Source organism: Pongo pygmaeus, chromosome X (assembly GCF_028885625.2).
Source record: "Pongo pygmaeus isolate AG05252 chromosome X, NHGRI_mPonPyg2-v2.0_pri, whole genome shotgun sequence".
Taxonomy (NCBI): domain Eukaryota; kingdom Metazoa; phylum Chordata; class Mammalia; order Primates; family Hominidae; genus Pongo; species Pongo pygmaeus.
The window spans coordinates 37,852,374-38,128,065 of NC_072396.2; the positions used below are offsets into that span (position 1 = coordinate 37,852,374).

Below are 275,692 nucleotides of genomic sequence, written 5' to 3' on the forward strand. Positions count from 1 at the left end.
TTTTTCCCTACATGGAATCTATTGGATGTGTAAATCAACATATTTCATCATATTCAATAAGATATTGACTGTTCTTTCCTCAAATATTCTTTATATCCCTTCATATTCCCCTTTTTATCTCTTTCCAGAACTCCCTTTATGTATGTTTTGGTACACTGGATGGTTTCCACAAGTACTCTGAGCCTCGTTAATTTTACTCCATTCTTTTTTTCTTCCGGATTCTGAGACTAGATAATCTCAACTGACCTTTCTTCGAGATTGGTGATTCTCTCTACTTCTTGTTCAAATTTGCTATTGACTCCCTCTACTGAAATTTTCATTCCAATTGTTATACTTTTCCATTCCAGAATTTCTATTTTGTTCCTTTTTTATCATTTCTATTTTCTTATTGGTATTATGTATTTGATGAGACATCATTCTCATTGTTTTCTTTTCTTCTTTCTAAATGATGTTTTTAATATTTCAAAGAGTTGATTTAAAATATTTGCTTAGTAAATCCACTGACTGGATTTCCTCTGAGACAGTTTCTACTGATTTCTTCTTTCTCATGTATGGGCAATACTTTTTGTTTTCTGATATGATTTATATTCTTTTGTTGAAAACTGGACATGTTTAACATTATTAAGTGGCAATTCTAGAAATCATATTCTCCCTCAGCCCATCTGCTATTATCTAAATGCCCTCCAAAATGTATGTGTTGAAACTTAATTGCCAGTGTGATAGTATTAAGAAATGAGGCCTTTAGGATGTTATTAAGTCATGAGGGTAGATTCCTCATCACTGGTACTAGTGACCTTATAAAAGCACTGGAGGGAACTAATCCTTTTATTCTTCCATCTTTCTGCTATGTGAAGGCATAGAGTTCATCCCTTTTACCATTTTTTGCTCCTTCTGCCACGTGAGGACACAGTAAGAAGATCCTTACTAGATGCCTAATTCTGGAGCCTTGATCTTGGACTTCCCAGCTTCTAGAAATATAGGAAATACATTTCTGGTTTTCATAAATTATCTGCTCTGTGGAAGTTTGATATAGCAGCATGAACAGACTGAGACTCCAACGCTTGTTTTTGTTATTTGTTCCAGTTATTGTTTGCTGGTTTAGTGACTTTGTTGAACTCATTTTGTAACATCTGTATTCTTTGTCATGTGTGACCGCTGACATCTCATTCCTGTTATTGTAGTGGTCAGCTTGTGATATGAAAGAGTTCTTATCTAGAACCACCCCTCCTCAACAAAACAAAACAAAACAAGAAACAATCTCCTAGTTTTCACAGATGGGCTCTTTGTGCATATTAGAACACACTTTCCTTTGGGGGGCCGAGGCGGGCAGGTCACAAGGTCAGGAGTTCGAGACCAGCCTGGCCAACATGGTGAAACCCCATCTCTACAAAAAATACAAAAAAAATTAGCCGGGTGTTGTGGCAGGCGCCTGTAATCCCAGCTACTCAGGAGGCTGAGGTAGGAGAATCACTTGAACCCAGGAGGCAGAGAGAAACTCTGTCTCAAAAAAGAAAAAAAACACTTTCAATTTTCAGCTTGGCAGTATACAACACAGCCATAACCTTCCCTTCCTGCTTGAGGGTAACCTGAAGGTCAGACAGAGGTGAGAGTTTAGAACTTTCTCAAATATTTTTGGAGTATGCATGCAAACTTGCATATGTGCTTGCCCTTCCAGATTCCCAGCACTACATAGAAGCTTTAGAAAGCCCTTATTCTCTTCATTCCTAAGTCTTTCCTCCAAAGCTCTTCGGTTTGTCTACTGCTTGCCCCAACTGTGATCCATTTTCTAGGCAGAAGCAGCTAGTACATTTACATGTAAATGTTTTCGACAAACACCCCAAGATGGTTACCTTCAGCCTTGGAAAATCCCAAGGTTAGTGAAATAGATGTAACTCCTTTGAGCTGGTACTTCAGAGAGCAATAACAATCACAATTATTTAAGAATAAGGTCTGCTCTGTTTCTTCTGGTAGTAGGCACCTATACCCAGAGTGTGGGCTGTTGTCTTCCAAGATGTTACTCAGAGGTTGTAATGGTTAATTTTATGTGTCAACTTGACTTGGTTACAAGGCACCCAGATATGTGATTAAGAATTATTTCTGAGTGTGTCTGTGAGGGTGTTTCTGAAAAAGATTTGCATTTGAATTGGTGGAATAAGTAAAGCAGATGGTCTTCTCCAGTGTGTGTGTGCATCATCTAAATACTTAAAGGAGTGGACAGAACAAAAAGTTGGAGGAAAGTTGCATTTGCCCTCTGCCTGATTGCTTGAGCTGATTATGGTCTTCTGTCCTCAGTGCTCCTGGTTCCTAAGACCTCAGACTTGGACTGGCATCTACACCATTGGTTCTCTGGCTCTCATGTCTTCAAACTATAACAGATTTCCTGGGTCTCCAGCTTGCAGATGACAGATCATGGAACTTCTCAGCCTCAGTGACTGTGTGAGCCAATGTCTGTTGGTTCTGCTTCTCCAAAGAATCTGGACTAATAGAGATTTTATTACTGAGAGTGGTTCTAGAGAAACAAAATTTTAAGAATGACTTCTAAATTGGTTCTGGGGTTTCTAGCATTGACTCTATAATCTAATTAGATATAAAGACACTTCTGAATCTATTTCCTAGTAAAGAAAGCACATATACTCCATGGCATAACCTGGTAATAGAGACATGAAAAAATTTCTGCGTTGTATACATCTAATAAAACACTTAATCAAGGAGCTGGGTATCTGTGTATATATGACACTTTCAAATGTTTTTGAAAGCTAATGAATAATGTTGGTTGTTTCCTCCTAATGTCACCGGACAAAGTAGTGAAAGAAAAGGATGAGCTCAAAGATTTAAATTCTCAGCTCATGTACTGTGTAAAGGACGTGAAGGCTCCTATGCGTGCCCTGAAGGAGAAACCTAATCTCTTGTAGCTGCAGGACTGAGATTACTGACAATCAAAGACAGTAATCTCATCCTTTGACTTGCTGAATGCAAGTTGAACTCCTAGCCTCACAGAGTGTGCACTATTGCAGTGAGGGCATTAATGGGGAAAAATGAGATCCTATAAGTTGGGATGGAGGACATGTGGGTAGAGCCTGATGAAGCTGGGTACTCTGAGCCCCTTGATTCTGATGAATCATCTTTGTCAGTGAAGAGGTCTCCCCACACCCAGTGGAAGTAGTCTCTCCAACCTCAGCAGAAGTGACATACACACCCCCAGTGTCAATGACATCCCCAACCACAGTAACATCAGCTCATCCACCCTCTTCTTTCTCAGTCTGAGGGGATTAACCCTGAATTGCCTGAAGAAACTATAATGGCCTCTCTTGAGGCAGTTGCCATGCTAGACAATGCTGATTCTCTTTGGGCTCTACCTCCATCACTTATCTTTGCTTCTAGACCTATAACTAGACTGAAGTCCCAGAAGCCCATAAAGGTGAGGAACAAAGTGTGACCCCTGAGGAGGTGTGATACAATCAAAGTAACTATTTGAATTTTCTAGTTTATACAGACATAATCTGGGAAGCAGCTGTGGGAATAGATACTAAGAATGTAGGATAATAATGGAAGGAACATAAAGTTTGACCGGGTTAAACTTATTGCTATGAGCTCAAAAAGCAGTGATTCTACATTTAATGTAGCAGCTCATAGAGTTATAAGGGACTTTAATAGTTTGGTTGGTTAGTTAGCTGAAAAATGAACCAAAATGTGGCCCAGAGTGAGCAACTTGGAAATGCCTGTCTTGCCTAGTTTTAAAGTAAAGGATTTAAAGACTTATGGAGATTGGAATGTTATAGTGGGTTTGTCACTTAAAACCAACTCACCCACACTGGGAATGTCCAGAAGACATACCTTTTAACTGTAGGGAAGTTTTAATTTTTTTTCCTGTCAGTGTGACAATTTGAAGCTACAGTACAAACTGATAATAGACATTAACAGGAAAAAAGGCATACAAATTTATTAATGTGCATATGGGCACAGGAGTCACACAAACTATGAGGCTCAGAGGGGAGTTCAGATGGTTTGTTTTTATATTCATCCTGAGGTTACAGAAAGAATAGGGGCTGGGACTCTGCAAAATAGGTTATGGGAGAGGAAGAAAGGCACAGGGTGAAGGCAATCCTGTTATACAGATGATTCCTCACAGGTAGCAGTCCTCATAAATAATAGATGACAACTTACGGTTGATTTAATATTCCCTAGATCTGTAAAAGAATGAGGGCTTCAGAGAAAGACTGGCTGTTTATTTAATTATGGTAGATTTTTCTCTATAGATACAAATCTTCTCCATGAAAGACAACCTTTCGGGGCTATTTCTGCCTGCAGGCCCTCTGAATAGCCATCTCAAAATATGTTAAAGAAGTACATTTTAGGGTGAAATATTTTTGGTTTTCTTTACACTAATACTGTGAGAATTTTTTGTGAGGAGAGCCACAGCATACTTAAAGAACTCTATGATTACTCTTCTCTTTAGGCCATACCTTACAGTGGGAACTGCAGTCACTGAATTGGAAACCTAGATGCAATGGGAATAATTGAATCACAGGATGTCAGGGGCCAAGTGGCAGTACTCCACTTCCAAAGGAAAGGTATGCATTGTTACCACAATGGACAGCAGAGTCAAAGCCACAATCACAATAGTCTGATTTGCATAGGCCTGTGGTGTTGACTAATTGATCATGGCACTTTTATAAGTGAAATAAGAAGACTATTAAATTATTACTTAATCTAAGCAGAAGAGTTGCAGGTCAGGTGAACAAAAGCTTAACATAAATCATAAAAACAGAGGGTCAGATCACTCAATCAATTTCTAGACCTGAGCCAGTTTACAGATCCAGGACCCCTTGAATGAAGGGCCAACTTTCCTTGAGAAATGACCTCTGTACGTTACAAAATATTTGTGCTTTTAATTTTTCTCCCTGCCTTCCCCAAAGAGATCTATGACCTTTTACCAGGGTGATTATGTATTGAGGAAAACAAAATAATAAGACTTTTCTCGGACTATTAAACACTGGCTCTGAATTAGCACTAGTTCCAGGCAACCCAAAATGTCACTGTGGCCCAACAGCCAGAGTAGGGGCTTATGGAGCCCAGATGATCAATGGACTTTTAGCTCAGGTCCATCTCACAGTGGGACCACGGGTCTCTGAATCCATCAGGTGGTAGTTTCCTCATTTCCAGAATACATAATTGAGGTAGACATACTCAGCAGCTTGCAGAATCCCCACTTTGGTTCCCTGACCTGTGAAGTGAGGTCCACTATGGTGGGAAAGGTGCAGTAGAAGCCCCTAGAAAGGCCTCTGCTTAGGAAAACAGTAAACCCCAAGCAATACTGCATTCCTGAGGGATTGCAGAGATTAGTGCCACCATCAAGGACTTCAAAGAAGCAGAGGTGGTGATTTCCACCACATGCCCATTCAACTTCCCTCCTTTGTGTGTGCAGAACACAGAAAGATTGTGGAGAAAAACAATATTATCATAAGCTTAAAAAGCAATGGTTTTAAAATCCAATTGCAGCTGCTCTACCAGATGTTGTTTCATTACATCAGCAAATTAGCATATCCCCGGTCCCTGATATGCAGCTATTGATCTAGCAAATGTTCCTTTCTCCATCTCTGTTGTTGACCTAAAAGGAAGAGCCTGAGGCACAAAATATAATTTAAAGCCTTTACTTGAGCCAAAGTGAGTACAGCTTCCTGGAAGACTGAGACCCAAGTAACCTTGGATTGGAGTTCTGTATGGCTTTTGTTACAAGCAGATTCTTAAAGGCAAGAAAGGGGGATAGGAAGCGGGCTGATACAAAATTGTTTGTCAGGGATTCTTATTGGTTCACAGAAATAACATTGATTTGTGATTGGCTATGCATTGTTACTCTATAGGGCATGGCTGATAGTGTCTGGTACAGCATTGTTAGGTTAATTTATAGCTACTAGTGGTAATAAAGCAGTTTCAAGAATGAATACCAATCTCAAGAGAAAATGTAAGATGTGATTACTATCTCATTTTATTGCCTCTTTTACATTCCTCCGATAAAATTCATTATCTTTCTTCACTGTCCATATGTCCCACCAGAAGCAGCTTGATTTCAGCTGGCAAGGCCAGCAATGTATCTTCACTGTCCCAAATCAAGGGTATATCAACTCTCCAGCCCTATGTTGTAATTTCATTATTAGGACTCTTGATTGCCTTTCCCTTCCACAGTATATCACACGGGTCCTTTACGTTGATGAAATTATGGTCATTGGACCTAGTGAGCACTAAGTAGCAACTACCGCAGATTTATTGGTAAGACATTTGTGTGCTAGTGAGTGGGAAATAAATCTGATAAAAATTTGGTGTCTTTTTACCTCAGTGAAATTTCTAAGGTTACAGTGGTGTGGAACATGGAGATATCCCTTCTAAGGTGAACAGTAAGTTGTTTCATCTGGCCCCTCCTACAACCAAAAAAGAGGCACAATGCCTAGTAGTCCTCCTTGGATTTGGGAAGCAACATACTCTTCATTTGGGTGCGTAATTTCAGCTCATTTACTGATTGGCCTGAAAAGCTGCTAATTTTGAGTGGGGCCCAGAAAAGAGAAGGCTCTGCAGTAGGTCCACATTGCTCTACAAGCCACTCTGCTCTTGGGCCATATGATCCAGCAGATCCAATGGTGCTTGGTGTCAGTATCAGATAAAAATTCTGTTTGGAGCCTTTGGCACACCTCTACAGATGAATCACAAAGAAGGCCCTTAGATTTTTGAAATATCCCCTGCCATTCTCTGTAGTTCCCTACTCTTCTTTTGAAAATAGCTCTTGGCCTGCTACTGGGCTTTAGCGGATACTGAATGCTTAACCATGGGCCACCAAGTGACCATGCAACCTGAAGTGCCCTTCACAACTGGGTGTTATTTAACTCACCAAACAAAAAAGTTGGGTGTGCCCAGTGGTACAAGGTGCAGAATCCTGTGAATTAAGCTACTGTCTGGGTAAGCGGGGAGAGTATATATCCATGTATGCTGGTAACTCCACAAAATAAATGTATATAAGGATACACAGAAATCTCCCCCCAAAAAAACAGGGACAGGAAGAAGCCTTCATAATATATCATTTTATATGTTTTATTTCTGAACATTGTGAATATATTACTTCTCCCAACACTTAAAGAAATTCATTACTCCTGGGAAGTCAACAAGAACAGGTAACCTTTTCTAGAATCCTGGCTATGAATTACAGCATGAGATAGCAGCCAGTTAGAGATGCAGACAAGGTTTATAGACTTGTGTGTTTAGTGAACATGGAGGGTGAAATTGGTCATTAAGGGCTGGATGCAACAGAGAAAACACAGACTCTGGGTCTGAACACCTGGAAGGGTCATGTACGCACACACACACACACACACACACACACAATGCACAAACCTGCCATTTATCTATTAAAAAGATATGAAGAGACCCATTCCACAGGTCTGTTGCTTAAATAAAGTCTCCTATGGCATGTGGAACAAGGAATTGAGATGACAGCAGAACAGAAATGATGCAAAGACATTACCTTTTTCTGAAGCCAGGTGATTCTGACTCTATCACTTACTAACTATAAGGTTTCAGATAGTGACACTACTCTGAAACCATTTTCTCGATGTAAAATAGGGGAGATCCATGTCTCACAGGGTTGTTGTGAGAAGGACACAGGCAATGTCTGGAAAGCAACTGAAATGGTACCTAATGTAACATGCACTTGACAAATACTTGCTATGTAAAAGCAGGGAGAAAGATGCATTTATTTTTTTCTTTTTTGGAACTTATTGCAGTATACATGACAAAAATTATGTATATATATTCAAGGTATATAATGTGATGTTTTGATACATGTGTACATTGTAAATGATTACCAAAATCAACCCAATTAGCACATCCATTACTTCACATAGTTGCTTTTTAGTGGTGAGGACACTTAATATATACTCTCTTAACTTTCTAGGATAGAATATATTATTATTAACTATAGTCACCATGCTGTACATTGGTTCGTCAGAACTTTTTCAACTTACAACATGTGTGTACCCTTTGAGCAGAAAAATGCCTTCTCCTTACAGTCTTCTTATATCAAGTGAATCATAACAAATAGAATATCTACAAAGTAGCTTAAGTAGCAAGGTTAACTGCTGTTATTTATCAGGAACCCTGGGGCATATTAAATGCCAGAGTTTATACTTCTGACTCAATTATGACAGGGCTCTACATTGGGTTCTGCAACTCTCTTGGCCTTGTCCTCATGGATACAAAGTGGCTGCTTCTGCACCTAGATCACATCTCCATACCAGCATTCAATCAGGATGACAAGGATGGGGTAAAATTATTATTTTCACAAAGTGCTGTCATTTTATCAGGCAAGTAAAATTTTATTAGAAATCCATGTTATTTTTATTTAAGTATTTAGTGAGAACTCATTCATCTGGCAAACTCTAGCAGCAGGAAATACTAGGAAAACAAATATCTTGAAAGAGAAAAATATTTTCATAATTCATTTTGACTAGTTATTATTTATTCCAAGACACTGGCAACCATGACTTTTTTTTTTTTTTTTTTTTTTTGAGATGGAGTCTCACTCTGTCGCCCAGGCTGGAGTGCATGCAGAGGTGCAATCTCGGCTCACTGCAAGCTCTGCCTCCCAGGTTCACACCATTCTCCTGCCTCAGCCTCCCAAGTAGCTGGGACTACAGGTGCCTGCCACCACGCCCAGCTAATTGTTTTATATTTTTAGTAGAGATGGGGTTTCACACACCATTCTCCTGCCTCAGCCTCCCAAGTACCTGGGACTACAGGCGCCCGCCACCACGCCCAGCTAATTGTTTTATATTTTTAGTAGAGATGGGGTTTCACCGTGTGAGCCAGGATGGTCTCAATCTCCTGACCTCGTGATCCACCTGCCTTCACCTCCCAAAGTCCTGGGATTAAAGGCGTGAGCACTGCTCCTGGCCACACCATGACTCTTAAAAATTCAATGTTCTCTTACTAAGGAAGAAAGTATAGAATGGCTTTTATGTCAGTAATTGATAGTGTCTGTCATAATATCTTTTCTGAGTTAATTGATTAAATCATGAGCATATTAGATTAGATAATTCAGGCAATTGCTTTCTGCCAAAGAGTGGTGGTGGTAGAAAATGTATGGAAAGCTGCATTAAGCATTTTGGACAGCGAAAGACAGTTGAAATTTAAAAAATATCTGGTGAATACTTTTAGGTAAATTTAGGGTCTGTTCCTACAGATACTAAATATTTTAGTCTTTGCATGTCATACAGTCTCTGTCTCATCTACTAACTCCGACTTTGTAGTTAATACCCAGCAATGGGCAATATATAAATAAATGGGCATGGCTCTGTTTCAATAAAACTTTATTATAAAGACATGGTTGGCTGGATTTGGCTTATAGGCTATAGTTTAACAATCCATGCTATAAGACAGACCAGTTTGTGATAAAACAAAACGGACAAAATTGCTTCTGTGTCTGTGTGCATGTGTGTGTGTCTGTATGCAAAATCATGGAAATGAGAGGATTCCAATTCACTTTAAATATTTTCAAATTCAATAATGTTGAAGTTACACTAAATTTTGTTATGTTTGATCCAATACTTGCATGAGAGTATGACTTAGTGAGTTTAAACAGCAACATCAGTATTATTTTCCAGCTCCCCAAGTGTCTGCTCAGGCTGCCACAACAAAATACCATAGAGTGTATGGCTTAACCGAAACTTATTTCTCACAGCTCTGGAGGCTGGAAGTATGAGACCAGGGTAATCGCATGGTTTCTGGTGACAGCTGTCTGATTTGCAGATGACCAACTTCTTACTGTGTGCTCCAATGGCATGGCAGAGAGGGAGGGAGAGAAAGAGCATGCTCTCTGGTGTCTTTTCTTGTAAGGACTATCAGACAAAGATTCCTTCCTCATGACCTCACCTCATCTAAACCTGATTATATCTTGAAGGCCCCTGTAGTGTGAAGGGTCCCAATCAGATTACTAAAGGGTTTATTTCTGCTGCCCAAACCCTGAAGGCCAGGCCATGAGCCAAGGCCATGTTGCCCAGCCAGAGAGCGGGTGTCCCTGAGAACCCAAACATTCCAGACAGTATCTGAGAACCTACCAAGAAAAAGTCTCATTGCTTAAACACAGTAAGCAAGGAGCCAGAAAATTATCTTAAAAGTACTTTAAAAATAATAAGCGGTGCAGATCTCTAAAGCTGTCCTGCTGTTGTCCCGGAGTGCCTCCTATGTGAATCCTAATAATCTCATCTACTCGCCAAGCTGGACTTCTCCAAGTCATTTCTTGATCTCTTGGCTCACTCCCAGTTTGGGGGAAGGTATTTCTATATGATTCCAGGATTTTCTCCTTACAGCCCCATCTTCAAATACTATCACCTTGGAAGAGAGTGCTTCAACATATGATTTGGAGGGTACATGAACATGCAGTTGATAGAATTCTGCCCCTGGGGCCCCCAAATTCATGCCCTTCATGCATGCAAAATCCATGCTTTCCAGCCTCCCAAAACAACCCTTATTTGTTTGAGGACTGAAACTGCCTTTGTAGAACTAACAAATTAGCCACAAGATTAGAAATTATGGCTCAGGAATCATGTAGTCAGAGGTCACAAGGCTCATAATCTCCCCAACTGCTTCTATAGACAGCATCACTATTGTAAAACCTAAGACTGGTGTTCAAGACCCTTTATTCTGTTGGACCAGCTGGTTCCACCTGGACTGGTAAGCTGGCTTAACTGGTCTTGTGATCTGACCCAGGAACTGACTGAGCACAAGAGGACAGCCTCATACCCCCTATGATTTAATCCTTGACCCTATGAATGAGGATGCCACCTTCTCTAGCCCCCACCCACCAAATTATCATTTAAAAACCCTAGTCTCCAAATTTGGGGGGGAGATTTACTTGAGTAATAAGTCCCTGACTTCTGTGTGGCTGACCCTGCACTAATAAAACTCTTCCTTTCCTGCAATACTGCTGTTTCACTAAATCGGCTCTATCTGTGCAGTGAGCAAGAAGAACCAGTTGGGCGATTACAGTAGTACAGCCACTCCCTCGGTGTTCTCTTCAAACATGGATTCTTATTTTTTGCAGTGTTGATAAGCCAAGAAATACCAATCACATTGGGAGTTGGGGCTTTCACATAAATTTTTGGAGGGCACAGACATTCAGAACATAACATCAGGTGATGTAAATTACAGCTATGTTTAAAAACCAAGCTGCTAAAGAGTGCTTCTTAAAATTAAGAGTGTGTATTGATCACCTCGAGTCCTGTTACAGTGCAGATTCTCATACTGTAGGTCTGAGTTGTGGCTTGAGATTTTGAATTGCTAATAGGCTGTCAGTTGAGATTGATGCTGTTGGTACACAGACCACACTTTGGGCAGCAACATGCTCTGGTTTTCAATGCCTGGGATGCCCGGGTCCTGCCCCAAAGACTTATTTATTTCATCTGGGATGTGGCCTGGGCATTGAGATTTTCAAAAGTTCTGCTGCATTCTAATATGCAGCAAGGCTTGAGAACCTCTATGCCAAAACTCATGATGATGTACTGATTCTAGTTATGTTATCAGTAGCCTTAATGTGTTCCCTTTTGCTCATTCTTCCCCCAAGCCCCACCCAGCCATTCCTCTGCTTTTCAGGTCCAAACATCCAGATGAAGGTGGGGATCAAGGTGAGCACTTCATCCTGCTGCTCTTATCCATCTCTGAGGAGTGGGAGGCAGTTCTGGATGGAAACAGGAGGCTCAAGCAACCTGGGATTGATTGGGAAGAACAAGCACAATATTCTAGGGGCAAATTCAAGGGAAAGCTAGTTGAGATAGAATGAGGAGGGGGAATACAATGAAAAAGTTATCACAGCAAAGCCTGTCTCCACTCTTGGCCCTGAGTGTGGGACAGTAAAAACAGCCATGTACCCCCCTGAGTCCTGGTGGCACCTGACAACCAAACCAGCTTCTAAGGGTTTTTCCTTCTCAGTATGCAAGGCGACATGGTTAGTAGAAATGCAAGAGTGACCCCCAGTGGCAAAGTATAGAAGTGAAGTATTTTCCCCAAAGCATAAACGAAGCAAGGGAACTTAAGAGTAGAGCATAATAATGGTGAGAGTGATAAATCATGGCTACCACATAATGAACATACACTGTGCCAGGCACTACTTTAAGTGATTTACATATATTAGCTTATTTAATCTCAACAAGGCAATGATGTTAATGCTTTTATTATCCCCATATTACATAGGAAGAAACTGAGGCACAGCACAGTTAAATAACTTGCCCAAGTTTACCCAAGATGAGTGGATAAGCTGGGATTTAAACCAAGGCAATCTGAGGTTAAGAAAACATTACACCAAAATTTCTCTCCAAAAACTAAAAAGACCCCTCAGTCAATTTAAAGTTTGAAGCATTCAAAAACAGGTATTTGCTCTGTTCTTTCTCATATTTACAGGAGAACAGTCAATGGACATATATATTTCAATAGGTAATACCTGAGACAAAGTCAGACAGTGCAGCAGTCCTTACAGCAGGCAGAGAAAAAGATACAGTGAGAAAACCAAGTTTGACTAAGACACATAAAGAGGCAATAGCATTTTCTGGAAACTGAACTCAAAGTGCTAGAATCCTAATTTTTAAGAAAAGTGTTAAAGTGCAGTCATGGGGAAATGTGGAAAATAATTACTGCATGGCTAAACTTGTTTATATTTTAATAAATTTTCAATGCAATCTGCTAGCTTTAACAAGATACAAGTTACCCATGTGTCTTTGACTAAAGCATATAGTCTGTAAATTTTTGACTTTTATCTTTTTAACCCACAAAAGAAACAATATTCTCTTTTGTAGCACAGAAGAAGCAAGATGTTTTGAGTATTTTTCTACAGACATGGACAACCTTAGGGTTTACATGGATGGAGATTTCCTTTGGTCAAATAGTGAGTGGACTGAGAGAGGAGAAGAATTTTTAAAGGGAAACAGGAAAAAAACAGAGAAACAAGTGTATTATTTCTGTGTGGAATCTTATTTTCCCTAGGAAATTATTTCTTTCTACCTATAGCCATGAGGAAAATATAAAAGGCTAACTATTCTCTATGTCTCGAAAGAAGAAACCAGAGGCTACATTAAGCTTGTCAGAACAGGCTGATTTTGAGGTAAAATTGGGGCAGACATTAGGGGTCATAGCCTAGAATAAGGTGATGGTCAAGGTGGGACCAGCAACTCTCTGGGTGTTCAAACACCTCAACCATCCCTTAAATGTTAGCTGCCCTGCACGCGGGGCTGGACTTGTCATACTCTTCCTTACACTCTCTTTCTGGTGAGCTCATCCAATCACATGACTTCAATACCATCTATAAAATGTCTCCTGTATGTGTATTTCCATTCCTCACCTCCTGTCCATGAGCATCGCTTGTCACTTTGTCCAAAATCCATCTAAAACTTGTCTACCCCTCTTCATTTAATCAGCCACTATCACAGTTCAAGCCACACTAGTCTCTTACTTGGGCAATGTCTCCACCTGGTCTCTACTTTCAACTCTCCCACACCCCTCTATATTCTTCAAAACAGCCAGAGTCACTGGCTTAACAGTCAGGAGTACATATACTACTTTATATTCAGTATCACAAATTTGACCTTCAACCTTGATCTTTTATTTTTCATTCCTTCTACTGAAGTATTTTTTGCCATGTTATTTTATTGGAAGAAATGGCAGAATTGAAAGAAAAAATCAGGAGTGGAGGATTTGTAAGGGTAATGTGCAGGAAATCACCTCATATCTGTGGGGAATCCAGCCTAAGGCTCAGTCCCATTGTCACTGTAACTCACGGTGAGCTTGCCAAAGTACACTGCCATACTGTCACCCAGAGCCTCCATCTTGCTACCTAAAATCAGCAAATGTTAACATTTGCATACTTCCATAAACTACAAGTTTTTATGTGGGGTTGAAATCCAGCTTTATTTTAATCCCTGCCCAATCCCGTTCCCTTCACTTCTTCCTCAGAGGCAACCACTAGGATGAATTCCAGACCATGTTTTACCCTTTACTGTGCACATACACCCACAGACACCATGGCCCAAGAATACCTGCCCCACCCCACTCCACCCCACCCCACCCCATATATCCACATAGTTTATAAAGGGAAGATTAATGTGTTTTCCAGGGACCTACAGAATACCATTCCCCTCCACCCCAGTAGATCCTGAAGTACATGCAGGTAGGGCAGGGGTGGGTGGAGAGACTGCTGGATAAAACAAACATAAGAAGACTCTGTAGTTTCTTTCTGTCTTCTGAGATGCCCCACTCATCTCTCCTTCTGCATCTTTGCAGTCTTATTTTATCACCACTTTGCCTCATCCGTGAAATATCACTGTCGTTTATAACCTACCTTGAAAGGGAGACATGGTCACCACCTTCAGGATCTGCAAGAACTATGAGTCCATTTCCAGGATGACAGTGTGAGGAGCTACAGGCACCTACTGCCCAGTGAAACAGGCAAAGCTAATACCTAATGCTAGATGACAAGTTGGTGGGTGCAGCGCACCAGCATGGCACATGTATACATATGTAACTTACCTGCACATTGCGCACATGTACCATAAAACCTAAAGTATAATAATGATAATAATAATAATAATAATAAAAGAAAAAAAAAATAAAAAAAAATAAAAAATAAAAAATGTTCAGCATCATTGATTATTAGGGAAATGCAAATTAAAACCAAAGTGAGATATCAATTCACACCTATTAGAATGGTTTTTATCAAAAAGATGAAAGACAAGTTTTGGCAAGGATGTTTAGAGAGCAATTGTGCACTGTTGCTAAGAATGTAAATTAGTACAGCCATTATGAAAAACAGTATAGAGATTCATTAAAAAAAACTTAAAATAGAACAACAATCCCACTTCTGGAAATGTATCCAAAGTAATTGAAATCAATATGTGAAAGGGATATTTGCACTCTCATGTTTATTTCAGCATTATTCATAATAGCTAAGATACACAATCAACCTAAGTGTCTATCAACAGATGAATGGATAAAGAAAATGTGATATATATACCAAATACAATACTGTTCAGCCTTAGAAAAAGAACAAAATTCTGTCATTTGGGGCAACATGGATGAATTTAGAGGACACTATGCTGAGTGGAATAAGCCAGACACAGAAAGACAGATACTGCATGATCTCACTTTTATGTGGAATCTTAAAAATGTCGAATTTATAAAAGTATAGAGTAGAATGATGCTTACCAGAGGCTAGGGAGTGGGAGAGTGTGAGGAAGTGGGGAGTTGCTGCTTAAAGTATACATTGTTTCAGCTAGATAGGAGTAATACATTTTGAGATATATTGCACAGCAGGGTGACTATATTCAATAATAACATACTGTATATTTCAAAATAACTAAGAGTAAATCTCAAATGTATCACCAAAAAACATCAAACAAATTAGGTGGTGGATATGTTATCTAGTTTATTTTTGTTATTCCACACTGTATACATATATCAAAACATCACATTGTACTTAATAAAGGTAGTACAATTACGATTTTTCCACTTAGAATAATATTAATAAAAAAGAAACGAGTGTGTTACTCAGAAAAGTAAAGGATCAGTAGCATTTCCTAGAAACTGAATGGAAAGAACCACAATCCTTATTTTTAAGAAAGTGTTGAAGTACAGTCATGAGGAAATTCGGAAATTAATTATTGCTTAGCTAAACTTGTTTATATTGTATGAAATACCTCAAAGCCATCTGTTAGCTTTAAAAATAACTACCCATGTGTCTTTGAATATATGATACAAATCTATACATTTTTAACTTTTTTCTTTGTAATGCACACAAGGCCCAAAAGAAACAAAATGTGTGTTTTTCCCAGACACGGACAGCCCTAGGATTTATATGGGTGCAGATTCATTTGGTTACATAAAGAAAGAACTGAGAGAGAGGTACAGTGTTGAAAAGGGAACAGAAGAAAAAAGAAATACATACAAATACATATCTATCACTTCTTTGGAAACTCTTTTTAGTAGGAATTTTTTTTCCTACACACAACCATGAAGATAAAGTAAAAGGCTAACACTTCTTTACATCTTGAAAGAAGGACTAAAGGCCACATTGAGGCGAGGAATTGGCTAATTTTGAAATAAACTTGTGGCAGACACTGGAGCCACAGTCTGGAATAAGGTATTGGTAAAAGTGGAACCTGCAATTCTCTGGGTGTGCAAACACCTCAACCAACCTCAGAATGTTAGCTTACATGGGCTTGGGGCTGGCTATGCCATACTCTGTTACACTCTTTTTCTGATGAGTTTATCCAGTCACATGATTTCAATACCATTTATAGAATGATCTCCCAATGTGTTCATTTCCAAAAGCGGCATTCATTTTTCCTGCTAACTGCATGACATTTTGACTTAAATGTCTAATAGGAATCTCTGATTATACATTATATGCCTTCCCCAACCCTCCACCCCAGGTGTCCCCCCTGCAAGCTCCCCAGATTTTAAAATATCACCTTTAACCCAGGTGCTCAAGGCCAAACCCCGGAACATAGGTTATTTTCCCCATCTCACATTCCTCATTTCCCATCCATGAGCAATTCTTGTTGACTTGTCCAAAATCTATCTGGAACTTGTCTACCTCCCTTCATTTCCTCAGCCACCATCACATTTCAAGACATGCTAGCCTCTCATCTGCACCAACTACAGTGTCTCTATCTTCAACCCTCCCCGACACCCCTATATTCTTCAAAGTAGCCAGAGTTCTACTTTATATTCAATACTATAAACTTGACTCCCAACTTTGACCTTATATTTTTCAGCTCTTCTATTGAGGTAATTTGTTTTTCTTTGGTACCACGTCACTTTAATGGAATAAATGATTCAATCAAAGAGAAAAAAAATAAAAATGAATAAGTAGAGGTTTTGTAAGGGCAATATGCATGCCCAGCCCTGGTGACCACAGAAATGCATCTCCTAGCAATGGGGAAGCCAGCTTAAGTCTCAGTTTCCATTATCACTATTACTCAGGGTAAGCTTGCCAAAGAGACACTCTGCCATGTCATCTTCCAAATACCCCATCTTGCTACCCAGAATCAAGAAATGTTAGCATTTGCATATTTAAAAAAGAAAACTTTTCATGTAAAATTAAAAACCTCATTATTTTAATCCCTGCCCAATCCCATTCTCCTGACTTTTTCCCCAGAGACAACCACTAGGATGAATTCTAGACCATATTTTACACTTTACCATGCACATGCACCCACAGACACAAGGGCCTAAGACCACCCACCCAACCCTCCCTACCCCATATATCCACATAACTTAGAAAGAAAAGATTAATGTGTTTTACAGGGACTCATAGAATACTTTGCACCTCCATCCTTAGAGACCCCGAGCTGCATGCAGATGGAGCAGCCCTGGGTGGAGAGACTGCTGGAAACCCTTTTAAACTTGCATGGGGATTTGCCCTAGTTAGTAAAAGGTGAGAGTTTTGCAGATACGCCTCAACTGGACACCTTCATCGCTTTGAGAACCAGATAACTTTATTGCTAACAATGGTAAAACTGAAAGGAAAAAACTGAAGAGAAGGTTCTGAAAGGGTAACATGCACGCCCCACCAGGTGGCCCGACCCAGGGAAGGCACCTTGTGGCTGTGGGGCCCGTCTGGGCTCAGGTCTCTTTGTCGCTGTGGCTCAGGGAGAGCTTGTTAAACAGGTTCTCAGCCAGGCCAGTTTCTGGGACCCACATCTTCCCCAGGTTGTTCACATAGCCACCCAGCTCTTCGATGGTCTTGACCTGTTGGTGTAGGTAGTGGCTCTCCAGGAAGTCGCACAGCTGGGCTCGCCCTTCTCCACGGCCAGCCGGTGCAGCTCCAGGAGGCTGTAGTTGACGCTCTTCTCCAGGTGGAAGGCACACTCCATGGCCTCGAGCCCGCTCTGCCAGCCTTGGCGCTCTGGCTCCCTGATGTCATGAAGGCAGATGCGGCCACTGCGCTGGTTCTGCAGCCTCATCAGCTCCTGGGCATGCTCCATCTTCTCGTCTGACTGGTGCAGGAAGTAGCGGCCAAAGTGCTCCAGGGCCACGTCGTCCCGTTCAAAGTAGAAAGCCATGGACAGGTACACATAGGAGGCGTGGAGCTCCAGGTCGATGTGGCTGTTGATGGCGGCCTCGCAGTTGGTGTGGTAGTTGTGGCGCACCTGCGACAGCCGGGCGGTGGCCATGGCGGGCAGCGCTGACAATGAGCGCGCAGGCAAAGGCAGTAGCGCAGGCAGCGGCAGCAGTGGCGAGGAATGGCAGATGGTGAATGGCGGTTGTGTGACGGAACCGGAAGTGGGCAGTGGAGACTGTTATGAGGGAAGGGGCGTGCTTCAAGGCTAGTTGGTTTGAATGAGGGACAGACTTCGGGGGCGAGGTGTGGGGCTCCAGCGTTCCATGAGTTCCATGAGTTCCACCTGAAACTCCAGAGTTCCATGAATTCCACCTGAAACCCTGGCGACCTGACCTTTTCACCTATAAAGTATTTTTAAAGTTATTTATGAATATAAGTGTAACCACTTTGAGTGAATCACCTGGATGATTTCTTAAAGAAATTTATTACAATATTGTCAAAATGTGATTGTTTTATCAAATGTACTGCTTTTTGTGATGTCATTAGTTATACTTAATATCACAAAGGTTTATTTGAATGGCAGATATCCTCAGTGACTTCAGCATCCATACTAGTGACACTTCCAATAACCTCCTTACTCACTTCCTAGACCTTATTAACTTTAGCAACCTTCATTTTTTTCTTTCTACTCATGGTCAAGTTCCCACTTCTCTGACAGCAGAGCACCACCTCCAAAATATCAAACAGTGAACCTTTCCACCTTTCCATGTTTCCCACTCTTTGAACTTGTTCTTCACTCCTTTTTCTCTCTAGTACCTTAATCTTTCAGCAGCATCCTAGAAGCACTTTTTCTTTCAAGTCGTCCTGTCTAGATTCCAAAATAGACAATTCCAAGATCTCTTCCCTGACATCCTAGATTTGCTCACCCCTTTCACCTAGATTGCAAATTTCCTCTTCTTGGGTAAGTACAGACTTAAAGGCCTTGGGTGAATTCTTAGAGAAAGCACAACACCTTCAACTTCCTTTACTTCCATTGCCACTCAGTAAGCCTTTTTAAATTTAATCCTTCTTTTAGGTTCTATGAAATGAGTCATATTAGCACTGTGAATTTAGGCAGTTCTTCATCTATATTTTCAGCATACTGCTACTTCATTAAAGGTATGTAGATACAGAACAAATGCAATAAGCATTTTTTATTCCTTTCTTAGGAAGTAAGAGAGACATTGGATTCTGTGTCAAATAGACCTCATTTGGAAGCTTGACTTCACCTATTTCAAGTTGTGTGAACTTGCATTAGTGTTTTACTCCTAGGAAGAATAATACCAATAATGAGTTTTAAGTAATAAATTAGATGATGCATTAAACATGAGAGTTATATAGCACTTAGTTTAATGATTGCAATCAATGTGTGATAGCTATTATTTTTAAAAGTAGGCTGTCCCTGGGAAAGCTGTCTAATCATTATATAAATGCTCACCTTAGTTTTCTAACTTTAGACTCTTATGTTATAATTCCAAAAGGCAAATATAATACCTTTTTTTCTTTCCTCTTACTCTGTCCTTTTTTATTTTCAGCTAATCACTAAAATCTCCTTTATGTTATTTCTGGTGGAAATATTAGAAAATGCTATCCTAAAATATGAATAGCTTTTGCAATCAATAAATCCCAAAGATTAGTCTGACAAAGTGACAAACTTCAAAAAGTAGCTTATAAAAAGGATAAACTTCTATAGACATTTCTTATGTTATTGTCCTGAATTGTTATTTAATTTTGAGTGTGTCTGTCTTGTTTCTCTGCCAAAATTGTAAATTTCTTAAGGTCAGGATCCTTAGATTATGTCTGTTTGTTTCTATTGCAGATCTTTCTCTTCTATAGGCTTAATAAGGATGATGTCAGAAGTATATCTTATTTTAAATTGTTTTATTTGATTTTAATATAGTAGTGTAGTAGATACTATTTTAAATTATTTAAAGAGTAGTATATCTAACTTTAGTCTATTGACTACAGATCCGCTAAATACTGGTACTGGCATTCTGTACTTTATTTTGAAAAATTTGATAGTTCACAAAGCTGTATTTGTTTTTATTTGAGGAAATGAAGGAGAAAATCAAATATGCAATGTATAGTGGATTTGAGTGATCTTCTTTTAGAAGTTTGTTACTTCCCATGGACACCAGAAATAAAGTCTGATTGAGAAGGTAAAATTAAAATCACATGTAACTGTCAACAGCTCACATGACAAAGAACTGGAGAATAAGGATACATGATGATTATTTTAAGCAAATACTTAATTCATTGGCAAGCTAGAGCTTACAAGGGCCCAAACCTAAGCTATGAATTTAAAAGACAATAAATAATTCTAAATTTTTCTTCTCTGGTGTTTACATAGTTGGGCTGATACCTCCCTACTCTTACCCTACCCTGCTACATATCTACAATAATATTCATTCTTAGCTTCATTTATCAAATTTGTTAATTATATGAGAATTAGGCAGGTATCTCCCAGCATTTATTGAATGATAAAACCTATCACTTCCACCTTTGATGGGGGTATTGTGTTCTCATAAGGAACTCTTCAATTTCCACATATATACATGGGGACTGGCTCCTGAAAACTAATAGAAATACAGCTATTTTCATTGTATTAAATGATTGAACCCCTTATTTTCTCTGGCTAATTATCTATTTTAGGGTGGAAAGAAATCAGGTTTCACCGTGCCTCTCTAATGTTGTAGAATAGACATGTGCTTGGTATACGATTAGATCACAATTGCCTTTAAGGAGTGATTTTCAGTCCTATATATTTATGCCACTCAACAACTTGTGACTCTGTGGTTCAACAGATTATTACGGTATTATGGAGTGTACTATCAGCTTTAGGGGGATGGCTGGCCTAAAGTAGAGGACTATATGGACATACACAACTAGAGGAAATTTTGACAGAGAAAATTTGCTATAGCCTACTCTAACCTATTTTCAACACCGAAACATACTCATTTAAAACAATTTTAATATGAATATGATGAATCTAGTTAGCAATGTTTAATAATTAAAGTGTTTGTTTTCACTAGGATTGTTATGAATACAAAATGCTTTTCCCTCAAATTGTTAGAAAGACTGAGATATACTTTATTTCTTTAGTGGGATGTAGTGTTATTCAAAAAGTTAAGTGCTGTGTTCCTCGACCAAAAAAAAAAGGAATCAGCAACGTAAATTAAGAACCTCACAGATTTCACTTTTTGTTAAATTATAAACTACAAAATTACAAAATTGGCTACTTCATTATCTTTCAATTATTTCATGTGTCGTCAACTTCTTCATGATGCAAATATTTGTTGAATGATGCTGTAAATATTTTTCTTACTTAAGTGCATAGTTTTTATTATACACACTAAAGATTGCTTAGTTACTCTAATCATAGAATGAAAAGAGGTCAATATCCTCAAGCTCTGTTTAAATCATCAGAGATTAGGAGTGCATAGCAGGGGTATCACTGCCCATGGAATCCAATTCCATTTGGCTTCTGGCTTTTACATCCTTTCAAAGCTGAATTTATCACCACTTCTGCTACACAACTGACAAAGCTGTGGATACTATGCCAGGCCAAGAGAGAAAATCAGACTACAACTACTTCAAGAAATATGAAGGCATATATTTATCTGTCCTTTATTAGAGGCCCCAGTGCAAGTGTTCCTACCCTTGAAGGTTTCAAAGTGAATATTTCTTTGTTCATAAAATTGCTGAATGTCAGTATGGAAATAAGACACGATTATCAAAGTGTCACTTCAGCATTAGGGAAAAAAAGACATACAGTTAGAAGACTTTAACTCTAAACCTCATTCTTAACCTTAGATAACACAGTTATTTGAAGTTTTCTCAGCTACAAAATGGAAATAGTATTTTTTAAATCTTTATGCTGTTAGCATCAAAAAGAAAAAATAATTATGCAAAGATGAATGGGCTTTGAAAACTTTAAGAGGCTACCCAAACACAATTATGTATCAGGCTCTCCTAAACTCCTTTGCTGTCTGTAACTATAGATTGGAGGTCAGATTGTTTTCTGAAGTCTTACTGGTGTTTAAAATCCAAATAGATTAAACGCTGCTCCTGTTTGCCTGCATGACAACTGATACCAATGTGGGTAATTACAGTGCTGAGAAACTCACATAATTTCTCCAAGAAAGCATATTTTACTGGGATTTGCCATTCCTAATAAACAAAAGAGGGCTTACTATTGACTCTGATTTGGCAAATGTATTTCTTCATGTTAAGCAACAGCTAAGATTGAATGTGATTACATTGGAGGCTATTACACTGGATTAATGTGATCAAAATGTTTCTTTTCCACCATGGCTTATTTCCTTTCTGTGTTTGTTACACCATTCTTTATTACATCTCTTCCTCCTTCTCTTCCATAAATCTATAGGCATACCCTGTTTTATTTTGCTTCACTTTATTGTGCGTTGCAGCTATTGTGTTTTATACAAATTGACTGTGGCAAACCTGCATTGAGCATGTCTCTTGGCACCATTTTTCCAACAGCATGTGCTCACTTCCTGTCTGTCATATTTTGACATTTCTCACAATATTTCAAACCTTTTTATTATTATTATATCTGTTATGATGATCTGTGAGCAGTGATCTTTTATGTTCCTCTTGTAATTGTTTTGCAGCACCATGAACCATGTCCATATAAGATGTGAACTTAATCAATAAATGTTGTGCCTGTTCTGACTGCTCCACTAATTAACCATTCCCCCATCTCTCTCCCTCTCATAGGGCCTCCCTATTTTCTGAGACACATATTGAAATTAGGCCAATTAATAACCCCACAATGGCCTCTAAGTATTCAAGTGAAAAGAAGAGTCACATGTCTCTCACTTTAAATAAAAAGTTAGACATTATTAAGCTTAGTGAGGAAGGCAAGTCAAAAGCTGGTATAGTCCAAAAGCTAGGTCTTTTGTGCCAAACAGTTAGCCAAGTTGTGAATTCAAAGGAAAAGTTCTTGAAGGAAATTAAAAGTGCTACTCTAGTGAACACACCAATGATAAGAAAGTGAAACAGCCTTATTGCTGATATGCAATTGAGTGGTCTCAATAGACTATCAAAACCAGCCACAATGTGCTCTTAAGCCAAAGCCTAAGTGTCATCAATTTTGTGAAGAGAGAGAGGTGAGAAAGCCGCAGAAGGAAAGTTGGAAGCTAGCAGAGGTTGGTTTATGAGCTTTAAGGAAGAAGCCATCTCTTATAAGTGCAAGATGAGGCAGCAAGTGCTGATGGAGAAGCTGCAGCAAATTATCCAAAAGATTTAACTAAGATAACTGATGAAGGTGGTTATAGTAAACAACAGATTTACAATACAGATAAAACAGCCTTATACTGGAAAAACATGTCATCTATGACATATCTAGAGAGAAGAAGTTAATGCTTGGCTTCAAAGCTTCAATGGACAGACTACCTTTGTTGTGAGGAGCTAATGTACCTGATGACTTTAAGTGGAAGCCAGTGCTCATTTACTATTCCAAAACTCCTAGGCCCCTTAAGAATTATGTGAAATATAATCTCCCAGTGCTCTATAAATAGATTAACAACGCCTGGGTAGTAGCACATCTGTTCACTGACTATTTTAAGCCCACTGTTGAGATCTAGTACTGAGAAAAAAAAAACAGATTTCTTTCAGAATATTACTCTTGTTGACAGTACACCAGGTCACCCAGAGCTCTCTGATGGAGATGTACAAGTAGATTAATGCTGTTTTTATGCCTACTAACACAACATCCATTCTGCACCCCATGAATCAAGGAGCAATTTTGACTTATTATTTGTCTTATTATTTAAGAAATGTGTTTTGTAAGGCCATAGCTACAATGGAAAGTGATTCCTCTGATAGATCTGGGCAAGGAAGATTGAAAACCTTCTGGAAATAATTTACCATTATAGGTGCCATTAAGAACATTCATCATTAGTGGGAGGTCAAAATATCATCACTAATATGAGTATGAGAGAAGGTGATCCCCGTCTTTATGGATGACTTTGAGGGGTTCAAGACTTCAGTGGAGGAAGTTACTGCAGATGTGGTAGAAATGGCAAGAGAACCAGAAGTGGAGCCTGAAGATGTGACTGAATTACTACAATCTCATGACAAAACTTGAATGGATAAGGAGTTGCTTCTTATGGATGAGCAAAGAAAGTGGTTTCTTGAGATTGAATTTACTCCTGGTGAAGCTGTGAACATAGCTGAAATGACCAAAAAAAAAAGATTTAGAATATTACAGAAATGTAGTTAACAGGATTTGAAAAGATTGACTCAAATTTTGAAAGAAGTTATATTGTGGGTAAAATGCTATCAAATAGCATCACATGCTACAGAGAAATCTTTTGTGAAAGGAGTAATCAATTGATATGGCAAACTTCACTGTTGTCCTGTTGTAAGAAACTGCCATAGCCAATCCCCCAACCTTCAGCAACCACCACCCTGATTGATCAACAGCAATCAACATCGAGGCAAGACCTCTCGCCACCAGCAAGATTACAACTTGCCGAAAGACCAAAAGATTGTTAACATTTTTAGCAATAAATTATTTTTAAATAAAGTATATACATTTTAAATATAATGCTATTACACACTTAAGAGACTACAGTATAGTATAAACATAACTTTTATATGCACTAGGAAATCAAAAAGTTTATGTGACTTGCTTTATTGTGATATTTGTTTTATTGTGGTGGTCTGCAACCAAACATGCAGTATCTCCAAGGTATGCCTTTATGCTGAGTATCAGTTGTGTGATGCCCATGGCATTCGGCAATTATGTAAAGTATCCTTTAATTCTCACCAAAGTTTATTTGAGATTGATAGTATGGTTTCCTTTTTATAGATGAGAAGATATGCACCAGGAAGTGCCAGATTACATAACCAAATATTGAAAAGCAGGTATTCATGTACATGATTTCTGACCCTAATGTATTGCTATTTTTATAAAGCATGCATATTAATCAATGATTTTTTATAATAGAGAAAAACCTAGCTCATTGATTTTTCTTTCAGTGACATGGAAGACTTAAATCTCCTTTTTTGTTTGTCTAGGACATCATAGCTCTTCCAATGAACCAGTGTCCACCGAGGCATCTCAAACTGCAGGTTGGCTTACCTGCTTTGTTAATTTACGAGATAAATTCATTAATCTATTTACTCAAATATTTGAGTGTCTATTATATTTTAAAAGCTGTGATGCATATTAAGACACAATGAGATAAAGGAGATAATTAACACACTAACTGGCACATATAATGTAAAAAGTAAATGACACACAGCCTTTGCTTTGTATGTGATTATAATAAAAATGATTAAAAGACATGTATTATAGTATTGGAAATGGTGTGATACACTCTATTTATCAGGAAGAAGTGAGCTACAACTTTTTGTGAAGGAGAGAGCTAGAACTTTTTGTGAAGGAGAGACCACTTCTAGCAGGGACAGTTTTGCACTGGTTATAAAAGGAGATGAGGATAGAAGGAGTTTTGATTTTTAAAATTTGAGAGAAATGCTATAGAATGTTAACAAATCTGATAATTTATAAAAGCTTCTCCTCAGTTATTAATAATTCATTCAGTAAATACTTTTTGAGCATCTACTTTTTGCTCTGCACTTTCTAGGTACTGGGATTTCAGAGGCTAATAGACTAAGTCTTGGTTTTCATAGAACATTTAGCTTAGAAAAGAAGAGGGGGTGGCCAGGTGTAGTGGCTCACACCTGTAATCTCAGCACTTTGGAAGGCTGAGGCAGGCAGATTTCTTACACTCACGAGTTCAAGACCAGCTTGGGTAACATAGTGAAACCCTCTCTACGAAAAGTAGCCAGGCATGGTGGTGCATGCCTGTAGTCCCAGCTACTTGGGAGGCTGAGGTGGGAGGATTTTGAACTGGGAGGTCAAGGGTGTAATGAGCTGAAATTGCACCACTGCACTCCAGCCTAGGTGACAGAGTGAGACCCTGCTAAAAGAAAAAAAAGAAAAGAAGAGGGGAAATAAATACACATAAAACATCTCGTAGAGGTAAATGTAATATAAAAAATAAAACAGAGTGTATTAGGGTTCTCCAAAGAAACAGAACCAATAGAAAATAGATAGGGAGGGAGGGAGGGATATAGATAGATAGACAGATTTATTATACGAATTGGTTCATCATGTCATTCTGGAGGCCAAGAACTGCCATCTGCAAGCTGGAAGACCAGAAAGGCCAGTGGTCTAAGTCCCAATCTGAGTCCAAAGGCCCAAGAACCTGGAGCTCTAATGTCCTAGAGCAAGATAAGATGGATGTCCCAGCTCAAACAGAATTCACTGTTCCTCCCCCATTTTGTTCTATTTGGGACATCAATGGATTGGATGATGCCCATCCATATTGGTAAGGGTGATCTTCTTTACTCAGTTTACCAATTCAAATGCTAATCTCTTCCAGAAACCCCTTCACAGACACATCCAGGAATAATGTTTTACCAACTATTTGAGCACTTCCTAGCCCAGTCAAGTTGACACATAAAATTAACCATCACACAGGATAAGGCTGTAGAGAGTGGTGGATGGTGATAATCTGGGTAAAGTGGTCAGAGAGGGACTCTCTGAAAAGTGACATCTGAAAGATTACTGAATAAAGTTAACGAAATGAACATTTAGGAACGGAATACTGCAGGCAGAAGAAAGAGCAAATTCAAAGGCTCTCAAATAAGATATTTCTCATTCTTGGTGGGAACTTTAGTTTTTATTCTAAATGTTCTGGAGGGCCTTCTGAGGATTGTAATAGAGGATGAAGATTACCTTAAAATTATGTGTATATATATTATGTGTATATATATATATAAATAATGTGGATATATATGTAATGTGGATATATATATAATGTGGATATATATAATGTGGATATATAAATATATATTTATGCAATATATATTTATATTTATATATATTTATATATAAACATATATATTTATATATATTTATATATAAACATATATATTTATATATGTTTATATATAAACATATATAAATATAAATATATATTGCATAAATATATATTTATATATCCACATTATATATATATGTTTATATATAAAAAATTTTTTATATTTATATATATCCACATTATATATATATATATATTATATATATATATAGTGGATAAAGAGTAAACAAAGCCTGTTTCACCCTTTCGTCTTCATGAAAACCTACCTTTGGTTAACTTTCTAGTTCTGTGTCTCATGAAACCTGATAAAAGTGGAATACCAGCATTGTTACTAGATAACTTTATATTGTTGAACATGACTCCTTACTGGCAAACTGCATCTGGACCAGAAGGATTGTAATATGACACTTGAGTGTGGTGAATTTTGTAACTGGCTATGTCCATTTCCAGGATCCTGGAGTGCTGCTCTCAAGTATTGGTACAAGAGATATGGACCCCTATGGAGCACTGGACTTCTAAGACAGGATTACCTCCACATTTTCCTGTGTGATCCTACTACTTCATAGTTGAATTTGTACTTTGAGGACAAAGAAAACTAGCTAACCCTATACTACTACAAACACTCTCATATAAAAGACGCACCTAACACAGCCCTTCTGGCATATTGTGTTTCTTACCCTATATCCTTCTAGGTGGATCCAAGGCCAAGTGTGGTCAACTGCTTTCTGCAAGACAAATTGACTATTTGAGCCTATGGAGTATCTCTGGTGGGTACTGCATGTAGTAAATACAAAATAGCTTATAGTAACATATATAAAAGGCACCAAACCCAATTTTGAATCTTGTAGACTGCTTATTAAAGGATATAAAATCTAAAGTATGAATAGAAGCAAATTACACAAAGGAGTTTTAAAGGAAGTTGTCAGTTTAAGAGATGTAGGTGTGAGATTAAACAGAGTGAATGGGATGAGGAAGACAAACATGTTGAGTGTTACTTGAAGCACAAGTAATGTCTGCCTCATATAAAATAATTTAGAAGTGACAAATGGACTATGAAATACAGAGATAGTCATGCTCAGGCTGACCTTTGTCAGATATGTCTCCTGTTCAAAGAAACCAAACATTGAATGTATAAGGGTGAACACTGCTGTATGAAACACAAGACTTTGATGAAAAACCACAGAAACCAGATAACACTGATCCAGAAGTTATAATATTGACCCCTCTGAGGTATAAACAAATAAGGGAATTTCGTAGATTTTGAAAACATTAAATCACTTATCTAGAATATTAAATTTTTCAATAGAAAGCAACTGAAAAAAAAAAAGTTTCCTTGTCTGAAAATACAAGATCTTACTAAAACTAATTATAAAATTGGCCTTGGTGGGGAGAGAAATGAAACAGGATCACATGGCCAGAGTGAAGTCCTAACAATAGGGAAGATCATAGAGGTAAGAAAAGACATATTGAATAGAGTCTGGAATGCAGGAGCATGTATGTGTGGCTGTGTGGTGGTGTGTGTGTGTATGTTTGTGTGTGTGTGTGTGTGTAGGTAAGTTTGGTAAGTTTAGATGAGCCTGGAAGATTAACAAGAGTGTGAATTTCACCAGATCTTCATGTTACAAAAATATGCTCAAGGAGAAGGCTATTTTGGAAACCATTGCAGAAATACAATAAGATATAGTGGTGACACGAACTTCAAGTTATGGTGGTGGATTTGAGGGAAATTCTGGGACTTGGCTTACAAAATTACATAGAAAAGACCTAGTTCTTCAGGCATATGATGCTTACAGGCAAGCTTCACTACAAACAAAATATTTTCACATAAACAGATACACATTCCCTCTTGCTAGGATGAAATAAATATACTTCCATTTACAGATGGATTCCTTCATTATTGGAAACAGAAATACACTTCAAATCTGTGTTACAAACTTCTCAAGCAAACAATTTATTTTCCTCAGACAGTTTTACCTGTTATTTTGAAAATATAAAGAAATTGCTTGATATCTTAAATTTATGAGTGAATTTTACATTTCTACTCATGAAATGCAAAGATTAACTGCACTCAAATAGATATATGAAGATATTGAGGTTGCTGTGTAGCTTTGCTCATACAGGCCTATTTTGCACACTGGGTTTGTCAAGGACTTGAAGTTTCCTGCTATTCTGTATCTGTGTTATATGATATGAAAATAGTCATTTGTGGTAAATTTTTATGAATATGGTAAAAGTCTTTATGCTCAATCTGGAAGTATAAAACTGCAAAACCAAAGTTTAACCTATAATTTTGTTAAGTAGTTTTCAGTCTGTTTTTATTTTTATTTTTATTTATTATTATTATTTTGCTTTATTTTTGAGACAGAGTCTTGTTCTGTCACCCAGGCTGGAGTGTAGTGGCTCGATCTTGGCTCACTGCAACCTCCACTTCCTGGGTTCAAGCGATTCTCGTGCCTCAGCCTCCTGAGTAGCTGGAATTATAGGCACAAGCCACCACACCTGACTAGTTTTTTGTATTTTTAGTAGAGATGAGGTTTCACCATGTTGGCCAGGCTGGTCTCAAACTCCTGACCTCAAGTGATCCACCCACCTCGGCCTCCCAAAGTGCTGGGATTACAGGCATGAGCCACTGTGCCCAGCCTCAGTGTGGTTTTAGAACCTGATGCAAACCTAAAAGGGGAAATAACAATTTCCTTATTAAATGGGCCAACATTGAGGAGTTGATGTCAGCAACATGGTATACTAGGAGGTCCGAATGTTGACATCCCCAGAAAAATAATGATTAAACAACTACTTACTGGCAAAAACAGCTCTGGGAGAGTTCCAGAATACAATGAAAAAGCTGCAGCAACCAAACTGGATCACAAAATCTTAAGATGACAGCATAAAAATGTATCAGAAGCATTTTCCGATATCACCGCCTCCCCCAGTCTGGCACAGGTTGATGCCAAGAAGGATTCCATTGGCCATGACTTTTCCCCATGGGAGAAAAGGAGAGGATCTCTCACTACTGAGGACCCTTTCAGTCATCACCAATACTGACTCCAGCTGATGGAGCTGCACAGAGTTCATACTTCTCAGAGAAGGACCCATTTTTGCCTATCAACTCTGCACTAGCATTCCAACATACATCCCCAGGTACTTTCGCCTCTGCTCCTCGCATGCCCATGCCCCAGACTCCAGCATCACCAATGTTCCACTGAGGCCTGTGTCCCAGAAACTAGCACCACTTGCTGTCACAGTTGTGCCTGCATCCCAGACCTTGGCACCACCACCGTCCTATGCATGCCCATACCTTGGGCCCCACTGCCACAACCACTCTTTATCTGCCTACTTCCCAGAAACCAGCATTACCACTGTGTACACTCACACCCTGGACCCCAGCTCTAAGATGGACATCCTCAGTGGTGACCCCCCCTATGGTGGAAAATAGGACACCAGAAGCCTTCACTGCTACTGCAGACACATACAGCCTTGGCCACCAAAGATTCCTGTACTCTACACTGATGTCCTCAGCTGATGGACCTTCCTAGGGTTTATGCTGCTGCACCAAGACCAGGGGACAGAACCACTGCACCTCACCTGGCTAGCAGCCTCACACCCACCCATAGATGAAGGTCTTTCCCCCACTGAAGTCAAAAAAGAATATCCCTGAAAGATTTCATCAGTATGAACACTTAAAACAATGCAGAAATATTGTTGGAAGTGGGAACGTGAAAGGTGTTGCTATGTTGCTAGAAGAAGATCTCGATCAATGGATGACAGTTAATACTTTGGATTTCTTCAAGCAGATCAGAACTCTCCACTGAAGCAAGCTGTTCAGTCATGTCTTCAGGTCTAATATCTGAATATTATGGAGCAGGTGGTACTAATATTAATAATTCAGTCAAAGTTTTTGTTCCAAAATACATTGACTATTTGATGGCCTAGCTTTAGGATTATATTGATCATGAAACTTTTTTTCTTCTAATATTGGTGTCCCATTTTCCAAGAATTTTATATCTGTGGCCAAGACTATTAAGTGTCTGTTAAAAGTTTATGCCCATATTTCTTACTAGCACTTTGGGTCTGTGGTGCAACCACAAGAAAACTCCCATGGCAACACCTTCTTCAAGTGAAGGACAGTTCTCAGGGTGGCTTTGGACCAGTCGAGTTCTTTCTCCTTTCTCATTCATAGTTCTGAAAAATAACTGTAGACGGTACCAAGAATGCAACATCTTCAGATAGGGCTCTGTTCCAGTGGCCCTGGAAACAGGATGTCCTTCAATACTTCAGCCCAGTGATTATTCTATCTCTGGGGTATAAAACCCAGGGCAACTTTCTGGGGTCCCTCCGCTGTGGTGAAAGTGGAGTACATGCAGACAAAACTCCATCTACCACAGGCAGCATTCCTGAGCCTTAGAGGGCTGGCTTACAGTGAATCCTAGGCTTTTGTGGTCCCTTGCTGCCTATCTGTAAGGAATAAACCCTCTTCTGTAACTCATTGTGTGCATGGACATTCGGTTTCACTGAACTCAGACAAGTTGGTAACCAGTGCACAGTGAATCTGCTTCATGGTAAGTACCTTATTTTATTTGTTCAAGAGTTCAATTTGACTGATAGGCAAGAATTGGCACCACTTCAAGAATTCATTGAGAAACTTTAATTGAAAGACAGATAAATGTTTCTTCTGCAACATTTACTCTCTTGCTTCATCTACAGCTAGAGTTATCTCAATGCTAATCTGTTATCAACTAGTGTTGTCAGTTGAGTTGTGTCTCCCTAAAATTTGTATATTGAACTCCTATATCCCCAGAACCTCAGAATGTGGTCTTATTTGGAAATAGAGTCATTGCAGATGTAATCAAGTTAAGATGAGGTCACTAGGGTAGACCCTAATTCAGCCTGGTATCCTTACAAAAAGGAGACATTTGGACATAAAGACATACACCTGGGGAGAAGTCCACTTTAAACATGAAGGCAGAGATTGAGGTGATGCATCTTCAAGTCAAAGGGAGAAGCCTAAAACAGATCCTTCCCTCATAGCACTCTAAAGGAACCAAACCTAGCAAAACTTTGATTTTGGACTTCTAGCCTCTAAAACTGTGAGATAATAAATTTATGTTGTTCTAAACCACACAGATTGTGTTACTTTGTTGTAGTAACCCTTAGTAAACAAATACAATTAAAGTTAGAGAAAACAGTATACAAAGAAACCCATTGTGTGTGCCTGCTGATAAAAATGTTTCCATTGGTAGTTTGGCTTTGGAGCAAGAACTTAAAAACGTAGCTAATTTTGACATACTCTGTAACCTGTTATTGTCATGAAGTTATACTTGGTTGTAATATATGATGACTACATGTAGTTTATTAGTTTAGATATTGTTCCTTTGCTGAATAAATTGATTGAGTCTGTTTCAGGTGACAGCATAATGGATAATGAGAATTTCCACCAAATGATTAGGTTTCCAAATCAAACTTTCTAACAACACAATCACATAATCAGATAGGTTTTATTCTTTTTTTTTTTTTTTTTTTTTGAGACGGGGTCTCACTCTGTTGCCCAGGCTGGAGTGCAGTGGCGCAATCTCTGTTAACTGCAAGCTCCGCCTCCTGGGTTCACGCCATTCCCCTGCCTCAGCCTCCCAAGTCGCTGGGACTACAGGTGCCCACCACCATGCCTGGCTAATTTTTTTTTCTATTTTTAGTAGAGACGGGGTTTCACCATGTTAGCCAGGATGGTCTTGATCTCCTAACCTCGTGATCCACCCACCTCGGCCTCCCAAAGTCAGACAGGTTTTATTCTACTTCAATTTTACAAATAAAAAAGGCATTTTTAGATTTCCTTAATATTAAGAATATTTGCATCATTTTGTATTTTATTTTCAAGTTTGTATGGCAGCGATTTTATGGATAAGATGGATGGACAGATCGTTTTTGTTTTGTTTGGATTTGACAAAATCCATGATTATTATTTTAATCATCATAAGACATGATATGGGAACAACCAAAGTTTTTTTTTCTAAAATTCCCTTTTATGTTTTAGTCTTTATTTGGAATTTTATCAACACATAAAAGTTGTTAGAAGGTTATACGTGTACATATTAGAAATAATTTCTTTTTAAGGATTCTAAGGATTATCTTATGGATTTTTATTTTACAATGCTTTATTCAAATTAATTTTAACACAGGAAGATTTTGATTAAGAAAAAAAAAATCTTCCAAAAGTCATCACAAACTGTATTAGGTCATTCTTGCATTGCTATAAATAAATACCTGAGATCTGGTAATTTATCAAGGAAAGTGGTTTAATTGGTTTACCATTCTTCAGGCTGCATAGGGAGCATAATCTCAGCATCTGCTTAACTTCTAGAGAGGCCTCAGGGAGCTTTTACTCATGGTGGAAGGTGAAACAGGAGCAGGCTCTTCACATGGTGAAAGCAGGAGCAAGAGAGAGTTGGGTAGGGGAGGTGCCACACACTTGTAAACAACCAGATCTCACGTGAACTAGAGTGAGAGCTCACTTTATCACCAAGGGGATGGCCCAAGCCATTCATGAGAGATTTGCCCTCATGATCCAAACACCTCTAGCCAGGCCCCAATTCCAACATTGGGGATTATACTTCAACATAATATTTGAATGGGGACATATATCCAAACTATATCCCAAACATGGGTCTCAAAACAAAGCCACTATCTTTATTCATGTTATGGTGTGGGGATGCACAAACTTTATCCCAATAAGGATAATGTATTATCTCATTCTTGCATTCATTGCTATAAAAAAATACTGGAGACTGGGTAGTTTATAAAGAAAAGATGTTTAATTGGCTCATGGTTCTGCAGGCTGTAAGGAAGCATAACAGCTTCTGTTTGGCTTCTAGGGAGGCCTCAGGAAACTTAAAATCATGGTGGAAGGTGAAGGGGCAGCAAGGTGTCTCACATGGTGGGAGAGGAAGAAGCGGGGGGAGGTGCTACACACTTTTAAACAACCAGATCTCATGAGAACTCACTTACTGTCAGGAGAACAGTGCCAAGGGGGGTGGTGCTAAACCATTCATGAGAAACTGCTGCCATGATCTGTTCACGTCCCACCAGGCCCTACCTCCAAAACTGGGGATTACACTTTGACATGATATTTGGGTGGGGACACAGATCCAAACCATATCTTTCCATCCCGGCTCCTCCTATATTTCATGTCCTTCTCACATCGCCAAATACAACCATGCCTTCCCAATAGTCCCTCAATGTCTTTTTTTCTTTTGTTTTTGAGACAGGTTCTCACTCTGTCATTCAGTCTGGAGTGCAGTGATGCCATCTTGGCTCACTGCAACCTCTGCTTCCCAGGCTCAAGCAATTCTCTAGCCTCAGCCTCCTTAGTAGCTGGGACTACAGGCGTGAGCTGCCGCACCTGGCTAATTTTTGTATTCTTTGTAGAAACAGTGTTTTGCCATGTTACCCAGGCTGGTCTCAAACTTGTGAGCTCAAAGCAACCCACCTGCCTTGGCCTCCCAACATGCTGGGATTACAGGCATAAGCCACCAAGCCCGGCTGGTCCCCGAAAGTCTTAGCTCATTCCAGCATTGACTCAAAATTCTAAAGTCTAAAGTCTCATCTGAGGTAAGGCTAGTCCCTTCCATCTATGAGTCTGTAAAATCAAAAACAACTTAGTTACTTCCAAGATACAATGGAGGTATAGACATTAGGTAAATACCCCCATTCCAAAAGGGACAAATTGGCCAAAAGAAAAGGACTAAAGGCCCCAGGCAAGTTGAAACCCAGCAGGGAAGTTATTAAATTTTAAAATTCCAAAATATAATAATCTCCTTTGGCTCAATGTCCCACATCCACAGCCCACTGATACAAGGAGTGGACTCTCAAGGCCTTGAGCAGCTCCACCCCTGTGACTTTACAGGGTTCAGCACATGTGGCTGCTTTCAAGATCTGACATTTAACACTTGCTGCTTTTCCAGGCTGAAGGTGCAAGCTGCTGGTGGATCTGCCTAGTGAAGGGCACTTCCACTAGGAAGTGCCCAAGTGGGAACCCTGTGTGGGGGCTCCAACTCCACATTTCTCCTCTGCATTGCCCTAGTAGAGGTTCTCCATGAAGCATGGAGATCCAGGCTTTTTCACACATCCTCTGAAATCTACAGGGAGGCTCTAAAGCCTGAACTCTTATAGTCTATGCCTTCATAGGCTTAACACTACATGGAACCCACCAAGGCTTATACCTTGCACCCTTTGAAGCAGCATATTGAGCTGTACTTTGGCCCCTTTGAGCCATGGCTGGAGCTGGAGTGACCAGGATGCCAGGAGTAGTGTCCTGAGGCTGCACAACGCAATGAATCCCTTGGCTGGCCCATGAAATCATTCTTCCCTCCAAGGCCTCCAGGCCTGTGATAGGAGGAGCTGCTGTGAAGGTCTCTGAAATGCTTTTGAGGCCTTTTCCCCATTGTCTGGGCTATTAGTACTTGGCTCCTTTTCAGTTGTGCAAATTTCTGCAGCCTGCTTGAATTCCTTCCCGGAAAATGGGCTTTTCTTTTCTACCACATGGCCAGACTGCAGATTTTCCAAACTTTTACACTCTGCTTCCCTTTTAAGTATAAATTCCAATTTTCCATAATTTCTTTGCTCACACATATGAGTTTAGACTGTTAGAAGCAGCCAGGGCACTTCTTGAGTGCTTTGCTGCTTAGTAATTTCTTCTGCCAAAGACCCTAAATCATCACTCCCAAGTTCAAACTTTCACAGATCACTAGGGCAACGGCACATTGCAGCCAGGTTCTTTGCTAAGGCACAAAAAAAATGACCTTTGCTCCAGTTCCTAATAAGTTTCTCATTTCCATCTGAGACCTGATCAGCATGGCCATCTTTGTGCTTATCACTATCAACATGTGGGTCACAAACATTCAATGAGTCTCTAGTTAAGTTCCAAATTTTCCCCTCATATTCCTGTCTTCTTCTGATCCCTCCAAACCCTTCCAACTTCTGCTCATTACCCAGTTCCAAAGCTGCTTCCACATTTTTTGGTATCTTGTATCAATGCCACACTCCATGGTATCAATTTTCTGTATTCTCACATTGCTATAAAGAAATATCTGAGACTGGGTAATTCATAAAGAAAAGACATTTAATTGGCTCACAGTTCTGCAGGCTATACAGGAAACATAGCGGCTCCTGCTCAGCTTCTGGGGAGGCCTCAGGACATTTTAAATCATGGCAGAAGGCAAAGAGGGAGCAAGGCATCTCACATGGCAGGAGCAGCAAGAGCAAGAGGGCAGAGGTGCTGTGCACTGTTAAACAACCAGATCTCATGAGAACTCACTCTCTATCACAAGAACAGCACCATGTGGGATGGTTTTAAACCATTAATGAGAAATCACCTCCATGATCTAATCACCTTCCACCAGGCCCCACCTCCAACATTGGGGGTTACAATTCAACATGAGATTTGGGCAGAGACCACAGGTCCAAACCATATCAGATAATTTAAGAAAAACCATGGTAATAATTTACTATATACAATGTATAATACAGCAAAGGTATAGAGTGATACACATTCTTTAATGTGTTTTTTAATAAAAGAGGAATAAGTCAACTGTCTTCTTTATTGCGGGATCTGGCCAGCAGCCTGCAATGCAGTGGGGCTCTCTCTTTGTTCCCAGGCGGATTGGCAGGTCCAGAAATAATAGACACACACAAAATAGTGAAAGCTGGGTCCAGGGGGGTCACTTCTTTCTGGTCCCGTGGTGCCAACAATGCACTGGATATACCAGCATTTATTATTAAGTTTAGTGAGGGTGGGGGTAGGTTAGTGAGGGATTTAGGGTCATTTGATTATGAGGTGAGATGGTCACATGGGGATGAAGTAATTCTTTAACATAACATCTGTATGCAGAAGTACAGTATACAGGGATAAGAATTTGCAATATTGTGTGTACATCAGTAATAATTTCTAACAGAGCCTTAAAACAGAAACACAGTCTTTCCATAACCTATAATTAGCAAGATATTAATCAGCAGTAAAAGTTGCAGCAAAAGCTGGTTACAAACAATCCATAGAAACAGGACGTGAAGCTAGACAACCGGTTAGACCAGAAATGCTCAGAAGGGAGTATGCCTTAACCCTAAAGAGGCCTAGAAGAGCCGTAGCAAGATGAGGGCGTTTATAGCCCTATCTTATCCATATGGACAGGAGCCCCCGCTATGCGTCCGTTTATAGGCTCTCCACAAGGGTCACATTCCATTCTCAGAGCTATGAACATCTGCTTTTCCGGGATAGGAATCTTGGTGATGTGAAACCTCCCTGACTCATAGGCTCTCTGCAGGGGGAAGCACATCACGTGCTGTTGGCTCATTCTGGCAGTCCAACCTGGCATTGTCTTTACACAATCCTGCATGCAACTTTGTATTTACAATAATCAGGAGCATTTCATCTTTTATTCCGTAGCAATAGTTTCAGGGGGTCTCCCTACATCTTCTGTCATTCTGCTAATAAGATAATGGATTAAGCCCTCAGGGGCTTTCTTTGGTTTTAATTGTTTTTGTATCAAACCCAAATATATTTTTTCTATTGGGATGGAAAGGATTATCCCCTTTAATAAGAAAACACCTATTTTTTCATTTGCACCTGACTTAGTCAACTCCAGCTGTCTGTTTAGAATGTATTAAGACAAAGAAATTATACAGGAAGATTTGTCAGACAAAAAAAAGCTTTAAATTCACCTGCATTCTGTATTTTATAGCTAAGATTTTTACAGTTACTTACTAACCTCCTTACTGTCTTTGATAAAGGTTATGTTTGATAATATTTTGTTATTTATTTTTATCTCACTAGACTGTTTAGAAATGCTTTTCAATAACACAATTTTAATAAATTAATAAATACATACAGGATTCTTAAGGAAATATTAATAAGACATTTCATCTAATTTAGGCTGAAAACATACTTCATTATTTCTGAAGATACAGAGTGGGATAATTACTTACAAAAGAAAAAGAAAAGCCTTATGTAAAACATTTCACAATTAATGTTTAAGCTCTTCCAAAGCTGCCTCTTAGCCATTCTGTAGGGTTATGCTGATCTCTTATAAACAAGAAAATTGGTTTCTAGATGCTGTCTGGAATGTTACTGTCCCTCAATTTTATTTTTTATTTTTTTAGAGGCATCTCACTCTGGTGTCCAGGCTAGAATGCCATGACATGATCAAAACTCACTGTGGCCTCCAATTCCTGGCTCAAGCAATCCTGCCACCTTAGCCTCCTGAGTAGCTGTGACTACAGCCATGCACCTCCACAACCAACTAATGTATATTCTGTTGATTTGGGGTGGAGAGTTCTGTAGATGTCTATTAGTTCTGCTTGGTGCAGAGCTGAGTTCAAGTCCTGGATATCCTTATTAACCTTCTGTCCTGTTGATCTGTCTAATGTTGACAGTGGGGTGTTAAACTCTCCTATTATTATTGTGTGGGAGTCTAAGACTCTTTGTAGGTCACTCAGGACTTGCTTTATGAATATGGGTGCTCCTGTATTGGGTGCATATATATTTAGGATAGTTAGCTCTTCTTGTTGAATTGATCCCTTTACCATTATGTAATGGCCTTCTTTGTCTCTTTTGATCTTTGTTGGTTTAAAGTCTGTTTTATCAGAGACTAGGATTGCAACCCCTGCTTTTTTTTTTTTTTTTTTTTTTGCTTTCCATTTGCTTGGTAGATCTTCCTCCATCCCTTTATTTTGAGCCTATGTGTGTCTCTGCATGTGAGATGGGTCTCCTGAATACAGCACACTGATGGGTCTTCACTCTTTATCCAATTTGCCAGTCTGTGTCTTTTTTAATTGGGGCACTTAGCCCATTTACATTTAAGGCTAATATTGTTATTTGTGAATTTGATCCTGTGATTATGATGTTAGCTGGTTATTTTGCCCGTTAATTGATGCAGTTTCTTCATAGCATCAATGGTCTGTACAATTTGGCATGTTTTTGCAGTGGCTGGTACTGGTTGTTTTTTTCCATGTTTAGTGCTTCCTTCAGGAGCTCTTGTAAGGCAGGCCTGGTGGTGACAAAATCTCTCAGCATTTGCTTGTCTGTAAATGATTTTATTTCTCTTTCACTTATGAAGCTTAGTTTGGCTGGATATGAAATTCTGGTTTGAAACTTCTTTTCTTTAAGAATGTTGAATATTGGCTGCCACTCTCTTCTGGCTTATAGGGTTTCTGCTGAGAGATCTGCTGTTAGTCTGATGGGCTTCCCTTTCTGGGTAACCCGACCTTTCTCTCTGGCTGCCCTTAGCATTTTTTCCTTCATTTCAACCTTGGCGAATCTGACAGTTATGTGTCTTGGGGTTGCTCTTCTCGAGGAGTATCTTTGTGGTGTTCTCTGTATTTCCTGAATTTGAATGTTGGCCTGCCTTGCTAGGTTGGGGAAGTTCTGCTGGATAATATTCTGAAGAGTGTTTTCCAGCTTGGTTCCATTCTCCCCATCACTTTCAGGTACACCAATCCAATGTAGATTTGGTCTTTTCACATAGTCCCATATTTCTTGGAGGCTTTGTTCATTTCTTTTTACTCTTTTTTCTCTAACCTTGTCTTCTCGCTTTATTTCATTAATTTGATCTTCAATCACTGATATCCTTTCTTCTGCTTGATCGATTTGGCTATTGATACTTGTGTGTTCTTCATGAAGTTCTTCTGCTGTGTTTTTCAGCTCCATCAGATCATATATGTTCTTCTCTACATTGGTTATTTGGCTATTGAAGCTTGTGCATTCATCACAAAGTTCTCATGCCATGGTTTTCAGCTCCATCAGGTCACATAAGGTCTTCTCTACACTGTTTATTCTAGTTAGCCATTTGTCTAACCTTTTTTCAAGGTTTTAAGCTTCCTTGTGATGAGTTTGAACATGCTCCTTTAGCTTGGAGAAGTTTCTTATTACCGACCTTCTGAAGCCTACTTCTGTCAACTCATCAAAGTCATCCTCCTTCCAGCTTTGTTCCATTGCTGGCAAGGAGCTGCAATCCTTTGGAGGAGAAGAGGCGCTCTGGTTTTTAGAATGTCCAGCTTTTCTGACCTTGTTTCTCCCTGTCTTTGTGGTTTTATCTACCTTTGGTCTTTGATGTTGGTGACCTACAGATGGGGCTTTGGTGTACATGTCCTTTTTGTTTATGTTGATGCTATTCCTTTCTGTTTGTTAGTTTTCCTTCTAACACTCAGGCCCCTTTTCTGCAGGTCTGCTGGAGTTTGCTAGAGGTCCACTCTAGACCTTGTTTGCCTGGGTATCACCAGCAGAGGCTGCAGAACAGCAAATATTGCAGAATGGCAAATATTGCTGCCTGATCCTTCCTCTGGAAGCTTTGTCCCAGAGGGGCACCTGCCTATATGAGGTGTCTGTCGGACCCTACTGGGAGGTGTCTCCCAGTACATGGGGGTCAGGGACCCACTTGAGGAGGCAGTCTATACATTCTCAGAGCTCAAACGCCATGCTGGGGGAACCACTGCCCTCTTCAGAGCTGTCAGACTGGGATGTTTAAGTCTGCAGAAGTTGTCTGCTGCCTTTTGTTCAGCTATGTCCTGCCCACAGAGGTGGAGTCTATAAAGGCAGTAGGCCTTGCTGAGCAGCAGTGGGCTCCGCCCAGTTTGAGCTTCCTGGCCACTTTGTTTACCTACTTAAGCCACAGCAATGGCAGACACCCCTCCCTCAGCCAGGCTGCCACCTCACAGTTCAATCTCAGACTGCTGCGCTAGCAGTGAACAAGGCTCCGTGAGCATGGGACCCACTGAGCCAGGCACGGGAGAGAATCTCCTTGTTTGCCAGTTGCTAAGACCTTGGGAAAAGCGCAGTATTTGGGTGGGAGTGTTCCATTTTTCCAGGTACAGTCTGTCAGGGCTTCCCTTGGCTAGGAAAGGGAAATTCCCTGACCCCTTGTGCTTCCCGGGTGAGGCAACGCCCCACCCTGCTTTGGCTCACCCTCCCATGGGCTGCACCCACTGTCCAACCAGTCCCAATGAGATGAACCAGGTACCTCAGTTGGAAATGCAGAAATCACCCATCTTCTGTGTCGATCACACTAGGAGCTGCAGACTGGAGCTCTTCCTATTCAACCATCTTGGGATGGAAGCCAAACTTTGTTTTATTCTTAAAACTGTAGAGGCTTTGTCTCTTTTCCTAAGTCAGTTAACTGTACTTTATAAAAAGTATTTTTTATCTACCTTTGTAATTCATCAAAATAAAATACATTGAAAGAAAAAAATTTGCAATGTATCTTTCTTGAGAACACCAACTATCACTGTTTTTGCTAATCTATGTGCTCAGCATATCACATTTAATATTTGTTGAATTAAGAAATGAGGGTCAGATAATTAAGTAACTTTTCCATGGTCACTCAGGTTTGGGAAACCCTACTTTTGAATTTACTCTTTATACCATCTTAGGTCTGCTAAAATTATGGGGCTGGTGGAGCCATCTTACAATAACAAAGAGTCAAACAAGAGAAAAAAGTCAAATGAGTACATGATGCTGGCTTGAAAATCATCAAGTTTCTGGATTAAGGACAGCAGCCATATATATTCAGAATTTCTGTTATAAGAGAAAGATATATCCCATCTTTGTTTAAGCTGTTATAAGACAGGTTTTATGTTATTGCAGCTTAAAGTATCTGATAGATTCTCTTTTGCTCATGAGAGCCACAGCCCTTGTTTTGCTGCTCCTCGTGTAGACAGGAGTCTGGAACACTGGTTTAGAATAGCCATGCACTAGAAGTCCTATGTAGTCAGGAAAAAAATCTGTTCCACATGATAATTAGGGATATAGAGGGTTCTTTGCTGTATGTGCTTCTAAGATTGGGAGGCAAGGAGAAAGGAAGGAAGGGACAGGGATATTTTAGATCAAAGTTTAGGACTCAGCTCTAAAGACTGTGAGACTTAGATATCCCCAATCTATTCTAAAATCTTTCAATGTGACCCTGGATTTACAAAGCATTTACCTAAGAGAGAAGCCCGGAGGAGTATGGAGAAAAAGAGATCTGAGGGAGGTAAACATAAGAAGATGCAAAATTTACCTGAAAATGAGGAATTCACTTTCAAGTTGAGTGGCTGGATGGGTGTGGGTGCCAACTGGGGTTGAAGCCATGAGGAACAATGTCATGATGCAGGTCAGCCATGGAGGGGAGCCGTTGGGCAGAACAAGAAGGTTTCCCATGGCAACCAAGACCTATAAAACCTTCTAAGTCAATTGCATGTGTGAGATATGTCTATGTGCATATGCAAAGTACCTTACGGACTGACTGCCCCTGGAACTGTTACATATTCTCAAAGGGGTCTGGCACCTCCCAAAAATGGTGGAGACCCTCTTATGATCTGGTAAACCTGAGGGACTTTGGAAAGCAGGTGAGCAGTCATTTCAGCCCTGAGTTTAGGCTGCACAGACATTAAAAACATTTGAGAAAACTATCAAGGCTCATTTATGGAACGAATGCCAGTCACAGACGGTTGTAGCTTTTTGGTGTACCTGAAATTGTGGATTCCTATCCTGATCTTACACTTGTATCTCTTGAACATTGAGTTTATGTCTGCAGAGTGCTGAATATGTTACTAGATACTAGTTGTGACTGCTTCTGCCTCCTGTTTTAAGGAGGATTGAGGGTGTTCAGGGCTCCCTTCTCTATTTCTGTGGTTAATAGAGTGCTGAATATGTCACACAGAGAGAGCTCACATGGATTCAGAGAACCACAGGTTGAGAGAAAACCTTAAACAGGCAGTCTCCTGTTTTCCAGATGAATAAACGGAGGCCCAAAATTGTTATGACGCTAACTTCGTGAGAACCAACAATTTGCTTTTCTGCAAAGCCAAGCCTGTGTCCCATTCCACGTCTCCAGACAGGAAGGGATCCCTATTTAGTGTTTTCTAAAAGGCCCCGTATACGATTGCACCAACCGATGGTTGTCAGAAGCTTTAAGTGCCATTTTAGGATCGTTAACACCCACGTCCTTGCAAGAGACCCCCTTGGGAGGCAGCAGTGATAGAAATCAGTCATTTAGCTGGGAGAAGATGGATTGGCAATGCAGCCATTTGGAAAGCCATGTAATTTCACCTGCAGCCAATTGTATAATTTATATTCCTGTGGGTATATAACCAGTATGGAATTGCTGGTCTAATGGTAGTTCTGCTTTTACCTCTTTGGGGAATTGCCATACTGCTTTCCACAATGGTTGAACTAATTCACACTCCCACCAACAGTGTGCAAGCGTTCCTTTTTCTCTGCAACCTCACCAGCATCTGCTATATTTTATTTTAGTAATAGCCATTCTTACTGGTATGAGATGGTATCTCACTGTGATTTTCATGTGCATTTCTCTAATGATCAGTGATGCTGGGTTTTTTTTTTCATATACTTGTTGGCTGCATGTATGTCTTCTTGTGAAAAGTGTATGTTCATGTCCTTTGCCCTCTTTTTAATGGGGTGGTTTCTTTTTTCTTGTAAATTTGTTTAAGTTCCTTATAGATGCTGGATATTAGTCCTTTGTCAGATGCATGATTTGCAAAAATTTTATCTCATTCTATAGGTTGTCTGTTTACTCTGTTGATGGTTTCTTTTGCTGTGCAGAAGCTCTTTAGTTTAATTAGATCCCATTTGTCAATTTTTGCTTTTCTTGCAATTGCGTTTGGTGTCTTCATCATGAAATCTTTGCCCGTTACTATGTCCAGGATGGTATTGCCTAGGTTTTCTTCAATGATTTTTATAATTTTGCATTTTACATGTAAATCCTTAATCCATCTCAAGTTAATTTTTGTATATGGTGTAAGGAAGGGGCTTCAATCTTGTGCATATGGCTAGCCAGTTATCTCAACACGATTTATTGAATAGGCAGCCCTTTCTCCATTGCTTGTTTTTGTCAGTTTTGTTGAAGATCAGATAGTTGTATGTGTAGAGCCTTATTTCTGGGCTCTCTATTCTGTTCCATTGGTCTATGTGTCTGTTTTGCTACCAGTACTATGCTGTTTTGGTGACTCTAGCCCTGTAGTCTAGTTTGAAGTTGGGTAGCATGATGCCTCCAGCTTTGTTCTTTTTGCTTAGGATTGCGTTGGCTCTTTTGGTTCTATATGAATTTTAAAATAGTTTTTTTTTTCTAGTGTTGTGAAGAATGTCATTGGTAGTCTAATAGAAATGGCATTGAATCTATAAATTGTTTTGGGCAGTATGGCCATTTCAATGACATTTATTCTTCCTATCCATGAGCGTGAAATATTTTTCTATTTGTTTGTGTCATGTCTGTTTTCTTTTCTTTACTCCATTTTATTTATTTATTTATTTTTTATTATACTTTAAGTTCTAGGGTACATGTGCACAACATGCAGGTTTGTTACATATGTATACATGTGCCATGTTGGTGTGCTGCACCCATTAACTCGTCATTTACATTAGGTATATCTCCTAATACTATCCCTCCCCCCTCCCCCCACCTTATGACAGGCCCCGGTGTTCCCCATCCTGTGTCCAAGTGTTCTCATTGTTCAATTCCCATCTATGAGTGAGAACATGCGGTGTTTGGTTTTCTGTCCTTGCAATAGTTTGCTCAGAATAATGGTTTCCAGCTTCATCCATGTCCCTACAAAGGACATGAACTCATCCTTTTTTATGGCTGCATAGTATTCCATGGTGTATATATGCCACATTTTCTTAAGCCAGTCTATCATTGATGGACATTTGAGTTGGTTCCAAGTCTTTGCTATTGTGAATAGTGCCGCAATAAACATACGTGTGCATGTGTCTTTATAGACGCATGATATGTAGTCCTTTGGGTATATACCCAGTAATGGGATGGCTAGGTCAAATGGTATTTCTAGTTCTAGATCCTTGAGGAATCGCCACACTGTCTTTCACAATGGTTGAACTAATTTACAGTCTCACCAGCAGTGTAAAAGTGTTCCTATTTCTCCACATCCTCTCCAGCACCTGTTGTTTCCTGACTTTTTAATGATCGTCATTCTAACTGGTGTGAGATGGTATCTCATTGTGGTTTTGATTTGCATTTCTCTGACGGCCAGTGATGATGAGCATTTTTTCATGTGTCTTTTGGCTGCATAAATGTCTTCTTTTGAGAAGTGTCTGTTCATGTCCTTTGCCCACTTGTTGATGTTTTTTTTTTTTTTCTTGTAAATTTGTTTAAGTTCTTTGCAGATTCTGGATATTAGCCCTTTGCAAGACAGGTAGATTGTAAAAATTTTCTCCCATTCTGTAGGTTGCCTGTTCACTCTGATGGTAGTTTCTTTTGCTGTGCAGAAGCTCTTGAGTTTAATTAGATCCCATTTGTCAATTTTGGCTTTTGTTGCCATTGATTTTGGTGTTTTAGTCGTGAAGTCCTTGCCCATGCCTATGTCCTGAATGGTATTGCCTAGGTTTTCTTCTAGGGTTTTTATGGTTTTAGGTCTAACATTTAAGTCTTTGATCCATCTTGAATTAATTTTTGTATAAGGTGTAAGGAAGGGATCCAGTTTCAGCTTTCTCCATATGGCTAGCCAGTTTTCCCAGCACCATTTATTAAATAGGGAATCCTTTCCCCATTTCTTGTTTTTGTCAGGTTTGTCAAAGATCAGATGGTTGTAGATGTGTGGTACTATTTCTGAGGGCTCTGTTCTGTTCCATTGGTCTATATCTCTGTTTTGGTACCAGTACCATGCTGTTTTGGTTACTGTAGCCTTGTAGTATAGTTTGAAGTCAGGTAACGTGATGCCTCCAGCTTTGTTCTTTTGGCTTAGGATTGTCTTGGCAATGCAGACTCTTTTTTTGTTTCCATATGAACTTTAAAGTAGTTTTTTCCAATTCTGTGAAGAAAGTCATTGGTAGCTTGATAGGGATGGCATTGAATCTATATACTACCTTGGGCAGTATGGTCATTTTCACAATATTGATTCTTCCTATCCATGAGCATGGAATGTTCTTCCATTTGTTTGTGTCTTCCTTTATTTCCTTGAGCAGTGGTTTGTAGTTCTCCTTGAAGAGGTCCTTCACATCCCTTGTAAGCTGGATTCCTAGGTATTTTATTCTCTTTGAAGCAATTGTGAAGCAATTAGGAATTTTAGCAATTCCTAATTGAATACCCTTTATTTCTTTCTCCTGCCTGATTGCCCTGGCCAGAACTTCCAACACTATGTTGAATAGGAGTGGTGAGAGAGGGCAACCCTGTCTTGTGCCAGTTTTCAAAGGGAATGCTTCCAGATTTTGCCCATTCAGTATGATATTGGCTGTGTGTTTGTCATAAACAGCTCTTATGATTTTGAGATACATCCCATCAATACCTAGTTTATTAAGAGTTTTTAGCATGAAGGGTTGTTGAATTTTGTTGAAGGCCTTTTCTGCATCTATTGAGATAATCATGTGGTTTTGTCTTTGGTTCTGTTTATATGCTGGGTTAAATTTATTGATTTGCATATGTTGAACCAGCCTTGCATCCCAGGGATGAAGCCCACTTGATCATGGTGGATAAGCGTTTTGATGTGCTGCTGGATTCAGTTTGCCAGTATTTTATTGAAGATTTTTGCATCGACGTTCATCAGGGATATTGGTCTAAAATTCTCTTTTTATGTTGTGTCTCTGCCAGGCTTTGGTATTAGGATGATGCTGTCCTCATAAAATGAGTTAGGGAGGATTCTCTCTTTTTCTATTCATTGGAATAGTTTCAGAAGGAATGGTACCAGCTCCCCTTTGTACTTCTGGTAGAATTTGGCTGTGAATCCGTTTGGTCCTGGACTTTTTTTGGTTGGTAGGCTATTAATTATTGCCTCAATTTCAGAACCTGTTATTGGTCTACTCAGGGATTCAACTTCTTCCTGGTTTAGTCTTGGGAGGGTGTATGTGCCCAGGAATTTATCCATTTCTTCTAGATTTCCTTGTTTATTTGCATAGAGGTGTTTATAGTATTCTCTGATGGTAGTTTGTATTTCTGTGGGATCAGTGGTGATATCCCCTTTATCATTTTTTATTGTATCTATCTGATTCTTCTCTCTTTTCTTCTTTATTAGTTTTGCTACTGGTCTATCAATTTTGTCGATCTTTTCAAAAAACCAGCTCCTGGATTCATTTATTTTTTGAAGGGTTTTTTGTGTCTCTATCTCCTTCAGTTCTGCTCTGATCTTACTTATTTCTTACCTTCTGCTAGCTTTTGAATGTGTTTGCTCTTGCTTCTCTAGTTCTTTTAATTGTGATGTTAGGGTGTCAATTTTAGATCTTTCCTGCTTTCTCTTGTGGGCATTTAGTGCTATAAATTTCCCTCTACACACTGCTTTAAATGTGTCCCAGAGATTCTAGTATGTTGTGTCTTTGTTCTCATTGGTTTCAAAGAACATCTTTATTTCTGTGTTCATTTTGTTACGTACCCAGTAGTCATTCAGGAGCAGGTTGTTCAGTTTCCATGTCATTGAGCTGTTTTGTCTTCACTCTGTTTTAAACACTGCTCTTAGTTCTGTGGTTGGGACTTGCCAGATAAATAACTTTATGACTATAAGCTTCTCAGAAAGGATTGTGATTAATTTTGGTAGTTTGTAGAATAGATTTCTAGTATTTTTATTTCCTCTTTTCTATCATTTAATTAAGTTAGGCCATAAAGCTCCTGAGAGATATGTTTTATTGGTGGGGGGGAGCTCTTCAGCATTTATTACAGTGATACATGTATTCCGTCAAAGCTTAATAAATGATAGTTGAGTAGTCAGATATAATCCTGAATTCTAGTGATGTGTCCATTCCCTTCTTTTCCCTGACTTCTTAGTTATTTGTAAATTTTGAAAAACAATGTGACCAGTACTTGCTTAGAATCTTCAAGAGGAGTTTGAATAGGAATGTTTTAGTTTCTTTGCATTTTGTCTCCATTTTTGACATTCCAGGACTAATAAATATTCTCTTAGAGACCCAGGCAGAGTACTTTATTCTTGCTGTTTCTCATGCTCTTTCTGTGAATGTCCATGCCTTCCCTTTTTTATTTTTTTTATTTTTTTTTTGAGATGGAGTCTCGCTCTGTCATCCAGGCTGGAGTGCAGTGGCACAATCTCGGCTCACTGTAAGCTCCGCCTCCCAGGTTCACGCCATTCTCCTGCCTCAGCCTCCAGAGTAGCTGGGACTACAGACGCCCGCCACCACACCCGGCTAATTTTTTTTTTGTATTTTTTTAGTAGAGACGGGGTTTCACCGTGTTAGCCAGGATGGTCTCGATCTCCTGACCTTGTGATCCGCCTGCCTCGGCCTCCCAAAGTGCTGGGATTACAGGCATGAGCCAAAGTGCTTGGCCTGTCCACGCCTTCCTATGCCCCAGGGCCAGTACTGACTAATATGTTTGGCTTTACATCAGTTGATTTTGCAAATGGTAGGGAATTTGTCAGGTTATAAGGGGAAAAGACACAGGTGGAGTCTTGTGCAGGCCTCCTTATGCTCGTACCTCCTGTACAGGCCTCCTTATGCTCATACCTCCTGTGAGGGGTCACGTAGAACATCCTCTTCCTCCAGCAACAAAAATGCAGCAATGTGTGTGATGTTTCTGCCTGAGGGAAGCACTTTCCGACTCAGTTTAGGGTTTCTACTGGAGTTGGCAGCATGAGCACCTTCTGACTATCGTGTACCAGAAATTCAGACTCCCAGAAGGATAGCAGGTGCTCAGCATAAACTGTTTGTTTGCACAAACAGTTCAGGGACAGTAAACACCCTTGTCAATTGGGGAATGTTAAGAACCCACCTCCCCCCTGCCACAGCACCCTCCAAGATCTAAGCTCTCAGACAGCAGTCATGGGCCAAGCTTACAAGAAGGCCTTTTTTTTTTAAATTATACTTTAAATCCTGGGATACATGTGCAGAACGTGCAGGTTTGTTACATAGGTATACACGTTCCATGGTGGTTTGCTGCACCTATCAACCCGTCATCTACACTAGGTATTTCTCCTAATGCTATCCCTCCCCCTACCCCCAACCCCTCCACAGGCCCCAGTGTGTGATGTTCCCCTCCCTGTGTTCATGTGTTCTCACTGTTCAACTCCCACTTGTGACTGAGAACATGCGGTGTTTGGTTTTCTGTTCCTGTGTTAGTTTGCTGAGAATGATGCTTTCCAGCTTCATCCATGTCCCTACAAGCAGGCCTTTCTAAGGCTTGCCATGTTCACTCTTTTCTGCATAGGAGAGTTGGCTTAGACCTCAGAAAATGGAAACAGAATTACTAAGGAACCTGATGGGACAGAATGATGAGGTGAAACTGAAAAGATGAAGCCTATTAAGGGAAAACAAGAGCCTTGCATTAAAGTCTGAAAGATTGATTACTAGTACTGGATGGAGAAGACACAGCTTGACAGCAACTAATGTGGAAAACACCCAGGTGGGTTTGTTCCTTATTATGAATTAACAATCTTAACTGAGTCATTGGAAAACTAATGGAATCTTATTCTAAATTAGTGGGAATGTCATGCCCAGATCAATGGAGGTAGAACTCCCATGGTATTCTGAAATGGTCAAACATCGTTTGGACAGATGTATGTGTTTCTTAAGTCCTTATCCTAATAGAGATATGAATAAATAAGAAACGTGCAGTGGGCAGTGTGGTTTCAAGGCTGACACTGAAAGAGGAGCAGTCTTAGAATTTTCTTTTTTTAATTTTTAATTTTAATTTTAATTTTATTTTAATATACACCTACATAGTAGGTGTATATATGTATGAGCCACATGAGATGTTTTGATACAGGCATGCAATGGGTAATAATCACATCATGTAAAATCAGGTATCCATCTCCTCGAGCATTTAACTTTTCTGTTAGAAACAATCCAATTATACCCTTTTAGTTATTTGTAAATGTACAATTAAATTATTATTGAGTATAGTCACCCCGTTGAGCTATCAAATACTCGGTCTTATTTATTCTTTCTGCCTATTTTTTGAGGTTTTGAAAACTTTATAAATGAGTCATAGCTATTCTCTTTTGCTGTATTTGAGCAGATCTGGGGCCAATGGTAGCAGCTTTGGGGAGACAGATACAGAGTCAATATAAAAAGCAATTGAATTAGCTGACTTGGGCAGGAAGGCGTTCTCCAGTACTGGAAGTATTCGTGCTGCTGGATGAACATTTATCTGTAGACTGGATGAGACATTGAACCTGAAGACCTGAAGATTCTTTCTATATTCTAGAATCCTTGACTCTGTGGTTAAGGTAATTTAGACATTTTCTGTTGTGCCTATGGCTTAAACACTGTTCAATGAATAGTCAAAGTCAAACAAGAGTAATCTTTGTCCAGAGTCTTTGATTGTTATTCTGAGTGTTACAGCAGGAGCAATCAAAATGCTCACAAGCACTATGAGCTCATTTTGTAACATTTCCTTATACAGATGGCCCCTAAATTTGGAGACAAAACCTTTCACATTGGTGATACGCTTGGAATTTCCACATTCAAAAAAAATCTTAAAGGATTATGTGGCAAATATCAAAATAGTACCTCAAGGAAGGACACTGTTAAATTTAGGTGTGATTTCAGGGGACATCAGCAAGTTCCTTAGTCCCAATTGACCAGAACTCCTTGGATAAAACCATTAAAACTTTTCCTGTGCAAATTGAAACTAAGTTGACTTTCAGAAGTCCCTATTGAAAAAAAGTGTCCTCTAGGGGAGGTAATGCTTCAGAGAATATGATGTAAACCAGGTGTTTCTAAACTTTTTGTATCACATATATTATCAGCAGATATATGTATATATATATATACACACACAAACACACTCACACATACGTACACACACATATGTATTTGAGTATGTAACCCCAATATGTATCTATGCATTTATTTACATATATTCACAACTGTCTTGGCTCCCTCTTATTAAAATGTAGTTCCTTAAAACAATTACAACTCTAGTCACTCTAGCTCTCTGCCTACTCTGCAGCTGTGCCCTGCTACTGCATTTGACTGGAGAAAAATCCATAACCATATAGATAGGTCTCTCTTTAAATTCATGCTGCAAACCTCAAATGGGCTCTTCATGTAGCTGGTCTATCAGACTGTTCTTCCCTGATCTATTCATGCTCCTCTAAGTGTATTTCATACTTTAGTGTGCTATAAACCACTTGGGGATGTTGGTAAATACAATTTCTGATGCTGCTGTGGACCCTGAGAACCTGCATTTCTAACAAGCTTCCAGGTGATGCTGACATTGCTGGCCCTTGAGTAACAAGTTCCTGGATGACTGTTTTATACCTTGGCATCTCTGTTCAAACATTTAACACCTCCTCCCTCATCACTATTCTCAGCTACTGTTGTGACTCCTACTGCATTGAGAAAGCCTAAGTAATCAGAAGAGGACTTCACAGTCTGCATGTTATCTACACACCTGCCAGTTTTTGGACTCGTATACTCTGCCCTTCCACCTGTTAATAAACATTCAAACAGAACTTGCCTAAAAGTAAACTTCTGATGCTGTCACTAAAATCGCTTCCATGTCCCGTGCACCCATTTCAGTGGATGGCACTGTCGTTCTTCCAGTCACTCAAGTAAGAAGCCTTGAGAAAATCTTCTTCATGTTTCTTTCTTCATGCCCTATATTCAACCTTTTACCTTTACCTTCAACATAGATCCACAATCTGACCACTTCTCACCAACTCCACTGTTACCACCTGCTCCAAGTTGCCTGGATCACCAAAATCACCTGCTAAATAGGCTCCCTGCTCCTATCCTTGCCCTCTTAGGGTCTATTGTCAACCAGCATGAGAGCAATATCGGTTGTTGTACCATATGCTATTGAGTCTAAAATGCCTTTATTTGTATGATGCAGACTTATTGTATGCGTAAGTGACATTGTCATGAAATAAACTATGACATTGTGCCTTAATAATAGTCTTGTGCAAAGCATCATTTAATCCCACCAGATTTTGTCTGCTTTGAAAATGCTTTCATCAATACCAGGATATTTTTTTAACTGTGTCTAGATTCATTGCTTGATTCATTGATAGGCAATCTTTGCACACATATATCAGGAACAAAAGAAAACACAAGTCCATCTACTTATGGATCTATTTTTTTAGACTTTTAAAGCACTTAGTTGCTTGTTGCTTTGCACGAAATTATGGGTTTTTAATCATACCTCCAACGAGGAACATTCCTTCACTAGTATCAGATTTATACCCTACTGCTCTGTTTCACTGCCTTTCTGTTTCACCTTAACTTTCATTTTAATACCAAATCATTGTATAGTCTTTTGGATGACATTTCATAAAGCGAATAAAATAAACAGGTGTAGTACTGGTTATGCACAGAATTTGACTGAAGGGAAGAAATAAGAACCTCCCTGAACAAGTTCCTCTGTGCCCAGGCAATGACAGCTATGTCTAAACTAATACATAACAAACAACTATTTTAAGACAGTTTCTAGGAAGATAATCCCAGCAACCCCAATCTAAGGTGTGCAAAATTTAGAAAAATTGTGCCTTGTAAGAGGTAAAAGTCGATAAGTCAGGTCATGTCACACCTTCCAGGGCTCCCTATTGAACTTGTCAGAGTCCTTTTCATGTCCTACAAAGTGCCATATTCACTCCCTGTCCCCATCTGCAGCAACTATGCCTTCGTCACAGAGGAGTTTTGTCATTTGAATCACCAGGGAGTATTTTAAATCTAGTCAAGAGCATATACCTTGTTTGGATTTCTGAGATGTATTCGTGTGCCTCACCACCCTACACAGAGTCAAGCTAGTTCCAGCTTTCCCAGTGTAAGGGATAGCTTCCAGGAATTCTCCTCTTGCCCACTGTGCTGATGTGAGAATGCAAGGCCTACAGTGTTTGATGAAAAGAACACGTGCTATGGCTCTTGCACCTGGAAGTATGTAGATAGCTAGAGGGAGGGAGGCAATCATTGAAGTGTATAGGGCCAGGAGCCAGACTCTGGGAATATCTTCTAATCACCGGACATAAAAAATCATGAACAGAGTGGTTGATCCACATCAACGCTTGCCTAAACAGAAGTTCTGTCCTACAAGAAACACACAGGAAAGGCAGCACATCCAATTAAACACTGCACCATACTTCAGGACTTTTGAGGTTTTTTATTTTTTCAGCTTTGTAAAGTGTGTAATTTGTCACCATTTCTTTTGTCGCTCTACTTAAATATGCACCTAATTTTGTATTTGTACATTTTAATTCTTTCTCTTAAAGAGAAGCCTGAAATTGTGCAAGCCTCAGGCCCTCCAAAACTTGAATCAGCTCTGTTCTGATATTTGTACCACGGCCCTATCTCCCCCGACTCCACCTCGTCCCCAGACACACATGCCCTTAGCTCCAGCCACATGACCTCCCTGCTGTTCCCCAACCAGTTTTCACTGGAGCTTGAGATGTATAAAGAGGTTGGTAGAGATGGGAGCTGGAGAGCTATCTCTATGTGGTTGTGAGCCTATGATGAAGGTCTTGCTTGTGCAGCAGAGGGAGAAGCTGATCCTTTATTCTGTAATTTGGGAGAAGGTGTTGAAAGGTTTTAATCCAGGGAGTGAAATTTTAACATACCCTGGCCTCTGCACTGGTGATTCCATTTGTCTGGAGCCCTCGTCATCCAGACATCTATATTGCTTGCTTCCTCTCCTCCCCTTTGGAAAGACTTTTCCCAGAATTTACTTTGTTTTAATTTTCTCTTTACTATAGCATTTTTTATGTCGTAAGGTAGATAGGTAGGTAGGTAAACTGATTGATAGATACTATCAATATATAACCATGCTATTGTGCTTAGAGTTTATTGCCTGTCTCTCCACTAGAAGGTATACAATAAATACTTATTAAGTGAATGAAACTCTCTTCATATCAAAATCTGTAAATTAGTCACTTATGTAACATAGAGATATTTACTCTTCTAAACCAAAGTGAAAACAATTTCGTCTTGGCCCTAAAGGGAACCCTTCACTATGCTTTGAAGAAATTTAAGGTCAACATGATTATCTGAGCCCAGGAATATTCAAGTGTGAAGAAAATGTGAATCTTCAATTGAAAAACCCCCAGGGAAATACTGCAGTATTCAGTTGTAGTCAGTGGTTGCAGTGGTTGCAGATTCTCTGCCAGAAAATGGCAGCAGGATTTTTACAGTTGAATGACTGCATGAAAATAGGCATAAGCTGCCTTTCACAGGGAGCTTCTCAGAAGCATAGCTCTGACTTCAGGAAACCACAGTATCCATACTATCTTGGTCCTTATCTACAACAATGAGGAAAATGAGTACAGCAGAAAACGTGGAATGCTATGAGCATTAAGCCAGGCATTTGAAATGATTGTTTATTAACTTCTCTCTGTTCTGGATTTTTAGGGGTTTTATTTTTCCTGACTGAGAAGTGGAATCAGTTTTCTACATCTTCATGACACAGTTGCATCAAGGGCTACCTTTCCACCTCAGTGTGGGAGGAGATGGCAACAGGACCCTCACAGATGTTCATTTGGCTTAAGTCTCAGATGTTCACACTTCAGGAAAAGCCTTCCTCCTTGTCTTCAGCAAAGTTACAGTTAATGTCTATGTCTCTTTTGTTGGCTTGGCTGCCTGCTGCTTCAGGCAACTTCTGCCACTGTGTGAAAGGCTGGATGAGAGGCCAGGTTTCTTTTTTTGTTGAAACAAAAGAAAGATTCAGGCACAATGCTTTCACCTTGGCTTAGCATGTAGACCGAGTGCACCTACATATTTCACATAGATATTCTGTAGAAACTTTCTTTTCAAGAGCAAGCATCTCTGTGTAATAGGAAAAAACCCAACTAACTTTTCTCCTACCATACTCTCAACACACAATACTTCCAGCACACTTCAGTTCTGACACCACACTCAACACAGAACATTTCTGTTAACCAAATGCATGAGTTTTTTCTCATACTAAGCAATTCTTCAATACCAGCTGGGTGCTCTTAAAGTTTGACTCTATTCTGACACTATCTACCTAGAGATAGCGTTCAGATCCCAGAGGTTAAAGGCTCTGTCCCACAATTTTGCTCCCCACTTCATGTGCCAATTGCAAGTAGTGAATTCTCAGGTTACCCACGATTTCTGGCCAGCCTGGATACAAATTAGAGATTTCCACAACCCCCTTCTTAGGTTCGATCATTTGCTAGAGTGGCTCACAGAACTCAGAGAAACACTTTACTTATGTTTACTGATTCATTATAAAGGATACAGATGAACAGCTAGATAAAGTGATATATAGGTAAGGTATGTGCAATGGGGTGCAAAGCTTCTATGCCCTCTTCACCATGTCACCCTCTCAGCACTTCCATGTGTTCAGAAACCCAGAAGCTCTCCAAACCCCATAGTTTAGGGATTTTTACAGAAGCTTTATCACATACACATGATCAATTATTAAGTCAGTCCCTAGCCCCTCTCTCCTTCCTGGGAGATGGGGGATGAAGCTGGACTAGCCCTCTAATCACAGCTTGGTTTTTCTGGTGACCAGTTCCTATCCAGGTGTCCACCATGACTCACCTTATTAGAACAAAAGATACTCCTATCACCCTGGAAGTTCCAAGCGATTAGGAACTCTGTGTCAGGAACCAAGGTCAAAGACCAAGTATCAGAACAAAAGATGTACCTAGCACTCCTATTAGTCAGGAAATTACAGGGGTTTTGGAGCTCTATTCCAGGAACTGGGGACACAGACAAAATATATATTTCTTATTATATCACAATACCACAATCTCCTGTAAAGATCAGCTGAAAAATAAAATGTGGGTGTCAGCATGGTAATACATTTATAATACAAACATATATTTGTAGCTTTGATTCGTGTCTCATCCTGACCTATGGCAATTGTCAGTGAGCTATAGCTGTCTAGTCACAGCTTAGTGGACTGGCAAGGAGGGACTTTGATGGGCACAGGCCCACCTGATGGCTTGTAGGGCAAACGGAGGGACCACATGTGTCGGGGCTTGTGAGGCTGGTCCTGTTAGGTTTGTTCTGTTCATTCAAGTGAGTAAGACATGTGTCTCGATCCTTCTACCCCTAGCTCTCACAGTCTACTCGCAACACAGCAGCCAAAGAAATCCTGTTGAAACTGGAATTGGATCATAATCACTCCACTGATTCACACCCTCATTTGGGTCCTCATTTCACTCAAAGTAAAGGAAAATTATTCACAACAGCCTGCAAAGCCCTCCTTGATCTGACCCATTACCTGCTCTTACCTAGAACCCACCAGGCACACTTCTTCCTCAGGTGTTTGCATTTGCTCTCCCCACTGCCTGGAACTCTCTTCCCACAGATTTCTTTATGGTGCTTTCCCTCATCCTCTACAGGTCTCTGCTCAGAAGTCAGCTGCTCACTGAGGCTTACCCTGACCAGCACTTTTTATTTTGCACCCCCACACAGTTATATACCCAGTTCAATTCTTCCCTCTATATCTTATTTGTCCGATAGTCCTTTATTACTATCTAACATTTTATATACTTTTTTTCTTTATTTTGTTTATTGTTTGTCTTCCCTAGTAAAATGTAAACTCCAAGAGAGCACTAATTTTTGCCTGGTGTGTGCTTTTCACTACTCTAATCCAAGCCCCTGGACTATCAGTTGGAATATAGCCAAGGTGAACATTCATACAGATTTGCCAGGACAGTTCCAATTATGCCTATTGTTCTGGCAGGATAATTAATGACAGTCTCTTCACTGTCCCAAGTGTTTTTGCTTAATTTATGGTCACCCTACACAGAAGAAATGCTGGGTAGATATTTTTCAATTGAAAGACTCCTCCCTTAGGGGTAGAACTTTGTCTAGTTTGGTTCAGGCAAAGAGTCAGTACTAGGAAAGAAGCAAAATTCCTGCTGCTATGAAGGAGCCAAGACTCAGAAATGGTAGTAGAGAAGAGCAGTTGGCATCTAAAAGGTAAGTCTTTGGACTGTAGTCCATCAATCTCTGATATTCAGGAGCAGAGTTCCAATCCTCAAGAAAGAGCACAGTGGAGTTGCTGCTCTTGCAAAAAGACTTAGGGACTAGAAGGTTGACCGGAGCAGAAATGTAGAATAGCATCCAAAGCAGAAATACAACTTTTAAAGCTGGGGCTAAAGAGGGCAACAGCCAGATAATCACAAATTCAGTTAAAATCCCAGCTAATTGCCCAGCTAATTGTTAAGAATCCCAGGATTCATAAGACTTTACTGTCTTGAATAAACACTTTGAACCCATTACATATATTCAAATCATTCTTTTCTTAATGAATCCTGTGGCTCCTGATAGGGTTCAGGACATACTACTCCAAAATATGGCACCCAGGCATTTGAGGAAATAGCTGAAGCAAGTAATAAAAGCTAGAAAGAATTCCCCTTTGTTCCTTTTCCCCTAAATCAGGCCATAAAACCTAGCTGAGTTTTCCTTGAAAATAGGTCATAAGACTCATTCCAGAGGGGTCCTGCCCTATGCCGGAGGAAAGGAATGTCACACAAGGATGCCAAGAAGAATCTGAACAAACAAGCCTTGCTAAATTTCCACCCCCTAACTCCAAAGTTTATTACCATTAGGTCATGCCTTTTTTTTTTTTTTTTTTTTTTTTTTTTTTAGGCAGAGTCTTGCTCTGTCATGCAGGCTGGAGTGCAGTGGCGCGATCTTGGCTCACTGCAACCTCCGTCCCCCCAGATTCAAGCAATTCTCCTGCCTCAGCCTCCCAAGTGGCTGGGATTACAGGCACCTGCCACCACCCCGGCTAATTTTTTTATGTTTAGTAGAGATGGAGTTTCACCATGTTGGCCAGGCTGGTCTCAAACTCCTGACCTCAAGTGATCCGCCCACCTCGGCCTCCCAAAGTGCTGGGATTACAGGCGTGAGCCACCTCGCCTGGCCCCATACCCTCATTTTGTCCAATCATGTTTCTCCACAACTACCCACTTCTTCATTAGACTTAGCATAAAATATACAGTTTTCTCTGGGTCTTTGAGTCTTCATTTCTGAAGCCTCCCATGTTACATAAAACTTATATTAAATAAGTGTGTATGCTTTTGTTTTGTTAATCTGAGCTATGAACCTTGTAATGGGTAAGGAAAGAAATATTTTCCCCCATATTCCTCTTCAATTTACCTAATTACCCTTTTTTCCAAAACATGATTTTAAATATCTTTTAAAATGTATATTTCACTTTAATTGCTGTTATTCTCTGTATTAGTTTTCTATGACTGACCTAACAAATTCCCACAAATTTATCAGCTTTAGAGTATACAAATTTGCTATTTCACAGTCACATAGGTCAAAAGTATGGGTTGGATCAGCAGGTATCTATGCTCTTGGTCCCAGAAGGCTGAAATCAAGATCATGGCCAGCTTGGACACTTCTCTGGAGGCTCTGGGAGATCTGTCAATGTTTCCTCATGGCCCAGGATGTGGAAGGTGCTATTACTGATTTGACATGAAATGGCAAGTGCAGAACAAAATTAAGAGGCTAAACAGCAACCGTGAGCCCTCTCTACACAGTGAGCTTCTCCTTTGGCTGAATTTGGATGTGAGGCTGGCAATCTGTCCAACCGATCAGAGAGTGAATAAATTTATTGTGAGTGAATGTGGCAGGCATAGGGAAAGAAAGGGGTCAAGGACACGGTTGAACTCATACATCTGCCTGGCCTCTAAAAAGAATGAACTCCACTAGAGTCATACTATCTCTGCTCTTCCTGTAAATTGTGCTATAAAAAATTGACATATGCTGAGAACCCATCCTTAAATACTAAGGTTGCATTCATTGTGACAGGGTGATTATTCATGAACATGTGATTAGTTTGAAAAATATTGTATTAAACATCCCTAGATGAGCATCTTCTTGTTACTATATTCTGTTTCCTTCAGTAGGAATAAGTTTGATTAAATAAAGGGCTTGGAGACTTGGGTGGAGCAAGATGGTGGAATAGGAGTTTCCACCAATCATCCCCCCTGCAAGAACACCAATTTAACAACTACTACACAAGAAAAAGCACCTTCATAAGAACCAAAAATCTGGTGAGCACTCACAGTACCTGGTTTTATCTTCACATCATTGAAAGAGGCACTGAAGAGATAGGAAAACCTGTCTTAAACTGCCTATGCCACCCTTCCCCCATCCCCTAGCATTGACAGCATGGTACAGAAAGCATTTCTGTGTGCTAGGGAGAGAGAGAGCTTAGCAATTGTGAGGCATTGAACTCAGTGATGCCCTGTTACAGCAGAAAACCAAACTACACCAAACTCAGCTGATGCCTGGCATTTAAAGGACCATTTAAACCAGACTTAGCTAGAAGGGAATCACTGATCCTAGTGGTTCAAACATGAGTTCCTGCAAGCCTCCTGACCACAGGCTAAAGTGCCCTGGGTCCCTAAATAAACCTGAAGGCACTCTAGGCCACAAGGACTACAACTCCTATGTAAGTCCTAGTACTGAACTGGGCCCAGAGCCAGTGGATTGGTGGGGGGCACACAACCTACTGAGACACCAGCCACGGTGGCTAAGAGACTGTTGGCATCACCCCTTCCCTAACTCCAGGCTTCACAGCTCATGGCTCCAAAAGAGACTTTTTCCTTGTGTTTGAGGACAGGAGAAGGAAGAGGGGGAAGGACTTTGTCTTGCATCTTGAGTACCAGCCCAACCACAGAAAGATAAGGCACTGAGCAGAGTCATGAGGTCCCTGTTCCAGTTTCTAGCTCCTGGACACCCCTTCTGGCCCAGGTGTGTCTAGAAATGTCTTGAAGGGAAAGACCCAGTCCTGGCAGGATTCATCATGTTAACTGAAGAGCCCTTGGACCCTGAATAACCAGCAGCAATACCCAGATACTATTTTGAGGGCCTTGGGTGAGACTTTGAGACTTGCTGGCTTCAGGTGAGACTCAGCACATTCCCAGCTGTGGTGGCTATGTGATGAGACTACTTCTGCCTGAGAAAAATGGATGGAAAAGTAAATTGGACTTTGTCTTGTATCTTAGGTATCAGCCACAAGGGAGGTAGAGTACTAAACAGGCTTTGGGGGCATCAATTCCAGGATTTGGCTCTTGGATGGCATTTCTGCACCTGCCCTGGCCCAGATAGGAGCCCGCTTTCCTGAAGGGTGAGTCCTAGGCCAGGCAGCATTCACCACAACCTGACTGAAGAGCTCTTGCACCCTAAAGGAACAAACATTGGCAGTAGTCTGGCAGTACTTCCTGTGGGCCTGTGGTTTTGATGGTCTCGGGGTGAGGCTTCACTGCCTTTGGAAAGGGGAAGGAAGAGTGGCAAGGACTGCATCTTGTGGTTTGAGTGCCATTTCAGCTGTAGCACAATAGATCACCAGGTAAATAGCTAAGGCTTTGACTCTAGTCCCTGGCTCTAAGACATCACCTCTGGACCTGCCTGGGGCCTGAGGGAGCTAGCCACCCTGAAAGGAAGGACACGGGCCTATCTGGCTGTGACATCTGCTGATCGTAGAGCCCCAGGGCCTTGAGCGAACATAGGAAGTAGCCAGGGAGTGGTTATACAAGACCTTGGGCAAGACCCAGTACTGTACTGTCTGACCCAGTGCAGTCTGCGTGGTGGTGGCTACAGGGGTTCTTGTGTCACTCCACTCACAGCTCCAGGTGGTTCAGAACAGAGAGAGAGAGAGAGATGCCATTTGTTTGAAAGAAAGCAAGGGAAGATAACAAAAGTCTTTTCCAGGTCATCCAGGAATTTGTCAAGATCTTGTCTAAAATCATCAAGGCAGTACCTCAATGAGTCTGCAAGAAACACAGCATTACAGGACTTGGAGTGCCCCCTAAAGTAGATACAGCTTAGATCACAACACCTAAGCCCTTCTGAATATCTAGAAAGCCTTTCCAAGAAGGAAAGGTACAAACAAGTCGAGACTAGAAAGTCTACAATAAATACCTAACTCTTCAATGCCCAGACACTGAAGAACATCTACAAGTATCAGAATCATGCAGAAAAACATATTCTCATCAAATGATCTAAATAAGGCACCAGGGACCAATCCTCACAAAACAGAGATATATGACCTTTCAGACAGAGAGTTAAAAATAGCCATTTTCGAGAAACTCAAACAAATTCAAGATAACACAGAGAAGAAATTCAGAATGCTGACAGACAAATGTAACAAAAAGATCGAAATAAAAAGAATCAAGCAGAAATTCTGGAGCTGAAAAATGCAATTGGCATACTGAAGAATCTGAGCCTTTTAAAAGAAGAATTGATTAAACCAAAGAAATAATTAGTGAGCTTGAAGATAAGCTATTTGAAAATACAGTCAGAGGAGACAAAAGAAAAAAAGAATAAAAAACAATGAAGCATGTCTATAACATCTAGTAAATAGCTGAGCAAACTTAACATTTATTGGCCATAAAGAGGAGACAGAGAAAAAGACAGGGGTAGAAAGTCCATTCAAAGGGATAATAGAGAACTTCCCAAACCTAAAGAAAGATATCAGTATCCAAGAATAAGAAGACAATGGAATACCAAGCAGATTTACCTCAATAAAAAGACTACCTCAATGCATTTAACAATCAAGCTCCCAAATGTCAAAGATAAAGGAAGAGTCCTAAAAGCAGCAAGAGAAAAGAAACAAATAAGATACAATGGCGCTCCAGTACATCTGGCAGCAGACTTTTCAGTGGACACCTTACAGGTCAGGAGAGGGTAGCATAACATATTTAAAGTACTGAAGGAAAACAAAAAAAACTTTTACCCTGAAATAGTATATCTGCTGAAAATATCCTTCAAACATGAAGGAGAAATAAAGACTTTCCCAGACAAACAAAAGCTGAGGGATTTCATCAACACCAGACCTGTCCTACAAGAAATGCTAAAGTGAGTACTCCAGTCAAAAACGAAAGGATGTTAATGAGCGATAAGAAATCCTCTGAAGGTACAAAACTCACTGGTAATAGTAAGCACACAGAAAAACACAAATTAATATAACACTGCAACTTTGGTGTGTAAACTACTCTTATCTTAGGTAGAAATTCTAAATAAAGAACCAATCAAAAATAGTAACTACAAAATTTTTCAAGACATAGACAGTACAATAAGATATAAATAGAAACAACAAAAAGTTAAAAAGTGGAGGGGCAAAGTTAAGGGATAGAGTATTAATTCTCTTTTGCTTGTTTGTTTATGCAGACTGTGTTGTTATTAGCTTAAAGTAATGAGTTATAAGATAGTATTTGGAAGCCCCATGGCAATCTCAAGGCAAATAACATGAAACAAATACAAAATAAAAAGCAAGAAACTAAGTCATATCACCAAAGAAAATCATCTTCACTGAAAGGAATACAGGGAGGAAAAAAAGGAGAAAGAGAAAATCACAAAACAAGCAGAAGATAACACTCCATGTCAATGGACTAAACTCTCCAATAGAAAGACATAGAGTGGCTGAATGGATAAAAAAGGCCCATTGATTGGTTGCCTACAAGAAGTACACCTCACCTATAAAGACACATATAGACTAAAAATAAAGGGTTGGAAAAAGTTATACCATGGCAAAGGAAACCAAAAAAAGAGAAGGAGTAGCTATACTTATATCAGGCAAAATAAATTTTAAGACAAAAACTATAGAAAGAGACAAAGAAGGCCACTATATTGTGATAAAGAGGTCAACTCAGCAAGAGGATATAACAATTTTAAATATATATACACCTAACACTGGAGCACCCGTATATATAAAGCAAATACTATTAGTGCTAAAGAGACAAATAGACTGTAATACCATAATGTCTGGAGATTTCAACACCCAACTTTCCACTTTGGAGAGATATCCCAGCCAGAAGAAAATCAACAAAGAAACATCAGACTTAATCTGCACTATAGATCAAATAGACCTAATACATATTTATAGAACATTTCATCCAAGAGCTGCAAAGTACACATTCTTCTCAGCACATGAATCATTCACAAGGATAGACCATATGTTAGGTCACAAAACAAGTCTTAAAACATTCAAGAAATTGAAATAATACTAAGCATCTCTGATCACAATGGAAAAAAACTAGAAATCAATAACAAGAGGAATTTTGGACACTATACACATACATGGAAAGTAAACAATATGCTTCTGAAAGACGAGTGGGTCAATGAAGAAACTAAGAAGGAAATTGAAAAATTTTCTGAAACACATCATAATGGAAATACAATATAACAAAACTTATGGAATATAGCAAAAGCAGTACTAAGAAGGAATTTTATATCTAAAAGTGCCTACTTCAAAAAAGAAGAAAAACTTCAAAGAAAAAACTGGGTGATGCATCTTAAAGAATGATAAAAGCAAGAGCAAACCAAACCCAAAATTAGTAGAAGAAAAGAAATAAGAAAAAAGGAGCAGAAATAAATGAACTTGAAATGAAAACAATACAAAAGATCAAGTAAACAAAATATTGGTTTTTTAAAAAAACTAAATAAAATTGACAAACTGTTAGCCAAACAAACTAAGAAAAACAGAGAGAAGATCCAAATAATTAACATCAGATATGAAAAAGGAGACATTACAATTGATACCACAGAAATACAAAGTATCATTAGTGGCTACTATGAGCAACTATATGCCAATAAATTGGCATATCTAGAAGAAATGGACAAATTCCTAGACAGATACAACCTACCAAGATTAAACCATGGAGAAATTTTTTAAAAATGTACACACCAATAACAATTAACAAGGTTGAAGCCATAATAAAAAGTTGTTTAGTAAAGAAAAGCCTGGGCTCAAATGCTTCATTGCTGAATTCTATCAAACATTTAAAGAAGAATTAATGCCAATGCTACTCAAACTATTCCAAAAAATAGAGGAGGAGGGAATACTTCCAAACTCATTCTATTAGGCCAATATAACCGTGATACCAAAACCAGACAAAAACACAAAAAACAAAAACTACAGGCCAGTATATCTGATGAATATTGATGCAAAAATCTGCAACAAAATACTAGCAATCCAATTTCAACGATACATTAAAAAGATCATTCATCATGACCAAATGGGATTTATCCCTGAGATACAAGGATGGTTCAGCCTACACGAATGAATCATATCAACAGAATGAAAGACAAATCCATATGTTTGTTTCAATGAATGTGGAAAAGCATGTGATAAGATTCAACATTCCTTCACAATAAAAACCCTAAAGAAAATTGGGTATGGGAGGAACATACCTCCACATAATGAAAGCCATATACAACAGACCCACAGCTAGTATCACACTTAATGGGGAAATACTGAAAGCTTTTCCTCTACGTTCTGGTACATGACAAGAATGCCAACTTTCACCATTGTTATTCAACATAATACTGGAAGTCCTATGAGATTCAATCTACCAGATTGCTCTAGAACAATCAGAGAAGAGAAAGAAATAAAGGGCACCCAAATTGGAAAAGAAGAAATTAAATTATCCTTGTTTGCAGATGATATGATCTTATATTTGGAAAAACCTAACAACTCCACCAAAAAACTACTAGAACTGATAAATCAATTCAGTAAAGTTGCAGGATACAAAATCAACATACAAAAATCAATAGCATTTGTATATGTGAACAGTGAACAATCTGAAAAATAAAAAAAAAATGTAATCCCATTTACAACAACCATAAATAAAATTAAGTACCTAGGAATTAACCAAAGAAGTGAAATATCTCTATAATGAAAATTATAAAACACTGATTAAAGAAATTGAAGAGGATGTACAAAAAATGAAAAGATACCCCATGTTCATGGATTGGAAGAATCAATATTGTTAAAATGTCTATACTACCCAAAGCAACCTACAAATTTAATGCAATCCTTAACAAAATACCAATGGCATTCTTCACAGAAATAGTAAAAGCAATCCTAAAATTTATATAAAGCCACAAAAGGCCCAGAATAGTCAAAGTTATCGAAGCAAAAAGAACAAAACTGGAAGAATCATGTTACCTGATGTCAAATTATTCTACAGCGCTATAGTAACCAACACAGCATGGTGCTGGCATAAAAACAGATACATAGACCAATTGAACACAATAGAGAATACAAAAACAAATTCACACACCTACAATAAACTCATTTTAGACAAGGATGCCAAGAACATGTATTGGAGAAAAGTTAATCTCTTCAATAAATGGTGCAGGCATAACTGGATATATCCATATATAGAAGAATGAAAATAGATTCCTATCTCTCACCATACACAAAAATCAAATCAAAATGGATTAAAAACTTAATTCTAAGACCCAAACCATGAACCTACTACAATAAAACATTGGGGAAACTCTCCAGGACACTGGTCTGGGCAAAAACTTCTTGAGTAATACCCCACAAGCACAGGCAACCAATGCAAAAATGGACAAATGGGATTGCATCAAGTTTAAAAACTTCTACACACTAAAGGAAACCATCAACAAAGTAAAGAGACAACCAACTGAATGAGATAATACATTTCCAACTACCCATCTGACAAGGGATTAATAACCAGAATATATAAGAAGCTCAAACAACTCTGTAGGAAAAAAAAGCTAATAATCTGATTTTTTTTAATAGGCAAAAGTTTTGAATAGACATTTCTCAAAAGAAGGCATACAAATGGCAAACAGGCATACGAAAAGGTATTCAACATTATTGATCATCAGAGAAATGCAAATCAAAACTACAATAAGATATCATCTCACCCCCGTTAAAATGGCTTATATCCAAAAGACAGGCAATAGCAAATGCTGGGAAGAATGTGGAGAAAAGGGAACCCTCATGCACTGTTGGTGGGAATGTAAATTAGTACAACCACTATGGAGAACACTTTAGAACTTCTTCCAAAAGCTAAAAGTAGAGCTGCCATATGATACAACAATCCCACGGCTGGGTATGTACCCAGAAGAAAGGAAAACAGTATGTTGAGGAGACATATGCACATTCATGTTTGTTGCAGCATTATTTGCAATAGCCAAAATTTCAAAGAAACCTAAGTGTCTTTCAACAGTTGAATGGATAAAGAAAATGTGGTACTTATACACAATAGAGTAATATTTAGCCATAAAAAATAACAAGAACCTGTCATTTGCAACAACATGGATGGACCTGGAGGTCATTATGCTAAGTGAAAAAAGCCAGGCACAGAAAGGCAAACTTTGCATGTTCTCACTTACTTGTGTCACCTAAAAATCAAAACAATTGAACTCATGGGACAGACAATAGAAGGATGTTTATCAGGTTGGGAAGGGTAGTGAGGGGATGAGGATGAGATGGGGATGGTTAATCAGTACAAAGAAATAGAAGAATGAATAACACCTATTGCTTGATAGTATAATAGGGTGACTATAGTCAATAATAATTTAATTGTACATTTAAAATGACTAAAAGAGTATAATTGGATTGTTTTTAACACAAAGAATAAATGCTTGAGGGGTTGGATACCCCATTTTGCATTACATGATTATTACACATTGCATGCCTGTATCAAAACATCTCATGTACCTCATAAATATATATACCCTCTATGTACTCACAAAAATTAAAATTTAAAAAGGCTCAATAATTTAGATCCACTTTTTTTTAGAATGAACCTTTTTAATGGCCTGCTTGATTTTTGTTATCCAACCTTTACTCATGGTAATTTTATGAGAAACCATGGCAGTATTTACTTGAATAACAGTGACCCATATACTCAAAATGAATTACTTTAGAAATTGCTATTTTGGGAACAAAACTCTCTAACATTCTCTTTAGAAATCTAGAATTATGCTCACCAGAACGTGTCTCTAATCTCATTTTTAATCAAAGTCAGTCACTGGTATAACACAACATAAAATTGTCATTTATAAAGTAAAAATTGCAGACAAAATAATTTTATTTATATATATAAATATATAGATACAGGTGTCCATATACAGACAGTGCCTCTTTTCTATGTAATTATAGTATTCTGATCAGAGTTTGTTTTCATGTGGACACAAGTCCTTTCATTGACTCTGGGTCTAAGGATAGATCAGATCATTTCCCTGTCTACATTCCTGGAATAGATAGGAGAAGATGCCACAAATTTAATATTTATTTGAAATAACATTTATCTAAAATAATTCTCTCAGGTACTTATCTCCCCTTACCCAGCTATCTAACTACTTGTGGGTTTGGAGGTGAGGAAGTGAAAGGTAGCACAGGAGAAGCATAATTGTTATTTGCTTGAAGGCTTATATAGTGATCTTCTCTTCTTTTTCTGATAAATGCCACATCACAAATTCATCATTTCATTTCGAGTGGTGCTATGCACATGGTTGTGTTGTTGTAAAGTTGCTGCTGGTCCCGCTAGATTGTTTTACATTGAAGTGGAGATGGGGGAAAAGAAGACAAGGAGATGAGGAGTACATTCTGAACCTTTTATAGGATATTTATACACCTTAAATTCAGAAGGATGGTATTTTATCAAATTTTTTCAATGGCCTTTTTTCTATGTATAAACATCCCATAATGTTTGCTTACATATTGATTTAGTTAGTGAACTTTGTTTCATGCCATTAAACTGTTACATGTTAAAATAATCAGGGTAAATAAAGTATATCAATGCCATTTTCATTATTTGTCTAACTTGATTTTATATGTGTTTCTATGATAGAGAAGATTCATTATGAAAGTTAAGATCTTGGTTCTGTGGTATTCTCTTTTGCCTGCATTATACCAGATATAGGCTGCATCTGCAGCTTGGGTCCTACTGTATAGACAAAGGGGAGTAAAACACAATCTTCTCGAAAGGATCATGTTTAAACACAAACAGTAAAATACCTTTCTTGTACACCGCTGAGATTTCAAGATTGTTATAGCAGTATGTACTAGACTAATCTCACCATTTACTTTATAAACCATTTTTTTTTGTAAATGGAATTGTATTTTCATTTACTACATTTGCGTTTTTAAAAATCCAATAAAAATATTTTACTACTGCGATACATAGTCTACCTAATTTATATTTTGGATAAAACCAAGTTTATATATAAGATATAGTTAAACTGCAGTGTACTTATTCTAAAACAGTCTGTAATGGTCAATAATAATATTTGGATCCAGTCAACTCCAGTCACTAAAATGAATATTTGAAAAATTCTTTTATTTTTTTCTTTTTTTGTTTTGACTTTAATTTGACTTGACATTAATAAATGTAGTTTCAAATACTGAATAAAAGTCCTCTCATAGACACTTTAATGGGTACATTAAATCTTTGAAGCCATACTCCAAAAATTGTAAACATTTATAAACTGTTGTTTCAAAAGAAATAATTAAAAGTACTTGATATATACACAATGGAATATTATTCAGCCATAAAATTAAAGAATGAAATCCTGTCATTTGCAGCAACATAGATCGAACTGGAGGTCATTATGTTAAGTGAAATAAGCCAGGCACAGAAAGAAAAATATTGCATGTTCTCTCCCACTTTGTGAAAACTAAAAAAGTGGATCTTATCCAAGTAGAGGGTAGAACATTGGTTACCAGAAGCTAGGAAAAGAAGGAGGAAGGGGGGAGGATGAAAAGAAGTTAATGAAGGGATACAAAAATATAGTTAGAAGGAATAAGTTCTAGTGTTTGATATTATAGTAGGGAACTCATAGTTTAAAATAATTTATTATATATTTCAAAATAGCTAGAAGATTTGCAATATTCCCAACACAAAGAAAAGATAAATGTTTGAGGTATAATGATTATCCCAATTACCATGATTTGATTATTACCCATTGTGTACAGGTATCCAAATATCACATGAACCCTAAAAATATACATACCTCATATATATTTATATATATATGAATTTGATAGTTAGCAGTATAAAAAGCAGGAATAAACCTGAAATGAATCATTTCAACCCTGACTGCAAATGATATAAATTTGATTTTTTTAGTCTTTAATATTTGCATGACTAGTACAGTTTTCCAAAACCATTATCATAAGCAGAATGACCTAATTTTCAGATATTTCTGTTGTCTAAGAGAGAACTGCATAAAAAGGCCAGCTTCATTCCCACTTCAGGAAAATCGATAAGTAGAATTTTTTTCCTTAGTTGTTTGTATCATCTGAAATTCATAAATATATAATTCCTAATGTACATTTTTCTACAATGCATTTTGTTCCAGGTATTCAATGTGTGTGTACATATATTTGTATTGCTTTAATTCAAAGTAACCCTTCAAAAATGTACTTTGACTAGCGACTATGTTTTTGAGAAAGTCTATAAAGTTTACTAGGTTGCAAGCATGGATTATAGATTTTATTTTCATTAATATGGATAGTACCAGCTATACAATGCAATGTTTGTATTTAAAGCCAACTCTGACTCATCCATGGTCATGAAAAATAATAGTCATTACAATAATTTCCAAAAGGTACTAAGCAGAGACTATACTATGTGCTTTATATATTTTTAAAATTTAATCCTTTCAATGATCAGTAGGAGGAGCTGTTATTTTTCTCCCCATTTTACACATTTGAAGATTAGGGATAGGTTAAAGGACTTACCCAGGGTCACACAGTTAGAAAGTGGCATAGAAAGCACTTAACTTCCCATCTCCCTGGCATCAGAATTGGTATTCGTAAATCCCACCCTATTCTCAGGACCAAGTTTCCTTTGTGTGCACCAAGCCTCACAAAATGAAATAGGACAGTTTTGATTATCCGGTTGAACTTACTCACCTGGAATTCTTGAATAAATAAAAATTTTAAAGGAGTTACTTAGGGCCAAAGTACATCCAAGAAGTAAGAGTAGGTATGACTGAGCCTGATATGAAGATCTGCATTTAAAGTATTATTTAAGTAGTAAGTAGAAGGCTTTCACAAGTTAAAAGAAAAACAAACAATTGTGGTTAATTATAATTAGGTGAATTCTTAATGTTAAAGGAGAAATAACAATAAAAATAATTAAGTTAAACTGATATGTATACTAAAAACTTGTTTACTAAAATTGAGATGAGCAGCAAAGAATATGTAGTAGCTTCAACTTGCCTATCAAAAAGTGAACTTCACTATGCCATAAAACTTACAGTAGCCAGAGTGTCATAATTGGATTTCAGTTTTCGTAGGATCAGAGAGAAATTGCATTTTAACTCTGATTAATTCCAACATCTTGTTAATTGCATACTTTGACAATCTAGTTAATGAGACCATTGATAGAAGAATGTAAGATCAATTGTTTTTATTGAAGCTTTTCCAATTCTATTCCCGTCATAAAAATAAGCTGATACATTATATGGGAAAAATCTATATTTGTAACTAGAAAACAAACTGCTAAGCCAGTAACTTTGCTGAGGCAGGTAGCCTGCAGTATAAAGGGCATTTATTTTTAGGCAAACTGTAGGTGTTCAAGAATTTCCTATTGGAAAAGGCTATCTTGGTTAGCCACTGTGCAGAAAAGAGTTGAGATACCATGCCTTAGCATTCTATCCTAAGAAATGTCTGCTTGTAACTTTGGGCCTTGGCTGGCGTCTGATAACTTGGATTTCAAGAGAGTTCCTAATATTCCCAGAACTGATAAAAGTGGCTCGTTGTGCCAAAACTGTGTGTACAACCAATGTGGTTTATGCTGAACCCCTGCTTTCCTTCTGCTTGTCTGGAAATTTGGTACATGATACCTACATGACCAGCCTCCAGTCAAAATCCTGAGTGCTGAGTCTCTAGTGGACTTCCCTGTGCAGAAACATCACACACGTTGCTGCATTTTTTTTTCTGGGGGAAGAGTTTGCTCTGAGTAACCCCTCATGAGAGGAAGAGAACATGAAGAGGCTAGCACATAGATTTGTCCACATTCTGCCTGAATCTTTTCCCTTTATGATCAGGCTGTATAATTATACTATTTCTCCAGTAAATCTTCCACATATGTATGACTATTTGCTGAGTCCCACGAGTTTTTCTAATGAATCTCCAAATGGGGGGGTGGTCTCAGAGACCTTTGACACAGCCACTTTCCATAGGCATCTTACTTCCACAGACTTTAAAAAGCAGTACAGGGTTAATATGTTCCATCAGAAATTTGTGGAGAGACTTGGCATTTGGCGACTGTGCTGATAATATAAATAAACTCCAAATATATTCGCAATATGTGATTTCAATACATCACTTTGCAATGGGCATTTTGCACAGTGAAACGGAAGGAAATCAGGAAGGCAGTGGATGTACACAGCAGAAACAATAGTGGACTTTTAAAGAAAAATAAGCACAAGTGTCATTGTTCTTTTATCCTTAGGGCACAATTATTCTTTGTTCTGAGAAATGTGAGAAAAAAAATCTAAGAAGCCATGTAAAGATCTCTTGTGGACTTCCAAAAATATCAGCTGAGGGAGAAAGTAGGCAGAGATAGAAAGGAATCATGCTATTAATTAATGCTATCTTTCAAAATTACAGAAACCACGTTTGCTACATTGTCGGTGTGTTCTATCTGCTCTTTTTTTCAGATGTGGGAGAGCTGTTGAATATTTGTGAACAAAGGAAGCAAAAATATTCCTACTCTATGTTTTGAAATTGAATTGAAAACAGAAAAGAAGAAAGCAGGGTGTTCAAACAAATCATCACATCAAAAGAAAATATTCCTGCTATCAGATTAAATTAAAATGCTGATTCCATAATAAATATGTCACAAAGAGCTACTGTAACACAATATAACAGGTTGGAGACAATAACTCCATGTACGTCTTTTAAGCATCACTCTAATTCTTTTCTCATCCTTTAAACCAATGTGATTTTTTTAGAATGAGTAAAATGTAGTGTTATGACAGTGTTGAACACATTTCATATAGTTTCACAGAGCATTTCCGGAAAATGAGTAGCAATTTAAGACAGAGATTTAATCTATTGAGAGTATGACTCCAAATTATTTTCCTATTCTTTAAGATCCCTGTGACATTTATGTATCCTTGGCATCTACCCCCTTTATTTTTCCCCTCTCCATCCACTTACTACGTTATGTCACCTTATTTTTTTCCTACAAATTAATGGCTTCTTAATAGAGAAGAAGTTAACGCACTGGCCTTAAGGGGAAATGCAAGAGGATAGAATTCAAAGAAATGTAATGAGAATGATAAACAGTTTGAGGACTGTAGATTTTTATCATTATCATAAAATTACTCTAACTGTAATGGCAAGCCTATTAAAATGACCTGTCATTAAAATTGCAGTGTTGTGGCAAGTAATTTTGTCTATCAAATAATTTTAATATTGTCCTAAAATGATACTGTTTCAATGCTCTCAGTCCAGTTAGAATATATAAATCATTTATAAAAATGACATCTTTGTTTCTGTTACACTCTTCTTAATAAAGTTGTATGGATTTGGCTTCACAAAATTTTGACTTTAAACTCTTTTAAGAAAGGGAAATGAATTCATCACTCTTTGCTTGTACTTTTATCTGCACATTCCCCGACTCTTCCCAATGCTTACTCCATAATAGGAATTTAAAAGGGGAAAATGTAGGGGGTTATAGGAATACTTTACTCCTTTTGGTGCTATGTTATAAAAATTATTTTTCCCTTTTAATTCTTAATTGACAGGAGAACTACAACTGTAATGATTTCAGTTCTAGATTTTCTATTGAGTTCTTTTTTATAGTTCGATTTCTCTGCTGAGATTCCCTGTCCTTATATTCATTGTGACAGTATTTTTATTTACTTTCCTGGGCATAGTTAAAATAGTTCCTTTAATATCCTTGCCTAACAGTTTAGACAATTGTGTCATGTTCGGGTTTATCTCCGTTGATTGCCTTTTCTACTAAAAATAAAATGGGCCACTTTTTTTGTTTTATTGAGTAATTTTGTGTTTTACCCAGGATATTGTGAATGTTATGTTGTGGAAACTCTAGATTCTGTTATACCCTCCTGAAGAGTTGATTTTGATGTAGTTTTGTCGGCTTGTTTTTTTAATCAGGCACAACATTTGGTTGTGCATGGTTGTGCATGGTCTATTTTCTGAAGCAGCAACAGTTCAAATTTCAGTTTATTTAGATTTAGCTGTGTTAACTTGAGCCTACCTGGCACATTTGTGGTTCAGCCACAGAAATGAAGAAAGTTTATAGAAAGAACTTGGCACACTCCCCCTCTGTCTCCTTTTCCGTGTCACTTCCTCATTTTCCCTTTCCTGTGGTTTCTCTGAACTCTGTCCTCTGAATCTTCAGGCCAGGAATACTACAAGTTTTCTATCAGAGTTTTAACCACTCCGTGTAGAGCCACCTTTGTTTTGTCCTAATGCTAAATGGTAAAAAACTAACCCTATCCCCTGTTCTTTCATTCAAGTTTCGAGCCTCCTTTTGGATATTTTCTTCCAGAATTTTGTTTTGTTTTGTTTTCTGTGGCAGGGTTGGATCTGGTAGAGCTACTCAGCTATACTATTAATAATAGCCAAACTCTACAGCTCTATGTGATTTCAAATATTACAACTGTAAAATAAACTTTGTGACTGTAAAAGTTTCTATGCTGTTCTTGCTAGTTGCTAGTCAGATGTTATAATAAAATAATTTAAATCATTAATACAGCTAATAAAGGTGAGCCTACCAAATACAGCCTTTCTATAAGCTATTTAAGATTTTAAAATAGAATTTTTCAGAAGACCATAAAACAAAAATAGGAAGTAAATGGAAAAATAATTACTTGGTAATTCACATCATAAATTAAGGATATTTGAGAGAAGAATAAGTGGCATTACAGAAGCCATAAGGTGAGAAGTAAATAAAAAGACTGTGACCTTGATTCTAAGTCATTGGAGATAAAAACATTGTAACTCAGTGCACATTTTCTCCCTCAAAGTCTGATGTGGGTCGGCAGGGGCTTTCCTACATTTGGTGACTCAGGAATCCAGCTTCCCACCATCTTGTGATGGTGCCATGTAGACATGCTACCTCCATAACCTTTGCTACAGGTGAAAAGAGTGCCAGAGAGTTGTACACAGCCATTTTACAGCTAGACCTGGAAATGTCATGCCACTTCTGCCTGCCTCTCATTGGTTAGAACTCAGTGAAATGGCCCCAATGCAACTGCATCTGCAAAAGAGGCTGAAAATGATGTTCTTTTGTGTGTCTAGGAAAAGAAGGTAGTTTGGTGAACAAATAGCATATCTATGCCACATTCTCCTTTTAATCAAGTCTAGCAGCAGAAGTATGAAGACATGATTTTTACTCCACATTTCTCTTCTCAATAAGGGTAGAGATAGTATTTTCTTTCCACAGAAAGAAACTTGATACTTTTTGTGCAATATTACCAAGAACATTGAGAGAAACAAGATTACCTCAGAAAAAAGTATTTATAGAGTTTATTTAAAGGGAGCAAAGGAATAAAGAGTAATATCTTTATTTATAGACAGAATAATATTTTGGGAGTTTCTGGCGTTTTAAATGTCATTGCTGCTCCCTCTTAGTAGCAGTCTTCTTAGCAACCTGCTCTATGTTACAACAGCAATATAGGATGTGTGGTTGTTGTATAATAAGACATAAAGGGTTTGCGATTTCTGAGTTTTTACAAAGGTAATCTATAGCCTACATGGAGGTTAGGAGCACTGGAGACCTGTCACTGAGAGTTGGTGCAGCTGGGGCTATATTCATACTGATTGGCCTTTATCCCCAAGGAGGCTGGCGGCCTGCTTTGATCTTTCTTGTGTCTCTCTGTCTTGGCATGTAAGAGAGACCTATATGTAATCCATTCAGAAACCTCAAAGCCTGCAAGGTCCTCCATTGATTAGATTACTGGATCTCTCCTTAAAAGCATTCCCTGCATTAGATTTTGGACTTATTATGCATCCATTGTTTTACTGTTACAGTTGACTTTATTATTATTATTATTATTTTATTTAGAAGATCTTAACTAACTTCCATAGGGGTTTATCTGGTTGGTTTCTTTGTTTTAACTGTCTAAACTCTTTTTTTCCATTTTATTTAGTGAATACTTAACATATTTAGTTTTATTTTTAAAACTCCTTTCATACACATATACAGACAGGGAGAGAAGTAGAGAGAGAAAGTAAAAGATATATACAATATGGTATTTTTGTAGAGAAAGCATCAAAAATGATTTTTCCAAAAAAGCCAACATCTCTTCTACAATAGATAATTTTAGCAAAAAAATTCTATTATCTTAAGTATAGTCTATAGCATTTTCTACTATAGAATTTATGTAATATAAAGTATATGAAAAATAATCCCCAAAAGTCCAAAGATAAACAAACATAACTCATAATCCCATCATTCAGTCACTATTTAATATATAGAAATCTTTTGCACTGAGAATTTAATGATGTTTATAAATGGATAGAGAACAAATCCAGTATAAAATCAAGAACAGCTGGTTAGCTGAGTAGGTGGTTCATAGAAATAGAGTGGGAGACACTGACATTAGAAGAGCGTAAAGCAACCAAATGATTGAAACAGAGTGAAAATGTTATAAAGATACGGGTTTAAAATATTTAAAAGGAAAAGTAAAGGAAGTAGTAAGCCACAAGCAAAATTCCTTAAATCAAGAAAAATCCCTCTTGCTAGTTCCTTGATGGAAAAGGTTAGAGATAGCTTATTAGCTTTCAATATAGAAAAAAAAATGATATCACCCCTAAACCAAGTAACATTACCCCTAAGAGCCCACTGGGACTTCAGCGTAGCCAAAGTGAGTCAGAGTTTTCTTCCCAACTGAAATAAAGAGCATGAGGTAAAACTAATTAATCTAATTTTATGGTCCAGTTTGGGGAAAGAGCAATCTGGCAATTTCCTCACTGGATGCAAGAAAAATAAGTTATTCTGTTTATTTTTATCTTGGTTATATATTTTATATGTATGTCTAGCATCTTTTTTTTCATACGAGTACTTCCATTTAGGATTGATAACAGAGAAAAATGCACATTCAGGCTAGATTTTACTTATTATTGAATTCAAAATTGAATAAGAAATGGCTGTAAAAGCTCAAGAACTTACATAGAGTCATTAAATAATATGCAGGGGAGCATAACTGACAGAAGACAAGGAAGAAGATAGGGAAGAAGATGAAAACAAAGGAGGGAAGGAGGGAAGGCATGTGAGAAGTAGGGAGGATTTTTCTTTACAATTCAAATAGATGTTGTTTTTAAAGGAAATGGGCCATGTATGCTACAAGTTCACAAATTCAAGAAAATTTCCATTACCAAAGTTCTTAAATTGCTTTCAAAAGAGATTACTGTTTATTTTCTCATAGTTTAGGCGTTCTAGGTATAATACCTGCTTAAAATGTCAATGTGATTAACTTTTTAGTTTACTTTTGGAAATTTGTCTCTAATTAAGCCAAGTGTAGCAGGCCAAATAATGGTCACTAAAGGTATACATGTCCTAGTCTTTGGAACTTGCAAATATATTATCTAACATGGAAAAAGGGACTTCGGAAATGTGATTAAGTTATGGATTTTGAGATGGTAAGATTATACTGTATTCTTCAAATGGGCCTTAAACATAATCACAAAGATTCTTACAACAAGGAAAAATAAGAGATTTGGTGACAGAAGAGGAAATGTGACAATGGAAGCAAGAAGTTGGAGTGATGTGAGGAAAAGGATGAAGGGAACCATTAGCCAAGAAATACTGGCAACTTCCAGAAGTTGCAAAAGGCATAGAAGCAAATCACCTGATGAAGCCTCTAGAAGAAACACACTCTGCCAACATCTTAATTTTAGACTTTTTTGGACTTTAGACAGTTCTGAGCTCCAGAACTGTGAGATATTAAATATATGTTGTTTTAAGTCTCTAAGTTTGTGGTTATTTGTTACAGCAACAGTAGGAAATAGCAAGTCAGTTTGAATAGATCTGAAAGCTTTAGAAAAGGCTATTACACACATATAATATAAGGCTATATATATATATGGAGATATAGATGGATAGATAGACAGATGGAGGCATATCATTATCTATCTATCTATCTATCTATCTATCTATCTATCTATCTTTAAACCTGACATCTGACATGTTGGATTTTTAATATAAAATGGAAAATAAATACAGTGCTGTAGCACATTCTCCTGGAATCATGTGAAGGTACTGTTATAATATGCAATATTGCTATACCACTTGTGATAGTGGTAAAACGCAGATGAAATATAAATGCGGCAGAAACTCTCTTAACTGATCTTCTCTTAAAGTAGTTGTAGATTAACTGATGATCTCCGTTTCAACTGTAACACATAGAAACTTATGTTCACAGCATCTCAAATATTCTTGGACAATAATACTCCTGCTTACTTCTGATCCCTCCACTTAAGTGCTGTGTTCTAAAAACAGTTGTATTTTATCCCCAAACTATTTACTTTAATTGTATATCTATAATTTGATCATAAATATTGTGATCCTTTATACACAGTTTTAATTACATAATTTGACTAAAATGATAAGTATAAATTAAAAAGAAATTTCTTGTTTCCTTAAAATGCTTTGGAAAGATTCAATGCTAATGAATAGCTACTAAAAATTGTTGTTAAAGTATGTATGGGGGAGACAACTTAAAAGTTTTGAAAGCAATCATAAAAAATCTGGAAGGGTTCCATACTTAGATTGCTTCCCAAATGTCTTTAGTTTCTTAAAGTTCCTCCTCTAAAGACATCCAAAAATGGAAATCAGAGATGATGTTGTCCTGATTAAGAGTACAACTTAAGAGCCAGATATCCTGTGCTTTAATTTTATCTCTACCATTTACTAATCATAAATTTTAGGCAAGTTTCTTACTCTCACATATAAAATGAGGATAATAATAGTCGCTACCTCCAAGAGATACTGGGAGAATTAAGAATAGCTAGTGCATAGTAAGTGCTCAGTTGTTAATATTAATATTATTACTGCTACCATTTATGTGGTTAATTCAAGAATGACTACCTGGAACATTTATTGGTGGAGCCATACTCAAAGAAGAGGCTTGGACTTTATGTCAAAAAAAAACCTGATGAATAAATTCACATGTTATCTTTATGTTAAAATAAATTTTTCAATTGTCTTCTTTGGCCAACTTTGCCAATTAACAAACCAGTTGCAATCCTAATCACTTCTGATGAAGGGTTTTCTTATAGATTGATTTAAATTTCTGTAAATTATTAGCTTAAAAACACATATATAAGATACAAATTTTATGAAAATTCAAAGCTCCTGTGACATATAAGCATCACTCCACCCAATCTTTTCTTCTCATCCTTGTTTTTTAAGATTAATAGTCTAAAACAATGAAACAATATATCTGCGACCCATAACACCCCATCCCACTCTGATTCTTCTCTTCTGTCTCAAAGCACCACTCATCTTATACAAGGGTCAAAGCCCTTTCAAGCTGAAATTGTCTTCTGCTGGCCCAAAAGGATTCCCTTTGTATCTGCTCTCAAACATTTCAATGTTGTTGAATCTCTGTTGTTATCTTACTTTACAGAACCATGCTGAAATAGATGGTTTTAGAGCTATCCTGAGACCTAGCTTGCTGTATTGCCCAGGATCACCCAGAGAGGCCTATTGAACAGAAACAGGAAACAGGAAAGTTACAAAATAAACAGTTTCTTTTTTCTTCTTTGGGATAATAATAACTACTTATGGTTAGACAATAAAGGACTGAAGTGAAAAGAGTAGTAGGACCCCAGGTTGCTTCTGGTAAAATCATCTCAATGTTTTAGTAATTAGGAATTGGGCTTTACTCAAATGTTTTAAATTGGAAGTTTGTAATTATTTGGGGACAAATTGTTCCCTACTTTTTGGATTGGATTAGGGCAAAACACCCCAAAGTCTACAGCTGATTATCAAAAGGGAAGGAAGAAAGTATCATCCAAAAATATGTATTAAGGTTAGGCTTTGTTGGGCTTCTTCCCAAGGATTATAGGAGACTTGGCTCCTTCTCCCAGCACTATTAGATTTAGGAAAATCAATTCAGATTGTGATGAAACTTAAGATATATTAGAGCTGAAGACAGAATGGCCAACAAACATTCAGACTAAGTAGAAAGAAAAGAGAAAATTACTAAATATTGCCAATTTTATTTTTCTGTTCTGAAAGCTGGATGTTTGTTTGACTAAAGGAATTCAGGATTCAAATGTCTTAGATTAAGAATCACAGCTTTTAGCATTAAAAGTGAAAATCACAGTTCAGAGGTAATAGCACAAAGTGAGATGTCAGAAGACCTGGATTCTAGTTCCAGCTCTACCATGTATCAAGGTGAAATTTATGAAATCTCTTACTCTCTCATAGATGAGTTCACTGGGACCAAACATTTATTGGGCTTTAATCTAGAACCTTAGATGCAGTGTTTATCCTTTCCTAGTTTTGGATTCATTATTTGAAAGCTGGGGATAATAATAGAACAAAACTATTATAGGTAGAAGTGATGATTAGAAGGAATAATGTATATAAAGAGCATAGCACTGTGTCTGGCAGCTAAAAAAATAATAGTTGTAATTTATCTATCCATTTGTTAAAGATGAGGTCAGAGAGATTGGCAAAAAAGGAACAAATGTCAGAATTGATGGCATTAGGTGATTAAAGGAAAGCAATTGTTAAGTCATTATTTATAATTTTTTCAGCCTCTGAGGAAATGTTGGTACTCCAGAGCAAGTCCTTGAGTGACCACACCCTAGTCAATCAATCAAATTTCTGATCACAAATCTTAACTTTTCTATGTGAAGATCCAGAGTCTGTGAACTTTTTCATAGTACCCATTCTGTCTAACTTTAAATTAAACAATTAACCTTGGGAATACAAGAATGTGCAGAAACAAAATTTATATGTGTGATTATTATTTTAGCTTTCATTCCAATATTAACTATAGTGTGTTAATACTGGTTACTATCCCACAACAATTCAGAACTGTTTAGCCACCAAGAAGATGATCCAAATTCAATGAGGATTAGAAGAGGTTTTGGGGAATGCTAAAGAAATAACTTCTGTGAAAGGTAAATGGTGGAAGAAGCAGGATTGGGCAGAGAAAGCTTTAAGCCTGAGATGTTGATTTGATACCTTTGAAAGGCAAGTGGGGAGGAAGCAAGTCAATGAAAACCTCAGACAAAGGTGCAAATTTGATAAAGTCTCAGCCAACCCAAGAGAGAGCTCGGGAGCAAAGACTGATGTTAGAGAAGTGCTGCACTAGGTAGAAATGGCCAGGCATCAGTACCCCATGGTGCTCAGTCAGTTGGTGGAAATTGCCCAAAAAGTGTGCATTGGCTTTCAATGCATACTTTGAAGATGGTATCACTGGAGGCTGCCAGCTAATTCTACTCCTTGTAACTAAACAGCAGTTTTCTTTCTAGACAGAAGATCTGAGTGGTGTACCTGAATGAGTGCCACAGAGAGTTTCCCATAATATATATACCTTCAATATATTTTATTAGAATAAGAGTTTTTTCTGTTTTTCATACCTGACATAATTTTAAATTGTATAATTTAAAGCATTTGTATATTTTCTTGTATATACTTTACCAAATTCTTGAGTTGTTAATTTTAAATAACAAATTACAAATTATAGTAGAGGATTTTAAAATATATATTTAAAGTTGATTTACTTTATTTTTAAGGCAACTAAGTAAAATATTCTTTTCTGTATTCTCAAATAGAACAATAAAGTTGGCATTTAAAATGCTGAGATACCTAACCATAACATTTCATCCATATTTTTCATTAAATTAAAATTCATAATTTTGAAATAATATTTTTGTTATTGCAAGCACATTTTAGATGCAAAACCAACATGATCTATTAGTTTTCCAGTTGTTTGAGAAGAGAAGCTATATCTGTATATTCCAAGTATATTCTAAGAAGTTCTAGACTGCAATTGTAATGAACAAAGAATCACTGCACATTTTTGGAACGTGATAAAAGAGTATTTAAAATATACCCTTCACATCTGTGAGTCATATAAATCGTTCATTGAAAATGAAATATGTTTCATACCTGTCTTTACATTTTACTGAATTCAGGATGATAGGCTATGGCTTTATATTACTGTATGATATAATGAATGCTGTAATCAAAATGTGCCATGGACATTAGAAATGAAAAGCCATACTCTGATTATTCATTGTAACAGCAAACCAGATATATTCACTCACAAATATTTTTACAGAGACATGTGTACAGATAGATTGATTATACAGATATATACTGGAATTTCAAATTCACTTTAACACATTTTAAGATATGTGAATATTGGTTCCCTGGATAATCTAAAGATTTAAGAAATTTAATCACTACTTAAATGATGATCATCGTTATTATGTAACTGACTTCTGTATTTTGTAGTCAAAAGAAGTTCCCTGTATGATGAGACTTAGTAAATATGGATAGCAAAAACAGTTCATTTATTTAACATTTCCTAAGTACATCCATTTTGCTCAGTATTTTTCCAACATTTTACTATAAAATTTTTCAAACATACAGAAAAGTGGGAAGAATTGTATAGTGAACACTCACCACCTATATTCTACAAATAGCATTTAACTTCACTTGTTTTATCACATTTTTCCATCCATATATCCATTTATCTATCTTTACATCAGTTCAACTTATTTTAATGCATCTGAAAGTAGGTTGATAAATCAGTACATTTCTCTTAAAATACCTAAGAATTAACTACAGTTTAATACGACCTGCCCTGTGTATCCATGGGTTCTACATCTATGAATTCAACCAACCATGGATCAAAAATTCAGTAATTACCTGGCATGGAAAGGCCGACCTTTTCGAATCTGCAGGCTCCACAGGGTCAACAGAGGACCATATGGGCAGATTTCAATATCTGCAGAGGTCCTGGAAACAATCTTTGCTGATACTGAGAGACAAAGGAACAACTATATTTATTTGTGTGTGTATGGTGGTGTGGTGATGGGTTTTTTTTTTTTTCTGAGGTCCCACTTTGTCACCCAGGCTGGAGTGCAGTGGTGCTATCTGGCTCACTGTAACTTCTGCCCCTGCCAGGGTCAAGTGATCCTCCCACCTAGGCTTCCTGAGTAGCTGGGACTACAGGTGCACACCACCATGTCTGGCTAATTTTTGTATTGTTTGTAGAGACAGGGTTTCACTACGCTGCCCAGGCTGGTCTCAAACTCCTGGCCTCAAGCGATCCACCCACCTTGTATTTGTGTGTGTGTGTGTGTGTGTGTGTGTGTGTTTCATTTGAGATAAAATTTTCACACAAAATAATGCGTAATGCCTTGAGTGTACCATTCAATGAATTTCTACAAATGAACAAATCTGTATAACCAAAATGTAGAATATTGATAATACCCCAGAAAGTTATCTCAAGACTTTGTACTACTTCCCAGCCAATCTCCCAACACTCCACAGGAAAATACCCCTCTTTTTTCCCCCTATAGATGATTTTTGCTTGCTCTAGAAATTCCTATTAATAGAATAACACATATTCTTTCATGTAAGGCAAACTTTTATTTCACTCAAACTTTTATTTTCAGATTCATCCACATTATTACGTATTTCAGCAATTCATTCCTTTTTATTTCTGAGTAGTGTCCCTTTGTGTAAAGATATCTGTTTTTTTATCCATTGTTCTCTAGATTATGGCCTAATATATATAAAGCTGCTATGAACCTTCTTGTACTAGTAATTTTTTGTATGCATTTTTCTTGAGTAAATACTGATAAGGGGAATTGATGGATTATAAAGTAAGTATATGTGTTGCTTTAGAAAAAAATTCAGATCTTTCTTCAAAGTAATTGTATGATGTTTCACTGCCACCAACAACATATAAATGTTCCAGTGACTCCATATCTTCCCCAACATTTGCTGGTGTTAGTCTTTTCAAGTTTAGCCAAACTGGTGAGTGTGCTATCTTAGCTAATTGTGGTTTTATTTTGGATTTCCCTTATGACTGATGATGTTGGACACATTTTCATATATTCATTGGCTGTATCTTTTCCCTTTTGAATTTTCTATCAATGTTTTTGTTAATTTTTAATTTATTTATGGTTGAGTTGCAAAGATTTTGTGCATATTTTGATACCAGTATTTTATCAGATATATGTTTTGCAGATTTTTCTCCCACCCTGAGGTTTGTTTATTAATTTTCTTAATGGTGTTTTTTGATGAGTAAATGTATTAAATTTTTATGAAGTTTAATTTTTCATTATTTTTCATTTACAATTATTGCTTTCTTTGTTCTAAGAGACCTTTGTCTATCTCCAAATCACAAAGATAGTCTATGTTTTCATACAAAAGATTTATAGTTTTACTTTTTACATTTAGGTCTATTGTTCTATCTCAAATTAATTTTTGTTTATTGCATGAGGAAGGAATTGAGTTTCATTTCCTTGCATATGGATACCCAGTTGTTCCAGCACTATTCATGGAAAAGGCTTTTCTGTCCCCAATGGATTGCCTTGGCTATTTTGTCAAAAAATCAAATGAACATATAAGTGGAGAGACATTTCTAGTCTCTCTATTCAACTCTATTGATATATTTGTTCATTTTTATGCTACACTGTCTTGATTGCCATTATGTTATAGTAGATCTTAAAAAGCAATTATTATAAATCCTTTAAGTTTGTTCTTTTTCAAAATTACTTTGCATAATCTAGGTTCTTCCTTTGTATGTCTATATGCCTTTATTTTCCTATATGCCTTATATCGTTGGTCTATTTCCTTAAAAGTCCGCTTGGATTATAATTGGGAATGTGTTGACACTAAAACTAATGTTGGGATAAATTATATATTAATAATATTGAGGCTTTTCATCCATGAACATGATATATTTTTTCATTTAGTTAGGTCTTGATAAATTTCTCTCAGCAGTGTTTTGTGGTTTATAATAAAGAAGTCTTGCATAGTTTTATTAAATTTACTTCTAGCCATATTATAGTTTCTGATGTTATTATAAATCAAATTTTTCTTACATTGTTCTGAAATTATTTTCTAATTGTGTGCTAGTACATAAAACATGTGTTTTTTTACGTTATTTAATTTCCAAATATAGGAAATTTTTCTAGATATGATACTGCTACACATTTCTAATTTAATTTCATTGTAGTTAGAGCACATGCTTTTTATTTAAATCCTTTTAAATTTATTACCCTGGTTTTATCATATAATCTGTCTTACTACATGAATGTTTACTAAGAATTTTTGAGAAGATACAAAAGAAGTACAAAAATTAAACCCTGCTTTCCTGCAGTTAACCAACCACATGGGAGTTAAAAATGTAAAAGTGCCGAACAATATGACATTCAGGAAGAGCTAAAATTACATCATTAGTATGAATTGAATACATAAGTGATTAAAAGTCTGAAAAGAAAAAATTTATCAAAGTAGGGGATCATTCAGGGTATGCACCCCTCCAGTATTTTTAGACGTGAGTCTTGAAATAGGTGTTTGGCATAAACTATTGAATTGGAAGTTGGTGAAATGATTAGTAACACAAGGGATTTTAAAAAGCATTGGCAATTCATGAGCAGAAGACAGCACGGACTCTTCTTCCTCCTTCCTTTTGTTCTTTTTTTCACAAGATTTTTTTCCAGCCCAGTATATGTTATGCTTTGTGATTAATGCTAGAGCTACACTGTCTGTCTCTCCACTCAGAGACCTCTCAGTGAAGAGGAAGATGTAGGCATAAATATATTAAGGCATAAGCTTTAGGAAGGGGGATGCCAGTACAGAGATAGCAAGCAGAGTATCAATAGCTGATTTACTTTGCCTTAAATGGCACCACGAATAATTTACATAGTGGCTGTCTTTGAGCTGGATCTGTAAGAACGTGTCTGCCAGAGAGAGAGAACAGGAAAGTCCTAACAGCACGAAAGTATAAGGTAAATACAGCTAGCAGCTTAGGGTGCATATGATGGGTAGGGGAATGAGTTTGCAAAGGTGCAAAGCAGCCAGATAAGATTTGATTGTGCTGAAAAAGTTTGTATTTTATGGTAAAGTGGACAGGAGTCATGAAATGTCTTTAAGTAGTACAGTGGCTTGATCACATTAGTGTTTATAAAGCTATCTGGCAGAACTGGGAAGGGTGGATCGGATTCGGGAAAAACTAAAGACAGGGAAACCAGCTGGGAGACCATGTGGTAGCTCAGGTGATTGGTGATACATCTGAAGTGAGGCAGGAAAGATGAATTAATATGTGAAACATTTAAGAGGTAGAATGAATAGAAAACTGAGGATAGAGAAAAAGTGGCCATGAGTGATTTACCACTTCTAATGTGTTTGACGGGGTGCATAGTATTTCCATTATGAAGAAAATCAAATGCAAGAAGGACGGCAGATTTTGGAAGAGAAATTGAGTTTCATTTCTTATACCTTGAGGAGGAATAATCCATTAGCCAGGTAACTAGAGATCTGAAAATCAGGAGAGTGATTAGGGTGAGAGATTTGATTTGCAAGTCATTAATATTGACTTGACATCAGTCAAGAAGAGAACTGGATTTACACCTAACTGGTGTGTCTAAGGGAGACTTGGACTATTGGATGAGGGCTGAGATAATTTATGAGGCCTTTTCTGGGCCTTTGAGTAACTATAAAGTGAAAGGAGGAGTGGAATAATATGGGGTAACTGGGAGATGGATGCTGGTGAAGTAGACAGAAGATCTGGAATACCAATTCTAAAAGTCTTGTTCTTAAGCCTGCCTTATTTATTTAACAAAAAACATATCAGAAAAAAAGTAATTGGAGGAAAGTTAAGCTCTCATCCTATATTAATTAGAATATTTTATGGTTTATGCAAGAGAAATTAACTTGAGCTGGCTTCAGCAAAATAAGATACCTTCTTATGAGGATTCAGTGTTTCCTCATAGAAGCCAATGATAAGAATGCCATTGTAACTATGAGGCAGACAACCATTGAGTTTCCAGGCTCAGCTCCACTGTGTCTACCTCTTTCTGTTTCTCCCCTCTTCCATCCACTCCAGATTTGTTTTCCTAAGATTCTCCTTATTTTATAGTTCCTAAATTGACACATTATAGCTTCAGACACCCAGTGTTACCAATTCCCTGCTACTATTCTAAATCCCCAGGGAAGTTCTGTGGCCCAGCGTGGGTGAGATGCTCCATCCTGATCCAGTTAATTCTGTGTGTGTTTAGAGGGGCCAAGGGACTCCAGGCCAATTAAATAATAATATCTAGGGGTGGGATCCAGATATCAGTATTTTTTTTTACAAGTGTTTCAGTTTGAAAACCAGTGGCTTAGGCTTTGTTACTTTTATGTAAAGAAAGACTGTAGTAGGGATATTAATGCCCCCCAAAAGATATCCACGTGCCAGTACCCAAAACCTGTTAAAATATGTTACATGGCAAAAGGGAATTAAAGTTACAGATATAATTAAGGCTGCTAATCATCTGACCTTCAGATAGGGAGACTGTTTTGGATTATCTTAATGTGCCCAATATAATCAGAAAGGTCCTTATATGTGGAAGAGGTAGGCAGAAGTGTCAGTGTGTCAGAGTAATATTATTGTTGGCTTTGAAAATGGAATACAGCCATGAACGAAGGAATGTGGGAGGTCTGTAGAATGTGGAAAAGGCAAGAAAAAAGATTCTCCCAAAATGTTTCCATAAAGGAACTCAACTCTGCTGACACCTTGATTTTAGTCCAGGGTGACTCTTGTCAGACTTCCTCCAGGACCATAAGATACATTTGTGTTGTTTTAAACCATGAAGTTTGTGGTAATTTTTGTACAGCAGCCACAGAAAACTAATACATATACACTGTTAACCAGCTTTGTTAATACTTGAATATTTGGGGAGGCAGGGAGACGGAGAGAAAGAGGGGTCAAAGGTAATTCCAAGGCTGTATTCCTTAAACACAGGTTTGATGGTGGACATCTTTTTTTTTGTCTGTCCAATGCCTGTCTCTTCTGAAAACGGCATCTCCCCCTTACTGTTTGTTTTCATTTAGAAATTTTTCTCTTTATTTTTTTTTCTTTAACCATGTGTTTCTACTTGGGTCCCATTCTTATGTCACATATGCATTTTCTCTTCAGGAGTGGTTATGGTACTCAGTCCTCCCCAATCAGATGCTTTAACTGTTGCTTTAAAAACTGGAAGTGAGAGAAGAGAGATACTTTCTCTCTGGTAGCAACTTGGTAGGTGTGAGCAACTTACAACAGGCTATGGTGCCAAACCAGCAGAACATGACTTTGAGATGTTCTGTTAGAATGACCCTGTCTGGATTGAGAACCTGAGCTGGAATTCGAAGCATTCCTGTTGCTGGTTCCATTTAATCCTATGGCCAATCATAGACCTACCCTTTCACAACTTGGGTTACACAATAACTTCCTGTTTTTGCCTGATCTACTTCAATCTAGTTTTTGTCATTTCAACCAAAATATCCTGAAAAATTTAGACAAAAAAGAAAAAAATAATCAAGTGAAAAGTTTAAAAAAACCACATATGCACATTTATTAAGGATGCAAATCTTACTTTTATTAGCCCAGCATTTTTTTTTAAGAACCTGTATGTGAAATATTTTACTAGTGAAATGAACAGGACAAAGTCCTGCTTCCAGGCACTTACAGACTTATTAATCCTGCAAAATTTGTGTCTACATTACCAATATACCTTTTGGCAATATATCTCTCTATATCCTCCCTAGGCTTATTTGACAAGGGCAAGATAGAAATGAGTTCTAGAAAATCTGATTTGTAAAATATATGAATGGAAGACAAGAAAGGTTAAATGGAAGAATTTCGGGATATTCAGATCTTTAAGGGCAATTACCAAACTCTCCCATAAAATGCTCCCATCACAGTTAAAATGTTTGCTAGGAAAGACTATTGGTGTGGTCCTGTGGCAATTCTTTTATTCTTAATAAGCCAAATGTTTCTTAATTCCATCACAATTAAAGTAAAAAGAAGGGGAAGTTAGTTTGGAATAAATCACTTCAGGTCCACAGCCCAATTCACTTTGGATTCACTCAGGTGTGTGTTTATTTTAATAGCTGATCTGAAGGCATGTGAGATGCCACAGCTGACCAGACTGTAAACAGAAAAGCATACAAGTTAAAACCAAGCACGCGTGCAGCATGGAATAATAATCAAGCTAGGCTCCTTATGATGCAAAATGCCAGAAAACCTCCAAGCATTAGGTCAAAGTTTACACAATAGCAAAAGCCTTTTATTCTGTTTCTTAGAGGGGCTTGCAGAAGTCCAAGGTTCAAGTTCTAAGATAGCTCTACCTAAAAAGCGAGGTCAAAGATGGATTTTCTTCTCAAGATTTTTTTTTTTTTTTAGAAAAAGCAGATAGTTGTCACCAAGAGTTGTCCGGAAACAGTGGCAAGGGAATTATTCCTCAAGGAAAGGGCAATTATCTGAGCTGTAACAGTGGACAATGGTCGAATAGTCACCAACCACGATCTGGGCTCACACATAGCGAACAGGTTTATTAACTAGGATGCCCTACACAGGCGGTCTGTGGATGGGAAATCCCCATGCCCCTCACTTCACCAGGGCTGAAGAGTACGCGATGAGGAGAAATGACTAGGAAAAGGAATAATGTGTGGTGAGGTATGCATGCGAAAGAGAAAAAGGCTGGCGGGGACCCGCGGTGGCTAGAAGGAGAGACGTGGCGGCCCAAGGGCTGACTACTTGGGCCAGCGCCGAGCCAGGCTTTCTCCACGGTGCGTGTGGGAGTGCACAGAGGGGCCTCGACGGCTTTTCTGTATGTGTTATAAATAAACCCCAAGAGTGGAAAGCTCCAGCAGGATGCCCTGAGCGCTGGGTCTTCCTAGCAGAAGCGGTGGAGGATCCGCCCCTCGTTTCCCACCCCCGCGCCCCACCCTGTTCCCGCCCCTTCTCTCCTAACCCCGCCCCAGCCCAGCCCCCGCCTCTTTCCACCTCCCTTCCAGTCCGCTCGCGGTTCCTGGCTCCAGCTAGACTCGGCAGAAATAGGAGCGCGCAGGCGCGACGTGCGGCTCGCAGAACGCCGAGTAGCGGAGCGGGACCCGCTGTGAGTGTGGCGGCCGCGCTGGGTTCCTAGCTGGGGAAACGTGATCCGGGCGAAGCGCCCCAGGAAGGATTGGGGTGTGTGGGGGTAACTTCGGTTCTGCGAGGAGAAACCCGTCAGATATGCGGTAGCGTTGGTAGCGACGCTGCCTGTGGGTGTCCGGCCAGGGCCGCGTGGGGAGCGGAGTGCGTGGTAGCGGGAGTGGGTGAGGGTGGGTATGACGGGAAAAAAATTGAAGGAATGGGGTTCAGAGGCTGGAAGTCCGCACACAAACTGGGCAGGACCGCAAGGCTTGCCAACGGTGCTGGAGGGTGTCCCAGCTTCAAGTTCAGTCCCCTGCTTGGTGCCCATGAGGGACGTCCCAGGCTCATCCCTTCCTCCAGCGCTGCTTTCTCTGGTGCAGAGTTGCTAGAAACATTCCCCGTCGGAGGGGAAAGGATTTGGAGGTGGTGGGCTGTCGGCCTGGGCTAGTCCCAAGGAGGGCGTGGCGTTCGTGTGACTTTCCTTTACCCAACCCGGGAATCTGTCCCTCTTCTGATCCATTGTGCCCGTGGACATTTTAACAAAGGCTATGACTGTTTTATAGGCAGTGGCGGGTGACAGTGGGAGGGAGTGCGTGCGAGGTCGGTCGCGGTGCGGCCCTGGGGGATGGGAGAGCGGGGGGAGGGGGAGGCGGCGTGGGGGGAAGTGGAAGGAAGAGAACAGTCTTCCTGCTTCAGGTTTTTCCTTCTTCCTTGTCCGCTGAATTTGATCACTGGTAGGAACAGCCCCAAGAGGGATATGACTGGAAAGTAGTGTGTGCGCGTTTGGCCTCTGGCTCCAGCCACTGGTTTTTGTAATTGTGCTGTACAAGTATTTTCTACGAGTCCCTTTAGGAGAAAAGCGAAACTAATGGGATTTGAGAGAAAATAATTGAATGAAAGGATGAAGAGGTTGAGTGATAAAACTTAGAGCTTAATTATTTGTCTGTTGATGGTCATACTATAAAGCTAGACTTTGAAGGATGCGAAGGTGTTCAAGTCAGGGTAAGTGAAAAGTTGGTTAGGCTACCGTTGATTGTTTCAATCGAGTGGATTATTGGGCATGTGTGTGGATGTGCTGTCAAGATCTTGGGCCGACTCACTTTAGAACCTTTGAAAACAATATTAAGGATACAAAACATTAGGGCAAATATTGTAATATTGGATAAAGCTCCATATGCTTTCATTTTCAAACTTAGGGACTTTTATGAAAGATAGTATATGTGTTCCCAAGCATAGATGTTGATATTTTTACTCATTTGTTTTAAGTTAATACAACAAAATAAACTGAACTTCCTCCTCCTCCACCCCTTTCCCTTGATTGTAAATCCCGTTTTATAAACGTTTACTTTCTGATCTGAAGTATACTTAAAAACACAATTACCCCCGCCCAACCCCCACCCCTGCACCAACTCCAGGCATGAGGTGAATGGGATTTCTTCTGGTTTTATTGTTATGTTATTCTTTCTTTTTCTATTTTCCCAAATTTGGGGCAGGTGGGGGGTGGGGAGTGTTAGGGTTGCCTTTTCTCCTTTCTAGTGCCTGATGAACTCCTATTCATCTTTCTAGACTTAGCCTAATTCACTTCTTGAAAAATTTTGCCATCTCCTCCAGAGTGAATTAATCACACCTTTTTCTGTTAAATTTATATCACTTGCCTTATTTCTCCATTACTACTAGAACCTCAGTCTTTTGTGTTACCCTTATACCTAGAGCTGCCTGGCATGTGGTAAGCACCTAATAAACTAACTTACAGATATATATTAATAAATGCTGTTAGAAAGATAGTAATTCATAGGCCGGGTGCAGTGGCTCACTCCTGTAATCCCAGCACTTTGGGAGGCCGAGGCAGGTGGATCACAAGGCCAGGAGATCCAGACCATCCTGGCTAACACGGTGAAACCCCGTCTCTACTAAAAATACAAAAAATTAGCTGGGCGTGGTGGTGGGCGCCTGTAGTCCCAGCTACTCGGGAGGCTGAGGCAGGAGAATGGTGTGAACCCGGGAGGTGGAGCTTGCAGTGAGCTGAGATCGTGCCACTGCACTCCAGCCTGGGCTACAGAGCGAGACTCCGTCTCAAAAAAAAAAAAAAAAAAAAAAAAAAGAAAAAAGTAATTCATATTGCATAAAGTTCATGGGATAATACAAGAAATTCAGAATTCTGAAATTGTATTTAATATTTGAGCAGCATTATTTGGAATATGGATAAACACTGTGTGGAAATATGTTCTCATGTGTTAGTCATAGTTTATCCTTCTAAAAAGAGGTGCAAAAACTCTTCAGATAAAGGGAAAATAGGGATCAGAAAAAGGTGAAGTTTTTAAAAAGGCCAGTTTCTGATACTGAAACTAGTGAAATTAACTATTTGTAGAAAGACACAAATAGGTTGCTGCTGTAATTTAGGAAGTACTACAAATGAATCACGTTGCCAGATGGTATTCTCTGAAGGGTGATGTAACTAAAGAAAGCTGTAATCTAACCAGTTGTATTATACTTCTTTTACATCTTAAAGTATTTTCAGCCTTTGGCTAATGGGTCTCTTCATGTTACAGTTCCCTGATAGGCTCGGTCTAACCATTTCTGCCAAACTGTCTTGACATCTCTCTTTTTATTTATTTATTTATTTTTTATTTTTTTTATTTTTTATTTTTTTTATTTTTTTGAGACGGAGTCTCACTCTGTCTCCCAGGCTGGCCGATCTCGGCTCACTGCAAACTCCGCCTCCCAGGTTCACGCCATTCTCTTGCCTCAGCCTCCCGAGTAGCTGGGACTACAGGCGCCCGCCACCTGGCCCGGCTAATTTTTTTGTATTTTTAGTAGAGACGGGGTTTCTCTGTGTTAGCCAGGATGGTCTCGATCCCCTGACCTCGTGATCCACCCGCCTCGGCCTCCCAAAGTGCTAGGATTACAGGCGTGAGCCACCACGCCCAGCCGACATCTCTCTTAACTCCACCAGGATCACTGGCCTGTTAGGAGCCAGAGGTAACTGGAAGGCCAGTGATCCTGGTGGACATGTCTCTTAACTCCACCAGGATCACTGGCCTTCCAGTTACCTCTGGCTCCTAACAGGAATTATCTTCCCCCTGTTCCTCACCTCCAGCCTTCTTCTCCTGAATGGATTTATGTATTTGAGAAAATACCATGAACAAATGATCACTTACTTTATAAAAGAATGGAATTGGTTCTTTAGTTTAAAAATAAGTCAGGATTGGCTACGTGCTTAGTCTAGCCTTCTGTGCCTGCAAAGCAGACAGAGAACTATGAGCATTAGTAACCCTTATTTTTCTTCATTTCTCCCTTATTCATCTAAATGTAAAAGCACTTTTTTAATTTCACTTTTAAAAATAGCATTAGTCATTGTTCCCAAAACACTTCAAGTTAGTCTCTGTTTTTTTGACTAAAACTCAAAACTCAGGGAGGAAGAGTAGCATCCATAAAACTTCTTTAAAGTTCTACATCATCTGTGGACCTACTGACTGAAAAAATATTCCAAACCAACCATTGTGATTATACCTTCCTTCTTAAAACTTTCCTCTTAGACTTCCTTCTCATATTTCTGATTTTTTTTCTCTAATTCTTTGACCAGTTAACCTCAGTCACCTCCACAGTCTTCTCAGGGTTCTGTTCAAAACTCTTTTTCTCACTGTATGCACAAGAGTCAAGGGCATGGAAATTGGAGAAATCGAAAATTGGAGGCAAGACAAGAAGTTAAACTTTTCTTTCTGAGCATTAGTTTCCTCACTTGTAAAAATGATAATTATAATACTTACCTGATAATTAAGATCAGGTATATAGTGATGTGATGCATAATGACATTTTGGTCAACTATGGACAACATGTGTGATGGTGGTTCTCATAAGATTATAATGGAGCTGAAAAACCTGGTGACTTTGTAGCCTTTGTAATGTCACAGTGCAATGCATTACAGTATATAACCCTTGATAATAAATAACTATGCTAATGGTTTATTTACTATACTATACTTTTTAATTATTATTTTAGAATATACTTCTACTTATATGTTTTTTAAAGTTAACTGTAAAACAGCCTCAGACAGGTCCTTCAGGAAGGCAAGAAGAAGGCATTGTTATCATAGGGGATGATATCTCCACCCATGTTATTGCCCCTGAAAACCTTCCAGTGAAACAAGATGTGAAAGTGGAAGAGTGATATTGATGATCCTGACCCTGTGTAGGTCTAGGCTAATGTGTATGTTTGTGTCTTAGTTTTTAATAAAAACGTTTAAAAAGTTAAATAGATAAAAACTTATAGAATAAGGATATAAAGAAAGAAAATGTTTTTGTACAACTGTCCAGTGTATGTTTTAAGCTCCGTATTATTACAAAAGAGTCAAAAAGTTTAAAATATTAAAAAGTTTATGTAGTAAAAAAGTTATAGTAAGCTAAGGTTAATTTATTATTGAAGAAAGAATTACATTTTTTATATATTTGGTGTAGCCTAAGTGGAGAGTATTTATAAAGACTACAGTAGTGTACAGTAAATGTCCTAGGCCTTCATATCCACTTCCCACTCACTCACTGACTTACCCAGAGCAGCTTTCAGTCCTGCAGGCTCTATTCATGGTAAGTGCCCTATACAGGTGTACCATTTTTTATCTTTTATACCTATTTTTACTGTACATTTTCTGTGTTTAGATACACAGACATCATTGTGTTACAACTGCCTATTCAGTACAGTAACATGCTGTACAGGATTGTAGCCTAGGAATAATAGGGTATACCATATTGCTTAGGTGTGTAGTAAGCTATACCATCCAGGTATGTGTAAGTACATTCTATGATGTTGACACAACAACGAAATCGCCTAAAGAGGCATTTCTCAGACCATATCCCAGTTGTTAAGTGATGCATGACTGTTAGCAGCTTATAATGTCTAGCACATAGTAGTGCTTTTAAAATGTTAGCTGTTGTTATTTATGTCTGCTGTTTCTTGTGAGCTCCCATTATTTCAATAGCAGTTAACTTCAGAATGTGGATGTATTGATATTTCCCACCCTGTTTGAGCTCCAGTTCTGTATTGTAGATAACTCCCATGTATTTCCAACAGGTTGCTTAGCACAGTGGTTCTCAAACTTCAGCATGTACAATAATCACAAGATGCATAGATTTCTGGACCCCCATACCCAAAGTTTGTGATGTCTAGGACAGAGTCTAAGAATTTCCATTTCTAGTAAGTTCATAAATGATGGTGATTCTGCTGTCCCTGGGAAAACATTGAGTGGCATTTATCTATATGGCATTCAGACAAGTTGGTGGAGAGGAAGGGAGAGGAGACCAAAAGACCAAAAATTTATAAAAATTAAGAACAGAGTGCACTTTAAGCTGGTAGTGCTTTTTTTTTAATTTTTTTTTTTTTTTTTTATTGAGACAGAGTCTCGCTCTGTCGCCCAGGTTGGAGTGCAGTGGCACGATCTCGGCTCACTGCAAGCTCCGCCTCTTGGGTTCACACCATTCTCCTGCCTCAGCCTCCCAAGTAGCTGGGACTACAGGCGACCGCCACCACGCCCGGCTAATTTTTTTGTATTTTTAGTAGAGACCAAGTTTCACCGTGTTAGCCAGGATGGTCTGGATCTCCTGGCTTTGTGATCCACCTGCCTCGGCCTCCCAAAGTGCTGAGACTACAGGCATGAGCCACCACGCCCGGCTGGTAGTGCTTTTAAGACTGGAGTTTAGAGTGTCCTCTAAAATGTGGAGAGGATAGGACTGACAGAAGATGCTTGGATTTGATGACCACAAGGTTTTCTTTTGTTTGTTTTTGGTGTGTTTCAGGTGCAGATTGTTGGTTTAATTATACTTCTCAGTTGGTATTATATAATCATTATTATGACCAGGAGAACATATCACAGGTATTTGAGGTAATGGCTTTTTTGTTTGTTTGTTTGTTTGTTTTTTGAGACTGGGCCTTTCTCATGCCCAGACTGGAGTGTAGTGGCGCAAACACGACTCACTGAAGCCTCAACCTCCTGGGCTCAAGCAGTCCTCCCACCTCAGCTTCCTGAGTAGCTGGGACCACAAGTATGTGCCACTATGCCCACCTAATTTTTAAATTAAAAAATTTTTTTTGAGATGAGGTCTCATTATATTGCCCAGGCTGGTTTCAAACTCCTGGGCTCAAGTGATCCTACCACCTCAGCCTCCCAAAGTGGTGAGATTACAGACGTGAGCCACCATGCTCAGACATAGAGGTAATGGTTCTTAATCTGGTGTGTGCATCAGACTGTCATAGGGAGCTGTTTCAAACAATACACTTAAGTTTAGTGCCCCTCCCCACAATATTGACTCATAAAATCTGGATTTCAGGGTGTGGGATCTAGGCATGAAAAAATTCCCTGGTTAAGAGCCATCTCTTCAGCAATGTTGGGCAGAATATGGAAGAACTGAAAATAGTTTTATTGGTAAATGGCTGGTGAAAGGAGAATAGAAGAAAAAGACTGGAGTTTGAAGATTTTTAGAGTTCCAGAAAATGGGAATATGTAAAGGTGAAAAGCCTGCTGGAGTTAAGGAGCGATTGAATGTGTAATGCTATGAACATATAATTGATGGAATACGGTACTGGAGCAGGAGAGCAGGAGAGAATGGAATTAGTGGGTACCATAAAAAGAGAGGAGAAAAGAGTGAAAAAAGTAAGTTTAAAGGTGGAAGTGGGAGAAACTGAAAGAGCTCTCTTTAAGGGAGGTTTGTTTGCACACTACTGTTCTTCAGTGGAACTTAAGTAGTCTTGAACTCTTAAGTAGAATGGATGTTTTCAAGTTTAATAATGCTAGTAAATAAATCAATAATTTCAGCTATTCCAGCTACCACTAATGGCTACAAGTGTATTTTTCTTCAACTTAGTTCGAATAATTATTTTTTGAAATTAAGTCTAGACATGCTGTGTTGTAATGTTATTGCCCTAGCCCTTGCCGTAAGACTGCTATATGATAAGTTTCATATGATTTTTATTCAGTTATTCAACAAATATTTGTATGACCGTCAATGGCCAGGCATTCTTCTAAACACTGAGGATACAACAGTATATAAAAGTTATATTTTATTAGAAATTTCTGCCTTTGAGGCGCTTGCATCGTATTTGAGGGAGGCAGATAATAAAGTAAATGAGTAAAATATAAGAAATATAAGATATATATAATTTTGTATGCATATACACATAAATATACATATATGTTAAGTGACATGGTGCTGCATTCTTTGGAGAAATACAAAGCAGGGAAAGTGAATGGGGGGACCTATAGGTATTCATCTATAGGTGAATAGAGCATCTTGGAGGGAGGTCATCAGGGAAGACTTCACTGTCAGCAAAGACTTGTAGAAGATAAGAAAACCATTTATTTGGAGGAAGAGCTTCCTAAGCACAGGGAACAGCAATTGTAAAAGTCTTGAGGTGGGTTCTTTTTGAGACCTTTTAGCTAAAAATAGCAAAATGGTTTTTGCGGCTGGAGTAGCATGAATGAGAAGGGGTGAATGATAAGGCATAGAGTCAGATAAGCAAGAAGGATTGTGGGAGTGGTGGGAAGATTGCAAGAGGAGAAATTTCTGAGTGGGAAGATCAAGAACTACATACTGGCCATGTTGAGTTTGAGGTGATTATTTGATACTCCAGGTAGAATTCATGGGGTAGGTATGGGTAAACAGGAAACTCTAGGAATGGATCACAACATTATAAGGGAAGAGAAGGGGTCATTGTTTTGCTTTGTTTTTAAATTAAAAAACTTTAGTTTTTTAGAGCAGTGTTAGGTTCATGGAAAAATTACAAGGAAAGTACAGAGAGTTCTCATATACCCCCCCTTCACATACACAACTTCCTGCACTATCAGGACATCCTGTACCACAGCGGTACATTTGTTGCAGTTCATGAACCTCCATTGACATATCACTATCACCTAAAGCTAATTGTTTATATTAGGGCTCACTCTTGGTATTGTACATCTTATGGATTTGGATGAATGTATAATAACATATCCACTATTGTATTAATATTATGATATGATATAGTTTCACTACCCCAAAAATTCTCTGTGTTCTGCCTTTTCAACTGCCCTTCCTTCCAGCCCCTGGAAGCCACTGATCCTTCTACTGTCTCCATAGTTTTTCCTTTTTCAAAATGTCATATAGTTGGAATTATAAAATATGCAGCTTTTTCATATTGGTGTCTTTCACCTAGTAACGTTCATGTAAGCTTCCTCCATGTTTTTTCATGGTTGAATAGCTTATTTCTTTTTAGTGCTTAATACTCCATTGGATGTACCACAGTTTATTCATTAACCTACTAAAAAATATCTTGGTTGCTTCCAAGTTGTAGTAATTATAAATAAAGCTATTATAAATACCTGTGTGCAGTATTTTATGTGGACATAGATTTTCAATTCATTTGAATACAAAGGACCTCAATTGCTGGATCATATGGTGAGAATGTAGTAGTTCCCCTCCCCATCCATGGTTTCACTTTCCACATTTCCAGTTACCCAAGGTCAACTATGGTCTGAAAATATTAAATGGAAAATTCCAGAAATAAATGTCATAAGTTTTAAATTTTGTGCCATTTTGACATGATGAAATCTCGCACCATCCTACCACATTCTGCCCAAGACATGAATCATCCCTTTGTCCAGAGTATCCATGCTGTATATGCCTTTTGCCCATTAGTCACTTAGTAGCCATCTAGGTTGTCAGATCAAAAAAACATAGCATGTATAGGAGTTGATACTATCCAAGATTTCAGGCATCCTTTGGGGTCTTGGAATGTATTCCCCATGGATAAAGGAGGACTACTTTATGTTTAGTTTTGCAAGAAATTGACAAAGTGTCTTCCAAAGTAACTTACCACTTTTATTCCCACCAGCAGTGGATGAGTTTCTGTTGCTCCACATCCTTGCCAGCATTTGGTGTTGTCAGTGTTCTGTATTCTGGCCATTTTAATACATGTGTAGTGCCAGCTCATTGTTGTTTTAACTTGCAATTCCCTAATGACATATGATGTTGGGCTTTCCATATGTTTATTTGTCATCTGTATCCATCTGTATATCTTCTTTGGTGAGGTGTCCACATATTTAGTCCATTTTCAAATCAGGTTTTTTTTTGTTTTTTTTCTCATTGCTGAGTTTTAAGAGTTGTTTGTATATTTTGGATAATAGTACTTTATATGTTATGTCGTCTGCAAATATTTTCTCACAGTCTGTGGCTTCACTTCTCATATTCTTGACAGTGTATTTTGCTGAGTAGAAGTTTATAATATTAAATCCAGCTTATCAATCCTTTCATGAATCATACCTTTGGTGTTATAACTAAAAACTCATTACCATATTAGAGGTCATGTAGATTTTTTCCTATGTTCTAAGAGTTTTATAGTTTTGTATTTTACATTTAGGTATATGATCCATTTTGAGATTTTTATGAAGGGTGTAAGGCCATATCTAGACTCATTTTTTTTTCATGTGGATGTCCAGTTGTTCCAGCATCATTTGTTGAAAAGTCTATCTTCATTGTTTTGCCTTTGTTCCTTTGTCAAAGATCAGTTGACGATATGGATATATCTCTCTATTCTGTTACATTTATCTGTCCATTCTTTTGCCACTGTCTTTATTACTGTAGTTTAATAGTAATTCTTGAAATTAGGTAGTGTCAGTCCACCAACTTTGGTGTTCTACAATATTGTCTTGGCTATTCTGTATCTGCTGCCTCTCCATATGAACTTTAGAATCAGTTGTTTTTTAAAAAGAAAAATTCACAAAATCACTTGCTGGGATTTTGATTGGGGTTGCATTGAATTCGTAGGTCAAGTTGGAAATAACTGATATCTTGAGACTATTGAGTCTTCCTATCCACGAACATGGGATATCTTTCCATTTATTTAGTCTTGATTTTTTTCACCAGAGTTTTGTGGTTTTCCCAATGGAGATCTTGCTCATTGCTGATATATAGGAAAAGAATTGACTTTTATTTATTAACCTTGTATCCTGTAACCTTGCTATTATCACTTATTAGTTCCAGGAGATTTTATTTAAAACAATCAATTCTTTGGAATTTTTCTACATAGACAATCATGTCATGTGTGAACAAAAACAGTTTTATTTCTTCCTTCCCAATCGGTATACCTTTTGTTTCCTTTCCTTGTCTTATCACATGAGATGGGATTTCCAGTATGATTTTGAAAAGGAGTGGTGAGAGGGGACATCCTTGCCTTTTTTCTGAGCTTAGAGGGAATGCTTCAAGTCTTGCACCATTATGTATGATGTCAACTGTAGTGTTTTTATAGATGCCATTTTCCATTTGAGTGAGTTCCCATCTATTCCTAGTTTGCTGAGAGTTTTTTTTTTTAAATCATGAATCAGTGTTGGATTTTGTTAAGTGCTTTTTCTGCATATATGGATATCATTGTGTAAATTTTCCCTTTTGGCCTGTTGATGTTCTGGAGTACATTAATTGGTTTTTGAATATTCAACCAGCCTCGCATACTTGTCATACATCTCACTTGATCATAGTGTATAATTTTTTATATATGGTTGGTGGATACAATTGATAATATTTTGTTGAGGATTTTTCAATCTGTGTTTATGGTAGATATTGGTCTGTAGTTTTCTTTTCTAGTAATGTCTTTGTCTGGTTTTGGTTTTAGGGTAATTCTGACCTCATAGTATTGCCTTGGCTTCTAACTTCTGGAGAGATTCTAGAGAACTGGTATAATTTATTCTTTAAATGTTTGGTAGAATTCGGCGGTAAACCCATCTGGTGTGGTACTTTCTGTTTTGCAGGTTATTATTGTTTCAATTTCTTTAATATAGTCCTATTCACATTGTCTATTTCTTGTGTGAGTTTTGGCAGATTGTATCTTTCAAGGAATTGGTCCATTTCAAGGAATTGGTCCATTTCAAGGAATTGGTCCATTTCATCTAGCTTATCAAATTTGTGGGGATAAAATTGTTCATAATATTCCTTTATTATCCTTTTAATGTCCATGGGATCTGTAGTGATGTCCTTTCTTTCATTTCTGTTAATAATTTGTGTCCCCTCTCTTCTTTTCTTAATTACCCTGGCAAGAAGTTTATTGAATTCATTGATCTTTTCAAAAAACCAGCCTTTGGTTTCATTTATTTTTCCCTATTGATTTTCTGTTTTCAGTTTCACTGATTTCTGCTTCAATTGTATTATTTCTTTTCTCCTATTTACTTCAGGTTTAATTTGCTCTTCTTTTTCTAATTTCCTAGGATGGAAACTTACATGATTGATTTCAGATCTTTCTTTTTTTCTAATGTATGCATTCAAGCTATAAATTTCCCTCTAAGCACTACTTTTGCTTCATCCCACAAATTGTGACAAGTTGTATTTTAATTTTCACTTAGTTCAAAATATGTTTTTAATTTCTCTTGGGATTTTTTCTTCAATAATCCATGTGTTATTTAAAGGTATGTAGTTTAATCTCTACATATATGGGGGAATTCCAGCTATCCTTCTGTTATTGTTTTCTAGTTTAATTCCACTGTAGTCTGAGAGCTGACATTGCATAATTTCTATTCTTTTAAATTTGTTAAGATATGTTTTATGTCCCAGAATGTGATCTGTCTTGGTGAATATTCCATGTGAGCTTGAGAAAAATGTGTAATTTTCTGTTGTTGGATGAAGTAGTTTATATATGTCAGTAATACCCAGTTAATTGATGGTACTATCAAAGCTGTTGAGTTCAGCCATTTCCTTACTGATTGTCTTCAAATAACACTATACCCCTTCATGGGTACAACCTCTTTGTATTGCAACACCTTTCCTACAATGGCAAAGTGATTTGGTTATCCTGAAAACCTGAGGGACCATAGAAATAATGTTGCCATTGCAAGTTGCCTTTTGAATCTCCTAAGGAAATAACTGTGTGTCAAACCATAGTTCAGCATTTACTGAACACCTTTGGTATGTAAGGGGTGTGTGTGCTAGCTTTACCTTTTGTAAATTAGCAACATAATTACTTCTCAAGATGTCATTGGGCATAATGAAATGAGAATCAAAGTGCCACAGGGCTGGGGTAATCATAGCTCTTAAAAATGCTCAAGGCCGGGCGCGGTGGCTCACGCCTGTAATCCCAGCACTTTGGGAGGCCAAGGCCGGCAGATCACAAGGTCAGAAGATCAAGACCATCCTGGCGAACATGGTGAAACTGCATCTCTACTAAAAATACAAAAAATTAGCCGGGCATGGTGGCGGTAGCCTGTAGTCCCAGCTACTCAGGAGGCTGAGGCAGGAGAATGGCGTGAACCCGGGAGGCAGAGCTTGCAGTGAGCCGAGATCGTGCCACTGCACTCCAGCCTGGGCGACAGAGCGAGACTCCGTCAAAAAAAAAAAAAAAAAAAGCCCAATAATTGCTATTCTTTCTCCATTATTGTGTGGTAATCATTGGTATAGTTATTTTCAACCTCATTCAAATACCGATGATGAATTTTTGATAGCACTTGTTATCTTCTTGAAAGGCTTAAAAATTAAATGCACTAGAATTAAAATAACAATTTCACAATTTGAACTTTTAGGTACAGTTTTTCAGTGGCTCAGAATTCGTGACCTATTATTTCTTTGGGAGAACGTGTTATATTTTAATCTTTGAGTTGAAGTAAGTTGTCTGTGGTCTATTTCTTCCCTTCTTTCAAAACTGTGTCTGAGATGTGTGTTGTTTTCTGGAGTCCTAGTTAACCAAACACCTCCTTTTTCAGTGACAAAGCCTTGTTACTGAAAGCACTTTATGTTCTGTGAATCTCCTCCAATCTGTCTCCAGTGTGCTTGTTCTTTGTGGTTTGGTTTCTAATATTATGCATTCCAATTTTGTAAAAAAATCTATATGAGTAACTTGCCACAGTAATCCTCTCTGACATATTTGCTTCAAGAAAAAAGCAGGAAAAGTCAGAAACATAAGCCTAGGTTTAAAATTTGCTGTTGCTGCAAAAAAGTGAATAGAATATATTCCAAGTTTATTTTTCTGTATTAGTATTACCTATGGGACCAGAATAATTATTTTGGCAAGGATATATTTAATTTCCTATGTAATTTTATCCTGCTTCAGTATCTTAGTCATTTTTCCTTTGATTTGTCAAAAAAATTATAGAAGTAAAAAAAGAAATTTAGTTATTTAGGTTTATAAACAGTCTAAAAATACAAATATTTCTGTTGCATTAAATATGAACTATAGTATAAAATAAATACATGTGTTCTTTGAATTTTAAACTTCCTTTAACTTATAATGCAAATAGTAGATATTAATATGTACTTTTTATATATTTCATTCTCTAAACTATGAATGTTAACATGGTTTATATACTTGACCTTTGCAAAGTTTTGAGCAGTCCACTCCTACTGCTGTTGTTCTAGCATTATTTCCTTCCTAATATGGTAGTCATTTTTTTTTTAACTTTTCTCCCCAGTCATTTCTTGCCTGTCCTTAACCCAAGTCTGCCCATCCACAGATATTGAAAGCTTCCAACCTTCAGGAACTGCCCTTCACATTACTCCTAGAAAGCCCTATCTAACCCTATAGATGAAACTGTTCACTTTCAAAGGTTGTTTGTGCCTAACCTTTCTTCTGTTTTTTCTGTTTGCGTTCCTCATTTGCATTTCAGTTCTTCACCTTTTAACTGAGGCTAGTTTTCTGCCAGAATCTCAGCCCCATTTAACCAGGGGTCAGAGCATCATATTGTCTTTGTCTACTTGGTTTCTGGTTGGTTCCTACTACCAGGAATCAGGATGCTGAATATCCCTAGAATCCTTACCATTGGAGTAGGTGGACTCTAGTCTACTTCAACTGGGGCTGTCAAGAGGAAAAGGATGTTAGAGTCCTCAGCAGACTGGGAGGGGGCCTGGAGCAAATCCTGTGTTAAAATGGGATTTTGTTTTTTCCTCTGGGACCCAAACCCACTCTTGACAGTTCTGTTCTTCACATGAGAGTATAGTGATTGTTCATTATTCAGAAGATTGCCCAAATTATTTTTTCCTCTCATCTGTTGAGCAATTCCTGGCCACATGGATTATCTTCCTTAGTAATAATATGAATGTCAACAATAATAATAACCATTCTATGTTGCACCAGATATTTTATTTTTATTATTTTTATTACCCTGTAAGATATATGGCTTTTATCTCCATTTTCTAGTAAGTACATTGCAGTTCAAAGAGTTTAAGTGCTCAAGCTCACTTTGGAGGTATATAGTAGAACTGAAATATCAAATCAGGTTTCTCTGACATTACAGCATGGAGCATTTTTTTAGGAGACCCGTTGCATGAAGCATAGTTTTGGGCTGTCTCTACTCATTCTCAGTTTCACACAGTAAGACTTTGTGTTTACGAAGATAAAATATATATTGAGGATTTACTATATATATGAAATATATATTGAGATGCATTTCATGCATCTAGCATTACGATCTAACATGGATTAGTGCTTAATGAATATTAACTAAAGGAATGAGAGGAGACTCTAAATTTGTTAGAAAGGGTAATCTCCCTGTGCGTAACACAGTGGCAGGCATGTGGTAGGTGCTAAAAAATAGTTGTTGAATTGATGAGATCACCTACTCAAATATTGTTGAATTAATGATATTATCCACTATATCTTTCCATTAAAAGAGATGACTGTGAATTTAAGTAGCTGAGCCATCGATCCAGTTGTCTGGTAAAGAAAAAGATCAGTTTAAATGGATGCTTTTTCCTTTGGATGCCTGAAAGTGTACTTGGTATCATATAATGAATTCTGCTTCCAAAAGAAGGCTGTCACTTACTTGCTTCATCTTACTTGACCTTTCACTGATTCACCCCCCAAAACTTCTTCCTTGACTTTTGCCTCTTCCCTGGATAATGCCATTAATTCCCACAACTTCAACCTCATTCTTCACACTGAAAATTCTCACATCTGTACCCAGTCAAAATTTTTCCCTGAAGATCCAGAGGCATATACGTGACTGCCTACCTTAAAGTAAACTGTCTAAAACAGAACTTCTCCCCCTGCCTAACACCCCACCTATATGTCTGCTTTTTCTCCTTTTTTTTTCTCATTTTGTTAAATAGGAAGGAGGCCCTGTATTCGGGATAAAGACTTCTGGATCCTGGGTATAAACAGGAATGTGACCACATGGGGCTCCCTTTGCCACTCCTTTGGAGAAATCACAGTCCTAGTGCTAGAGTTAGGGCCCCTATATTAAGGAGCTAATGGTAGTCTATATCACCCCCTCCAAAAAAGTTTCTGCTTTTTATTGCTTTTCTGTTAACCATCTACTCCTCCTTGCTGATACAAGCAGGGATGGTAAGAAAGTGAGCCCTCTTTCTCATTACCTCCTTTTCTCAAGCATATCTGAGAGAATGCGATCTGATTATTATTTATAGGCTCTCATCCCAAACTTATTTTAAATGCAAATCTTGAGATTAAAACCATTTTATCTTTTATCTAATATTGGATTGACTGCAATAATCATGTGATTTCATAGATTACTTTGAGAGTTTATACTGCACTGTAGGTTTAGATATCCCAGTGTCTATCTGTAGCCCATAATTAGTGAAGACAATAATATTCTCTTGAATTTTTATTGTGGTTTCATGTCTACAGAACACTCTCAAGGCTTGTGTGGATTTTTTCCCCATTCTCCATTTCTTTCTTAGCTGGATAATAGGCCACAAATTGTTTGATGAATTCCTTTTCCTGTTACTTCCCATCTTCACAAAGGTAGAGTTAACTCTCACCTCCCTCTCTGGGCCTATCCATGGTTTAATCCTTCTTGTGCTGTAGTTACTGGACTTCAACTGATGGTATTAATGTTTTTTCATGTTACATTGCCACAATGGCATGTGGTTTTGCTTCTCTTTTTTTCCATCATCACACACTTGGCAGGACCAATTTGTCTAAAACCGTATATGACTTGTCTCCAAACAGCCTTATTTAAGTCAGATGTTGTCTCTGTAAAACGTTGGCAAAGAAATCTTAAGCATTCCCTTCCTACATATAGTCATATTAAATAGAACTTTGTGAGGCATTGCATTCTTTTTATTCCAAAAATGTTTAATATAGCTCCATATGTAGTATTGACGGAAACTATGAATTCTATTAAGATGGCCAAAAGTTAATGAACTTCTGCCATGGACCCTGGTGGACTGAACAAAGGAGGACAAATGTGGGAATAAAAACAAAGACAAAAGAGTATGTTTGGAAGAAGGGGTCAGGGGCTCCTTGCTTCTGGTGAACAAGGGCCCTGAGCTTCTAGAGCCCTTCGTATTTATTGGGTAAAAGAAATAGGAAGAAGGGGTGGTTGTCGATCAGCGGCTTGATTTAGTGCAGGCCTGCATGACTGCTTTCTCCAGATGTTCCAGTAGATAACCTCAAGGAGCATGGCACCAGGAAGTGACTGCCTTCAGCATACCTTCTGGCGGCAGGTACAGATGTGAGTTTGCCCACATCCTGCATTCATGATAAACAGTTTGCTGTTTGATCATATAGCCTCCAGTGGAATGTTGAGTTGGTCATGACCCTCGGGCTTTCAGCTCCCAACAAACTTCTAGCCTCCTTTTTGGTATAGGTAAATCTTAGTTGCTATATAATAATGTATTATCTGTCTGTCTGTATCTACATTTAAAGAAATGTGATTAAAACTCATTTTGTTGGAGGTTCTCCAGCCAGCCAGGGTTAAAGCAGAGTATCTCAGAGAGCACTGACTTGATCTTATTTTATAGCTTAGGTTCTAGCACCTTCTTGGGTAGATATTTCTCATTGTAGTGCCTCTGTTGTTTTAGAACCATTGCCTTTGATTTGACCAGAAGCAACAGCATTATTTTCAGGGAGTATTACCAGACCTTAAGGGTGTCCTTCTGTGGGACCAAGAGTGTGTGGTGAGGTAGTACAAGTGCTTCCTTCACTGTGCATAGCAATATCGTCCCACAAATAGGTCCCGTGCTTCAGGAGTGCCTGTATTTTGAGGGATTAATTGCATTAGCCTTTATGGTAGGTGACAGGATATTCTGTTCCAAACTTTATGCTTACCCTACTCCACTACCACTTTCTTTTAACTAATTGAAGTCTCAGGCGAGACTTCAAAAATTTTGAAATTAAATGTTATTCTAGTACTTCTGGTTCACCGAAAATCAGGTAAGTTCAGCATATTACAGAACAGCCTTGCTGTGCAGCACTCTGACAACTTTGCACAACTTAATATAGGATATGGGGGCAATGCTTGACTGTAGTCTGACCCAAGTCTTGGTGAAATGCCCTGCAATTCTGGCTAGAGCAAGGAAGGTAAGAAGCCTGGTGAGGAGCTGCTGTGAGACAGTTTCTCATCCCTGTCGTGTAGGAAACTGCCATAATACCATTTCTCACCCATTTTCTAGTTTCAGTTGAATGCAGAACTTTTGACCTTATACCCTGTGTGGGATAAGCCTGTGAATTTTCTTGGGTTTAGTTTAGAGATGGCTCTTCAACAGCACCATGATCCATTGCTTGGACCATTTGTCATCTGTATCTTCTAGTTTGGTGTCATGATGTGAGACTAGGGACTTGGGGAACTGACACTATGCTGATTTAGCTTTTGATGTCTGTGTAAGTAATCAGTTGTCTGAATTCATCTGGGCCAAATCTCCTTTACCAGCCAAATCAATGGAAGTGTGCTAACAGCTGTATCAGTAATACTTGTGGCCCTGTTAGCCATCACATTGCTGATTTGGTAATGTTTAACTGTGTAACAAAGTGGGACTCTTACTGACCAAACACCCAGCTAGTATATGTACTATGGGATATTCCTTGAGCCTTCTACTTGTCTCTGGGCATAATGGAGCCCCCAGTTTGGCAGGTGGACAGAGGCCAGGGCTGTATATCAGAATTACTCTGAATTGCTTTTCTCACATTGTCAGCCCAAGGAAGATACCAAGACCTGCTTATTGGAAAGTCTTATTTACACAGCTAGAAGGGCCATACCAATTCTGAAGCTGCCCTCACACACACATCTACCTGAGTGTGGTAAGAAAGGAAGCATAATAACAGTGTTTGGGCCTACTCAGAATGGTGCACTTTGAATATGTGGTTGCCTCCTGCTCGTCAATCCTGTGGTCTCCTCAGTCTATGGTGTTTTGTGTTTCAAAGAAACTAAATGTTTGACCATATAAGCATCTGTAAAACATTTTCTAGTTTGGCATAATATCTGGAAAAAATAGAAGGCAACATGGAGAATAATCTCTAAAGTATACATTTTTGTAAAAAAAATGCAATACTTGATTTTGCATTATATTCTTTTCTAATATGGGCATTTAAGGCATTTTTGCCTTCTAAGCACTATTTTAACTGTGTTTATAGATTTTGATATGTATTTTTATTACTATTTAGTTCAAAATTTTGTCTATTTTCTCTTGTAATTTATTCTTTAATTCAATGATTAATTTACAATTGTGTTTTTACTGTCCAAATATATAGGGTTTTCCTGGTTTTCATGTAGGTAAATTTGAGAGGAAAATGTTAACATAGCAGATCTGTGTTAACATTCAGCAGATCTCCTTCATATCTCCAAGGGAACTTGGAATCATGATTGACTCTTGACCAGCCACTGGGAATGTGGCCCTTTGGATGTCTTTTACATAAATGGTGGATTTTTTTTTTGGTACACCTGGAGCAATGGACCATGTAGGTACCTGTTTGTCAAAATTGCTTTGTACAAACATCAAGATTGATAAGGTATACCTGGTTTCTAAGTCTTGGTTATTGTGGCTGGTCCTATAGCTGGATATGCCTATATGGCCAGCCCTCTATAAAAGCTATGAATGCTGAGACTTAAATGCTCTTATGCTCTTCTTCAAACAGAGATATTCTGTATATGTTCCTATATTGTGCTACTAGAGAGAAAGCACATATAAAAAGCCTATGTCTGACCTCTCTGGGTTCTACCCAATGCATATCTGTTTCCTGCTGCTTTTACTCTGCTCCTTTTGCTGTAATACATTTTAGCCTTGATTATAACCTAATATTGAGTCGTTCTGATGAACCTCGAACTTGAGGGTGGTCCTGGGTTCCCCAAAACTGTATTCTAATGTAATTCTATTGTGGTCAGAGAATACACTCCATATGATTCCTTTTTTTAATGTTGAGACTTGTTTCATGGCCTAGAATATGATCTTTCCTGGTAAGTACATCGCATGCCCTGAAAAGAATGTGTATTTTGGCATTACTGGATGTATTGTTCTATAAATACCAATTATATAAAAGTAGCTAATAGAGTTCAGATCTTCTATGTTTTGCTGATTTTGTTTTTCTAGTTCAGTTAATTGCTGAGACAAGATTGTTAAAATCTCTAGTTATGATTGTGGAATTATGGATTTCTGCATTCAATTCTGACAGTTCTTGTTTCATGTATTTTAAAATGCTGTTATGGGATCCATATGCATTTGGTATGATCTTTTCTATTGAATTGACCCTTTTATCATTATTAATTGTTCCTTTTTATCTCTTATAATACATTTGGTTTTTATATTTGTCTTGTGATGGCCATTCTAGCTTTTTGCTTAACTCTTAGCAAGGTGTATCTTTTCCATCTATGTACTGTTGACACATCTGCATATTTATATTTAGAATGAATGTCTTATAAATAGTACATAGTTGCTTGGATTTTTTTATTTTTACCTTCTGACAATCTCTGCCTTTTTAATTGAAATCTAGTTCAGTAATTTTTAATATAACTGCCAATATAGTTAGGTTTAGACCTAAGATCTGTTTTTTTTTTATTTTCTACATGCCTCTTCTGTTTTTTCTTCCTCTTTTCCAGCTTTTTTTAAATCTGAAAATGTTTTCAGAATTCTATTTTATTTTTCCTATTGATACTCTAGCTATTCTTTTTTTTTGGCACTTTTTTTGATAGTGGCTGCCCTAGGGATTATAAGATACAGCCATAGCTTTCATAGTCCACTTACTTAGTTAATAATATGCTACTTCAAGTAAAATATGGAAATCTTACAAATTTCCAGGCCCACACCCCTATTCTTTTGATTGTAGTTACTACATGTAAAACAAACTCCCCTCTACTCACACAGCCCACAAGGCACTGTTATCATTTTACTTTTAAACAGTTATTTGGTTTATATAGAGGAAAAAAAGGATAAAATAGTATTTTGCATTTTCTCCACCATTTACCCTTTCTGATTCTCTTCATTCATTTTTGAGTATCCCAATTCCATCTGGTATCATTTCTCTTCTATGTAAATAACTTCTAGCATTTCTTATAGTTCAGGTTGGCCGATGACAAATGCTTTTAGTTTTATGTGAAAATATCTTTATTTCACTTTCACACTTCAGTGATATTTTTGCTGAATATAAAATTCTGGGTTAACATTTCATTTTTTCATGCTTTAAAGATGTTTTAACAGTTTTTCAGTCCTCCGGTTTTTTTAATTTAAAATTTTAATTGATGAAAATTACATAGATTTGTGTAAGATGATGTTTTAAAATTGAGCTTGTTAACATATATGCATTACCTTACATGTCATTTTTGTGGTAACATCACTTAAAATCTACTTTCTTAGCAATTTTCAAGTATACAATACATTGTTATTAACTACAGTCACCATGTTGTACAGTACATCTCTTGAATTTATTCCTCCTGTCTAACTGAAATTTTGTATCATGTGACCAACATCTCTTTGATCTTCCCCCACCCAGTTCATGATAACCACCTGGTATGGTTTGTCTGTGTCCCCACCTAAATCCCATCTTGAATTGTAGCTCCCAGGTCCCCATAGGAGGGACCTGGCGGGAGGCAACTGAATCATGAGGGTGGGTCTTTCCCATGCTGTTCTCCTGATAGTGAGTAAGTCTCACGAGATCTGATGGTTTCATTAAGGTCAATTTCCCTGCACACGCTCTCTTGCCTGCCATCATGTAAGACATCCCTTTGCACCTCCTTTGCTTTCTGCCATGATTGTGAGGCCTCCCAACCATGTGGAACTGTAAGTCCATTAAACCTCTTTTTTTTTTTTTTTTTTTATAAATTACCCAGTCTCAGTTATGTTTTCATTAGCAGCATAAGAACAAACTAATACACTACCACTTACTCTCTGCTTCTATTAGTTCAACTTTTTTAGGTTTCATATAAATGAGATATATGATATTTAACTTTCTGTGCTTGGCTTATTTCACTTAATGCCCTTCAGGTTTATCCATGTTGCTGCAAATGACAGGAAATCCTTTCATTTTAAAGGCTGAATAGTATTCCATTGTGAGTATATACCACATTTTCTTTATCCATGTATCTGTTGAAGGATACTTAGGTTGATTCCATATCTTATCTATTGTGAACACTGCTGCAATGAACATGTGAGTTAAGATATCTCTTTGACATACTGATTTATCTTTTTTTGGATATATACCCCATAGTGGAATTGATGGCAGCAGTGGCCCACCTAGAGCAGTCACTGCCATGACACTGGCTGCAGTGGGGGAGGTACGGCCAGGGCTACTCACTCCATGGAGCCAGCAGGGGCTGGGACTAGGCAGGAGCCGTGCCCTCCCGGGCACAGCTGTAGCCACCCAAGTCATGGCTGTGGACCCAGGCCTTCCTGTGCCCTTGGGGGCTGGGAGCAGGCTGGAGCCCTACCCCTCCTGGGTGCAGCTGCAACTGCCCAAGTTGTGGCTGCAGACCCAGGCCTCCCTGTGCTCCTTGGGGCCAGGAGCAGACAGGAGCACCATCCTCCCAGGAGCAGCTGTAGCTGCCCAGCCATGGCTGTGGACCCAGGAATCTCTGTACTCTCGGTGGTCTGGGAAGGCCCCCTATGCCCCTGCTGGCTCAGAAGTACCTGCTCCTGCTGCCTGGCCTTTCCCCACTCCTGGTGCCCACTCTGATCTCAGGGCAAAGTTGAGGCTGAGCCCAGGCACTGTTGCAACTGGCCAGGTGGGTGCCAACGAGCATGGGAGGTAGGTCAAGGGGGAGCTGAGGGCAGTTTGGTGCTGGCGTGCAGGCACCCCTCAGCACAAACAGCCTGGATGCCATGAACAGCGGCAGGAGGCAGACAGGCTCCTGAGTAGAAAGGGATAGGTCACCAGTGAAGCCCCACCTTCTAGTCAGGGAAGGCCTGAAGCTTGGAAGCCAGGCTGCCAGTCACACAGACTGGAGTGGGAACTTACGGTGCTTTTCCCAGCCCACCCATAGCCGCTCATGGACTAGTCAGCATGCACTTCCCCCACTCTGAAGCACATAAAAATCCCAGATTCAGCCAGACTCAAGGAAAGGATGAGATGTCCAGCTGTGGAGAGTAGCTACCCACTCCAGGGTGTCCTCTCTGCTGAGAGCTGAACACTCATCAAGACACTCTGCCTGTGGAGAGGAGCTACCCAATTCTGAGCTGTTCTGTCGCTCAGTAAAACTCCTTTTTGCCTTGCTCGCCCTCCATTTGTCCATGTACCTCATTCTTCCTGGATAAAGGACAAGAACTTGGAACCCACCAATGGCAGGGCAAAAAGAGCTGTAACACAAACAGGGCTGAAACACACCCCTTGCTCACCACGTTGTAGGCAACAAGGAGAGAAGAGAGAAGGAGAGAAGAGCTGCTTCCCTTCTGGGAGCCCAGACCTAGGAGTTCCCTGAGCCAGGGCTGTGACACCCTGTTTGAGACGCTGCGGTTCCTGGCATTTCCAAGCTTCTGGGTGCTACTGTGTTCCCTGGTGGCAGCTGTGGAAGCTGCTTGCTGTACGCCTGGCCCAGCCACAGCCTTGCAGGGAGCCAGCGCCCATGCCAGCATCTGGAGTTTCCTGCCCCACTGCAGCCAGCATGTCTAGCTATGAACAGAGGCTGGACCCTATGCTTGCTCACAACGCTCCTCACCGCTCTACGCCTGGCTTGCCCTTGGCAGGCATGGGAGCCAGGCTGGTAGTGTGAGCCGAGTGTAGCCTGCCAGGCTGAGTGGGTGGAATGAGCTCAGCAGGCCCAAGTAAAACTCAGGCAAAGACGCCACTGGCCACAGAGGTTTCTGGCTGGTAAAGCAACACCACAAGAATCTTGTGACAGAACTGCTGGATCATATGGTAGTACGTTTTAAATTTTTTGAGGAACCTCCATTCTGTTTTCCAAAATGGCTATGCTAATTTACATTTCCACCAATAGTGCTGAAGATTTCCCTTTTCTTCATATCTTTATCAACACTTGTTGTCTTTTACCGCTTTGATAAGTGCTGTTCTAATAAGTGTGGGGTATGTCTAGTTGTGGTTTCAACTTGCATTTCCCTTGGTGATGCTGAGCATTTTTTTTATATACTTGTAGACCGTTTGTATGTCTTTGAGAAATGTCTGTCAGGTACTTTGCCCATTTTAAATTTAACTTATTTATTTTTGAGATGGAGTCTTGTTCTGTTGCCCAGGCTGGAGTGCGGTGGCACAATCTCAGCTCACTGCAACCTTTGCCTCCCAGGTTCAAGTGATTCTCCTACTTCAGCCTCCCAAGTAGTTGGGATTACAGGTACCCACCACCATGCCCAGCTAATTTTTTTGTATTTTCAATAGAGACAGGGTTTCACCATGTTGACCAGGCTGGTCTTGAACTCTTGACCTCAAGTGATCCACCTGCCTTGGCCTCCCAAAGTGCTGGGATTACAGGCATGAGCCACTGTGCCGGGCTAACTTTGCCCATTTTTAAATTGGACTATTTGTTTTCTTGCTATTGAGTTCTTTGAGTTCCTTATATATTCTGGCTATTAACTCCTTATCAGATGTATAGTTTGCAAATATTTTCTTCCATCCCATGGGTTATCTCTTCATTCTGTTTATTGTTTCCTTGGCTGTCCAGAAGCTTTTTAGTTTGATGAAATCTAATTTGTCTATTTTTGTGCTTTTGTTGCCTGTTCTTTGGTATCGTATTCAAAAAACTATTGCCCAGACCAATGTCATGGACCTTTTCCGTTATGTTTTCTACTAGTAGATTTATAGTTTCAGGTCTTACCTTTAGGTCTTTAATCCATTTTGAGTTGATTATTGTATATAGTGTGAGATAATGGTCCAGTTTCACTCTTTTGCATGTGGATATCCAGTTTTCCTATCACTATTTATTGAAGAGACTCTCCTTTTCCCATTATGTGTTGTTGGCCCCTTTTTGAAAAATCAATTGACCATTAAATGTATGGGTCTGTGTCTAGGCTCTCTATCCTGTTCTATTTGTCTGTGTGTCTGTTTTTATGCCAGCACAATGGAGTTTTGATTACTTTAGCTTTGTAGGATATTTTGAAGTCAAGTACTGTAATGTGTCAAGCTTTTTTCCCCCTCAAGGCTGCTTTGGCTATTGGGGGTCTTTTGTAGTTCAACATGAATTTTAGGATCATTTTCTCTACTTCTGTGAAAAATGTCATTGAAATTTTGATAGGGATTCCATTGAATCTATAGATTGCTTTAGGTGGCAAGGACATTTTAACAATATTAATTCTTCCATTCCATGAAAATAGTGTGTCTTTCCATTTATTCATGACTTTTCCAAATTTTTCAATGTTTTATAGTTTTCAGTGCATACAACTTTTACATCCTTGGTTACATTTATTCCTAAGTGGGGTTTCTTTTTTGGTAGCAACTATAAATGGGATTGTTTTCCTGATTTATTTTGTAGGTAGTTCATTATTAGTGTATAGCAACACTACTAACTTTTTTATGCTGATTTTGTATCCTGTACCTGTTTTAACCAAATTTGTTCATTACTTCTAACAGTTTTTTGGTTGAGTCCTTCAGGTTTTCTCTATATAAGACCAATAGTTTAACTTTTTATTTTCTGATTTTCATTCCTTTTATTTTTTTTCTCTTGCCTAATTGCTCTTGCTAGGACTTCCGTGTTCTATTTTGAATAGAAGTTTTGAGAATGGGCATCTTTGTTCCTGATCTTAGAGGAAAAGCTTTCAACTTTTCATCACTGAGTATGCTATTAGCTGTGGGCTTGTCATATATGGCCTTTATTGTGTTAAGATACATTCTTCTGTACCTAATTTGTTGAGAGTTTATCAGGAAACAATGTTGAATTTTATCAAATGCTTTTCTGTATATATTGAGATGATCATATAGTTTTTGTCTATCATTCTGTTAATGTAGTGTGTCATATTTATAGCTTTCCGTATGTTGAATTATCCTTGTGTTCCAGGAATATATTCCATTTGATCTGGTGAATGATCTTTTAAATATGCTATTGAATTCAGTTTGCTAGTATTTTGTTGAGTATTTTTGCATTTGTGTTCACCAGGGATATTTGTCTGTAATTTTATTTTCTTTAATGTCCATGATCCATAGTTTCTGATGAGAAGTTAAGCATTAACTGAATTGTTGTTTTGACTGTGATATATCATTTTTCTCTTGCTGCTTTCAAGGCTCTTTCTCTTTGACTTACAGTGGTTTATTATTTACCTCAGAACGGACTTCTCTGTATTTATTCTGCTTTGAAATAATTTCGTATCTTGTATATATTCATTGCTGTCATTCATCAAGTTTGGGAAATTTTCATTTATTATTTCTTCAAATATATTTTATGTCCCATTCTATCTCCTCTTCTACTGGTATACTAAATTCGCTTATGTATGACTGTTCGATATCATCTGTTAAGTTTTTGAGCTTCTGTTCAATTTGTTTCATTTTTTTCTCTGTTCTTCAACTTGTGTAATTTCTATTGATCTATCTTCGAGTTCACTTATTCCTGTCATGTCCATTTTGCTGTTAAATCCATCTAGTGATTTTTTTCATGAATTATGTTTTGTATTTTAAAATTTCCTTTTTTATTGCCTTTATTTCTCTGCTGAGGCTTCCTATTTCTCTACTGAGGTTTTCATGAATTGATAAATCCAACGCCTCTGTCATAATTGAGGTTGGTTCTGATGTTCTGCCTCATCAAACTGTGTCTTTTTACCTTTTAGTATGCTTTGTGATTTTTTTGTCAAAAGCTGGAAATGATGTATTGGGTAAAAGGAACTGAGGTGAATAGACCTTTAGTGTAAGGTTTTATGTTTATTTGGTTAGGGATTAGGCTGTGTTTAGTATTTTCTGTAGCCGTAAGTGTCAGGAAATAAAATTTCCTCTGCTGTCTTTGTTTTTTACTTCCCTGTTATATTTGAGTTCCTCTAGCAACTTTTTCTTAAGATCTGAGATATGCAATTCTTTCTGTTGTATCCCCCTGTTATTATACAGGATCCCTATTGATGTAGTAAGGTGTAGGGAGAGAAGTGTTCTATGGTCCTATGATTGGGTCTCAGTCTTTTAGTGAGCCTGTGCCCTAGACTGTGACCTTCGCAAGTGCTTCTCAGTTTTGCTTTGTTTTTCTCACCTTAGGTGAAATAGGAAGGCTAAATGGGAACAGGAATTGGGCATTTCCTTCTTTCAGGTCAGTTAAGGTCTGCTAAATCCCCAGTTGGTTATGTTCTAGTAATACAGTTGGCCCTCTGTATCCATGAGTTTCACATGCATGGATTCAACCAACCATGGATGGAAAATGTTTGGGAAAAAAAGCAATAAAGAATAACAATACAATAATACAAAATAACACAAATAAAAATTGCAGTATAGCAACTATTTACCTAGTGTTTATATTGTATGAGGTATTATAAGCAATATAGAGATGATTGAAAGTATATGGGAGGATGTGCATAGGTTATGTGCAAATATGACACCATTGTATATAAGGGAGTTGAGTATCTCTGGATTTAGGTATCCGTGGATACTCAGGAACCACTATAGTTTCACCTGAGGGCAGGCCTTGGGTAAGAAAGAGAATGTTCTTGAGTGCTTCATAAAATGGCTTTTTTTAAACTCTCCCTGCCTGAAGCCCAAAATAATTTTTCTTTTATCTTTACTGTAAGAACCTGATAGGGCTCCTGGAGCTAAAACTCACAGAAGTGGGCATGGGTCTAAGATTGGGCCTCCCTGGAGTTTCTAACTCTCAAACTACACTTTATGTTTTCTTAGCCTGATACTGGTTCTGGAGTTTTCTCCTGGGCTTCTGCTTCAGAAAGTTGGATTTTCTGTATCTGCCTGTCTGTCTCTATAGTTTTGGGGGCAGTGGTTTGTCCTGTAATTGCAACCTCTAATGGATCCAGGAAGAGTTGTTGATTTTCACTTTGTTTAGCATTTTTCTTGTGAGGATAAGAGTGATAACTTTTAAGCTCCTTACATTCTGAACCAGAAAATGAAAGTCAGGTTTTCATGAATTAGAAACATGTCTATTTGCATTTCATTGATGATAACCAGTTTAAAATCTTCATGTTACTTCCAACATCTGGTTCATCATGGAGTTGGACTCGATTGATTTTTTTTTCCTGTTTATAATGTGTTCTATTTTCTTGATTCTTTGTATACTGGGTTCTTTTGAGTTATATCTTAGATATTATTAATGCTAAATTGAGGAAATTCTGGATTATGTTATTTTCACCCAGAAAGTATTGGTTCCTTTGTTTTAGTATCTAGTTTTGTTGACTGGGCTTGAACGGCTAACTCTATTTCTTTTGCAGCAGCTCTTATCTTCATTCAGATCTTTTGTTTTTGGATGGGCTGCTGAAAGTCTGGACTGTATAAGCATGGTTCAGTGTTTAGTCAGAAATGTGAGTAGACAGAGCTTAAGGATCCACTCTTCAGCTCTTTGTTGTCAGTGCTCACGGTTTTCTGGGATCCTTTTTTTTTGTTTTTGTTTTTTAGGCCTGAGTGACTCATACTTTGTATCTAGTCCTGGACTAACACCATCTCCTCTCCTGCAAGTGAGTACACCAACTCCACCAGTGTATCTTTTTCTCTTCACTCACCAGTACCTTCAGGGTGGCAACTTTAGTCTCAGTTTAGAATTGTTCTTTTGCTTTGTATCTGTTACACAGGAACATGGTTCAGGGTTCAATGTGCATGAACAGAGTTTAGGAATTCCCTCCCTGGCTCTCTTCCTTCTAGTATTCCCCACTCTCATCAGCATTTACCAACTTTTCTGATTTCCTAAGACAAAAAAAAAAAAGAGAGGATTTTTTTTTCTATGTGTATCCCCTTCTCCACTAACTTGTTCACCACAAGGACTGCACTTAGCCCAGATTTAAGTCTCCATTCCTCCTAGCAATTGTGGGTTCCTCATCTGAATCTGTGTGTTTCTGTTCACTGTCCAGTACCTTAAGTTCATTTCTGTTTCTATTATATCCATGTTTTATAGTTATTTTCTCTCTCTCTCTATATATATATAGATATATATATAGATATATTCTATATAATATATAATATATAGATATATTCTATATATAGATATATTCTATTATATATAGATATATTCTATTTTTTATGTATATATATTCTGTAGCAAACGACATTACTATCCTTTGTCTTATTCTCATATCTCATATCTCTTTACTATCCTTTGTCTTATTCTCATATCTCTGAGATATATATATATATATGTATATATATATGCTGAGGAGGGAGAGGATCCTATCGGTTCTGAGCTCATCATACCCAGAAATGGAAAGTTTTCAGGAATATTTCCTTGAGGGCAAAAAATCTCTGCTTTACTGAATAATCTCTTAGCAACCAGGACCATGTGTTCCTTCAGTAACTTTTGGTAAGGTAGAATCTTGTGATGTCCCATCCTCTTGATTTCCATATAACGGGGAGTAGGGGAGGGAGACATTATGGAGATAATCAGAAACCTTTGGAGGCTATGAGCAACCTATATAATCCCACCTCCCTCAGTTATACTGAAATTTGAGTAGCTTTTCACAGAATCTGGAAATTTTTTATTAACCTAGTTAGGACTTTTTTGAGCCAAATGCTCATTTCTACTGTTCTTAATACAATGCCTGCCACAAAGTTAGGTATTCAGTAAATACTAGTTGAATCTATTAATTAGGGATTCACCATAAATTACTCACCACTAATAAATTACCTAAGTGTGAACATTTTATCTCAGAAATAAGATGATTAAATAAAAATATTTGCATATTTTTCATCTTGCATTCATGTTGATACACAGCCAATATATTTCAAGTCATTTTAAATAAAAGATTAATCTGTCCATGATATACTTTGTTAGATAAAGCTATTTAAATGAATTGTTTTTGGATAAATCCTGTAATGGTGTTTTCTACTTCTTCTGTTTAACTCATTTGTTGAAAGACGGTAGGGAATGGTGGACCAGGTAATTAAATAAAGTTCATGTTGTAGTTTCTGCCTCATATGATAGCCAAAGTAAATGAGATTATTAACATGAACACTTTAAAGATGTGTATCAAAATTAGGAGGCTTATAGAGATTCTCAAGTAATTAAGTGTGTAGCATAGCAAATAATGACTTTCTCTAATATTGGGGTTAAGATGTTCAGCAGAGTATGAATTATAAAATCTCCAAAATACAACTTGAAAGACTTTTGACTTTTGGCCCATTATCCTCTTGTTAATGCACGTGTAAGAGATTATGTGGGGTCTTTATGTCATTATGGCAAATTATAGGCTGTGCTATAGGTGCTATTCAGTATTGGATACGAATGAGTTCCAAGTAGCTTTGTTGATCTTTCACTAAAACTAGGGATTTGGCATTGACTTATCAGTGTGATTATTGTAAAAGAGATGTAGTGTGGAACTGTTTCCTGAGATTAATCCAAGTATTCAGTATCATAATTTAGAAACTCCCTTCAGTTATCTGCCCTACGTCTCCATTTACTCAGTAATGTACGCAGACTGGGAAACCTTAAGAAGGGTTGAGACTTCTGGGTTCATTACAGAGCTGTGGGTAGCCATCTTGCTGTTGTTGACTCTAGTGACCTGTAACTACAGATCAAGCTGTATGCAGCCTTTTTCTCCTTCAGGTAAGTTGGGTTGAAATCCAGTGCTCCAAGCTGCTCTGAGGCTTTAATTGCATGAGTGAGCACTGAAAATGTGAAAAACAATTTTAGACCAGAATAGCAAGGTGAGTAAGGCCAAAGAATGTATTTTATGGATATTCATGAATGTCACCCACAGAATTCAATAATTTTTCCAGACGATTCTGAAAGATTATAATTTAATGGATGTTTGTTTTATTCTTCTGAGGACCCAGTTGAAATCCTGTTGATTCTGTAGCAGACCACATTACTATCCTTTGTCTTACTTTTATATCTCTGAGGTAGATGAATGCTTCAGAGGTAAGGTGTTGTATTTTCAAAGGACTTTTCTATGTTTCATTGTATCTGTGTGATCAGAAGGGCAGGGAGAAAGTCTGTTTTAAAATTAGCAGCATGAGATATTAGAATCCTATAATGCTTATATGAAGTTTGGTGAAATGGTTAGCCAAAGAGAATTTTCTCCTCAAACTAGTAACTAAATTGATATGTAGGAGCAGCCTTTCCTGAGTGACTTTCCTTGATAGCTAAAACTGCAGCAAGACATTTCAGAAGCAGTTTCCAAGGAAGTGAATGGATAGTGAGGTAATTTTCTCAAGTACTTGGATTCTGATTGTCTCCAGAGGTTTTGAAGCTGTTAGTTACACAATAGACGGATTTGATCTCCTAGGATCTTTGCCAGGTTCGTAATTGCACTGAGATTTTTAATGATAACAAATGACAACATGATGTCCTTCTCTTTATTCTGGGAGTGAGGTAATTTGTACATAAGAAACAAAATTAGGTTTTAGTTTGAAAGGCTTGGAGAATCAGACTTCTTTTAGGCCAGATACAGTGGTATATCTGAGAGAGAGTTATACAGCCATTGAGTTGTAATTGCTTGGTTCATTAAGGTATCCTTGAAAATCATTAGACTGTCAGCAGCATGAGGGCAGGTTTTATGTCATTTTGGTAATCATTGAGTCCTAGCACAATAGTTGACTGTGGTAAGTCCTTATTAATTTTTGTTGGAAGAATGGGAAGTATATTGAATTGCAATGTCTTTTTGCATTTTTTTTTTTTTCTTTTTTTAGCATGGGATTAGAGGCAGCAGTTTTGGACAGGAGGCAAGTCTTTTGGCCTTCTACTCCTGGCAGGCAAGTCTTCATTTTTTAAGACTCTCAAGTGTCACCATGTTTGTGAAGACTTCTTATCTTTTCTAGGTGCAATTGACCTGACTAGTCTTCCTATAATGTGTCCTTTACTTACTGCTTTTATAGCATCTGTGATGAGTTTATTGCATTTTTATTTGCTTCTTTCTACCATAGTAGAAGGTGCAATTATTATTCATCTGTCTATTCCTGGTATATATATTAGTAGAAAAATGTTCCACTGCAAGTAACAGTTAGCAATAATTATCGGCCAAGGAAGTTAATCTCAGAAAATAGTAAGAAATGTGTATAAAATATAGGTAGATATATTTTAAGTGCTATTTATAATGAAGAAATAGAACCATCCGAGACTAAAACCAATAAAGGACTGATTAAATAAATGATAAATATTTATATAAGGAACTATGAAGTCACAATTAAAATTTATGCATTCTCCAAATTGCCTGCCTTAAGTATATATCAGTTTGGTGAACAGAAAATATTCTTGACCCATATCATACAATAATCTGTATTCAACCCAATGTTGGTTTTGTGTTATACATAAAGTAGAAAAGGAGCAGTAAAGAGGAAAATGGGAAATTAAAATATTGTTCAAATCTACAGTGAAATAAAGGTAGTGAAGTAGGCAACTGGTTTGTTTAGACAGTCCAGGGGATTTGGTATCTTATTCATCAGTTATTGAGTGTATTCTCTGTGCCAACTAAGTGTTGGATGCTATGACAAATGCAGATAGGCCAAGTCATGGCCTCCTCCCTCAAAGAACTTGCAATCTGGGGAGAATAATACACACACAGAAAATGGGTGAGCAAACAAAAATGAGTACTACAGATTTGAATGCCATAGATATTCAGAGGACAGAGTGATTAACATCCTCCTGGGCTGATGAAGATACATTTCTAAGGAGGAGAAGAATTATACTGTCATTAACAGTGGCTTTAGGATTTAAATAAAAATGGAAGGAATATCATATTTAAATGAAGGAGAATGGTGTGAACAAAGGCATGGAAATGAGAAAGTAGACAGCATTTGCAGAGAACTAGCTTGACTCAAATTTTAAGATTCTTCTTGTAGTAGAAAAGCAAATAAAAAGGGCCAGAACTCCGAGAGCCTGTCTTAGAACCTCTGATTCATATTTGCATGCCTTTATATTTGTTGCTTTTAATTTGCAAGTTGCAAAAATGGGCATTTTAATATTAGAAAATCTACTGTAGGACATATGAAAGTAAGCTGAGAGCTGATAATTTTCCATTCTTGGTTCAATACTTTAGTGAGGACAACATTAGATTAAGAATCAGACCTGGAATGTGGTACTACAGGTTATAATAAGTAGTAGCTCTGTAACCAAACTAAGCCTTGGTTTCCTCATCTGTAAAACAGGTATGATTATTCACCTCTCTGGACTCACTGGGTTTTTAATGAGCAGATCAAGTAAAATGGTGTAAATGTGCTTGATGCAGAGCTGGGGGAGCAAGAAAAAAAATCTTCAGACAGAACTCCCTCCGTACCTCTGTTCCTGTACCTCAACTCTGATGAAAAGATATGTAAGTAGGGGAAAGAAGGGATTTACAGATAGATTTGAATCCACCTGAAAATGGAGTACTAAAGTGGTAATAGTCCAGAAAATGTTCCCTCCACCCAGTACCAGATCCTTTAGTACATTGTTTCCAGACAGTTAGACTCCAGTATAAGGTTTTGGGGATACTTTTTAGCTGTAACCATATAATAACAAACATCCTGTTTTCTTTTGGCTGATTGATCCCAGGGCTGCACTGATTCTGTAAACCAACTTGGCAGGATTTCCACAAACTGCTTCTGGGGAGTAGTAATTCTTAGAGACCCAAGGCTACCCCCAAATGAACTATACTACTTTGCCCTTAATTCTTTAGAATGGAACAATAATCAGAATTATCTTGGCCCATGGAATTGCTTATCAGCAGTTCTCTCAGGACTGCTGTTCTTTTTGGAGAAGGGCCAGTAGAGTGAGTCAGATCTTTTATGTTTTGTTTATAGAGTGGCGATCAGACATTGGTCTGAACCACCCAGGTGCAATGAGTTTCCTTTGGCATGATCATTCCACTAGGTAGGTAAGCTTTCGATTGTGTCTAAGTTGTTTTAAGAAGCCATTTGAGTGGGCCAGTTTCTAAATATGTTATACAAATATAGAGTACATTGCTTCTATGCTATCTTGTCCTTGGCTGACTTATAAGAAAGAAGTTATAAGAAATTATGACATTAAATGTGTTATTGTATATACTATAAGGATGTTGAAGACATCATTCATTACATTTCTTCTTTTGAGGACACGGGATAATTTTTCTGTCTAATCTCAAAATCATAAGTTATAAAGTTTTTGGGCAACTGGTTTATTTTTATCTTGGGGATACCATAGCTTATGTAACAAATTTTTTTTTTTGGCATTGGCTACTAGGAGGTTTACCCCTTCCTTTGTCAAAATTACAGAACCTTCTATAACTGTTTTTTTTTTTTTTTTTTTTTTTGTATACAGACCTGAATCCTGTCTTTGTCTTATCTCTCTTATTATTGATCTTTCCCTTTGTCATGTTTTTCTCAAATGCTTATTTTTAAACTTTTATTTTATCTTCTTTTATTACATGATTTTGTGTAAATCATGTTTAATTCTTTCCAGAACAGGCCTACCTAGTGTGAAAAAGTGAATTTGATCCAGAAATATTAAGTTTAATTTATTGAATTGGTGTACATATTTCCTTTTTTATCATGATTTGGTGATAATCTAGGACACCAGTTAAGTGATATCCAGAAATATATAACAACTGAAATTTTATGTAAGATAATTTGTGAGGTAAAGCAACAATTGATCATATGCATATAATAACCCGTGCAATGAACAAACAAAGTATGCACAGATTATATCTTGGCCCTTTCTTCTCAAGCTTCCCTGAGTCTTCATACATTTCACCTGGAAGCCTTTCATAGGAGAGGAAACATACTCCTAAAAATATCTCACAGTTGGTGAAGGAACAGAATGGACTTGTCTGGTCGGAATCAATTATTCTACACTCACCCTTTGTGATCTAACTCTTTCACTGCCATACCATCTCCACTTCACTATAGGAAAGCTTCAATTTTTGTAGTTTATTTCAGTTAAGTATTAAGAGGCAAGCTGGTTAAATTAATTGACACATGTGAAGAGCTGATAACCCCCCTGTTTAATTTTACCAGTAGTATGCACGTGCTTGCCCCAAAGAATAAGATAGCTCTGTCTCCAGATGTCTTGATCTAGGTTTTCACACTCTTCTTCCCCAAGGAAATAATGTAGCAGTATACTAAGATATACACAGCTATGTTATTTGCAACTACAAAAATATAATCAAATCTTAAAGGCTGCATAATTTTCCAGTGTATGGATATAACAAAGTTTATTTCCAAATGGTAAAACATTTAGGAATGGTTAAATTATGGTACATGAATATAATGCAACTATTAAGAATCATGTTTATAGGAAAATTCTTATAATGTATGAATAAAAACATAGAATACAAACTGGAATAACATATGAGCTCAACTCATTAAAATATCTTTTTAATTCAATAAATTTTGCATGTCTGGTATGTGTCAAGTTTAATGATGCATATGAGGAAATAGCATCAAATAAGATATACGTGATTTCTGAAAGCATTAACTAAAATAGGACATCATTACAAAATCAAGTCTCCCTTTGGAGATTGGTCATTTTTAATCTAATGTGATGAAGCTAATAATTTTCTAGTTCGTGGACTTTCCAGGACCCTCGTTTCATTTCTCTTCTGCCTTCTCTCTGAGAATTCATAGCACTCCAGTTCAATTAGATTGAGTTGAAGAGTTTAAAAGAAAAAGAAATCGATAATTCAAGCCTAGAATTCCACATTATTTTTAGATTTTCTTTACCTATGTAGTTAGTGTAACCCAAGAACATCACCTTCTCCCAGGAATCCATCCTTATAATTTTGTCTGGGCTACTTCTGCAGGAAAAGATACTAGTTTGCAAAGGGAAAAAGTGCTTCTGCACGTGCCTTTTAATTTTATCTTACAAACAAATCTACACTCATGCTTTTATGAGATGTAATTCTTATTGTTATGTAGCTTTAACAATTTAATTTTTTATTGAGACAAATTTCCTTTGAATAATTTTTAATGGTATTTATAGAACATGGATCTTTACTTAGAAAGTCTTTATTGAACATGTAAATCTTATTTAAGAATTCATCTTGCAAAATATATATTCTTGAGAATTGAGGCTAACGTTTTATTATCTCTGTCAAGTCAGTATATTTTGGTTCTCCGGGTAGTTTTAATGTGATATTCTTAAACATTCACTACAGTGACATGATTTAGGAGCTAGTGATGCAACAGTATTACATGTCACAGAAATAACTGTGTCCTTCTAAGGCCTCAGAGGCATATCACATTTGTCCCAAATGCTATTTGCAACGATTTCTCAATGTCATTTTTTTGTGACATGCTTATACAGTATGACAATGTGAGAGTTAAAAATGTGAGAACCTATTTCTCTCTGGTTGAATTGTCTATATTGACCTCTTGAAGTAATTTAGTGTATCTGGCCTTATTTATTTTAAAATTAAAATACCTGAACTTCTTATATGATCACTTTTAAAACACCAGATTTTTACATTTGGAGCTAAAATTCTGTGCTGTGGTATGCCTAAGATAATACAACCAAAGCCACATTGTTTATTCTTCTACTTTTTCACTTATGCATGGTGTCCATTATGCATTGATCTTGTCCAGCAAAATTAACTTTTTTAACTGATTGTTCTGCTATCTGAAGAATCTTATTAAAATTTAATCGGTAAACTAAAAATAAGCACCTAATGCCATAGTGCATTCTGGTAACTCATAAAAGAAAAAAAAAAAGAAAGTAAAGCCTAATGTAGGCTTGTGAGGTTAAAGGAAGGTTAGTATATACTTATTGGCCATTCAAGGGTATATATAAATGACCATTTTTCCTCTTTTGAGAAGTGTGATATAATGCAACCACACTTACAAGTGATATACTTTCCCATTTGCAGAATATTTACTGTTTTGCCTACTGTCACTGAACTGCCCTGAGTTATATACCACTATATAATAGGGTTAAAACTCATCTGTGTCCCTTCATTTCCATGGAAAAGACTTTCTGGACAGTGGCTAAGGCTAACATAAGATTCTTGAGCTATCTCCTATGTGTGGCTTACTTCCCACCCACCAAAATGAAGCAAATCATGTCCAGATGCATTGTCTTCATAATGGCTTCTCTCTTTTTTGTCTCATTTCTACCTTAAGGATTCCTTCTGCCTTACTGCTGTTCTTATTTCTCTTATATTTCTAGAAGAGGCACCTAACTATATTCCTACTATTAGTTCTATCTTCCTTTTATTTTGATGACTGTTCTGTTGCTCCAAGACTCTTATTTTCACAATATCATACAGAACTCATAAGTTTAGAAAATTATGGCCTTTAGCTGATCCAAAAAGTGTTTTATGTTTAAATGGACAAAAGACTTGAAACAGGCACTTCACAAAAGATATTCAAAGGGCCAGTGTACACAAAGGTATTCATTTTCACCACTCATTAGGAAAATGCACAATGTGATACCATTACCCCCACAAGAGTAACAAAGATGAAAAAGACAATACCAAGAGTTTGTAAGAATATAGAGATATAGAATAATTGAAACTCTGCTAGGAGTATAAATTGGTAAAACCACATTGGAAAACTGTTTAGTAGTAATGAGTAGAGCTGCATATAGGCAGCATGTGACCCAGTAATTCTACTTCTACACCCAACAGAAATAGAAATATAGGCATACACCCAACAGAAATAGATATATAGTTTCATCAAAAGACATGCACAAGAATGTTTACAGCACTACTTGTAATAAACCTAAACTTGAAATAACTTAAATTTCTGTCAGTAGAATGAATAAATAAATGGGAATATATACCTAACATGGAATCAGTAGTGAGAATGAATGAGCTACAACTATATGCAACAATATGGATGAATCTTACAAACATGATGTTGAGCAAAAGAAGCTTGATCCAAATGAGTACATACTATGATTCCATTTATATGAAATTCAGAAACACACAAAACGTGTAATAAGTCAGGGTAGTCGTTACCCTTATTAGGAAGTAGTAACTGGACAGGAAGCAGAAGGAGGGTTTCTGGGGTGCTAGTACTATTCTGCTAAGTGTCTTGATTTGGGTGCTGGTTACATGGATGGGCTCACTTTGTGAAAATTCAACAAGGTGTATACTAATGATTCATATACTTTTCTGTATGTATGAGATATATATATTTTATATAATTTTACAAAAGAGCAATAGTATATGCTGTATTATTTATCTACCACTGCATAACAAATTACCCCAAAACTTAGCAGCTTCATGTAACAAACATTTGTTATCTCACACAGTTTCTGAGAGCAATCTAGGAGCAACTCAGCTGGGTGGTTTTGGCATAGGGTTTCTCATGAGATTGCTATCCAGATGTAGGCTGGGGCTGCAGTCATCCAAAGGCTTGACTGGGCCTGGAGCATCTGCTTCCAAGATGGCTTCTTTTTTTTTTTGAGACGGAGTCTCGCTCTGTCGTCCAGGCTGGAGTGCAGTGGCGTGATCTAGGCTCACTGCAACCTCTGCCTACCAGGCTCAAGCGATACTCCTGCCTTAGCCTCCCGAGAAGCTGGGATTACAGATGCCTGCCACCATGCCTGGCTAATTTTTGTATTTTTAGTGGAGATGGGGTTTTGCTATGTTCGCCAAGCTTATCTTAAACTCCTGACCTCAGGTGATCCACTGGCCTTGGCCTCCCCAAAGTGCTGAGATTACAGGCGTGAGCTACTGGTGCCCAGCCTAAGATGGCTTCTTCATGTACCTGTTGAGGGATGCCTCAGTGAAAGCTCTTTGTATTGCCAGAGGCTACAAAATAACCTCACAGATAACATTTTATATATATATAATATGCTCTTACCTATGTGTTTATACATATATAACAAATGATATCATGAATACTGTTTTATAATTTTTTCTCTACTCAATACATTGTGGACATCCTTTTTTATTTTTTGATTGGCTTATCTATAGATCTATTTTATCCTTTTTCACAGAGCTCAGTTGAGGTATAATTGTCATATAATTGGCATACATACACATATTTGAAGTGTACAACTGGAGATTTTTTTTATGTATGTGTACACTCATGAATTTATCATCACAATCTAGATAATGGGCAAGCAGTCACCTGCAGAAGTTTCCTCCTGTCCCTTTGTAATCCTCTTCTTATACTTTTTAATGGCTGAAAAGCTTTATTTGCATATATAAAGTGTCTTTAAAATCCATACTTACATTTGCTCACACATAGCTCAACCTAATATTTTGTTTAAATTGTAGAACGCTCACCTCATTTAGAGAAATAAATCAACCCCCCCAACCCCAATCAAGAACCTGCTATTGTATATCATCACTGAGCCAGATTACCTAGGTAAGAATCTTAGCCTTGCCACTTTGCAGACATTATGATCCTGGGCAAATTGTTTAACCACTCTGTATCAGATTCCTTACCTGTAAAGTGGGGATAATAATAGTTTTATATTTAACTCATAAAATTGCAAAGATTAAAGGAATTAACACAATGATCTGATAACAAAGCACTATGTTATTATCTGCTGCTGTTATTATTCCCATGGTTCGTTAAGCTAAAAGCCTCTTTTCAGTTTCTCCTGACGATATTAAAGATATGAGTTGCTAGGACCTTGTATTCAAATAGCCTACCAGAACTTATCTCCTCTTTTTTACTCCTACTTCTCTATCACCTCCCTCTGAGCATCTTGATAAAGGTGAGGAGAAGTATGTAGCTAATCATAGGCTGTTTTAGTATTGGAGAGTTTGGTTTTAGGGACATTTCATAAGGTGAGAGATACCCAAAATAGAACACTTAAAACAATTCCAAGACCTTATCAACCAAGATGTCAAAATATGAATTACATTTCTACATTAAAAACTGTTATTGATCACTTTGATGGTAATGATTACACATGTATAATAACCTTTCCTTGAGCACATACTAAGTGTGTATTCTAGGAAAGATCCTAAGAATTAAGGTATTTATTGTCTTTATGAAGCATACTATATTAGTCCGTTCTCACATTGCTATAAAGAAATACCCAAGACTGGGTAATTTATAAACAAAAGAGGTTTAATTGGCTCACGTTTCTACAGGCTGTACAGGAAGCATGATACTGACATCTCCTTAGCTTCTGGGGAGGCCTCAGGGAACTTACAATCATGGCAGAAGGCAAAGAGCCAGTACTTTACATGGCCGGAATAGGAGGAAGAGAGAGAGGAGGGAGGTGCTACACAGTTTTAAACAATCAGATCTCAGGAGAACTCACTCACCATCACAAGAAAAGCACCAAAGTGATGGCGCTAAACCGTTAATGAGAAACTGACCCCATGATCCAATCACCTCCCACCAGGACCCACCTCCTTGATTGTGAGATTTGGGTGAGGACACAGATCCAAACCATATCATTCTGGCCCTAGCCCCCCACAAATCACATGTCCCTCTCACATTGCAGAATACAATCATACCTTCCCAATACTCCCCCAAAATCTTAAGTCATTTCAGCATTAACTCAAAAGTCCGAAGTTCAAAATCTTACCTGAAACAAGGCTAGCCCCTCCCACCAATGAGCCTGTAAAATAAAAAACTTATTTCCAAAATACAATGGGGGTATAGGCATTGGGTAATAAATCCCCTTCCAAAAGGGAGAAATCAGTCAACAGAAAGGGGCTATAGGCTCCATGCAAGTCTGAAATCCAGGAAGGTAGTCATTAAGTCTTAAACCTCCAACCTCCAAAATAATCTCCTTTGGCTCCATGGCCTAAATCCATGGCCCAGTGATACAAGGTGTGGGTTCCCAAGGCCTTGGGCAGCTCCACCCCTGTGGCTTTGTAGGGTTAAGCACCCATGGCTGCTTTCAAGGGCTGATGTTGAGTACCTTCTGCTTTTCCAGGCTGAGGGTATAAGCTGCCAGTGGGTCTGCCGTTCTGGGGTCTGGAAGATGGCGACCCTCTTCTCACAGGTCTACTAGACAATGCCCCAGTAGTGACTCTGTGTGGGGGCTCCAACCCCAAATTTCTCCTCCTTACTGCTCTAGTAGAGGTTCCCCATGTGGGCTCTGCCCCTGGAGCAGGCTTCTGTCTGGACATCCAAGCTTTTCCATACATCCTCTGAAATCTAGGCAGAGGCTCTCAAGCCTCAGCTCTTGCTCTTTTGTGCACTCACAGGCATAACACAATGTGGAAGCTGCCAAGGCTTTTGGCTTACATCTTCTGAAGCAGTGGCCTGAACTGAACCTGGGCCCCTTTGGGTCAGGACTGAAGCTGGAGCAACTGCGATGTCGGGAGCAGTGTCCCCAGGCTACACAGGGCAGCAGGGCCCTGGGCCTGGCCCATGAAACAATTCTTCCCTCCTAGGCCTCCAGGCCTGTGATAGGAGGGGCTGCCATGAAGATCTCTGAAATGCCTTTGAGGAGTTTTTCCCCATCATCTTGGCTAATAGCATGTGGTTTCTTTCTACTTCTGCAAATTTCTGCAGCCTTCTTGAATTCTTCTTCTGAAAATTGACTTTTCTTTCCTACCACATGGCCAGGCTGCAAATTTTCCAAGCTTTTATGCTCTGCTTCCCTTTTAAATATGTTCCAGTTTTATGTTATTTCTTTGCCTACACGTATTAGAATAGGTGGTTAAAAGCAGCCAGGCCACATCTTGAATGCTTTGCTGCTGAGACATTTCTTCTGCCAGATATCCTAAATCATCACTGTCAAGTTCAAAGTTCCACAGATCCCTAGGGTGGGGGTACAATTCAGTCAAATTCTTTGCAAGGGCATAACAATAGTGGCCTTTGCTCCATTTTCCAGTTAGTTCCTCATGTCCATCTGAGACCTCTTCGGCCTGGCCTTCACTGTCCGTATCAGTATAACCATTCAACCAGTCTCTAGGAAGTTCCAAACTTTCCTGCATTTTCCTATCTCCTTCTGATCCCTCCACACTCTTCCACCTCTGCCCGTTACCTAGTTCCAAGGTCGCTTCCACATTTTTAGGTATCTTTATAGCAGTGCTGCACTCCTTGGTACCAATTTTCTTTATTCATTCTTGCAGTGCTATAAAGAAATACATGAGACTGGGTAATTTATAAAGAAACAAGGTTTAATTGGGTCATGGTTCCACAGGCTGTATAGGAAGCATAATGCTGGAATCTGCTTGGCTTCTGGGAAAGCCTCAGGAAACTTACAATCATGGTGGAAGGTTAAGGGCAGCCAGCACTTCACATGGCTGGAACAGGAGGAATAGGTAGAGGGGAGAGGTGCTATACACTTTTAAACAACCAGCTCTTGCAATAACTCACTCAGTCACTCTCACAAGAACAGTACCAAGGGGATAGTGCTAAACCATTCATGAGAAACTGCTCCCATGATCCAGTCACCTCCCACCAGACCTCACCTTCTACATTGGGAATTACAGTTGAACATGAGATTTGGGTAGGGACAGAGATCCAAACCATATCACATATTATCAATTTAAAGAGATGTGGCTAGAATTTGTAGGGGTGAGAATAGGCTGGGATCTGCTGTTAGAGCAAAGGAAGTGAGTAGGTCTTACTGATTGGTAATGTTAGATTGAGCCATGGATATTGCCACTGTTTTAAACCTGTGTAATGGGAGTTTGTTTTACTACTTTCCCTAAACTGAAAACAAACTGTCTTAGTTGATTCAGGCTGCTATAACAAAATACTTTAGGTAATTTTTGAAAAACAAAAATTTATTGCTCACAGTTCTGGAAGCTGGAAGTCAGAAATCAAGATGATGGCAGATTTAGTGTCTGGTGAGAGCTTACTCTCTGCTTCAAAGATGGTACCTTATTGCTGTGTCCTCACATGGCAAAAGGGGATGGGAAGCTCCCTCAAGCCTCTTTTATAAGGATAGTAATCCCATTCATGAGAATGGAGCCTCAGGACTTAATCCCTTCCCAAAGGCTCCACTCCTAAACACTGTCATATTAGGTATTAATTTCCAACATATGAATTTTGGAGGGACACCAACATTCAGACCATAGCACAATCCAAATGTCTATCACTGGTAGAATGAAAAAATGAACAGGGGTGTGTGTGCATGTGCGTGCCTGTGTGTGTGCGTATAATATACAGAGCCAGTGGTAAGAATGAATCTACTACAATTACATGCAACAGTGTGGATGAATCTCATAAACAAGATACTAAGCAGAAGCCAAAAAGATCTAAACGCATACACTAATGATTAAGTTTATACGAAGATCAAAAACGTAAAACTCATTTATGGTATAAGAAATCAGGCTAGTGATTCCTAGTGCTTGCCACTCCTTTCCTCACTCTGCTAATTCCAAATACAGAGCTTGTCCTCATCACTGTAAACGCCACCACTGCTCTTACTGTCCCAGAGTGTCCAGGATCGTCTTCTTCAGGGCTTATAAGTTCCAGGGAAGTTACAAGGATGGCTATCTACAAGGAAACATTGAATGGGAACTGGCTACAGCCTCAGGCATGGATAAAAATTGGATGGGAACTGGCTAAAGCTTCAGGCATGGATAAAAATTGGATGGTAACTGGCTTAAGCCTCAGGCATGGATAGGCATCCTTAAGGTAGGGAGGTCATCAGCAAGGGAGTGGCTGCTGCCCAAGGGAAGCCCTCAGCACATAGCCCCAGGAATGATTCTGACCATGTGCTTGCTCTTATGGTCTGTAGATGCTGAACCCACCCCCAAGGGGCTCCTGAGCATTCAAGAAATGGCCGTCACTAAAAATGCACCTTCATTTTTAATCTGTTTGATTCCTTTCAGATCTGACTCTTCCAACCTAGGCCCCACTGATTTCTCTCTTTCCTTCAATCCAGAGGAGACTTTCTAGCCTGGGAGGTGGGTTTGGGTGGGTAGGATTGGAGGAGGGACTTCTGCTGTCATTATTTTATTTAATCATTTCATCTGCTAGAAGACTTCTTGGTTTTCCCAAGTACCTTAAAAGACAGAAAAACTTATTTTTTCTCTTTTTCTAACCCATACTTGTCTTTGATTTGAAGCAATAAACACAAAATGGCTTAGCTACTTGCAGGGCAGATGGTAAATACACAGTAAAGAAAGAAGCAAAAAAAAATAAATAAACTATTGGGAGAAACAACTTTAGTTAACATCTTAAAATCTCATAAGACTTGGGTTGAATTAGGTAATAAAAGTATTGTTAATATTATGGAATTTCGAGGAGAAACGAGTTTATATGTGTGGTGGAGAAAATATTTGCTTTTAGATTCATAGTATTTCAGGTGGTGGCAAGATATCCAGGTGTAGATTTCTCTGAGGCATTTAGAATTGTGGAAGTGAAGGGATGGGTCAAGGCTGAATGTATAGATTTATTGGGATGGAAGGGAAAATTCAAACATCATTGTGGATGAAATAAACTATTTCTGTTAGAGAATACAATTGACTTTATGAAGTGATTTATAGGGTATCTAGATTGTTTGATGTGGTATGCAGTGACTTTTTATTCACTGAGGTGTTTCTATAGTTAGCATAACTTATTTAGATGGTTGTACCATTGTCTTTAATATTTTATTGTGCACTAGAAAAAGTCCCACTGTCATATAAAATTAATATCTCTCACTTGAAAGTTAGAATTCTCTTACTGTTGTTATTGATGGTGCTGGATCTCTGTGTTTGAATGATACTTACACTGGGCTTCCTTGTTATTTTTTTGACTTGTTGATGTGTGAAAATTCAGTAAGCCATTTCATTGTATACACCAGGGATTGTCAAATAATGGCTGGCTGCCAGTTTTTTGTGTGGCCATGAACTGAGAATGGTTTTACATTTTTAAATGCTTTAAAAAAATTAAAGAAGAGTATTTTATGATACATGAAAACTATATAAAATTCACATTTTAGTGGCCATAAATAAAGTTTTTATTAAAATATAGCCACACAAATTTGTTTCTGTGGCTGCTTTCATGCTGTAATAGTAGAGTTGGGTAGTTGCAACAGAGACCATATGACCCTTACAGCCTAAAATATTTATTCTCTAGCTTTTTACTGAAAAAGCCAACTGACCCCTGATATACACCAACTGATGTATCATTAGAAAACTAGTGCCAGGTGTGGTGGTTCACACCTGTAATCCCAGCACTTTGAGAGGCCCAAGCTTGCCTAGCTTTGCTCAGGCGGGTGGATCACTTGAGCCCAGGAGTTTGAGACCAGCCTGGGCAACATGGTAAAACCCTGTCTATACAAAAAAAAAAATACAAAAATTACCAGGAGGCTTAGGTGGGAGGATCACTTGAGCCTGGGAGGCAGAGGCTGCAGTGAGCCATGATCACGCCACTGCACTCCAGCCAGGGTGACAGAGCAAGACTCTGTCTCAAAAAAAAAAAAAAAGAAAGAAAAAAGAAAGAAAACTAGTAAAGACAAGTATCCTCCCAAAATAAATAAACCCACAGAAGTACTTCTCTTACACAGGCAATAGTTATTTAAATAACATCTTTTCCTGCCTTATTTTTCTCCTTGATATGTACCACTATTTATCACTGTTTTACACACTATACTTTTGATTGTTTAAATAAACAGACACAGGTTAACTGTTTCTTCCCTCTAGATTGTAACTTTAGTGAGGGCAGGGGTTTGTGTCTGTATTGCTTGCTGTTGGATTCTCTAGCACCTTGGCACGTAGTAGACACACAATGTATATTTTATTTGAGTATTTACATATCTGTTGAATTGAGAAACCAACCACTGAATTTGCTACATATTACTGTATCCAACTCTGAGGATGACTGGACAATAGAAACAAAGTATCCTTTGTTCATTTGCGTAGCTTGCCTAGCTTTGCTCTAGAGATTGTAGGAGGTATTTCTGAATTTCAGCAATATCTAACAGCATTTTGATGCTGTTCCCTAGTGTATATAGCACTGAAGAGCAGCATGTATAAATATACATATTAGATATATTCATTTTTTAAAGTATTTAATAATATACTTTTATAATGTATTTTATATAATTATGTTAATATATCATATTAATTTTATATTAATATTTAATATTATACAAAATATTAATATAAATTTACATATATCTATACCTCAAGCTTTTATATCAATTATTGTTTTCATATATTTGAAACAGTAGGCTTTGTGAAGTGCATGGCACATAGTAAATACCTAAAGGTTAAAATAATTGAAGAATTAAGCGAGCTCTTAGGTAATAGGTTATTTTATGAAGACAGAGGTATTGCTTAGTGGTTTCCCACTGCATTTACAATGAAATCCAAATGGTTTTCCAGCCAGTAAAGCCTTGTATGATTTGACCATTTGTCTTTGTCTCCCACCTTCTCCCTTGCTTGTCATGCTGAAATCAAACTGAACTTCTTTAAGTTACTCTATTACCTTAAGGTCTTTTATTTATAGTTAAACAAAATATTATGACTCCCCCATAGACTCTAAGCTCTATTAGGGCAGGGATCACAGATGCCTTATTCACCATTAACAACCCAATGTTTAGCAAAATGACTGAAATGTAATAAGCAGTAAGTAAATATTTTTTGAACGACTACATATGTGATTAAAAGAACACTGGAGTTGATGTCAGAAACCCTAGGTTAAAATCTTGGGAATGCATTCTGAATCTTGATTTAGGTGCCAGTTACACAACTGTGTTTGTGAAAAGTCATCGAGTTTTAATGTTGGCATTTTTTATGTAAATGTGTTGATAAGTTTTTAAAAACCCAGTCCTAAGATCCTCCTATTTACTGTGCAAACATGAGTAAGTCCATTTCTCTGAAATTTAGTTTTATCATTTATCAAGAAGTCTTTTTGTACCTGTCTCATAGAGTTGTTGCAAGCACTGATGACATAAGTGAAATTGCCTTATCATAATAGATATACAACAAATGCCAGTTGAATTTCTATTCTTTGAAGGATGTAGAAGCAGAAAGATGCAGAAGTGAAACTCCCAGAGGCCAAATAGGATGAAACTTTCACTTACAGAAGAGCTCTTAGATAGCCGAAGAGAGTTGTGACTTTAAGAGACACCATGAGGAGGGAATGAACTCCAGGGAGCACCTGATCTCTAGAGTATGCCACAGGGCCCTTGGATCCTTTTACCCTTAAAAATTAGAAGGGCCTTGGGGTCTGGGGAAGAGCAAGAGGCTGGGATTGGCAAAGCCTTAAGGAGAGTAACCAGAGATTATAGTCATGGTGTATCCAAGCACCATGGTGGACAGTGAAGTGATTGACCTGCCTAATTAACCATGAGAGAGCCATGTGGCTAAAAAGTAAAGTCAACATAGAAGTCCTCTACAAATTAAAATGTAGCCTGCAGTGTTTCAAAATTAATAAAGAGCTAGATATAATTGAATCTCAGAGGATTACTGGAAGAAGAATAACTACCAAGAATAGGAGTTTCCAGTCTATTGTCACAGGAAGGCTGGGAAAAGAGGGGCAAGTGCATTTAAGGAACATCAAAAATGGCAAAGGAACTCTTAGAGAACCTCCAGTTCTCTAAGAGTTCCAAATTTAAATCATTCCAAATTTAAAACATCAAAGCAGCTGAAGCCAAATCATATTTTAACTTAAAACATTCAGCTCACAAAATATACCTTATATCACTCTCTGTCTGAAGTAGTAATAGTTACACTTAATGTATTGAACCATATTGACCAACTAGAAAATAAACCTCAAGAACCAGATTGTACCAAAACATTTTGAGGGGCAAAATACCAAATTTTTGTTAGTATCCTCATAGGTCCTGCTTACTGTTATTAAGAACTATTAAAACTGTTATTTAATCCTCCTTCAAAGCCTGTGAAATTAGAGCTACTATTAATAACCCCATTATGGTTGAAGAAACTAAGTCTTAAAGAGGCTAAATAACTTTCCCAAGATCAGATAGATGGTAATTGGCAGACAAGGCCTCAAGCCCACATATGTATGATAGCAAAACCCATGCTCTTACCTGTTGTTGGAACTCTTTGTTGGGATGTATATAACGTGTCATTATTTAAAAGGTCATGCTTGTATGTGTCTATTAAGATAAGTATATCAAGGCTGGGCACAGTGGTTCACTCCTGTAATCCCAGCACTTTGGGAGGCCAAGACGGGCAAATCACGAGGTCAGGAGGTCGAGACCAGCATGGCCAACATAGTGAAACCCCTGTCTCTACTAAAAATGCAAAAAATTAGCTGGGCATAGAGATGGGTGCACATAATCCCAGCTACTCGGGAGGCTGAGGCAGGAGAATCGCTTGAATCCAGGAGGCAGAGGTTGCAGTGAGCTGAGATTGTACCACTGCACTCCAGCCCAGGCCACAAAGTGAGACTCCATCTCAAAAAAAAAGATAAGGATGTCAAAACATCAAGTTATATACCTTAAATATATACAATTAAGAAAGACTATAGTAAAAAAAAATTCAGACTGAAAAATCAACAGGAAACAAACGTGATATGGTTCTCAAAAAAGATATATTTTCCAAAAGGTAGATAAAATATGATACAGGTTCTATTATTGTCTCAAATTAAGGAAATTTTAGTGCATCTAATAAGATAAGTAATATATAAAAGAGCCTAACATTTTCCCTAGTATATTATAACATAGTAATTATTCAATCAACATTCAAACAACTGTATATTATACAGTGGTATTTTGTTTGGTATTTTCTGAACTGAAATGATAGTAGCTCCCAGGACATTGATATAAAGTCAGTCTGGATCTCCATCTAAAACATAGTGTCCACTTTGCAACCTTCAGCCTGTATTTGGGGATGCATACTTCTGTATATAGTTCTTTGACAGTTTTAGTGATGCTGGGCTCCTAATAATGTGGATATTAGCTTGCTCTACCTAAGTACTGTACTGAACATTGCATTTCTGCATTGTTAAGTTGTCATTTCTAAACTGTATGAACAATATAAAGATCAATAAAGTCTTAACTTACAATTTTAAAAGCTGTGGTACTGGACATCTGTTCAGTGCCAATATGACTTCCATGTACAAGAAATGCACACAGAGAAGAAATCCTGAAAACTGTAGATTGTTGACTCTTACTTGAATATACTTGATATGGTTTGGCTGTGTCTCCACCCAAATCTCATCTTGAATTCCCACGTGTTATGGGAGGGACCCAGTGGGAGGTAATTGAATCATGGGGGGCAGGTCTTTCTCATGCTGTTTTTGTGATAGTGAATAAGTCTCATGAGATCTGATGGTTCTGTGAGGGGGGAGTTTCCCTGCATGAGCTTTCTTTTTTTGCCTGCTGCCATCCATGTAAGACGTGACTTGCTCCTCCTTGCCTTCTGTATGATTGTGAGGCTTCCCCAGCCACATGCAACCATAAGTCCATTAAACCTCTTTTGTAAATTTCCCAGTCTCAGGTATGTCTTTATCAGCAGTGTGAGAAGAGACTAATACAATACTGAAAGAGAGTGTCATGTATAACATTGTTACTGAATTGTAAACTCAAAAAAAAAAAGAGAATTTGTCTCTCTTGTTTGACAATTTTTTTCTCTAAGGCAGGGTTTTTTAACTTTGACACTATTGACATTTTGGACTGGTTAATTCTTTCTTGTAGGGGGCTGTTCCATGCATTGTAGGATGTTTAGCAGTACCTGGCCCCAACCCACTAGATGTCAGCAGCACCCTTCTCCAGTTGTGGCCAACAAAAGTATCTCTAGACATTGCCAAATGCCTCCTCGGGGGAAAATTGCCTCCAGTTGAGAACCACTACTCTGAAGAATAAAATAGTGTATGGCAAATAAAAGACACTCACCAAATATTTTTGGATTGACTGAAGACAGGAAAGAACAGTCTCCCACAAAATGTACCACTTGTGATATGCTTTGAATATCTACGTATGACCTGGAAAAATTTCTATAACTTTAAGTTATGTATTTTATATACATTAGAAAATATATAACATGACAAACCCATGTTTTTGCATACTATTTTATAGGATGGCGCTAAAGTGGATACTGAAGTTAAAAAGTAACTTAATTGAAAGAAACATTAAGTAACTGTACACAACAGATACATTAAACACAACTCATTAAATTGATTAAGGTGGTATGTGAATTACTGGAGTTTGAATTGCTTATTTATACTAAGGGAAACTTAAGCACAAATGAGCTTCCCCTAAGTCTGGTTTGTGTGGGCCACTAGAATCCTCTTTGGGAATGATCTAGTGCCTTTCACAGGCTAGATACAGGTGTTGAAGACAAATTGCTTACCCTTTGAGAATTAGTCTGATAGACACTATAAGATATGAACATCAGGATGAGGTAGCATTATGAGAGTTCAAAGGAAAAAGAAATTACTTTCTACTCAGGTAATGAGGGAAAGTATCACTATTGATATTGAAGGATTAATGGAATTTTTGTAGTAGATAATACAGAGGAAAAGAGCAGAGGCAAAGAGTTGAACCAGTTCAAAACATACTTAAGGGATGAGTAGAGGCTGGTTTGGCTGGAGTGTAGTATAACTGTTAAGGAAGGTGGAACTTGCTTGTAGAGGGTATGTAATGCCAGGGTAGGTTAATCCATGGAACAAAGATTATTTGATTTTCTAATGTCTGGCTAAAAGCTGCTTTGTTGTTATTGTTGTTTTTAAGTGTATTGTCATTATTTTAGAAGTAATGTTTAGTTTGGGATGGGGACCTGACTGAGAATCAAGATAAATAAATACTGCTGCTTACAGAAGTATAAAAACTAACACACACACACACACACACACAAGCTGAAAGAAGGGACCAGAGACTAGAACAGCAGAGGATCAAAATGGAAAGATCATGACATCAGAAGAAGCAAGGAGGTAACCTGGGCCTGGGGGAGTTTGGGGTTTGAGGTGATATGGGTAGTAGGCCTTGAGTCTTTTATCTCGTAAGAAAATTGTCTTATTTAAAATAAGATGCTGATCTTTGGAGGTTTATTACTGAAACGCTAGATGAGGTGGCTGACATGTAGTATTGATTTTTGCCTCCTTGGTTTTATCTTCCCCTGGAAGATAGCTGCCTCCAGTGATGCTTGTTGTCTCCACCATGCTGACCTCTGGAGCAGCAATTCCTCTTTGAAAATCCTGGCCCATGCCTGACAGCTCTTTCCTTTGTGGTTTCTCCTAACACAACTGAAATAGGTTTGATTCTTTTCTAAAAGACTTTATTAAATATTAAAGAATAAACAAAAAATAAAATACGAGAAGTCCTGCCAGATTTACCTAGCATCTCTGATATCACTGTCCCTGGTCAAGCCACTCTCACACCTCAAATCTCCTTTCCCTACTGCTGCCAGAGGTGTCTTCTTAAAATCTCAATTTAGCTATATCACTCCCCTGTTTAACTCTTTCATGGCTTCTCATTTGTACATGGATTATATTTTAGTATATTAACTTTCTTTTGGTATTTCCTGGAGTAAGGATGGTTTTATAGTTATGTTGACATAATGATTATTTCATTTATCTGATTTGAATGGGTTACAGTTAAAATTGAGATGACACTTGGGAAGGGTGAGCACCTTCCTGTAAAAAGGTATGAGTTCTAACACTTCCCTAAAGGTTTCCCGGAATAGCTTTATCTGAAGGGTCAAGAGTCACTGGATTTCAAATTGTGCTTCCTATAGTGCTAGGTTTCTGATGAGGTATGTCCAGGCCACCTCCAGAAAAAATCTCAATGGGTAAGACTACAACTCTCCACCCCAATTCTGCCTGAAGAGTTCCACCCTAACCCATTTTTTATATATTGATGGTCCACATAAAATTTTTTGAGGGCTGTCTGCTGCTTTCAAAAAAGGTGTGTTGATGAGAAGTCATTAGATGATTTCTAAATTTCCTTTCAACTCCAAAATTATCTGAGAATCCAGCCCCCTTGACTTCTTTCTTGATTCACTTTATGCTAATTTTGTTCCATATGATTAATGTGTTGTTAGAAAATAATAGAATTTCAGAGCTGCAAGAAACTTTAGCAGTTATCTTGTCCAGTTTTCCAAAATGAGCTCCAAAGAACAAGACTCCTGAGAAACGCCCATTGCTTACAGAAAGGACTATATAGCTAAATACTTTGAGACTGTACTTTTGTCCCATTGCTCATTAGCATTTTAAAGGCTCTGAAAAGTCTTATAATAAAGAAACCTGATTAAATTAAGTCGGTATTTCCTACATTGGAAGCATGGGCTCTGTATCAACTTACTATGACCTTCTTCATCTGGTACTAGTTTCTGCCCTATTACCAGGTCAAAGAGCCCTGTTTTTGAATAACATACTTTTTAACATGATGTGGAGGATAATTTGGGAAAACTCATATAGTTGAACCTCCTCCTTTTGCAAAGAATTTACGATAGGAAATGATTGATCAAGTGTCCCACAGCTGATTATCAGGTCTCAGTCTAATATTTATTCCTCATTGGTCTCTTCTTAACTTCGAGTAGGTTATAGATTCCTTAATGGACTGATAGTTTATGTCTTATAGCTTTACCTTTCAGGCGCTTAGTTTCATATTGGGAACATGACAAGTGAATAATAAATACATGATAGCTCTATGATTGAACCCTGTGAGAAAATGAAGCATTATGATATGAATTGGTTTCTGTGTATGTATGAGTTTTTTTTTTTTTTTATCTTTTGGAAACAGAATTTCTGCTCCCCTGTGTACACCCTTTCTCTGTAATTGCAGTGTATGTTTTTTGTTTCTCCAAAGTTTCTGTTGTCAGTAGTTTATGGTCATTGGTTCATACTGTTTATTGGAAATAACTCTGTGGGCTGCTTTGCCTCAGGGCTAATTTGATTAGGGATGCGTTGTTTTACACCCTTTGGGAAAATGTTACACTATAAAGGGTACTGGATTTGTCACAGAGTGATGTTGAAGGGAAGCTGGAGACAGGAAAGCTAGTAACTTGCTGGCCTGGTTATTAGCATTGGGCCTTTTGGGATTTTTGTCTGCCATTTTTGTTGATATTGCTGTTTTCTGAAGAGATAAGTGTGTGACCAATTTGAGGATTGTTATTTGGCACGGGCAGAAACTAGTACCAGATAAAGAAGGTCATAGTAAGTTGATATAGAGCCCCTGCTTCCAGAATATTGTGCTTCTGTCCTCTGAGGTTAGATTATCTGTTTGTGAGGGAGAAAACATTTATGTAAGGGAGAAAGATTGGAATGTACTGAAATGAAATGCTCATATTGACCACATCAGCTGTACTGGAGCTTATCTGATGTAGCCACTCAGCCTCTATCAATCTGACTGTGTGTATGTGCTCTGTTTTGTACAGGGAATCATCATCCAGGGACGTGCCAGAAACCGCAAGAAAACATGGGGAGGGGTAAGTTTCTCTTCTTTTTTAAGTAATTTAGACTGTCTCCATAGCTATTATAGTCAGGAAATTAAATTTCTAACTCATAGTATATTTGTGGACACCTAAATTGTATTTCTTGTTAGTGTTAGAAAGTTTTTGTCTGAAGCAGGGCTTTGCAGAGAAAGACTGTCAACCACATTTATTCACTGGATCTTTGATTTTCTTCTTTTGTAGAGACCTCCCAGTACAGGGAGAGATGGATCAAACTTGATACTATATATATAGTGTATACTATTTTATATATATAACTCACAGATACTATATATATACACCTTCCCCAAACCCAGCTTCTTTATAAGTCTTTTTTCTGTTTTCTTGCTAGTAACATAAAATAAAAAGAGTCTACTAGGCAGCCAATAACAGTAGTAAAAAAAATCATCTGTGAGGTTGATTTGTAATTTTTTTTTTAAATTTTAAAGCCCGGCATTAAGAACCATTAGATGAATTCCTTTTGTTTATTTTTGCCTTCTCATAAGGCTGTTTATGGGCAGTGGACAACAGATAAATTTAAGTTCATTTCATTGTTAATATTAAGCAGCCACCACAGGGACTTCATAAATAATTCTAGTTAATGTATATCATGTCAACCTAAAATAATCAAAAGGGTCAGAATCTAGTTTAAAGAGTTTATTCAAGTGCAAAGGTTGAGGACGGACTCCAAAGAATGGAAATCACTGTTTCCAGTTGTAGAAGTTCGGGGATCACTTGAATAGACAAAGTTTAGGATATTTTAACAGAATTTTAACATCTTTCTATGTAAGGCTTACTGCATAGTTACAATGACCTGATTGATCCAGGTGGCCCTTTTCTTTCAGGAAAGGTATATTTAACATTCCACACTGAAGATGTGATTGTCATGGGGTCTCTGTTTGGGGCACCATCTGGTCTGAGTTAGGTACAGGATAATACAGTAGCAAAGATCAGTGACTGAAAGGGGGAGGTCTGGCCTCTGGTCTTTGCTATTCATTTACAAAACAATAGCAATGAGGAAGAGTGTTAAACTATAACCTAAGAAACAGAATTGCAAAATATGTTATGTGACTGAAACCACAGTCACATCTCTCCCAAGGCTTGAAGTGTTTTGGGGGGTTCCAACAGCTTTTACATTTTATTAATTTTCACAATTATAAAATTAGGATGCCATGAAGGATGTCAAAGGAAGATTTGGTGTGTGGTGTGGTATAGTATAGTGAGAAGAATACTGGATACAGAAGGCCTGAATTCAAGTTCTACCTCTACTACCTTGATCAAATCCTAGAACCTCCCTAAACTTGTTTGTTCATACATTCATATATGTAATTGGGATTAATATATTCTGCACTTCTAGCCTCAGAAAGTTGTGGTTGGCATAATGTGATAATACATGTAAAAGTGTTTTGAGAGTTCTAAAGTGTAATGGAATACAGCAGTGGTATCTGCCCATTACTGTCCTTACTGACTAACTATATCTTCATTGTTTTTTTAATGGGTAAAAATGAAGTTATTTGACCAGATGCTTCTGTAGGCAGCGTGACTGGGACTTGGGTCATGCAAGCAACTGAGAGTTCCTCCTTTTGTTGCACTTTGCTTGCCCTACCCTTGTATGGGCCCTGGTAGGAAGCCCTAAGGATTATGGATCAATCATGGAAAATATCTTCTTGAATCTTGCTGAATCAACTTTTGTTCCTGTTTTCTCCAGAGCTTCCCTTGGAAATTGATTAGGCCTAGCTATTCTAGTTCTTTCCAGATCTTCACAAAAGATGGCAATCTCTGATGGTTTAGAAATTTTAAAACTAAATGAACTTTTTAAAAACTATTCGGAATTCTGGGACTAATCTGTGCCACATCCTGCCTGCAAATCAGCTGTCAATGGAAGCTTCTAGAGTACTGATACGGCTCCAATGACTGGGGGAACTCCAGGGTCCTTAGTCTCATGTCGAGTTAGATAAAACGACACAGACACACGTGGAGTGGTTTTAAGTAGTGGAGAGTTTAATAGACTAGAAAGAAGGAAGAAGCTCCCTCCTACAGCTGAGAGAGGAAACCTCGAATGTGGTGGAAAACAGCCAGTTATTTGAGGAGGCTGGAGGAGGCAGTGTCTGATTTGCATAGAGCTCAGGGGATTGGTTTGACCAGGTATGTCATTGACATAGCCTGTGAGAAAACTGGCCCTCCCACCCTAGCGTTTTAATGTGCAAATGTATCCCCATGATGTTCTACACACGTGGGGATATGTGGGGGTGGCCATGTTGCCAGGAACATGTTGGGGCAAGGGGAAGAAGATGGCAGGAATCACCATGTTTGTGTGGACCCAGTTTCCAGTGGCAGGTATTTGCATATCAAAGCTTGCCGGCCCAACTTTAAGAGCCTGGGCTTTCCTGCGAGACGAGAAACGTTTCTGGAGCTGCTTTAAAAGAAACAAAAACTTCCCGAGGACCCACTTTCCTATCTATCTGCCTAGAATAATTTCTTAGTAACTCCTATAACATTAGCACATCATGTTTGGTCCTCACCCAATCCCAAAAGCTTCAAGTGGATTTGGAGAATGTTCTGGTTGTTGGATACTGCTATAGCCATATAGAGGAGAGAGCTGCACTGAGACAAGGAAACCCATTGTTTCTCATTTCCTGTATTCATTTTTAGACTGCTCATCAGGTCACTAGCAAAGGGACTATTAGGTGCTTAGTTTAAAAGATGTCTCAGCAACTTTTTGTTCAAATGGTCAGGCAATTAGTACATAGTTGACCTTTGAACAATGTGGGGGCTAGGGATGACTCTGTTGCATAATCAAAAATCCATGTATAATTTTTGATGCCCCCAAAACTTAACTACTAATAGCCTACTGTTGACCGAAAGCCTTACCAATAATATCAACAACTGATTAACACATACTTTATATGCTATATGTATTACATACAGTATTCTTATAATAAAATACACTAGAGAATAGAAAATATTAAGAAAATCATAAGACAGAGAAAATGTATTTACTATTAAGTGGAAGTAGATCATCATAAAGGTCTTAATTTTTGTCATCTTCACGTTGAATCAGTGGAGGAAGAAGAGGAATTGGTCTTGCTGTCTTAGGAGTGGCAGAGACTGCAGAAAATTGGCATATAAATTAACCTGTGCAGTTCAAATATGTGTTGTTCAAGAGTCAACTGTAGTTCTTGCTAAAGAACAGGGCATGGTAATGTAATCTGCAAAGATAGGCATGTTTCCAGGCTGGTGATGAGATAAGGGAAGTGCTTCAAAGAATGCTGCTTTTACAAATACAGAAGCTTGTGATAGCATTTTCACTGTGTTGACCACTTTGAAAGTATTTGTAATATCCTGAATCTCAAAGAGACTCTATCCTTTACTCTCTAAGCTTTGCTTAGTTTGCCTGATTACATTTGTTAATTGCTGACACTGTTATTGGAGAGAAAAAGATGCTCTGTATGCTCATTTTTCTCTTTTCTGGCACTGTACAATGAAATTTTTCCTGCACTTGGCAAAGATTCTCACAAACGTAGCCCAGTGTATCATACAGAGAGACACAGAGGAAAAATATTGCAAAGATATGACACTAGCCTCATTACATAAATTAAGGATTCATGAAAACAAAAAACACAGTTGGATAACTGTACAGTTTAGGTGAGAAATTAAAACTGAGGTGAATTTCTTTTAGCATTCTTTGATATTAGATGAAGAAGTTATTTGTACATATGTGTTAGAAGAATCATTCGCTTATGTGACATGAAGGATTATAAACAAAATTTAAATCTTAAGGTGGGGAAGATGAGAACAGCCTTGTATATTTAATTTTTTATTAGTCTACTACTACCAGTGTCCATTGTGTGTGGCACTGAAATCCCATTCAGTATGTGTGAATTCTTAAACAGGGCTTAGAATTTGGGACTCTTAAGAATCTATAATTATTCTGATATTAACACATTTCTGTAGAGCACTTTATAACTCATAGATATTCCCTCTACATTATCTTGAGTTGTAAGACAACCCTATGATGTAAATAGGGATTATTATCCTCATTTTATGTATTATAAAACTGAGGCTCATAAGAAAAAGTCTTATCTGTAATCTGCAGACTACTAATGGAGAGCCAAAATGCAAATCTAGGTCTTCTTATGTCACATCCAGTTTTTTTCTTCCAATAAACCATGTTCTGAATATCTTAATCATCAGTAGTGTGTAAGTCAGTTAAAAACTTAGGAGCTCTCTGTTGCTGTGGGAGGTATAGAAGAAATTATTTTTTAATATCTGCAATGTTCGTATTATCATGAGGGACTGGACAGATAGGCAAAGGGAAATGAATGGCTCGTTGTTCATCAACCTTTAGGATAACAGCTAAAATACATGTGTATCAGATGGTGGAGTGCCTCAAATATTAAAATCCTCTGAGCAGCAGTGGTCCTTGTCTGTGGTAATTCAAAAGGCAGCCACACTGATTGGCAGTGACCATAGTAGATAACAAAACAATTCAGTTCAGAAGCTTGTGCTACACAGTCCACAAGGGAAGGTGCCTAAAGTAAAGGGCCTGATGCCGCTTACCTGGCCTATGTGAAACTCACCCATTTGACTGATGAGTTTTTATCTTTGTTGCTTTTGTTGACACAAGGAATATAATGCATCATGGAACACCAGAATAGCATGAGATGACAAGATGAGATACTGGTTCGAAAATGAACAGCAGGTATAAATAAAATTATATGTAAAATTCTAGTGGAGAACATTTTTACAAAGAGAATGTGAGGATTTTACAAATGTGTATATATAGGCTCACAAAATATTATAATATAATCAGCCTTCCATATCTGTGGGTTCCACATCTGTAGATTCAACCAACCATGGATCGGAGTTATTTGAGAAAAAAACAAAAAAATAAGAATACAACAATAAAATGCAAATAAAAATACAGTATAACAACTATTTTCATAGCATTTACATTGTATTAGGTTTTATAAGTAATCTAGAGATGATTTACAGTATACAGAAGGATATGCATAGGTTATATGCAACTACTATGCCATTTTATATAAGGGACTTGAGCATTTTGGTATCTGTGGAAGTCCTGGAACCAATCCCCAGTGGATACGAGATGACTGTTCTAGGGTATTTATCTTTAATCATCTTCAAATGGTAATTGAAACTATATTTTACCTTTTCATTTCTCCTCTGACCAACTGGCATATTCATGATAAAATGGTAAAAGGCCCAGTACTCCCAGTAAGTATTATCTTTACCTACAATGAATATTTTTCAGTTTTCTTGCTTTAAAAATTTTGTGATTATTGTTTTTATTACAGTGTTTTGGTAGAATTTGATTTTTAAAATATAGCTACTTTCCATCTGAATTTTTTTCTATCTCAGAACACATTTCTATTACTGAATCTTCTAAGTGCTATAGAAGAAATTTGTGGTATCTGCTAGCCTCGTATGAAGTTATTAATGGCTATTTTCACTGTCTACTTTAAAAGCAGAGCTTCTGAGAGCAGTTCATCATGTTGTCTTGATAATAGCAAATCATGAGCTAGCTGCTTGTACACATCTTCCACAAAATAGGAATAATACTTAGCCATGAATATTCAAAAGGATTAATTTTGCTTTGTTATATACAAAGCAATATCTGGAATAGCTTAATGATTGCAATCAGGCAGGTCTTATTTGTGGAGGATAATCTGAATTAAAATATGAAGATAACTTAGGATTTTTTTTTCTGTTTCTCGTCTTCCAGTATTTAGTCTTTGGAAATAGGTCTTACCTACCTAGCTTAGAAGAAAATCTTAGGTCTATAAAATCTTAATATGAAAAGTCAGTTTCCATTTTCATTTTCTGTACTTAATAGTAACATGACCTTAATGTCTTAGCATAAATGAATTTTTATGGTCGTGCTATAGCAAAACAGTGGTAGTGTTGCCAGTTAGTCTTTGTTTCTTATTAAAACATAGCAGCATAATGCCTCTGGGTCCTTGCATGTGCTGGGCTCCTTTATCCCAAGGAACTCAAACATATCCCCCTAGTTGTCAAGACTTAGTGGAAGGGAAGATGGTTTATAGCCACCACAGTAAATACATAAGTTCTTTGATTCACTGCTGAACTACTGTTAAGTTGAAGCCAATTCTAAACTTTAACTGAGTGTACAGCTCTATATTGTCAAATAGGGAATGAACCTTCAAACTGACAAGCCTTGTAAAGTAACTGTCTTATAATGAAGTGCCTAATTTTATTTGACACCTCCCCTGGTTTATGGTTCAAATGAAGGTATCCAGTTAAAGTCAATTAATTATTTCATTTTTCTGGCCTATATTAGATTTGAGAGTCTCTTTATTGTGACATATTCAGGCCTCTTTAGTTTAGATGATGTCAATAATTTATTATCAATTCTTATCTGTAAAATTTTATAACAGTAATACGAATTTGCTTGTGGCTGACAACTGCCATAATTTTTTCTTGGCAAGTTTTTCTCACCAGAAAAAAAAAAAGAACTAACTGAGAGGCTACTTTTAAAAAACTCATTGTAGTGCTTGATGCTTTTTGTCTTTGATGCCATCCTCTCTGCCATGTACTCATTAAAGAAGAAAATAACCTTTGGCACATAAGTTTAGAAAGGTTTCTCAACTTTAGCACTATTGTTTTTTTTAATGGAGGCAAAATTTATATAACATAGACTTGACTATTTTAAAGTGTATAATTCAGTGGTATTTAGTACATTTTGTAACCAGAAGGTTGCTGTGCTGTAAGGAAAATAGTTACAAAATGTACTAAAGGTTGCTTTACAACCTTGTAGTTATAAAACATTTTCATCACTTCCAAAGGAGATCCTATTCCCATTAAGCAGTTACTTAATCCCTTCCCATTATCAACATCCCTTACCAGAGAGGTACATTTGTTACAATCAACGAAACTACATTGACATGTCATTATCACCCAAAGTCCATAATTTACATTAGGGTTCACTCTTATTGTTGTATATTCTATGAGTTTGGGTAAATGCATAAAGAATGACATGTACCCACCATTAGAGTATTACACAGAGTAGTTTCACTGCCCTAAAAAAAAATCCTCTGTGCGCCACCTATTCATGCCTCCTGCCCACTCCCTCTCCACCCCTGGCAATCACTGATCTTTTGATTATCTCTGTAATTTTGCCTTCTCAGATTGAAGAGAAAGAAGGCCTCTCAGATTGGCTTCTTTCACTTAGTATTATGCATTTAGGATTCTTTCATGTCTTTCCATGATTTGATGCTTGTAAATTCTCAACTGTTTGGGGGTAAATATCAAGGAGTACCATTGCTGTATCATATGGTAAGAGTATGTTTAGTTTTGTAAGAAACCATGAAACCGTCTTCTAAAGTGGCTGTACTATTTTACATTCCCACCAGCAATGAAAGAGAGTTCCTATTGCTCCATGTCCTTGCCAGCATTTGATGTTGTCAGTGTTCTAGATTTTGGCCAGTTAAATAGGTGTGCAGTGGTATCTTCTTGTTTTAACTTGCAATTCCCTGATGACATATAGCCATGAGCTGCATAATGATGCTTTCTTCAATGACAGACCACATATATGAAGGTGGTCCCATAAGATTATATACCGTATTTTTACGGTACCTTTCCTATGTTTAGATATGTTTAGATACACAAATACTTACATTATGTTACTTACAGTATTCACTGTATTCAGTAAGTTGCTTATAGTATTCAGTACAGTCACATGCCATACAGTTTTGTAGCCTAGGAGCAATGAGACTATACCATATAGCCTAGGTGTATAGTAGGTTATGCCATCTAGGCTTGTGTAAGTATACTCCATGATGTTTGTGCAACAACAAAATCACCTAACGATGCATTTCTCATAATGCATCCTGCCGTTAAGCGACACGTGACCAAATGCTGTGGAGCATATTTTCATATGTTTATTTGCCATCCATGTATCTTCTTTGGTGAGGTGTTTGTTAAGATCTTTGGCCCATTTTTATATGCTTGTTTTCTTACTGTTTTAAGAGTTCTTTATACATTTTAGATAGCAATCTTTTACCAGATATACCTTTTTCCAAATGTTTTCTCCCACTTGGTGGTTTGTCTTTTCATTCTCTCGATATAATGTTGTTTTTTTATAGAAGTAAGTTGAGTCTAAAGGAGAGCAGAGTATGATTCTGGAGACCAAGGTACAGTCCTAGTCCTATCATCAAGTAGCTGTGGCTTTGGGTAAGTCACTTAAACTATAGATTTCAGTGTAGTGTTCTGGTCAGCAAAATGAAGGGATTAAGATGGATCAGTGGTTTCCAATGTGTTCGGTGAAGCCACAGATCTTATAAAGGGGCCCCTGAGGGGCCACCATGAGGGAAGGGAGGAAAAGGAAGTGCCCCTGGTACATAACACCTTTCCTTCAGACAGAACAACGCTACTACATTGTATTTTATGTGTTTTTATTTCATGATAGGTTGATTTGCAGAGGATCCTATGACTAATAAAATTTAGAAAGCTACCAGATTCAATGACTCTCAAAGATCTCTTTCAGTTCTGAAAATCTGTGACTCATGAACATTAATTACCATCCACCTTTTGAGGCTGTATTAATGTGTGAACAGATAGGAAAGAAAGTGATAGAGGAACTAGTGGAATAGCTAATATTATGTGCTTCTCTGATGGTGACAAATCATTCACTCTCTATTTCATGGATTTGAAGTATATAATTCTTGTTCCAATGTGGCCTATGTATTAGGTTGAACCACATGAACCTACACTCAACGTATTAGGTTGAACCATATGAAATGGTCTTCCAAAACTGTAATTTCATGTACTTCAACCAATATAAATGCGGTATGCATAGGGAACCCTTGAGTTCAGAGGCTTCTTAAAGCATCTAGATTGTATATATATAACTGAATTAATTAAAAATGTGTCGCAGCCAGACGCGGTGGCTCACGCCTGTAATCCCAGCACTTTGGGAGGCCGAGGCGAGTGGATCACTTTAGGCCAGGAGTTCGAGACCAGCCTGGCCAACGTGGCGAAGCCCCGTCTCTACTAAAAATACAAAAATTACCCGTGCACGGTGGTGCACCCTGTAGTACCAGCTGCTCAGGAGGCTGAAGCAGGAGAATGGCTTGAACCCGGGAGGCAGAGGTTGCAGTGAGCTGAGATCATACCCCTGCACTCCAGCCTACGTGATGGAGTAAGACTCTGTCTCAAAAAAATAAAATAAATAAAAATGTGCTGATTTCATGGGTGGTTAACAGTCCAGTTTGGAAGCAAATGAGATTCCAGAATTCTACACATCAGCCCACCAACTCCTTTGGGATTGATGTACATGTAGAATCAATAGCAAGAGTTTATTGAATATAATCAAAATCAATTTGGCTTTTACAATTACTACATTCTTTTTGGCAAATGTCAGTAGCTGCCAATAGTTAAAGGTATGTGAGGTCTAGGCTCCCCACAATTTGACTACCAGGTTACAACTAAGTCTTAGGCCGAATTTTGCTATATACAGACATTTATCAACAAGATGGCACAGTTCTGCCATATAACTTATTATATAAACTCTATGAAATCCTATTTCTTTCCTTATTTAGGATCTCCCACAATATCTTAGATAAAAAGTTCATCTAAGGCATATGTGACAGCATTCTAGCAATGGTATTCAGCTAACCCATCTAGTTAGATTAAAGCAATCAAGAATGCTTCGTATCAGCAGGTAAACATGAGGCCTTTCAGGAATCAAGTCTTGGCCACCATTCCTAAGGGTACAAACTGCAGAGGCTTTAGATTTTTATACTGTGTTCAGGCACACCCTTGACTGCTGCTGTCATTTCTGGAGCAAATTCACATAAAAACAACATTTCTTTCACCAGTGAAAAGTCATTTGTGAAATTCATGTTAGTGCTTACTAACAATAGCACTAAACTCATCAATGAAACTCCATTTCTTAAATCCATTATGCTCTATTGTGGGCTGGAGAGAAAGACAGTCAAATGCTTTTGTAGTAGCTACCTTTGAAATGTGGCTGTTTTGTTAAATGTAATATGTGTCCTACTAGGACAGTTATCCACTCCTAGAGTCTAGATTACAACTATCACATAGAATACCTATCCTACAGTCTATGCTGATGAGTTGTAAAGCAATCATTGCAACATAAAATTATGCATTATAAGCTATATTTCATCTTATGAGTTTTATCTACCTGCCTTTATTTTCTATTAAATGGTGATTATTAGTCACAGGTATTACCATAGTCTTCTATATGAGATAGAATGTAATCAGTATAGATAGGGTCCATAAACTAGAAAGGAAATCTTATGGTTGTAACAACTGCAAACATCAAGACTACTGATATTGCTGCTGGTACAATTGAGGCACCAGTAAGAGTAGAACTAGCTATCTTTGGAGTTCTCCTGTTTTGGTGATTCCACCTAATTGCGTGCTTAGTCATACCAAATTACACTAATAATTCTGTATTTGTTTGTTTCTTGGGAGCAAGGCATTTCTCTTGGTTCAGAAATATGTATTAGAATACCATACCTTTAAATCAGTTTGCGTAATTGCTATTAATTTGATTGGTGTAATCTGCCATTTCATGAAGAATTCTTTTTGATAAGAAGTAGTTATAAATTTTAAAACCTCTTTAAATAAAACTTTGCCTTTTGCCTTCCTCTGGGGGAGAATATATTGTGCCATTTCTCTCTATGTCCTTTTTCCTTACAAAGCATAAAATCATTAGATGAGAGACATCTGAATATATGCTCTGAAATTTGGCTTTTAAGAATACCATATTGAGATAGTGTCACTCTGGTGGGAACCATGCTTGTTTTATTTTTAAAGAATACTGACTTTATAGACACACATTACCTCTTTTGTCATCTCTCATAGAAATCCATTTCTGGCATATTATCCACACTTTTTCCAGGAAACCTACCTGTTATCTGGTATTTCATTGTATGCCTCTGGTACTACAGATTTGTTTAAGTTTTAGGTAATGATCATAACTACTGTATGGTCCTTAGGGGGTAGATTTTAGGTATTAAATATATTAATAATCATTATTTTTTCTCTCAGTCTTTTAGACTTCCCACTCCCACTAGCTCAATCCTGCGACTTCCAATTATTTTTTAAATATATGAGCTTTTGAATGGATTTCAGTTCCCTCATTCCTGTGTAAACATATACTATATGCTATACTAAACTCTAAGTTTGCAAAAACTGGTTGGGCACATGAGCACCACCATACAATAAATTCTGAATTATTATAAACATATCAACTATGAAAAGTTAACTTTTAATTTTCAGAAATAGTTTAACAATGGTGAAATAAATTGGGACATTGTACATATTTCCACCTTCCTAAGTAAAAATAGGAGGATGATTTAAATAGTGTCTTTTTAGTTTGCTTAATTTTGTTTTTTAGTAAGTGAAATGTCACTTCAGAGTATGAGACTTTGATTTCCTAGGAAAAGTTGTTTCCATCAGTCTGTGATAAGAAGTACCTATTTAGCACCTATTTCAGCAGAAAAAAAAAAAAAGCTTGAAGGCATTATATGCAGGCACAACTGAATAATAGTATCAAAATGACTTACAAGCGAGAAAACAAAGAATTATGAGTTTGACACTTCATAAGATTTTTAAAAAATAAAGCTAAGCACAGGATTGGGTGGAGTGGGTGGTTTTTTGATTTTCTCTTTGTTTATTGTTGGTTTGGGGTATGGTGATTGCTTGGCTGGAAAATTGTGTATTAATATCCCAAAAGGATTTGGATCCAATACACTACTCCCACTTTCTGAAATTCTTTCCAATTATAGAACTCTTTATGGTTACAACTGAAAGTACTTAAGAAATCATATCCAACACCTTTGCTTCATCAATTAGGAAACACGTTCAGATAAATTAAGCAACAAATGTAGGATCAGGTAGCCAGTTTACTGCCAGAGCTGCAACAGGAATCCATATATCCCGACTACAAATTCAGGGCCTTTTTACCATACCACACTTTTTCCTTATCCTATAGTTTCACTTGCCTCAATGCAGGGTTGGTGAAAATGGTTAATAGATATTGGCTCTCTTAGACTTCAACAACATATCTCAAAAGGCAGCTTTCATGTGACAAACAGAAGGCTCGAATAAGCAGAGAGCTTTGCATGTTCTACAGTCTTGTATGAGAAATTTACAATTAAGCCGGATTACTAGAGATTTATTCAGAAAAGAAATCGGCTTCCTTGGTAGTTTGTGGACTCTGTAGATTCAGTCTCTGGTACACCAACATTTATACAACACTGGGAACAAATTTTCCATTTGAGCAAATATATTTTGCAGATTGAGGATGCTTACCTTTTTAAACATGATTTAAAAGATTTTTAAAAACCATATTTTTATAGAAATAGCTCTAAACTAGATTACATAATTTACTGCCTTCTTGAACATTATCCTGAACATCATATAGCCCTTTATTGGTGACTCACATTCACCATTATAAACATAATCATTGATTTCTATAGCCTTGAGAGCTGTCAGTGTGATGGGGTTTAGATCCTACTCTAAATAACCCCCAAAGAGCCTTCTGACTCTCTTTTCCCTTGCCTTCAGATTAATTAGCTTTCACTTCTGTTGGCTTTCAGTATGTTGATCTAGTTCAGCCCACCCTGCCCCTTCTGCTTTCCAGTTTTCATGTGCAATGAGGCTTTGAAGTCTCAGGAGCCAGGCTCCTGCACATGGATAGAGGAAACTGACTTTTGGTTAGTGTGAGAAGTTGAGGTTGCCCTGTAGATAAAGCATCAAGTAATTTGTAATGTATGACCTTGGTCATCTCTTGTGTCTAAGTTCATGAGAATGGGTTTATTTGAGCAACTTTTGCATTTCTGCATAAACGAGGTATTACTGTCATTCATATCTGCAGTGATTATGTAAAACTTTGAATAGCCACCCAAACTATCAACCTAAAATTCAATAAAGCATATTTTGTTATAGTTACTTGTGATTATCTAAACATACATATCTGTCATGTATGTAACTTTTCTTTCATAATCTATCCTTTCTAAGAGCTTCTTTGTGGTCTGTTGTTAAAATTCCAGTGATGATAAGCTATCAACATATATTTGACCAAAGTTGAAGTTAATAAAAGCAAGCATATACATTATGGCAAAGGGTATTTCCTCACCAGTTTGTTTTAAGTATCAAGTCTTTATAATAAGGACCATTTCTGGACCATTTCTTGAGAAGAAGTTCTGAAATTTTAAAATCTCATGATATCCCCAAAATATTTATGAATCATAAAAGTATATTGTAGCAACTATACAGCATTGGTTAATTGAAAGGACTTATAAGATTCTACGGGGTATATTCTCATAAGGCTTTAGTAATGGCTCAAGGTATGGTACAGCAGGAGAGAGATCACTCACAAGGCCATTTTTAGTTGCACAGGACACATTTGTCTTCTAATTGTGAACCACCAAGATATGTGCAAGATAACCTTGGTATCGGGAGCTAAGGCTCATGTTTACAGAAGATCTTTGATATCCCACTGGTCGTGTAGCTGAAACTAGACTATGTAATCAATTAGTCAGGTGCAATCAGCCTATATGTTTTCCAAAAACAGTTCAGGACAAGCTACTACAGTGTGCCTTCAAACGAATTTGAGACATTAAATAGCATTTCATAAAGCTACTACATTTCATCCCAGACTTGACCAAGGAGATCAAACTCCCAGGCATTCCTGAAGTTAAGGAGACAGACTCACGGCAAGTTAATCCTATTTATTCTATATTTCCTAAGTGTATTTTTATTATCAGCTTGATAAATATCATTTTTTTTTTATTTCATGGAATAACTGCCACAATGGTAATGACAGTGAGTCACACTACTACTTATCGTAAATCTGTTTTTGTCAAGCCATGAGCAAAGCACTCATTTATAACTTGAGATTGGTGTTATTTTTTCAGTTTTACAGATGAATAAGTGACACTTAGGTTTTTGTTTTCTTCACATAGCTATTTGTTCTGACAACCCTTTTTCTTTCTAACTAGTGCACACTAACAAGCTTGGGATATCAATAAGATTAAATTCATTACTCAAAACAACCACAAGGCTCCCCCCATCAATGCCATAATGTCTTTATTCCTTTTCTGACTAACCTTGTTCCCACAAGAAATCCAATAACTCCAGGGTTGCACAATAGGTCTAGAGGAGAGGCCCTGACTCTTGCATTGAAGAAGAGCTATGGAATGCTAGGTTCATTTGTAGAAAGTCCTCATTCTCTGTTCTTGATGTTCTTGCTACTGTTTGCTACTGTTTCTGTGGTATAGTCTTATATCAAAAATAGGGCACCTATGGCCAGGTGCTGTGGTTCATGCCTGTAATCCCAGCACTTTGGGAGGCCAAGGTGGGAAGATGGCTTGAGCCCAGAGTTTGAGACCAGCCTGGGCAACATGGAAAAACCCCGTCTATGCAAAAAAAAAAAAAAAAGCAAAAAGAAAAGTCGAGTGTGGTGGCACACACCTGTACTCCCAGCTACTCAGGAGACTGAGGTGGAAGGGTCGCTTTAGCCCAGGAGGCAGAGGTTGCAGTGAGCCAAGATCGCATCACTGCACTCTAGCCTGGGCTACAGAGCGAAACTCTGTCTCAAAAATGAATAAATAAGTAAGTAAATAAATAAATAAATAAATAAATTAGGGCATCCAAACCACAAACTCACACACCCACCAGAAATATGCCTGCCTTCTGACCTTGAAGAACATCTGTCATGTTCAGTCTTACAATAGAGTTCTTTGTGTATCTCTTTTATTATATCTTTGTTACCTCTTGCACTGAAGAACCTTGAGGGCAGAGGTCATCTGCTACTCATCTTTGTGACTTGTTGCATCCACTTATTTTATTTATTTTTATTATTTTCTTTTGAAGAGAAAGCATGGATGAGAGCTTATTTGTTTTGAAATTATGAAAAAGTGGTTACATTTTTTGAATAAATATACTTATTTTGTGTGTGTGTATGTGTAAATATGCCTTAAGTTTGAAATGTTCAATTTAATAAGAGTATTTCCTAACCGAATCTGAAGAAAAAAGGTTTAGGTTTTTCTTTATTTCCTTTAATGGGAAAACTGCATGTTTTAAGTAACACCTCAGTATTGTGTTCTCAAGGCACATTTACATTCTGTATACTTGTCACATCATGTAATCCTTGATTAAGGCATGCACATGATTCCTGATAGCTGTAATTTAACTCACACAATTTAAGGAGAAACAGGGAATTAAGGAAGTGATCACTCAATTTAAGGAAGTGATCAACTTCAGTTTCAAACATCGTGGCTTTAGTTAAACATCCTAACGCAAGCCCTTAACAGCCTGGAAATTGCCTCATGTTTTTAGAGGAGATAGTCTGATTTCATCCTATAGATCAAAGCTGCCACCTTCTCCCTTATTTTGTTTTCACATTTTAAAAAATTCTAATTTTGGGGGCACATGTTCTCAGGATCTCCTGAGGGCTGTGTCACGGGCAAAAAAGAAAATAATCTAGTTCTGGTATCATCATTTAGGGTCCATCAGGTTTCCAAATACTTTGATGAGCATTGGCAAATTCTCTGCCACTACTTCCTGTTCCCTAATAAATGGCAGACATAACTAATCAATGATAGTATCTTTCCTACAGGTCAGATTCTTTCTTTAAGTGATATCTTCTAATGGACTGGATTTGACAAGTGAGATAAAATCTACTTGCCAGCTGAATCCATGTAGAGTTCTCAGTATTATATTACCTTGTCGCCTAGTACAAGAAATACATAGAATATGATTATGGAATGCTTGGTAATTTGATTAGATTTGGATTAGAAGCTTTGTGTCCTGCTGTATTACCTTCCAGTTGCTTATTCTTCTAAATTAGACTGCTTTCTGGTTACTGGAGTTAGTGGCTTGCTTTGACTCACCTTTTTGAGTTGGATAGCATATAAGAAAGTAATTGTCTCTTAGAAGCATTTAGCTTTTTTCTCTTAAAAGTTCAAAATACATTAATGTTGATTGATTTATCCTCCGAAAAACTGATTCGAAACCCAGGGATATCTTAGACCACATTAACATATGTATTGTCTTTAAAACAAGGAAGCCAATAATCCTGATCAGTTTTGCACTTGTCAGACCAAACACAAAGTATTGCACTCAGCATAGGTCACTGTATTTTGAGAGGAAGATGATGCAGACTCAAATCCATTTTCTATGGCAAACAGATGAAGAAGCAAGACATGTTTATTCTGGAAAAGAGAAGTCCCACAGGAAACCACTTACTGTCTTTCTTCATGTATTAGTTGGCCTGTTATATGGAGGAGACTTATGCGTTAATTCAGAGGGTATAAATAAGACTAATGGCTAGGAAGTTGTTAAATCAGTAAAATATCTCTTGAAAAAGGGTACTGTAGTCAAATATCACAAATGCATGTATCATGTTCCTTTTCAGATTTACAAATACATGCATGCATAATGATGTTTCAGTCAACAACAGACCGCATATACAATGATGGTCCCATAAGATTAGGAGCTGAAAAGTTTCTATTGCCTAGTGACATCATAGCATCACAGTGTTAACACATTACTCACATGTTTGTGGCAATACTGGAGTAAACAAACCTACTGCACTGCTAGTCATATAACAGTATAGTACATAGAATTATATATTGTACATAATACTTGAAAATGATAACAAATGACTATGATGCTGGCTAACAATATATTTACTATACTATTTATTGTCATTCTGGAGTAAACTCCTTGTACTTATGAAAAAAATTAACTATAAAATAGCCTCAAGTGAGTTCTTCTGGAGGTAATACAGAAGAAAGCATTGTTATAATAGCAGATGACAGCTCCATGCATGTTATTGTCCCTGAAGACCAAGTGGGATAAGATGTGGATGTGGAAGACAGTGATATTGATGATCCTGACCCTGTGGAGGCCTAGGCTAATGTGTGTGCTTGTATCTTAATTTTTAACAAAAAAGTTTCAAAAGTAAAAAATACAATAAAATTTTTAAATAGGAAAAAGGCTTATAGAATAAGGATATATATAAAGAAAATATTTTTATACAGCTGTACAATGTGTTTGTATTTTAAGCTGTGTTATTACTAAAGAGTCAAAAAGTTAAAAAATTAAAAAGTATGAAGTAAAAATGTTATAGTAAGCTAAGGTTAATTTATTACTGAAGAAGGAAAAACATTTTCCTTCTTTTTATTTTCATTTAATTTTATTTTTTATTTTTTAATTTAATTTAATTTTAATTTTTTTGAGATGAGGTCTCACTGTGTTGCCCAGGCTGATCTCAAACTCCTGGGCTCAAGCAATCCTCCCACCTCAGCCTCCCAAAGTGCTGGGATTACAGGCATGAGCTACTGCTCCCAGCCAAAATATTTTTTTAAGAAATATATTTTTATACATTTAATGTAGCCTAAGTCGACAGTGTTGATAAAGTCTACAGTAGTCTACGGTAATGTCCTAGGCTTTCATATTCACTCACCACTCACTCAGGCCAACTTTCAATCCTGTAAGCTCCATTTATGATAAGTGCCCTGCAAACTCCTTTTATGGTAAGTGCCTTATACAGTACCATTTTTTATCTTTTATATCATATTATTCCTGTACCTTTTCAATGTTTAGATGTACAAATACTTACCATTGTTATAATTGCCTAAAGTATTCAGTATAGTAACAAACTGAACAGATTTATAGCCTAGGGCCAATAGGCTATATCATATAGCCTAGGTGACTAGTAGGCTATGCCATCTAGGTTTGTGAAAATACACTCCATCCTGTTTGCACAATGATGAAATAGCCTAACAACGTATTTCTCAGAATGGATCCGCATTGTTAAGTGATGCATGACTGTTTATACTAAATATATATTAAGGGCCCTTAAAAGTCATTCAGTGAAAGATCTCTTTAAATTTGTTAACCCTAGCATTCCATAAATACTTCACTCAGAATGTTTCCAAGGAACTCTCATTAGGGTAGTGATTCTCAAACTGTGGTAATGGGAGCAGCAGCAGCAGCATTTCCTGGGAACTGATTAGAAATGTAATTTTATAGCCCTACCTCAGATCTATGGCATCAGAAACTCTGGGATGGGGCCCAGCAGTCTGTGTGATAATCAGTCCTTTAGGGATTCTGATGCGGCTAAAAAGCAAGAAGTATTGTTAAAAAATTTTACTGTTATTTTCCAACTTAACAGTAACCTTTTGCTTTCCTTCATTACACTTACCACAATTTGTATTTTTTAAAGTTTGTTCTAATGATATTCTATGAATCTGTGAATTCATATTCCATAATCATAATCTATTCTCTGAATTTCCTTCCTTCTGTACCTCAAAAAGGGTCATAAATGGAACCCTTTATGAGGTACAGAAGGAAATACTCATTGAAGGCCTATCACGGTTTTCACCCTGGTATAAGTGTCATCTAGCTGGTATCAATTTGGATACTTTAAAGAATCCTAAATAATGAGTCCATATATTCTATAAAGTAAAATACTCATTTCTATAACAAAGCAAAACTTTAATCCATTGCTGGCTGTCATTGTCATTTTAAAAAGAGCACATGAAAAGTTTTTCATTTCCTTCAGAATGTTTTTCAGAAAATGTAGACTTTTTTAGCATCTTGAAAGATCTGTAATGTGCCTTTTCTCATGTCAGAATTCTATAAATTAGGAAATGTTCTAATCTCTTGCATTAACAGAGATGAAATTCCGGTGGCATTATATTTGTCTCTCCAAACAAGCAACATTCTTTTAGAAAAATGTTATTGAAATTGAACTTAAAATGTATTTGTATTTAACAATAAAACATCTTATTTTTTATTTTTTATATTTTATTATTATTAAAATAAAAGCATCTTTTTTACATGGTTTCATAAACGTATTTTGAATGTTTATATAAAATGCCTCTGTAAATCATGCAGAAGAATTTTCTTTTTCTAAAGGACAGTGAAATGAGGTTGAATGTGTTAAAGCATCACACTATATTTAACTCAAGTACATTTAGAACAAAATTATTATTGGGATTTCCATAGAATGAATCATGGCCAAATTTAACTTCTCAAAATTTTTTTTACCTATTCTTTTCATACAAGTAAGAGCTTTCTGGGTTTATATTACTAGGTCAACTGAAGTGTTATTTATTTTTAGGTAGAGGGACAAAGACTGATAATCTAGAGACTGGATTTGATTTGGCTGCTGCTGTCAGCAGAATGCCTTGGGGTATCTACTTACAGTAATGAGTATAAGTAGTGCTATCATTATTAGTATATTTAAACACCCATGGTTTGCAGGAATGTGCTAAAGTCTGAAAATAACATAGTTAATTATGTCACTGTCCCTGCCCAGGGCAACTGCTATTGGAAGGACATACTCACATCATGAGGAAGATAGCGGATACAGTGGTTTGGAGCTAAGTGTTACTTCATTGCTGACTCACGGAAAGAGGTTTAGGATGTTGGCTATGTTTTCTAAAGAGCATCTAGCAGTTTTCATCTGGTACATCAACTTCCCACATAGGTTTTTTATTATATTTTTTATACTTATTATTATATTTCTTTTTAGTTTTCCTCACGGGAGAAAAAGCCAATTCCGTATTAAAACGCTACCCAAGAGCTAATGGGTTTTTTGAAGAAATAAGACAGGGCAACATTGAGCGTGAGTGCAAAGAAGAATTCTGTACATTTGAAGAAGCAAGAGAAGCTTTTGAAAATAATGAAAAAACTGTAAGTATGTTGGCAATTAAAAAAAAGTTGCACAAATTTGCCTACCTTTTTGATGTATATTTGAAATCTGCATCCCTGAATTATGTACATTGCTAGCAATTAAAAATTCTTTTGTTAGGAACTTGGAAAGTGGCATCTAACTAGTAATATTCTGTGGGTTGGAGAGCTAGGTTCACCCTTGTGCTGGACTGTCTTTGAGAGCCCCGTTTCTATAGGACTCTGCTGAGTTAGGATTTATCATCTTGGCGAGTAGGAAGGATTTGATTTGCACAAAGCTTTGTTCTAGAAGGTTATAGATAATATCACTTTGCCTAATTACAGAGAAAGTGTGGAGGAAGCTAATGGCTGGTGATAGTGTTTTAAAAGGTTTTACTTCTCGTACAAAAGAAAAGACATCCAGACATACCTTCCCACTCCGCGAGAATACTCCTCTTCTCTTTACTCTAGACTACATGCTATTCAAGGAGAGCAGGAATGGGACAGCACAAGGCAGGGGTGAAAAGTCTATAGAACTGCTCCACAGCTGGAAATTGTTACCAGAGGTAGCCATTGTATAAAGATTTAGTCCTGGGCAGCAGGAAAATAACCCTAGATGCTAAACAAGTGGTGTCACTTATGCTAAAAAGATACTAAATATACCTTAAGAGCAGCAGATGCAAAAGTTTTAAAGAAAAGGGTAAGAGGAAGAAGCCACATCTTAGTCAAATCATAGGGTTAGAAATAGGGAAAAGAATATATCATCCATGATACCATCATGCAATCACAAAGCACGGTTGACCTTTTATTTTCTTTCCAGCTTTTTCCCTTTGCATCCGCTTAGTCATTGTTGGTTTTATTTTATTTTATTCATTTTACTTTTTAAAAATAGTATATGTTCATTGTAGAGAAATTTAAAAGTGTAATAAAGTAAAATCACTTGAGTTTTTAGCACCACCAGTTTTATAATTTTGGTATATATCATTCTGGCCTATTTTTACTACATAGATACTTCATAAATAAGAAAAATAGGATTGTAGTAGAAATAGTGTTTTGCACCATAAAATTTTTAATAAAAACTGGCTGAAGTTACTATAAACCATAAACAAAACTTGGTTTTTGATATTGTGTTTTATCAAATAATAGAAATTTTAGATATTCTACTATGGTTTTCACAAGGCTAATGGCTTTTTACCCTACTTTATCATTCTCCTTTAAAGAAATGGTAAGAATGTGTTTGGGATTTATTGTTCTAAAAGTACTTTATACAAGTGAATAATATTCTTTTATAAAAAAACAATTTATTGAGTTATGTTTGACATATAAAAAGCTGTACTTATTTAATATATACGTTTCTATGAGTTTGGGGATAGGTATACACCTATGAAACAACCATCACCATCAAGGCCACAAACATATCCATCACCTCCCAAAGTTTCCTCTCACCCCTTTATTATGTTGTAGTTGTGTTTTGTGAGTATGGTAAGAGGACTTAACATATGATCTACCTTCTTAGCAAAATTTAAGTATATAATACAACATTGTTAGCTGTAGGTACCATGCTGTGTAGCAGATCTCCAGAATTCATTTATCTTGCATAACTGAAAGTTTATACTGTTTGCTACTTCTCATTTCTTTCTCCCCAAGCCCCTGGCAACCACCATTCTCCTCTTTGCTTCTATTAGTTCACCCTTTTTAGATTCCATATATAAGTGAGATCCTGTGCTATTTGTCTTTCTATGCCTGGCTTATTTCACTTAATATAATGTCCTCCAGGTCTATTAATGTTGTCACAAATTACAGGATTTCCTTCTTTTATAAGTCTGAATAATATTTCATTGTGTGTTGGATTAGTCTGTTTTCATGCTGCTGATAAAGACATACCCAAGATTGGAAAAAAAAAAAAAAAGAGGATTAATTGGACTTACAGTTCCGCATGGCTGGGGAGGCCTCAGAATCATGGCAGGAGGTGAAAGGCACTTCTTACATGGTGGTGGCAAGAGAAAATGAGGAAGAAGCAAAAGCGGAAACCCTCGATAAACCCATCACATCTCATGATACTTGTTCACTATCATGAGAATGGCACGGGAAAGACTGGCCCCCATGATTCAATTACCTCCCCCCGGGTCTTTCCCACAACATGTGGGAATTCTGGGAGATACAATTCAAGTTGCGATTTGGGTGGGGACACAGCCAAACCATATCATTCCGCCCCGGCCCCTCCAAATCTCATGTCCTCACATTTCAAAATGAATCATGCCTTCCCAACAGTCCCCCAGAGTCTTAACTCATTTTGGCATTAACCCAAAAGTCCACAGTCCAAAGTCTAATCTGAGACAAGGCACGTCCCTTCCGCCTATGAGTGTATAAAATCAAAAGCAAGATAGTTATTTCCTAGATACAATGGGTACAGGTGTTGGGTTAATACAGACCTTCCAAATGGGAGAAATTGGCCAAAACAAAGGGTATACAGGCCCTTTGCAAATCCAAAATCCATCAGGGCAGTCAAATCTTAAAACTCCAAAATGATCTCCTTTGACTCCATGCTTCATGTCCAGGTCACACTGATGCAAGAGGTGGGTTCCCATGGTCTTGAGCAACTCTGCCCCTGTGGCTTTGCAGGGTACAGCCTCGCTCCTGGTTGCTTTCACAGGCTGGCATTGAGTGCCTATGGCTTCTCTAGGCACACGGTGCAAGCTTTCAGTGGATCTACCATTCTGGGATCTGGAGGATGGTGGCCCTCTTCTCACAGCTCCACTAGGTAGTACCCCAGTAGGGACTCTGTGTGGGGGCTCTGACCCCACATTTCTCTTCTGCACTGCGATAGCAGAGGTTCTCCATGAGAGCCCTGTCCCTGCAGCAAACTCCTTCCTGGACATCTAGGTGTTTCCACACATCCTCTGAAATCTAGGCAGGGATTCCCAAACCTCAGTTCTTGACTTCTGTGCACCTGCAGGCTCAACACCACATGGAAGCTGCCAAAGTTTGGGGCTGGCACCCTCTGAAATCATGGGCCAAGCTGTACCTTAGCCCCTTTTAGCAATGGCTGGAGTGGCTGGGATGCAGGGCACCAAGTCCCTAGACTGCACACAGCATGGGGACCCTGGGCCTGGCCCAGGAAACCATTTTTTCCTTCTGGACTTCCAGGTCTGTGATAGGGGTGGGCAGGGGCTGCCTTGAAAACCCATGACATGCCCTGGAGACATTTTCCTCATTGTCTTGGGGATTAACATTTGGCTCCTTGTTATGCAAATTTCTGAAGCCAGCTTGAATTTTTTCCTCAGAAAATGGGTTTTTCTTTTTTACTACATCATCAGGCTGCAAATTTTCCAAACTTTTTTGCTCTGTTTTCCTTTTAAAATGGAATACTTTTAACAGAACCCAAGTCACCTCTTGGATGCTTTGCTGCCTAGAAATTTCTCCCGCCAGATACCCTAAATCATCTTTCTCAAGTTCAAAGTTCCACAAATCTCTAGGGCAGGGGCAAAATGCCACCAGTCTCTTTGCTAAAACATAGCAAGAGTCACCTTTGCTCCAGTTCCCAACAAGTTCCTCCTCTCCATCTGAGACCACCTCAGCCTGGACCTTATTGTTCATATCACTATAAGCATTTTTGTCAAAGCCATTCAGCAAGTCTCTAGGAAGTTCCAAACTTTCCCACATTTTTCTGTCTTCTTCTGAGCCCTCCAAACTGTCCCAACCTCTGCCTGTTACCCAGTTCCAAAGTCATCTCCACGTTTTCAGGTATTTTTTCAGCAGTGCCCCACTCTACTGGTACCAATTGATTGTATTAGTCGTTTTTACACTGCTGATAAAGACATACCTGAGACTGGGAAGAAAAAGAGGTTTAATTGGACTTAACAGTTCCACATGGCTGGCAAGGCCTTAGAATCAGGCAGGAGGCGAAAGGCACTTCTTACATGGTGGCGGCAAGACAAAATGAGGAAGAAACAAAAGTGGAAACCCCTGATAAACCCATCAGATCTCATGAGATTTATTCACTATCATAAGAATAGCACAGGAAAGACTGGCCCCCATGATTCAATTACCTCCCCCGGGCACCTCCCACAGCACATGGGAATTCTGGGAGATACAGTTCAAGATTCGGGTGGGGAAATAGCCAAACTATATCGTGTATATACCACATTTTCTTTATACAGTGATCTGTCAGTGGACATTTGGTTACTTTTAGTTAGGAGTAATATTTAGAAACTGAGATCTGGGAACTAGAATATGCTCATTGCTACCAGAATGTCATTACTTCTGGATCTTTCAGCAATAGAGCTAGGAAAAAAAAATCACACATATGTATACATGCATACAAATTCGATATATGTCTATATGTAGACATGTAAACATATAAACATATAGACGTGTATACATGTAGACATATATGTGAAATAACTAATTCATTGTGCTGATCTCCAATTCCAATCCAACCCCTCAGGGCTCTTCCAGCCATTCTACATTTGTAGAGATGTAAAAATTCCTTATAGATGTTCTTCCACAATGAGAATTCCAGCACCCAAAATCATCAATATATTAATAACTCATTTGCTTAGTTGTATAATACACAATGGTTTTGGAATTGTAATATCTATACTGTAATGGGGAGAGGGAAAACTTATATTCATTCATGCATGCATGCATGCATTTTTTTAACATCTTATTTGGAAATAATTATAGATTCACAAAAAATTGCAAAGATAATACAGTGAGGTCCCATGCAGCCTTTACTCAGTTTCCCCCAATGGTTACATCTTACATAACTGTAAGATCAAAACTAGGAAACTGACATTGGTACAATCTGTATGTATAGTTCTGTGTCATTTTATCACTTGTATAGATTTGTGTAACCATCACTGCAATCAAGTAGCAGATATATTCCATTACCACAAAGTTTTCCCTCATACTACCCTTTAATAGTCACACCTACTATCTTCCACAACCATCCCTAACCCTTAGCAATCACTAATCTGTTTCCATCTCTATAATTCTGCCATTGCAAGAATGTTATATAAATGGAATAATATAATGTGGAACCTTTTGATATTGGCTTTTTAGAGTCAGCATAATGCTCTTGAGATTAATCCAAGTTACATATATCAATAGTTCATTCATTTTTGTTTATGAGTAGTATTCCATGGTATTGATATACCATGGTTTGTTGAACCATTGGCTTATTGAGAGACATGTGTGTTGTTTCTAGTTTATGGCTTTTACAAATAAAGCTGTTATGAACGTTGCATAGGTCTTTGTATTGACATAAATTTTCAATTCTGTGGGATAAGTCACTGGGAGTACAATTCTTGGGTTGTATGGTATATGTGTAGTTTTTTAAGACATTGACAAACTAATTTGTCATTGTATAAATTACCATCTTACAGTCTCACCAACAGTGTTTGAGAGATCCAGTTTCTTTACATACTCATGAGCACTTGGTATTGTTACTGTGTTTTATTTTAGCCATTCTGCTAGGTGTGTAGTGATAACTTCTTGTGATTTTAATTTGCACTTCCTTAATGGCTCATGATATTGAACATCTTTTTCTGTGCCTATTTTCTATTTATGTATCTTCTTTGGTGAAATCTCTCTTCATGTCATTGGCTTACTTTCTGATGGGATATTTTATTTTATTTTACTATTAAGCTTTGAGAGTTCTTTATTATCCTAGGTTTGGATCTGTTTTCAGATATATGGTTTCTAGGCTATTTGAATTTTATGTATTAATTGTATATTCTACTACTCTCGTATTGATTAAGTTTTATCATTGATTATCAGGGTGAACAATGTTTTTTTGTTGTTGTTGTTTGTTTTTGGAGACAGATTCTCACTCTGTTAACTAGGCTGGAGTGAAGTGGTACAATCTTGGCTCACAGCAACCTTTACCTCCCAGGTTCAAGTGATTCTTGTGCCTCAGCCTCCTAAGTAGCTGGGACTACAGGTGCATGCCACCATGTCCGGCTTTATATATATATATATATTTAGTAGAGATGGGATCTCACCATGTTGCCCATGCTGGTCTAGAAATCCTGAGCTCAGGCAATCCACCCACCTCAGCCTACCAAAGTGCTAGGATTATAGGCATGAGCCACCACCACACCTGGCCATCATGGTGAACAATGTTTCTTTTTTTTTTTTTTTTTTTTTGAGATGGAGTCTTGCTCTGTCGCCCAGGCTGGAGTGCAGTGGTGCGATCTCAGCTCACTGCAAGCTCTGCCTCGCGGTTCACGCCATTCTCCTGCCTCAGCCTCCGGAGTAGCTGGGACTACAGACGCCCGCCACCATGCCCGGCTAATTTTTTGTATTTTTAGTAGAGACAGGGTTTCACCCTGTTAGCCAGGATGGTCTCGATCTGACCTTGTGATCCGCCCGCCTCGGCCTCCCAAAGTGCTGGGATTACAGGCATGAGCCACCACGCCTGGACCGTGAACAATGTTTTTAATGCCTACCTTTCTGGCCTTTTATCTCAGTGCTTCTATATATCATTTCCCACCCACAGAGACAGGATGCTGCATGTCAGCAATCTTTGAAGCAGGTAGAAGAAATTCCTTCAACTGTGAGAGAATTGCTTGGGAAATTTTCTGTACTTCCGGCATCACCTTTTCCTTCCTATAGAATCATTCTGATCTCATTAGCCTACATGCCTCTAGAAAGAAAGAGAAGAAAAAAAAAACTCTGTTAACACATCCCCATCCAACAACCACTTCATTTCTTGAAACTCTGCTCTGCCTACACTTGCTCCCTTGGTGAGCTTTCCTCTTCTCATACTTCAAATGCTAATAACTTCCAAATTTATATTTGTAGTTCCTGGAGGGCTAAACTGAACTACAGACTTGTATGGCTAACTGCCTACTCAACATGTTATCTTAGAATCAAATATGGTTCTCAAACAAATTTGCACCCCTTCCCCCAAATAGCTACACTTACTACATCCTCTCTGATCTCAATAAGTAGTAACTCCATCCATTATGTTTGCTGATCTCCAAGCTTTTTGCCATCTCTGACTCCTCTCTTTTTCATATCCCATACCCCATCTGCAATAGTTGGTTCTAATATGAAAATATACTCGGAATCTAGCCACCTTTCTACTTGTTATCACTTTACATCCAAGCCACCACCACCCTCTCATCTGTATGATTTTTTGGCCCCTGCCCCATAGTTGATTCTCAAAACAGCAGGTTAGAGTGATCCTTTAAAGTCTCTTACTTGCAAGGGCTTCCCATCTCCCTCAGTAAAGGCCAAAGTGCTCAGAATCACCTACCAGGTACTACACAATCAGGTCCTCATCAATCTCCACTCCACACTTTCACTCCATTTATAGTTATTTCTTTACCGCATCTCCTATGACACTCCACCCCTTATTCACTTTGCTGTGGCTTTCTTGTGCCTCCTCACATACACAGACAGCACGTGACGTGCCTCATGACTTTGGCACGTGCTCTCTCCTCTTCTAGATGGATATGTGTGAGTTCCTTCACCACTCTCAAGTCTTCACTCAAGTTCATTTTCTCAGTGAGAAAGCACTCTACCTTAAATTGCAACCGCTTGTCCCTTCTGTGACTTTTTTTTTTTCAAGCACTGACATCATTTGACATCTATTTGTTTTTTTTTTAATTGTTACCTCTGCCGCCCCATCAGAACCGTTAGCTCCATGAGAGCAACATTTCTCATCTGTTTTGTTCATAGCTATGGTCCCTAGCATATAAAGCAGTGCTGGCACATAATAGAAGCCAAATAAGTATTTGATGGATGAATGAAGGAATGGATTGGCAAATCACAAAGTAAATTTAGTTTATGGGAGGAACCGATTTAAAATTTGTTCCCAAGTTGGCTGATAGATAATAGACTTTAAAATGGTTTTTATTATGTTGTTGTTATATTTCCTTCTTTGTGCTTTAAAGTTTGTCATCTGAGTTTGTTCATGCCATTAAAACAATCCCATTTAGGATAAGGTGTGCCAGCCTTTGATGTAGCAAATATAAGTGAAGTGGCATTCTCATTTTTTATCTGTTTCAGAACAACTATTTCAGAATAATGTTTGTTATCTGTTAATCAGGATCTAGCATTGCCAGCAAAATTTCATCTTAATCTTGGCAGTGAAGAAAATGATTAGATTTGAGATTTGCTTTCTACTTTTAGACTATCTTTACTATCTTTTTGTTTACTAAAATTTATCGCTCAGAATACTTTTACTCATACGTGTTTTCATCATTTCCGAACATGAAGTATGTGAATTTAGAAGTCTGCTTTCAGTAGAATGTTTATTGTTGGAATTATTTACCTAATTTGGAACACAAGTCTAATTATACAATGGGAGAAAACATATTGTACTTCACGGTCCTCATTTTCGTCATGTAGAAAATGGGTCAGATTTATTCAGACATTATCTGCTGAATGCCTACTATGTAACAGACACAGTATATACAACAATGAATAGGCTGCTCCTCCCTCATGGCATTTGAGTTCTGGTAGAAACAGCAGACGTATGCACAAAGCCTTATATGAGCATGCTGTAAACCTTAAATACACACACTTTTTATTTGTCAGTTATACCTCAATAAAGCTGAGTTGTCATGCCAAAATCCTCTGCTTTGAGAATCAGATGGACCTTGATCTGGTGTCTGAGCTCTGCCATCTACTGACTGTATTGCTTTGCGCAAACATTTCATCTTTTAGGCCTCAATTTTTGTATCTTTTAAAAGGAGGATTTTATACCTATAGCATTAGGTTTGAGGCTGTGCACTTAGCATAGTTTTTGGAACAGAGAAAACTTTCAATAAATATAATCTATTCTAGTTTTTAGGTGCTGAATTCTTGGCACTTTATTTAGGAATCATTATTTCACCACTATCACTTTTTCTCTCTTCTCTCTATGAGACTATGAGGGTTCTCTACATTTTGGAACTGTTAATCTTGCACTGACATTGAGAAAATAGTAGTAATTCTTTAAAACAATCATTATAGAACTTTTAATCATATATAATTTCTAGTTTATTTTGCTTGACTTTCCACAGTGGTTGTCTTCAAAGTTAAGCGTGCATAGGAACAGTCTGGGTGCTTAGCAAACCTGCATAGTCCCACCTAGTGCCCAGATCTGGGTTTCTAATTCCATTCTACAGTGAAATAAAACAGGACTTTCTGGGGACATGGCTCATTATTGGGCTGGAGTGTGGAGAATACAAGATGAGCTGGAGAACATTGTGGTACCAGAAAGTAAGGAAGTGCGATAATCCAAAGAATGGGAGCATGTTAAAGGGACACAGGAGGTAACCTAAAGAAGCTCTCAGTGACCAAAGCTGAACAATTTTAGCCACAAAATAAATAATGTTGTATTGGATTATAGCCCAAAACACAAATACACATGATTGTACAATGATATAAATGTATGAATGAATGAAAAGGTGAAAAGAGAAAAATCCACACTATAGAATTCCAAATTATGTATGCAAATACTCCACCCCAGATGGTGGAGCTTAATTTTCTTCTTCCCTTGAGTGTGGCTTGAACTTAAAGACTAGCTTTCAAAGAACAGAGTATGGGAAGGGTCAGCGAGTGGGGGGAGGTGGGGTAACTTTACAATGGAGAAACCTGTCAAACTACTTTGACCTGGTAATCAAAGTTACTAAGTCACACGTATGATATACTGAGAAGAGACATCATTTATTTCCATCACCGCAAACTCATAACCCCAGTCTAACCATGAGAAACTTACAGAGAAATCCAAAAACCAAAAGACATTCTCCAAAATGTCTGACTACTATCAAAACAGTCAAGGTCATGAAAAAAAAATTAGAAAAGACTAGGAAACTGTCACAGACCAGAGGAAACTAAAGAGACATGATTAGATGAAATGTCAATTAGATTCTGGAAAAAAAGGACATTAATGGGAAAACTAATATAATCTAAATAAAGTGTTGTGTTTAGTTAATAGTAATGGACTAGGATTGATTCATTAATTATAACAAATTTACCATCCTAATGTAAGAAGCTCACATTAAGGGAAACTGGGTGAGGAGTACAAGAGAATGTTATGTATTATCTTTGCAATTTTTCTGTAAATTTAAAATTATTTCAAAAGAAGAAAGTTCATTTTTAAAATGCACAGTCCAGGGGTCACAAGTCTCCTTGGGGCCAGGGAACTTGCCTTATTTGGTAACACTTTATTAAATTCTAAAGAAAGCGGTTAGCTAAAACCACTTAGAATACTCAGAGCTCTGCAGTGGGGTGGTATTTCTAGGGATATGGATGACTCTTTTGTCTGGGTGCATCATCCCAAGTCTTTATCCCATTCTTGTGCACTCCATGTGCCATTCTACCCCCAAGTTGCTGCTATATTTTAGAAACTGAGTTATTAATATCCAAGGATCTGAGATCTGAGTTCAGCAATCCCTTTTTAGATAATATCTCTCATTCCAAAGTGTCACCATTTAAATTTGTTTATGTAGAAATTATTGGCGAAGAAAGAGATATGTAGTCCCCCTTCATACTAGGATATGTTACAAAAACTACATTTGGAGATTGTGGAATTCAGAGCCCATGGCAGGAGGTGGCATGTAGACACTTGTGAGTTGGGATTAGTGATTACAAGAAATACTGTGTCTGAGGTATCTAAAAATTGATCACTAGGTCCTGGAGATTACTCATGGCACTTGCAGGCAGAAAGTCCGATTCTTTGGCACTGTTAGGGAAACTCTTATTTCACTTAGCCTCTCATGATCTGCTGATGGCACTAGAGCCAGATTCAGAATATTGTCCCCCCCCGCCCCCCAACAGTGACTAAAGAGTTGTTAGGGATGAGAGAATTCAGGAAAGAAGGGAGGTGGAAATCCAGTCTGGGCAAGAAATATAGGAGGCAAACATGGGGCATTGCTGTGACCTTTTTCTAGCCATACGTTATTCATTTCCATTGAGACCTTCTCCTGTCTTCCCTAGATACATCCCAGACCCTCCTTGGGGAACCAAATATGAAGTTTCCCTTTAGGCACATGGGGTGGTTTCCTGGAACTCCCAAAGGCTTCCTCGCTACTTCTTTTGGGACCTCTTGAAAATAAGTTAAATAGGGCCAAAATATGTCATTTCGTGCAACTGATATTCTGAGCTACCTTCTGTAAAGATGAGGAAGGTCTGACTGTTGCAGGTCAATAACATGTTGTTCCTTATATGATTCATTTAAAGTACGTTTTTATTGATTATATTGTTGATATTGTTTTTAAGTTAGTGGTGAACTTTAGTCTCTGGCAGTTGGGCCCATTTGTAGATTATAAATTATTTGTAGTGTCAATTATTCATGTCAGGTTATGGTAGTAACTGAATTAGGAGAGTTTCAGCCTGTATGATATTAATAAAGTAGTAGACTTCTTCAGTCAGGGCGGGGGGGTGCTCTCCTGCCCATGCCAGCAGTATGTTAACCTTGACCTATAAAGTTACCTCAGCAAGTTTCCTCTCCCAGTACCAGTGCCAACCTTTTTCAGAACTATCCTCAGAGACTGGGTACCAGTGAGGCTGACAGATCTATTTGTTGTCACTTGTAGAATCATTTGCACCATGGATTTAATTTAACTTGTGGCCCTGTCACCTATCATGCTGCTGCTTTGGGATCCTTCACTGCTTAATAAGCAGTACTGTCATGGTTAGGAAATGGCTCCTGTATCCATTACAGAGCTGCAACCAGTCAATGGAATTGATGACGGTAAAACACTGACATTCAAATTGAGATTTGAGTAGAAACCTAGGGCAGCAACTTTGCTTGGTAAATGTCTAGGGCATCTATTTTTCCATCTGAAAGATGATGTCAACATGTCTCCCATAGCATGCTGGGAAGAAGTTAGCTATGAATTCAGAGAATAAGGGGCTAGCTGTGACCTAAGAAATTATATTCTTTAGCCTAATACAGTAAACCTCTCCCTCTAAAAAAGGACAAGAAGAAGCAAAAACCACTCAACCAATGATGAGACAGAGGTGTTGTGAAATGATATGATAGTCAGCAGAAAATACCATTTTTTTTTCTTTTTTGTTGGTTTCTGTGGGAGGCCGAGGTGGGCAGATCACGTGAGGTCAGGAGTTCGAGACCAGCCTAGCCAACATGGTAAAACCCCATCAGCTACTCGAGAGGGGGAAGCAGGAGAATCACTTGAACCCAGGAGGTGGAGGCTGCAGTGAGCCGAGATTGCACCACTGCACTCAGCCTGGGTGACAGAGCAATACTCCATCTCAAAAAAATAAATAAATTACTAAAAAGTGTAAATAATTATGGATAGTGAAAAAATATAGCTACTTTGATAAACGTATCCAGGCAAGTAGATGACCAAACCAATTAAACATCATATTTCATTGATTCTCTAATCATTTATTCACATTTTAACTTCTCTGAAATTGAGGTGCAGTTTACATACTGTGACATGGCATGGATTCGTTGAAAGCAGAATTTTTTCCTTTTTTTTTTTTTTTTGAGACAGGGTTTTGCTCTTATTGCCCAGGCTGGAATGCAATGCCATGATCTCAGCTCACTGCAACCTCTGCCTCCCAGGTTCAGGTAATTCTCCTGCCTCAGCCTCCCGAGTAGCTGGGATTGAAAGCGCCCACCACTACCACCAGCTAATTTTTGTATTTTTAGTAGAGACGAGGTTTCACCATGTTGGCCAGGCTGGTCTTGAACGCCTGACCTCAGGTGATCCACCCACCTCGGCCTCCCAAAGTGCTGGGATTACAGGCATGAGCCACCACGCCCGGCCCTTTTCTCTTTTTTAATACATAAAAATGGTGTACTCTTCAATTTATGCTGTTATATTTGATAAAGTACAGCAACCAATCACCACTGCTACTCTTCTCAGAGGTTCTGATCTGGATGGGGTGACTACTGTAATTCAATTATTGTTATAGTGGGTATCTGCTGATTCCCTTAATAACGGGGTTTCACTAGTTCTTTCTTCCAATGTTAGGGTATAGCCCCCCCTAGGGCAGGACATTTGATCATGACTCTCATGGTTGGTATATCAGTAACTATAGAAATAAGATTCAGTTTAGCCATTTCCAAAGTACAATAAAAGGAATTGCAAAAGAATTTGTGACTTTGCCATAGCCCTATGTTAGCCCAAGTCTTGTGTACTGTCAAGCTGAAACAGGAAATCTATCTCCTAGTGAACTACAACAACCAGTAGATCCAAAGAAGGCTCTGGTTTTCCTTGAACTGTATATTTTAGAGGGTCACACTAATGCTATAACTTAAAATGGCATTATTATTTAAATATTAAGATAGTATCCAATTCCAAAAGCTAATATTTGATACCAATCACTGATCATCATGAATAGGCTAAAGACTCCCTTTTCATTCCACCCCATTGTTGAAGAATGACTTATGGAATTGGTTCTAATCATCTTTTCATGGAGTCCACAAAAACCAAATAGGGCAAACTCTTCATTTCACAAATGAGGAAATAGCCCCAGAACTGTTGACTTGCCCATTTTCTCATTACAAGATACTGATGAAGCCGAAAATAGGAGCCAGGTCCCAGGTCTTCTATTTCCATCTTCCTCATTCCCTTCCTCCCCTCCTCCTCATTGAACACAGTGCCCTCCTAGTTTAATTAGTGATAGTTATACCAGGGGCTTTACAATGAAACAATTTACCTTCAGGCTTCTTATGCCAGTCCTTATTGGGTCAGTAGTAAAGACACATGACATGGTACTTATTCAAGCTCAGATATGATAGAAACAGAAAAAGTGGTGGCTGGTACCTATTCTTAGTCTTAGCCTTTGTTTTAATTTCTACTGCTTTAAAATTCTTTTTTTTTTTTTTGAGAGGGAGTCTCACTCTGTTGCCCAGGCTGGAGTGCAATGGCGCAATGTCAGCTCACTGCAGCCTTCGCCTCCTGGATTTAAGTGATTCTCCTGCCTCAGCCTCCTGAGTAGCTGGGACTACATGTGCCTGCCACCATGCCCCGCTAATTTTTGTATTCTTGGTAGAGTCGGGGTTTCACCATGTTGGCCAGGCTGGTCTTGAACTCCTGACCTCAAGTGATCCGCCTGCCTTCACCTCCCAAAGTGCTCGGGTTACAGGCAGGAGCCACCGTGCCTGACCTCTACTAATTAAAAATTCTTTAGAACAATGTCCTTTGGGATAGACAAAGCAGGTGATATTCTTTCCATCTTTAGACCAGTATTTTAAGTGTCCAAAAGACCAGTGATACTTCCAATTTCTGAATGGAATTGGAACTTGGGGCTTTTGATTCTTAAGCCAGTTTTCATCAGCATCATACCATGTAGCTAACACACTTGCAGCCTAAGACAGAATGTCTTGAAGAGAAGAAAACCTAATAGAACCTACAATATAATTAGGCCGATTTGGGAGGAATATAGGAGGAGGCTGATTTCCTGTTATCTGGGAAGTGGCAATCTGAACTTTTAAACAGACAATTTTGAACTTTTTTGGTTTGAGGCGGAGATCAAGTTCAAGGCAGCTACCTTTTCCTTAAAAGAAACTGATGAGGTTTCATTATGTCTAGAGTAATGTTTGAAAAGGTAGAGGAGATGATAAATAAGTAGTTCTATCTAAAGTTATTGAAAACTTTCAATGCTACAGAGATTCATTTTTATTACTTTGAAAGACAGATTATAAAGATCCAGGAGAGTATTAAGTAAAATGGGATAAATTAATAAAAATTATAATTCCCTGTTAACCTAGGTTTTATATTAGTTTTTCGTTAAAACTGTTGCATTCCACTTTGCTGTTTTCTATTTTATTTTATTATTGTTTTAAAATTGAGACAGGGTCTTGTTCTGTTGCCAAGGCTGTAGTGCAGCTGTGAACATGGCTCATTGCAGCCTCAACTTCCTGTGCTCAAGTGATCCTCCCATCTCAGCCTCCCAAGTAGCTGGGAACCACAGGTGCATGCCACCATGCCTGGCTAATTAAAAAAAAAAATTGTGTGCAGATAAGGTCCCACCATGTTGCCTAGGCTGGTCTCAAACTCCTGGACTCAAGTGATCCACCTACCTTGGCCTCCCAAAGTGCTGGGATTTATAGGTGTGAGACACCATGCCCGGCCATCTATTTTAAAATATTTAAACTCAAGGCAAACTCTAGACAAAACAGAACTAAATCTGGAAGGAGCTATAATACCAGAAACAGAAGAGAATGTTACCAAAAATGTCAAATTGATATTCTCAGAATTTAAGAAAACAATAGGTTTATAAAATGAGGAGAAGCTATTACAGAGGGGACCAATTAGGGGATAAGAGAAAGTCCTTGGACATTAGAAATGTTACTGCAAAACTAAAAACTGGACACAGGTCAGACAGTGCAGAGTTCGCTGGGTTGCACATGGAACATAGTACTCATTCTCCTCCCTGCCCACTTCCACTGAAAAGGAATGCATCCCTCCCCAGATAATGGACCCAAATACCCGCTTCTGGCTCTTTCCGCCATTAGCCATCCGCCTTCAGCCAGCCACTACACCACAGCTCCCGCCTGCCTGCTCACTACGTCCCAAGGTGCCCGCCATGGCCACCACCCCAGTGTTGCAGGTGCGTCAGAACTACCACCCCAACTGCGAGGCCGCTGTCAACAACCACGTCAACCTGGAGTTCCACGCCTCCTACGTGTACCTGTCCATGGCCTTCTACTTCGACCGGGACAATGCGGCCCTGGAGCACTTTAGCCGCTACTTCCTGCGCCAGTTCCACAAGAAGAGGGAGCACGTCCAGGACCTGATGAGGCTACAGAACCAGCACAGTGGCTGCATCTGCTTTCACGACATCAGGAAGCCAGAGCGTCAAGACTGGGAGAGCAGGCCCAAGGCCATGGAGTGCGCCTTCCACCTGGAGAAGAGTGTCAGCCAGAGCCTCCTGCAGCTGCACCAGCTGGCCATGGAGAAAGGTGACCCCCAGCTATGCGACTTCCTGGAGAGCCACTTCCTGAACCAGCAGGTCAAGGCCATCAAAGAGCTGGGTGACTACCTGGGCAACCTGTGCAAGACGTGGGCCCCAGAAGCAGGCCTGGCAGAGTACCTGTTTGACAAGCTCACCCTGGGCGGCAGCGAGGAAGACACCTGAGCCAAGGTGGGCCCCACAGCCACGGTGTGCCTTCCCTGGGTCAGACCACCAGGCGGGGCGTGCATGTTGCCCTTTCAGAATGTTCTCTTGTTTTTTTCCTTTCAGTGTTACCATTATTGGCAATAAAGTTATCTGTTCTCAAAGCAATAAAGGTGTCCAGTTGATGCGTGCCTACAACACTCTCACCTTTTAGGAATCAGGGCACGTCCCCATGCAGGCTTAAAGTAGGTATCCAGCAGTCTCTCCACCCAGTCCTGTCCCATCTGCATGCAGCTCAGGATCTGTGGGGGTGGAGGGGAAAGGTATTCTATGGGCCCCTGGAAAACACATTAGTCTTCCCCTTATAAACTCTGAGAGCATGTGGGATAGGGTGGGGTGAGGTGGGGTAGGGTGGGGTGAGATGGGTGGGGTGGATGGCATCAGGTGGGGTGTGCAGTCTTGGGCCATGGTATATGTGGGTGCATGTGCATGGTACAGTGTAAAACAATGGTATGGAATTCATCCTGGTGGCTGCCTCTGGGGAAGAAGTGAAGGGAGTGGGATTGGGCAGGGATTAAAATAAAGGGGGTCTTCAACTTTTCATGAACACTTTTTTTTTAAATAAGCAAATGATAACTTTTCTTGTTTCTAGACAGCAAGATGGGGGCTCTGGATGACAGCAAGGCAGAGTACCTCTTTGGCAAGCTCACCCAGAGTGACAGTGATAATGGGACTGAGCCTTAGGTTGGCTTCCCCACTAATATGGGGGTGATTTCCTGCATATTGCCCTTACAAATCCTCTACTCCTGTTTTTATTCTTTCAATTGTGCCATTTCTTCCAATAAACTAATATGGAAAAAATATACCTCAGTAGAAGGACTGAAAAATATAAGGTCAAAGTTGGAGGTAAAATTTGTGATATGAATAGAAAGTAGATTAAATACCCCCAACTGTTAAGTCAGTGACTGGCTGCTTTGAAGAATGTAGAGGGGGTTGGGGAGAGTTGAAGGTGCAGAACAGGTAGAGCCATTGTAGCTGATCCAGATGAGAGCCTAGTGTGGCTTGAACTGTGATAGTGGCTGAGGAAATGAAGAGAGATTCACTAGTTCCAGATGGATTTTGGACAAGGTGACAAGTTTTGCTCATGGACAGAAGGTGAGGACTGGGAGATGGGGACAATAAGTTCTGGTGTTTGATCTTGAGCACCTGGGTTGATGGTGCTATTATTAACCTCAGGACATTTGCAGTGGGAACACCTAGGGTAGAGGGCTGGGGAATACATGTCATGTGAAATCTTAGATCCTTATTAGGTATCCAAATGGAAACGTGAATCAAGTAGATGGAAAAATGAATGTCAGCTTTGGAAATATACATAAGGGAGACATTATAGATGGTATTGAAGTCATGTGATTGGATGAGCTCACCAGAAAAAGTATAAGAAAGAGTGTGACAAATCTATCCCCAAGCTCAGGGCAGCTAACATTTAGGGGATAGTTGAGATGTTTGAACACCCAGAGAGTTTCTGTTCCCACCTGACCATTACCTTATTCCAGACCATGGCCCCCAATGCCGACTCCTAGTGTATTTCAAATCAGCTTGTCCTGATGTCAGTGTGACCTCTAGTTTCTCCTTTCTAGATGTGGAGAAGAGTTCTTTTATCTTGTCTTATGGCTACGGATAGAATGAAATTATTTCCTAGTAAGAAAAAGATTCCTTAGAGAAATGGTAGTGATGTAAGCCTACGTTTTTTTCCTCTCTGCTTTCACAACTTTGCCATATCTTTTGGCCTATTCTCTACCTAAACAGATGAAATTAGTATGTAAACCTTAGATTACGCATGTTTCTGAAAAACTACTCAAAACATTTTGTTCCTTCAGTGCTACATGTAGATTATTATATAAAAGATAAAAATTACAGGTTTTGTATACAGTATTCAAAGTTACATGTGTAGCTCGAGTCTTTTTAAAGCTAACTGGTTTGAACAGTAGTAAAATATGAACAAGTTTAGCTGTGCAATCATTACCTTATTTCATAACTGTACTTTAACACTTTCTTAAAAATGAGGATTATGGTCATATAAGTTTCCAGAAGGTATTCTTGCCCCTTTACTATTCTAGGTCTAACTTAGTCTTCTCACTGTATTTCTTTATCTGCCTGATTTGAGGATCTCTCCCCTTCTCTGACTTTGTCTCAGATCATATATATATTTTCTCTCCTAGATATAAGGAGGAACAAAGTGAGCATCTCTTTGTGTTTACATTTTTAAAACCATCAGGTCACTGAGGATTCTTCTTAGTTTCATACTTTGGAGAGACAGTTTGCTACAGTGGTTTCTTAACTTCAGATTGCCTGGATTCTAATCCCAGCTTAGCCATTCATGTTGACTTGCACAAGTCATTAAATTTTTTGTGCCTCAGTTTCTTCATATATAAAATAGAGATCACAAAAGCATCAACCTCATTGGGTTGCTGAGATTAAATAAGTTAATGTATGTAAATCACTTACAGCAGTGCCTGGCATGGTATAAGTACATTATGTGGTAGCTATGAGTTATCACCATAATCACCCTCATCACCCTCCACTCAATTCTAAGATCCTTTGTATTATTTACGCTTTGGGGGAAAGACTTCACTTGTATACATTAGCACTGTATTTCTATCCATCATGTCACCCTGCATACAGAGATGGGAAAACCCTTAGAAGCTGGTTTGGTTGTCAGGTGCCACCAGAACTCAGGAGGGTACATGGCTGTTTTTGCTGTCCCACACACAGGCTCAAGACTAGAGACAGGTTTTGTTGTGATAGCTTTCTGTGTAATCCCCCCCAATTCTATCTCAACCAGATTTCCCTTGAATACACCCCTAGAACACTGTGCTTGTTCTTCCCAAACCCAGGTTGCCTGAGCCTCCTATTTCCACCCTTAACTTCCTCCCACTCCTCAGAGATGGACAAGAGCAACAGGATGAAATCCTAACCCAGATCCCCACCTTCATCTGGATGTTTGGAGCTGAAAAGGAGAGGAATGGCTAGGTGGCACTTGACAGGAGAATGAGAAAAAGGGAACACATTAGAGCCACTGATAACATAACTAAAATCGATACATCATCATGAGCTTTGGCATAGAGGCTCTCAAGCTTTGCTGCACATTCAAATCACCTGCAGAGATTTTTAAAAATTTCAATGCCTAGATCAAATACATAAGCTTCTGAGGCAGGACCTAGGCATTCCAGACATTAAAAACCAGTGTTAGCACTTGCTGCTCAAAGTTGGTCTGGACCAAAGTATCAATCTAAACTGAGAGCTCATTAGCAATGCAAAATCTCAAGCTCCACCCCAGAGCTACAGTATTAGAATCTGCATTTTAACAGGCTCCAGGTGATGAGTGTGCACACTGAAGTTTGTGAAGCACTGCTTTAACATCCTGGTTCTCTGCCTAGCTGTACCTTGGGATAACCTGGGATACTGAAAAACAATACTGATGCTTGAACTTAAACAAATTACTCAGTCATGCCCCCATGCGCATACTGCACCAAACACCAAAAACTTACTGTAACTTCAACAACCATTATTGAATTGACAAATATCCAGAAAGACTTGGAAACTTTTTCTCATTTCTGTTTATGTTCCACACACGTATAACATGTGCACACTTTTAATCATTATTTTATAAATGGTTTGGCAACCTATTTGTTTTTTCACAAGCATGGGTTGGAAACAATATGGCCTAAAAGCATATGGCCTAGAAGCCAAATATAGCCCACCATCTATTCTTGTAAATAAAATTTAATTAGAACAGATGGATGGCCATTGATTTACGTATTGCCTGTTGCTGGGTTCGTGCTGCAAAAGTAGAGTTAGTATGTAAGACTAAGACTGTATGTCCTACAAAGTCTAAAATATTTACTATCTAGTTCTTAACAAAAAAATGTTTACCAATCCCATTGTATAGTAGCTTATCACAGGCCCTGAATTTACCTAAAGCCACCAAATATTTTTAAATGTGCAATTGTCTTTATACCTCCAATATGGTCATTGCAGTTTGGCGCATAATTTCCCTATCAAACACAATGTGTAGCAGAAATGAAAGCAATATACTGTATTAATTTAACCTAAGATGATAATGATTTAATATAGCACCTCCATATAAGAGGAGTACAGAAGATACTTTTGGTTACTTAGCCAACAGCCATTTTACTCCTTCATCCTTACTAAGGGAATACTGAATTTTTTGGGGGGTTGGTGAGTAACAATGTGTCCTATTCCTAGTAGTAAATTGAAATTAGTCTACACAGGTTCCTAAACTTTGTCTGCATCTTTAACTGGCTGCTATCTCAACCTCTAATTCATAGCCAGGATTCTAGAATGGGTTACCTGTACTTGTTGACTTCCCAGAAATAATGCATTTCTTTAAGTGTTAGAAGAAGTAATACATCCATAATATTCAGAAGTAAAATATATAAAATGATATGTGATGAACTTCCTCATGTCCCTGCCTGCAGGCTCTCAAGTGTCTTTCATACCAGCCCCACCAAAAGGTTACCTTCCTTAGGAGTTTTCCATATATCCTTTCTGTCTTCCCGTTTTGTGTGTTACTGTAACAGAATCCCTGAGACTAATTTATAGAGAGGAGATTTATTTAGCTGACCGTTCTGCAGGCTGGGAAGTTCAAGGGGCATGGGGCTAGTATCTGCTCAGATTCTGGTGGGGGCTTTTGTGCTGTGTCGTAACATAGCAGAGAAGGTCAAAGTGGAAGCAGGCACATGTGAAGAGGGACCAAACCTGAGGAGGAACCTCCCTTTATAACAACCCACTCTCTCAGAAACTAATCCATACCTGTGAGAACTAATCCAGTCTCTCCAAAGCAAGAATTCACTGACTACAGCGAGAAGGACACCAAGACATTCATGTGCCACCCCAGACTCAAACACCTCCCACTACAGCCCATCTCCCAACACTGCCACACTGGTAATTTAACTTCCAACATGAGTTTTATTTTTTTTTTCAATGAACATAAAATAATTTTATTAAATATAACAAAAATTAAAACATAACAAAAGTATCACATACAATGTTATAGTACCATTTAAATATAACACAGAAAAATACTACAAAGTAAAAAATACAAAAACAAAAACTAGGTAAGATTTTATTTACAATGATGGTGTGCTTGCCTTGTTCATAAATTCATTCCAGTCTGGAACACAGGAAGATAATGCTACCCGCATAGCTGGTGCACCATTCAGCCCATTTCTTTCCTTTGTTTTTAACAGGGTTAAGATAGAAAACCCTAGTTCACACAAACTAGTTGTGAATGGTAGTAATAGCAGGACACTCTTTCTACTTAACAATGGAAAGTCTTCCTTTACCTTAATCAAAATGCTGATAAACTTAAGGTCTCATAATCATTCTTCAATGTATATGAAGAACTAAGCTGCAATAATTCATTCTCTTCTTCAGGCACCAAGTTTAGCTCAATTATTGATTCAGAGTTTCAAAAAGCAAATGGATCTTTTACCCAACTGTTTTCCCTTAATGTTTCAAATTTTTCTCCTGGAAAGAAATGGTTAAAAGTTTGAGACAGAGAAGTGAGATGCAACAATATCTTTAATTTTATTTATTTCAAAATGTTTTCATTAATATTCTCTTCAATATGTTGCAAAAATCTTGGAAATATGTAGTAGCTAGGATGATTACTTTTAAATCATGCTTGCCATAACAATAATGTCTTTTGAAATCCCTGGATACATTCAACACCAACATGAGTTTTAGCAAGAAGAAACCACATCCATACCATAGCACTTACAAACTTTTGTTTTATGGAGAAGTACGCATGCATGGATATATACCAAATAGTAACATAATTCACAGTATCCTGCAGCTTACGTTTCTCTCCTTAATGATATAAAAGAATGAGTTTTTAGCAGTCAATTTACATACTGGTCACTAGTGATATTCTGGGACTTGGGATTTCTCCTTTTGCTCATTACATCAGGACAGGTACCAATCCTCCCACTTCTTTGGTTCTGTTACCAGTGTAGGGTCTTGACGAGTCATCCAGGTTCTTGATGTGTTGAGCAAAGAATTGGACAAAACACACAAACAAAGCAACAAAAGAACGAAGCAACGAAAGCATAGATTTGTTGAAGCAAAAGTACACTCCACAGAGCAGGAGCTGAAGAAACAGGCGGCTAAAGAGCCCCGGTTGCAAAATCTTCTGGGGTTTAAGTACCCTTTAGAGGTTTCCTATTGGTTACACCCTGTGTAAATGAACACCTGACCTGTGAGCAGTCAGAGGCTGAAGTGAAGTTATACCCTATGCAAATGAAGACTTGTCCTGCAACCAATTGAAGGCTGTAGTGGAGTTACACCCTATGCAAATGAAGACTTGGCCTGTGACCTATCACAGGCTGAAGTGAAAGCTCCCTATCTCCAGACCCTATTCTCCTGCTTCAGTTCTATTCAAGTGTCCTGAATCCAAACCATAACCATTTGCAAATAATTCCATCTAAATTATGAGAATTTCCTTTATGTAACCTGTGTGCCACCTTACAAAATATAGTGCCCATAATTAATTGAAACAGCATGCCACCAACCTCTGGTCTTCATCCCCCAGCCATATCATCTTCAACTGGTAGTAAATTGAATTGATGCTTATCATGCCCAGCATAATATTGTTTCCCAGTAACTTGTCCATCTTCTACTGACAGTTTTCAAGATAATACCTTACTTTTTGACAAAAGAATACAAAACATATCTTTTAAGATACTTTTTAAAGAGCTGGAGTCTCCCTATGTTTCCCAGGTTTGTCTCTAACTCCTGGGCTCAAGGGACCCTCACACCTCAGCCTCTGAAGTAGCTGAGGGTACAGGTTTGTGCTACCACACCTCCACATTATGTATCAGTTTAAAAATGATCTGTGTTTCTACTTTTTCATAGCTTAGATATACATGCTACTACCTTAGAGACAAAGAAATTGACCCAAAGATGTTAAGTGACTTGTAAGTCCAGCCATTTTCCCTAGAGTATCACTTTTGATAAGGAGTCTTAAAATGTTGGACTACACTTCAAAGATGTTAAGTGACTTGTAAGTCCAGCCATTTTCCCTAGAGTATCACTTTTGATAAGGAGTCTTAAAATGTTGGACTACACTTGCTTGGATTTTCCAACTTGGGGGTATTTCTGCCTTCTACTCTCAACAAGGCAGCTTTTGGAGTTAGGATTGGTTTTTAGTCCCCCATCTCCTAAGGTCCTTCCTCCCCTTTAATGTCATTCTCTTTCAAGGATAGGGAGAAGCTGTAGGAGAGCTGTATATAAATGCTGCTAGGCCCTCCTCATCAATACAACTCACTGGGAAAATCGTCCACTTCCCAGCATTTTAATGTAGGTTCTGAACTGATTGATCAGATTGCAAAACATGCCCCACTCTACTGTCTTTGCAATTATGAAAGCCTTGAGGTCAGGCCTTGAGTCACTCAAATTTTGTTCGTAAATGGCAGTGAGAACATTCAAAACAGAAAAAGCACACATTTTATAAAAGGGAAACAAATATTCTTTGTAAGAATCTTGCACCTACTGCATTTTATTCTAGCACTCAGCTCACAGGATGAAACGTCTACCTCTTGGGGCTCTTCCCTCTGAAATGGTTGTCAGACCTCTCTGGCAGCTCCAGATTGTGTTTATCACTTCTTTAATTTTATCTTGAGCTAAAACTATAGAGTTCCTTTAATGACTCTTTTTTTCATTCACTGTTTTACATCATGCTTAAGATTGCTATAAAAGTATGATTCAATTATGATAATAATTCTTGTTTAGGCACATACGTTTGTGCCACATTATTGCCAGCCACTAATGTTAAATCCTTCTAAAGCACTGCTCTACCAAGTTTTGAAATCATTTGCTTATTCTAAGTATCTTTTTGCTGATTTCAAAAGAAAAAGAACTGTATAAATAGCTTACAGAAACATAATTTGAAATTGTTTGTTTGTATGATAATTATTAGAGCTGATTTCACATGAATTTTCTTCTGACCCTCTGGCCTCGAGGACATATCCGTCTCTTTTCCAAATAAATCTGTCATTGTGTTTTTATTCAGATCATTGTTACCTTAATTGAAAGTATTTAATCTGTAAAATGAGGCAGCTCGCTTTTGACTACACATTGAAAATGATGGAAGATTGAATTTTAGGAAAGTAGCCAAACTGGTTCCGAATTACTTATACATCAAGGCAGATTGCTTGTTGGTTTGCTCTGGTGCCAGATGTCTTGGGGTGAAATCCCACCTCCGATGTTTAGATGTTAAATAACCTTGACTTTATCGTTATGTAACCTCTCTGAGCCTCCCTTTCCTCATCTGCAAAGTGAGGATGATAACAGAGCCTACAGTATTTTATGTGTTAAAGATTAAGTTACCACCTGTAAAATTAAAATCTGGTTTACTAATTCAGTTTTTGCCTAAGCTTTGTTTTTATCCATTCAAAATAAATGCCCAATTATTTTTCTGTAATTTTTTCCAAAGGGGAAAGAATTAGACTAAAAATTTTTTATTTCCCAGAATGCCAAAAAACAGAGAAATTGAATTATGCAAGCAAGCGTGCAAAAAAGATTCATGTAGATTAATCCTTGGGTATTCCAAAGTAATGTGGACAATATAAAAGAGCTACATTTTATTGTGTTTTTCTAAGGTTAGCATCGTATAATTATTTAAATCACATATATTTATTGGTATTTTTGGATAAATTGAAATAGAGTAAAAGGAAGTGGTGACCTGAGAGACTGGGAAGAGAGAGATTAAAGTCTCACCTGCAGATAAAGGAAAATTTACTATGGGTCAGATACTTGATAAGTTTATTTTATTCTACTTGGTGCAGTTTGATTCCAAATTTGTAAAAGAGTCTGTTATTTTTTAGGAGTGCAACTGTGATTGGCAAGTGTACAGGAGAAAGAGATGTAAAGCAATTTTTTAAATGATGTAAACCAAAATGTTAGTACTGCTTACATCTTTATGATGGAACTACAAGTGATTCGTTTTCATTTTTGCTGTTTTTGTTTTGTTTTGTTGAGACAGAGTTTCGCTCTTGTTGCCCAGGCTGGAATGCAATGACGCAATCTCGGCTCACCCACAACCTCCACCTCCCAGTTTCAAGCAGTTCTCCTGCCTCAGCCTCCCGAGTAGCTGGGACTACAGGCATGTGCCACCATGCCCGGCCAATTTTGTATTTTTAGTAGAGACGGGGTTTCTCCATGTTGGTCAGGCTGGTCTCGAACCCTCCACCTCAGGTGATCGCCTGCCTCAGCCTCCCAAAGTGCTGGGATTACAGGCATGAGCCACCGCACCCAGCCCCATTTTTGCTGTTTTTACATGAGTGAAATTTTATATAATTCACTTTTTTCAATTCTAAAAGTGATAGTTACATAAAAAGTTAATGATGTGCAATTTTAGGAGCAAATTTATTGTGTAAAAAGTCTTCATACATCTATATTTAATAGTTTCTACCTGTGAATATATATCCATATTAGTGAAGCAAATGAGTCCTTTGACAATTTCAGCTTTTAGATATTATCCTGAGATGAATGCTGTATCTAGACTCTACTTTTTCTTCTTTGGGCTTTTTTTAATATCGAATCTTGCATATTTTCATCTGAATTTTTAGGTGAAATTCATTGCGAACCTGTACAGCCTTTAGTAAATTGTACAATGTTTCTTATAACATGTCCAGTTCCTGTTAGAATTATAGAATGTTGGATTAATAATGTACCTTAGAGATCTCATTCAGGAGTCATTTTTATGACCACAGGGTTCTTTAAAAGGCTATATAACTAAGTGAAGTAAAATATATTACCATAAAACAAGCAGCTTTAGTGCCCATAGTATTAGTTTGGACCAAATTTGGCGTTTTATCTAAATTCCTTGCCCCCATGGGACATCTGAGTTCAGAATTCCAGGTGTAATCCAACTCCCCCTATTTGTCCATTTGTTTAGTGAGCTAACTCCTCTCCCCAGCTCTTCTTTTTCCAATTTGCATTCCAAGGGCTCCCTCCCTTGATGCCAGATAATTAAATAATATGAAATGGCAGACATTTCAAATCTTATCAGTGACCCATAATACCTGCAAATAAACATGATTGTGAGAAAAGCACGTTGATAAATGCACTGAATAGCATTGCAATTGAGGGTGATCTTTGTATCAAAGTAAGGGATAGGTAATGAGTCATTTTGAAGCAGAGACTTGATTATAATATATAAAATTAATTATAATCACTAATATGTATTGAGTATTTATATGCCAGGGACTTAATTAGACATGTTATAAATGTTATCTCACTTAATGCACAGGCAGCCTATAAGGTGGGTTTGTATTATACCATTTTACAAGTGAGGAAACTGAGGCCTAAAGGAGTAACTTGACCAGATTTCATAACTAGTAATTGGGTCAAGTTTCCTTTTTATCTTTTAAATACTTCCCCTACATACGTTAAAGTCTTGAACTACTGGACTACTTTTCATTTTGGATTAAGGTCCAGGTTTAGAAGTAACCTAATGCAGTTTCTTCACCAGCCTGAGGTCTCTCCTAGGAACAATATGTAATTTTGACCTTCAGGCAACATCTGTGTACTAAACTTTGGGGCTGGAGAGAGAGCTGAGGAGGAATGTCTGGTGGCAAGAAACCCCAAACAGAACCATTAGAAAACAAGGTGTTTCTGGAGTGTTTGAGTACTGAAAGACTACAACAGCCTAAACTTGTACATACTATTAATGATGATAGGGACCACGTCATGAGAATCTTGTAGTTGGATATGGAGAGTGATGATATTTAACATATTTTAACAGTAAATTATTTGGTATAATTAGTAAAGGGGAAAACCCTCCTTACTTATTTTTCCCTCTGAAGTGTCATAGCTGAAAATACAAATAACTCCAAGTCTTTAAAAACACTCTTGGATTCTGACTGACCATTTTAGGGAGGATCCAGAATGAGTACAATTATGTATTTGTAATTTCTTGTCACATGGAAAATATAGACTGTAGGTCCTTTGATTCAGCAAATTTGGTTTTGGGTTTTTGTTCATTATGTTCATTGAACCCAGACATTTATTCATCTGGTATTTTCCATCTTTTATTCATACTGATTTTCTATTTATTTTGTATTGTATTTTCAGAAGGAGTTTTGGAGCACCTACACAAAAGCGCAACAAGGGGAGAGTAACCGAGGAAGTGACTGGTTTCAGTTTTACCTTACCTTTCCGTTAATCTTTGGCCTCTTCATTATCCTCCTTGTCATTTTCCTAATCTGGAGATGCTTCCTAAGAAACAAAACTCGTAGACAGACAGTGACTGAAGGCCACATTCCTTTCCCTCAGCACCTTAATATTATCACCCCACCCCCCCCACCAGATGAAGTGTTTGACAGCAGTGGATTGTCTCCAGGCTTTCTGGGATACGTAGTTGGGCGCTCAGATTCCGTCTCTACTCGCCTGTCCAATTGTGATCCCCCACCAACCTATGAGGAAGCCACTGGCCAAGTGAACCTGCAGAGGAGTGAAACAGAACCTCATTTAGACCCACCCCCGGAGTATGAGGACATAGTCAACTCCAACTCAGCCAGTGCCATTCCTATGGTGCCTGTGGTCACCACCATCAAATGAAGCTGCAAACTTCTTTTTACTCTAATCATTTTTAAAATACTAATGAAAGAACTTTCTAGCACTTTACCACTACATAAATGTTCATTGACTTATTTTATTGGACTCTTACAGCATACCACTTCACACTTGTTTTATTTTCTTTAGTTTTGTTTCTTGTTATAGAATCATTATCCATGCTCATTTTTGCTAGGGGAAATATATGAAGAGGGAAAACATACTAATGGGGGTCTTTCTGTGATGTGATGAGACATACATGTAAGTGTATATATGTGTGTATAGGCATATATACATGTGTATGCATCAACACAGTATATGTAAAACTGTCTTAAAAATCCATTAACTTCTACCTAAATCACCTGGAAGGACAGCATTACTCACCAAAATTGCAAAACAAGGGTATCAAGAATTTGTGTAATAGCCAGTGACATGCTGTAGATTTTTGCAAACTGGATGTACTTAGCATGTTTTCTAATTCTGACTGGCTTTTGTTAACTTGATAATTCTTCATCTACCTTAAAAAGAAAAAAATTACACATAGTCATTCTTGATGTTATAAATAGAAAGAGAAAGAGTGTGTGTGAGCAGTAATGCATAAGCTACTGATAACTTGCTTACAGCAGATAGCAATAAGGTATTTGGTAGCATTCGGCTTGTTTTGTAATAGGGATTTTTTTTTTTGGTTGACCACTCCCCCACACTTCCAAAATTAAACAGTGTTTTCTTAGCATCTTGAATATCTCCTGCGGTGTATATTAACATCTTGATGAGACAGATTTCCAGGCAACAAAATAATTTCTAAAATGGATATATGTGTGGATTAATGACAGGCAGTAAATACCCATTACTCCTTTACTCATGGCTGGTGAAATTATTCTCACTGTTTCATTGCCTTTTACTGTATGTTCTACACTCTCTCCTACTGCCACAGAATTTTCAAGCCCTTAAGAGTTTAGTTAAAATAAAATTTTTGAAATTATTTTCTTAATATTTTTATATAGGCTGATGTTTTTGCCTCAAGATTGTTAGGAGGTAATTTTCCATTGAATTATGAACTGTGATTTTTATATTGCCCTCCAAGTGGTAGAAGAAGATTGCAAAGTCCGTGTTATGCTAGGTGCACAATAAATCTAGTGATAGCCCCACACAGATCTCATCATTGTTGTTACTTCCTTTTGTATTTTCATCAGGTATTTTTTTAACTGTAGGGTTTTTACTTTTTTCTTGGAGCAGAGAGAACAGGCTGTAAATGGGTTGCCAACATAAGCTGGCTGAGAAATAAAAGAAAACAAGACAGTTGTTTCATAAAGTTTCATTTTGTATGCGCTGATGGAAAATTCATTAGGTCAGTTAAGGGAAATGTTTGTACCACTTCCAAACTTTTCAGCGTTGGATAAAATGATTGATGAGGCAGGCAGAAGGAATGTAGGTTTCAGGTGTGTCATTTCCTGCTGCTTCCAGCTCCATCCCTACAGACTCCTCCCCGAGTCCTGCCCTGGAACCAAAGGAAGGAGGAACACTGAGGGGAATCCTGAAGTAGGAGTCAGATGACCTGAACTCAGGTCTCCCTCCATCACATGCTTGCCACCACTGTACCTTGAGCAAGAATCATATCTGACCCTCAACCTCCTCAACTCTAAAATGGGGATAACATCATTTGTCCTGCACTTCTCTAAGGGCTTTACAAGGATCAAATGAGATGGTGTGTATGTAAGAAATTTGTAAAATGTGAAGAGCTACCTACACTAAGTTCGTAATGTTATTATTATTGTGCTTCAAGGAGAATTTTCCCCTCTGTTTTCCTAAATTGTATGAGAGCTTTCACACAGTGAGAAATAGAGCAGGCTGCCCCATAAATGGGTAACATATTCCTAATCTGAGTGTGTGGGCTGTTAGAGAACCCCTGCCATGCTCTGGTCTGTTCTGAAACTGTGCCAACTGAAAGATGATAGCCCACACAGCACAAACAGGTTTAAGCAAATGATGGAAAGGGAAGTAAGGCATGTGTGCTTAGTTAATAGGTTTAGTAGCTTTTATGGACTAAAAATGATTGATTATATCTTGACCCTGGTCTCAGAAATGACATTTTTAGTTTTGCCATGAGTACACATCAGATATCTTTGGCTTCTATTTAAAGCTAAAGGTAGAAGTGTTTGATCCAGTGAACTGTGTATTTATGTGTGGGTTTTTTTTGTTTATTTTTAAATGAAAATTAAGACACCTTTTGTGTGGACATTTTTTTGTCTTTAATGTCAGGCTTTAGATTAGACCAGCAGTTTTCAAAGTATGGCCAATGGACCCCTGGGTTCCTTGAGAGCCTTTCACGGGGGACTATGAGATCAAAATATTTTTATTATAATGTGAAGACATTGTCTTTTCACTCTATCTCAAAAAAAGTGTTGGAAATGTAAAACATTGCCATCTTCTCACAAATCTCTTTTTCTGTTTTTGAAAATATGGCTATTTTTCATAAAATGTTATTTGTGTTAGCATGTAATGGGTTTACTATGTTTAAATAAGTTAATACTTTAAAAATTTTCAGGTTTTTTTAGTACGGTAAATATTGATAGATATAAACCTCATGAACAAAAGTACTTTGGCATCCAGATCCTCAATAAATGTTAAGAGTATAAAGGGGTCCAGAGACCAAAAGTTTTAGAGCTACAGGATTAGACATAGAAGCAGGATATTCTGTTAGTGTGATTTCTTGCAACTTTATTTTACATTTTAAACTCCTGATATTAGATATAATGCTGCCTTTTAGAGACACCTGAATTGCAGTATCAGAATGAATGTTGATGTTTGAAGCCAAAAAGCCAAATGCTTAAACTGATCAATGACTATAGCTTTTTAGACTGTTGGTCAAAGAACTTGCTACTTCACAGTAATAGCTCTATCAGCCACAGATCTCATGGTGGCTGTTGCATGATAATGATAGGATAAACAAAATACCACTGTCTTCAAGAAACATTATCTTAGGTTTGTTTGTTTGGTTTGCGTTTGATTTGGCTTTTATATTTTTTAAAATCCCTTTTGCTACCCCATCTGGTTTTATAAACTGAGTTTCTTAGCATTCGTTAAAATTAGGGGTTTGTTTGGAATAATATATATTTTTTATGCTTTTGCCTTTCTTCCCTGATTGATATTACATTCACCTTTGATTGTTTTTTAAAAGTTTATTTTTACAGAATATATTTAGTACCTTTCTTAAGGAGTAACTGAATTGAATCAACCAGTTTGCATTTAAATAAAAGAACAGGCTCAGTGGTCTTCCTGTAGAATGGTTTACACGCCTGCATGTGCAGTAGTTGTGTCTGGAATTCTAGAATTGGCACTTTCTGCCTCCCTGCTCTAAATGTCATAAAAAATTATACTTCCTTAAAGTAAATATAATGATTTCTTCTTTTCCTATTGACCAGTACAGATAGATATGTTGTGTTTGTTTCATTTTTAATGATGACTTCAAGATTGATGATCTGATCCAATAACTGTGGAGGTAGCTTTAACTTGGTTCTGTGTAAATAGTATGTATTTTATTATAATATTTCACATTTTAAGATGCTTGGTTTACATTAAATTATGGTATTTAACTATTTTTATGTTCATACTAGATAGGGTCTTTCTTATGTTTCTGTGTTTTTGGTATGCTAAATAAAGCTATTTTTAAACCCAAGAGATTTTTTCTGCCATGTGTTAATCACGTTATGGTTAGGTGGTAAATATGCTGCATATGTTCTTATTAATTATGTTCTTTTTGGTCCGTAATTTATGGTTCATAAAATGGTTATGTTTCTTTTTTCTTATGGATTTAGGGAATATAGCTCAGTAAAAACAACAGGAATCATCTGATCAAAACCTCAGTGTTCTCAGCATAAGAAAGAACTTTCTGTACTACTTTTGAATGACTTTGGCATGATACAAAATGGAAACAATTGCTCTAAAGGAATAGACTGAGCTCCCTGCATAGTGTAGTTTGTCAAGTCCTGGGAATAGTGTTGTCTGTAGACGCCAAGGAGCCTGTTGTTTCCTGCTTAGCAGAACAGCTTGCATTTGAAAAATAAGCACAAGATGAAAACATTGTGACCAAAGGGCATCTTCCTATGTGTAGAGCTACCTCAAAGACTAAAAGTTGGTTTGTCACATCACTAACCAAGAACGTGAGTTGATATGGTATAAAGAATTAAAATTATTTACTCCATATTCAAGGATGAATTTTAAATATAAATTATAAGCCTAATTTTATAAGCAAAAGTCCTCAAAGAGTTGTCCAAATAGTCTTTAAAAGGTACTTTTAAAAATCTATAGCAATTTCTAAAAGTTATATAACTTACACATTGATGACTACAATCATAAAACCCAAAACCTAGATCAAGAAATTTCTAGCACTCCAGAAGGCTTCCTCATTCCCCTTCCTTAAGGATACCATGATTCTAACATCTGTCATAATAGATCACTTTTTAAAAGTTCATATTTGGCTATGGCCATATGGACTTGCCTTTTATTTATTTATTTATTTATTTTTTTATGAGACGGAGTCTCGCTCTGTCACCCAGGCTGGAGTGCGGTGGTGCAATCTCGGCTCACTGCAAGCTCCGCCCCCCGGGTTCATGCCATTCTCCTGCCTCAGCCTCCCAAGTAGCTGGGACTACAGGCACCTGCCACCATGCCCAGCTAATTTTTTGTATTTTTAGTAGAGACAGGGTTTCACCGTGTTAGCTAGGATGGTCTCAATCTCCTGACCTCGTGATCTGCCCACCTCAGCCTCCCAAAGTGCTGCGATTACAGGTGTGAGCCACTGCGCCCGACCAAGTTTATAGGTTTTAGAAGCCCATGCTGTAGCAGGCGAGTGATAACAGGCTTTAATCCCCTTAAAGCCTGTTGTGGGATGGGATACTGGCATTGAGTGGGGTAAGGGTGATTAGGTTTTAATGGGAGAGTAATGGGTGTGTGATCGGTTGCCAAGGAGGGAGTAGAGGTGTCCCATACTTGTGGGTTAAGGTGGAGAAGACGCGAAGGAGGACGCGAGAGGAAGATGCGAAGGAGGCTTTGGGTTTAGAAGAAGGGTGGCAATGAGATGTGGCTGTAGTCCAGGAATAGTCAGGGAAGCAGATAATTTGGTTAAAATGTCTCGGCCTAATAAGGGAACTGGGCAGGTGGGGATAACTAAAAAAGAGTGCATAAAAGAATGTTGTCCAAGTTGGCACCAGAGTGGGGGAGTTTTAAGGAGTTTTGAAGCTTGGCCATCAATACCCACAACAGTTATGGGGGCAAGGGAAACAGGCCCTTGAAAAGAAGGTAATGTGGAGTGGGTAGCCCCTGTATTGATTAAACAGGGGATGGACTTACCCTCCACTGTGAGAGTTACTCGACGGTGTCCGTGATGGTCCAGGGGGCTTCCGAGGCGATCGGGCAGCGTCAGTCTTCAGCTGCTAAGCCAAGAAGATCTGGGAAGGGGTCAGTCAGAGAGCCTTGGGCCAGAGTTCCAGGGGCTCTGAGAGTGGCTGCTGGGCGAGTTGGACAGTCCAATTTCCAGTGGGGTCCCGAACAGATGGGACATGGCTTAGGGGGAATCCTGGGCTGCGGGCATTCCTTGGCCCAGTGGCCAGATTTCTGGCACTTGAAGCAAGATCCTGATGGAGGAGGTCCTGTGGGAATGCTTGACTGCTGCGGCTTAGGCATGTGAGGCTTAGGCATTTTGAAGTTCTTGTGTGCTGGAGGTGCAGCTGGGTTTTGTCTCATAGCAGAGGCAAGTAATTGTAACTCAGAAATGCGTTGCTGTCTGGCTGTCTCCTCTCTATTATTGTACACCTTGAAGGCGAGTTTGATTAATTCCTGTTGTGGGGTTTGAGGGCTGGATTCTAATTTTTGAAGCTTTTTTCTAATGTCAGGAGCTGACTGGGTGATAAAACACATATTTAGAATGACACGGCTTTCTGACCCTTCAGGGTCTAGGGCTGTAAAGTGCCTTAGGGTTGCTGCCAAATAAGCCATGAACTGGGCTGGGTTTTTATATTTGATGAAAAAGAGCCTAAATGCTCATTGATTTGGGAGAGGTTGGATAAAGAAAAAGGAACATTAACCTCGACTATGCCTTTAGCTCCAGCCACCTCTTTAAGAGGAAATTGTTGGGCAGATTGGGGAGGGCTAGTGGCAGAACGAAACTGTAAACCAGACTGGGTGTGAGGAGGCGAGGTGATAGAAAGATTATAGGGTGGGGGAGCAGAGGCTGAGGAAGAATTGGAGCCTGATTCAGCCTGGCAGGGAGTGACCTGAGGAGGAGCAGTCTGGGGAGGAGGGGAGAGGTCCGATGGGTCAGTAGAAAAGGAAGATTGAAAAGACTCGTGATGCTTGGGGTTGGGACTGAGGGGACAGGTGGGAGGGAAAGAAGGAAGATTTGGGACGAGTTGCATTGGGAACAGAGACTAGGGAGGGGCCAATGTGTAAAAGAATGCCTGGACATCAGGCACCTTAGACCATTTGCCCATTTTATGACAAGAATTATCTAGATCTTGTAGGATGGAGAAATTGAAAGTGCTGTTTTCTGGCCATTTAGAGCCATTATCAAGTTTGTATTGTGGCCAAGCAGTGTTGCAGAAGAAAATAAGGCATTTAGGTTTTAGGTCAGGTGTGAGTTGAAGAGGTTTTAAGTTTTTGAGAACACAGACTAAGGGAGAAGAGGGAGGAATGGAGGGTGGAAGGTTGCCCATAGTGAAGGAGGCAAGCCCAGAGAAAAGAGAGGGTAGAGACACGCAGAGAAGGGGTAGAGGGTGCTTGCCCCCCAGGAAAGTGGTGCTTGCCACTAAGGGTGAAGGATCAAGGCAGGTGTCCCCGTGGTGATTAGGCACCTCTGAATCATGGATGAATAATCAAGCAGGCATCCCCGCAGTGGTTAAACACCAAGGGAAGACTGTCTTCCTGAGTCCATGACTGGTGCCGGAGTTTTGGGTTCACAGATAAAACGCGTCTCCTCTATCTCTACCAGAAAAGGAAAGGAATTGAAATTAACAGAAGGGAGAGATTGAAGGGTGGCACCAAGGTTGAAAGGAGAAAGAGGTTGAGGGATAGTGAGAGAGGTTGGAGAAGAGAGTAAAAAGAGGCCGCTTACCCGATTTAAAATTGGTGAGATGTTCCTTGGGCTGGTTGGTCTGAGGACCCGAGGTCGTAGGTGGATGTTTCTCACAGAGCAAAGAGCAGGAGAACAGGGGATTGATCTCCCAAGGGAGGTCCCCCGATCCGAGTCACGGCACCAAATGTCACACGTGTCCATGTGAAGAGACCACCAAACAGGCTTTGTGTGAGCAATAAAGCTTTTTAGTCACCTGGGTGCAGGCAGGCTGAGTCTGAAAGAGAGTCAGCAAAGGGAGATAGGGGTGGGGCTGTTTTATAGGATTTGGGTGGGTAGTGGAAAATTACAGTCAAAGGGGGGTTTTCTCTGGCGGGCAGGGGAGGGGGTCACAAGGTGCTCAGTGGGGGAGCTTCTGAGCCAGGAGAAGGAATTTCACAAGGTTAATCGCTCAGTTAAGGCAAGAACCAGCCATTTTCACTTCTTTTGTGATTCTTCACTTGCTTCAGGCCATCTGGATGTATACGTACAGGTCACAGGGGATATGATGTCTTAGCTTGGGCTCAGAGGCCTGACAGCAACTTTCAAAACCCTTTGTAATCTGGTCCCGTGAGTTTATCTAACCTTATTTCTTTCTACAGTCCAGATGATAGATATTTATAAAATTCCTATTTTGTGTGAAACACTGAGATTAGAAAGTAAGTGTCTATAGCCTTTGTCCCTGGGAATTTTTCAATCAGACTGAAAATGGTATCCTTCTAATCTTCTAACTAGTTGTCTAACCTTAAGCTCCCAGAGATTCTTCTTGCCTAAAGTCCCATGGTACTTAACATCTTTATTAGTCTATGCTATGATTTTTTTAAGTTTTTAGCAATGAGACCTAACTTTGAAACAATTTTCATGGAACTCTAATGTATTACACAGATGGGAATGTTGTTGACTACAGAAGTGTGAAGCTTGAATCCCACCATCTGTGACCTTTCTCATCAACCCTCCTTATTTCAGGTCAGTCCAAGTCACCTCTCCAAACCATAAAATTGGATGAACATAATTGAAAAGCCACTGTAATATAACATCTCCTATTGGTATCCAATTTCATAGCTCCTCATCTTAACAGTTCAAAAAAGTCTTCAGAATCTCCTCCACTAATATACTGCTTAGGGTTCAAAACGTTCTTTTTAATCCAGTTGTTCCTAACTCACAAACATAGCACACTGGCTACCAACATACACTGTAATAATTATGTTAATATAAGAAAGAACCACGAATGTTAATGGTTCTGATTCTTTGTTTATATCATTTCTATCATCACCAAGTTTACCTGTCAGCTTGTCATCCATAAACATCTCCTTAAACCATATTTAATCTCTAAATAAAGACAATAACAAGGTCATAATTCCATCTAACATCTAACTATACTGGGTACAACCAAAAATACACTAACCCTTTCCCCAAAAGAGGAGGCAAAGTCCTTGATTGATTGATGTTTATTCTTCTCCCTGATATCCTATAACTTAAATACTAAGATATAAAATTAACAATACTTAAATGCTATGATACAAAGTTAATACATCTTACATGATAAGGAAATGAGGAAAGAAAACAAAGATATTTGCTTAACACAAACACACACACACACAAATGTATTTGTTACAAACTAAGGAGGAAATACTCATGACAATTGGAATCCTCATTCCTATAACTGTTCACATGGTTATGCATGATATTTATAACTACCTTCTTCCACTACCCATTCTGTTTTCCCTATGCCTTCAACAAGCACCTCTGCTGGTTGCCATACTTTACCTGATAAGGTAAACCAAATCTTCATTCCTGAAGTGTCTGGGCCATTAGGAGTCCTGCTTGAATTGGGCTGTTGTAGTTTTTCATCTCCTGCATTCCAGACATACTCTTCCTTACTTCCATTGTGGGGTAGTACTCCAGTTTGCCCTTGGTAGTCAGGATCAATCACCTCAGCCAGCACAGAAACTCCCTTTGCCTGTAGATTCAGAGAAATGAGGAGCACAAAGTGGCCAGGAGGCACTCTTAACTTCCAGTTCAATGGTATCATTGTTGTGTCTCTAGATGGAAGCATTTCTCCCTCTGGAACTAAGACCTCTAGCCTAGCAGGGGTGAAGGTGGTGGAAACAGGAAACAAAAATGTTGCTAGCAGGTCGCTATTGGTAATAGTGAGTGGTGCCACTCGCATTTCCTTGACTTGATTCTTGGAGACATGAATCTTGGCTATGGGAGAAACAGCAGCATATATATTGGATGCTGAGTAGAGGCCTTCTGGAAAACCTATCCTCAGCTCTTCAAGGTATTGCCACCTAGCTGGCACTGTAAGGAAGTCTTCAAAAGGCCATTCTACCATTGTATCAGCTGTTTCAGGATGGTAGAGAACATGGTAACACCAGTGAATTTCATGAGCACGGGCCCATTGCCACACTTCTTTTGTTACAAAGTGAAGTTCTAAATCAGAAGCAATGCCGTGTGGAAACCATGGCAGTGTGTAAAGCATTCTGTAAGTCCATGGATGGAAGCAAATCTGTATCTAATGTAAGTGCTATTCCAGTAAGAACAAAAGGCTGCTCATTCCTTGGTAGAAGTGGTCCAATGTAATCAACCTGGCACCAAGGAGCTGGCTGATCACCTTGGGAAATGGCTTCAAACCAGGGGCTCAGTGTTTGCTGCTGGGAGATTGGGCTCTCAGTCATGGCTATAGCCAGGTAAGCCTTGATGAGTGGAACTCTACATTGCTGAACCAATGTATAACCTGCGTCTCTGCCACTATGGCCACTTTGTTCATGAGCCCACTGGGCAATGACAGGGGCGGCTGGGGAAAGAGGCTGAGTGGTATCCACAGAAAAGGTCATCCTATCCACTTGATTATTTGAGTCCTACTCTGCTGAGGTCACCCTTTGGTGAACATTCAAATGGGACACAAATATCTTCACATTTCTTGCACATTGAGAGAGGCTTATTCATATAACCTCTTTTCCAAATTTTCTTGTCACTAATTTTCCAATCATGTTCCTTTCAATCTCTGATCATTCAACCAGACCATTGGCCACAGGGAATAAATCAGTATATAATCACATCTGGACATTTCTCTTTCTAAGCAAAGTGAACAAATAGGTTTGTTGCTTGGAGTTCTGCAGACTAAGAGGATTTCTTTTTATGAGTGTCCTTCAGGAATATCCCAGAAAAGGGCTATAGTCCTGTAGCTGTTCAGTTTGGGGTGGTGCCTGCATATTGTGCAGAATCGTCTATAAACCTAGCCTAGTCTTCTTTTCCTCTGTCAATTAAGTGTGAGGAATTCACCATGAGGCCATGGGTGCAGGCTGAGAGTGAGAAGGCAGTGTAGCAGGAGTGAGGAACATGGGCATTTGGTCCACTTCTTCATGTAACTTACTTATGCCTTCAGAGTCCATTCAGCTCGATCACATATATACCACTTCCAACTGATGATGCAGGCAGTCCTGCTGTGCACACCCAACTTTATGGTTTGGTGGGTCAGATAACACCCAGTTTGTGATAGGCAGTTCAGGTCGCATGGTCACTTGGTGACCCATAGTCAAATATTCAGTTTCCAATAAGGCCCGGTAGCAGGCCAAGGGCTATTTTTCAAAAGGAGAGTAGATAACTACTCTCCTTTTAAAAGAGTCATGGGTAAAAGAGCAGAGGGTGGCAGGGTGTGCTCCAAAATCCCAAGGGTCTTCTCTGTGTTTCACTCATAGAGGCCTGCCAAAGGATCCAAACAGCATTTTTATCTGACACTGATAACAAGCACCATTGGATCTGCTGGATCATATGACCCAAGAGCAGAGTAGTTTGCAGATCAGCCTGAACCTATGGCAGAGCCTTCTCCTTTTCTGGGCCCCACTCAAAACTAGCAGCTTTTTAGGTCACTCAGTACTTGAGTTGAAGTAACTCACCCAAATGAGGAATATCATTTGGGTATTCCTCCAAATCCAAAGAGGCCTATGAGGCATTGTGCCTCTTTTGTTGTTGTTGTTGCTGGGGCCAGGTGCAACAACTTATCCCTTACCTTAGAAGGAATATCTTCATGTCCCATACCACTGGACCCCTAGAAATTTCACTGAGGTAAAAGGACACTGAATTTTAGTTGGATTTATTTCCCATCCACTGGCACACAAAATTCTTACCAATAACCCTAGAGTAGTTGCTACTTGGTGCTCACTAGGTCCTCAGTATAATGGACAAGTGTGATATCTTGTGGAAGGAAAAGGCAATCAAGAGCCCTGAGAATGAAATTATAACATAGGGTTAGAGAGTTGATATACCTCTGATTTAGGACAGTGAAGGTATATTGCTGGCCTTTCCAGCTGAAAGCAAACTGCTTCTGGTGGGCATATGGGCAGTGAAGAAAGAAAAGCAATTTTATCTGAGGAATGTGAGCCCTTTTAAATTATCAGGTCCAGAGAGGCATTAAATTGAGACAGCAGTCATATCCTCCTTCCCCCATTGAGCTATGTATTCATCTCTTGAAATATAACCAAGCCCTTATTATAAAGATCATAAGATGTTTGTTTTATTTATTGTCTTTTTTCTTTGTCCTCTTCCTCATCCATGCATGCTTGCTTGTATCTAGTCATTTCTACAGAGGGTAGACACTAGTTATTGATAAACTTCAAATCCTGACCCCTGGAGCTACCCTCAGAATCGATAAACTTGTTTTTCTTTTAAAGAACAGTGATCTATAGGTCTTGCAGACCTCCTTGATGACATCCAGAAGTTTGATTGGAACTGATGAGATCTAGATTCCAGGGAGTGCAAAGAGATTTGATCATTGGAGGATCCCACCTCCTACATTCTTACCTTACTCATAAAAGTCCCCTTACTCATAAAAGTCTTACCTTACTCATAAAAGTCCCCAGTTTCAGATTTGAGACTGTCTCACCTGCCCTCTAACTTTGGCCAAATTGAATAAACCTTTCTCTGCTCCTAAGCACTGAAATGTCTGTTTGGCTTAATGTGCATCAGGCACATGAGCCTAAATTTCAGGAATCGATAACAGATTTTGATGACTGCAGCAGGACACATGTGCTCATGGCCAGTAGGTCCCAGTCAGGTTGGGCAAATGGGCATCCACACAGCTGCCTGGGTGTGTTGCTTGGGGTAAGCCCTGGGGTCACCCTTCTCAGTGGGTGTCAGCTGCCCTTGGCACCCTAGAAGCTTGGAGCAGAGAAACACCTTGGACTGCTTCCTCAATTTTCAGTTTTGATTTGAAGGGCAAGTTGTTACACATGCGCAACCAAATCTCTCATTCTCTCCATTTGTATTTTGAAGAGAGCCCATTTGGGAGAGTAAGTAGAACGGTAGCCTATACTGATTTGCTTGTTTTTGTACCTGCAGTAGTTTGGTTTTGTGTGTGTGTGGAAGGATTGAATGTGGGAAATTCAGGATCAGTCTCAGAGTGCAGCCTTCTTTGGCTGTGTTTTCCAGAATTGGGCCACTTTCAGCTAGGAGTCCATGAGGAAAAAGAAAATGTTTTCATTATTATTATTATTATTACACTGCTTGGCCTCAATATGCCTTAGATTCTGGGGTAAAGTGGCTTGTGAATGGGTCTTTAAATTATGTTACTATAATGCAACTAGAACTGTTTTGTAAGAGGGAGAGAAAATGGGATGAGATCCCATATGTTCAGATTTTTATGCTTTTGTGTCAGAATAAACCTGCTCAAAAGAGGTGTAGTATAACTTGATGCCGCAAAAGGAAGAACAGCCCAAACCTACGGTTTTAGACTTTCCACCATTAGACGTAGAGGATAAGGTGCTGATCAGTACCTTGAATCCCCCGAATAATCATCCTGCTCCTCTGCCCCTTCCTCTGCCACCTGTGGCTCCAGCACATCCCCCTCCTTATGGAACATGTGGAGCAGGAGGAGGACACCCCCAATCCCTCATGGGGGAAAAATCAGGATAGGTTATGGATTCTTCTTGTACCTGACAGGTAACAAAATTTGGCCAGGGAGCCACAGGCCCCTAGGTAGGGCAGTTCCCTCTCTGCTAATCCCCTGTTAGGATAATGTGAATGAGCATTTGGCTGATATGATGTGGGTGCACTCCACTTTTCCCACTTCAGATCTGTTCAATTGGAAAAGCAATAATCCCTCCAATCAAGATGACCCCAAGTAAATGGCTGAGCAATTCTCATCCATACTTCTGACCTATTATCCCACATGGGCAGATATCCAGGCTTTGTTAAATGTACTGCTCACAGCAAATAAAAGGTACATTGTCATAAAAAAAAAACTAAAGAGGAAGCAACCTGGCTCCATCTTGAGGATGGAAATAATCTCCCCGAGCCAATGCAGTCAGTCCGCACCACGAAACCCAGTTAGGATGTAAATAATGGAGGTCTTCCCCACTTAGAGCACTATTAAAATTGTATCCTTGAAGGTTTAAAGAAAGGGGTCCCTCCAAGAGCCTTAGTAAAGTACAGGAGGTACAGCAACAACCAAACGAGGCCTTCACAATTCTTGGAAAGACTATCAGACATATCAAAAGTTTGCAGGTGGAACTGGAAAATCAGAGAATGGTTAATATGAGCTTCATCTGTCAGAGTGTCCCTGATATTCAAAGAAAATTGCCAAAGATAGATGAAGCCATTGCGTTGCCAAACTCACATTTAGTCTAGTTAGCTTTTAGGGTGTACTATGCTTGGGATAAGGATCAGGAAAAGCACAAGTTAAAGCAACAAGTATCCATGTTGGTGATGGTGCTTGACTTTCAACCTAAAAGAAATGAAAAAAAATCAAAGCAAAAGGAGAATCCACCCCACCTTAGGGAAGAACCAGTCCACTTATTGTAAGGAAGAAGGACATCGGAAAAAGGGCCATCCCAAACTGACCAAAGTGGCTGTCAAGCACAACTCTTCCTCAGAATCAGATGATGGGAAGGGGAAAAGACTGAGATGAAAGTTGATATGGCCCAAGGTGTCCCTGAGACTTTGAATGACCAGTACCTGTATCCCCACAGAAACCCAAGATACAATTGATATTGGGGAACAGAATGATTGATTTCTTAAATGATAAGTTGCCACATGATCAGTAATTAACATTTGTCTCTTCCCAATTATGGGAGAAACCAAGATTGTTATGGGGATATTGGAAGATGCCATTATTTGCCCCTTTCTACAACCCTTAGATTGCCATTTAGGAGAGACCAGCCTGAAACAGTTTCCTGTATGTACCTGGATTCCCAGTGCCCCTCCTGGGCCAGGATTTGCTTGCCAAATTGTGTGCTCAATTTGTCTTTTCCTCCAGACACCTAGACATAGGGGTTCCTCCTGAACAAGCTTGCAGGTTTCAAAAGCTCCAACTCCAACCAGAAAATACAGAAGTTTAGGACATTCCAGAGAAAATTCTCATGAGGCTAAGGGAAGATATTTGGGCTTCAGGGAAGCTGGGGAGAATGGTCACAGCCAAGCTTGTAAAAAATAAATGAGGGACACAGAATACCTAATCTAAAACAACACCCATTAAAGGAGGCAGCATGAAAGGGCATTCAGCTGCTCTTGGAAGCCTTTTTGGGACAAGGACTAATTCAGCCCTGTCACTTCCCCTACAACACTCCTGTCTTGCTGGTTCACAAGCCCTGTTCAGATGACTACTGGCTTGTTCAAGACTTCAGGGTTATTCATGAACTAGTCCAGGAAATACACCCTATGGTACCTAATCCCTATACCATGCTGACAAGCTTATCAGGAGATAAGACAAGGTAAATCATTACATGGTTTATAATTCTGGATCTGAAAGATGCCTTCTTTTGCATACTGCTAGATACGGAGTCACACGAGGTCTTTGCATTTGAATGGCCAAGACCAGGAATGCAGGTGAATTAGCAGTACTGTTGGAGAGTGTTATCTCAGGGATTTTTAAAATTTACCCACAACCTTTGGGAGATTTTGGCATGGGACTTAAGGGACTTCTGACTGAAAGAAGAATGCTTTTACAAGATGATACCTTTGTTTCTAGTAAGGGTCTTAGAGATTCCCTTGAAAATACCATCCAAATACTGAGTTTTCTAACAGAAAGAGGCTATCAGATTTCCAAAAGAAAAAGCCCAAATCTCCCAAGCCCTGATCTCCAAATACTTGGAGTTTGAACCAACTAAGGGACAAAGAAATCTCCTCCCAGACTGCTGAGAGGCAATAGCCTGGGCAGCCGTCCCCACTGCCTGCAAACAACTGTGAGGGTTTGTAAGTATAGTAGGATTTTGTTGAATTTGGATTCCAAATTTTGAACTTACAGTAAAACCTCTTTATGAGGTCCTAAAGGGAAAGGAATCTGAACCCTTGGTTGGGACCTCAGAATGCCAAAATTCTTTTAATAAAGCCAAAGAAAAGTTAATGACTGCTCCTGCCCTGGGTCTTCCAAATGTCAGAAAATTTGTTGATGTATTTGTGCATGAAAAACAAGGCATGAGCTTGGGAGTCCTAGCTCAAAGTTTGGGACCTTACTGGAGATCAATTGTTTATTTCACTAAATAGCTTGATCAGGTGGTGAAGGGTTGGCCTCCCTGCCTCCAAGCAGTGGTTGCAACTTGTTACCTCCTCTAGGAGGCTGAAAAGTTAACTCTCAGACAGCCATCACCATTCACACACTGCATCACATCCTTCCTCTCTTACAGCAAAAAGGAGGGGTATTAGCTGACTCCAGGGAGGTTAGGGAAATCCAGGCTATGTTCCTTTACGAACCAGAGTTAAGAATAAAGGCGGTCTCAGTTCTTAACACTACTACCTAAAAGCCTACAGAAACGGAGCCGGGGCTACACATAATTTTCTTCAGAATATTCAGCAGATCTTTTCCAGCTGACCAAACCTGGTGTATTAGCTCTTGGCACATCCTGACCTGAAACTGTTCACAGATGAAAGCAGCTTCAAGGACCATGGAAGTCATCATGCGGGGTATGTGTGGTCGGTACCTTACAAGGCACTGTGAAAGCCAAAGCCTTATTGCCAGACACCTCAGTACCTCAGCTCAACAGCCTGAGCTCATTGCCTTACTCTTGTCATCCAATTGGATAAGAACAAAATTGGGAATATTTATATAGACTCGAAATATGCTTTCTCTGTGGCACATGCCCATGCGGCTACTTAGAATGAGAGAGGGCCTTTGACTAGTGACAACAAGGAAATCAAATATGTCTCTGATATTTTGGCCTTATAAGAATCTGTAAATGCCCCCAGAGTTGTGGCTATCATCCACTATCCTAGCCATCAAAAAGGGGAAATCAACATGCCAACCTGGCAGCGAAACAGGCTGCAAAAACATTGGAACTTGAGGCCTTCTTAGCCCTGTTTGTACCGCAGGTTGATCTTACTAAGTAAGTCTCAACCTTGCTATACTGAAGGACATTTAAAGTGGCCCAAGGATTGGAGATTTACGTCCCCAGCCCCAGGCCATCCAGGCTAGATATGTAATTTGGGAGGCATCATGTTGGTTCCTGGAGCCCTCCTTAAAGATACAGTGATTTGGCGCAGTGGCTCATGCCTGTAATCCCAGCACTTTGGGAAGCCGACGCAGGTGGATCACTTAAGACTAGGAGTTCGAGACCAGCCTGGCCAACATGGCGAAACGCTGTCTCTTCAAAAAATACAAAAACACTAGCCAGGCATGGGATCACTTGAACCTGGGAGGCAGAGGTTGCAGTGAGCCGAGATTGCACCACTGCACTCCATCCTGGGTGACAGAACAGGACTCTGCCTAAAAAAAAAAAATAGTGAGCAAGTTTCATCCGTACCCATTACAGAAAAGATGCAACCCTTTAATGGCTACATTAGTACTTGATTAGTCCCAATATGCAATGGGTAATCCAAAATATGATCCATCAGTGCACTCTCTGTGCTCAAAACCATCCTAAAACTGGACCCCTACCCCCTGTTCAGGGGACTCTTGAGGAGATTCTCCATATGAGGATTGGCAAGTTGATTTCACAACAATGCTGTGAGTGCCCAAAGGCTATAGATATCTTTTTGTTTGTTTGTTTACACATTTACAGGATGGATGGAGGCATACCCTACCTGAAATGGCCCACAGCTTACTTAAAGAGATAATCCCCTGGTATGGACTCCCTTTGATATTCAGAGTGACAACAATACAACATTTGTCTCTCAGGTAGTACAGGAAATGTCTCAGATCCTAGACATTGAATAGAAACTTTACACAGCATGGTATCCACAATCCACAGGAAAGATTGAAAAAAATGAATCATACTATAAAAAGAACAATTGCTAAGATGTGCCAAGAAACCAATCTAACTTGGGACAAGGTACTGCCCTCTGCCCTGCTGAAAATTCAGGTTGCTCCCTAAAGAAGGCTCCAATTGAGTGCTTTTGAAATTAAATTGCCAAATTAAAAAGTAACCTCTGTTCAAGAGTTTGCTTCTGACAGGTTGGCCTTCCCCATGGACATGCCACTTCACCCTTTCCAGGCCAGAGACCAAGTCCTACTCAAGACCTGGAGGGAAACTGGACTGGATCATCAACTGGTCCCTCAATGGATAGGACCCTATGAGGTCCTCCTGACCACTCATTTATCTATCAAATTGGCTGTGGTTAAACTTTGGGTACATTATACCCATAGGTAAAGATTGCCCCTCCTCAGCTCGATGTGTGAGGTAATCAACCTAAATGGACCTGTGAACCAACTGAAAACTTGAAGCTGCTCTTTAAGAAAAACTTTGCAAATAAGTAAGGCCTTCTATCATTTAATTATGATATTCTTGCTAATCCCCATAGTAATATATGGGCTTATGGTGTCTCCTGAAACCAATCTTTTCCTACAATGGGCACAGCATTATACAGATAGCCTACAACAGGAAGCTTGTGGGGTTTGTGGGCTGCTACCTATATCTTGCATTTCTGGATTACCTTGGTGAGTCTCACCTCTACAAGGAAATGACTGAGTACATTTACAAATCTTAATGAAAAACAATTTACAAGAAAATCAGGTCCCTGGTGTTCTAACACAAGAAAATGAAAGGTTATGGCCTGTCATTAATGTAACCCTCCAAAACCGAGGTCACAGAAAACCTTTTACTATAAATCAGACTATTCGACAAACTTCTGAATATGCTGCTCCTCTCCTGAATGAGTTCTTGGCAACCCCCAAAGTTTTGACTATTAACAGTCACTATACTGAGGAAGGTTTCCATTTAGTTTGGGATGATTTCCTTTGGATGACACCCACCACCAGCTACTTAAATCAAGTTGACACCTTAGGAACAAAAAAAAATAACTTATGATCATTGCCCAAATATTAATAATATGGGCTGGATGCCCCCACAACAATGTCAACATACTCTAGTGCTGCAACAAACTGACTGGTTTTCTACTGATTGGACACAGAGGCTAGGAATTCGATGACTAGCCCCAAATGGAACTAAATGGCTATGTGACACTGGTCTTTGGCCCTGACTACCTTATTGAATGGATAGAATGGTGCACCGTGGGTTTCCCCTGGGTCCAGTTTCATTTGGAAAACACAGATGGACAGCCTGCAGATTTCCAATATGTGTTGTACCAATGGACCAGGTTGGTTTCCACTGTTATGACCATCTCCTATCCATTTCTGTTCCCTAAGTTAGTTTAGAAAATGTTATCTGGCATACCAGGACCCTCTCAAACTATATGCAGCATATGCTAAAGAATGCATTCAGAGGCATCTCTTTAATGACCTCTGAAATGACCATGATGAGAAAGGCAATCTTGCAGAACTGCATGACCCTCAATGTCCTCACAGCTACACAAAGGGGAACCTATGCCATAATCAGAAACAAATGTCTTGTATACATCCCAGACAATACAGGAAACTTTAAAGATATTCACAAATTAATACCATGTCTGACCCCATGATGTTGCTAAACCAATGGTTATCTTCTTGGTGCAACTCTATACTCCCTTGATGGAAAAAAATTAATAATTCTAGCTTTGATTATAGGAATAGGCATACTCCTTTGTTGTGGATTATATTGCTGCTGCACTATATGTATAAGATTTCAAAATCACCTCTCTCAGAGGATCCTAACACCTTGTTCAATGATACTGCAAAGAATTGCTTCTGTAAGTCCCAGAACACATGAATGTTTTCAACTGCAGGTAAATAAGTGCCATTCCCTGGACCCCTAGCAATGGCCCTTACCAGCAGGAAATAGTTATAATGAATCAACATACCCACTCCTCAAGATTGAGAAATGGAACAATGACATTGAGGATGTTGTAACCGAGCCCTTATTTTAAGTATCAGGTTGTTTTACTTAGTCTCCTTTGTCTTTGTCCTTTTCCTTATCCATGCATGCTTGCTGGTACGTAATCATTTCTGTAGAGAGTAATCACTAGTAATTGATTAACTTCATATCCTGAACCCTGGACCTGCTCTCAAGATTGATGAACCTGTTTCTGTTTTAAAGAAGAATGATCCTTAAGTCATGCAGATCTCCTTGATGGCATCCAAAAGTTTGATCAGGACTGATGACATCTAGAGTCCGAGGGGCACAAAAAACTTTGATGATCCCACCTCCCGCATTCCTACCTTATTCATAAAATCCTCCAATTATGTTCAAAGGCAGATCAGATTTGAGAGACTGTCTGTCCTGATCTCTTGCTTTGGCTAAATTGAATACACCTTCCTCTGCTCCTAAGCACTGATGTGTCAGGGTTTGGCTTACTGTGCATTGAATACATGAACCAAAATTTTGGGATTTGATGACAGAAACTGCTTGCTATTGCCACAAGTAGCTATAAATTAACAATACTGCACAAGACAAGATAACCCAAGCCTTATAGATTAACAATATATAGCCAATCACTAACCAATATTATTTCTATAAACCAAAGAGAATTCCTGACAAACAACTTTGTATCAGCCCACTCTCTGTCCCCCTGTTTTGCCTTTAAAAATCTGCTTGTACACAGGCAACCAAAGCAAAAATGTACAAATAGGATCACATCAAGTTAAAAAGCTTTTGCACAGCAAAGGAAACAATCAACAAAGTGAAAAGACAACCTAAAAAATGGGAGAAAACATTTGCAAACTACCCATCTGACAAGGGATTAATAACCAGAAGATATAAGGAGCTCAACCCACATTATAGGAAAAAAATCTAATAAATCAAAAAATCGCAAATGATTTGAATAGTCATTTCTCAAAAGAAGACATACAAATGGCAAACAGGGATATGAAAAGATGCTCAGCATCACTGATCATCAGAGAAATGCATATCAAAACAACGAGATATCATCTCACCCCAATTAAAATGGCTTATATCCAAAGACAGGCAATAACAAATGCTGGTTTATATTCTCACTGTTGGTGAGAATATAAATTATCACAACCACTATGGAGAACAGTTTGGCAGTTTCTCAAAAAACTAAAAATAGAGCTACCATGTAATCCAGCAATTCTAGTGCTGGGTATATACTCAAAAGGAAAAAAACAAAAACAAAAACCAGGATATCAAAGAGATATCTGCACTCCCATGTTTGTTGCAGCACTGTTCACAATAGCTAAGATTTGGAAGCAACATAAGTGTCCATCAACAGATGAATGGATAAAGTAAATGTGATCCATATAATACAGGAGGGAAAAAGAAAGATATTTAGGCAGGTAATGAGGGCAAAGAGTCCTCAGCAGAACTTCCCTTCTAACAAAAAGCAGCCCAAGAAATCAATTCTTTTCTAACAAAGAGCAGCCTGGAAGATTGAGCTGCAAACAAGGATAAGGAAGCTGGAAGCTTGCACTGAGGGGTATGCCAGCAGCTGCACAGATAGAAGGGGCTACCTGGGACCAGGCATGTTCACCATGGGAGTTCCACTGCCCCTTTTTTTAGCACATGCACAGTAAGAAACAAGCAACATGGAGTAGCTCAGGCTGAGGACTCACCTGCATAATAAAAGGTTGGGGTGAGGGCTGCCAGAGATTCCCACCATATGCAGATGGCACACATGGTCCTAACCGGTTTTTTGTGCCCTATGTAGATCAGATACCGCCTCCCCACTAGCTCATCTATAAAAAGCCCTGCATTTCACTGTGGGATGGCAACCCTTTTTCCGGGACCCTTCTCTGTACCAAACAACTGTTCTCTTTCTCCTATTAAATTTCTGCTCTAAACCTCATCTTTGGTATGTCCACATCCTTGATTTCCTTGGCCGTGAGACCAAGAACTCTGGGTGTCACCCTAGACTTCAAATGAAGATCATTATGTTAAGTGAAATAAGCCAGGCACAGAAGGACAAACATCGCATATTCTCACTTATTTGTGGGATCCAAAAATCAAAACAATTGAATTCATGGACGTAGAGAGTAGAAGGATGGTTACCAGAGTCTGGGAAGGGTATTGGGGTCTGGAGGGGAGGTGGGGATAGTTAATGTGTACAAAAATAGTTAGAAAGAATGAATAAGACACTATTTGATTTCACAACAATGCGACTATAGTCAATAATAATTGTATATTATAAAATAACTAAAAGAGTATAATTGGATTGCTTGTAACTCAAAAGATAAATGCTTCAGAGGATGGATACCCTATTCTCCATGATGTGATTATTACACATTGCATGCATGTATCAAAACATCTCATGTACTACACAAATATATACACATACTATGTACTCACAAAAACTAAAAAAAAAAAAAAATTTGCTTATAACAAAGGCCAGACAGAGCTCATATCCAAGTGTACTTGTGTCTCACTCTTCCTCACAGCTGTCTGCATTTTGGCTCAAGTGAACGCTTTAAATTATTTATTGTGCCTCAGCCTCTTATTTTAGGTCAACACCAAGGATGGAGGTAAAAGACATCTGCCAGATGCATACCAGGCCAGATGCATACCTGGGACCAGATGATGTTTTAATTTGCTGATGCAGTGAAAACAACATCTGGTAAAGCAGCTGCAATTGGATTTTAAAACCATCACCGGCTTAATCTTTTGGTAATCTTGTCATTCTCCAAGATTCCTCTGTGTTCTATACAGGTCAAATAGAAAAGTTGAATGGGGATGTGGTGGGAATTACCACCACCTTTGCCTCTTTCAAGTCCTTGATGGTGGCACTAATCTCTGCAGTCCCTTCAGGAATGCAGCATTGCTTTGGATTTACTATTGTCCTTGGTAGAGGATTTCTAGGGGCTTCTACCTGACCTTTCCAACCCTAACAGTTCTCACTTCACAGGTCAGAGAGCCAATGTTGGGATTACGCAGACTGCCAAGTATGTCAATTCCAATTATGCATTCTAGAAATGGGAAAACAACCACGGGATGGTTTTGGAGACCCACTAGCCCCATTGTGGGATGGACCTGAGCTAAAACTCCATTGATCACCTGGGCTCCATAAGCTGCCACTTTGACTGGTCAGCCACAGTGATGTTTTGGGTCTCCTGGAACTAGTGCCAGTTCAGAGCCAATGTATAGTAGTCCCTGAAAGATCTGATTATTTCCTTTTCCCCAGTGCACAGTTAACCTGGTAAAAGGTCACAGATTCACTTGAGGAAGGCTGGGAGAAAAACTAAAAGTATAAATTTTTGGTAGTGAACTGGGGTCCTTCCTCAAGGAAACCTGACCTCTTCGTTCAAGGGATTCTGGGTCTGTAAACTGGCTTCAGTCTGGAAATTGATTGAGGAATCTGAGTCTCTGTTTTTGTGATTCATGTTAAGCTTTTGTTCATTTAAGCTAGAACTTTTCTATTTATACAGATCAAATAAGAATTTAGTAGGCTTCCTACCTATTTCACTTCAAGGAGCACCATGATCAATTAGCCAACACTACAGTTCTGTGCAAATCAGACTATTGTGATTGTGGCTTTGACTCTGTTGTCCATTATGGTTAACAATGTACACCTTGCCTTTGGTAATGGAGTACTGCCACTTGGCCCCTGCCACCCTGTGATCCAATTATTCCTGTTGCATTTAAGTTTCCAACTCAGTGATTGCAGTTCCCTCTGTAATGTATGGCCTAAAGAGAAGAGAAATCATGGCGCTCTTGAAGTATGCTGGGGTTCTCCTCATAAAAATTTATCACAGAATTGCTATAAAGGAAACAAAAAAAAATTTCACCCCCAGAGTATACTGTGACATATTTCAAGACGGTTATTCAGAAGGCCTGCAGACAGGAATACTTCTGAAAAGCTGCCTTTTGTGGAGGAGATTTGCATCTGTAGAGAAAAATCTACATTAATTAAATAAACAGCCAGGCTTTCTCTGAGGCCCTTCCCCTTGTATAGATAGGGAAGATTAATTCAACCACAGGTTGCCATCTGTTGTTTCTGAGGGGTGCTACCTGTGAAGATTCATTTGCATAACAAAACTGACTTTACCTCTTGCCCTTCTTTTTGTCTCCCTCCCATAACCTGTCTTGCCAAGTTCCAAGTCCCTATTCTTTCTGTAACCTCAGGATAATATAAAACCTTCAACCAACTGATCTCTGTTTTGAGCTTCATACTTTGTATGTGACTCCCATGCCCATATGCATATGAATAAACTTGTATGCCCTTTTTACCTGTTGTTAATCTATTATCAGTTAGTTTTATAGACTCATTTTTGTCAAACCTACAGGGGAAAAATTTACTCTTCCCCACAGGTGAAAAGTATGTCTTCTGGACCTTCCCAGTGTGGGTGAATGACAAATCCACTATAATACTCTAATTTCCCTAAGACTTTAAATCTGGTCCTTTACATTAAACAAAGGCAAGACAGGCATTTCAACTTTGCTCTGGGCCATATTTTGATTCATATTTCAGTTAACCAACTAGCCAAACTATTAGGGTCCTTTCTAATTCCATCAGCTGCAACATTAAATGCAGAATTTCTCTGCTTTGTGAGCCTATATCAATAAATTTAACCTGATCAAACTTTATGGTCCTTCCACTATTGTCCTACACCCTTAGTATCTATTCCCACAGCTGCTCCCCAGATTCTGTCTCTATCAGTTAGAAAACAGAAGTAGTTATTTGAATTGTATCACACCTCCTCACGGGTAACTCACCTTTGGGATGTGTATCTAGTTATAGGTCTAGAAGCAAAGATAAACGATGAAGGTGGAGCCTAAGGAGAATCAGCATTGTCTACATGACAACTGCCTTGAGGGAGGCCATTATAGTTTCCTCAGGCAATGCAGGGTTAATCTCAGATTGAGATAGGAGGTCCAATACTACTGAAGGTGGACAAGCTAATGCTACTGTCAGTGAGGATGTCATTGACACTGGGGGTGGATATGCCACTTCTGCTGAGGTTGGGAAGACTGCTTTCACTGGGTGTGGGGAGATGTCTTCCACTGGCAAATATGACTCATCAGAATCTAGGGGCTTGAGCCCAGGAGGTGGAGGTTGCAGTGAGCCAAGATCACGCCACTGCACTCCAGCGTGGCGACAGAGTGAGACTCCGTCTCAAAAAAAAAAAAGAATCACTCCTTTATATAGGATTTGTTTTCTTTGGTCAGCAATATGAAACTCTTAAGAATCAGTATTCTTAGGATATATTTATGGCTGGATCAGTTTCACAAGACACCTTCATATTTACAAAGGGAAGCTACAAGTTCTTTTTGTCTTTCCTTAACACATCAAGCATAAAAGCAACTTGAAAAAGTACTTTATGTTAGGTATGAGTTCTAAATTTCTTTTCAAAGAATCAATATGTCAGTATGTTCAATTCTTTACCTTCTACTTTTAACTTCCTCATAAAGCAACCTTTCTCAATTACCTGCTCCACCCTGACTCATTTCAATCACCTGTTCCACCCTGACTCATTCCAATTCCTACTCCTGCTCTGTCATAACCATTTTTCCACTCAAACCACTCACCCGTCACTCTCTTTAAATTAGCCAATTGGAATTAGTTTAGCCTGTGCGGTCTAATGCTAGCCAATAGGGGAATAACACAGCAGCAGGGGCCACGTGTGTCAGGGATAAGAACCCTTCCCCTCCTTTGTCCAAGTGTGTGCTCACCATTGCTCCATCTGTAAGGGTGCACCCTTCTATAGAAGTAACTTCCCTTGCTGAGAATTAAAAGAAAATTTTATATTCGATTGCTATTTCTTTTGTGGCACCAAACTTTATATATAACAATTTGGGGGCTCCCCTGTGATTACATTCCCCTCTGGGGACAGTCTCTGGTTCTCTCTCGTGAGGAGGCGCGCCCTGCCCCCTTGTGGTGGCCTCAGGGGTGAGAAATCAAGACCCACCCAGTGCGAGGAATAACCCAAGCTCTCAGCAACGCCCGGGGCGGGGGGCCGGGGGGAGGTCGGGGGGAACTGGCCGGCAACCTAGCTTAAAACCTAGCTTAAAGGATCCTCACATACTGCGGCAATGACTCTGTGCACAGACCAAGGAAGGAGAAGCTGCGGGAGTGGGTAAAGTATTCCGTTGGTGGTCAGGACCAAGGTAACAAAGTGGGGGGGGGGGGGGGGGGGCGGGGGAGGTGAAGTACTCCTTGGCCGGGGTGGCTTAGAGGTTAAAAAGAGGCGAGACATCCCCACTGGTGGAGATTGAACCTCACACGAACCTCCAGGAGTAGAAAAGGCAAGAAATTTCCAGTGGGGGAAATTGAGCCTCACCCCAAAAGGTGAGAAATTATTGGTAAGGGAAATTGAACCTTGAACCTTACCCCAAAACCATCAAGATAGACTGAGGGAGCGAATGAGGCAATATGCAGGCCTCAATTTGGATGATCCCCTTGGGCAAGGAATGTTGAAACTCCCATTTGTCACTAAAAGTTGGCCAGACATTTCAAAAAAGTTAAAAAGATAGACAATTGGGAAGACCGTCCCCTAAGTGAGCTTCTCAGGGAAGCTCAGAAAGTATACGTGAGTATACATGAAAAGGGACGAAGAAAAATAGAAACAAAAGACAAAACTTAATGTTTTCCACCCTTCAACAGATGGCTCCAAACCCGGGTACTTCTAGATAGTTTCCAGGGAGCCAGAAACTGTAAAGGGTCTGAACCCTCTTTTAAAGGACCCCAGCCGCCATCTGGAGGACCAAGGTCCTCATCTACCAGGCCCCCTAAAGAGTATAGGGGAGCAGGGTTAAAGAATCCCAGAACTAAGAGGGAGGAAGGACAAGATAGGTGCTACAGATGTGGAAGAACAGGCCACTTCAAGAGAGGACGTCCTGAACTAAGAAAGGAGAAAGAAGCCCTTCCACCCATAACTTTCGAGGAAGAATGGGGGGTCAGGGGCTCTGTCTCTTTTATCTTGAGTCCCACCAGGAGCCCTTGATAAATTTGGAGGTGGGACCTAAACATGAGCTTATCACCTTTTTAGTCGGTTCAGAGGCTGCTCGCTCCTGTTTGTTTCCACCCGTCTAATGTTGTCTCCTCCTCAGAGGAACTTTTAGTCTCCGGGGTAAAAGGGGAAGGAGAGGGGAGAACAGCAGCATGAGTGGCTGGCAGAGGCAGGGAAAGACCAGCAGAGAGGAGAGAGACAGAGGAGGGAAAGAGAGAGAGAGAGGAAAAGGAGAGAGAGAGAGGAAGAGACAAAGAGGGAGTTAGAGAGAGAGAGAAAGAGAGAGATAGAAGTAGTAAAGAGAAAACAATGTACCATATTCCTTTAAAGGCCAGGGTAAATTTAAAACCTATAATTGATCATTGAAGGTCTTCTCTGTGACACTATAACACTCCAATACCACCTTGTTGTCAGTGTAAACAAGGGCATAGCCTGAAAGCACTGAGGCCACTGACAACCCGTAGCCTTCCTATCAAAAATCCTTAACCCAGTAACCCGCGGATGGCCCAGGTGAATTCAATCTGTAGCGTCAACTGCTGTGGTAGCAGAAAAAAGTAGAAAAATCACTTTTAGAGGAAACCTCATTGTGAGCACACCTCGCCAGTTCAGAACTAGCCTGAGGAAAAAAAAAAAAAAAAAGCAAAAAGGTAGCTTACTAACTCAAAAATCTTAAAGTATGGGGCTATTCTGTTAGAAAAAGATGATTTAAAATTAACCACTGATAATTCCCTTAACTCAGCAGGTTTCCTAACAGGGGATCTAAATCTTAATTAATTACCATACAAAGGTCCGACCAGACCTATGAGGAACTCCCTTCAGGACAGGAGATAGATGGTTCCTCCCGAGTAATTGAGGGAAAAAGACACAATAGGTATTCAGTAATTAATAGGGAAACTCTTGTAAAAGCAGAGTTAGGAAAATTGACTAATAATTGGTCTGCTCAAACCAGGAAGGAACCATCTATACCAATTGTAAGTTAATTTGGACTAAACAAGGTGTTATTAATAGCAAAGGATAATTGAAATCCCGAACTTATAAGGTTTTCAACAAAAAGTAGTTTGCTGAAAGTTAACAGTGTAACATGTATTATTCTAACTTCTAATCTTGTGGCCTTAGGCAGTCTAGTCCACAGACATGAAGGAAGTTCGCTTTGGAAAAGAATGGTTATCATCTTTGGAAAAAAAAGGAGGAGAATTTATGTAAAAAGAGTGTTATATGGTAAATTCTTGTCCTAAAATAAATCAACTGGTTGTTTAAAGAAAGGGATGTTTGCAACAAGTGAGAAAGTCGAGACATGTCAAAGAATTATCTGTGAAAGTCGTGGAAAAAAAAAGTTATAAAAGGGAATTTATGCAATAAATGTTATATAATTTAAAAGTAATTAGGCCTCCTGAATGTAAAACTATTGAAGAAAGTTTATGTGCAAGATGTATAAGGAAAGTAAAATATACCTTTGGTAAAAGGATTATAAGGAGGCATAAGAATGTGGATTTTTACCTACATTAAAAGGTTAAATATATATATATAGTTTTAAAGGTTTAAGCAAGTTTTGAAACATTAATTGTAAAGGAAATTCTGTGTGTAAACATACTGGCTAAAGTTAAAGAGGTATCATCCAGTTTTTCTGTGAACTGGACATTAAAAGCACAACAGGTTTTTCTTAAAGCACTAACCTGCTCTTTAACAAAAATTATAAAAGGTTGAAAAGAGTCTATAAAAATCTTACCTCATGGTCACATGTTAAAATTGGATAAATATGTCTACAAGGTTTTATTAAAATTGAGTTTAACATTAATAACACACTAATATAAAGGTGAAATTTAGTTTATCTGGTATAAAGATCATACAGGAAGCATTGTCAAATATAAAATGGTGTTTGGCTTTCTTTGGTATAAAAACTAATAAAAATTGGTGCTAAAGGAAATTTCTCAGTAAGAAGGCACCAAGGACTATAAAGTCCACTGTTGATGTTCCCACATTTAAAACAAAAGATCAGTTTCTTAGAAATTATATACTTGGTTTATCTTCCACTTTCCTTTCCCTCAAAACTAAAAGTCTTTTAGCACAGGTACCACCCCTAGAATTTCCAGTAAACCAGCACCAGCCTGAGGATCATGTTCTCATCAAAGGGTGGAAAGAAGGAAAACTCAAGCCAGCCTGGGAAGGACCCTACCTTGCACTGCTAACTACCGAGACTGCTGTTCATACAGTGGAAAGGGGATGGACTCATCACACCCAAGTCAACAAAGTGCCGCCCCCTCCTGAGTCGTGGGCCATGGTCCCAGGGAGAAACCCTACCAAACTAAAGCTAAGAAAAATTTAACTCTCTTTCGTCTATTCTATTACTCTTTCTTCTTTCCTCGCTCTATTGCTGACCATCTAGTTATTAACATAACCAAGTCAATTTCACCTCAAACTATTGCATTGAATGCTTGTCTTGTTGTACCCTGTGGGGACTTGCCAAGTCAAAGCTCTCTACTTCAGAAAAGTACCTCTGTCCCTCCTGACTCTCCTCAGACTGGGCATTAGTGGATTGGCACCATTTAATCTGGGGGAGATTTTGATAAAGACCCCAGTGTCAACCAGGAGTCTTGCTCCCCATTGTAGAGCTTTTATGCCGTAGCTAGTCCAACATTCTGTGGACCACTAAAGAGCAAGAATGGACTGCTCCAAATGGTTTTTGTAATTTCCTAAAACCATACATTCATTTTACTAGAAGGACGTCCCTCCCCCCTAACTGTCAGCTAAACCAGTGTAATTCTATATGGGTTATTATCTCAAACTCTCAAAGTTCTCTCCCTTTTCTAAGCCAGTTCCCTTCTTTAAGCCTGGAACTGGCTTTTATGGTATAGGGGCTGAGGTTTCAGGGACAAACCCTATTAGATTCTTTAAAATGCATTTCTTTGATCCCCCAACGTCTGCACCTTCCTCTAAGCCTTCTTCCAAAACCTCTCACAACGGAGTAATTGCTCCTCTTCCATCTAACGACAAGACCAAGATAGCTATCGTAAAAGTTAAAGACTTTAAACAAACTTTGGCAATTAAGACAGGATACCAGTTGGAATGGATCAAATATTCCATCCACACGTTAAACAAAAGCAATTGTTATGCTTGTGCACATAGCAGGCCAGAGGCCCAGATTGTCCCCTTTCCACTAAGGTGGTCCTCCAGTCGACCAGGCATGGGCTGCATGGTAGCTCTTTTCCAGGATTCTACAGCCTGGAATAGTAAGTCATGCCAAGCTCTCTCTCTGCTATATCCCGAAGTCTGGCACCCTGTGGGTCAGCCCCCGAGGGCCATCCAGCTTCAGTCTCCCAACACTAAGTTCACTTCGTGTCTCTCACGACAGGGAGGAAACTTAGCATTCCTTGTAGACCTGAAGGGATGCAGTGAGCTTAAGAATTTTGAAGAGCTTATCAATCAGTCAGCCCTTGTTCATCCCTGAGCGGGTGTGTGGTGGTACTGTGGTGAACCTTTACTGGACACTCTGCCAAATAACTGGAATGGCACTTGTGCTTTAGTCCAATTGGCTATCCCTTTCACCCTGGCATTTCATCAACCAGAGGAAGGAAAAATAAGACATCATAAAGCAAGAGAAGCCCCTTATGGGCCTTTGGACTCTCACGTCTATTTAGACACAATTGGAGTCCCACGGGGAATACCAGATCAATTTAAAACCCGAAATCAAATAGCTGCAGGATTTAAGTCAATATTTTGGTAGGTGACAATTAATAAAAATGTAGATTGGATAAACTACATCTACTACAACCAACAGCGATGTATTAACTACATTAGAGATGCTGTTAAAGGAATAGCTGAACAATTAGGGGCTACTAGCGAGATGGCTTGGGAAAACAGGATAGCCTTAGACATGATATTAGCAGAAAGAGGAGGAGTTTGTGTCATGATTAAAACTCAATGTTGTACCTTCGTCCCAAACACCACCACCCCTGATGGAAGTATAACAAAGGCATTGCAAAGTCTGACTGCTCTGTCCAACAACTCAGGGATAAATGACCCCTTTACAGGATGGCAAGAAAAGTAGTTCGGTAAATGGAAAGGAATAATAGCCTCAATTCTTACTTCCCTTGCAGCCGTAATGGGTGTACTTATTCTTGTCAGGTGCTGTGTCATACCATGCATCCGTAGGTTGATGCAGAGGCTCATAAAAATGGCACATACTAAAACCTCCCTTAACTATCCTCCACCTTATCCAGAGAAGCTTCTTCTTTTGGAAAATCAAGCAAAACAAGCCAAGACATGTTTTAAAAAGGTTTGAAAAGAAAGCTGTAAGGAAATACAAGGGGAGGGGTTGTTAGATATGAGTTCTAAATTTATTTTCAAAGAATCAATATGTCAGTATGTTCAATTCTTTACCTTCTACTTTTAAACTTAACTTCCTCATAAAGCAACCTTTTTCAATTACCTGCTCCACCCTGATTCATTTCAATCACCTGCTCCACCCTGACTCATTCTGATTACCTGCTCCACCCTGACTCATTCCGATTACCTACTCCACCCTGACTCATTCCGATTACCTGCTCTGTCATAACCATTTTTCCTACCAAACCACTCACCCTGTCACTGTCTTTAAATTAGCCAATCAGAATTAGTTTAGTCTGTGCGGTCTAACCCTAGCCAATAGGGGAATGACACAGCAGCAGGGGCCATGTGCATCAGGGATAAGAACCCCTTCCCCTCCCTTGTCCAAGTGTGCACTCACCATTGCTCCATCTGTAAGCATGCACCCTTCTATAGAAGTAACTTGCCTTGCTGAGAATTAAAAGAAAATGTTATATTCGAGTGCTATTTCTTTTGTGGCACCAAAACTTTATATCTAACATTTAGTAGCTCTATGTTGGCTTATATGTAACTCTGCAGTTGTATTTTTCCCATCAAAATAGGGGAAAACATAATTCTTGATCCTTTGCTGACTGCAGTGCTTTGCTTTTTAGAGCAGTGTCTCACATAACTGCTAATTGACATAAAACATTATCTCAGCAACAATCACTCACACAGAATAAAATACACACATTTTTTCTAACAACAAAATTTTCATCTTTGAAAGTGATTGTTTTGACTTTATAATCACAAATCCATAATTTGAAAACAAAATTAATGGGAGTGTGGTAATTTTTAATATAAAAAGGAGTTCTCATTTGGAGAAATATATCAAGAAATATTTATGAATGAAATGATACAATGTCCTTGATTTTCTTCAAAATAATATATCAGGTAGAAGGTGAGAAAGTTTGCCATGAGGTAATAATTTTTAAAGCTGTGAGATGAGAACATGAGAATTTATGTTTTGAAATTTTCTATAATTAAGAAGCAATTCATGCCCCCAAAATGTAATCAAGGTAGAATACAGAAGATCATTTTACACAAACATAGTTTAAACACATACATATTGAAAAAATAATATAGCTTTAGTTGTTTTACATTTATTGTTGAATTTAGTATGAAGTTTTAAATTCAATAAATCTTTTTTGTGCTAGTAATCAAAAGAAATTGAGAAGCAATTTTAGTTTATTCTTCCTCACACTAATACCTTACATAAGAAGTCAGTTTTTTGCCACCCTGAAGGGAAGGACCTTGAGCAAGGCACAGTGCTGTGCTGGCTTGAGGTCTGACCCGGCACACTGCCAGTAGTGGTGGCTACATGGGTGCTTACATCACCACACCCCCAGTTCAAGGTGGCTCAGCACAGAGAGGGAGACTCCATATATTTAGGAGAAAGTAAGGGAAGAGACCAAGTGTCTCTGTCGGTAATCCAGAGAATTCTTCTGGATCTTATCCAAAACCACCAAGGCAGCACCTCCACTACTCTACAAAAACCACAGTGTTATTGGGCTTGGGACACAAGTCCCAATCCTATTGCTGGGTATATACCCAAAGAAAGGAAATAAGTATGTCGAATAGATATTGTACTCCCATATCTGCTGCAGCATTGTTCACAATAGCTAAGATTTGGAAGCAACCTACATATCCATTAACAGATAAATGGATAAAGAAAATGTGGTACATTTACACAATGTGATACTATTCAGCCATAAAAAAAGAATAAGGTTCTGTCATTTGCAACAACATAGATGGAAGTGGAGCTCATTATGTTAAGTGAAATAAGTCGAGCACATAAAGACAAACTTTGCATATTCTTATTTATTTGTGGCATCTAGAAATCAAAACAGTTGAACTCATGGACATAGAGAATAGAAGGATGGTTACCATAGGCTGGAAATGGTAATGGAGGCCAGGGGTGGGAGGTAGGAATGGTTAATGAGTACATAAAAATAGAAAGAATGATTAAAGCCTAGTATTTGATAGCACAACAGGGTGACTATAGTCAATAATAATTTAAGTGTACATTTAAAAATAACTGAGAGTATAATTGGATTGTTTCTAACACAAATAATAAATGCTTGAAGAAATAGATACCCAATTTTCCATGATGTTTTTATGCATTGCATGTCTGTACCAAAATATCCTATGTACCCCATATATACCTACTATATACCCATGAAAATTAAAAAGTAAAATGAGCTTCTCTCACTTATACTATATTTTAAGTAGATTACAGAAGCTTCCCTGGTAACTTTTTCCAGTATTTAAATAACACCATTGTTGGATGACATAAGCTTAAGAAAATATTCATCACTCCTGGTGAGACAATACATAAATACAAAAATACATAAATATTTTATTGCACAGAAAAAGGGCAAACAGAGATTTGAAGAAAATCTAGGAGAATGTGTACACTTGATTTATGTGAAGAAAACTTGGTTATTCTATTAGAAATGTTAACTGGCAATGCAAAAATGATTTAAATTTAATTTCCAAGGTTAACTTTATTCATAACACTGCTTTTGGCAATGAAGATCTCATGAGAACTCCCTCACGGTCATGAGAACAGCACTGGAGAAACTGCCCCCATGAGCCAATCACTCCTACCAGGTCCCTCCCTCAGCACGAGAGGATTACAATTTGAGATGAGAAATTTGGGTAGGGACACAGAGCCAAACCATATCACTGGGCCCCTGGCCCCTCCAAATCTCATGTGCTTTTCACATTCCAAAACCAATCATGCCTTCCTAACGGTTCACCAAAGTCTTAACTCTTTCCAGCATTTATTCAAAAGTCCAAGCCTGAAGTCTCATCTGAGACAAGGCAAGTCCCTTTCACCTATGAGCTTGTAAAATCAAAAGGAAGCTAGTTACTTTCAAGATACAATGGAGGTACAGGCATTGGGTAAATTTTCCCATCCAAGTGGAAAAAAAATTGGCCAAAACAAAGAAGCCAGAGGCCCCATGCAAGTCTAAAACCTGCCCAGATAGTCAATAAATCTTAAAGCTCCAAATTCTCCTTTGACACCTAGTCTCACATTCAGAGCATGCTGATGCAAGGAGTGGGCTTCCATGGCCTTGGACAGCTCCACCACTATGGCTCTGCAGGGCACAGCTCCGCAGCTGTTTACATAGGCTGGTGTTGAGTGCCTGCAGCTTTTCCAGGTGCACAGTACAAGCTGATGATGGATCTACCCTTATGAGGTCTGGACAACGGTGGCCCTCTTCTCACAGCTCCACTAGGCAGTGCCCCAGTGGGGACTCTGTGCATGGGCTCCAAACACACATTTCCCCTCTGTATTGCCTCAGTAGAGTTCCTCATGAGGGATTCACCCCTGCAGCAGACTTCTGCCTGGACATCCAGTCATTTCCATATATCCTGGGAAGTTTAGGCAGAGGCTCCCAAAGCTCAACTCTTGTCTTCTGTGCTCCCGCAGGCCCAACACCATGTGGAAGCCACCAAGGCTTGGGGCTTGCACCATCTGAAGCAACTGCCTGAGCTGTACCTTGACCTCTTTTAGCCGCAGCTGGAGCTGGATCAGCTGGAATGAGGGGCACCATGCCCTGAGGCTCCACAGAGTAGCATGGCCCTAGGCCCAGCTCATGAAACCATTTTTCCCTCTTAGGCCTCTGGGCCTGTGAAGGGAGGGGCTGTTGTGAAGATCTCTGACATGCACTGGAGACATTTTCCCCATTGTCTTGGCTATTAACATGTGGCTCCTTGCTATATTTGCAAATTTCTGCAGCCAGCTTGAATTTCTCCTCAGAAAATGAGTTTTTCTCTTCTCTCTCGGCCTGGACTTCATTATCCATATCACTGTCAGCATTTTGATCAAGACCATTCAACAAGTCTCTAGGCAGTTCCAAACTTTCCGACATCTTCTTGTCTTCTTCTGAGCCTGCCAAAGGGTTCCAACCTCCGCCTGTTACCCAGTTCCAAAGTTGCTTCCATATTTTCAGGATATCTTTATAGCAGTACCCCACTCTGACAGTACCAGTAATCTATATTAGTCCATTCTTACACTGCTATAAAGATACTACCTGAGAATGAGTAATTTATAAACAAAAGAGGTTTAATTGACTCACAGTTCTACATGGCTGGGGAAGCCTCAGGAAATTTACAATCATTGCAGAAGGCAAAGGGGAAGCAAGGCATGTCTTACATGCAGCAGGAAAGGGAGAAAGTGCAAGTGAAATTGTCACTTTTACAACCATCAGATCTTGTGAGAACTCCCTCACTATCAGGAGAACAACATGGGGGAAACTGCTCCCATGATCAAATCACTCCCACCATGTCCCTCCCTCAACAGGTGGGGATTACATTCGAGATTAGATTTTGTTGGGGACACAGACCCAAACCATATCACTCCTCTTCCACACTCTTCATTGGATAAAATGGGTGATTTGACAAGCAGTAAAGAGGTACTGTGGCCATTGCTAGACTAGAACTCCATGAAAGAGTCCCTGTCTCCTACCACAAGTGACAGAGGCATCCATTTGAAATCCTTCTAGAATAAAACATGCAATGAGGTATTTGAGCTCTGAAGCACATGGAGTCAATAATAAAATAACTATCAGGAGAGCATTTAGGATCAGTGGTGATTCCCATTGCTCTGTGTGCTAGTTTCTGGACGAAATGAAGCTGATTCTCTTGTTGAACATTAAATGAAGAATGTGGACCCTGAAAATTGTCTTTCATATCGCCCCCACCCTGCACCAACAGACTCAAAAATTCAGTGGGGAGACTTATGGATTGTGTTTGAGAATTGCTGGTCTACATAAACCAAAGAGGTGTCTACAACCAGTAAACAATTATTTGGGATTTCTGTGCAGCAAACTGTTAAGAGATAGAGGAAGGAAAGGAAGACCATCTTCATGAAAAGTCACATAATTACAGTCAAGTTAGAAATAATAAGACACAGATAGCACCAGTTATTCAGAAAACTGACCAAGGAACAAGAGTTTTGGAGAAGGAGTAGGGTGCTAAATAAAATGTATTTTAATCCTACCAAGAAAGGCAATCCAAGCATCAGCTGTACTCTTATAGTTCAATGCAGATTATCTCCATTGCACAAGGATGGGGAACCAACACCTTATAAAGAAATGCTACCTAAAATGTAGACACACAGTATGTAAATCAAGCAGAATCCTAAAGTGTGGGTTAGCACATCAGAGGAGTGATAAAAAGCCTAAACTCCTCATCCCATCCACGAAGAGAGGCTTGGCATCCTCCTGAGGAAAAGCTTTGTTCTATCTCATACTATAGCCTCACATTTTTAAAAACAATTTACTTAAACTCATTTCCCAGTAGAAATTGAACAAGGAGTATTTGTTCTGTGCAGTTGCATAAGAGAAACTTGACCTTGCCAGAGGAAAGGGCTGTCCCAGGAACACTTGGCAAGAGAGGGTGGTGGTTTGTGCTGCTACGGAATCACAGCAGCTATTTTCTGCTTCTCTCTACATACATTCTCACTAAAGCAGACAGAGGCCATGAGATATTATACGACCCAGCGACCTCATTACACTGCATTTCATTGAAAACCTGACTGTGGTCCCACAGTTCTAGTTGAGCATCAGCCCTGACATTGAATTCTGTTTCTGTATCATCTTGGGCAAGGCTTTATATTTAGGATCACAGGTTCCTCATGGGTACAATAACCATTCCTACCTCACAAAATTTTGAGGATTCCCAAGAATGTTGAAAATCATCTGGTCTGGTAAGGACTCATTAAATCATCTACTTCTCTGGTGACAGAGCTGAGACTGGCTTCCTGGTCACCTTCTTTTTTTTTTTTTTTTTATTAGACTTGTTGCCCAGGCCGGAGTGCAATGGTCCAATCTCAGCTCACTGTAACTCCCGCCTCCCAGGTTCAAGTGATTCTCCTGCCTCAACCTCCCGAGTAGCTGGAATTACAGGTGCATGCCACCATACCCGGCTACTTTTTTGTGTTTTTAGTAGAGATGGAGTTTCACCATGTTGGCCAGGCTGGTCTCAAACTCCTGACCTCAGGTGATCTACCCACCTCGGCCTCCCAAAGTGCTGGGATTACAGTGTGAGCCAACCTGCCCAGCCCCTGGCCATCTTTACTAACCAGTGCTCACTGTGGCCATGTTCCTTAACCCTGGGCCTCACACAGAGCATTGAGGCAGCATGCTGCCCAAAGGCATTTCACGTTTGTAGTTGGGAGTTGACGCTACTTCCATTCTCAAGTTACTTCCAGCAATCTGTTCCTTTGCTTTCCTAGCCCACTTTTGTTGCTTCTTCCTCACTATACTCCTTTCCAAAGGAGAAGAATGTGCTAGGTGCTGGCATGGTGTAGTGTGGGAAACAAAGACAGATGTGGGAACCTCCTAACTGCAGACCTCATGGCTCAGTAGAGAAAACTGAATGGTACTATCTGTGGTACCACCTGCTTAGCCTCCCGCCACCAGTCCTGGAATTAGCATTCCCCTTTTCTGGGGAACTGCTCCACACAAACACAGATTCCAGGTATGTGATTCCAGGAGAGCTTTATGTTGCTACATGTCCCACCTTCCTCACCACAGCTGACTGGTTCTGGGGTCAGAGAGTTGTGATCTCTGCCCCTGTGCTTTGTGTTCCTGGCTTAAGGTTAGGTACCCAAGGACCAGCCTGATTTTATTCCAGGACATCGAGGCAGAAGGAAAACATTTTTCCTTGATCCTCAAGAGTCCATGAGGGATTTTTCTTTTTTCTTTTCCTTTTGGAGACCGAGTCTCTCACTCCTATCACCCTGGCTGGAATGCAGTGGTGGGATCATGGCTCACTGCAGCCTCGACTTCCTGGGCTTAGGCAATTCTCCCACCTCAGTTTCCTGAGTAGCTGGGACTACAGGTGTGTGCCACCATGCCTATTTTTTTAAATTTTTTTTGTAGAGGTGTGTTTCGCCATGTTGCCCAGGACGGACTTGAACTCCTGGGTTCCAGCAATCTGCCTGCCTTGGCCTCCCAAAGTGCTGAGATTATAAGAGGTAAGCTGCCATGCCTGGCCAATGAGAGATTTTAAATTTCACTCTCCAGAAGGAAAAAAAGGAGAAGGATTGAGATATGTGTGTGTGTGTGTGTGTGTGTGTGTGTGTGTGTGTATGTATGTGTATATATATTTGGTGCAGTAAGCAAAAGGAAGAAAGTGTGATAACCCAGAACTATCTAAACCTCTCCTTTTTCTCATCTGCCTTCCCACTGAGAGGGTGTGTTCTGGAATGCACTCCAGTGCCATAAGCCTACAAGACCCTGTGGGTACAGCCTGTGGTTATCCAGTACTTTCTTTGACTAGCTAATTTGATTAGTTAGAAGAGGCTATCTCCTGTAACAAATGTTCCTAATCTCTTTAGCTTTTAAAGTAAATTTTTATTTTTTGTTTTTATCAAGGTCCAGTGCAAGTTGGTGGTGACAATGATGAGGGGATGTTCTCCATAAGTTTTCCAAAGTTCCAGGCTCCTTCTCCAAATTGGATATGTCATATTGTAGGGTCTGTTCCTCTTCTTCACTCGAGACATGGATTGCACAGGGTGTGTCCTGTAAACTAGGCCTTATTTGGCCATACATCAGTTATTTTCATATTCCAATAGCCAGAAATCAGTACATGTCCCCATCAAATCACAAGAGTAGCTTGAAAAATATGGTTTCTTGTGGACCAAGATGAAAACAAATAAGCTTTGGTGAAGTTATTCTGCCACAGTGAGTTTCTCTAATTGGAAGATTTGAAAAGTACTATCAAGTTCATTTTGCTACAGACCTAAGTTTGTTTTTCAGTGAGCTGAGTCCTGTGTCTACTAATTGGTTTCAAATTCAGCAGGGAAGACATGAGGATTAGTTATTGAGTACCTAAAACTGTGAACATACAGGACTTTTCGAAGTAAATTTTAAAAACTGAGTCTTTACTCTGGTGTTTAAGCTTTGATCCTCAAAACATATCTGAAATCACATTCCCTATCATGTGGAGTCATCTCTCCTGCAGAGAGAATTAAGCTTCAGGGTGCAGCAGACATGGATGAGCATATAAAGGGAAGCTGACATCTACCTAGAAGACAGATCCACTAAAGTTTTCCAATGCCAGAGAAATGCCATGCTTTGGGCATTTGGAATAGTTCCTACTCTGCCTGGGAGCTCTATACCTTTATCTCCAAAGGAGATGAGCACTCCCTAATTGACACACTCCACCCTCCTGTTCGTGGGAGAATCCTATTGGTCACCCAGACTCACAACTGTGCATTCGATCCATGCTCATCACCGAGGCTAACCCAGTCCTTGATTCCAATCATGAAAGAACAAACGTTTTCCAGATATTTAAGGAAAGTGAGGAAGATGCACAAATAGAACTAATTCTGGAGGAGGGAAAAAAGGATATAATACAGGAAACAGAAGAAAACGTTATCAGAACATACTCTCAGAGTTTAAGAAAGACAAGAGGTTTATAAAATGAGAACAAGCTGTCATAGAGGGGAACAATCAGGTGACAGGTGAAAGTCCTTGGACACTAGAAAAGTTACTGCAGAATTGACGTAGCGCAGAGGTCTGATAGTGCCCAGTTCCCCGGGCTGCCCATGGAACTCAGCATGCTCCCCCACCCCCACCTGTTGGAAGTCCCGCGTGGCTCTGCACCAGCCCACACCCGCCCGACCTCGTGCGCCCCTCCCCCCATAACGGTCTCCACCGCCCACTTCCGGTCCCTTCGCAGAGCCTGTGACCACACCAACGCCTGGCCCGGAGGACGCCGCCCTCTGCCAGCCGCCGCTGTCGTCCACCATGGTTGTGCTCCGAAGACCCCGCCACCGCCGCCACTGCCCACGCCGATGCCGCTACCTGCTCCGGGCCCCTGGCGAACCCACCGCTTTTCCCCTCCTCCCCGCACCCACGCTGCCCGCCCTGGGCTCCCTGTCGCAGGTGCGACGGTACCACCACCCCAGCTGTGAGGCCGCCATCAACACCCACATCAGCCTGGAGCTCCACGCATCCTATATGTACCTGTCCATGGCCTTCTACTTCGACCAGGACGACGCGGCCCTGGAGCACTTTGACCGCTACTTCCTGCACCAGTCTCAGGAGAAAAGGGAGCACGCCCAGGAGCTGATGAGCCTGCAGAACCTGCGCGGTGGCCGCATCTGCCTTCATGACATCAGGAAGCCAGAGGGCCAAGGCTGGGAGAGCAGGCTGAAGGCCATGGAGTGCGCCTTCCACCTGGAGAAGAGCATCAACCAGAGCCTCCTGGAGCTGCACCAGCTGGCCAAGGAGAACGGCGACCCCCAGCTCTGCGACTTCCTGGAGAACCACTTCCTGAACCAGCAGGCCAAGACCATCAAAGAGCTGGGTGGCCACCTGAGCAACCTGCGCAAGATGGGGACTCCGGAAGCAGGCCTGGCAGAGTACCTGTTTGACAAGCTCACCCTGGGCCGCAGCCAGAAACACACCTGAGCCCAGACAGGCCCCGCAGCCACGGGGTGCCTTCCCCTGCTCGCGCCACCAGGCGGGGCATCCATGTTGCCTTTTCAGAACATCCTCTTCATTTTTCTCCTCTCAGTTTGACCATTGTTAGCAATAAAGTTATCTGTTCTCAAAGCAATAAAGGTGTCCAGCTGATGTGTGTCTGCAGCACTCTCACCTTTTAGGAATCAGGGCACATCCCCATGCAGGTTTAAAGTAGGTATCCAGCAGTCTCTCCATTCAGCTCTGCCCCATCTGCATGCAGCTCAGGATCTGCGGGGGTGGAGGGGAAAGGTATTTTATGGGCCCCTGGAAAATACATTAGTCTTCCCCTTATAAACTTTGAGGGCATGTGGGATGGGGTGGGGTGAGGTGGGGTAGGGTGGGGTGAGATGTGTGGGGTGGGTGGGGTATGGTGGGGCGTGCTGTCTTGGGCCATGGTATCTGTGGGTGCGTATGCATGGTACGGTATAAAGCATGGTATGGAATTCATCCTTGTGGTTGCTTCTGGAGAAGGGAAGGGAATGGGATTGGGCGGAGATAAAAAATAATAGTCTTTAACTTGACATGAAAAGTTATCTTTTTAAAACATGCAAGTGCTAAGTATTCTTGCTTCTGGGCATCAAGATGGGGGCTCTGGGGGACAGTATGGCAGAGTACCTCTTTGGCAAGCTCACCCTGAGTGACACGGATAATGGGACTGAGCCTTAGGCTGCCTTCCCCACAGATATGGGGTGACTTCCTGCATATTATCCTTCAATTGTACCATTTCTTCCATTAAAGCTGGTTAAAAAAACAGCTCAAAAGAAGGACTGAAAAACATAAGGTCAAAGCTGAAGCTCAAATTTGTGATATTGAATATAAAGTAGAATAAATATAAAGTAGAATAAATGCCCCCAAATGTCAAGGCAGTGACTGTCTGCTCTGAAGAATGTAGAGGGGTGGCAGAGAGTTGAAGGTGCAGACCAGGTAGAGCCAGTATAGCTGATCCAGGTAGGAGACTAGTGCAGCTTGAACTGCGATGGTGGCTGAGGAAATGAAGAGAGGTCAACAAGTTCCAGATGGATTTTCGACAAGGGGAGACAAAGTTTACTCATGGACAGGAGGTGAGGAATGGGAGAGGGGGAATATAATGTAAGTTCTGAAGTTTGGACTTGAGCACCTGGGTTGATGATGGTGTTATTATCTCCCGTGGGGATGGTTGCATGTGTCCCCGGGGTGGAGGAGCGGGGAATGCATCCCATGTAAAATCAGATTTCTATTAGACATCCAAGTGGAAATGTGAATCAAGGAGCTGCAAAAATGTCACGTTTGGAAGTAGACATATGGGGGACATTTTATAGATGGTATTGAAGTCATGTGATTGGATGAGCTCACCAGAAAGAGACTATAAGGGAGAGTATGAGAAATCTAGTCCAAAGTGCAGGGCAGCTAACATTTAGAGGATGGTTGAGGTGTTTGAACACCCAGAGAGTTGCTGGTCCCACCTTGACCTTTATCTGCCCCAAGTTTATTAGCTTATTCCCAATGTCTGCCCCAAGCTGATCTCAAAATCATTCTGTTCCTGTGAAGCTCAATGTGGCCTCTGGTTTCTCCTTTCAAGATATAGAGAAAAGTTAGCCTTTTACCTTTTCTTTATGGCTATGGATAGAAAGGTATTATTTCCTAGTCAGAAGAAGATTCCATATGGAAATGATACACCTGTTTCTCTAAGATTTTTTTCTTGTTCCCCTTTAAAAACTCTTCTCCTCTCTCAGTCCACTCTCTATTTGACCAAAGGAAACCTCCATCCATGTAAACCATAACGTTGTCCATGTCTGTTGAAAAATACTTAAAACATCTATTTTCTGTGCCACAAAAAAGTTACAAAGAAACAAGAAACAAAAAAATCTTGTTTCTTTTGTGGGCTACAAAGGTAAAAGTCAAAAATTTACAGACTGTATACTTTAGTCAGAGGCACTTGGGTAGTTCGCATCATTTTAAAGCTAGTGGATTGTTTTGGGCATTGTATTAGTCCGTTTTTCATGCTGCTGATAAAGACATACCTAAGACTGGGCAATTTACAGAAGAAAGAAGTTTAATGGACTTAACAGTTCCACGTGGCTGGGGAAGCCTCACAATCACGGTGGAAGGTGAAAAGTATGTCTCACATGGCGGCAGACAAGAGAAGAGAATGAGAGCCAAGCAAAATGGGTCTCCCCTTATCAAACCATCAGATCTTGTGAAACTTACTCACTACTGGAAGGACAGTATGGGAGAAACCGCCCCAATGATTCAATTATCTCCCACTGGGTCCCTCCCACAAAACGTGGGAATTATGACAGTACAATTCAAGAGGAGATTTGGGTGGGGCCACAGTCAAACCATATAAGCATTTATTAAGATATGAACAAGTTTAGCAGTGCAATAATTATCTTCCACATTTCCATATGAGTGCACTTTAACACTTTTCTTAAAAATTAGGATTCTGGCACTTTGAGTTCAGTTTCCAGAAAATGCTATTGTCCCTTTACTCATCTCAGTCAAATTTGGTCTTCTCGCTGTAGGTCTTTCTCTGCCTGCTGTAAGGACTTCTGAATTTTCTGACTTTGTCTCAGCTATTACCTATTGAAATATATATGTCCCTTGACTATTCTTCTGTGGATATGAGAAAGAACAGAGCAAGCATTAATTTTTGAGTGTTTCACACTTTAAGTTGACTGAGGGGACTTCTTAATTTTCTGTTTCGGAGAGAAAATTTGGTGTAGTGTTTTCTTAATCTCAGATTGCCTGGTTTCAAATCCCATCTTGGCCACTCATTTTGGGTAAACTTGGGTAAGTTGTTTAACTTTCCTGTGCCTCAGTTTCTCCATATGTAATATAGGGAGAATAAAAGCATTAACCCCATTGGGTTGTTGAGATTAAATGAGTTAATACATGTAAATCACTTAGAGCAATGCCTGGCACAGTGTATGTTCACTGTGTGGTACCCATGATTTATCACCATTATCATCCTCTACTCTTTTAACTTTTATTTAGGTTCAAGAGAACAAGTGCAGGTTTTTATATAGGTAAACTGCTGTCATGGGGGGGTTGTTGAATAGATTATTTCATCACCCAGGTACTAAGCTGTGTAGCCAATAGTTATTTTTTTGTTCCTCTCCCTCTTCCCACCCTCCACCCTCAGGTAGGCCCCAGTGTCTGTTGTTCCCTTCTTTGAGTCCACGTGTTCTCATCATTTAGCTCCCACTTATAAGTGAGAACATGTGGTATTTGATTTTCTGTCCCTGCATTAGTTTGATAAAGACAATGGGCTGGAAGCCATCATCCTCTACCCTTATGTTTCTTTGTGGTCTTTATGCTTTGGGAAAATACTTCACTTCTACACTTTGCCACTGGGGGTCTCTCTTGCATGTCTAGTAACCAAGTTGCCCTGCACACTGAGAAGGAAAAACCCTTAGAAGCTGTTTGGTTGTCAGGTGTCTCCAGGACTCAGGAGGGTACATGGCTGTTTTCGCTACCCCCCACACCTCAGTCCCAAGACAGGAGGAAGGTTGTGCTGTGACAACTTTCCGTGCTATTCCCCGCCCCCGCCCATTCTATCTCAACCAGCTTTCCCTTGAATTCACTCCTAGAACACTGTGCTTGTTCTTCCCAAACCCAGGTTGCCTGAGTCTCCTGTTTCCATCCTGAACTTCCTCCCACTCTTCAGAGATGGACAAGAGCAACAGGATGAAGTGCTCACCCTGACCCCACCTTCGTCTGGATGTTTGGAGCTGAAAAGGAGAGGAATGGCTGGGTGGGCATTGGGGGGAGAATGAGAAAAAGGGAACACATTAGGGCCACTGATAACATAACTAAAATCAGCATATCATCATGAGCTTTGGCATAGAGGTTCTCAAGCTTTGCTGCACATCCAAATCACCTGCAGAGCTTTTGAAAATCTCAATGTCCAGGCAGCATCTCAGACCAAATACATAAGCCTCTGGGGCAGGGCCTGGGCATGCCAGACATTGAAAACCAGCACTAGCATCTGGCTGCTCAAAGTGTGGTCTGTGGACCACCAGCATCAATCTAAACTGAGAACTTGCTAGCAACGCAAAACTTCAAGCCACATCCCAGGGCTACGGAATGAGCATCTACGTTTTAACAAGACTCTGGGTGATCAATTTGCACACTGGAATTTGAGAAGCAGTCTTTAGCACCATGATTGCCAAATATGGCTGCACCTTGAAATCACCTAGATAACCTGAAAATAATACTAATGCCTGGACTTAATCAATGTGCTCAGCTATGGAGAGTGAGAAAAAATAAAAGGAAAAATAAAAAGACAAATAAATGCTAAAGAAAGGTGAAAAGTTTAGAATATTTGGTAGCTTTAGGTGAATTCAGGGTTGCAGCAAGTTACCATAAACATGGATTGGCAAAGACTTTCTATAAAGAATGAGATAGTAAATGTTTTAGGCTTTGCAGCTACTGCAAAAGACCTCTGTCTCAACTACAGACTCTCCTGCTGGAGTGAAAAAGTAGCGACAAACAGTAGTTAATTGAATGGGGTGGCTAGGATGTTTGGGGCTGAAAACATTGAACAATGCCTGACTAGCCTTGTTGATGGATTCTTCATAATCACATATTCATCACAGAGGCTGTTTAAATCAATGTGCTCAGCTATACCCTCCTGTCAGTACTAGAACAAATACGATAAAAACTTACTGTAACATCTACAATTATTGACTCAACAATAATTGATCTCTGTCTCACACACACACTAGCTTTTATCTATTTTGTTGTTTATCACAAACTGGTTTGTTGTATAGCATGGGCTGGCAAACTACAGCCAGCAATCCTAATCTGGCCTCCACTTTTTTTGTAAATACAGTTTTATTAGAACACAGCCACCGCATTCAATTACCTACTGTTTGTGGCTACTTTTTCACTCCAGCAGGAGTGTTCGTAGTTGAGACAGAGGTCTTTTGCAGTAGCTGCAAAACCTAAAACATTTATTATCTCATTCTTTATAGAAAGTCTTTGCCAATCCATGTTTATGGTAACTTGCCGCAACCCTGAATTCACCTAAAGCTACCAAATATTCTAAACTTTTTACCTTTCTTTATGCATCTGTGTATCTTTATATTTTTCCTTTTATTTTTTCTCACTCTCCATTAATATTCTAGAATGATTTGGATATTTGTAATATTTTAGACACATAGGGAACACTCACACTTACTAGAATTTCAATTGTTACCTTTCAGACTAACATCTTCGTATATTTCAGCAATTCAACCTCTTGCCTTTGTGTCTTCAGTTTAGCCTGTCTCTTGCTGTGCCTTTTTTTAATTGAGGGCCATCAGTCATCCCGCTTCTGGAAGCATCAGAGTGGAACAATGCCTGACTAGCCTTTTTGGTGGATTCTTCATAATCACATATTCATCACAGAGGCTGTTTAAAGTGTGCTCGTTTTTAAGTTATTACAATCTATTCCCATCATTTTTCTGTCTGTGAGGCATTTACATTTTATTAATATGCAAAGCTACTTCCTGGCATGAGGAGAAATATACTTCTTCCATTTTATATCTATTTCAAATTTTGTGTTTTATAATGTTGGTTTTGGTTTATAATTTATTGTAATGATATATTAACTGTACCACATGCACCAAGGATATTTATTTATTTATTTCCCTTGGGATACTTCTCTTTGCATGAGTGTTTTCCTCCCAAATGTTTAATTATTCTATGAAGTATACTGAAAATCAAAAGTTCCAATTTGAAACATGTATTCAGAACTATAAATCAAGAAATTGACTTAAGGTAAACATTTTTAGGAAGGGAGCATTCATGCAGTTATTTCTTTTCAGCCAAATAGCCATTCTTTCAGCAATTTATATTAGGTTCTGTCATGTGTTCCACAGGCTACGCTTGACAATAGGAATACAAGGTGACTAGGACACAGGTTCTGGTCACAGTCGGACAGACATACAAATAGATGCCTCCAATATACTTCAGTACGATCTACAAAAGAAATAAACACAAAGTGCTATGCGACTCCAGGAGAGAAACGGGATCTAATTCTCACCTGACGAGTCAGGAAACACCTGCTGTGGAGGTGACATTGACTCTTGAAGGATGAATTGGAGTTCCACAGCTGAAGAGAGAAGAGAGTACTTTAGTTATGCTTCTTTGCTGCATAGGAGCCAACAGAGAGGGAACAGTTACAAACACAAGGTTGTAAGGGGATCTAGTTGATGAGGTGATGTATTTACTAGACACAGAAGGAAGGATACATTGTTTTATATTTTAAGGAACTCCATAAAACCCTCCTCTGAAAGGTCATCACTGACTTACTAGTTAACATCAACACTGGTCTCTTTTCAGCCTTTGCCCTGCTTGATCACTCTGGAGCCATTTAATTGTGTTGGTTAGTCCTTCTTTCCTTGGTTTTCCTGTCCTCTCTTGGTTTGCCAAATATTTATCTATAGAGAACTACATAGATTTAATAATCCTCTTGGATTCTGCTTTTGGCCTCTTCAACTCTTGCTCTGTGTTCATTTCCCCCTGAACCTAGCCACCCCCAGTGGCCAGTTTCTCTCTCTCTCTCTCTCTTTCTCTCTCTGTGTGTGTGTTCCAGATGGCTTATCTTGACCGTGACACTTGAACAGCCACCTATGAAACATCTCCCTCTGGGTGTACCCAGAACACTCATACTCAACAAGTCCCACGATTAATTCATTGTCTTTTTCTCAAATACTCACTAGATTTGCCACACCTTCCCCTACACTCACAAGTAACACATTTTATAGTCACCATAGATTTATGGTTCTTACTCAGCCTGAATATATGTAATATCTCTCCTCTCCATATGCTCTTCTCCCCCTCAATGGGCCTTATCTTTTTCAGGCTATGATGATCTAGGATCTAACAATTTTTCTAATCTCTGTACCGGTCAAAGCTCCCTAACCACAAAATTTGACCCTGGCTAGTCAAAGCAGAAAAGGAATTTTTTAAGAAGGATATACAATAACAAACTTGGAAGGCTGTAGGACCAGGCTCAGAAAATGGGAAGCATCATGCAAAATGGAGCCTTGTCTGCCATCTGTCTTGTCCTATTTTCTCAAACAGGAATGGTGTTCAGATGTTGAGCTGCCCAAAGTATTAAACATATAATCTAGTTTTTCTAACCCTCTCTTAATAGATGATAATGGTGCTCTTCCCAGATCCACTTGACCAGCAGAATACCCAAATGCTCAGCCGCTTGTGAGCACTTCAGCTGATGGCTTATGCCTGTGACCTTCTCAGAAGGAATACCCTTGGCTAACTGGGACAGCCAATGGCCCTGCGACACAGAGGTACAAAAGCCTGGACCCTTCCCTTTCTCTCTGCTGTGAGATTTATGCTCCAGAATCTGTCTTGTGTGAAGACAAGGTTAGACATTGACCAAGATCACTTATTTGCTTGACTCCTTCCCCTGCCCTGTCTTGCAGTACGTGTTTCCTCCAGAGCGCATGCCTTTAATAAATCCCTGCCTCAAGCTCCGCTTCCAAGGAACCCAACCTAAGACCCACCCTCAAACAGAGTTGATCACCTTCTCCTTTGTCTTACCTCCATTTATACTACATTTCTTGTTAATGGCACTTGCCACTCTGTATGGCAATTGTTTCTTCATATGCCTGGATCTTTTAATAGGCTATGGAACAATGGAGTGCAGGAAATGCAGGAATTTTTTCTCTCATTAAGCCCTAGTATATACATAAACAGGAAATTAAAAATGGTAAGTTGAACTTAATTGAAAATAAAAGTCAGATCACAGTGGATTAAAGAATGAGTAGAAGTGAGGTAGTGGAACTAGTTATTATAGTGCAAGGTTATTCTTTCCAATGTCCAAATGTTCCTTGGAATATTATTATTGGCCTACCTATTTTATCCACCAACTAGATTGTGGATAACTGAACAAAAATACATTTTTAGTAATTAGTCGTTACTCAGAAGGATTTTTTACAAGACATAAAGTTCATGCAATCTGGTTAATTTTCCAAATGGGTCAGATATATTCTTTCTTTCTTTGTTAGCTTTGTTATTACTTACTCAGGAAGGGGTCACTTTTGAAATTTGTGACTTAGCAATTTCTTCCACTTCAATGTCAAAAATAACACTGCATGGCCAAGGCTAGGGATTTCATACATTTCTTTAGCATTTTTGAAGCCTACATTCCTTATCACTCTAGAGACATTATGTAAAATTATTTCATATTTGACAAATGATTCCAGTTTGATTATCATTTTGCCTCATCTATAGAAGTCTGTGTGTGGACAGTCAAATAATTTACTGAACATTTGACTGATTATTGGACAGTCAAATAATTTACTGAACATCTGCTGTATACAAAATACTATGCTATCAATTGTTGGGGGTTAGGAGGTTGACAAGTAATATAAATAGTCTCTATGCTGAAGAAGCTTGAGCTAGCTAGAATTGTGGCATAGCTTAGAATAATCTACAGAGGACCTCATCAATCAATTTCAAATTAATTAATAATTGATGCTCAGCCTGTAAGGACCAAGAGGATACAGCATGAGGGGATGATTAGCAAGAACTAGGTCAATAAACAAAAGAAGTTTTCTGGAGAGAAGTGTGCTTAAAGTGTGTTGATGAACCTCAATTTAAAAGACACTTTCTTAATATTCCTGTCTAGCCAATGCCCTCCTTCTTGTCTCTACCCTAGAATTCCCAAGACATGGACAAGAATTCCTAGAATTCTGACCATGCCATAATCAAACACTGGAAGGAATTGAGTAGGTGGTGACTAGTCTATATTTTAAGTTGAGAGTCTCACTGGGCTGCCACTTGGTGAGATGCCATTGGTCCAAGTTCTGACCCTCATATTTATAAATCCACAGGTTTGACTTTCTCAGTGAACCCAAAGGTGAACAGCTTCTCTGTGAGTGATCAGCAGACATTTTCTATAAAGTATAAATATTTTACAATCTACAGGCCATATTGTCTTTGTCACAACTATTTAACTCTGCTGTTGTGGTGTGAAAGTAGCCACAGATGATATGTAGATGTGGCTGTGTTCCAATAAAACTTTATTTACAAAATGTAAAGGCCAGCCAGATTTAGCCTACAGGCTATAGTTTGCCATTCCCTGTTGTAGAAGACTGACTCACACCAACAATATTTCCAAGTCATTAATCAGCCACCAGTAGGACTCATATAAGCGGGACAGATTATTACTGCATCTTTGATCAGAAATTGGCCACTAGAGAAGCTCAACTTCAAATCAGAAGTTTGTTTAGTAAGCAACAGGTGAGGCAAATGAAATGTTTTGGTTTGTGTTCTTACAGAAGTGACCCTGATACGGTTTTGTTAGTTGTCCCCTCCAAATCTCATGTTGAAATGTGATATGCAGTGTTAGAGGTGGGGCCTGGTGGAAGTGTTTGGGTCATGGAGGTGGATCCCTCATGAATGGCTTGGTGCCCTCCCCATGGTAATGAGTGAGTTCTTGCTCTATTAGTTCATGGGAGAGGTGGTTGTTTAAAGGAGCCCCTTAAGTTCTCCTCTCTCTCTTGTTCCTTTTCTCACCGTGTGACATGCCTCCTCCCCCCTTTGCCATCTGCCAAAAAGGAGAAGCTTCTGGAAGCCTCAACCGAAACCATGAAGATGCTGGTCCCATGTTTGTACAGTCTGCAGAGTGATGAGCCAAGTAAACCTCTTTGCTTTATAAATTACCCAGTCTCGGGTAGTCCTGTATGGTAACGCGAAATGAAGACTCTGAGGCAATGGTTTAAATGTAAGTAATTTATTTGGCAGATAATCCCAGCAACTATCAGTAAGGAAATAGAGAAATAAAAACGAGGAATGGAAAGAAGCCAATAAAATTTGCATTACTAAGCAAGATCGATCACCAAACTCAAGGAGAACATAATCTCACTGGGAGAACGTGCCTCTGATTTATACCAGTCATGGCACAAGGGAGCTGGGATGTTTATCCAGTAACTCGAGCCATCATTGGTTGGGGGTTGCTTGTGGGGAGGATCAGAAAGAGCTCCAGTGTCCAAAGAAAGGCTTCAGGCTGAGGGTTGTAGGTGCTGGCAGCTGGAAGTTGGACAGCATGTATGAACATGGTAAATGCCAAGGGGCTATGGAGGGAGGGCACCAACAGCATCTATTAGACTTGTTTTCTCCCAAATGATATTCATAAGGTAGCACAGCTTACTGAGTAAATTTTCTATTACAGGATTTTTTTTCTGAATAAATAGAACTGCTCCTGTAAATCCAACCAACCTTCCTCTCCATGGTATTGGATAGGCATTAACACATATTTTTAACAGTTAATCCGTTTTGTGAAATAGTTTCCCTTAACCATAGTTGGTATAATCCCAATATAGAACATATTAGAATTGTCATGAATATAGCTTTTTCAAATTGTTTTATGTTTTGTTTACTAATATCTTTTTTAATATTTGGGAATCATGGGGCTTGGGACTGAAAGTGGACCAAACCTCACCCCACTCTTATTTGGCCTTGGTGATTCAGTGTATTATCTGTGCTCTCTTGCCATATTTATTGTTAGAGGTAGCCAAAGGATGGCCTGTGGGAGTAACTATGGAAAACAAGAGTGTGTACACACTCTCTGAGGGCACACCCTAGTTTTGGAACACAACCCCATAAATGAGGAACTCCACAATGCTGGCATGTCCAGGGCAAAGTTCTTAGGCTGTTCATTAACTTTGTGCACCACTTCCATTCTCTTTGAAGCCAACCAACAGCAGTCTAAGCCTAACAGTTGAGCTCATGGGCTTTGGCACCATGCAGACCCAAGGTAGATTACTATCTCAGCCACTTGGCTTTGCTGCGTGGCATATTCATTCAGACATAAATGTCAATACCTTCCTGGGCATCCTATGAAAAATCCATTTTCACAAAAGCATTTCAGGACAATGTAGACTTTCTTAACATTTCACAGTAGAGGCCAAGAAAGAGTTCACATCATTTTCCTCAAAGCAATCAACTTAAAAATTTCAATTGACGTTTATATTCTCCCAAGTCCCTTCTTGGCCTACCTGATACAACGATTTTCTCTCTGTCCTTCATACAATGCTCAGTGTTATAGGCTCCATTCTCTTCATCCTTCCCCTCACTTCTTTTCTCTTCCATTGTGATATGCAATTGAGCCCCACTTAGCTCTCCAGCTCATCAACATAAAGGGTTCTCCAGTTAACAGGACCCACCTGCCTTAGAAGGCAAGTGCGATTATATGTTATTTGTGGCAAGGGGTAAGGGATGAGAATTATTTCATATGCCTCATGTATCCATAAAGGACTTCTACTTAATATGTATTTTTGTGTGTATGTACATTTCCACTTCATTCCCTGAGAACTAAACACATGTTGGTAACACTGCCAGCCTCTCTCTGCTCCTTTGTCTATTCCTTTCCAGCAGTGAAGAAGTATAACTTTTCTGATCAGAAACAGTAAGAAAAGGAACAAAGTAGATGTGTATGGCAGCCATTGAGGTGTGCCACTCAGAGAACCTCTCAGGAAAGAACTTGCCACTCAGTTGCAGGGAGTGCAGCTAGTTGACAGCCTCCAACTTTTGAAGGCCACATTCTTCTCGGGAAGCCTAGCCAATGAGGAAACACAGAAGAAATGCTAAGGCCTGACCGTTTCTGCCAATATGGGACTCAATTAACAGGAATTATTTGCTTTGGAGCTGCCCTAGGTGTTGACTGAGACTTTGTCAAATCTGCATTGAGATCCCAGGCTTGCCCTGCCCAAACTTACTTTCTCCCCCTCGCTCAATCTTGCTTTCTCGCCTCTTTCCTTTCATAGGTGTCATAGCCACAGCATGGTCTAAGACTTTCCCTGCCCAGTTTTGCTTCCTCCCCCTTTCATCTTTCACAAGATTTTTTTTTTTTTTTTTTTTTTTTCTTTTATTATTATTATTATTATCATTATTATACTTTAGGTTTTATGGTACATGTGCGCAATGTGCAGGTAAGTTACATATGTATACATGTGCCATGCTGGTGCGCTGCACCCACCAACTTGTCATCTAGCATTAGGTATATCTCCCAATGCTATCCTTCCCCCCTCCCCCCACCCCACAACAGTCCCCGAAGTGTGATGTTCCCCTTCCTGTGTCCATGTGTTCTCATTGTTCAATTCCCACCTATGAGTGAGAATATGCGGTGTTTGGTTTTTTGTTCTTGCGATAGTTTACTGAGAATGATGATTTCCAGTTTCATCCATGTCCCTACAAAGGACGTGAACTCATCATTTTTTATGGCTGCATAGTATTCCATGGTGTATATGTGCCACATTTTCTTAATCCAGTCTATCATTGTTGGACATTTGGGTTGGTTCCAAGTCTTTGCTATTGTGAATAATGCGGCAATAAACATACGTGTGCATGTGTCTTTACAGCAGCATGATTTATAGTCCTTTGGGTATATACCCAGTAATGGGATGGCTGGGTCGAATGGAATTTCTAGTTCTAGATCCCTGAGGAATCGCCACACTGACTTCCACAAGGGTTGAACTAGTTTACAGTCCCACCAACAGTGTAAAAGTGTTCCTATTTCTCCACATCCTCTCCAGCACCTGTTGTTTCCTGACTTTTTAATGATTGCCATTCTAACTGGTGTGAGATGGTATCTCATTGTGGTTTTGATTTGCATTTCTCTGATGGCCAGTGATGGTGAGCATTTTTTCATGTGTTTTTTGGCTGCATAAATGTCTTCTTTTGAGAAGTGTCTGTTCATGTCCTTCGCCCACTTTTTGATGGGGTTGTTTGTTTTTTTCTTGTAAATTTGTTGGAGTTCATTGTAGATTCTGGATATTAGCCCTTTGTCAGACGAGTAGGTTGCGAAAATGTTCTCCCATTTTGTAGGTTGCCTGTTCACTCTGATGGTAGTTTCCTTTGCTGTGCAGAAGCTCTTGAGTTTAATTAGATCCCATTTGTCAATTTTGGCTTTTGTTGCCATTGCTTTTGGTGATTTACCTCCACATATACTGTTTGCACTACTAACTCTGTCTCAGAGTCTGCTTCCAAAAAGACCCAAATAATACAGTGTGGCTCTACAGCTCTACTTCTCTTTTTCTGTCTCTCGGTCTCTCTCTTATAATTTGTACAGAAGATTCAAACACTCTTACAATCTCCATGTGCTGCATGTCTTAGGGAATGATTTTCCGCTACGAGTGGGAGGCTGGATTCTTGGGTATATTGTTAGGAGGCACAGTTTCGGGGGTCCATTACGACTATAAATCTAGTCTCATTCTGCAATTCAATCTTAGTTCAACAAGGGTGATATTTTTATCTCTGTTTTATTCCTGTGTTTTATGTCTCAATTAGTTTGTGACTCTGGAGGGAAATAAAAAGGGCTGCTTTATTTATCCTTTCAACCCCAGCATGAATAGGGGTTGAATATTTTTAAATTCTTTTATGTAATTTAGAAGACTTGAATGATTTTCCAAAAGCCACGTGGGGTATTCGTTCTGCTCTATTCTTATGAACTCATTTTAAAAATTCATCCAAAGCATGATCTTAAAAAGTAATGAAAACTGAGCAGACAGACAGAATTCGATTAATAAAGACACTATTGCAATAATTACTTCTGCTGATGGACTTATTGCTGCCTTGAAGATGTAAGGATAGAATGTATGGACTGTGAGCATGAGGCTTTCCTAGAATTTTAGTGTGTATATGTATGCTCAGTGTGTGTGTGTTGGGGGGAGGTTGGTTGGTCCTACACAGGTTGTTTGGAAAGAGGCACTAGCAGACCGGTTTTACGGTACCAGTCCTTTCACAATTCCTGTCTTTGGGAATCACTGTGCATACAGTTTTTGCTGAAGTGTTGGCCTAGGGCACTCCAACCTTCCCTACCAGCTGCCTGGCCCAGCTTGCCTCAGGTGCCTTCTCCGTAGTGTCATTCATTGTTGCTGTCCCATCTGTAACCTCTCAGCTTATCCAGGAGATCATGTGCAACTTCCGTGGACAGTTACTTATTCCTATACTACCAGAGGCTTCTTACCTTAAGCACCTGTATTTCTGTGACTTAGGACATTCTCTGGCTATGAGAGTATGCTACACTCACTTGTGGGGCAAGCCAGGAAGGGCCAGGCAATTTAATGACCTAGAAGTGACTTTCACAAATGAAGAACAGAATTTGGTGGGTACCTCTCCAATTTCCTTCCTTCTCTTGGAGGGATAATTCTAGGGCATGATGTCTCATGATTAGCAGCATGAGAGATAGCAAAGTCTCTCAGCAGGTCCCTAGTGGATTGAGCTCCCTAGTAATAACTTACTCATGAATGTGCCTTTTATTGAATGTCTTCCCCTTTCTCTTTTTTCCCCTCTATGCTTCCTGGTATTACTCCTTGCTATGCACTGAATGTTTGTATCACCTCAAAATTTATATGTTGAAACGCTAATCTTCAGTATGATGGTATTTGGAGATGAGGCCTTTGGAAGGTAATCAGGTCACTAGGGCGGAGCCCTCATTATGTGATTAATGCACTGAGAAGACACGACAGAGGTTGTTTTCCTCCTTCTCTGCTCTCCACCATATGAGGGTACTGCGAAAAGACTACCATTTTCAAACCAGAAAGAGAGCTCTCACCAGCACCCAACCATGCTGGCATCCTGGTTTCAGACTGCTGGCTTTCAAAATAGTGAAAAAAATACTATTTTTCTTTCAGCTACCCAGTCTATGGTAATCTGTTTTAGCAGCCCAAACTAAGACATCCCCCAAATAAACTGCTTGTATGCAAACCCTTCTCCCAGGATCATCTTTTGGGAGAACTCAAGCTAAGATACTACCCTTGCTCTTACCAGATTTTTTGGGGAAATTAAAAGAAAGGGTGAGGGTAAGAAAACAGAAAGGAGCAGATGTGGAATTTAGCAGAGTTGCAGAAACTATGGAGATTTGGGGTGAAGAACAAGGAACTCCTATGGTGACTTTCTCCAAAAAGGCTTTGAGAAAACAACCCCTCTCTATTACCAACTCCCAAGGCACAGTCTCATATCTATGAGCAACCCCACTTCTAGTTTATGTGTGATTCAGTTTCTTCCAAGCTAAACCTGCTTGACTTGACCAGAAGGCCAAATAAATTCAAGCTTGCTCCAAACATGTCTCTTTAGATCAGGTTATTCTCATTTGTAATGAAGAAACTGAGGCAGCTAACAGGTTGATCATTTGTAACACTCTTTTTTAACTATAACATTCTAAAATGTGGGAGAAGCTCTAGTCCCAATAGCAATCCATGATTAAATAACTATGAAGTTTGGAAGTTGGGCCTGTAAACATTTCTACAGAGAGCTACTTCATTCATTTTGTTTTATTCGATTCATGTTAGTTTCTAATCAGTCCCCAAAGAGGGTGGAGTATCCTCTTTGAAGGCCCATAGTTTTATACGACTCCACCTTTCTCAGACAACCCAGTGATTTGTAATCAAGAATGAATATTTCTACCAAGTAAAAAATGTTTAACATTATCCCAGCTTAGTAAGAGGAAAGGTAGGGGATAGGGTTGGGTAGCAGGTAGAACCTTCATTGGAGTGAGATGGCTCCCCAAGGAAAACAACTGCAACTGTGTTTTTCGAGTTCTATTCTCGATTTTTTGTTTTCTTTTTTGAGAAAGAGCCTGGCTCTGTGACTCAGGCTGGAGTGTAGTGGGGCGATCTTGACTCACTACAACCTTTGCCCTGCTGGGCTCAAGCGATCCTCCCACCTCAGCCTCCCAAGTAGTTGGGACCACAGGCATGCACCACCACATCTGGCTAATTTTTTGTAATTTTAGTAGAGATAGGGTCTCACCATGTTGCCTGGGCTGGTCTCGAACTCCTGAGCTCAAGCCATCCACCTGCCTCGGCCTCCCAAAGTGCTGGGATTATAAGCATGAGCCACTGTGCCCGGCTCAAGCTCTATTCTATTCAGCCAATTACCTCAGCACAGGACAGGGGAAGGAAATGGGGCAGGGGAAGGGGTCCCTGATACTATGGTTGGTGCCTTGGGAAATATATTCCTTGGGGCTATTGTTATTGCCTATTACATAAGTAAGCTCAATTAAAGCCAGGCTTATCAGTCAAAAATCTCTGCAACCAATCAATAAAGGACTCAGGATATGCAGACCATAGTGTCATCCAACTCATGTGTTTTTAGATTTTGAGATAATATTTTTTGAATTCCTGTAGAGGAAGGAGTACCTACATAGCATTGGTTCCTAAGAAAGTGACTCAGCAGGCCCCATCAAAGATTGCCATTGAATCAGGTTGTAGGGTTTGGCAGGAGAAGGAGGGCTGGAGAACAGTACAAGCTGAGGGCTGAATCACACTGGCTGGCACTGCAAAGAACCCCATCTAACCCTAGTTAATGCCAGCATTCCATCTAGTTTAGCTCAGAAATGGATTTTAGGTACTTCCTGCTGTGTAGACTTTCTTGCTTCTCATGCTGTGCTGAAAATAACTTGCTAAGAAACCTGGAAGACCACCCCCCCACCACTTAACCAAATGTCAAAGTTGTTATTACCAATAATGGACAAACTAACATCATGTGCCTCTTGTTGTGATGCTTTAACAGGACACAGAGCCATTTAAGTCGTATTTCTGCCAGAAGAGTACCTAAACCAACTGTAATCATGAGGAAACATCAGACAAACTCAAACTGAGAGATATTTTACAAAACAGCAGGCCTGTGTTCTTCAAGAATGTCCATGTCATAAAACACAAAGAAAGACTGAGAACTAGTCCATATTAAAGGAGGCCAGAGAGACGTGACAACTAAGTGCAACACATGAACATGGATTAGATTTAGGAGGAAAAAGAATAGAATGACCAGAAAAACATTGTTGCAACAACTGTGAAAACTGAATATGGACTGTATATTATATAATAAAGAGCATGGTATCAATGTTAAATTTCTGGAATTGGATACATGTACTATGGTTTTGTAAGAGAATTTTTTTCTTTTGCTTGCTTTTCTTTTAATTTTTTTAGAGACAGGGTCTTGCTCTGTCACCCAGGCTGCCTTACATTGGCTTGGTCATAGGCCACTGTAACCTTCAACTCCTAAGCTGAAGAGATCCTCTTGCCTTGGCCTCCCAAAGTGCTGGGATTACAAGTGTGAGCCATGGTGCCTGGCCCAGAATTCTCTTGTTCTTGGGAAATATATGAAGTTAGCTGCATCTGTCTGTCTCTTCATTCAGGTATTTCTGTGTGTGTTTGTGTGTCTGTGACACACATTTGTAAAATGTTAAAAATTGATCTATCTAAACATAGAAAGTTATGTGTATTATACTTTATAATAACAATTTGACAAGAAACAAGGACATCATAAAATTGCACCCAGCTGGTGTAAGTGGTGAAACTATCAATCCAAATACATGGAATATTGTCTAAAGTTTATAAGAACCAAATTTATAAAAATTGTATGTTAAGATTATGGCTCAACTTAATGGAAGTCTTATATTTATATTTGTATACACTTAAATATTATTATAATTAATAAAAACTTATCCAATCTACAAATGAAGTGTAAGAAATTTAGGTATTTATCTTAACTTTTCAAAATAATTAATAAACTAAAAGTCTTAGACAAACTACAGAAAGTCATGTGTATTGTATATGCAACTATTTTGCAAGTTTTAAATTATTTCTAAATAAAAATTTAAACAATACCAAATTATTTATTATTATTATTTTATGAAAAGTAAATTACACACAGAAAATTTTTCTGCAAGATCCTACTCCCATAGTAAAGTAGAAAGGGAATGGGCCTGGGACACCTGAGAACTGGTTACTCCTAGCTCTACCATTAAATAACTGAGCATTGTGGGAGAAAGTCACTAAATTACCCAAGACCCAATTTTCTGTAAAATCAACTCCTCACATTTGCAGGACTTCTCTTCCCACATCTTCACTCTAAGAACACCAAATCATAAACTCCATTTCAAGTGTATTTATTCTTTATTGATTAATTTAAATATAGCACCCTTCTTCCTGAGAGCAAAGCCACAAACCACCAACAATGACCAACTTCAAAATAAATGTCTGCAAATGCAATTAAGTGCATTTTAGAATAGATTTGTACTAACAGGAAGTATAATTAACTCAGAGGCATTCTTATAGAGTAATCCCAGGTTTGTTATATAGGTTCATTTCATCCATAAAGTCAAGAGAATACAATTGAGTTGTACAGAACATCAGCATATCTGACACGTTTTAATAAGGGAGATACAGATTATATCCCAAATAAATAAAGAAATGGCAAAAAATAGTAATGAATAGTTTCATTAACAAATTATGACATGATCTGCTGGCAATATTAGTCTGACTCACTGATGCAATAAGGCTCACAGCTAGCTGCAAAAGTAATGAATCTGAACAGAAATTGACTGTGAACTGTGCTTGGCTTAAACTCGGACTAACCATCCTGCTCACCTAAGAGAAATCCATGCAGTAAATTGCTTCAAGAGACACAGGATACAGAAAATTCTGCTTCAAAATGGTAAAGTATCGTTTTCATTTTGAGACCTACTTTCAGGCACTAAATTAAATTTTAGATGACCTCAGCTTTTATCCTGTTTCTAAAAGATCCAACTCAGAAATTTGTCATGCTTCCAGTTTCCAAAATCTAGTATTGGTAGTTTTTCTGAGATGAATTCCAAGGCTCGTTCAGCTTGGTTAGGTAATTATAGTTATTATCATGAAAAATACTAGGTCAGATCAGTTCAATTTTTTTTCTTTTTTCTTTTGCAAAAAAAGAATAATATGTGAATGTTTTAGCCAGGTCATTTCATATTCAGCAACTAACTCTGGCTTTTATTACTTGGCCATGACATTGGTAGAGGTCAACTGCAAAGCAATGAGCAGGCAGGCTAGAGTAACTTATGTCAGGCATGTGACAGCCGCATAGTGTTACAGCATTGGCTTTTTCTTCAACATGGATATACTGAGCTACTGCCCCACCGCCAACTCTGTCATCTTGGAAAAGTGAGTTTATTTATTTATCCCTAATATGTTATTTATTTATTTCCTTCCTTCCTTCCCTCCTTCCTTTCTTTTTTTTGACTGAGTCTTGCCCTGTCACCCAGGCTGGAGTGCAGTGGCGCCATCTTGGCTCACTGCAACCTCCACCTCCCAGGTTCAAGCAATCCTCTCCCCTCAGCCTCCTGAGTAGCTGGGATTACAGGTGTGTACCACCAAGCCCATCTAATTTTTTGTATTTTTAGTAGAGATGGGGTTTTACCATTTTGGCCAGGCTGGTCTTGAACTCTTGACCTCAAGTGATCTGCCCACCTTGGCCACTCAAAATGCTGGGATTACAGGCGTGAGCCACCATGCCTGGCCTATGCCTAATATGTTCTATCTGTAAAATGGGAAAATGATTTTATTTCTTGAAAATCAGTGACTGAACAAAGAAAAAAGAACAAAGAGAAGATAGAACAAAGAGTTTTTACTCCACAAGGAATTGTGCATGTGGAAATGTATTATCTTCTTTTTGCTTTTCCCCAAATCTCCTCTGAAATGAGAGGAAAGTGGATGTCTTAAAGACAGAAACCTAAAAGGGTAAGTACAATAGGAGATAAGATATCAGCAACACAATTTGGAAACTGGAAAGCAGTAAATGACCTAGGAAACCTAAGAAATCTAATTTCTAAACTGGCAGGGAGGAAAGCTGAGAACCAATCTGATCCACCCAGAAGCACCCTGAAAAGCTTAGGACTGGTGCTAATAGTGAACCCTGAAAATTGGGGTGAGGACAGGGCTAAAAGCAGAAGGATTGGGTGAACTTCTGTGTACAAAGCATTTGGAATCCAGTACACCTCCCTCACCATGTGCAGCATTTGGCTGTCCTGCCCACACTCAAGCAACAACTGGGGATTAGTCTATGGAGAGAATAAGGCAAGGAATTTCAGGACCAGAGAACACCAGGCACAGCTGAGATCAGAAGTACTGTGTGAAAACTAGGGGATTAAGTAAACATTTATAGATAAAATTTGAGATGCTGCATCTCCCAGATTTCTTCCTCCACTCAGCTCCTGTAGCAATGGCAGTCTGACTTGTGACCTCCAGGCAGGTTATTGGATAGTCCTTCTCTGTAGATGTTTACATTAAATGTTCACCAAGGGAATAGGACAGTCATGTCACCACATTAGCATGTTACCCACACTCGACAAAACCCAACTACTCCCATAGAGTTTCCAGTCAGCTTTTCAATACATCATATTTTAATGATGAACAGATAAACCAAATAAAATAATTTTCTGAGAAAATCCTCCAGACTGAAAGATGGAGGCCAAACAAAACAAAACAAACAAACAATTAAAAATGGAATGTGGGAGGACAAACTGAATTTGTAAGAAGATAATTTTAAAGAATAAAATTTCACTGTGATGCTAGTTTCTCTTGCTGTGCAGAAGCTCTTTAGTTTAATTAGATCCCATTTGTCAATTTGGCTTTTGTTGCAATTGCTTTTGGTGTTTTCATTATGAAATCTTTGCCCATTCCTATGTTCTGAATGATATTGCCTAGGTTTTCTTCTAGGGTTTTTATGGTTTTGGGTTTCACATTTAAGTCTTTAATCCAATTTGAGTTAATTTTTGTATAAGGTGTAAGGAAGGGGTCCAGTTTCTGTTTTCTGCATATGGCTGGCCAATTTTACCAGCACCATTTATTAAGTAGGGAATCCTTTCCCCATTGCTTCTTTTTGTCAGGTTTGTCAAAGATCAGATGGTTGTAGATGTGTGGTGTTATTTCTGAGGCCTCTGTTCTGTTCCATTGGTCTATATATCTGTTTTGGTACCAGTACCATGATGTTTTGGTTACCGTAGACTTGTAGTACAGTTTGATGTCTCCAGCTTTGTTCTTTTTGCTTAGGATTGTCTTGGCTATATGGGCTCCTTTTTGGTTTCATATGAAATTTAAAGTAGTTTTTTTTCTAATTCCATGAAGAAAGTCAATGGTAACTTGATGGGAATAGCATTGAATCTGTAAATTACTTTGGGCAGTATGGCCATTTTCATGATATTGATTCTTCCTATCCATGAGCGTGGAATGTTTTTCCATTTGTTTGTGTCCTCTCTTATTTCCTTGAGCAGTGTTTTGTAGTTCTCCTTAAAGAGGTCCTTCACATCCCTTGTAAGTTGTATTCCTAGGTATTTTATTGTCTTTGTAGCAATTGTGAATGGGAGTCACTCATTATGTGGCTCTCTGTCTATTATTGGTGTATAGGAATGCTTGTGACGTTTGCACATTGATTTTGTATCCTGAGACTCTACAGAAGTTGCTTATCAGCATAAGGAGATTTTGGGCTAAGACCATGGGGTTTTCTAAATATACAATCATGTCATCTGCAAACAGAGACAATTTGGCTCCCTCTCTTCCTATTTGAATACTTTTATTTCTTTCTCTTGCCTGATTGACCTGGCCAGAACTTCCAACACTATGTTGAATAGGAGTGGTGAGGTGAGAGAGGGCATCTTTGTCTTGTGCCAGTTTTCAAAGGGAGTGCTTCCAGATTTTGCCCATTCAGCATGATATTGGCTGTGGGTTTGTCATAAATATCTCTTATTATTTTGAGACACATTCCATCAATACCTAGCTTATTGAGAGTTTTTAGCATGAAGGGCTGTTGAATTTTGTTGAAGGCCTTTTCTGCATCTATTGGGATAATCATGTGTTTTTTGTCATTGGTTCTGTTTGTTTATGAAATGGATTATGTTTATTGATTTGCGTATGTTGAACCAGCCTTGCATCCCAGAGATGAAGCCAACTTGATCATGGCGGATAAGCTTTTTGATGTGCTGCTGGATTCAGTTTGAGGCTTTTCGCATCAATGTTCATCAGGGATATTGGCCTGAAATTTTCTTTTTTTTGTTGTTGTGTCTCTGCCAGATTTTGGTATCAGGATGATGCTGGCTTCATAAAATGAGTTAGGGAGGAGTCCTGATTATTGTATTGTTTGGAATAGTTTCAGAAGGAATGGTACCAGCTCCTCTTTGTACCTCTGGTAGACTTCGGCTGTGAATCTGTCTGGTCCTGGGCTTTTTTTGGTTGGTAAGCTATTAATTACTGCCTTAATTTCAGAACTTGTTATTGGTCTATTCAGGGATTCTACTTCTTCCTGGTTTAGTCTTGGGTGGGTGTATGTGTCTAGGAATTTATCCATTTCTTCTAGGTTTTCTAGTTTATTTGTGTAGAGGTGTTTATAGTATTCCCTGATGATAGTTTGTATTTCTGTGGGATCGGTGGTGATATCCCCTTTATCATTTCTTATTGTGTCTATTTGATTCTTCTCTCTTTTCTTATTAGTCTGGCTAGCGGTCTATTTTGTTAATCTTTCCAAAACACCAGCTCCTGGATTCATTGATTTTTTGAAGGGTTTTTTGTGTCTCTATCTCCTTCAGTTCTGCTCTGATCTTAGTTATTTCTTGTCTTCTGCTAGCTTTTGAATGTGTTTGCTCTTGCTTCTCTAGTTCTTTTAATTGTGAGGTTAGGGTGCCGATTTTAGATCTTTCTTGCTTTCTCCTGTGGGCATTTAGTGCCATAAATTTCCCTCTAAACACTGCTTTAGCTATGTCCCAGAGATTCTGGTACATTGTGTCTTTGTTCTCATTGGTTTCAAATAACTTATTTATTTCTGCCTTAATTTTGTTATTTACCCAGTAGTCATTCAGGAGCAGGTTGTTCAGTTTCCATGTAGTTCTGCAGTTTTGAGTGAGTTTCTTAATCCTGAGTTCTAATTTGATTGCACTGTGGTCTGAGAGGCTGTTTGGAAAAGAATGATTTCCATTCTTTTGCATTTGCTGAGGAGTGTTTTACTTCCAATTATGTGGTCAATTTTAGAATAAGTGCTATGTGGTGCTGAGAAGAATGTATATTCTGTTGATTTGGGGTGGAGAGTTCTGTAGATGTCTATTAGGTCTGCTTGGTCCAGAGATGAGTTCAAGTCCTGAATATCCTTGTTAATTTTCTGTCTCGTTGATCTGTCTAATATTGACAGTGGGGTGCTAAAGTGTCCCATTATTATTGTGTGGGAGTCTAAGTCTCTTTGTAGGTCTCTATGAACTTGCTTTACGAATCTGTGTGCTCCTGTATTGGGTGCATATATATTTAGGATCGTTAGCTCTTCTTATTGCATTGTTCCCTTTACCATTATGTAATGCCCTTCTTTGTCTTTTTTCATCTTTGTTGGTAAAAAATCTGTCTTGTCAGAGACTAGGATTGCAACCCCTGCTTTTTTTGCTTCCCATTTGCTTGGTAAATATTCCTCCATCCCTTTATTTTGAGCCTATGTGTGTCTTTGCATGTGAGATGGGTCTCCTGAATACAGCACACTGATGGGTCTTGACTCTTTATCCAATTTCCCAGTCTGTGTCTTTTAATTGGGGCATTTAGCCCATTTACATTTAAGTTTAATATTGTTATGTGTGAATTTGATCATGTCTTTATGATGCTAGCTGGTTATTTTGCCCATTAGTTAATGCAGTTTCTTCATAGTTTTGTTGGTCTTTACATGTTTTTGCAGTGGCTGGTACTGGCTTTTCCTTTCCACATTTAGTGCTTCCTTCAGGAACTCTTCTATGGCAGGCCTGGTGGTGACAAAATCCCTCAACGTTTGCCTGTCTGTAAAGGATTTTATTTCTCCTTCGCTTATGAAGCCTAGTTTGGCTGCATATGAAATTCTTTGTTGAAAATTCTTTTCTTTAAGAATGTTCAATATTGGCCCCCACTCTCTTCTGGCTTGTAAGGTTTCTGAAGAGAGACCCACGGTTAGTCTGATGGGCTTTCTTTTGTGGGTAACCAAACCTTTCTCTCTGGCTGCACTTAACATTTTTTCCTTCATTTCAACCTTGCTGGACCTGATGATTACGTGTCTTGAGGTTGCTCTTCTTGAGGAGCATCTTTGTGGTGTTCTCTGTATTTCCTGAGTTTGAATGCTGGCCTGTCTTGCTAGGTTGGGGAAGTTCTCCTGGATAATATCCTGAAGTGTGTTTTCCAACTCTGTTCCATTCTCCCCATCACCTTCAGGTAAGCCAATCAAATGTAGCTTTGATCTTTTCACATAGTTCCATATTTCTTGGGGGCTTTGTTCATTTCTTTTCATTATTTTTCTCTAATCTTGTCTTCACGCTTTATTTCATTAAGTTGATCTTCAATCTCTGATATCCTTTCTTCCACTTGATCAATTTGGCTATTGATATTTGTGTATGCTGCATGAAGTTCTCATGCTGTGTTTTTCAGCTCCATCAGGTCATTTATTTTCTTCTCTAAACTAGTTATTCTAGTGAGCAGTTCCTATAACATTTTATCAAGGTTCTTAGCTTCCTTGCATTGGGTTAGTACATGCTCCTTTAGCTCAGAGGAGTTTGTTATTTCCCACCTTTTGAAGCCTACTTCTGTCAATTCGTCGAACTCATTCTCTGTCCAGCCTTGTTCTCTTGCTGGCGAGGAGTTGTGATTCTTTGGAGGAAAAGAGGTGTTCTGGTTTTTGGACTTTTCAGCCTTTTTGCTGTGGTTTTTCCTCATCTTTGTGGATTTATCTACCTTTGGTCTTTGATGTTCATGCCCTTTGTATGGGGTTTTTGCGTGGGCATCCTTTTTATTGATGTTGATGCTATTGCTTTCTGTTTGTTAGGTTTCCTTCTAACACTCAGGCCCCTTTTCTGCAGGTCTGCTGGAGTTTGCTAGAGGTCCACTCTAGACCCTGTTTGCCTGGGTATCACCAGTGGAGTCTGCAGAACAGCAAAGATTGCTGCCTGCTTCTTCCTCTGGAAGCTTCATCCCAGTGAGGCACCCACCAGATGCCAGCTGGAGCACTCCTGTATGAGGTGTCTGTTGACCCCTGCTGGGAGGTGTCTCCCAGTCAGGAGGCACAGGGGTCGGGGACCCACTTGAGGAAACAGTCTGTCCCTTAGCAGAGCTTGAGCACTGTGCTGGGAGATCTGCTCTCTTCAGAGCCGACAGGCAGGAATGTTTAAGTCTGCTGAAGCTGTGCCCACACCTGCCCCTTCCACCAGGTGATCTGTCCGAGGGAGATGGGAATTTTATCTATAAGCCCCTGACTGGGGCTGCTGCCTTTCTTTCAGAGATGCCTTGCCCAGAGAGGAGGAATCTAGAGAGGCAGTCTGGCTATAGTGGCTTTGCCACGCTCTAGTGGGTTCTGCACCCAGTTCAAATTTCTAGGCAGCTTTGTTTACACTGTGAGTGGAAAACTGCCTACTAAAGCCTCAGTAATGGCAGACTCCCCTCCCACCACCAAGCTGGAGTGTCCCAGGTCAATCCAGACTGTTGTGCTGGCCGTGAGAATTTCAAGCCAGTAGATGTTAGCTTGTTGGGCCCCATGGGGGTGGGATCCACTGAGCAAGACTGCTCGGATCCCTGGCTTCAGCCCCCTTTCCAGGGGAGTGAATGGTTCTGTCTCACTGCTGTTCCAGGCACCACTGGGGTACAAAAAAAGAACTCCTGCAGCTAGCTTGGTGTCTGCCCAAATGGCTGCCCAATTTTGTGCTAGAAACCCAGGGCCCTGGTGGTGTAGGGACCTGAGGAAATCTCCTTGTCTGTGGGTTGCGAAGGCTATGGGAAGAGCATAGTAACTGGGCCAGATAGCACTGTCCCTCATGGCACAGTCCCTCATGGCTTCCCTTGGCTAGGGGAGGGAGTTCCCCAACCCCTTGCACTTCCCGAGTGAGGTAATGCCCCACCCTGCTTCTGCTCGCCCTCCGTGGGCTGCACCCACTGTCTAACCAGTCCCAATGAGATGAACCAGGTGCCTCAGTTGGAAATGCAGAAATCAACCCCCTTCTGCATTGGTCTCACTGGGAGCTGCAGACTGGAACTGTTCCTATTTGGCCGTCTTGACTGGTGAACCAAAATCATCTTTTCAACAAAACTATTTCTTCTCTCAGTTGTACTTTGTCAACATGTTAAAAATACCCTTGGTAATTTACCTGTGCATTTATAACTAACTATGATGGTTCTCAGTCTTTGTTGCTTATTAGAATCACCTGGGCAATTTAAAAAATATGCATTGCTCAGAACACACCCCCAACACATTAAATCAGAATTTATGTGGGTGGAATACAGGCCTCAGTAGTTTGTAAAGCTTCCCAGGTGGTTCAAATGTGCGTCCTGTACTGAGAACCAGTGAACTAGAGTTTTATTACTCAAACTGTGGTCCATGGACTGGAAGAATCAGTATCACTCAGAAACGTGTCAGAAGTACAAAAGCTTAGGCCTCATTTCAAACCTAGTAAATAAGAATCTGCATTTAAACAACATTTGCAGGTGATCTACATGCATGTTAAAGGTTGAGAAGCGTTATTCTAGAGTGCTCAAATGAATCATTGAGGTTAATAAGATCAAGGTCATGAGTGTTACCTTTGTTCCAACCTCTGTTTTGCTGTATTTGAGGCAGATAGTTATGAGCATTTGTGTTTAACAGTTTCTGATTTTAAGGCCATGGGTGTGGATAGTCTTTTGTGTCCAAGGTAGATGTATGTTTGTAATGATCTCCCAAAGGCAAGGGATGATTCTGTTTCTTGTTAGGAGTTCCTCATTACCCCAGGAAATCAGTTCATTAATAATATTGATTACTCTGACACCATTTATGAACCTCATTCCACAAGACCCTTCACAATCAGATTCTACTTACTTCAGTCACATTGCCGCAAAATCCCATGGTCTTTCACAAATCTGTGTTGATTCATATTACACAGTGCTGGGCACAAAGAGATAAATATTAGCTAGCTATTATTACTTCTGCCTTGAAATGGGAAAACTTCTCAGCTGGAATATCTTTTTCCCTCCTTCCTCACCTGGAAAATGCAAATTTAGCATTCAAAAACTGACCCAGCGTAGCTCACCCTAAGTGCCCTCAGGTGAGGGTCCATCCTGTATGCCACCTCCTCTGATTAGAATTAATCTGCTGTGGGTACCGCAGCGCCTCCTACTCTGGGCGCTCCTTCAGAAGAGGGACCAGATGTCCTTGAACATCTACGACTCCTAAGCCCTCCATAAATATGTATATAATGGATCAATAATTGAAACCAAAAATCATCTCCCCGCATGGAGATTTGCCATGTACATGGCAGAGTTTCTACTCAGGCAAAATAGAAAACCACTAGAAAGCATCTGGTTTTGAAAATGATGGAGTTATGAGATGCATTTTTTATGAGGCAGTTACTGTTTAAAGGAAAAATTTAAATAATGCATTCTGTAAATTCCTGAACTATATAGTCTTTACTTCATCTATATGGCTTCCAAGGAAAATTCCATATTACAAGAATCGGACTTTTATTGTTTTATGCATTAATTTATTCATTCACTTATTACTCAACAGTAAATCACTTTAAATATCTATTCTAAAGAATTATATGTTTTAAATACCTACAATAGGGCATGAAAATATGAAAGTATCACCCCCAAGCAGGATTAAGTGGAAATATACAAAAAGAGATAGTGTATATTTTGCAATTAGGCAAAATATCCCACATTTGCTGTGGAGGGCACAAGGATCCCTTTTTAGGGGATTTTGTGGCCCTTCCTCATTTTGATGGGCTTCCAACAACCAGGGAGCTTTTCTCAGGAGGATGTCACTAGGGCTACTGGAACTGCTTTTCAATGATTGCAGATGCGGAAGTATGAAATCATAGCTTCTTTGATTCAGATTTGGACAACTCTGAAGGGTAACTTACACTCCAGAGTTTACTCCTGACGTCATGTTGAAGCTATCCTCTGTGAGACTGGATCTAAAATGGTACTTTTACTTGTCATTTTATCTTTTCCTTTTTGCTTCTCTCATTCCCAGTAGAAGGTCCCCCAGTCTCCCAGGAATATCTTTACTAAATCAGTTGCATGCCAATCCTCTTCTCAGGGTCTCTTTCTGAGAATCACAACTTAAGGCACTTTTTAATGCTATATTTCTACATAGATATATAAATACACATACACAGAGTTTTACACACTCAGCATTCTTTAATACTTTTTTTATTTTGCATTTGTCAATTAGTCATTTATGTTTTTATATATCTGTATTTTCCATTGGGTTAAAGGGTCCTTATGAATGGGAATTGATTTATTCCCATTGTGCCCCTGTTCTCTGCCCTCTCCCTAATCCAATACCTCATAGACTCCCATACAGAGTAAGTGCTCAAAGATGTTGTTTGTGTTTTCTCAAATAGGATAGAATACACATTCATTTTATACACATATGCATTAACTAAGAAAGTCAAATGTGATATCTGAAGAACTGGAACCACATGTTATTAAAGGTTTTTTTCTGGGCAGGCAGAGCATATATTTAACAGTGTTATGCTTAAAAATAACCAAGTGAAATTTTCTTTGAAATGAATTTATCATTAAAAGTAGTTTAATGTAACAAATGGTGAAAATAATTATACCACTACAAATTCTGTCTTTTGGACTATTTTGTGATTAATGCTTACTAAAATTATTCAAATGTAATCTGACAGATTTTTCAAAAAGCCATAATTAGAAATGAAAAAGGAGATAAGAAGTTTCATCAAATCTCTTTTCTTTGCCATCAAAACTAGTCTTACCCAGTTTCCTTTCATGAATTCTGTTTCCCTAACATATTTTCAGTTCAGCCACATTTGGGAGACAGACATGCAAAACTCTCACAGCACGCAAATGAGATTAGCAACCTGGTTGCCGAGCAAAATGCACCTTCTCTCTATTGCCTAGCAGTGACATCCCCCTGGACAGGAAAAGTGGCCTTTCCTGAGTATGTCTGCTTTAACTCCATTACCTACAATGCCTTGGGATATTCTTCCCATCAAGCACTTGGACAATGAATTTCAGAAGTCATCCTATCAGATTACATTGATCTCTACCTTCAACCAATTCCCATGCAAATTAGGCTTCCATAAACATGTAGCATGACCAAAAGAAAAAGCTGTTGCAGAAATTTTTAAGAACCTAAAGTATTTTTTTCATCACTTGTCACACATGTTAAAGAAAAGTCATTTTTCCATGAGCTTCCCCATGCCTGAGTTGCTGCCTCATGCCAGCTCTTTATAAAAGTCCACAATTGTTTCAATGTGGTTGTTGCTATTTTCACTGTATAGTTCTTCATTCATCGTCATGGTTGGCCCTTAATACAAAGGTACGAGAAAGTATTACTGGAGGATAGCATGCTACTAGCATCAGGGTATGTAGACAGAAATGTGACTTTTTAAGATAATGCCAAAAAATGATGGTGCCTTTCTGCAAGAGAAAAGTGTTTTTCTGTTTCTTTCAATAATTACCTAAATCAGAATCACTTGGGAGGGCTTGTTAAAAACACAAATTCTCAGGATCCATTCTTTGAATCCAAATTTCTAGAGATAAGACCATTCCATTTATCAAGCTCCACTTGACCATCACTGATTGCCCCAGGAGTAAGCCTATGACTCAAACAGAGCTAATGAGAGTTCTTCCTTAGAATTTTAAATTTATGGCCACTGGACTGAGTGCTACATGAGGATCTGGAACTTTGTTTTGCTCTCTGATATATCTCTATCCCCTTGAATAATGATGGTTACACAGTGGGAGCTTATTAAATTGAATTATTGGAGTATGTCTCAGTTTCTCTTTGATAGACAACATTGTGAATTGTGAGGCAGCCATATTCCCCTATGCTTAGAGGAATACAAACAGAATGAGACTGTTGTAACAACACTCAAGCTCCTAATTCCAGTTGTCTTTTCTGCCTAGCTATTTCCCTGTCATTCCCTTGGCTTTGTGAGCCAATGAATTGTCCAAATTTGCTTAATTTGAATTTCAAACTAAAGCAGTTTAATAAACATAGCAAGGTCTTATAATCTCTTATTTTTAAATTATTTTATTATATTTTTACCACACTTTAGCTTACAACCAACTTCTAAAACAGATTTAAAATCTGAGATGCTAAAAAGTAGAGAAGACTTGCCTCAGGTCACATGCTAGTGTATGGAAAAATCGGAAATAAATTTTTTATCGAATCTTCCTTCTTGGTGGAAAAGGATAAGTAAAACTTGGAAGAGATTGAGAACTTTGAGGTGTTTTTACCTGTAATGCTTTCCAATTAGCTTAGCATTATAACAAAACTGGTTCAGTGATGAAGGAGGGTTTCAGCCACTGGGCACTTGCAGAAATCTCATTGTACTAATGACAGATTATCTGATACATTGTTGTCTACCCCAAATAAATGTATTATCTGTCAATGGAAAGTAAGAGTAAGGGGAACCACTGATGTTAACTTAATATTAACCACAAGGAAAAACTGGGTAGTGATGGTGCTAATTCAGAAGTGTTAGGAATAGGAAGAGTAGTACATTGTTGTCATACATATTGTCTGACGTAGATCCTGGATATGTCTGGGCTCATATTTGGGAGGCAGTTATTTCAAAATTCTCACAGACTGGAATAAACCCTTTGACAGTTGCTTCGTAAGTGTGGGGGTGAAACACTCAAACAAACTGGGAAGATTTTGCTTGCCCAGCAGCCCACAGCCTTTGCTTTGGCATCAACACCCTAATTTTCATTGGGGAATCACTTCTTTCCCACTCTCATAACATGTTCCCAGGCATAAGCACGTGACCAAAGTTTGGCCAACCAGGTTGGTTCTGGAATGGGCATGTGACCAAAACTAGGCCAAAGAGAGTCAAAATCTTGAGAGAAACACTCCTTTTCTTCATTTTATTTATTTATTAAATTTAACTTTTATTTTAAGTTCGAGGTACATGTGCAGGTTTGTTATATAGGTAAACACATGTCATGGGGGTTTGTTGTATAAATTATTTTGTCACCCAGGTATTAAGTCTTGTACCCATCAGTTATTTTTCGTGATCCTCTCCCTCCTCCCACTGTCCACCCTCCAATAGGCCCCAGTGTCTGTGGTTCCCCTTTACGTGTCCACAGAGAAACACTCTTTTTCTACGAAGATTGCTAAACTGTAGAAAAAGCCTGCCTCAGAATGAATCCAACCTGGGGTGAGGAGAGGACAAGGAGGAAGAGGAGGCAGGAGAAAGGGAGAAAAATTTCACATCATTATTTTAGCGCTTAGTGTAAGCCATGCCAGGATCTCTTGGTTTCAACCCATTAGTTCTCTTTTGGAGAAACTCAGGGCGAGTTGAGTTCCTGCCTAATAAAGAGGCAGCTGAAGAGTCCACTGAAGTTGCAGAGAGAATTTGCTGAAAGACAAAGATCTTAAAAACACAAAGACGAGATGGAAGCAACTAACCAAATATGAATTGGAAGAATGGCATGAAGCCCAAAAATGGCATCAGAAAGGCAGAGAGAGTTTAGGATTATTAAGTAAAATGCAAAAACAAGACACAATTCCTTTCTTTTATTCTCTGAGAAAGAAGAGACAAAAAGTTACAGGAGTATTGGTTGTTCCATAAGTTGACAGAAGGAAGGCAAAACTACTCCATTTCTTTTATCTTATTTTTTCATTGAAGAAAATTAATTTCAAACTGAAAAAGTTAGAACAACGAAGATCAGGAAAAAAGAGAAACCCTGGACACTTACAAAGATCAGAGGTTATATCAGTCTGAAAATAACTTTTGCTGATTTAAACAGAAAAGGAATTTATTAAAAGAAAATTGTGTAGCTCACTGAAACTCTGGGAGGGCTGGAAAGCTGGGCAGAGGCTGAGGGGCAGGAATGTTGCTCTAAATCACCCCACATAAAAGCCTATTGAGGACTCAGTTGCCACCGTCACTATGTAATAGATGATACAGTTTGTGTCAGAACTACCACAGCACGGGACATTTCATGCTGCCACTAAGACCCTGTCTCTGCTTCCCTGGGAATTTGATCTTGAGACAGCCAAACTTTCCACCCAAGGTGAATCTCCATAGTCACAGATATTTGGCATGGTTAGCTTCAATTCAAAGCCTGATAGTACCGACAAGAGCATCTGACTGGCAGAATGTTGTCATGTACTCATATCCTAGCTGCAAGGAATGTTGTGAAAAATCTGAATGTGGCATTTTAATTATGTAAGAGGAAGTGAGGTCTGTCTTCCACTAAATCTCATGAAGTGAGAATTCCAAGAAATAATTGTCATGACAAAAGTCATAAAGCTTTCCCTCTATGTTTTCTTCTAGGAGTTTTAGCATTTCAGGTCTCACGTTTAAGTCTTTATTCTATCTTGAGTTTATTTTTGTATATGGTGCAAGACAAGGATCTGATCATTCTTTTGCATGTGGCTATACAGTATTCCCACCACCTTAATTTAAGAGAGTATCCTTTTCACATTGTTTATTCTTCATAGTTGACCATATATGGGCAGGTTTATTTCTGGATTTCTACTGTTTCATTGGTTTATATGTCTGTCTTTATGCCAGTACCATACTGTTTTTTATTACTGTGGCTTTGTAATATATTTTCAAATTAGGAAACATGAAGCCTTTAGGCACGGTGCAGGTGTACCATTGTGCTGGCGGGGAAGGGAAGGCTAGGTCTGCCTGGGCATATACGCACCAGCATAGCAATGTGGAGGGTGGCCATCAGTGCAAACGAGCTGTTGTGTATTTGTAGAGGCCACTCTGCTGGAGCACTCTGCCAGTCAGGTGTGGTCCAACAGCTATGATGTGGGCCCCAAGTGGCACCTGGCAGCTGTGCTGCAAGCAGTTGTGGCTAGGCTGGGGCCCCACAAGAGGCCAGCAGACTGAGAGGTGCTCAGGATGGACTAGACCTGTCTCATGGGTAAGACTGCCCTGTAGAGTTCAGGTCTGAAAGGTCTCCTAGGGTTAAGTCTCCTATGGGAGCAAATCTAGCCTAGGGGGATGCACATCTCTGACTGTTCTCCACTACAGTTGCTTCCACAGGACAATCTCTGTTTTCGGCCCCCGGCTGGAGTTCTGCCCCTACTACTTCTCTAAGTAACTTTCCCTGCCAACTCAAGTGTCCATGGTGGTCGAGGGGTGTCCTCCTGCTGAGATTCCAAAGGCCCACAATGAAAGTGTGTTGCTCCTTGCCTGTTAAACTCACCCCCTCTGTTGGAGTCACTGGGGGCCAGGAACACATTCCAGTGCGCAATAACCCTGGGAAGTGTTCCTAGCTTCCTCCCTCTTCAGCCCAGCCTCCATGTTTTCCCTCTGTCTGATCTGCTTAAAACTACAGGATAAGAACATGGCAGCACTGGGATATGAACTCATTTTTGCTTAGCTCCAAAGGCCTTGCTCATTCATGCAGACTCTCAGAAATGAAAAATAATTCCCTTCATCTTTGTTAAATCACATGTTCCTACAGACAAATTCTCCAAAGCTTTTATGAAACCTATGTGATGCTGTAATACCATTGATTACTACAGTATTTATGGAATATACCATTCATAGCTTTAGGCTACACAGGCACAGTTATACATCAAGCTCTCTTGAATTCTCTCTTTCTAAAACCTATGTATTTGAAGTCAGGATATTTTCAGAAGTCCAACTGGTGTTAAAAATCCAAATAGATCAAACATCATTTCTGTTTATATCTGTGTGACAACTAATACCAATGGGTGTAATTACAATGTGGAAAAACCCACATAATTTCTCGAGGAAAGTTTATTTCACTGGAAGTAGCCATTACCAAGAAGCAACAGAAACTCTAACCAGTGGCTCTTATTTTGCAATTACACTTTTTCATCTTAATTTTAGTATATGTGCAGCCAAAGCAAGCACCACTTTTTCATGTTAAGCAATGGCTAAGATTGTGTGTGACATAGGTGAAGGCTATCACCAGATAAACACCATCAAAATGTTATTTTTTATAGTGTCTTTGGGTTTTGATTTTTTAGTATCCTTCTTCCTTTCCAACTCCATCCTCCTCTTCCACAAATATAGGTTTAGTATTAATTCTATGATGCCTGAGGCATTAGGCACTACAATAAGTAATCCTTTAAGTCTCACCAGAATTTGAGTTTGATGATATGGTGTCCATTGTGTAGATGAGGATCCATCCTCCGTGAAGTGCAAGATCACATAACCAAATGTGGAAAAGTAGGTGTGTCTCTTGCTGAAGGGAACTGAACATTGAATGCTGCTGCATGAAGCCCAAGGCTTCAGTGGACAACCTCAGAAACCAGTAACTCTGAGCCATAAGGCATGATATTGGCCTCTCAGAAGTCTGAATAATATGTATGGGTATTTCCCAGATTTTGAAGGCATTAATGACTCATTTCTCTAGGATACTGATGTAAGTTCTTCAGTGTAAGACAACTGGAAAATGAGTGTCTTTGTCTACAGACATAAGGTCTTAATAAAAGTAATCATGAAATTGACCTTGGTGGGGAGAGCAATGAAACAGGATTACATGGCCTGAGTGAAGTCCTAACAATACAGAAGATTAGGTACAAAGACACAAAGGTAAGAAAAGGAATATTGACTGGAGTCTGGAATGCAGGAGCATATGTGTGTATGTGTGTGCATGTGTGTGTGAGTGTTTATGTACCTAGATAAGTTTAGCCTGGAGAATTAATAAGCCATGCTTGTGTTTTACAAAAATACACTCAAGAAGAGACATGGGTTGGAAATTATTGCAGAAATACAATAAGAGATAGTGGTGACATGAACCTAAGTTTATGATGATGAATTTGAAGAGAAATTATAGGCCTTGGCTTAGAAAACAACATAAAAAAGACTTGGTTCTTCAGGAACACAATGTCCACAGAAAAACTTCACTAGAAACAGAATTTTCACATAGACAGATGTATATCTCACTGCTTACTTGGATGAAATATATGCATATATGCCCATTTACAGATGGACTCTTTCACCTCTGAAAGAAAAAGTACACTTCAGATCTACACTACAGATATATTTACCTACAAATTTACCTATAGCAGACAGTTTCGCCTGCTACGTTTTAAAAGTAAAGCAGTTGCTTATTACTTTAAACTTATGAGTGCATTTTAAATTGCTAAGAATGAAATGAAAATTATTTGAACTTGGACAGATATGTAAGGATATTTGATGTTGCTTGGTAGCTTTTCTCATACAGATCTATTTTGCACATGAGATTTGCCAGGGAGTTGAAGCTACCTCCTATTCTGCACCTGTTTATATGATTTGGTAATAGTCTTTTGTAGTGAAGGTTTATGAACATGGTGAAATGCATACATTCAATTGAGAGAGATGATAAAATGGCATAACTCAAGTTTCAACTATGATTTTGATAAATAGTTTTCAAACCGGTTTTGGGGGTTTGATGTAATCCCAAAGGGGAAGATAACAATTTTACTATTAAACATTAATTTGGCTATAGACTCCAATTTTTGGTTAACAAAGTAATTGTCATAATTATTTCATTACAATTTCAATATAAATAGAGTTATACAATTCTCGTTTTACTCAGCATATTTTGGTGTTTTTGTTGTTGTTGTTGTTTGTTTGTTTGTTCGTTTTTTGAGAAAGGGTCTTGCTCTGTTGCCCAGACTGGAGTGCAGTGGCATGATCATGGCTCACTGCAGTCTTAACCTCCTGAGCTGAAGCAATCTTCCCACCTCAGCCCTCTGGGTAGATGGGACTACAGGTGCGCACCACCATGCCTGGCTAATTTTTGTATTTTTTTGTAGAGACCAGGTTTCACCATGTTGCCCAGGCTGGTCTTGAACCCCTGGGCTCAAGCAATCCATCCACCTGGGCCTCCCAATGTGGGGAGGGATTACAGGCATGAGCCAATGTGCCCAACTCCACTTCTCTTTTTAAGAATAATTATTTTATTTCTGGTTTTATGTATTTTTACAAATAATTGACATGATAATGTAATATTCACAATGCTTCAAAAATGTGAAAAAAGTATATGTGAATATTAATCACATAATTGATAAAATATATGAAATAATGAAGCCAAAGCAGGTCATTAAGAAATATTTATAAACATTAGGTATTGAATTTACAGATGTTGCCAAAGTTGTACATCCACGGGGCCAGTCATCATAAATTCTGATTGATGTTTAAAATGAGAGCAAGAAATACCCAATTAAGTAGTAAATTGAAAACCGTCTAATCTTCTTCCGATGCGTCTGTGACGTCTTCTTTGTACTTGTAAGGTCTCATTGCACGCTGAATAGGAGTCTTAACAGAGTCATAAGTCCATCCCTTCCTGGCACACAGCCTTTCAATAATGCCAGGCATTTCATAGCCCTTGCTTAGAATGAAATCCTTAAAGGCAACTGGTCCATAAAGATCGTCAAGAATATGAGGTTCATTAGGCTTTTCAAGTAAGAGCTTGGGGTCAATCAAAGGTTGATCACTTCTTACCTTTTTCCCCAACTTAGGCTTAAGGTACCATACTCCATACCTCATCTTCACACACTGTGCTGTGTAAGAATTCAGTGTCGTCTGGAGTTTCCTGTCCCAGTCTTTTTCCTGTGAGAAGGATTCGACCTCATCCATTTCATCTAGCTCTATTCTGTATTGCAGCTCTGAGGCCCATTCTTTTATCTTCTTAATCTGTTGGTCTTCATAGGTTGCTCTCCACTTGGGGGTAAATTCAAACAGATTCCTGATGGATTCTTCATCAACTCCCATGTCTCGAGCCCACTTGAAGTCATGCAGTTTTCTCGATGTGTATCTATGTTGAAGAGAGTCAGAAACACACTCTGTTGTGCTTGGTGTATCTTCCTGAAGCAGTTCTTTTAGACAGGACGCTCGAATCTTGGGAAGCTCCAAGAAGTGATGGGACACTGGAGCTTTGGGAGGCTCTGGGGAGAGATGGGACACTCTAGTCTTGGGAGGCTCCAGGCGGAGACTGGACACCTGACAAGTCTTGGGAGGCTCAGGGCAAAGATGGGATGCCCGAGTCTCTGGAAGCCGTAGGCAGAATTCCCTACAAGAGTATTTACCAGGCTTGGTGGGTTCCTTGACTGTCTTCTCCCGGCCCTCACAATAAGCCCATGCCTTCTCCAGCTTCCTCTCAGGATCCAGCAGTTTCAGCATCTGTAGTAAGAGACTGGACACCCAACGAGTGTTGGGAGGTTCTGGGTGGAGATGGAACACTACAGTCTCGGGAGGTTCCGGGCAGAGACTGGACACCTGCGTCTTGGGGGGCTCCGGGCGGAGACTGGACACCCGATGAGTCTCGGAAGGCTCCGGGCAGAGATGGGACACTCCAGTCTCGGGAGGCTCTGGGCAGAGACTGGACACCCGAGTCTTAGGATGCTCTGGGCAGAGATGAGACACTCCAGTCTCAGGAGGCTCTGGGTGGAGACTGTACATCCAAGTCTTGGGAGGCTCTGGGTGGAGATGGGACACTCCAGTCTCAGGAGGCTCTGGGTGGAGACTGGACACCCGAGTCTTGGGAGGCTCTGGGCAGAGATGAGACACTCCAGTCTTGGGAGGCCCTGGGCAGAGACTGGACACTGGAGTCTTGGGAGGCTGCAGGCAGAGATGGGACACCTGAGACTCGGGAGGCTTCGTGCAGAATTCCCCACAAGGGTATTTACCAGGCTCGGTGGATTCCTTGGTTGTCTTCTCCTGGCCCTCACAACGAACCCATTCGTCCTCCAGCTTCCTCTCAGGATTCAGCAGTTTCAGCACCTATAGTAGGAGACTGGACACTCGATGAGTATTGGGAGGTTCTGGGTGGAGAGGGGACACTCCAGTCTCGGGAGGCTCTGGGCAGACACTGGACACCTCCGTCTTGGGGGGCACTGGGTGGAGGCTGGACACCTGCGTCTTGGGGGGCTCTGGGTGGAGACTGGACACCCAACGAATCTTGGGATGCTCCAGGTGGAGAGTGGACACCCGTTGAGTCTTGGGAGGCTTGGGGCGGAGATGAGACACTGCAGTCTTGGTAGGCTCCGGGCAGAGACTGGACACCCGACGAGTCTTGGGAAGCTCCGGGCGGACACTGGACACCCGACCAGTCTTGGGAGGCTCTGGGCGGAGTCTGGACACCTGACAGGTCTTGGGAGGCTCCAGGCGGAGATGAGACACTGCAGTCTTGGGAGGCTCCGGGCAAAGACTGGACACCCGACGAGTCTTGGGAGGCTCCGGGAGGAGACTGGACACCCCACGAGTCTTGGGAGGCTCCGGGAGAAGACTGGATACCCCACGAGTCTTGGGAGACTCCAGGCTGGGATGAGACACTCCAGTCTTGGAAGGCTCCGGGTGGAGACTGGACATCTGACGAGTCTTGGGAGGCTCCGGGCAGAGATGAGATAAGCGAGTCCCGGGAGGCTCCTGGCAGAGATGGGACACTCCAGTCTTGAGAGGCTCCGGGCGGAGACTGGACACCCGACAAGTCTTGGAAGGCTCTGGGGGGAGATGGGACACTCCAGTCTCGGGAGGCTCCGGGTGAAGACTGGACACTGGAGTCTTGAGAGGCTCTGGGCGAAGATGTGACACTCCAGTCTCAGGAAGCTCTGGGCGGAGACTGGACACCGGAGTCTTGGGAGGCTCCAGGCAGAGATGGAACACCTGAGTCTCAGGAGGCCTAGGGCAGAATTCCCCACAGGGGTATTTACCAGGCTCGGTGGGTGCCTTGGTTGTCTTCTTCCAGCCCTCACGAGCCCATGTGTCCTCCAGCTTCCTCTCAGGATCCAGCGGTTTCAGCACCTGTAGTAGGAGATCTGGAGGCATATCTTCTCCCAGATTGGGGTACATGGCCAAGGGATGCTTGGCCATCAGCTGGGCTTCCTCTACGAATGCCTTCTGTGCTGGCTGGGCTGGCAAGAGCTTGGAAAACAGGGCCACTTTCTTGAACAGCTTTTTTCTGCCTGCTTTTGGGGTCAGCTTGGGGACCTCTGTGAGAGATTTTGGGGAGTAAGAACTCATCACGGCTACAAATGAGCATATCTTCGGGAGACAGACAACCGTAGTGGAAGCTGTCCATGCCCTCCTTCACAAATACCCAGTTCTAAATTTACAAGAAAAAATCAAATAACCCCATCAACAAGTGGGCAAAGGATATGAACAGACACTTCTCAAAAGAAGACATCTATGCAGCCAAAAGACACATGAAAAAAATGCTCATCATCACTGGCCATCAGAGAAATGCAAATCAAAACCACAATGAGATACCATCCCACACCAGTTAGAATGGCCATCATTAAAAAGTCAGGAAACAACAGGTGCTGGAGAGGATGTGGAGAAATAGGAACACTTTTACACTGTTGGTGGGACTGTAAACTAGTTCAACCATTGTGGAAGACAGTATGGCGATTCCTCAGGGATCTAGAACTAGAAATACCATTTGACCCAGCCATCCCATTACTGGGCATATACCCAAAGGATTATAAATCATGCTGCTATAAAGACACATGCACACATATGTTTATTGCAGTACTATTCACAATAGCAAAGACTTGGAACCAACTCAAATATCCATCAATGATAGACTGGATTAAGAAAATGTGGCACATATCCACCATGAAATACTATGCAGCCATAAAAAAGGATGAGTTCATGTCTTTTGTAGGGACATGGATAAAGCTAGAAACCATCATTCTGAGCAAACTATCTCAAGGACAGAAAACCAAACACTGCATGTTCTCACTCATAGGTGGGAATTAAACAATGAGAACACTTGGACACAAGAAGGGGAACATCACACATGGGGGCCTGTGGTGGGGTGGGGGGAGGGGGGAGGGATAGCATTAGGAGATATACCTAATGTAAATGACGAGTTAATGGGTGCAGCACACCAACATGGCACATGTATACATATGTAACAAACCTGCACGTTGTGCACATGTACCCTAGAACTTAAAGTATAATAATAATAATAATAATAATAACCAAATACTCAGTTCTGGGTGTCCATTGGCGGGAACCTCAGGCTCCTGTGCTTGTGCTTCGCGATGCACTTGGAAGGCGGTTTGTCACAGTACCAGGGCTTGCAGTCCATGCCCGGGACCTCGGCCGGTCCCGCGGCCTCTGGTCCCCCATGGTGGCCCTCGCTGGGGTGCCATCTCTTCAGTTTCAGCGGTTCCTGATTCCTGCCGCTCTAGTCGCTAGGAGACCGCGAGCCACGCACAGCCCAGGTTCTTCCTCGAAGCGGGGCAGCGCTGACGCCACCTGCGTAGCCTGGATTCTCCAGGGTATGGTCAGCAACGGAGTGCCCAAGCCCCTGCTCATTCCATGGTGTGGTCCATGGGATGGACAGAGCGCAGTTTCCTTTTCCATTCGCCTTTGGATGGACATTTCGGTTGTTTCCCGTTTTGGACTATGACAAATATTCTATGAACATTTGTGTCCATGTCTTTGTACGTACATATACCTTCATTTCTCCTGGATAAATTTTAGCTAGGAGTCCAATGGCGGGATCATATCATAAGTGTATGTTTAACGTTTTTAAGAAACGACCACACTTTTACAAAGTATTTACACTATTTCATATTCCTTCTACTAGTGTAGGAGCATTGCAGTTTTTTCACCTATGATCCAACACTTGGTATGGTTAGTCATTTCAATTTTGGCTATTCTAATAGGTGTTTAGTGGAATCTCATTGTGGTGTTTATTTGCATTTCATAATGACTACTGGAATTGAACATCTGTATATTTGCTTATTTGCAATCTTTATCTTTCCTTGGGTGAAGTTTCTGTACAATTTCTTTTCCATTTTTTAATTATTATTATTATTATTATTAAAAAATGATGAGTTCTTTTCCATTTTTAAATTGTGTTGCTGGATATCACATTTCATTTTGAGAATCCTTGCTGTGTTCTAGATGTAAGTCCATTATCACATATATGATTTGCAAATTTTTCGCTTCATCCTTGGCTTTTCCCTTTCACTGTCTTAACAGTGATAAAGAGAAGTTTTTTAATTTGATGAAGTCCAACTTATCAATTTGATTTTTTACGAATTGTGCTTCTTTTGATGTATCTGTGAAAACTTTGCCTACCCAAAGTTCACAAAGATTTTTTTATTTAAATCTGTTTAATTTTTTGTAAACAGCACATGATATAGATCAAAGTTTTTATTTGAAAAAACGTGTCTATTGCCTATGTATATATGATAAATTTCAGAACTATTTTTGTAAAGACTATCTTTTGTCCACTGAATTACCTTTGGAAATTTGTAGAATATAAGTTGTCTATATTTTTTATGGGTCAATTTCTGGGCACTCTTTTCCAGATTTTTCTCTCACACAAATTTCACACTCTGTTGATTATTTTAGCTTTATAATAAATCTAGAAATTAGTCTGTATTAGTCCTTTAACAACATTCTTTTACAAAGTTGGTTCTTCTAGGTTCTTTGAATTTCTATAAAAATTTTAAAATCAGTCTGTCAATGTCTAAAAAAAATCCTGTTGGGATTTTGATTAGGATTTGGTTGAACCCATAGATCAATTTGAGGATAACTGACATATTAACAATAGGAAGTCTTCTGACCACTGAAAAAGGTACATTTTTCCATTTGTTTATGTGATTTTTAATTTTCTCAGGAATATTTTGTATTTTTTAGTGTACACAACTTTCACATTTTTTCTCTCCAGAGTTTTCCTAAATATTGTTTTTGATACTGTTATATGTAGTATTGTTATTTAAATTGCAATTCCCAATTTTTTGTTGTTAGTATATACAAATATTGATTTTTGTATATCTATCTTGTATCATACAACCTTGGTAAACTCACTTATTACTTTCAGGAGTATTTTTGTAGATTTCATTGAATTTTCTTTATATATGATAATGTCATCTGTGAATAAAGACAGTTTCTCTTCTTTCTTTCAAAATTGAATATCTTTATCCCCCTCCAGTCCAGTTGGAATCCTTGATTTTCCTTTGAATCATATCAGTTAAATTTTTATCTCTCTTGCGGTGTTTAAAACGATACCTGTGAAAAAGCTTTCTTTTAAAAAAATTATAGACAAATTCAGCTTGCATTATTCCTTTACCATATTTTCTCAGCACATAATAATTTTTTTCCGTACATTCTTATCCACTTTTAAAAAGTTTTCTTATTTCCCTTGTTAGGTGCAGCTGAACAATATTTTCTACCATTACTAGCAGGTATACCCTAGTTCCTCCTTGTAAATGAGGCATGATCAATGCCTTTCTTGCCTTTGGCTCCTCCTCTGTAAAATAGGCACAATGTATATTCCTCTTAGGTTTCTCATTAAATCAAAGAAATGGATTATGTGTAAATCAAGATAATCTATATAACATGATTTTGTATAGTGTCTGGCACAGAATAAGCATCCAGTAAAGTATTGTTATTTTATATAGGATTACTACAATTTGAAAATAAAAATATTCTACATTCAGTGTCTAAATAAAGGAGAAGCAGAAATCATACAGACCTATTTACTTGTCACAAATATTTTCATTTATCAATTATAAGAATCTGTTAAACTCTCAACATATTTGGTAGATTTCACAATGCATAGTTGGTAAGACCATTTTGATATGGATTTATTTTTAACTTTCTTACTTGGAAAAATTCCATGGACTGTATGTTAAATTCAAGAGCCAATGCTTCAACAATTCTCTATAACAGTACTCTAACTAGCAAGCTCATATGAGTATTCACTTATGTAAAATGGGTGAGGGTTTGAATAAAACTTCTATATTTTAAGTAATCCCAGAGAAAAACACACATTGAAGCTCCTAAAAGGCAACTGGGCATCTTCAAAATTTTTCATGTGACTGTTCATTAAAACAGTTTTTTACCTTACAGCCACTTCATTTTTTTCACTTTTCAAAGTAGAATATTATACAAAAGACTCATATCCAGAATATATAAATAATTATTAAAATGTAACAATGACAACAGAGAACGCAAAACAAAAATGTATAATACATAGTAGTTTAACATGTATAGACATATATAGCTGAAGAAATAATTATAGTTGTGTGTACATATTGGTTAGTATACATGCATATATTTTATAGCTCTGTCTGCTGAGAAACTAGAAAAAAAAAATCACCTAAGTAGCCAAAAGTACATCCAGTGTCCAGATCTTGGTTTCTAAATACCATTCTCCAAAATAACAAAAACAAAACAGAGATATCCTTGGAGAAATGAGTAATTCTAGGCCTGGGGCAGTGAAAACACAAGATGAGCCTGGAGTATTATGTAATGCCAGAAAATAGGAAGTTCTCAGAAAACAAAAGAATAAGAGCAGATCAGGAGCCAAACTGAAAGAGCACTCAATGGCCAAAGTTAAAACAATTTAAGCAACATGAGAATTAAAATTTAAAAATTATAACACAATATAAAATAAAATATCCATGAGTCCATACTGATACAAATAATTGTACAAATAAGTAAATGAAAAAATGGTGTAACTCTGTCTTATGAAGAATTTCAAAAAATATACATAGATATTTCTCCCCCCAGGAGGTGAAATTTAAATGCCCTCCCCAGAGTGTGGGCTGGATTCTAAAAAATTGAATATGGAAAGGGAAAAATAGTAACATTTTAGTGGAGAAGCCTGGCAGTCCTCTCCTTAACCAAGTGATCAATGTTAATATCATCAGTGAGAAGTCACGTTGGTATCATGCACTGCTCTGATAGGATGTGCTGAGAAAGACACTTCACCTCTGTAGTATTCTTCCCTAAAATCCAGAATCCTAGTCTAATGAGGAGAAAACAGCCAACAAACCCAAGTCCAGGGACATTCTACAAAATTCTCAAGTATTCCTCAAAACCATAAAGGTCATGGGAAACAAGCAAAGGCTGAGAACCTGTCACAGACTTTAGATTAAAGAGACATGAAAACTAAATTCAATGTGGTAGGCTGGGTTGGATCCTGGTGCTGAAAAGGGACATGGGTATAAAAAATCTACAAATCTGAATAAAGTCTGAAGTTTAGTTAATAGTAATATGTCAATGTTAATTTTTTAGTTTAAATGCATGTACAATGTAAGATATTAATTTTAGGGGAAGCTGAGCAAAATGTGCATGAAAATGCTTTGTACAGTGTTTGCAACTTGTTCATAAATCAAAAATTATTCTGAAATAAAGGGTTTCCATTTTAAACTACATATTGCATCATGACAAATTATCAGCAAATCACTATCAATCATACAAGAGAGAAAGATGTAGCTTCTTTAAAATGCATACTTGTGGTCCCTCTGTCCCCATATATAGTAAAACATAATTTTTTCGAAGTGGAGCCAGTCATCTACATTTTACATGGTCTCTAAATTATACACACCAATATGTGAGAATTACTTTTCTAAAGCCCTATGCCTTTTATAGGCCCCAAAGACTTTCAAAGATTTTAAAAACCACAGTAGTTATGGTATTATCCAAAGTCACCAAATTTGGAGAAAATTAAATTTCAGCAAGTGCTATATGGGAATGTAAAAATCAGATAGTGGAGCCCGTGGACAAAATAATTCACTTAGATACATGTACATAACTGGTGGACCCACAGGATAATTACGTCATGATAGAAGAGTAAAGAAGATACAAAGTTTGGTGAGTACCTGACTGGCAATGAAAAAAAACTAGGAGTGAAAGCAACTTACGTGTGCAAACAGCCCTTCTTGGGTTAAAGAAAACTGACATCACTATAGAGTACAGAGAAATTACAACTGGCCTGTTCAATCAACAAGCAACAACTGCCTTAGTATGAAGTGTTACTCCAGAAATGAATAATGTAGCTTACAAGCAAAACCAACACCAACAAGCTAATAAGTAATGTTCAAGGAAGCCAAAATGCTCTGAGCAGAGTAGCATGTAATGAATAAGTATACAAGAAAATTAAAATAAACAATGAAAATCAATGTGATGAAGTGCATTGGTTTAATGGAGTCGAAATAATCCCAGTTCTGACATCTTTGTGTGCCTCTGACTGCTCTTAGTTACCTACAACCTTTACTGCAGACTTAACTCAGGACACCATTTTCATGCTCCAGCAGACTCATGTTATCTGCAACCTTGCTGCCTCTTCCACCCACATGCGGCACCTGCCAGCCTTTCTCAGATACTCAATCATTTTCATTCTGATCCAACCCACTTCGGAATTATTTTGCTTTTATTAGCTCTTGGTAAGTTTACTTTCTGTGATGGTTAATTTTCTGTGTCAACTTGGCTAGACTATGGTGCCCAGTTATTTGGTCAAACAGTCTAGATGTTGCTGTGGAGGTATTTTTTAGATGTGATTTAACATTTTATACCAGTAGACTTTGAATAAATCAGATTTACCCTCCATAGGATGGGTGAGCATCATCCAATCAGTTGAAGGCCTTTAGGAAAAAGACAAAAGTTCCCCCCAAAAGACGGAATTCTCCCTCCAGACTGAAACACAGTAATCCGTTTGAGTTTCCAGCCATTAGAATCAAGACTGCAACATCAACTTTTGCCTGAATTTCTAACCCGCAACCAGCTCTGCAGACTTTGGATTTGCCAACCCCCACAGTTGCATAAACCAATTCCCTAAAATTTCTCTACCTATCTATCTATCTATCTACAAACATATATGTATCTATCCTATTATTTCTATATATATAAATCTTATTTCCTATTATCCTATATATCCCCCTCTCTGTATACACACACACACACACACACACACATACACACACACACACACACAGATATACACATACACACATATTTTCTTATCTTTCTGGAGAACCTTGATTAATACACTATTCGTTTTGATCATTTTTCTATCAGCAACAATGTATATATCTTGTCTTATAATGATATACACTGCAGCAATTTTACCACTGCTACACCCACTGACAATTTTTCTCAGCAAGGTATAAAATATAGTTAAGGAATAAGAAATTATAGACTTAAAGATTTCCATTTTGTTTTTCGAATCAAAAAGCATAGAAGAATTATTCCATACCTTGGCTGAATATCAGAATCACTTGTGGCCCATCTTAAAAGTATATATGCCAAGATTCTACCCCGAGACTGCAGAGTCAAAATTCCTCCCATTGATAATGATTCATATCCAAGGACTGAAATCCCTGGATACATAGTAATTTGATCACAGTATCTCAGATAGGATATAGTCCAGCACTACCATTATTAATAAAGAATTTGAGGCAAAAAGAGAACAAATGACTTACACAAGTTCTCAAAAAGTAAGAATGAACAGTGTCAGGCTAATATTTTTCATATTTCTAGAAGATTCATCCTATTTTCTGGTATAATAAATTCCAGAAAAATATGACAATATTCCTGTCTCCTTGTATGCATATTTGTCATCTGGTCCATTGTTCCAATTCACAAATATAAATATACTGCAATATTTAGAAAATAATTGAGCAGAGGCAGCTCTATTTTATAAGGAGGTTCAGGTACAAATGACACTCTCTAGTATATAGTTAGAGGACTTCACAAATGGCTAAAATCTTGGCAATTTTGTGTGTTGTTAATAAAACTTTGAGGACAGGTAAATGTTACTGTATCATATCCTCTGATTTAATTAAAAAAGACTGCTCTCACTTTCCTATTGACAGAATTTTGTAGATGCATTTAACAAACTGTCATTATTCTTAGCTTATTTTCTAGTAGCAAGCAAAATAATTCCAGAATCATTTCATATCATGGATATGAATAATGTAGAATAATCAATAATCTCAGTTGTCCATGAGTGCTGATTTAATCTTATTCCTTGGCTTCTAATGCAAAATTTGCATCTTTTACAGAATTTCCAATTCACAGAGTACTGTACACATACACACATAACCAGCTAAAAGACATGTTCTCAGCTAATGTCCAACATTGGAAGAGCAGGCAAAAATACGCAATATTAGTATTATTTACAGACAGATTGTTACGATTTTAACCTCAATTTTGAAATACAGATTGTTGGTCAGGCACGGTGCCTCAAGCCTGTAATCCCAGCACTTTGGGAGGCTGAGGTGAGTGGATCACGAGGTCAGGAGTTGAAGACCAGCCTGACCAAGATGGTGAAACCTCGTCTCTACTAAAAATACAAAAAAAATTCAGCTGGGCATTGTGGCGGGCGCCTGTAATCCCAGGTACTCGGGAGGCTGAGGCAGAGAATTGCTTGAACCCGGGAGGCGGAGGTTGCAGTGAGCCGAGATTATGCCACTGAACTCCAGCCTGGGTGACAGAGCAAGACTCCATCTGAAAAAAAAAAAAAGAAAAAAGAAAAAAAGAAATACAGGTTGTTAATTCTATGTTAAAACCACAGCTCTTAAGAATAACATATATACATATATATTTATGTATATACACACACATATATATTCATATCACAATTCACATAAAGGTCCAAAGTTTAGCTG

At 38.9% G+C, this 275,692-nt stretch overlaps 3 protein-coding genes and 1 pseudogene across 4 annotated transcripts; 2 read left to right on the forward strand and 2 right to left on the reverse strand.

Moving 5' to 3' along the window:
• Nucleotides 1–17,486: 17,486 nt before the first annotated feature.
• On the reverse strand, nt 17,487–18,209 carry LOC129025361 (putative ferritin heavy polypeptide-like 19; annotated as a pseudogene).
• Nucleotides 18,210–88,679: 70,470 nt separating this feature from the next.
• On the forward strand, nt 88,680–192,157 carry PRRG1 (proline rich and Gla domain 1). 2 transcript variants are annotated; one of them, XM_063660839.1, is made up of 6 exons: nt 88,680–88,772; nt 121,103–121,266; nt 121,736–121,805; nt 141,061–141,111; nt 160,676–160,836; nt 176,200–177,010. In XM_063660839.1, exons 3-6 carry the CDS (start codon nt 121,790–121,792, stop codon nt 176,863–176,865), a joined length of 894 nt encoding a protein of 297 aa, XP_063516909.1. In that variant the 5' UTR covers nt 88,680–88,772; nt 121,103–121,266; nt 121,736–121,789; the 3' UTR covers nt 176,866–177,010. The 2 variants fall into 2 exon arrangements, with proteins under 2 accessions (XP_063516909.1, XP_063516910.1); XM_063660840.1 differs by lacking the exon at nt 176,200–177,010 and adding an exon at nt 188,002–192,157 and having other exon boundaries at nt 88,688–88,772.
• LOC129025044 (ferritin heavy chain-like) lies at nt 160,753–228,710 on the forward strand. Its single transcript, XM_054472502.2, has 3 exons — nt 160,753–160,836; nt 226,025–226,119; nt 226,520–228,710. The coding sequence occupies exon 3, from the start codon at nt 227,897–227,899 to the stop codon at nt 228,560–228,562; it is 666 nt and encodes a 221-aa protein (XP_054328477.1). The 5' UTR covers nt 160,753–160,836; nt 226,025–226,119; nt 226,520–227,896; the 3' UTR covers nt 228,563–228,710.
• Nucleotides 228,711–264,521: 35,811 nt separating this feature from the next.
• On the reverse strand, nt 264,522–268,409 carry FAM47C (family with sequence similarity 47 member C). Its single transcript, XM_054472772.1, is given in 6 exon segments — nt 264,522–265,347; nt 265,477–265,931; nt 266,058–267,236; nt 267,238–267,378; nt 268,267–268,376; nt 268,379–268,409. Coding segments are annotated over 6 exon segments (2,742 nt in total).
• Nucleotides 268,410–275,692: the final 7,283 nt, after the last annotated feature.

What these genes read in the sequence shown, in the direction of transcription:
- LOC129025044 (XM_054472502.2), top strand. Translation starts at nt 227,897, where the DNA reads ATGGTTGTGCTCCGAAGACCCCGCCACCGCCGCCACTGCCCACGCCGA.
- PRRG1 (XM_063660839.1), top strand. An exon ending in GCAAGAAAACATGGGGAGGG is followed by an intron (nt 141,112 to 160,675) that starts GTAAGTTTCTCT and finishes ATTTCTTTTTAG; the next exon opens with TTTTCCTCACGGGAGAAAAA. An exon ending in TTGAAAATAATGAAAAAACT is followed by an intron (nt 160,837 to 176,199) that starts GTAAGTATGTTG and finishes ATCCCTCCCCAG; the next exon opens with ATAATGGACCCAAATACCCG.